Raw genomic sequence first — 283,027 nt, 5'->3', positions numbered from 1 at the left:
CACACATGGTTATTTTCCTTAGTGTGGCAGAGTGCTCCACATTGTCCTCAAGGATGTGACGTAGATTCTAAACTCCGCAAAGCACCTAAGTGCTCCCTGCACGGCACATTGTTAATTTTCATTGCTCCGGTGGTTGCTAAAAATTTATTCCGGTGACTCAGCCACCATTTAGCATTAACCCAGCTGGGGCAACAAAACGGAGCACAATCGATGTTGGATCAATGCAAAAGACGAATCAATCACAGGGTTTTCTTCTCCAAATATTTAATTAAACATGGTGGCAAATAACTTCAGGATTTATTGTTTGATGCTAAGAGCATTAGTGATTTTCGTCTTCCGCCTTCCCACATAGGGCCATGAATGCTTTGCCAGTCAGGAGGCTTAAAGGGACCTGGGGAATAGCACGCAGACACTTTTCCAATATATAATCATGTGTATATATACATGAATATATTCTCTCTTGACTGTGTTCCTAATCCACTGCTGCTCTGGGGCGCTCATTTCATTAGACATTGCAGGCAAGGCTGACAGGCTATGAGGCCTCTTTAATATATGCCCCAACCCCACCAAATGATGCCAATGTACATATTGTTTAAATCTGCTGCTGCTGGAGAAGTGGGCAGGAGTTTGAGACCCATGTGCTGACCCAGGTGTCTGTTGAGTCATGGAACAGCTTAACTGTGAAGGAGCATCATCTGAAGAACACATTGCTCTTTCTTTTGCTTTGTAAAATCTGCACTCCATATGTATTGATTGGTAGATAATCTGCCAGTGCCAGGAGGGCTGGAATCATTGTGGGTCTGGGGAGAGAATGTCGGGCCAGTGGTGCTCACAGGGAAAAAATCTGACAGATACACAGAGATTAGCAGATATCCACGCACACAAACACACAGAGAGATGAGGTCTGGCAGTTCCTCAGAGGGCTGATAAGAGTGGGCGTGGGCAATGATGAGGCCCACTCATGGATGCATTGTTCTCCTAAAAGGGGCGGCTCTCCCCCTGCGTTGGTGGTTATGAAGCAGAAATCGAGGAGCAGGGAGAGGGTAATCATTATTGGTTGTGACAGCGGTGACCTGACAGCTGGGTCCAGTCGTGCTCCAGTGCTTGTTGTACAACAGACAGGCTCAGACTCACACACTTACATGCACACAGCTACACACATGTGCACAAGAGCATGTGTGTAGCTGTGCATGGATGTGCTTACACACTTCAAAACCCAAACAAGCCTAAAAGACATGTTTGTTCGGGATTGTTTGTCTTGTTTGTCCACCTATGCTGGAGGATATAGAGTTCATTATACCTTGAAATATGAAACTGTTGCACTGGGTGAACACTGCATTGACAGTTTTATAGCTTTCAGATCAGTGGTGGATCCAAACAAATACCAAGATTAAACTGAGGAAGGAGGAAGAGAAAAGTTTAGGAAACCATTAAAATCAAATATTGTTTGTTCTGTTGCAAACAAGAATCTGCATTAAGGCATTTTCATGACACAATCCAGTATGAAAAGTCATATACCATTGTGTCTAAAAGTAAAGGTCAATGTACATATAACATGATGGAATATAAACAGCAAATTTTATGAAAATCCAAACATTTGTTTTTGAAGCACCTTGGCTTGGCTGAGGTACCTTGTCCCCATTTCCTTGACCAAATGGTGGATCACCAACATCACCATGGTGCATACGTTGAGAACCATGAATAGTCACGTTAATGTTAGAGTCATAGATTAGATGCTATCTTACTCAGAGCCAGCTGTTGTAAGTTCAACAATCGATAGACATCTACACCCACACAAAAGAAGAAGAAAAACTCTGCAGAATTAAAAAATAGTCTACATTTGCTCATTTTCACCTGTCACCACCACTTCCGAAAAACTATAGACAGTTACCGTCGGGTGCAAAAACAAAGAAAGCTGTGAAGCCCAAACTGCCACCTGAAAAACTGCTGAGATGCCAGATCTGCCGAAGTGTTGCAGTGGCTTTGTTTCTATGTTTTTGATTAAACAGATAGAGCTTGGCTTTTGTTTACACTGGTAACATGTACGCATTGTGCATGGTCAGCGTGGCAGTTTGTCATCTTCAGAGCCATTAAGGGCCTGTTTCCCCTGGGCCTATTAGCTGCTGTTTTAAGCATAATGGGCTGATAATAACAAAGTTGGGATTTTGAGTGCCAAGATTCGACCTGTATGTGGATGTACACACACCCCACACACACCACACACACTCAAGACAGACACATAAACACGACACATAAACATACTCATATGTATTCACTGTGTCACTGACTGCTTAGCACCATCTTCATTAATAAGTGCAGGCATTAGGTGGATGAATCTTTATCAAAGCTGCGCTGCTTAGGATGAATTTTTTGCCTGTCGTCTCCTGTGACCTCAGTCCACTGGCATGCTGAGACACTCAAAAGGGCTGATTGTAAAAAACAAGGTCCACACCCATCGGCCTCCATAACAAACTGTCCCAGGATCTGCTCTCATAGCTGCTGATGCCACTCATGCAAATATGAAGTGTGAGAAGGAGTGTTAGATAATGAAATACAAGGTGACAGAGTGCCAGTGAGAAGGCACGAGGTGTTTTCTTCATGATCTCATTGTTAATTCTGCTCCTTCGTCACAAAATTCTGTTCCTGGGAAAGAAAAATTGTGGCATTTTCCAACTCCATCCCAACAGTTCTCTCTTTTTGCAATAATTGCTTAACTTTGCCACAGAGAGTTGCTGTTTTTTACTGGATGGGAAGGAAAAAAAATCTGTCACAACACTGCAGCTCTTCCACGGTGACTGAATCCTATTTGAATTCTAAAATGAACAAATTCTGCTGTGTGCTGTAAATAATTAATAAGGGAACACTAATTATAAAAGCAAGACAAATGAGTTGAAAGTTTTCACTGGGGTAAAATCATCATACAGATGGATTTATAGACAGTTAACTCCAATACGACCATTTGTTTCTCCATCAAACAATCTAATTAATGTTTCCTGTTAGATGCTTGTTAATGTATTTAAATGTTGCATAAAGGACCAAATTATTAGAAATATTTAATATGGTTTTACCAACAACAACAAACAAACCCTGATCACTGTATTTTTTATAATGAAAAATATTAACCCTGGAGTGGAGAACAACCATGGATAATTCATATGCTGGAATAAATATGGTCAAAACCTTCAAATTTAGTAATGTAATACCTTGAAGATATATTAACTTTTATCACAGTGTTTGTGAGTAGTTCAGAGTCAGCAGTTCATGCTGGTTACATAAAATGTTTCCAGTCGTATAACACAACCAAATCAGAGTCCTCTCCAACCTTCAGTCTTGCATTGGCACCATGGCATCATAGAGGCTGATGTCCAAATTTCAAAATCTGTCCTTGGATGGTTGTCACCTACTATTTACCCTGTATCCCCCTCCCTGCAAGATCCAGGCCACCAGGCAGATGAGGAGGCTCCACTCACCCATGTTGGTGCAGCTGCTTCTTCTCCAGCCTCAAACCAGCAGCAGCAACAGCTGGAGAGACTGAGGCTTTGTCTGGCTCAGTAGGCCAAACCTGCTGGGAAACTGATATTTGTCTGGGTGCAGTGTCGAGCCGCGGGGCCATGAGAGGGCATCTGTGGCTACCACTGGATCAACACACACACACACACACATAGAGGACTGTGTCATCTGCATAATATACAAAACCATGTTATGCTTTCAAGAGAGAAACTGATCATGGGTTATGATATGCCTTCTGTTGGACAGTCATGGTGAATAGTTGGTGTTTCCTTGAGGATGTGCCACTTTGTGAATGGATGGATGACATTTTGGCTCAATGGACAGTAATTGCAAATCTGGAGCAGTAGAAGATTTACAGAGTGTGATGTTCTGGGAAGCTTCATTTTATTGAGTAGGGATGTTGTTGTGCATGTTGTGTATAAGAAATATAAAATGTAAAGGAATCAAGGAAAATGCAGGACTAAAAAAGACAGAAAATTCGTCTAAGATATCATTCATAATTCATCCATGGCTTACTGTGATGCAAGGGGACTATCATGACACATTTCCACTGAATGCCAATTGTTAGTTCTACTATTGAAATAAACAGTCAAGCAAAATCACAGATTTATATTTAATATAGTTTAAATTCTGAAATAAAATCTGTTTTTATTGATGCATATAGCCGACATAATCTTCATACTCAATGTTTATGTTTTCAAAAATGTTGGTTTGAAGATTCCATGAAATTTTGAAGAGGGGTGGGTCATGGCCCGAGGAAAAAATTTACAGTTTGAAGCGGTTCTTTAACATTTGCCTTGGAAGAGGTATACGCTGTCTGAGCGTCCTTCTAGAGGTACGAGTCTGAAATCTTTTTACATTTTTAGTTAAAACCTCTAATTTTGTATTGCAACTTGGGTGTTAATAAATAGAGGGTGACCGTGCAGGAATAACATTATACTGTACATATATATTTGAGGAAGTGTGTTGTAGTAATGCAAACTGAATTAAATTATTATATCAGGTCTTGCTGGCGTTTTTGTAAATGAAAGATGAATTACTTCAAGGACGCTAGCAATCTGTGTCATTATGATCATTACTAACATCCTAAATTCATCAGCATCATCCTCACTGTATACAGCTTGTAATCTTCCTCTCTACTTCTCCCTCCCTGCCTTTCCCTCTCCCTCCCTCCCTCCCTCTTCCCTCCCTCCTCCCGTCACCTCTCACAGAGTCTGGCAGCATCAAGCCAGCTTGCATTTTAATTTGGCCCTGAAGTTACTTATTTCATTATCGATCATCCGTAATGCTGAATCAATGTTCATCTTGTTACGTGGGCCATACCCGTGTAATACAGTGATAGTGGGGCCCAGAGTTACTCATTCCCTTTACAAAGTGACTTTACCGTAAAATCAATGCCTTGTGTTACTGATACAGGGGTAACTGCAGCAGATGGAGGGAGAGTGAGTGGGCACGGAGGAAACAAACAAACAAACGGAGGAAGAAAACAACTCCCATTCAAAGTAGAATTTCACACAGCATAGAAAATATCTACAGTGTGGACATTGTGTTTTTATGTAGTTGTTTGATTCGTGACTTCAAAATAAAGCGTGATCTGACAGTAAAAGAAGATATATAAAAAGATAAGAATTGTACAGTAATTTAATGTCGTGGTTTACAGATCATATGAGCTGTTCAGACTGGCCTGGATTATTCTATGCTGATCATACATAGCTCTGTATGTACTGATATGTATGATGTTTGTTATTTTCACCTGCTCATCATTTTTAACTCATGGCTTAAAAAAAGTAAATTCACAGTTTTATGGGTGTGTGTGTGTGTGTGTGTGTGTGTGTGTGTGTGTGTGTGTGTGTCGGTGGGTTTTTTTTGGGAAGGCTTAGGGTGTCTGAAGTATATAGGTGGTAGTAAAATATATTTCTTCATCCTTATTAATCAACTGTCACACAAAGTCTATCTTTTAAAAATATGAAATTTGATTGGGTTGTTTGTTCTAACATTCATTTAGAAATATTAATATAAGGTCCTTAAACACTTCTCCTATGATACACTATTTTGGAGCATAGTCACTCTGCAATCTGATTTGTTCATATAAAAGTCAACATCCCATATACATAGGCCTAAAAATACAGTATGTAAGTCACTAATGCCTGTGCAAACAGCTCGTTGTACTAAACATATAAGCTGCTGGCTGTTTGGTCCGAGCTCCGTTCAAGGCCTGAATCTAAAATGGATCTCCCACTCAGTCCATGTGCTCAGCCTGAAACCTGAGTGTTTGTGGCCCACACCCTGAAGTTAACAAGTTAATGTTAAAACGTTTGTAAGGTAATGCATTAATTCACACTTTGATCCACTGTCATAACCCAGTTTAATAAGTTGCAGTCCATTGACTATTAATTTGTTTCCAAATGGTGTGAGCAGGAGCAACGGGTCCAAAATGCTTTACTTTGCCACTACTGCAAATCACAGTTGGGCTATCTGTTTAATATGCATGATTGGTTGGTGTAATGTAATTAAAATCATACTATTTAAATTACCCCAACAGTAGAAAAAAATTAAACTTTAAATGTATTTTTAAAGTACACTTGCTTCTGCTACGAAGAACAATTAATTTTAGAAACTAATTCATTTATTGGATTAAGCTTCAGTGTTCTTTAAACACTGTAAGATTTATTGGCCCTTTATTTCACTGTAATGGGACATGAGTTTGAAGGAGCATATTTGGATTTCAAATGTGTTGCACAGTTAGTTTTTTGGGTTACCCACAGATTTGAGTTGAAGCCCTTTGAGGAACACTTCTGATTAAGAGAAGCAATATATTCCCACCAGCTATAAGAATAATTGCCCTGCAATAAGATAGGATAATAGCAATAGTCACTTTTAATGAATTACAGATGTTTTCCTGTATGTTTTGTCATTTAATGTCATCGTTGTGACAGATATCAGATATATTGTGGCTCATATATCTGGCTTCAGCTGACCAGGAGCTTTTCTTGATCACATTGAAGAAGCAGTAAATCCCTCTGCTCCACTGTATAACATATATATCATAATTACAGCAGCGATTTCTGCTCCTGAAACTGAAGATGCCAAAGTCTGCGGAGTCTAAAAAACTGCAAGCTGCTGCATAGTCACCTTCCAAAGAAATGCTTAGGCGTCCAAAACATGAGCTTGTCAAGAAATGTCAGATCGCAGAGGTAGCAGAAATTTCAGGAGAAGCATCCAAGGGTTATTAATTACATTTTCTAATCAATCAGATAACCAAAGTTGATCAGCAATATCTCCCTGAAAATCGATTCCCTGTGTTGATAAGAGATGTGCTAGTGTTTTTGTCTGCCTCCTGTCACTGGGGCGTTATGGAAAAGATCCAAATGTGTAATTTGAAGTGCCTCCGTTTGAAGCTTTTGATCTCGCCTGTTTTGCAGAGGCTCGGTTCATCATTTGCGATGTGTCGCTGGAGCCCCGCGCGTTGGTTGCATAAGAAACTACTGTTGAGCGATAGGCCGAGTATGTTTGCTTATGAGAATGTGAAATTGTGTCATCTGCATAATTACCGTCAAAGAGCTCTCGACAAAACAGCCCTCAAGTCACTCGTGTATGATTGCCCTCTTTTTTTTTTTACAGCACCTACAAATTAAATTGGCTCCAGCGCGCTCACAGCACTCTCCCACAAGAATTAAATAAACTAACTAGATGTAATAATAATAATAATAGTAATAATAATAATAACAATAAAAATTGTATTAATGCTAATTAAAAAAAGAATAATGTAAAAATAATTAATTATTTATCTGTACATGGCTATAGCTTTGGTCTTTCTTGTGTGTGTGTGTGTGTGTGTGTGTGTGTACGGAAGTCAAGCACATGTTAGTTTACTGTTTACTGAGACTCCTCTTCTTTAGGATGAGGGGAGGGGTGAGTCCTAATGCTTTTATGGCCACGCCAGTTTCCCGGGTCCGTGTGAAAGTGTGAAGTTAGTGCGTGGTGCGTTTGGTTGGAAGGCAATAAATCACACACGGTCCTCGGCGTGGGTGGAGTGGACGGGGCGGTGGAGGGGGGGAGGCAGCCGAGCGACGTGGTCCCGGGGTTTGAGACACGTGTCCATCAGGACCTGCAGCGCTGCGCACCGGACGGCAGCGGCCAGACACCCCACTGGACTCACATCTAAACTCCTGCTCTCTCTCCCCCTCCCTCTCCCTCCCTCTCCCTCCCTGCCTCTCTCTCCCCCTGTTTATCCCATGCGATGTTTGGACCTGTTTTTTGCCTCTCAAACTTCACTCCGTTCTTTTATACATTCATGGTGCTGCTGTGTATCTAAATGTCAGATACCATCCACTTATCTCTAACCACCCCTTCACATCAACTGTCTGGACCCCCCCAGTTGGAAGGTCGATGTTGTATGAGTGTGTGTGTGTGTGTGTGTGTTTGTCCGTGCACGCATTTGTGTGTGCGTAAAAAAGTGTGAGCGCACTATTGACTGCTATGTAGTGATTACCATTCCTGTCGGATGGCACCAGCAAGCCGCTGTAATTAATAACCCCATAATCCGGGTTGGGGAGGATGTCGGCGAGGAACACACACACGCACACACACACACACACACACACACACACACACACACACACACACACACACACACACACACACACACACACATATTCAGGACAGAGTTTTGCAGAAACAAGGCGTATCCTTATGGGTAGCTCTATATAAGAAATTACAGCTGCTATTATCCCTCCCAGACAATGATAACTATCTGCTTCAAAAAGAAGATTAAAGGTTTATACAAGTTGAGAGTTCTTGGAAACCGGGGGATCGCATTATATCAAAAAAACTAAACTGAGCCTGATGAGATTTCCATCTCACTGTCAATAACACAGTCAGACTTATACCATACACTCAAATACACTGCGAGGAATAATCATTCAACCCCTGTAGTTGTTTTTGCAACACGATTAACAAAACAGATGCTGCTACAGAGTCGGGTTGAAAATGCGATTATGCCCCCCCCCCTGTAAACACTTTGATATATTGATTCATGGAATTTCAATTCTGACTCGCTTGTTTTGTTTTAATCCGCATTATTTACAACAAAGATCAGGTTGCGTCCAAATTATCAAACGGATTTTTTTGAGGTGCGTGTCCGTCCAGATGATCGTTCTGTTTTTAAGTGTTATAAGCGCCTTTATTTAAAAAAATACTACATTATATGTGGATTTGAGCGATCTGCTTATTCCCTCACTATTATTATCATCAAATTTAAAATTGGTAATTTTTATTTATTATTTTTATTTATTTACTCATCTTTTACACTCTTTTACTTTCATGGAGTCAGAGCTGTTTCCCAGAATAAACATCCCCTTGAGCCCAATCCGCTAAAATGTTTATTACTTATCACTGGCGCAACTTTACACTTAGTCTTCATTAACAGCTTAATGTGCCAATCAGCGGCTCAGTGTTTGATGTGAAGTGGCTGCATGCGACCCGTCTGATGTCTCCAATTAAAGAATGAAGTGAGTGCGCTTCTCCGGCCACCAGGAGCCCACTGACACCTCACACACACCCGCTGCAAGAAAAGCGCAGCCAGCACCAGTGATGTGGCGATAAATTAAAAAAGCTGTGTGTTTGGGTGTGTGTGCGTGCGTGTGTGTGTGAGAGAAAGAGAGCCGGGGTCATTACAAGGCACGACCACCGTCAGTAGTTGCAAACACATGCATTACTAATTTAAAAATATATATATATATATATTTATCTTTTTTTTTTGCTTATTATTTCTGTGCGTAAAATTGGATTTTACGCATGTACATGTTTAAAATGTGTGTGTGTGTCGATTCAAAAATATGTGTGTAAACTCATAAACAAAAAGTACAAAAATTGGAGTAAAGTGGTTTTAAACCTAAATCTTTCCTCCCCGTTTTTTTAAATGTCCTCTTGTACACGAGTGTCTAAATTTAGTCCAACAAAGAAAACTTCCTTCTGCGTTTCTGCATGAAAAGAGGCTGCCGATGAAAAACTACAACAAAAAAGGAAAGTTAGTAAATGACACCAAAATGTTTTATGCTGTGTAACCGGCCTAATATTTATGAATTAAAACATACACACACACACATGTTGAAGAGTGGACGCGAAGAAATAACAAACGAAATAGATTGGCGAGCCGTAGAATGAGATTTGAAAACTCCATTCAAATAAGAGCTCGCGACGTCGGCGCACTTATCAGAGAGAGAGAGAGAGGAAGAGAGAGAGGAGGGAGGAGAGAGAGAGAGAGAGAAAGAGAGAGAGAGAGGTGGTTAGTGCGCGGTGTGTGTGAGAGGGGTGAGATTTGAGAAATAGGAGGGGCTTCTAAACGACTAGAAATGTCAATCTGAGCAAGGGAGTCCCAATAATCTGAAGCAATCTGTAAGGACCTGACCTTAGTCCATCCAGATCAATAGGGAAGTGAGGGTGGAGAGAAGAAGAGGGAGAAATCAGGGGCGCAACCGGATCGTTTACACTGGCTGTTCCCGAGGAAATATAGACTTCCCTTTGCTTGCACCTTTTGTTGCTCACATGCTCACACTGTAAAAGTGGATATCGAGGCAATTCCCCTCGCTTTGTGAGATCGCAGCAGAGCTTTTCCCCCTTTCCCACACCGCCATGTCTTTCCCTCAGCTGGGATATCAGTACATCCGACCGATATACCCGCCGGAGCGCCAGGGGATCGCCAGCAATGCCCGGGCCGGGACAGAGCTCAGTCCGTCCGGCGCGCTCTCCAACGTCCTCTCCACTATGTATGGATCTCCTTTCGCCGCGGCAGCGCAGGGCTACGGAGCGTTTCTGCCTTATTCCAACGACATATCTATTTTCAATCAGCTGGTGAGTCACTTTTTCTTTCTCTTTAACTCCACCACAACTTTTATGTTTAACTCCAAAAGAAGAAACATAAAGTGCACGGGCCTCCCTCGGACATTATTGGCACCTTTTTTAAGTGTAAACTTTCGGAGCGCCGTGGTGAACTTTGTCTTCGAGGGAATTTAGTTAAAAGTGGTTAAAAAGTAACGTATTAACACGCTGTGTTTTAGCTGATTGTTCGCACATAATTTCCTGAAACTCACGGCAAAAGACGTAATGAAATGCTGTAATGTGCTGTGGTAGTTTAACAGGTAGTAAATGTGAGGCGTACGTGCGTAAAAGTCAAGTCTGACAAATGTTTGATTTCAATAAGTTTAACAAAAGTTGAATTTTTCATGAAGTCGTTCATGAAGATTCATGAAGTCGTTTCATGAAGATTTTTATGTTTATTTAAGTTCTGACAAAAAAGCATCATTCATGTTTGTTTGTACTTTAACAGGTAAATTATCTAATTGTTGTTTTATTAGAAATCTACGTCATATTGTTCGAGATTATTTTTTATCATGGAGCAGAAATCCAGACAAACTCTGTGGCATTAATATTTCAAGTCTAATGAATCCCTCTGCTCTTTGATTCTTTGTCTTTGCAGGGGGCTCAGTATGAACTGAAAGACAGTCCCGGTGTCCAGCACCCAGGCTTTGCCCACCATCACCCTGCTTTCTACCCATACGGCCAGTATCAGTTCGGTGACCCGTCCAGACCCAAAAACGCCACCAGGGAGAGCACCAGCACCCTGAAGGCCTGGCTCAGCGAGCACCGCAAGAACCCCTACCCCACCAAGGGCGAGAAGATCATGCTGGCCATCATCACCAAGATGACCCTCACCCAGGTGTCCACCTGGTTCGCCAACGCCAGGAGGAGGCTAAAGAAGGAGAACAAGATGACCTGGGCCCCGCGGAACCGCACCGACGAAGAGGGGAATGTTTACAGCAGCGATCACGAGGGGGAGGAGGGGGACAAGAGGGAGGACGAGGAGGAGATCGACCTGGAGAACATCGACACGGAGAATATCGAGAGCAAGGACGACTTGGACGACCAGGACGACCTGCATTCAGACATTAAACTCGACGGGAGGAGTGACTCTGAGATTTCTGACGGCTATGAGGATTTACAAGGGCCCGACCAGAGGTTTCTAAAGGCTGTGGGGAAAGATGGCAAAGACGTGGAGAGAGCTGGGGAGCACTTCCACAGCCACCACCACCATCACAGCCAACACTCTCCTTTGGACCTCAAAGCGTCCCAGGCGAACGGGGAGCCGCTCAAACTCAACCCGGTGTCCGCTGGCTCGCCGCCCTCAGAGAACAACCCTGCCCCGGCCCAGAAGCCAAAGATCTGGTCTTTGGCAGAAACGGCCACGGCGCCTGACAATCCGCGCAAATCGCCGCAAATGAACGGCGGCAACTCCGCAGGGCCCGCAGCCCAGACCATAATCGCCCCCCACAGACTAATCTCTTCTTGTCCCGTTGGGAAAATCCACAACTGGACGAACCGGGCCTTCTCGGCGCACCAGCTTGCTTTACTGAACTCTAACCACTACCTGGGACTGGCGAACCAGGCCACCGCCACGGGCCTGGCCCTCTACAGCAGCAGGCAAACGGAGGACAAGAGTCATAGTTCAGAGACTCCAGTCACAGGTACATGTCCCCGACACTGAGACGCGCATGTATAAATAGGCCTAACTACCAAACAAAGACACTAGTCCTTTGCCCGTCATCCATTTCTATTATTTTCAACCTCCTCTCTTTGCCTTCCTTTGCCTGTTCATTGGATTTCTGATGTTTTTCTCTCTATGGGCCACACAGATGAACAGTGTTACAATGTCATAGCTTACAGCGTACAGTGTGTGTGTGTGTGTGTGTGTGTGTGTGTGTGTGAGTGTGTGAGTGTGTGAGTGTGTGTGTGTGTGTGTGTGAGTGTGTGTGTGTGTGTGTGTGTGTGTGTGTCCTCATCAGAAAGCATTTAAGAAAACGTGGAAATGGGTGAAAACATGTTCTCATTTTCTTGCCCCTTCCCGTCCCTTTATTTGGCACCGTCACATCCATGTGATATTAAAGCCCATGTGCTTGTATTTAATGGTTTACACAAAAAAGCCCTCAACCCATTAAACCAACTGGTTCCAACAGTAAATTCACTGATGTGCTCTGATAGTTCACTCACTACATGTTCATTTTCATTGCCACACTTTCAGAGAGATCTTAGTGCCTTGGATGCAGAATAAGAGAAGTTGTTTTACAACCACTTCAAAAATAATGAGGCTGTCAATTAAATGACATTTGGGAATTTTCTTTTTGATGCCACATCCCATTTTATTTTTTAATTTTTTAAAAACGCCATATTTACCTGCATTAGCTTTTATTCTGAAGTTGTTTTTTTACCCCTGTGTGTGCGCTTGTGTTTTTTCGACAAGGCCCATGTTACACTTGTTTGGTCATGCAAATGAGCTCAATGCAAATTCACTACAGGCGAGTTTTTGAAAAAGGCAATTGTCACTTTTATATCACTTTGTGTTTTCGCTCCTCATGAGGCTTTTATTTGTGTTTTTTCAGATCTTACCTTTATTTTATTTTCGTTTCACCCCCTGTATATTCCAGGCCTCAGAACCAACTAGAAAGCAGCGATGGTTCTTTCGTCTCTCTCTCTCTGTCTGTCTCTCTCTCTCTTCTCCTCCATAAATCCATCCTCTTCTATTTTCAATTTTTTTAATTTGAATATGGAATGTAAAATAAGAATATTGCATCTCTGTATACTTACATTGTAAGCATGTCCTGTGTAAAACTGCTAATGTAATAATGTATGAACCTGTAGTCTGTGAGTTTTTTCTTTTTTGTTTCTTTTTTGTAAGTTCTGTGAGGATTTGATGTTCAGATGTTTTTTGTATATAAAGTTAAGAAATATGTACATACTTGTGAACTAAATTGTACAAGAAAGTCTATATTTTTGGCTAATAAATGAACTGCTGCAACTTTAAGGAATTGTTGGGTTTTTGGCCGCGGGTATTTTGACAGCTGCTTTTGATGGTGGCTGTTATTGTGCATTGCAGCTTGAATTGCACTACCTTGGTTTTTGTGTGTGTGTGATGATGATGTGTGTGTGTGTGTGTGTGTGTGTTGGAGGACAGCCTGAGGCACAGACTTCATCCTCCGTGGCAGTGATAAGTAAATATTCGAGAGGGATTTATCACACTTTTATGGTGGAGGGACTTAAGGCTAATTAGCCAGTGTTGCTGCGTACATTTGGATATTCATGTTGTGGGATTATCCTTATAGAGAGAGGTGTAGTGTGAATTACAATGAATCAGTCTTTCGTTTATATTTTCGTCTGGAATTGTGCTTCTGTAACGACTCTTTATAGTGAATGAGTGCTACATGATCGGTTTCTCTGTGCAGCTGATCCCAAAGATGGATTTTGGCTTTTTGCAAATGCAACTCCTAGATCCCATCGTGCACAATTTGTAAAGCTCCCCGCTCCGCGCATGCATCATACATCCTCCTGCTCTCTGCTATAATTGTAATATATCGCCGCTGTACGACTAATAATAACATCATTTATTTTGTTCGCCCGTGATGAGATCATCTGCATGTGTGTGTGAGCCTCACCAAGCAGAGTTTATGTAAACTTAGTGTTGGAGCTCCCTCTACAGTCACTAACCGTCGGCCATGTTCCTGAGCACACACACACACACACACACACACACACACACACACACACTCCTCACATGTGTTAGTTTTATTTTATCTTATTTTTTACCCCATTCTTACTTTATCCATCACTTGCGATATAAATTTCGATAGCAATATTTTGTTTTTTTAAAGCCGTCTCATCATACTACCTTTTTCAAGGCGTGCTCGAGCCTCAGTTGTGACTTTATGAAGTGCAAACACAAGTGCTTCTGTCAGACCGAATCAATGGAATTATTTCTACCGTATCAAAAAGCAAGATTTGATATTTTTATTTTTAAAAGACACGAATACTATTACATTTGGACCCCAAAAATTGAAAAAGAAAATATTTTATACAAAAAAACGGTATTTTCATTTATTTTATTCGGCATAAAATTACGCAAATATTTCCCAAAGAGCACAATAAAATCAAACCGGATACATTAAATTAATACATAGGAATTGGGCTTTTTTTAACACTCACCAATAACAAAAGGTTTTTTGTTTTTTTTTAAAGAGGCTTTTAACTTGCAGAATACAGGACTTCTAAACCATCCCTTGAAATCTCATTCAGACGTCTCTCTGTCTTTTATGTTTTTAGATCCGCTGCGATGAAATGAAATATTAAAGAATAAAAAGTTTTTAAAAATGTGACAGAGAAAAATAATATCAGTGGAGGAAAAATACTGTCAATAATAATATTCAAATTTCACCGTGATTCCGAAACATCTCCAGCCTCTAAAAAGACTCATCAGAGACATGAGAGTGAAATCTTTGTTTTTCACCCATTAGTATAAAAAAAATCTGTCAAAATATATTTCAACGTTTGAAAAATTCTAATAAATTATTTTGGGGCACAGACACTGATTTCCTGCAACGAAAAGGCCTATTTTTTGCTTGATATTGTGATGTTTTTATCATTATTTATTAAACTCATATTTTATTTCTTTTTATCGTTTCAAATTTAAAGGACTCGGTTTTATGGAGTCGCTTATATTTAAACAAGAAGAAAGACGCGCACTCGCACGCACGGAGACGCAGTCTGTCACACATTCTTCCTCTGGACTCATGGTCATTGAGGACAATAGTGTTTAATGTGTGTGAGTCAGGGCAGCGGATGAAAAGCGCTGATTGGCTGCAGCCGTATTTCCTCTCTAGGTTTTTAGGGGATGTGTCTTTAAACAAACCTCAGCTCACTCCGCAGCCTGCTTCTGCAGCTCCTCTCACCATGTTGCCTTCCTGTCTAATCAATTATCTTCCTCCAGAGCCCCCTCGAACCGCGAGATGCATATTCATAGGTGGCACCATAGATTGATGTAATAGCTTTTATTCTTTCTTTTATTTTTTCTTGGAGATTCACGTCCCCTTCCTTGAAGGGAGTACCTCTGAATGAGCGTTGCACCAACATCTTTACAATGTAAAAGGAAAATTAGGTGTCACAAAATGTTATAATAATGTTAAAAATGTTTGAAAAATGCCTTTTAATATATGTAATTGTAAATCAAATAATCACATTTCAGTGACATGCTTGACATCCATGACATGCTTCATTAAAATTAATGCTATAAAGATTTATCGTAACCTAAATTAATTTGAAAAATATACACACCGTTTAAATAAAGGGACATTACGAGCAGATTGCAGCATACTGAAAGTTATCATAAATAAGGATGCTCATGACTGTTCACAGGATGTTTGCTCCTCAGGGGCCCAGAACACCCCCTCCCCTTCTTGATCATGAGGATTCAATTGAAATGCTACTGAAGGGCCACTGATCGTGTCTGTAGAGCTCATGGCCTCTCCCTCTGATCGCTCCATGAAATTAGGGATTAAAATGCCTCGGCAGAAACAAAGTAATCATGCCTGCTTATGTCGCCATACGTGTCCAACCTCCTCCCTGGTACAAAAGAGCAAATGGAATGCATCAGCTAACATTTTGCGCTGCGCTTACACAGGGACCATTTCCAGTGGGGCATGGCGTGTCACTCCTTTCGCTCGCACGTTAAGTGGATGTTCTCCTGGGTAATGAGCAATAATCAACATTGACTCCTCTTCTTATTTCTGAGGTCCACGCCGTGTTAAATGCTCGGAGTTGGTGGGGCACACTGTAGCACTGAAGAACACAACTGCCTAAATAACACTCACATCTACTCCACACTTTGCTGTAAAATGAGTAAAGATAGATCTAAAAATGTTACAAGCATGTTTTTATACAGGCTTAAAAACTAATTATGGTGTGACACCATTGATTTTTTCAGATTCAGATTTACCACATAGCAAAGTAAAGTAATACATAATAAAGATTCATACGTACGCAAAAAATATGAAATAGTTCTGCATTAGAGGTCGAGACACATCAATGCATTTGACACAATGCAAATAAATTGTTCTTCATTTCCCATGTAACAATAATGCTTTTGTTGACCTAATCGCTGTTGACTGCTGCTCCCTTTTGCCCTCAAACTCAAGACAAGACTATGCACAGCTACATGGCTGAAAAAGTAATGCACTGTTAAAAAGCCATTTACAAATCTGAGAAAGATGGAATCATTAAAAGGAAATTTAATCTGTCTTCCGAGGCGTTCATTGATCTGGGAGAGGGTGGACGGCAGTGCCAGGCGGCTGAAAGGCTCTGGCCAATGGAGCCATCAGAGGAGCATGTGTGAATGGGAAGAAACCGTGGAGTAAATAAACACCAGAGCAGAGCGGCCCAACGGAGGGGGCCAGAGGTGCCCTGTGAAAGAGGAGGCCGCGGCAAATAAAGAGGGTCAGTCTTGTTTTTTCACCTCAGCCACCCCTTCTGTCATTGTGGCCCCGGCACCAGTGCCACCTCCTCCTCCTCCTATCCTGAGCCCGGACCACTCCGCCACACCCCCTCCTGCCATCGAGACAGACAAATGTCATCTCCTTTGTGGACCTAGTCAGGCTTAGAAGCGGCCCACTGTCTTTGTGCGGTGGAGTAATCCTTTTATGAGCCACTGTCGACCGCGCCCTCCTCCCAGTGCTTGCCCAGGCCAAGAGTGGGGCTGCCCTTTTGCGAGCACCGGGCCTGTGTGTTAGCTGACCGCAGGAGGAGCTGGGCTCTGCTCTCGGGAACACATGTCCCACACACCACATACCTCCATACACAGGGCTTACAGGCCGTGGCACTCCACGGCAGCTTGTTACAGCGGTCGCACTCCAGAGCTGAGAAAGGGGAAGGTGGCGAGCTCAATTTTACCACCGCCCAAGATATGCAACTTCTGTGTCTCCTACATGTTTTATGGCACATTCATTATTGAGAATGTGAGTGAAAGTGCAGCAGCAACACGTTAAAGAATAGCCAGGGAGCAGGCAGAGAGGGGTTGTTGTGTTTCCCTGGGCTGAGCAAAGGACAAAAGGCCCTGAAGGAGTGACATTCTCTGGGGCCGGAGCGGGAGAGAGGGAGGGCACTGATTTCATGCCTTTTGTTGATGGAGGTTAGAGAGGGGAATTCTGTCACTGAATCCAAAAGGCAACAAGTGGGGAAGGGGGCGACAGGCCGACAGGCCAGAGGGAGAGGCGTTGGGGCTTTTGCCGTTCACCCAGCTGAAAGATTGTGCTTTTCTCAGCCCCCTTCAGCTCCTGCAGACAGGCCCGAGTTACAGGGCAATTATGGAAATGCAGCTTTGAAGCCAAGCATAGCCTTCTTTCAGTTCCTCCTCAGGACAAAGCAAAGGCAATAATGGCTTTTTATGCACACTCTTCTATAAAACATGTTTCAGCCCCAATATGTGCATGGTTCTAACTTTTCTTATCGAACTAGTGCTGACATTTGGGAATATTCTTTTATATTTAGTGTGAAAAAAATATTGGTACTTTGTGTTACGTAATATAGAATATTATAAGAATGTTTTTTAACAAGTTCCTTAGAAAAAGGCTGCGTTTCGTCATCTCTTTACCATGTCAATCTGCTTATAATGCATTTACCGAGGCGATGAACAGAGGGGTGGGTTTATAAAGAACGCCTGGCCTGCTCTCGTAGCTGCCTTCAACAGCTGCATGATTTTACCAGCCTGATGTCCCCTCTCCGCTCACACGTCACTAACAGAGGCCCAGTAAACCATCAGCCCTGCGCTTTCTCAGCTTTGTACATTAGTCAGCGGTGTAGCACAGAATTTCGCCACCTCGTGTGAACTAATAAGACACATTTTCTCCGGCTTTTGAGAGGATTGCAGGAGAGTGATGTCTCTACATCACCCGACACAGCGGAGGCCTTGTACAACAGTACCTTTACACTCGGAGCATATCTGACAAATGCCAATACTCTGGCTTTCGCTCATCACTGTTAATGAGAGGACATATTTTGGAGGTTTCCAATATTTGTACTGGCTTCATACATTATGAAGGCCCTTTTTATTCACAGTACCCGGCAGAGAGGACAAGGGTGGGGTTAGGGCAGGGGTGTATTCATGACTCCTCAGGATTGGCTGACTGGTGAAGGGAACTTAATAAATTCTTCCTCCTTGGAACACTGTCAAACAAGTCCTTTCTTACATCTCCCATGAATACATTACCAGCGAACTTGATTGATTAGAGACCCTCACGAGAGGGTGAACCGATGAACCGACTCCCCCGGTGTGATTAATAGACTTTATTAAATGAGTCCTCTCTTTTTTAATAATGGTAATGTAAAGGGAGGCGTGATGGGGTGGCGGGGTGCACAGGAAGTCTAACGATGATCACTGGCGCTGTCCCTCTCTTTGATCCACATCCTCTTTAGTCTGAGTTCATTTTCACAAACTCCAACAGGCTATATCCATCACCCCCCTATCAGTGAAACACACCGCAGATATGAGCTTCCTTTTTATATACTGTTTTCACTTCTGTGCCTGCACACCGCCAATATGAAACTCTGTAAAAACTCTCTCCTGGGTAATATGAGAAGCTGGATTGATTTGAATTCCTACTCACAGTTTACAGCTAAATGAAATTGATTCAGCATCCATGAAACATCTTTAACAGGCCTCTTATCAGAAAGTAAGTGATGAGTGTATAACTGCATTGAGACAGAGCAGTGTATGTGGGAGCATGCCATATGTTCTTCTATATGCATGTGCATTCCTACATGTGGGTATATTTAGTATTAAATGTGGGAAAAAGTTCCATATCCAGTCTCTCTGTAACATTTCAAAATCATTCTGAATTGTTGGAACAATATGACCTTTGACATCCTCACACTTGTTTTGGTTTATTGCTTGTTACGTTTTAGGATTTAGGAATAGAACATAATTATCAGTTTATATTGTGAATAAGACATCTCAATATAAATGCATGATAAATACACCAAAAAGAAGAAGCTACATATTTCTGTGTGCATGTGTGTTTGGTAAAGTCTTCCATGTGGTAGGTATTTATATAACAGCTCACTAGCTAATCATTGTTCTTGCGAACTGGTGTGGTCTTGGGTAGGGGGGTAAACCATGTTCAGGAAATTGTTTAGCCACCCAGAGCTGAGCTTGCTTATCAGCACAACACAGAAACAACAGAGAGTCTGCGAGCGCTGGACACAGCAGCTCCAACTTATCACCATGCAGTATTTTGCAATACACCACAACAACTGATTACTAAAACATGGATACCACAGATAGGGCTATTCCTGTCCCACCACATTACTGCATGACCCAGACAGGTTCTGTTTGCTTTGCTGCCACAAACCAGACACACACGCATGCACACGCACAAACCATATATGACATCACCAGACAAGCCAAGTGTTGCTCGCTGCTGCTGTAAACCTGAGAGGGAGGTCGATAACAGCAGGTGAGAGGGCTTCGCTGTGTAATGATGATGCCTACCAGTGTCTAAGTTGTAACCCCGGCTATTGATTCTCCCCAGTTCAGCCAATAGTCCCCGCAATCCTCCATGCCTGAGAGTCTGCAGAAATGTGTCTGCATAGAATCCAATATCCGCCACTATTAATGAATACTGACAAGCAGCTCAACCCTGGTATTTTTTATTTTGATTTAGCCGAGGCAGTCCCACGGCGAGGAGAGATCCCGTTTCCGAGGAAGACCTGGCCTACATCGCAGTAGCACATTTGGTTACAGTAATTCACATTCAATTTAATAAAAATAAACACATTTTATAAAAAGAAGAAAATCGAAAGTGGCGGAACATGAAAGAGCAACAAGGAGATGGAAGACAGATGGAAAAATGCACAGTGCTAAAACTGTAAATATATGTTTATCCAAAGTGTTTGTCATGGGTATAAATAATGGATTTGCCACTCCATCGTGCTGGATGAGGCTGCAGTGACATGCTTCCTCGTACTCCGTGGGGAGTTTAAAAGCATGTATGGTAAAGGCAGAGGAAAAGAGGAGTGAGAAAAAGTACTCCATTCTTCTCAACTTTTCTTTGTGCTTAGATAAACTTGTTGTCAGGCACATTGTCAGCCACTCCAGCGTGACACCTCACAGCCAGATAATGGCATTGCCATGCAAATGAGGAATGGCGAGAGCTATACCAACAGTGTGCATGTGTGTGTGTATGTGTGTGTGCATTCATGCATGCGCTTGTTTTGTTGGTGTTTATTAGAGAATGAAAGGCTGGTGAACAGAGTGATTCTACGGTGGCATGAGGATAGATCGGTGCCTTATAATAAGGAAACTAAATCAATGCCGGAAGAGAATTGTTGAGCCAAATTCTGTTCTCAGTCAACTCCCTCTCATCTATTCCTGGGAAAATCACACTCATCTATAGCCAAAGGCAGTTTGCCTAAAGAAGAAAAAATATAAGGCTTACACAATCGGAGGCGTTTAAATTACCAGGAATAAATGTGTTACAGTGTGTCCTGTGCAGGAGTCAAACAAGACAACTCAACCAAAAGGCCTCCACAGTTCATAAATCTGTTGTTATGCACAGTAAAGGACTCATGCTGTGGTCACCAACCAGTATAGTGGTTATTTAAAATACAGCACTAATTATAGCAGTAACAGTGCCTTTTTACTGGTTTAGTATTCAGGGAGAAATAGAGAGTTAACAACTAATAAATGACAAGACCTCCTCGAGCAATCATTCCGCCATTCAGGAGACTTAATATTATAATATGACGTAAACCTGTCAACACGTCTCTTCCCCTCAGAGTCAGGATGGGAAGTAGGAAGTGGATTGTTGTGAAACACAGGACAGGAAATTGTTGGAACAAGCCAAGCATACAGTGCGAATCCTCCCTGCCATCTCCAGCTGAGTAGGCTCTCTAGGTTTGGTCCCTTACACTGGACACAATGAAGTGGTGAGAGGGGTGGGCACTGTGTCTCCCCTCGCCAGGCCAGTCCAACCCACCCCCTACTGTTGTCATTCAAAGGCTGCAGTGCTCACTGGAGCTCTACCCCCTATTCACGCTTCAACCTGGAACCCACGCACACCCAGGGACAGACACGGCAGCCGCTTTCAGTTTCCTCCCACTTACGTCCACACTTCCTCTCAGAGACAAAACCTACGTGCAATTCTTGAAGAAATTAACTTTGCTTCGTCAGACCTGCGAATACGCTCAGTTAGCTGATGACTTAAGGGCAAGGAGTGTGGACCTGGAGCTCCCGTGGGCCTAATCACCAAGAAGCACAGCCTTCATCTGTAAAAGACCATGAGAACAGGCATATCTAATGTCATTTTACAGGTAGATAGAGCGGGAGATTGGGGAGTAATTGGAAGTAATAACAGATAGCTCTCTTTCAATCCCACAGGACTCCTCTCCTCCTACGCCCCCAAATTCCCAGAAGACTCCTCAGCATATTTGCTGTCGCGTGAAAGAAATATACAGCGAATGAACTGTGACCTTTGTTCCTCTCCCCTGAAGGTCACCGGTCCATTTTACATACACAGATGAGGTCCTCTATTCCGGAAATGATAAGACAAACAGCGGAGAAGAGGTAAGGTCAGCAAGTTAAACCAACAGCTAGAATGACAGTTAATTGGCCAGAGGGTAGTGTAACTGTCATCCATTTCCCCTGGGCTGACTTGGGAAGACTCCCCCGGCTGCCTCCGCTCGCTCTCCAGAGACCTCCACTCTGCACAAGAAAGCTCACTTATCAGCCGTCTCCCACAGGTTCAACCAGTGGACATTGGCGCTAGGGGAAAACAAAATGATTATATTACCTCCGATTTGATTATTACTTCATCATTATTGTTTATATTGTGGTAATACACAATAAAGACTGTGACAAGTGAGGAGATGAAATGTCAGAGTGAATTACAGGCATATGCAGGAGCTGGCCGCAAATCAGCTGGCAGAGCTAAAAGGTCTTTTTTGCTAATTGCTCATATCCTACCAGTAGTGAGAGGCGTCCAGCCGCTGTGCAATAGGCTGGCTGACTGAGAGCAGGGAGATAACACATTGTGTATGGATGATTCGACCCATGCTCTAATGACTTGTTTAGTCCCGTGTGTCAGAAGCAGTGACACATAGAGGATGGCATGGAAGCTCTTGGGCCTTCTGTGCACATCTCTCTATTTGAGTGTGTGTGTGCAAACACATGGACAGAGAAGGGGAAATAACTCCCCACACAGCACTTAGAATAAGTGTGTGTGTGTGTGTGTGAGAGAGAGTGGATATCAGTGGGTGTGTGCAGGAGGAGACCACATGCATGTATAAGGAGGAGTGATGGTTTTAGCAGAATCTGTCTGCCTGATTTCACAGGGCCAGGGTTTGGGGTGTGAAAGGCGAGGGAGAGTGTGTGCGTGTGGGAGATAATAGGCCTTTCTCCACACCACTCAGTGTTCCGCTGGCACACAGCTGGCACACAGCTGGCCATCCAACCAAACTGTCCCTGTTCCCTTTTCCCCTTCTGCACCCCCCTTCCTCTTTCTCTAGCACCCATCCGACCCCCCCACAGAATTTCAGATATGCAGGCGAAGGGAATACCAGAGAAGAGGGTTAAGACAGAAAAAAAACATTAGCGTTAATGGGAAGAAGGAAGTTATGATGGGGCCCACCGCTCCCATGATCCATCTGGGGGCTGGGCAGGAGGGGATCCGTCAGTGACAGACAGGTGTTCCTCAGCAGCCAAACTAATCCCCATCCACCTGCTCAGCTCTATGGCCTACAGGGACCATCTCCATGCTCGCTCTGATGTAGAAGTTACTCTTTCTGTGACCTCTCACAATGTATAAAGAAAAACAACTGTCCCAATAAATCACATCATAGGTACAAGAGGTACATGTGATTTTACTCTTGAGCACTCACAGTGAGCTGGGAGGACATCTCGGGACAAAATTGGAGGATGCCAATTAACTCATTTAATTATCATGTGATACATGTTATTAAAAATGTCCCTAATCACACAGATTATAGCAGGCAATTACATCTTCATATGTGGAAACTATTTTGTATCTGTCATTGCCAATGAAATGATTCACAACACATTACAAAAAACAATACACCAATAACTGCCGGTTTCTCAACTCTCTAATGACAGCTGAGGTGGTGGTTAAAGTAGTCAAGGCTTTTATATTGGTGTTTGTCAACACCTGGTGATGGGTGGAGCTTTTCTGAATCACCTCTTCAGGTTTAGTGATGTGCTTTGAAACAATGATTTGTTGAGAGGACACAAGCAGGATAGACATTCACGACTGAACTAACCAAAACACAGAGGTACCAACAGAAATAGACCTTTTCCTATTGATATAGAAAACAACAAGACAAAGTAGGGGCAAGAATAGATCAAGTCTCAAGCACATTTTAAAATGCTGGTCATGAATTACAAATAGGACATTGGTAAAAAAAACATTCTCTTCCCTTCATGGAGGTTATGAAGTAAAATGATAGATGGAGGAAACAGTTTAGAAGAGTGCTCTACTGGTTGTTCTGAAGTAAATGTGAGCAGCTTTCTGAGGCCTACATTTCAAATGTTACTGAAACAGGCACAAGTACGATGCACTGAAGTGACCAGAGCCATGTTTACTATAGCTCACTGTTTCCATTCTGCATATATGTGAACATATTGTGCATTCAGATTTCTAAGTACCCAGGTTGGGAAATTACCATCAGAGCCAAATGCCACAGATTTTGGCAGATGATGGCAACTTTAAAGTCACTGGCAGATAACCAACCATCACACGAAGCACTGCTAAGTATTAACTATCGGGTTGGCTGGTAAAATAGAAACAGTGGTTGGCAAAATACACAGAGCAGAAAATATCAGGGTTGAATGAAGTTGAAGTTGAGAAAAATCAAGGCAATAAAATAAACATTTTAGTTAGAACCTTGGTATCAAAGTTCATGTCTAGAGAGACTTATAGACACAAAATTAAACGTTCATGAAGAACACAAATAAGCCAAGATTTTGAGCTTTAATGCCTGGATACATATGTAAGTGTCGTAATCATAGAATGTATACACACCTGCAGTAGAGGTCATAACTGCCCTCTCCTCCATGTTAGTGGATGGGACATGGACCAAACAAAACAAGCAATTCTCAAAGATGGTTTCTGTCACTTTAGGTAAGTGAGTAAGTTTGGTTTTAATTAGTAATAAACTATAACATGGGAAAAATCATGATTGACAGCTCAGACTGACTAGCGAGTGGTCAAGTGCGTGTATCAGGAGGAGGCTCCACACCATGATCACTACCATGCAGGGGTGTGCTCCAAATGACATCATTGGTGCAACATGGCAGCCTTCATTTCTGGGATATTTTGGCTTCATGTCTGGATAGATTGAGGAAATGGAGACACTCTGTCCATCTTTTTAAATAGTCTATGGTCGTAATATACTCTAATGTGTTAGGCTACGTCCATGTTAATACAATTTTTGATTTAAAACACATCACTTGTTCTACCTATGCATAGTACTCTGTGAATTTTCAAGCCCACATAACAGAGACCTTTGGAGACCCTGCTGGCCCTGTTTCAGTTAAAAACTCTGGGGCTGCCTTTTTGTTTCGTTGAGCAAAAACATTGAATGATTCAGACTTAACTAGCAGGCGAGCTCATAGTGTTTCTAGCCCTTACTTTCAGTAACAGTTCCACCTCATCTTTAAAAGGCCATGAAGTACTTTTCACCACTGCTGTTCCTCGTTTGTAGTATTTTCTGTAACCAAGGAACCAACTATAAATAAACAATTAAGCAGTTTTCTGTCGCGTTAGTATCAACAGAGATTATTTCTGAGATGGAGCCAAAAAGTTTGTTGCAGGTTGACATAGCCTTAGACTCTATTTTCCTAATAATAGACAAGCCACTTACTCATGCCTATTAAGACCTGATGATTACAGGTTAACTGTGGAATCTGATATCTCACATGATTTTGCATGCAACTTTCACCTCTGCTATAAATTGTATGCAAAATATCAGGAAGTTTAAATAACGGCCCTGCATTTGCATACAAATGGGCCACTTTGCTGTTTTTGTCACTGGGTAAAATAGATGAACCACATGATCATGAGGTTGCGGGTTGGGAGTGATGCAGATAAGGAGTGTGTGCTGTTGAGGATAGCAAAGCACATCCAGATGATGAGGACCCAACACTGTTACACAATATAACCCAAAGAGACACAAACAGCGCAGTTTACACAGGGCTATAATCTAAAATGAGCTGACTCCATGCAGAGCTACAAATTAAATAAAGCCAAAATCTGGATTCCATTATCATGTCTCCCAGTGCCTACATTTTTGTAACATTTAAATGGTAAAATAAATATGAACGTTGCTGTATCAAACAAGGCTCTACCCAGTATTTGTTTTGTGGGAACACTCGCAGAAATGAGAAGCTAGCGCAGTAAACACAACCCTTTTCTGCCTAAAATTTGTGAGTGCCACCAAATGTTCCCGGGTGTAGTAATTGCTGGCAGATTTGTAGATGTGTGTTTTAATTAGCCTCGACAGGCTGCTGATAGCATTACACAAGTTGTTCCCGTCAACCAGGCCCCAGAGATGGAAAACCAACAGAGATCGACTACGTGGACACGCTGCAGTGACTCTGAATAAGCCCCGAGTTAACGCTAACAACCCACACCTATAGCTGAGTAACCACACTTCCCCACAGCTGCCCCCAAAAACGCTGTTAATAGGGTGATTCTGCTTGAAACGACTTAATATAAACAACTTAGAATATATAAATAAAAGTTGATCTAAAGGCAACACTTTAAAATGTTTTCTTAAGTTACAAGATCAAATGCTCGACAAGTTTTTACCTTTATTTATTAAAAACTTGGAATGCCCATTTTCCCCGAAACGAGCACACACCTTCTCCACATATCTTTTAAATTATAGATCATAATAAACCTCTGTTATCTGAACACGAATCTGATGAGCTGCTTGTCTTACACACGCACACACACACACACACACACACACACACACACACACACACACACACACACACACACACACACACACACACACACACACGCTCAACCTTAGAGTTATCACTCCCTATAATCCACAGGCACTTTTAGGCCTTGTATCCTCCCACTGACTCCCCTTGCACCTCATCTACCTCGCGCTAACACAAACCTCCTCTTATGTGGCTTTCCCTTTCCCTCAGCACAGGATCCACATCACTGAGGCTGCAGCTGCCATGGAGGGCCCTTTTTCCACTTCTGCAGCCACATTCGGCCAAGATTTATTAGACTCTTCAACCAAAATGCAATTTTCACCATGTTGGTTTTTTGAGAGCGATGGGGGAATGGGGAAGGTTTTTTTTCTTCTTTTTGGTGCTTTGAGAGTCATGTCTACTCAGCTGGGATGGTGGGACAGCTTGCTCCAACACCAATACCCCAAACCCACAGAGACAGCTAAGTGATTTATTGGCTTCTTTTTATTGAGAGGGCAGGGGAGGGAACGAGAGAGAAACATAAGTAAGAATAACATTGTAATTGAGCCCGTCTGCGATGTTGCACAGCACAAAGGTAACACAGGTGGAGACATTTAAATGGGTTTAGGTTTTATGGTGATTTAAGGAAAGACGTTTTGTTTTCTGACATTTCCTCTAGCTTATCATAACATGTCCTATAATTTCTTTCATGGAGTTATTTGCTTAGTTTTTATGCCTTCATTAAACCATCTTTAAACAGTTTAATATACATTTCAGGGAATGCCAGTTTATAACTGATTTCTCTGTGACTACATGCTACTGCCATATGAGACTGTCTATATCTTCTGCAAAAAGAAGCCATGCTGTTGTTTTATCTAACAACTCTTGGAAGATCTCTGCTTTTCACATTAATCCAAGTTGCAAAATCTTACCCATAGACAAACGTTGTAGCTTAATTTTGGCACAGTCCAATAGCAGATAATGGTTTCCATGTACAGAGCCGCAGCGTATGAGACAGATACTCTGAACTCGGCTGTAGAAAAGAACAGTCTTCACCATTGTCGAGTGAGTAAATGTAACTTATAAAACCCAGGAAATTACATGTAATAGAAGTGATGTACCATTCTGTGGTTGCACTTGGGAGACACACAGACTTCAAGGAGACAGCTCACAGAGATCACAGCCAGTGAATCATAACATTTCAAAGACAGGCAGGATAGACAGATGAAGAAAGAAGGAGATGGAAAGAGACAGAATGGGGCAGACGCAGTGAATGACAGAGAGATAAAGGCAAATTAGATGGAGAGACAGGAGAGAGGGGAAGAGAGAGAAGTGAAGGGAAGTCGAGAGGGCCTACATAAAAATCACACACTGAATCCAGTGCCCTTTGCCAAGACAGATGTCTATTGTGAATAAATAATGAAGGGTAACAGTTTCACAACATCACGTTAGATTGCCAGTTCTAAACTGGGGCTCTGACTGCTCCTGCTTGTTCTCTGGCTATGACTCAGGCCGCCCTCTGCCCCGGGGGAACCTACCAGACCTGTCACTTCACGTCTCCATGAGAATCAAACCCAAAGCCTGGCAAACACATGGGGATGTGTGACTCTTGATGGCTGAGTTACGTGTGTTGCACCACTCCGAGAAGTTGTGTCACTCCCTCGTGACTGACCAGGCTAAATATACACACTAGCTAGCCCTTAAACGCTCTTTCCTTTCCTGTTCCTGCTAATGTTAATGGATTTGAGCTAATAGGAAGCACTCTGTATCTTAGCTTAGCATAGTGTAGCCCATCGTAGATTTAGCTTGACCAGATATAGAAAGGTGAGAATCCTGGCTATTTAAAGTGAGGTTTGATGTGTGAAAGAATTATTTGCTGCTCCTAGTTTAAAGTCTTCATAATTAGTTTTGTCGCACATTATGACTTCTTTCATATTGATATCTATGTGTTGAATTTGTTTATACTGTATAATGGTGTTGACACTTTTAAAATTATAATTAATGTATTTTTTAACCTACCATATCACAGTAACCTCTCTAAGATGGATGACATGCTTGCTCCATAAAAGTAAAGCTAAAGTATCATGATCATCCCCTGGAGGCTGGCTGCACCATAGGTCATCTACTATGTGAGCAAATGGGACATCAGCCAAGCTAAAAAGTCTAAAGTAGGCTACATATCGAATAAATGTTCCTCAAAGATGGTTTCTCAAGTGCTCATTTCACCGGTAAGTTTGGCTTTAATCGGTTATTTGATGCTTTATAAACATGGTGATATGGTATAATTGATGCACAAGATTGTGGCGTTCATTTCTGGATAAGAGGAAGAGGATGCACATTGTCCATGTTTATACCTGTATACCATCTATGGTCTGATGTCAAATGGTAGTGATAGTGATGATGATGCTTCTCACAGCCTTTCAGCCAAAGTAACTTTTTCTTTGCTGGACAGATCAAATTATCTGGAGATCTGTATACAGCCTGGAGGCAGAGTTTTCCCACCTACAAAAATACAGTAGCCTATGCCAGTATGTCTGAAATTTGCCATTAGCCATTTATTACCTGAACACAGAAAACACTTTAGGGACGTGACAAGACAATCTGTGAATACTACAGGGTTTATGAAAAATAATATTCATATAACGCTGATATTTTGCCATTTGTGAATGGCCTAATCCAAAGAGGAATGAAGTGAAAAAGCTTTGGCCTAATATCAAAGCTCAGTTGTCAACACCACTTCACCAGAATTCAGAAGTGTTATTGTGAGAGGGAGCATCTCAGTAACTCTAAGGGCTCTGTACATCCCCTCAAAGTTAGTGGAATGGCTCAGAGACTTGCTCCTGTTCAGTAAACCACTAAGAAAGTGTAAAGCGACTCAAAAGCTGACACACATTCAGCGCTGATGCACATGCAAACACAATTACATCCAAACACACATCCACACAAACATATACACTCCTACAGACAGCTCTCTGTCTTCTTATTTGTGCAAACTCAATCAAATGATTTTCTGAATAGCAATAAAGCAGTCTTTATTTTGCTTGGCTGGGCATACATCCCGAACCCCCCCCCCCCCAAACTCTACCCACCTCCCAAAATACTCCCAGCCTTCCAACCGCACAACAGCAGGATCAGTTTTCCCCCCAGAATCCCACTGAAGCGCTGCCATGTCGGCTGGAGACAATCAGCTGAAATGCTGCTTAGATATTCCTGCTCCTTTTCAAAAGCCCCAAATTCAATTTATGGACACATTTATTACCATGTCTGTCAGTGACTAAAAGGGAGTTTCATAATCAAGAGCACACATCTGATCTGGTCACAGCAGGCTGCCTCACTTGGCCAGTATGCGCTCTATTACACGGTCAGAGCCAGCCAATCCACAGAGGAAAAGGAAAACATGGGCAAACAAAAGACTAGGTAGTTAGACGTGGGCCCTTAGATGTAGCGTTTGAAAAAAAAAAAAGCTGATCTGATTTAGGAGTGGGGGCCGTAGGGAGAAAGTCTGTTAACTCAGCACCAGAGCAAGGCTCTTGACCATGTGATGAGGGATCACATAGCACCCTCCCAAAACTGCACAGTATTCCCATTGCTTGCTCCCTTCTCTGATGTTATTGAAAACATAAATGGGATGTTTTTGTTTTCTAATGATGTTTCTGTCAGTCTCTAAGTAGCAGAGGGCTTGAAAACCTAAAGGACTTCTTTGAAAGATTGAACAAGTTTTCATCATGTTGTGGTCTTGTCTCTTTCACCAAGAGTTTCCATTGTTTGTTATATTTTTTTCAAATTTGCCAAAAACTACATGAAATCCACTTTTAAACTCTAATAAAGTATACAGAGAGTGGCTTGTTAGGGCCAGCTATAACAACATTGAGGCCTGAACGATTTACTATCCCTGCTTTGCTTGTGAAACATAGATTCTAATGAGTGCTCTGCAGGCAGCGCGTCACTCAACTCTGGAACACGGGGGCATGGACTGGACCAAGACCCAGTGATTGAGGGCTTTGGTCTGCTGTGGTGTGTGTGTACGACACACACACCACAGACCGCAGACTCCAATCAGTGGTTCTTGGTCCTGTGGTTCGACAGAGTGTCAGTGATGTCTGAGAGCCACTGTTCACACACGCTTGTGTCCAGGCAGGCTGCACGCCCCTGGAGAGATGCACACCTCCAACCCAGGCCATAAATCAATACTTACACACAAAGGTTCACCTAAACTCTTGCCAGTGCCCACCGTAGTAAAAACAAGAAAAAAAGTGGGTAAGCTCCCCCTAGAGGCTGGAACTAGACGGTGATTCAGTTAAGGAAACGAAGCTTGTCCTTCATTAGCCAAAAGATCACATTTTACCACAGGAGCAACACATTCACGGGTGCAGAGGGCTCTGTGAATGTCAGCGAAAGAGATTCTCTGTTTGCCGTCCAAGGTAATTAGTGAGGCTATCACCTGACACTCACACAGGTAATGTCCTGGACGGCGGCCAAAACCAAATTTCATCATGGTCAGCCTGACGGCAGCACCCTTGGAAAATATGTGCAGAAACTGAAAACTGGATTTTCAAAATTGCCTGCTTGTCCCCTGTGTTAGTTTTGGATGAAGTCTCTGGGCCGGAGCTTAGGGGTTCCTGGAGCCTGTGCCAGGATCCTTAAAAACTAGTAACTGATATCTCCTTCCCCCCCCCCACATGGCCTAAAATGTGCTGTTATTAAAATGGCAGCAAATCCCACTGGAATATTTTGCACATTTACTAGGTGTACGTCAAGGTGAGAGACAACACTAGTGAATTATGGGTTGGATTCGGACCTGGGGAATTTGGGCTCCGGGTAGGCTGAAAGAGAGGAGAGACGGGGGAGTTATTACTGCAGGTGACAGTTTTGACTGCCAGGATATAAATCTACCCCCCCCCCCCCCCAGCATGTTGCACAGAAACCACAGTGCCCCCTACAGTTAAAACCCACACATGTCAAACTTTATTGGCCTTAATAGTAAATGCCAGAATGATAAATAAAACAGTATCAAGAGTCCTGCTGTGGGGAGTTTAGTATGAAAGATCAATGAGTGGCTGTCTACAGGGAGTAGGCTAAAAGCATCCGTGCCATCTGCGGAAGCAGTGGGTTGACATGGCACACTAATCTCTTCTGGTTTGTGTGTTTGAGGTCCAGGACGTCCAACAGGCTCAGTGACAGCTGCACGTAGAAGCAAATCTGAACCATGCTTGCAAACAGAGCAACTGCAAACTGATGACATACGCTTTGTTTAGGGAAAAGATTTTTTTCTTCTCTTGCCTGTTTTAGTGGGATCACAAGTCTGAATGTACTAATGGGAGAAAAAGAGCACCAATTAGAGATGCAGACCACGCTAGCCTCAGTTATTTCCAAACCACTTAAAATGTGTAATAAATGATCAAATGAGACAAGTCCTTTTTAAGCTCACAGTCGGATTTTGTTTTCCTCAAAAGCACATTGGCCCTAATAACAGAGCGGGCCTTTGATTTTGCTCTGACTAACAGCCAAGTGGGCTACAGACACAAAACTTTCTGCTGGTTGTGGTGTTTAATCAGAGAGTTAGAGGCATGTGGGTGGGTCCCCCTCTGTGGCTTGAGGCAGCTAGTTGGTGTGAGGTGGGTACAAGCTGGTAGACAGATCACCTTGATCCTTGAAACTGTTCAGTTTTATGGTTTATGTATCAAACTCGGGCGCGAGAATTTGCTTAGATTGCTTGTGAGACATAAAGTAGAGGTCACTGAACTGATGGTATGAAAAAGTCATTCATCCATCACTGCAGTGGGGTTGGATGCATATGGTTTCAAGAATCCAGTACAGCTACTAAGGGCGCCTCCTGCAGAAAAGTGCAAAGAGAAGAAGGAAAAGGAAAACATGTATCCTATGTCAAGGCGTGAGCCAAATCTCTGTGTATTATGATTAAAAACAGTGTCCACTTCTTTCCTTAAGTCTTGACATAATTTGGTACTTTGATCACAGCCAAACATGAAAAGTGAACCACCATGATTATCCATTGGCATTAAATCTGATAAAAAAATCCTTCTTGTGTCAACACTATGCTGGGCTCTGATAACGGCACATCCAGCACCAGCGTCTAACTCCATTCCCATTCAGAAATCACTATCAGTTCCACTCATGACTTTCTATGGCTGAGTCTTACACTCACTGCAGCAACAGATGTGCTGGAGGCTCTGGGAACTAGAAAGGGTGGGAGGTAAAATAGGATAAAACAGTAAAAGTGGAAGAAAGGGTCAGCATCGAAGAAAACGTATGGTGTTGCATTTAAACTTTTATCCAAATCAAATTCTAAGAACGTAGCTTTTGCACAATGTTTCTATAGTTGGGACTAACAAGGACCTCTGCATGTTTTTTTGTGTTGGTCTTTGCACGCTCGTATGCACCCGCAAGCCTTGGCATTTAAGTATTTGCGGCTGGTGAGCAGACTCGGCGCGTGCCTCTTGAAATTTGAAACATTGGGGTCCCTAGCTGTGCCAATAGCTCCTTTTTGATGATTGGCCTCTGCTTTGTGTGGCAAACAGCTGGTGATTAAAATGTAGTTCCTTTGTCAGGAGAAAAAAAAAGTCTTTAAATGCCATTAAATGAGGAAGACAGGAATTCATGGTTATACCCAGTTTTACATTGGCTTGACTCATGTTTAGCTGACTAGATTCTTTGATTAGGTCTTTTTGAAACAGATTTGCCCACAGGACAAGTTCCTGTCCTGAAAATGTAAAATGTGTATGTGAACTTTAATGGTTGCAGATACAGATGGTTGCAGAGGAGTGTGTGTGGTGTGCAGATCGACTTCCTGATCCCTTCAGATGTGTCCTGCAGTTAAGTCTGATACTGATATATATGGATAAGGACGTCTGATCCAACCAGGAGTAATTCTGATGCTTTGAGGGTTTTGGAATGATATAAGTCACCAAAATATATCAGATTTTTTCTCCCAAATCTCTTTATGAGGTCACATACTCCTTATATCCTCAGGGCACAACCCGCTCAACCCCATCCTCCCAGCACCCCCACCACTCCACAGTACTCATGGTATCCATCCTGAGGACAAGCACATGGTTCTACTTTCTTCCGTCTAGATCAGCCAATGCATGTATGTGTTTCCAAACAGAAGACGTCACCACTCCAGATCACTTTACAGGGATCACAGGGACATCTGTTAGGAGAATGGAATAACAAAACTGAACCAGGTTTTTACATGTTCGCTGGAATTCAATTAAAATGTGATTAGAGGGAGTATTAGGGGGACAGTTTGGTCCGCCATCGAACATTTGGTTGCCAGTATCCCTCAGCCTGGTCAGGTTACCGTGGGGATTACCCCTAACAGGATGACCTCTGAACTTTAGACAGGTGTCTTTGGGATGGATGGGAGAGCATTTATGTCAGCATACCATGTAGGATTCACAGGCCCAATGGCTGGTTCCCCCATGCCATTCCACAGGACATTCCCACTCTGTAATCACGCATGCAAGCATCCACATACTCTGAATACTCAAGAATAATGGATTGCACACACTAGGATCACAATAGCGTGCTGACAAATATCCCTTTAACATAAATTCGTATCAAATCTCACAGTTTGAAATTGATAACACACAATAGCAAAACTTTAGAATTGTGTGATTTGGACACAAGGGGTTTAGTTTACAATATTATAAGGTTTTCTCAGAACAAGGATCACAGGGAATGTAATGTATATAAATAATGCAAAATTCATATAAAGAACATTTTACCTTCACACTTTAACAATTAAATCATATTTATGATGTCTTTTTTACACATTCTGGACCATATTTTGATGTATAGAAGGTGCAAACACAAAGTAAAAATATATGATCCTTTACATGTTGGAAACATCAAAGTGTCCATTTCTCATTGAACCGCCACAGAGCAGATTACTAATATGTCACAAGATATTGACAAAACACAGAAGGACAGCACAAAAATCTTGCTCTTTGCCCTGCAGTAAAAGGACATAACACATACCGCTCAACTAGACATTTTTGTGCATGAAGTCAGTGCCAAGTATGATACAAGGGAAGAATTGTCGTCTTTGTAAGTCATACATGCTGCAACAAGTGCAACTGGAAGGGGTATCTGTGCATTTCTGTACTCTGCGGGAACAAAAACCTGCTATGACATCTGAAGAAGAAGGTGAGTTTGGAAAACTCCTTCAGGTATTTGGTGAAAAGTTTCAGGATATGAAAACAAACCAAAGGAAATGAACTGACGACAGCGACAAATCAACGATGAGCTCAAATATAGTACAATGATGTCCCTCTGCTCGGGTTCTAGTAATGTTCCTAAATCTGAGGAGACATTCACCAAAGTTTGCATCTCCATTTGGGACAATCTACTGCTGTCAGTGTCACGTTCAGTTCCACTTAAGACTAACTGACGCAAGCCTGGTGAACAAGTTGCAAGTGGCATCAATATGATCATCATCAGTACCATTGGACATCAGATGCCGAAGAGAATCAGTTACAGCCATCACATTAGAAAGGTAAGTGTCATACTCTACAGAGTTTACATTTCACAATTGAAGAATGTAGCAGGGTCAGATGTGTTCTCAACAACAGGAACATTTCTGGAACATTCAGGTGAGGGAAAGACCTAGACATGAAGTAGAAATTCCATAGTTAAGCACATCGACATTGGCCTTGGCCCTTGTTGCCAAAAGCTTTTGAATCTCGCCTTTCCAGGTTGACATCTTCTCCGACATCTTCCACATGTATAGCATTTCTTCTTCATGCTAAGATAATTGCATTCTTCCAGTTTAATGTCCATCATGTATTGGAAACATCATCGAACACTCAAAACTTCCTTACTGTATGATCAAATGTAGTTCCAGAAAATATTTGGATCAAGGCATTTGCGTTCTCACATACAGCCCCTCTGGAAATTTCAGGAAGACGTTCGGACTGCAGTTTATGTCTGAAGGCAAGTATTGTAATGCTATAAAATTGACCTTTAACAGAAAAAAGGTTCCAAAACCCTGATCTAGATCAGTTTGAAAATTTGCTTTGATTGTAATATTCTCCATCATTAGAATAAAAAGAACCTGGTCTGTTACTTATTTGTCACAAAAATCTGCTATATTTAACCAACTGGTTTTATTGTACAGAAACAGGAGCATTAAAAAAAACAAACATGAAAACAAACATCCCAGCTGGTTCCATTCTGTGCTGTTTACCATGGTTTCCCCAGCAGACTAAATAGGCCTGTGTTTGTCCTCACCATGCGCTACACAGCCACTCCAACCCCAAGACCTCTACTTAGGCAGCATGTGGAATAAACAGCTTTCCTCAAAGGACCTGAGAGTGGAAGCAGTGTTGGATTCATGAGACGATGGGCGAGGTGAGTGGAGGTCTTACTGGATGAGCCGTTATCACAGTCCCACACAGCACAGATGCTGGAACACTTCTCGTTTTTATTTATTTATATATATATCTTTTTTACGTCGTCTGTTGCAATGTTATTGGATAATCGGAGTGGTCTACTTTCCATGCCTGACTGAGCTCACATTACAAAATTATGTAAAGACATAGGGAAAGAAGTAGACACTGTTTTTGATCCTAATACACAGAGATTTAGCACAAGCCTTGAGGTAGGACATACGTGGAAGCATTTCCAGACAGCGGCAGCACCGCCGGCTCTTAGCTGAGGCCATTTACTGCGGAGAATGGCATCTCTGCAAAAAATATGGCAGGAGAGAGGGAGCTGCAGAGATGTAGGAAAACAAAGTCAATCTGTACTTTGCAGCAGTTTGGAAATGCTTCTGAAGGACGGTAAATAGGCTGCGACAAATACACTGGAGTGAAATTACCTCATTTAGGGATCATGACCTGTTCTCACAAGTGCATTATCTCTGCAAGAAAGCTTCTGTGCGGCAGAATCAATTAAAAGCAACACGACTGAATGGAAGGATTAAAAAACAACAACTGCAAGTGCACGGCTGATAAGACTGTTTAAAATCCTCGCTTATCAGATAAACTGATTATCCTGCAAAGTAGTTAATGTGACCATTAAAAACAATGCAGCCAGCTTATGGGTGTCTTTTAAAGTTTACAGTTAAATGCCAAACCTGATCGATTGCCTATATATTCCGTATGCTGAGTGAAAACTGACTGAGAAGTGCATTTATGGGTGATGGAGTTCAGTTTCTCTTGTCTAACAAACTAAATATTTGTGTGCATTTCTTTTTTTCCTTTTGTTTCATACTCAATGTTGAATCAAGGACAATTGTCGACCAGATTATTTGAATGAGTGAAAAAAAAGGGAAGCAATCACCAACAGCCCTTCTTCAAGGAAGAGAAATGTCCATATAATGAGAGGCAGATTATATTTGAGTCTTTATCAACATAAACAGACACACTCAGGCTCAGCAGAAAATCTATATTCTCTGTACAGTATACAGTTTGATATCCCTGCCATCCTGTCCTTTTGAATTCATTAATCCCTCACTGACAAGGCAGCGAATGTAACTCCACTCGGAAAGAAGCATCGCAGATAAAGTCTCATCACTCAGACTTTTTCCTGCGTGACAGATGATCGCGGTTGAAAAGCACTTACAAAGTCTCGATACACGAACAGGTCCTGTAACATGTCGCGGAGAGATCAGCGTGCCCACTTGTGCTTTCATCTTGGCAAAGAATTATATCATCAGTGTTTAGTGAGAGAATTAAGTCAGATTGGATCATTCTCCTCAGTCGTGCAGCTTCACAGTGACCCTCAGCTTGACTTAGAGGAAAACAGGCGGAATAATGTGAATGTGTTTTATCAGCTGTGATCTGCCAACAGAGGGGCGACTGGCATGTCTGTGATATGTGTAATCAAATGATAGTCAAAGTAATACCTGACATGTTTTGAGGTGTGACTGGAACACATGTACAGTTTGTGACATTTTTGCCAATCATGCTGAACAGGCCTGTCACAGCTGCATCTCTTTAATTGACTTAGCTCAAATTCCCATACGCTAGTGTTACAAGCCCAATCTGGCCCTTTCAGAAGGTGGCCTTGTGGGTATTATGTGTATTTGTGACGTGGCAGCCGCTGGAAAGAGATGCTCTGTGACCTCCATCCATGCTAACCTATTTAATGGCCACCATGAACAGAGTTGGTCCGGACTGTTTTACTGTTATCATCAAAAGCCAAGCTTAGTATGCTAACGTAATACCATTGGATTGGCCACAAAGAGGTAACACTAGTATGTGATACTCCCAGTGCTCAGCTACAACTCCCCAACCGGTCGAGGCAGATGGCTGCTCACATTGAGTCTGCTTCTGCCAGAGTTTCATTCCAGTTAATGAGCAAGTTTTTTCTCTCCACAGTTGCCAAGGTGTTTGCTCGTTGCAGGAACTGTTGGATTTCTCTCTATAATTTTCTAAGGTCTCCACCTTACTGCGTAAAGTGCCTTGAGATAATGTATTATCGTGTTATGATGTGTTAATGTGTTATGATTTGGGGCTACACACACTGCACTGCTAGTGTCAAAATGTTTGAAATTGTAAGATATCTTTCTGAAAAAGATGTTCCAGCATCATTATAAGTGAATAGTGTTTTATTTGTGATACTTAAAACATTCAAAAATCACCAGCAAATTGTTCCAAACCACAAACCACAAAGTCGACAGATTTAACTGGGACAATTTCTTCTGTAGAAAGCACTTCCAGTGACAACTACAGAAAGCAACATCTGCGGATTATTCATGGTCTGCGACTTTGTTAGACAGAAGAAAAAAATATGGTAAACTGTTAGTCACACTAACTTGTATCAGTGTAATAAAATTGTAATTAAGAAATATCTTTAAAAGGTTTTACTGTGGCTAATGATTTTCTTCACATATTCCAATAATCTCCAACCAATAAAAGTTGTTGGCACACAAGCTGCAGATATCAACAACTCTCTCTTCAACGCAAGAGCTTTGGACAGACCCCAGAAAACCTGCACAGACCTGCTTCACCAAGTGGCTGATTATACATTCAGTTATAACAACTCAGTCAGGAACACTTTGTCATGATTTACCCATTAATTGCACAATGGGAATACAGTTATGATTGGCGCTGAAGGCTCCATTCTTTGGATGTTCCCTGGATTAGCCAAGCAGCATGCTAAAATAAAACAGGGAACATGTGTAGAACCCCCCATTGGGCGTAGCAGGCATGGTACATTTGTTCAAGATGAATATGGTTTACCACAGCCATGTTTGGACTCGGTGCTCAAAAGGTGGAGGCTGGGGTGGTGGACGCAAGTTGCCAGCAGCAGAGTGTGGGTGTCAGTGTAGCTGAGCAGGGATCAGTGAGGATGAGTTCTTATTTAAAGTGACCGCTTTGCTGAGAGAATGGGCTGTGATTGGTGGGTGACTGACAGTAGCTGACAGCTTATGACAGCTGAGCACATGACTCCATGTCCTGCATGAACTAACGCAATGCTTAATTAGGTTACTGGTGCAAGTGATCATTTTGATATTGGGGTTGCTCCATTTAAATATTCCAAATTGATGTGATGTTGCCTACCTTTTGGAAATTTTCCATAACAATAAGAAAAAATAACCACCTCAAAATAAGTTTGGGAATACTAATAACACCACTGCTTTATAAATCTTTCTAAGAATAGATTTATTTCTCTGTTTCTGTTTTATTCACCGGGTACCAGCATTTTTCCCAAAACGGATTGACAGCAGTTTGGATCAAGACCCTTCATATAATGATACATATTTTATAATGGTGGATGTTGGAATTGTGATCATCTTTTGACGTTCATTCCTAGTTTACCCACCTTTTGATTTACCACTGCATCCCTGGCCGCCAGGGAGCCGCTCTGGGCTGGAGAGGTGAGGGGCTGCTTTGTTCTGAGGTAAGGCTGACAGTCTCTTTATCTCCTCCTGTCAGACAGGATAGTTTTTGATCTGCAGCTTCTCCATGTCTTCCATCTCTGGTCAAATGACCTCAGCTGCTCTGACAGTCCCACACACTCCCAGGCCTCTAGCTGGCAGTGTGAGGAAAGTGTGAGTTTAAATGTATGCGGCTGTTATGGCTTACACTGGTCTAGGTTTATTGCATATTCCAATATATGCACATGCGCACACACACACAGGTTTGTGCAGCTATCCTTATCAAGACATTGCATTGACTAACCCTATTTGTTGAATAAACAAAACCTAATTCCTGACCTTAACCTGAACTCAACCACACTTCACATCTCACCCAAAACTTAACCAGGAGCTCAGAAATGAAGTCTTGCCTCATTAGTCCCAGGCTTTGGTCCCCATGAGGTCTACTGGTCAATCAGTGTTGATGCCAGAAAAGGTCCTAATAAGGTACCAAAAACCAGTACACACACGCAGAACTCTGTGAGCTATAATATTGTCATAACATTTCCTTTGCTTCCATGCATTTTGTTTTCTCTCTCTTGCACACACACATACACACATGTGCTGCACATGTACATGCGGTACACATGCTGACATATAGTGTACACATACACACACACACACACAATACAGAATACAAATACTATGCTTGAAGTTTGGCCTTGGCCCTTATACAGCCAGCCAGTGCTGAAGTGAATATATTACACTGCCTCTCTCAGTCTGTGTCTTCTCCTCTTGTACAGAACGGGTGTCTTTTAGCAGCTCACATCACAGAGCCCGACAAACAGCAATTAAAACGGATGTGCTACACTGGCTCTGTATGGGGAGAGGGAGTAGAGAGAAAAAGAGAGGAGAAATGAGAGGGGACATGAGTGAGGGAGACAGAAAGAAAAGAAAGAAAGAGAGGAAGTATGCGAGGGGAAAATGTACAGCACCACCTCTCCTTCAAAACCACGACTGATACCGTGTCTATTGATCTTTATTACAATAGCAGCAAGCTGTAAAATGTTTGATGGTTTTGTACAGATCTTAGTCCCCCTCATTCATAATTACTGCTACACATGTAGAACCAAGGGCAACTTCAGAAGGGGCGCTGTTTGAAAAGCTGCTGCCAGACTGTGGGGATGATGGGAAATCTCGGCGGGGCCTCACGGTAGCTAAAAGCCCTAAGGCGATCATTCCTCCTGCCGAACACCTGCAGCAACTTAAGTTTTACAAAGATCAAATTATGGAGCTGATTTTAAATAAGAAATGAGATCAGCCTCTCTGTCTTTACCGCAAAATAAATCGGCTTTGTTTTGATTTCCAACTTTGGCATCATGAGTTCCTGAGAAAAGTGAGTAGCACTAATTTTGCTGAAATTCAACACCGTACTTGTGACCTCAAAGTTACCTCCAATCCTTTAAGTTTGATGTTGACAAATACAGAAGTTTGCGTGTACTATTATCATGCATGTGTGGATATTCTGTTCTACTTGCACTTCTTTGTCAATTGTTTGTCCCCCCCGCTCTTCAAACTACACTGAGCAGGAGTTTGAGTTGAAAGCTACAGCAATAACTACTCTCACTCATAATGTTCTGCGCCTGGAGAGACAGTCTCAGTCTGGCCTAAACAAGCTGCCCAGAGTCTTTCACAACTTATCAACCCATGCTCTGTTTTCTGGGACAAAAAGTGTGCAGCGGTACACCAGGACCCCCGGGCTGGCCCTGGCTCTCTGTCTTCCCGCTCTCTGCTCAAATTTTAATGTTTTCTCTGTGTGGAGGCCAAGGGAGATACAGAGAGAACAGAGAGCGAGGAGACAACAGACTGAGGGTACAAGAAAAATATATTTGGATCTGTTCCTCCATCCCAGTGACAGTGCAAATTAACGAGAAACAAAAAGAAAGAGGCTAAATTGTGTTATATTATTAACAGTTTGAGTTTAAAGGGATGAAAATATGTGTGGGAAGGTAGAAAGACATAGCACTCACATTGATATGAATGTTTCAAGATAATTAAATAATCAAAGCCTTTTAACAATGTCACTGGATCGACATGGATCCAAAATGCAACATCCGTCCATCCATTATCAATTCTTCATACAGCTCTTGAGGGTCATGTGGGGAGCTGAAGCCAGTCCCAGCTGGCATCGTGTAAGAGGCCGGGCACATAGAGCGATGAGTATGATATCTAACAATCACTTTAACACCTAGGGTCAACTTAAAGTCACCAATGAACCTAACCCCCGTTTGCATGTCTTTGGACATTGGGACCTGGAGAAAACTCACACAGACACAGGGACAACATGTGAACACCACACAGAAAGAGCCCTGGACGAGCTGGGATTCAAACCAGGAAAGTGACACTGCTTCCCACCTCGCCTCTGTTCCACCAACTGAGTACACAAACTTTTCAAACTAAGACAACAAAATGTGTATATACTGTTCATGACATGAATATTGCAAATATTACACTTGGATGAACCATAGTTATGAAGTTATTTACCATGATGCAACAGAGGCAGTGAGAGAGAGAGACAGAGAAAGAAGAGGACAGGAAGTTTAAAGGCGGAGAACAGTGTCCTATAGTGAGATGATTGTTGCTTCCAGCAGTCAAGAGGAGGGAGAACAGTCTTTAGCTTGGCACGCCCTGAATAATGCATCACCCTGTAGCTGTAGCTGGGCAGATATATGGGTGAGGGGAGGACTGATTTTCTTGCCCCCTGGCATTGTTGGAGATATGAATAATGGATAGGTTAAATGCTTGGGTTAAGAATGAATTAGTACAGACTCTGTTCGGTGGTCGTATTTATTTAATAATTTGCTTTTGGAGTCTATAGGGGGAGGAAACAGGACGGCACCGTGTTACCATGCAGTGCATATCCTGGTTCGCACTGATCTCGCTGTGGTCCGTGTACATCTGCTGCCGCTCAGCATCATCCCAGGCGAGATCCGGCTGATCTTGCGGTCGCCCACCAGAAGCTGGAGCCTCCCGTGTCACCCTGCTGCCTGCCATTGATTAACATTTAACAACCAGGGAATACTTTGTCGCTGGAAGGAAAAGCAAACTTTGAGCTCTTGAAAGCAACAGTGGAGCGAGAGGGAGAGCGAAAGAGGGAGGGAAGAAGGGGGTTAAAGAAGAAAAATAGAAAAGAGGATGATACACACAATACACAGGAAGCATTTTCACATAGCACGTCATGTATAACTCATGAAGTCCTGACAGAGCAGCGCGCACATTCCACATTCCCTTTGGCTGTCTCCGGCTGGCAGTCTGCACAAGCCAGGATGAACAAGTTGTTCAGGCCTCTCTCTCAGTCCTTCTCTCTTCCTCTTCTCTCTGTCTCTCCCGGCTCTGGCACTGCTCCCCCCAGGCTAGAGGTTACGATGATGGAAACGCAGGGGATGGAGAGAAGGATAGCGGCCTGGGCTGCAGCCTCGGCCAGCGCTGGAGCCAAGCTCGGCTGCCCCCGCTGGTTGCTCCGGTGCAGCTGGCTGTCTGCTCAGTGCCCACTGCTCCAGAGTGGGCCCTGTGTTTAGACAGTCTGACAGATCTCAACCTGAACACCTTGAGGACCCTGGGAATCAGCACTCCATGCATACATCACCCCCAGCCAACCTCTACATCCTCTCTCTCTGCTTGTCTGTTTTGCGAAGCTATCTCAGCCTGTGTCTCTTCATCCTTCCCCACTTGGAAATCTCTTTCCTGACTTTCCCCTCTGTTTCACTGTATCTCTCTTGCCTTCCTCTTTTCTCCCTCGGTCCCCCTTCAACTCTGCTCTCTCTTATTCTCTCATGTTTCTCTCTCTGTCTCTCTCCCCCTCTCCTTTTGAGATTCAATAAGAGCCCTGGAGGCAGGAGAGAGAAAACAGGGGGGTGTAAAAACATCTATGGCTTTATTTACAAAGGGCCCAGGTATTGCCCGGCGTTAAATCCGGGGGAAATGATTTATTTTCCACCCATGTGTGGCACTGATCCCCGAGGCGTAACTCAACAGTGGACTGGCTTCGTGCTTGCAATTTACAGTGGCTGCAGAGGCTCATAAAGGAAGAATGGATTAATCTGGAACACGACATAAACAATATGACTCTGACAGCCCTATTAAAACCTGTGCTACTCAGCATCAATTCTCTTTCATGCTCTCTCTCCCTCTATCTTTCTCTCTCTAGTTCTCCGCAGACAGCGCCTGCTGGTGGGAGGCCGATTGGTAGCTCGGCAGAAAACTGACCAGACCTCAAAGCCTTGCTATTGTGATTCCCAGAGATATCAGATTTGGAGAGGGGGGATGTTGTGCATCTACATATAGCAACCGGACCTTTTAACTGTTTAGCCTTTGGACATCATTGGGGGTATCATATGTACTGGGTCCGGAGTGGAGGCTCCCACAGTGCTCGTTAGGGCCGGAGAGAGAGGGGCTTCCTGTCCTAGCGCCGGTGGCCTCTCATTTTCCACGAGCAGGGCTTCTTTGGGGAATGTGCTGCGCTCACTTCTGTTGGCACGGGCCTCCAAATTTGGATGTGTGCACAAATTTGTAGGGAAAACATGTCGTGCATGTGACACTTGATATGGATTAGGAGTGGATGCGCATGTACTCACGGATACACACACACAGACATACGCCAAATAGTCGTCAGCTGCTCCCTGACCCCCTCCTGGGACGAGGTCACACAACATCTTCAATGGCCCCCAATAGCTGTTGGCGTACACACACACACACACACACACGCAGAGCTTGTCATTTCGTTAGCTCCATCTCTGTCAGGGACAGGTGTATGCTAAGCCACACAGAAAACACCCACACAGCGACTGCATCCATCTAGCCACAGAAGCTTTTAACACATTTAAAAACAGCATTTCCAAGATAGCGATCTGTCTCAGAGAGACAGCACCAGCCTGCGAGAGATGAGCGAGAAAATAAAAAGGAAAAAGAAAAGTCCCCCAACAAGAGACAGAGTTACTAATTTATGTCCAGCAATGGATGAAAGCTTCAGAAGCGTCAGGGTGGGCGGGGAGGGGAGAACAGCTCTGAAATTGAAATCAATAAGTTCATTAGACTGCAGAGCCTGTTCGTGCTGCACCCTCCACTTCCCCTGCAGACAAACACAACAACACATGAAAAAAACAGTGGCGAAACAAGGCTTGACCTATGTCCACTAGCCAAGCATTCCATTTATTTAGCCCCTATCACAGGCCTGATCTGAAGAGGCAGCTACACACTGATAACGCCCCAGGATAATAGTAAGACTAGACAGGGCCTGACCAAAGAAAGACAGCTAAAAGAAAAGAGAAAGTGCAATAAAGAAAAATGCATTAGGGATCTTCTTGACATTCGTTCTCTTTTTTCCTCATGTACACACACACACACACAAAGCTGAAATATAGGGGGCTCTTAGGAAACTTTTACGAGGATTGTTTTCTCTCTCTCTTGTTTGAGCCTGTAATTTAGTGGATCCCCCATCAATAAGTGAGAGAATAGCTTTGTGGATGCTCTGCCTGACAGCTAACAAGACCCAGGCCCTATCTGCAACAAACAGACAGAATAACAAACCCTGTTTTCTGCGTGAGCACGTTGAACAAACACTGAATGCACCTCATCATTCATGCAGTGATACAGTACTGTCAAGGCTTTCGACTAAGCGTACTGCACCGAGCATGTGCGTGTGTGGTACAGACACGGTGAAAGAAAAAGTTTTTTACCATCTGAGTGACCTGAATAGTGTTGCTGCTTGTACAGTAGTAATCTCCTGAGCCCTGCGGGGTAGTTAAGATCAGTGCAGCTGATGTCTTGCTCCACCTGAAACAGTGCCCATCCAGTCCGTATCAGCGGGACCCTGCAGCCTGTGTCACACCACTTTCTATGGCTGATTTATGGCCACAAGGCTCCTGGGTGTTAGAATACTGCATATTCTCTCAGTGACACATGCACACACACACACACACACACAAAACCAACGAGGCACAAATTGTTCATGACCTGAGCTCAACAGTGTCAATTGTAGCCAAACCTGTCTTCAAGGACGCCTTTATCACACTCGCAGTCCCATTTTTTCACCTGCAGATTAGCCCAAAAGGCTAAATGGCCCGGCCAGACCAAGACCATATCTCCTTTCACACAAATGAAATACAAATGGACCATGCATATCTACAAAAGAAAATCTTTATTTCAATCCCTCTTATCCTAATACCCCCTGCAAGACATTTCTTTTGTCCCCCTTTTTTCTTTTCAGTCAAAGAGAAAAATTGTTCACCCCTCCATCGCAATCCGGAAGCTCAGGGAGTCGCCATCCCAGGAGGTTTCTGGGAACGCAAACACGCCGCTGCAGTTGGCAGGCGGCCGTGCACTAAAGAGTTCAACAGAAGCCAAAACATTTGTTACGCACTCATTTCATTTCCTGGTAGAAATGTCCCAACACTGTAAGGCGAATGTGAGAACATGCGTTTACATAGGAGAGCTCAGAGGAACCCGAGCGTCAAGCTTCTCCCCCTCCTGAACAGAAACAAGAGCGGCTGTGGAGCTTGTTGGGGGAAAGGGTGGTGGTGGTAGGGGAGTTGTTGAAAAGATGAGGGGAGGGGTTAATGGTCAGTTAACATTGTTGTAATGTAAAGTAAAGCACAGCCTTGTTCACGCTGGTTTGTGCAGAGGCACGATTAAGTGGTGGTTAGTTTGAGCGCCGTGTTGCCAAATGTTCCCAGGTTCAGTTCACTCGACGAGTCATTTACCCTCATTTGTGCAGAGGAAAGTAAAGAAGATAAACAGTGCCAGGAACTGTTAAGCACATTGAAACTGAAGCTGTTTTTTGACATGACTGAAGTCTGCAAAGAGGCTGAGAATGCATATGTCCAAGTGAGACTTTCGATAATGTCCGAATGAGCCCAGGTGACAGCACAGCAGGAGATCTTTCAAATGATTCACAGCGAGTGATGACGTGTCTAAGACATGACAGATGCATAACTTAAAAAAAACTAAAAGAATACAAATATCTCTGGATGAAAAAGCAACGTCAAACACATAGACACCAACAAAGATGTCAAGAGAGCTTTTGGTAATATATATATTATATATATATATATATATATATATAATTTATATATAATATATATTTCAGTGTGCTATAAACAAAATCATATGACCTCTGCAGCAGAATTAATACGTTACATCCTGTCTCTACCTGCTGCACCACCCCTCACCTGAACGCCCCAGAGATTTCTGTGTTGTGGTGAACTGACCGGAGAAACTCATGCTGTGTTCCGGAAAAACACCCAGAAACCAATTCTGCGGACATCCTGTAGAGTTCATGTCTTAAAATGGCTAAATAGTCCTTGTTCCACACCCACCTTTCAGCCAAGCATTTCCCAAGATGGTTTTCTATTCAGGATCTCTCGAAATCCTCTGAATGAACAGTCGAGTTTTATTCTACATTATACCGACTACATAGGAGTGTGGCCAGAGGAGTTTCACAGCTTATCCATATTTAAGGCCTGGAACTTACTGGCAGGACTTAGCCCCAGGCACACGAGCAGCTCAGCCATATATATACAGGAGACAGTGGTTGAAGAGGCCACTGTTGACCATTTATTTATGAAGTCAAAGCTCTGTGGCAACAAGCTATCCACTCTGAAACAACTTAAAGCGCGTACACCCAGGCTGAATATTTCATCTCTGGGATCGCTTCTCCCTTTTTCAAGTCTTTTTCAAGGTAAGAAGTGAGGGGGAGAGTGACACAGGGCATGCAAAGAAGAAAAAGAGAAAGAAAAAGAGAGGACACTGCAGGTGATGCAAGATCCCCGTCTAACCCAGTCAAAGTAAACAGGTGGGACTTGGAAAGCAGGAGGAGGAAGGGAGGGGGGGGTGCACACGCTCACAGGCCTCTTCAAGGTCAGAAGAAGGAGAAGCTTAGTATTCTCTCTCTCCGTCTTGTCTTATAAGCTCGCACCGGCTCATTCTTTTCATCGCTTACCCTTACTATGTTGGCCTTTTTTTTTCTCCAGCGCAACCATCTCGGAAACAAAACCTTTTATGTGCAAGTAAAGTAAAGGTGCCTCAGAAAACAAAACGTTGTCGGGCACAGATTTGACATCATCCAGGGAATCTTTCGATCTTTGAAAGCGTTCGGTCTGTTGTGACGCCAGAGAGCTCCGGCTCGCTGAAAATGTTAATGCACACGAGGCAGTCAGAGAGAGAGCAGATTTCTTCCTCTCATTCCACCTCTTCCTCCTCCTCCTCCTCCTCCTCCTCCAACTTCACTTTGCTCTCTTTCATTTTGGTCTGTCTATCCGTGGTCTGTGTGCGAGGGGGAGAGGCGGTTGGCAGCTGGATGTGTGCAAAGGTATTGAGGCCTATGAAATATTTACCAAAGCAATAATGACTCCCTGGACAGAGTGGAGTGGAGGAAGAGTGCGAGGAGACGAGAGGGGGGGGAAAGAGCAAGAAGAGAGAAACAGGAGAGTGAAGAGCGCCTGTCTGCTTTTTTGTCAGAAGAGAGGATGAAGAAAGATGAAGGAGGCAAACCTGAGACTGTCAAACTTTGCTTGTTCTCTGAATGAAGAATAAAGATTAGTAGTGTCACATCACGATGCCTAAAATATCAAAGTGAAGAAGGCCGTGAAAGCAAATTCAAAATAAACTTTAATGCTTGTTCCCTTTTTATGACAAAAAAAAAAAAAAAGAATAAAATACAAATCCCTGCAGCAAAGTGCTCCAAAATACAAACTTCTAGCAAAACATGCATTCTGTGGCATCTTCAGATTCTTTTGACGTGAAAAACTTAAAGTTAGTTTAGGCATATTGCTCTGACCGAGTTCACCTGTAAATGTGCCAAGTGTCAAGAGCTGTGACATCTCTTTCTTTAGGTTTTCTGCTTTCTCTTCTGAGTGAACAAATATATAAACCAAGTGCTTCTAGTTTAGTTTTTTTTTTTTGGCATCTAAAGATAATTATCAAAAAAAAGTCCACAAGCCAAATGGGTAATTGCTCTAAAATGAAATTACATTTAGAGACCTAATGAAAACAAAAAACTAAACGAATACAAAAATACAAACCTTATACAAATAAATGTCTAGAAAATATTTAAAAAACGTGACAATGGTTTAAAGAGATGTCAGAGATGTCTGGCAGTCGAAAAACTGATTAACATATTGAGGGGTCAACTAGAAGATATTTAACAGATGTGGACACCAGAGTAATCTGTAACATGGCTACGGTAACATCGTGATAGTAAGCAGTGACAATAGGATGACTGAATTGGATTACTTTGGATTTTAAATTTTTGAATTATGTTCTTGCATACAGTAATATAAATTAATTCCTTCTGCCATCTTTGTAAAAATATTTCTACTTGTGAATTTAATTTGTTGAGTATGTATAAGTATGTTTCTACTTTTAGTATTATTTTATCTATTTATTTTTATATCTAGACTACATGTTTTTTTGACTGAGAATGCTGTTGTTGGATGGATGTTTCTTTATGTATGTTTGTAGATTCAAATGAATGAAAATTCAGTAAACTTAGCGAGAGTGACATTTTAAAACATGACAAATTAATGAAAATACTTTTTTAAAGCTTGTTTGTGAATGAAATCTTAAAAAGCCTGAAAATATATTTGAACACACACGGGGATGCTCTCCTTGTGATAACACCCTCTCCAGGGCTCTCGGAGAGTAGAATTTCTAGGACGAGTGCCCCTGTGGCGAATCTTTAATGCACAGGCCTCCTCTTGTTTGCAGACAGGACTCGGCATCACACTGTGGGACAGTTTGATCCGGACAGCCAGCAGAGCCCGCTTCAGATGAGACGGTGGAGGGAAGGAAACTCTGCTGCTGTTTTCCCTTCATAGCACGACCAGGATGCTGGGGTGGCTCAGAACAACAGTGAGCTATCTAACCCAAGTCTCTGGATTAAGGACGGGAGGAAGGACCCGCTCAGTGCGTTAGAGGTAGGGGGTCCGTTTGGATGTGTCTACAATGGGAGTGAGCCGCAGATAGCGAGCAAGGGTTGGGACAAACAAACATGAACCTTTGTACTGTTTAACTCTGTGTGAGACCACAGATGGGAAGAAAAAGTCCTGGAATACTTTAAGTACAAATGCTTGACTTGAGATTTACTCAAGTTTAAGTGAGATCTAATTTTGTATTTGCCAAGAGAACTAAGATCGTTTCCTGAATCTGCTTAATTCCACTAAGATTACAAAATAAATCACTTTGGTAGACGATTGTTTTCAAATTAAATGAAAAACTAAATTTGCTTATCTCCGCCAAAGTCCAACAGTCTACTTAAATTCAATCTAGCTGCAGCAAATTGTACACACATGTGTCAAATTGTTTTGTTCATCAAGATCTATTAATTATTCCCTGGGAAATCTGTGAAAATGTCAAAAAAAACCATCTGCAGTCTTGCAATGTTCCCTGATGAATACTGCATCCTTCCACAGAATGTCATGGTAATATGTCCAGTCATTTTGTGTAATCTTGCTAACAAACCACCCAACAAACAAACTCACTCGATGTACGTAATAATATAAAAGTCATAGCAGTTTTTGTTACTCTGGAAGTACAGCATCCACTTTAGAAATGTGTAATTTGATAATTATAAACCATTTTACAGCAGTGCAGTAGTGGGCATATGTATTTTAAAGTGTCTCAGTTGCAGTCATGCCGTTAATCCCACTAACAATTATAATCTGCCCGCTGAGCTACAAACACCAGCAGCTCTAAAAGTCTAATAACCAGGTCTTATATGTTACTTTGAGTAGTTGCTGCTGACGTCTTCCCCACCACTTTGCTGCCGTGCACTGACTTAGCAGGGAGCTCTACTGCATGTAAGCATGGAAGATTTATGTCAGAGTGCGAGTATGTGTCCAAAACATGACACACCCTGTGTACTCCCCGAAGCCAGAGGCTACACTTCCTGATCAGCAAGCCTGACACACTGGACAGCTGACCCCTGACCCCTGGTTCCACCTGAGTCGCAGAGCGACCCTGCAGCCCATTCTCCTGCTCCTGCGAGGTCGCCAGGGTCACAGTTGACACAGCAGTACTGTGTTATGCTGAGCTCCGAGAGCCTCCACACATCAGCACCACCCCTTCAGTCAGGAAATCAGTGTCAAGCCAAATGGACTTGACGGCTGTGTATGTAAATGTGTGCTTTAAGTGTGGGAAGACTTCTTCTTCTTTATCTTCTAAATAAAAAACATTATTGCAATGATTAGGATGCTAGTCATTACAATACATTTGGGTAATTAGTCCATGTGTAGATGTGTGTGTTGACATACAGGAATATCAAACTTGAGGAACTTCCTTCTTTCCAAATATAGATTATTTTTCTTTATTAATACAAACATTCATTTCTCCTCATGTAGATGAAGCAAAACTGTGAGAGAAGTGCAACAAGGGAGGTGGATGGCAAAGATTGAGCACCTTTTAGAACAAACGCGTCACAGGGCCAAACAAGCCCATCTGTATGATGTGTAATTGATCAGTGTGACAGAGTGTTGTGCAGCGGCGCTCATGGGCCACATGTGACAAACGACTCGACACGACCTCCAGAGCTGACCTACACACAACCAGGAGAGTGGAGCATAAAAAAAACCTGAAAGAACATACAAGCAATCCTATAGCAGAGAAATCTATGTAGCTGAAGTGAAACTGCATTTCGTCTGATGAGGGACGTTAAACAACAACTGGACCGGCGGGCAATTACCATGATTGGAGTGCTGTGCCTTGTGGAGAGCCATCGAGACAGAGACAGAGTTAGTGGAGAGGTGGAGTATCCCCACCTCCTCTCTCCTCCATCAGCCGCAGAGGCCCTGTGCTCATTAGCATGCATGCTTTTACAGGCCTGACCATACCAGTCAATGCTCTCCACTTTATTTATTAGTAAATAGAGACAGATGGCGATGAGGAGGTAGTATCGACTACCCATAGCCTTTTAAACAGGAATCAATGGCTGGGGTGGAGCACTGAGACGGGGGGCATTAACTCGCTAATAAAGCCTTGTGAAATGAGCCAGGGCCTCTGAAGCTCTCTGGGTTTTCTCCATCTGCAAAGCTTTACAGTATTTGTTTTATTAAAGTAGGGGGAAAACATGACTTCACTTGTGACTTATAGGAGCTAACAGCTGTCAACATATTTATAAGCAGATGCAATACACCGTCGATCCCATTGATTGGCTAAGCAGTCGTGGTGCCGGGTTTTATTTCAGTGACAGAAAGGCGTTAGCACGTAGCAGGGGCTTGATTGAGCAGCAACTTGGCTCTCCGATCGAAGTGGGCATGTGCTGTGGTCGTGTGACAAGATGTGAGGGCGTCATGGACGTTACACTGACTGATGCACACGCACACGGTGTTGCAGTTTAGCCCGATATGAGGGGGATCAGGACGGCGGACAGACACTGTAGATGTTTACAATTACATTAACTGCATGTAAGCGTCTAAGATTTATCCCACTAGTGTATTGATTGCTGGGGTGTGGCTGGGCACAGTGTTTGTGCTGTAAATGTATCCATGTGTTAAGGATTGGAGCGAGAAGACACAGGAGGAGGGAGGAAAAAGATAGATAGATAGATGGATGGATGGATAGATAGATAGATAGATAGATAGATGAGCGTGCAGAGATCATGTCTCGTCTTTGGCGTGCAACAGAGGCCTGCTGTAGCGCTGCTGTCAGAGGTCATCTCCGTCATCTATATTAATAAGTCTTTATCATATCCCAGCTCTGTCTGCCTGCACACACCAGACACAATCCAACACAGAACAACTCATCCCCTCCAATAACCCTGCAGCCCTCTGCACAGGGACCAGCTGAGCTGCAGTGAGCCAGCGCCTTAAACCACCCACTGCCGAGGCAATTAAGAGTTTAACCTGGATGCAGCCCGGGGAATCCAGAGAGAGACTCCAGTCAAATAGAGCAAGGCTCTGCAGAAAGACAGGAAGACAGGAGCAAGGGAGGGAGGGAGGGAGGGAGGAGGAGAAAAGTCAGGTGAGGAGGAGAGGAGAGGATGGTTAGTAACAGAGCTGGGAGCAGGAAGGAGAGAAGGAAACACAAATGAGTGCACAGATAGACGGAGGAAGAGCAAAGCCTGGTGGAGGCAGAGCGAGTGAATCTCAGTGCAGTGTACACACAGCCCCTCTCCTCTGTGTGAAGAAGGTCACCGACTCCCTCCGAGGACTCGCTTAAATAAAGTCCCCTATCCTGCACTTTTGTGGGCAAACAACCTCCTCTACTCTTTATTAACTAAATATGAGAGGACTTTGACCGGGGGACAAAAATTCAATATTTTTTCCCTCCACCAAATATTTAAACCAAGCAAATAAACAGACAAATAAATAGATCTCCTCTGCCAGGGGAGAGGGGTCCAGCCGCTCCCCTGGATGTAATTTGACGGCCCACTTACTTGGAGGGCCAGAGCCCAGTGCTACTCAGACACTCATTTGAAGAGCTGTCAATCACAGGGTAGCAGCGTTGGTGATGGGGACATGTGTGTGTGAGTGTGTGTGTGTGCGTGCTGTTTGTGTGTTTGTATGTGCCCGGCCGGCATCCTCAAGGTTGGAGCAGATGAGGTGATGAATACATCACACCTTCCTCCTTCTCTTATTACTATAATATTCAGAGGTTTTCATCACGAATTGACCAAAGGTAAAATGCATCACTTATGAGGTATTCACTGTCACTTCATTGCCCCTCTTAGCGTTCAGACATGAGTTTGCCTCTCAGGTTGAGGGGTGGCACCTTGGGAAAGCATGCAGGAGGCAGGACATGATGTATAGATTCTGCTTTGGAAATCACAATTTGTTGGAAGCACGTCTTCTGCATCTCCTATGTCTATGGCAACTCTTTTTCATCCTGAGAAATTTGTGGTCTTCTAGTTTTAAGTCTGTTGCACATTAGAACATGACCCCCTCCCAGAAGAAAACAATCACCATTAGCCTCTGCTCCCAGTGTAGAACACAACATGGATAATCAATTACTGGCTTTTCTGAGCCTCTTGTCTTTGCTAACAGATTTGGGTTTTTATGTCATGCAAAGTACATTAAAGTAAAAGGAAGGAGTTTGATTCTAAATGGTTTCACAGTTAAACTTTGGAACTGCTCCCAGTTTAGTCTGCACTTATAACTTTGAGAAATAAAAACAAAATGTTCAAGTGTGAAACGTGGTGACATCCATGGGTGGGTCAAACTCTACAGCTTGTACTTTGTGCAATGCCCTGCATTGATGACACATCCATTTATTACATTGACTTACTAGGAATCGTGGAAACACCGGCTGGTTCCAAGAATCCTAAAAGGAAACCGACTCAAGAAACCAGTTCTAATTTGGAAGTCTTTTGATTTGCTTGACTAAGCTGAAATACTTGTTACATGTGTTGTCATTGCACGTAAGTAGTAATGGTTACCTTTTGTAGCCGAAGCGATGCCAGCCTATAAGCCTTCTCTCTCTCCTGCTGCAGAGAGGGTGAAGGGGGGTTGTGGGGGGTGTAATATCAAAAAGTCCTTTCATCCATTTTAGATGAGATGCAGATGACTCAATTATGCTTGGCCTGACATCAAGACCACTTCGCGGAGACGCCGCTCACGCTGGAAAACGATCCATTTAATCCCACTGATATGAATGGCAGAGCGCTAACAGGGCTCGCAATGGTAAGAGAGCAAGACAGGTATGAGCGGAGATGCTTCAGCGTCACTGTGAGGGAAGAGGGCTAAATGTGGGTGAAGGGTGGGAAAGTGAGGAGGAGGAGTGGAGTGAGGCCCTGACAGCAGAGAAGAGAATCGAGAGAAGAGAAGGAGGATTTAAAGATACAATCTGAAATATTTTGATTTCTCAGAATTTAAACCACTAGTGCACTGTCCTTTTGCAAACATTGCGACAGCAAAAAGAATGTTGTGCCTTCAGTTTATATGATACTTTGTATGATAAATAGGAACAGATTCTACTGTTGTTGCCATGATTAAGATCAGCACCCGACACACCTGTGAATGTCTGTGCCTCTCTGAAATGTTGAAATAAAAATAATTCTCAGACCAAAGAAAATGTCATAAAGTTGAATGTTGATTAACAAGTAAAACTGGCTAATGTTGATCCCTAAAACAGTTTAGCCAATAAAGCCTCTTCCTCACAGAATCTTTTGTTTACATTGATTATAACTAACTAAATGGAACGTTTTAATCAATGTAGAAATGGTACAAATAGGGAGCTTCTATAATTTGAACTTTGACAGGAAACTGAACGGATAATTTGACAAGAGGTGCACGTAAAGCATCAGATGAAGATTAGGAGTGAATGAGAGAAATGGGTCAGTTGCTTCAGATTGGAAATAAGAGAGCAAGAGATAAAGAGAGGAAGGTCCTACAGGACAGATGATATCAGGGCTGCTGGTCACTAGAGCCAGGGCCACAGCAGTGACCCACAAGCATGCTCTACATTTGATCAGACTGCTGTTTGATCTGAAAGGCCTCTCTCTCCCAGAAGACCCACTCTACATTCTGCTATCACACACACACACACACACACACACACACACACACACACATACAAAATGCCATACCCTCTACTCATCAGAGCCGCTAAGCTGCCAAGATCCTGACAGCATCAACATCAGCATCACAACTTCAGCATCACTTTGCTCTCACTCTAGTTCTAACTCTAAGTGAACTGTGGGGCAGTGAGCATGTCAGTGGTGATCACCCGCTAAAAGACAGGACAGCTGGTTTGTCGGAAGAGATGCTCGAGACTTTTGAGCTCAGCAGCAACAGCGAGCGGCTCCAATGAGAGAATGGGAGAGGACATAGATTTGGGGATTTTATGATTTAGTCGATTATCTGATCCACAAGTAAAAACTAAGTAAATAAGAAACACAGTGATGTGTGCTGCACAGTGCTTGGATAAGATAAATATGATGAACTTGACTGATCCCACGTTACTTGTTACAGAAGCAGATAGTCAGAATGAGAAAGACAAGTGGACAGGGGAAACTATCAAAATAGAATAAAATAAGCAATGAAATTGAAAATGAAGACATAAGGTATAAAATAAAATTACAGAGAATATTAATATAATATACACCTACACAACAGATTTAAATATTATTTAGAGAGAGAAATGTACTTGTGTAAAGTGCAGTTGCACAGGATGATTGCATGAGGATGTGTATTGTATTTGTGCATTAGGTATGAAATATCAAAATAGACACACATATTTATATAATTACACCGCCGTGTTTATCCTTATTAAAACATTTTTATTTATTATTATATTATTTTATCTTGATTCTACAAAAGGCTTTTATTTAATCAGCATTTTAACAAAATGCTTTTAATCAATAAAACCTAAATCAGAAATGAATTTGCATGCTTAGGCACAGTTATTAAATCAGTTACTGATCAATACTAGGATTTTTTTGTGTAAGTTATATATATGAGCCATGACCTTACCGTCTGTGTGACCTTTAACGTCATTCACAGAGCAATCGATGCCTGACACTGCCTTGTATTTATGCTGATGAGAAACTTCTGCGCTTTGCCTTTTTATGACCTTTGGTGCATTTAACAGTTGCAAAACATTAGGGCTTGCTTTTGCTTCACAAGTATTCAATCAAGTCAGTGTTTTGTCGGTGCTGAGTGCTGTTTGTCTGTCTTAGTGACAAATGAGCGCAGCCCTTCCCACTGTTGACAGCTGCCCCAGAGCTGCGATGCTATCTTCAGCTCCTCTGGCTGCTTCTACAATTACTACTGCCTCTCTGGCCCTGGGGCCTCTAACACCAGGCTGCACCCTGGTACCTGCAACACTCACACACTCACTGACACACAAAGATACTTAACACATAACTATTCCTTTGTACAACAGGCTCAAAGACAGTTTTACACATGTATTCATTCTCGTAAACACAACATGCAAATACTGAAGCTTGTTATGCATATACGCAGAGGAATGCACCAAGCCTGGATCCAGAAAAAGCAAACTCTACACTATATATTATTATGGTTGAGATCAGACTTGCTCAATTGTTAATATAAAATTGTCCTTCATTGTCATAAACAGATCCATTTCGTGATTTCATTAAACTGCACTACAATGAACCCCAGTCCTGAAGCCACACACTGAAACATTTGACTGGGATGTGACCCCAAACCGGTACCTTTCTCTGCCACACACCTGGTTATTTTATCTCTCCCCTGCACCTATTGTTGGCCTAATTGAGGCTGGCTTGGCTGGTTGGCTGGCGGTTGACCCCAGTCTCAACAATGCATACCTGTGGCTCTCACCAATGCTGTCTAATTGTCTCTTCAAGTGGGGCCCTTTTCCAGTTGGCCCCCGAGGGGAGAGCACTGCACACTTATCCATCACTCAGTCACTACAGGAAGTAGTTAACATGGGCGACCTCTGGGATGGCGGTCCACCGATGGCAGGGGGTGTGCAGTTGAAGTTTTGGAGACTGAAACACAGAACATTAGCCATCACTTCATCACTAGGAGTGACATCACTCAATCAGCCAATCCATCAATCAATTTGTCGTAGATTCTGTTTGCTCTGCTAATCCAGCCAGGTCCTTTGAAGTTCAAAGTAAACAGAGAGCATGAGGCAGCTAACCAAAATAAAGCCTGACACAAAAGCTTCCTTTATGAGCACAGAGCAGAAAAACACATGCATTTAACAAACAAAAAATCTTGTCCTTTCAAAGTCCACAATAAGGTGTCTGCTGCTATTCAGATATCGGCTTTGCCTCAAAATGTGAACAAGATGAAGAGTCTATAGCCATGCTAGCTGCTCTATGAGAATGTACTTACAGCATTTGTCTTTTAGAATGCTAGCATACCCTCAATGAAAATGCTAGCATGCTAATGCAAAGTATAACATTTAGCATGTAGTACTCAACAACACCATTGGGATTCATTTTCTGTTCATGAATAACTGCATATCATAGTTGGACAAGAGTGGAAACCAACCGATCCAACATTCTATACATCCATGCCGCTGCATGGCTTAAATTACAGTAACACTATAGAACAAGCTAATCCCATTAATGTCTTGAATTATGCAGTGTGTTGATATATATATATATAGGATTTTAGATGGTTGCATTCAAACAAGATTTGAGGTGGACTGTAGAAAACCGGTTCCTCTACTTGTGAGGATTTAACAGGAGAGAGAGAGAGCCCTATCAGCATAGTTCTGTTTCAATTAGTATCACAAATATTTATTTGCTTTTGTTGTAACAGGCCTGGAAAAACCAAATGTTTGCCCCACAGGAAAACTAGCAGAACTTTATTTATATCTTAAAGTTCCTGTGATTGACAGTGACTGTAAGTAAATTTATTTTCTCTGGCATTCACAGCAACATTATTTGCCAGCCTGCTGTGCATGTCCGCCCCATCTGACCTTGGTCGTGGCTGGATGCTACTTTACCCAACAGTGAGCTACATCATCAAATAAGGGATCTTTGTCCATTGTCGTTCCATTTATCTTGAGGAAGACACAGTAACTCACCTCCACCAAGAATAAACAGACTCATGCTTGCCTGGGCTGGCTATAGGTTCAAGGTCAGGTGAAAAATATCAGGAGACATACAATTAATCAACATTTAAAGTGAAACACACGCACCAACGAGTATGAAGAACCCTTGGTATGTGTCATGTGCACCAGTGTTATCCACCAGGAATGAAAAAAACAAAAATGACAAAAGCACACAATGAACAGAGGGATGCGGGTTATTGGATAAAACAGTTCTTTAATTACTGCCATTCCTATTGCTTCAGACAGACAAGCTGTGGCGCAGGGAGCACAGAGTGATTCAAACAAGTCAACGCTACTGCCGATCTACAAACAAATCTCTCTGACAACAACAAACAACAGAGGCGCAGCGAAAAAGAAGAAGCAAGAACAGCGTTTGGCAAACATTAACATCTTGGAAAAAACTTCAGAAGTAAAAAAAGGAGTGCATTCTGCATTTTTAATAGTAAACAGCATCTCTACTTCATCTTGAACTAGATAGAGAAGGAAATCAAACGAGGAGGGCTGCTACACTGCTTTGACGTTGGCCCCCTTTTCCACCCTTTTTAGCTTTTTTGAAAGTGGATTTTGTCAGAAGTGCCGGATCTCTCTCTCTCTCGCTCGCTTTCTCAGATGGCCCGCAGCATTACAGGGGAATATGGTGCTGTACACACTTTAAGAGTAATTAAAAGCGATTGAACAGCTGTAATTATGAGAAACGGCGGTTGTGTTCCAGGTCATTCTATCAGTGTTGCCTTTCATCAGAGCAGAGGCAGAGGGGGCCCCGCTGCTTGTCTCTGTTTCTCCATATGCGCATCTTCAAGAACAAACAACTGGCAGGCTGCCTACAGGCTTGCACACACTATCACATTCACACACACGCCCTCATGTCGACACGTGGGAAAGTGAACGTGCACATGCACAAACACACACGGGCCGACGACTGATCACATGTATATTCACATGGCTAAAAGTTTGCGTACAAACACACACACACACACACACACACACACACATCAATATGACACAAGCGCAACATCAATGGAAAACAACACATTCTTCATGTTCTCCATTTGGTGACATTCATAACTTTTTTTAATCATAAATCTTTCTTTGGTCTCATTCCACCTCTGAACACAATAAACAGGATTACACTATACAATACCATGTGAGAGAAGTGAGTCTCTTTTTAACCATCCTATACTGTATTATAACACTGTGACAAATAGAAAGCATATATGTATGTACTGTACTGGGACAACTCAGAATGAGTCGATCCAATGACAAAAGCATGACTGGGTTACATGAGATTAAGAAACGGAGTACAGTGAAATAAATAGTTGCTAATATTGAAATGCAGGTTCCACTTATGCATTGTTGCACGCTTGTGACACTAGGAGCTTGTTGCTAAGCTTGTGTTGTTAGCATGTTACTGAAGCGCTACTCTGTTTTCTATCGTGCTGGTCTTGTTTCCAGCTAAATCCAAGCAAGGGCGGCGGAAGATGCCAGGGGTCGGCTGGGGGCAGCGTAGGTTGGAGCAGGGGGTTATGTAGGTGCCCCAGTCAAAAGAAAAAACAATCTTGATGTGATCACAACGGAGATGTCGTCGGTGGTCTGTCCCCTTAATTACTATGGGGGGCCATTCAGAAAAGCTGGTGGGTTTCTGTCTCTCTTCATCTACCCATCCCTCACATCCTGTTCAGAGAGATAATACAAAAAGAAGATATCATTGATCAAAATACATCTATTCAAGACTTTTGATGTATTTAACAAAATTTTTTATATGACAGGAATAACTTTTTTAAGTGTTGTGTCAGGGTCAGTTCGTATATCAACTGAATTACAGCGTGTGCCAGTATGCTTCCTCCGCTTTGGAAATGGATGCCTCCACACAACTGCAGCGATTGGCTGGAGTTTGATGTAGACAACCAAGTGCAAAGCAAGGAGAGAATGTCTGAATTACATCAGCGTTCATCAAGTCAAAGTTGACCAGTCTTAAAATACAGAAAAAAGGCCCACCTCCAGAGAAGTGACTCCACTTTGTTGATGATGTCGGCCAGATCAAAGGGCAGCGGCATGTTGGGGTCATCCACACCCCAGAAGGGTCGGTCCACTGGGGCCTCCTCAGGGGGTAATGTCTGGGCCAGGCTCGAATGACACCTGAGGCGACAGGACGCAGGAAACAAGCGCACTCGTTAACTCCTCCCTCCCATCAAAACCAAGACTACTCATCAGCATTAGGACACGTGTCTTATCTCACTCACAACACTTTTTACCATTGCTTTAAAGTTATAAGATGTTTTTCTGTCCTGGTAATGATTTCAAATCATTGCCACACAAAGTTGAATCCATATGAAGCTAATACACTTCTGATGTGTGTGTGTCTGTGAGTGTTTTAACTTAAACATACAGTGGGTGTTGTGTGTTTGACCAGCAGGCAGTTGACGGCAGTAGTTTGTGTTTCCTCTCCTTTTTATGACTCCTAATAATACTGGTTCAAACCTCCAGGATATGAGAGAGTAAGTGTGTCTGCGTGCACAAAGGAGACTGGATAGTATTTTAATTTCTTGGTACAAATCTTTAAAATAAAAATGTTTCTTTTTTTCTCCTGCACATGTGGTTGAGGATATTTAAATTATTGATCTTTATGCAACTTGTACTTCCCTGCTTTGCCAATTCAAGCCAGTGAAGCTCATTGAGATAAATGAACCTGAGTGAGTAGTAGAAAATGATGTGTCAGGAAAGTGTTTCTTAAGCCATAAATGGCTGCCACAGTACCGAGCTGATGAGAAACCATGATATCATGTATCATGATTAAAGCTTCATTCATCTTACACACATACAGGCACACGCAGCAGGATGCTTTGCTGAGGACATCACTCTCTGTAGCTGCAATCATGACAGAGCAGTGAGAAATCCAGCCACTTCATGTCACTGTGTGACTTTTATATGATTAATAATCGGAGCTAGTTGTAATTTCTACAGTGTTTGGAACCCCCACAGACCATAGCCACATCTTTTGTCAGACCAGTGTAAATATTTACTGCCGTGACTTGGTGTTGCTCTCTGCCGTCATTGTAAATCTGCCCTCCCTCAGCCTCTTGACAGACGAGCACGACCCTTGACCTGGAGGTGCAAGAGGGAGAGGTGGGGAGGACGGCATTTGTATGTGATGTGGGTAGTATGTGTTCTTGTGAGTGGTGGCCCAAGAATTTCCTTCTAGAGCTATGAGGCCAGTTCTACTCCCCACTGCCAGGGTCTGTCCTGTCATATCTGTTTACCCCATCTACAACCTGAAAAACCTCCAACAACCCCTCACACAACCACACACACACGACCACCACCACCTTGTGGCCAGCAACTAGCGGAGGGGATGGAGAGGACACAGTGAGCCACGGAGAAGGATATGGGGGTCGGTTATGGATGAGACGAGGGGATGTTAAGGTTGTCAGGGGACAGCCGGGGGCTGCCACAATTTGTGGTTATATATTTTCAACGGAGCCACTTAATGTTCGACTGGCTCTCAGCCTAAGTGCTGCATTTTGGTGCGGTTAGCCCTTTAAAGAGCTGCTGCATTACGGTGGTGAGAACCAGCATTAACATCCACTGTTCCAATATATCTTCTGCTCTCTGGATCAGGGCCTGATAATAGCATCTGTTAACATGCACTAAGTACCATTATGTAGCACATCACTTCATAAATAATACGATTAGGCGACCTTGGGGCTTTGCGACGAGCCGTGTGTTTAAATGTTCTCATCATTTATTTAGGGTGCGAATTAAAGGAAGCGCCACTTCAGAGAAGGAGGAGGACATGGCTGGCATACATATCTACAGAGTGTGTGTGTGTGTGTGCGCGTGTGAGAGAGAGAGAGAGAGAAAACCGACCCAGACAGCACACTCTCTCTCACACACACACACACACTGTGTGGTTCTGCTGACATCAGCTCAAGGAAACCATAGGCCAAGGGAACCCAGGCCTTTGATCTGGTCTGATTAAGTTTTCATGCAGTCGAGCTGTGAGAGAAAACACTCGCCTCTTTTCTCCTGTCCTGACTCATAATGAAAGGCTACACACCATAAAATAAACCTGACCGGCTGCCTTCAACGGAGCTGCTGCATTTATCTGACAAGGGATCTTGCAACATTAGCTTGCAAATAGAAGGCTCCTGGTTTAACAGAGATATAAAAGATATGGAGACTGGAAGACTATCAAAGATAATATAGTGTAGGTAATTCAGCACACACTTTTACACAATCTACCACTGTTCATAGAGTACCGTCCCTTGACTGCTAAAATGGAACCAAACAAAAAGTCAATATCAAGCGAGGTGCCTTAAGCTCTCCAGGGCTCTGGCTAGAAATTCAGCGTAAGCCACAGTGGCGTACAAACAAGCCTCACCAAAAGACTTTCCCATGGCAGAACAGCCCACCTTAAAGTTAAGGTCAAAGACAAAAAGGTGTCTGTGGGCGGTTGAGGAGGGAGAGAACGTGTTTGTGAGTCCAGGCTGTTCCAATGGATTAACCCCAGACAGATATGGGCCTAACTATCCCATCTGGCGCTCGGTCAAGAGAGATTGGCAATACAATCACTCATTTCAATTTGCCCTGAAACCTTATAGCCTGGTGGGCCCCCACTCAAATGGTATGCTAATGTGAAAGGTATCTAGGATTCTATCGCCTCTATTCCACAGAGGCCTTTCCCTCCGTGCAGCACAGTGCACTTGAACTGCGGCTGGGGCGGCAGCTCCACGGCACACGCTGCAGTATGGGCCGGAGCCCCCTTTGCGCTCAAACTAACCACTTTAGCTAAAGTGAGTGTTAATTATGGACAGGCAAAGCAGTCAATAAAAGGTTAATGTAAAAGTCAAAGGATAAATTCCTTTAAGCATTGCATCATTCCACCATCTCCGCGACCAACACACTGCTCGCAGGTCTCCTAATCAATACGTTTTACTGTAATGCGCTCCCTATCGATTTCCTCCCCCCGCTCCATGGTCCAGGCTCCATCACTTGGTTAAAGAAAGGAAAGGGAGAGGGAGAGAGAGGTAGGGGAAGGAGAGAGAGAGAGAGGAGTAAATAAAATGATTAACCTCGGTTTCACTTTGTTGTTTCACTCTTAGTCTCTCTCTGAAAGGCTTGTTAGAGGAGGGCCGGATGGTCCAATATCACTGCCATCACCACCATCCAAACCATCATCAGCATCATCAGTCCACTAAATCTCAGGTCAGTGTGTAATTGTGTAGCAGTACACTCAAGCAGGGCCATACATTAAAAGACCCTCTGCTCTTAACAGGATGGAAATCCGCCTAATAGATAACATCAGTGCTTCCGACTCATGCAATTACACTGATAAATGCACAATTGTGTCAGAGCAAGTGAAAAAGAACCCAGAGAACGTAGATGGGAGACAACACTTATTGCATTATAGCTACAGGAGGTCATTTGTAACCACATGGGACCAGTGAGCTTGGACTGCTTGACTCGGGACATCATCATTGGACCAGGGTGGAGCCAGGCCTTGCTGACAGAGCTTTTTGGAAGTGATTTATGGAGGTTTAGATAGTTTGAATAAACTTGATTTGATTGTTTTATAAAAGTAAATGCAAAAATACCTCTCTGTTGTTGAAACAATGTGGAGCATGTGACCTTTGAATGAAATACCACAATGATGTCTCAAAGAATAGTAAAAGCCAAAAAGGTTGAAGATCCTTGTGCAGAGTAGAGGTTCTCCTGGAGTGAATCTGAAAAAGTGTTGTTTTGTAAAATGTTAATTTAATAAATAGTGTCAATCCTGGCGGTGTGTTGTTAGTAATACTAAAAGCCATTCATCCAATCCACCTCAGTAAAGACATCCACTGAATCAAACTTGAAAATGTACCTAATATTGTATTTATTTGTCAGTGGTTTTGAAAAATAAACCTTTAGAAGAACATAATATGTAAAATGTAGAACTTTCACCTACGGCGACTTTAGTGCTTTATAAATTCTTTCCTGGCCAATATAAAAGAAAAGATTAAAGAATATGTAATAAATTTGACGCTGTTCTTGTATACGATGTGAATGTAGGTTAACACATGGAGAATCTTCTCCGCAGTAAATGTTATGCCCTTCACACCAACCCATCCAGATCTAAAACCAAAGCCTGTGTAAAGATACAATGGCAGACAATCAATCAATCATCCACAATAACTTTGAGCTGTATCATAAGCCTGCGCTGATCAAGGGAGGGAAAATACCTCAGATCACCTGCTCCCTCATGCTCTGGCTGCGCTTCACTTGACTCTCTAGCAATCCTGTCCAGGTGTGAGTTTTTATGGGTTTGGCAACCCGAGAGCCTGATACTGAGAATGCAATCAAACAAGTCATGAAAAAACTGGCATGTGTCTCATAAATCAGCCTGCCCCTGAAGGTAAGGCATGCAATCATGTCCCAAGTAGAAGGAAAGAAAGAAGTATATTATCCATGTACATTCTGTATCTATGCAGTGTTGTGTAAGGAATGAGCGATTGAGCACATCTGTCATGCAGTTGTATAATGGGTGGGAGATAGTCAGATAGCATTTATCTCCATACTTATATTTCTATTGTGTTTTGCAAGATATTAGCAATGTCATGCAGAGAGCAGTATGACAGGGAGACATTCAGAGCAAGGCCCAACCTGTGAGGTGTTGAGGCCCGGATCTCAAACCACGGCACCACCGAAGACTCCTAAGGTCCTGAGAACTCTCAGGGCTGTTCCCATCAGAGCCTGAGCAGCGCGTCAGATCCCCACCCACCATTCCCAGCTCCCATTATCCCAATCACTGCCACATTCAGCGATAAATGTAAAGTGGTGCAGAATGTGAGCCAGCCAGCCAGAAAGCGTGGGCAGGCCCGCGTCTTAACCGTTTCCTCAGGATCAATCAAACGCTATTGTGTCTGCAGACAGCTGCTGACTGTACACTTTGTGAGTGTGTGAGGTGGGCAATTGTGGAGAAAGAAACATAGAGGCAAGGGGTGGGTGTGTGGGGGGGGGGGGGGGGGTCATCAAATGCATGACATATGTTCCTTTCATTTTGATTCCCTCTAAGGAGCCTGGGCTAATAAAACTAACATCTGATGCACTCTTTTCCCCTTTAATTAATGGTTGAGGAAACCACGCAAAAATGCATTAGCGAGGGGTGGGGTGGGGAATGGGGATGAGGTGGGTCCTGCTTGGGGCTTTCAGCACTCTCCCCCACGTGCCACCATGTAACTGCTGCTTCTGGGAACAATAATTCTGCCAGGGAGCTTGGGTACCTTTGGGTGGGGCAGCCCCTTCCTTAGCCTCTGTGAGGTCTCCCTCTTTCCAGCTGCAGTACGCAGGCTGTTCATTAAACCACATGAAACAAATAAGGCTCATTATTGAGGCATCTCCAGCCAGTTGAGAATCCAGGGTCCCGACTATGCATCGGGTCCGTGCACTGCTCACAGAGGTAGTTTGGATCAGACAGAGAGGGTTAATCTCACCTGCACAGCCCTGCCTACCTCACACCCTGAGCTTTTGATGTGGCCTGGCTGACTGAGCAGTCTCAGGGCAGGGTGAACCAGATGTAACAGAAAAACACACACAGGGCTAGGTAGCCTCTAAATAGCCTTCATAATTGGAGGCAATAAAACACCACTGCAGACTGGAAGTGCAAAGGAGGCAAGCCCCTGAACTACAGCTACTGCTCTCAAAAACCAGGTGGACGTCCATTAGGTGCTTAACAGCGTAACAAATTACCAAACACCCTGGCCTGCTCCTTCGCCTCCTCAGGCTATGGGATGGAATGTGGCCTAATGTCAACACAGGCGCAAAATTTACGAGCAGACAACTATTGTTCAAATGCAATCAGGTTCTAATAAAAAAAGAGGCAGGAAAAGGACAAACAGATAGGGCCCTCCTGGCCATTTACTCTTCCGACGTGGAGTGAGGAGACAGATCACCCCTTAAGGCTCAGGATCTGTGTGTGTTGGTGTGTGTATGTCTGAGAGAGAGTTAGAGAGAGTGTGTGTGCGATTGTGCTTGCTCCAGGCTGACTGGGGAGGAATGAGGGTAACAGGGGCTTTGGGCCGACCAGCCACCTGTGCCAGGCTACATGCTAGTTCAACAGGAGCAGCTGGCTTGAAGGAAAAGAAAAAAAAAACAAAAACCCAAAACAAACGTTTACTCTGGGCCCTGCCAGTAACACCCCAAGGACAATACTAAGCAGGGACGTCAAGCTCAACACAACAACCCTCTTCATCATCGTTCCCAAACGATGCACACGTGGCCAAAAACCAGAGTGAAACATTTTGATATATACAGACAAAGCTAATTAAAGTTGGTTGTAAAGAGACACTTACGTTTTTCCTGATGCAATGTTTATTTATAAAACCCAGGAGAGAAAATGGAGCAATAAGAGGACTTGATGGTGAGGGTAAAGAGGTCACAAGCCTGCGAGTGTTTGCACTTTTTCACAGCATGACGTCTGAAGGCCGTAAATCTGCTGTTGGGGAATCAGGAAGAGGGTTACTGTGGCATTGGGAGCACTAACTTTTAGTTTTCCAGGGCAATGGTACGCCGTCGCTGTGAAAACCTGTCATGTGGGTGTTCTTGTAAAACAATAATTTTTAACCCTCATTCCCCTCCACTGTGTATCCCCCTCCCTCCTGGGCAAGTGTCAGTGCCCTGTGGGCATCATCTGAATGGTGCTATAAAGCTGGTGATGGATGAGGCTTGCCTCGACAGCTATACAGCAGAGCCATTGGACAAGACCTGACTCCAGTCACATGATAAGGTCGATCCAGCATGGGTACAATTCCCACCTGTCTTCAGGTGACAATGGCGGGGTCAAGCTGGCCCAGCTAATTATAGCCTGTTATAACTTCAATTGCCTAGTTACAAGTCATCCCTGTAGCTCCAGGGAATGTGGTGTTAGGTTCTGAGGCTTTTGTGTAAAGTTTAACTGTGAGATAGAAGCTTTAAACTGTCGCACAACAGATATTGGGTTTCAGAGACGTGTTCATTAAACTGCTTTACACAAACTGAAACACTGAATCTGCTGTTCCCCTTTATACAAAGCATGGACACAAACAAGTAACTCTACGAGAAAGATAAAGAGCAGCTCTCTGCTGTTCTTTAAGTAAATTTGAAACTTTGTTCAAACTGCACCTCATTGTTGGCACTGCTTGTCACAATAGGTTTCACTAAACCAGTGATACACACCCGACTAGAACAGTCATAAATCTTATTAACCTGCACTGGTCCAGGAACTGGCTTTAATAATACCATTAACAAAGAAAAGACACACGTCAAAACACATAGCTTACATCATCATATTAATAAATAAGTATGATCATGTTCATGGCAGGTATTTATGCACTCAGTGGAAAACAAAAGATGTAGTTTCAATATGTGTTTCTCAGAGATTTAAAAAGCACCCTTGACAAAAGATGATCACACCCCAAAATCTGACACTTTTATACTATTAGTCATAATAGTTCTCACACACATTAAGTCAAGATCATAAAATCTGCAATTTATGGATCCTTTCAAGCAGCACGTAAGACTTCTAATTTCAGTTGGTGTCTATTTTGTTAACCTCTGAATGCACAAACAAAGGAGTGGCGCGCAGTAGGAGAAGATGTTCACATTCCCACATAGGCATCTGTCAACAAGTGAAGCTACCATTACTCACTCCGTTTATAGTCTTTTGAAAGTGTCAGACTGGATATACAGTAACATGTATGTTCCCACGTACATTTTGGTTCTTTTTTTGCAAGAAAACAAACCAAAGAAAAAGTCCCAAAATCATCTTCTTGTCCATGAGTCAGAGAGGCCTGTAGTATTTGTATCACAGCATGCAAGCGTGTGTGCATTCATGTGTACACATGTGTACTTTGTGCGTCCATGCCGGAGGAGCACTTTCCGCCAGGTGTTTGAACTTCTGCATCACCTGGTGCTCCTGCTGCGTGAACAGGAGTTTTGTTTCACCCTATTAAGTAAATAGTTTAATTAAAGGGCCTCAGCATTTAAAACGCTGTGAACAGCCAGTAATTTGTTTGGAGGAGCAGCCAGGCTCGGCCCTAAGGCGCTTTACTGAACAGGATGCACAGAGTGCACACAGTGAGCCAAGGAACGCAATATAATTGTGTGTGTGGGTGTGTGTGTGTGCGCGAGTACATACAGTAAATAACTTCCAATGTAGATGTGTTGCTATGTGTGTTTGTGTAGGAGTGTTAAATAAAAGCTGTTTGTGGTCTAACAGGTGTTTGAGGGTGTTCTGTTTGTAGTGACAATATCAGGACTTTATGCAATAATATAATACTATCATCACTGAGAACTGTGTTTCATAAAACCCAACCCTTTGTCTATAGTGCCACAGGGTTTGTTCACATTGATAATGATGTGAGTTAAGTACAGGGTGGTGTTCATTGTTTAGTCAAGTTAAGTCACAGTAAAAGGTGACACAGGCTTAGCTTGTTTACCATATGAACAACAAAAGCCACAAGAGCTCCACGTAATAAAAACAGAGGAATTACAACTGAAGTGGTACCACAGATTTGCGTCAAAATGATTTTATTCACTCCCCTGCTCTGCACTTCCTGTCCCGGCAAGGTTGCTTTGTACTAAATTCTCTGCCGTTACTGCTGATCCAGGGTCAGCTGTGGGGAGTAAGAGACGGATAACCTCTTTCTGAGCCCCGTAGAAGTGCAGATGGTGGCTCGGAAGCTCTGGTCCAAAAACTAGCTTACAACTCAATCACTTTGGCCACATCTCCAAGTCCACAGTTTAACCCCCTCCGATGTCAGCCAAGGTCACAGATGCACACTCGAGAGGCAGAGAGAGCCAGGAGTGAAGTGCTGCCAGAGTCGAAGGAATTAGATCTGGGCTGAGTGGCCCTCATCTGGCTAAGCCTGGTAAGTAGCAAGACTAACAGGCTGAGGCACGGTGGTTTGGGTTCATAGACATACACACACAGACACACACACACACACACACACACAGCCATGCTTGTTGTAGGCTTGCAAGGAAATGGACACACAAACATCTACATGCACGCACACACACACGGAAGGACTCGGAGGGCTACAGATGGTGTGCCCTGGGCCTGGTGACTGGGGCTCTGAACGAGATACTTTAGATCCAGTACGGAGGCTGCCACATTGTGCAGGGCTCAGGGGTTGGGGCGGAAGAGGAGCGGAAGGGGTGTTTGAGGGGAGGAGAGGAGCAGGCGGGGTCTAACTCCTTTCCCTGCATGGGGGCTTCAAACGTTTTTAGTACAACACCAACATGTCACTGTCCATTCGTCCCTTTGCCCTAATGCCCATGTCCTTACCCAGTGTCTCCGCCTACCAGTGCAAGCACACACACCCCACAAATACACAAACACTAGCATACAAACACTCTGTGGGAGCCAGCGGCCACTTCAGCCATAATTCTGCCTGACTTACGCTGTCTGACTGGCAGGAGACAGGGAGGGTGAGGACAACAAGCTGTGAATACGGGAAGAGACAGAAAATCATTGAGAACCTTGCCTTTATGAATCTTTGATGAGGTAGAGTGGGGGTTAGCAGGGGCATTGCCTCTGGTTAAATCAGAGCATCTCGTGTGTGGTGTGTGTATGACTGCCAACAGAGGTTGAGATAAACAGGGCCTGGACCAGGCCCAGACAACTGCAAACCGCGCAGTCGAGAACATTTGTCCCTGCAATTAGTCCCTGTCGTCCTTGTTCATGTTGCAGGTAAATGGTATTGGTAGCTAGCAAAACAGCTTAAGCTACACTCCCACGGAGTCTAGGATGAAGTGGAAGGTTTGAAGGTGCCAGCAGTTCTTTGTGTGCGAGTGGAGGGCACACCTCTGTTACCACATATTATTCTGGTGTTTGCAATTATGATGACGTACTTCAATTTAATGTTTGCATTACATGTGTGCTGTATTTATGCAAGACAAGAGATGGAAACCAGTATAAATATCTTGAGAATCTACTGGTACCATGTGTGTGTGTGTGTGTGTGTAAATTTTACTTTCCAATGCTTTGATGCTTCTTGTTGAAACATGCAATCTGGTTATACAATACATTTTTATAACTTTGTTGAGCTCAGAAAATAGTAAAATAATTCCTCTTTCATTGCACCACAACAAAACTCAGACTCTGACAACTTAAAACTGTTGATACCTCTGCAGATCCTTCTTCCATTCAGTCACACTTTGCAGGCAACTCCCAGCCCGCAAAGCATTTTGCTTCTAATGGCTGACACTGTGGGTAATGGCCTCCATTTCTCATCTGAGAGAGGACAAGTTTAACATATACTAACAAGTCTGGCTCGTTGCCATGATAAATGGCATGCAACTATGTGCAAAAAGAAACACAAACAATTTGACGAGCTGGTATTATGCTGTCCTACATTGCCTTTTTTCTAATTAACAGTGATAAAGCATGTTGCAATGTCTTGTAAAGACATACTGGCTTGCAATTAAAGCGTGGGAAGCTGCATTGCAAACACACCCTTGTGGTATTTCCTCACTCATTGTTCATTGTCTTACCTTCACACCTGTTCTGACTTCGGACACATGAAAAGCAGTTGATGACTCAGAGGAGGTTGTTTTAATTAAAAATACAAGACATGTTACAACCCTCCCTCACATCTCAGAAACGTCTTTTTAATAGATGTCAAGCAGGTGCCAATTTTCTTCTCAACATGAGCTGGGTTATGTTACGAAACAAGCAGAGCTGCATAGTAGCTTTATCTCATCTGCCACCTGAGACAGCTCAGAATTCAGAGTCCTCCAGGAAGCTCGGCTCATGTTAATGTGTCACCGATGAAGCCTTTTGAAGACTGGATTCATCCATCTGTCGGTGAGCACACAGGTACTGCTCACTTCCGTTCACATTAGAGCTTGGCAATGAGATGAACTGTCTGTCTTAAGCTGATCAAGAGTTTCCTTGGCTTCCATCTACATCTGTCAGGTTCAAACTTTACACTTCACTACACATGTTGATTTCATATAGCAAAGTACAGTTTCAAGCTGCTGGTCGGACTAATCTACTTTACGGTTGAATTTACACAGAATTTCAACTTCCTGGGACCGGAGATGAAGGCACTGGATTGATTGACACCTAAAGTGCTTTTTCTCACAGCTTGTGGACTTGCCATAACTGTGAGCTCATGGCTTCCTGTAGCCTCGGGAGAAGACATGAGGACGATGCCAGGTTTGGGTTGGGTCGTTTATAGGGTCTAAGACTGAGTCTAATAGTGCCCCCTAATGGTACATGCAGGCTTCGTGCTGGGGATGGGTTGGAATAGGCGAGGCTAGGAAAAGTAGTGCCCAGGAAACAATGTCACCTGGCATCAAATGGAGCTTTTGTCCAGCCTTTGTTTGCAGGTGAATAAAGGTGAAAAGAACTGTACTTAGCAGAGCTGCTAACCTGTGGTCTTATCTGCTGGACAAATCAATAGCAGTGTCTGAGAGCAGAGCAGATTGTGCTTGGGGGGGGAGAGCTGGAGGGGCAACCCCCCAGGCCCCTCCTGGGGGGTACCTGCCTGTCTCTTCACCCTCCATCCTTTCTGCTTCAGTGCTCACGCCCTGCAACTACTTCTCTCTCTCTCTCTCTCTCACACACACACACACACACACACACACATACACACACAAGCCTACATATAAGCAGTGCTGTTACATCTTGTGACATCTATGCTCTGGACAACAGGGGATCCACATTGTCTAAAATGTTATACTACTGGTGCAGATAAGTGCAATGTATATAAAAGCATATAGAAGCTAACTCATACATGTACACACACACACACACACACACACACACATACACACTGAGAAATCTATTGATACATGTGCACACACTCTCTGTCCCCTGATACCCAACAGTACATGGACCACAATATAGACAAGGTACAAATGGCTTCCCATTGTATAGTGGTCTTTCACACAAGAGAGAAGGCCATAACTAATGCACACCAGAACACCTTCCCCCGCCTGACCCAGAAGCCCTGGAGAAAACCGTGGCCCTGAGCAACAGTAAAAGCAGTACCTACGCCTCTGAACTGCAGGAATCCAATTCTCTAAAAAGCAGAGACCCTTCCCCTCATCTCCACTCCACTTGCTGCTGCCTACTTACTTTCAATCACAGTTAACATCACAGAACAAGAAGTGGAGGGATGGGAGGAGGCGAAACACAAGCCTGCTGCAAAATGTGCTTGTCTGGCAGCTGCTTGCTCTGACATTTGAGGCCATAGGGACCTTGTTGAAAGAGCAGATGCTCACTGATGTACAGGCACAGGAACATGGCAACTACACAAGTGGCTCAAGCAGAAAAAAAATCTGCGCAAGCACATGACAGAAAAGAACAAGGGGGGAAAAGCTGCAGATGACAGGCTCACGCAGAGAAGCATTTTAGTGTAGAAACAAATACACAGCAGAGTGGACATGGCACACTGACATGCACTGAGATGGAAGAAGACACCATGCAAACAGTGAAATGGATGCAATATGAAGTATCCCAAAGAAAACAGTCTAACAAATATTTGCACATTAATGAGCAGAAAAAAGATACATGGAAACTACATTTATGTTTGCATAAAGACATCAATACACAAAGAATGAAATACTTACAGTACTTCAATGCACGACGAGCACATACAACTATACTTGACACAGAGTCCCATTTTCCTAATGCATAGATAGGGTACAAGGTGCCCCAATCGCCACACACATTAAATACATATACACACAAACCAACCATATATGCATCTTATTGCATAAACTGACCTACATACTGAGTGCACCTTGTAAACACTACCATGGGATATCTTGTTATTATGCTTGCGACCATATTCAGCTTGCTACCCTTGAGTGGCAACATGTTCCTGGGATACTGGCAACAATCAGGAGGAGGAGAGAATTGAATGGTGAGGGTTGGAATGAGGCCAAGAGAAGATGAGTGTAGAGGGAGAAAACAAGAGACAGCAAATAAGGGATGATGGAAAGATGAGATGGGAAGAAAACAGATAAAAACAAAAGAGAGAAACACAAGACACAGAATGCAAAGTGAGAGAGGTACAGAGCAAGCAGCATCATGGTGCATCTCCGGCAGAGAGAAATTAGTTTCCGCAGAGGACCGCGGGCGTCGTTATGGAAATGGGAGGCTGGCAGCTTCTTTGGCTGATTGTAAACAGGATCTTGGTAAGGCATATAGCCTCTGGTGCAGCCCAAGGAGCCTGGCATCAGTGTGGCACTGTGTTGAGCTTTAATACGGTCCCTCCTTCTATCCGTCTGGTTCCTTTGCTCCAGCCTGCCCGAACTCCACTTGTAAGTAATTTATGAAGCGGGTGGGGGTGGCTGCGGAAGCGGTACGCGCACATCCTGACACCAAATACACGTCATGTTCCACATGTCTTCCCACATAACTACAAAGAGCTCTTTTGTCTCTACAATAAAAAAGAAGCATTAAAAATAGTTGAGGCATTCAGGGTACTTGTAAGTTATTAAGAACTGTGAACCAGGTAGATAATAGCAGTCCAGTTAAGAGAATAAACCAAAATGAAGGTAGCTTTTTGTTTTACTGGCTAGCTAAAGCTCCAATAATGCTGTTTGTTGAAGGAATATGACATTATCATGCAGCACTGTGTCCTGATCATGCCAAGGTACGGGCATGATGCAATGCCAAGTGACTTGAAGAAAACAGGCCAAAAGGCTAGCCAGGAGTTTAGGGAACTTGGCCATAAAAAAGCTCATCAGTGCACATAGAAATATCAAAATGGCACAGGATCTCTGCAAATTACTGCAGTAAAATTGTATTGCCTGATATGTGCCTTTGTAAAATCCAAACTAATAGTGTCACATTTTTTTGAGCATGTGTGTCAGCCCTACATGTGCAAGTGTTGCTACCTCTTAGCCATTTCTGGCACAGGCCTCTTGTAGATATAGCACAATTAGGCCTGCATTATCTTTGTCATGCTGCAATACAAAGTGCAGTCGTGTAATGCGAGGTCTTACACAAAAGTAAACAACTTCATCTTGTGTCTGAAATATGTGTCACTGCGACGATGCAAAGCTGCCCATCGACACAGCCGTGTCGGGTTGAACGAGCGTCTTCTAATTAATGAGAGAGAGGGGCCGAGAGAGATAGAGTCAAAGAGAGAGAAAGTCTCTCTTCCACAGTTCTCCTTCAAACAAACACTTCCTACGGGACTCCATTGTTTGAGTGAGGCATCATGGGTAGCCTTATTTACAGATTTTAATTGCTCTGGTGATCTGTGGGTAAAACACCCTGTCGTAATCACCCCACAATAGAATTGTTACTCTTTCTGACAATAGTAATAAAATGCTCTACAGCGTCCGGGGGAAAACAAGGAGGAAGGAAACAGAAGGGCATAGAAAAAGACACACAGATGGTAGGCAATGTAAAGAAATGGAAAAAAAAACATGAAAAAAATTGGAGAAAAAATAAATAAGGGGAAAATATTTCGGATGCAAATTTTCTCAGTGAGAGGAACTAATCTGAGCAGGCGGGAAGCAGGGATGAGGATGGGACTGTTGTCCAAGGAAATGATTGCTCTCCCACCTCAAAGTGACAACCATGAGAGGCTCACCGTTCCTGGACCTCCGAAGCGTAACCGCAAAGAAGACATGCGCGGCAACCATCACACAACACAAACACACGCACACACCTCAACTCACAGGCAGATTGGGAATGTGGAGGTAGGTCACCTACAGGAAGAGATTAGTGTCACCAGGCAGAGGTATGAACACGGGACTGTCGACTGCAGCTGTCCCTGATCTGGAAGGAGCTGGCACAACTAACTCTCATGTTCGTTCACACTGCTTTCAGAGGAGGTGGTTAAGTTAAGAGCAAAGTATTCCCAACATTATACATATGAAATGCACTGAGCAGGGATAATTGGGTCACTTAAAACAGGCATCTGTAATGTAATGGAAGAGAACATGCAATAAACCCCACTGTATTGAAAGTACTGCATTTTTGTTAGAATAACTACTTTAGTCTATTGTATATTCATTCATTGTAATAGTATGTTATCTAATAATAATAAAATGTTGAAGACGCTAATATGTTACACTTACAATATTATACAATCCAACCCAATATGACATAAACTTACTTAACAGTGTAATCAACAACTGTCTGACATATGTACAAAAAAGATATGACATTACTAATTGGTTCCTAATTTAAATGAAATAGTTAGAGTGCGTAGACTTTGTCACATGGAATCTGTCAGTGTCACATACACGTTAAAATATTAATTGTTACTGACAAGCAAAGTAAACAAAGTAAAAATTTTAAAAGTACGAGTTTCCAAACGTGAAAAATTGTTCAAGTCAGTGTGTGCCTAGTATTTGACTATATTGCTAGGGTTAGAGGGCTTAGAAATATCAGTGCAAAATCTTGCTGTAAAATACATTCTACATTCTTACATAGGCACCAAAGTTGGCTATAGTCGGGGGAAGATGGGATGGGAATCATGTGAGACCCATTGGAACATAATTATATAGCTCAGTTATGGAATTTGTTACATGATGTGAAAGACAGTATAGGTTGAAAATACAAATATTTATTTGGGAAAAACTAGTGGCTGACTCCTGGTCTAAAGATGTCGTTCTGTAACTCAGGGTTTGCAGAGGCTTTGAGGACAATGAAGAGGTCAATATATATATATCAATATAGGGTGTCTTGTAATCCCAAAAGGGTGTTTTGTAATCCCAAAAAGGGACTGTCCAAATGCATTGGCATGACACAAAAATAAAAATGATTAGTATGTATATATATGTAGAGATGGACAGGTGATCATTTTGTTGCATAATTTATTCAAGCAGTGAAATACTGTCGACCCACAAAACTCTGTTCCATACACAGCGAGATAAAGAGTAGCTGCTCCTCACCTCTCTGAATAAAAACTGTTTTACTTAAGTGTGTAACTGTGTTAACTCGATCCCATTATTATGCCTGCTGATAAAGGTAATACAAACACCCTGCGCATCAAAGGTCCATAAAAAATTAAACAGCCAATCAGCTGGCAATTATTCTCTTTAATCTCCTGGAGGCAGCCAATGGGGATGTGCCTCCGGTGGTGGTGGCGGTGGCCTGGAAGGGAGTCTTGCCTTCAGTTCTGCACAAATCCAAACACTTAGTTTGCATTATGCTCAGCTCAGTATAAAATAAAGTGCAGGCAAACTTTATAAACTGTTTTACTTTGTATATGTGGAAAATACACAATCTTGGGTATTGATATATTAAAGCCTGATAAGTCGATTGGTCTTTGTCTCTCTTAGACTATAGATTGTTGAAAGACATTTCAACTGGACATGAAGAAACTGTTCACATTCCAAAGGAGCTGATCAATGGCTCATTTAGAGGAGCTGGATATGGTGCCACAGTCTTTAGAGGAGGTGATGGTTATTGTATTACCATCAGAGCTTAAGACTGTTGAATGTATGCTGATGATTTCTTGTAGTTCACTGTTAAAATGTATTAAAGTACTTAAGACTTTATTGTGGATTAAACAAGATAAGCAGGGAATAGGTATTGAGAACAATAACAGATTGGTGCTGGCAAAAGTTATATTTAGTCACCCAGCCTATGTTACATAATCAAATGCTCTGCTATTCCTTGGCAAAAGAATGCATGAAATGATAAGACAAACATTTCTCATGAAGCTGTATGTCAAATACACCTACAATGACCTAACAATCGGCAATGGAGGTTTTGTGGACTGCCTAACTGGGTCTGGCATCACTTTGGACCTGGCTCAACCTACCCATTTGATTCATGTCACTCCTGTCCACACTATCCGCACAAACACCGACTCCCTCCCTGCTCCAATCGATGGGCGTGTGGAGCCACTCGATGCCAATGATTCTCCCCTGATCTTAATTAGAGAAACACATCAGATACAAATGACATCTCAAATCAATCGACAAGTACAGGGCAAAGGGACTGGGGCCGTGCTTTGAGACAACTTTCAGGCTCTTTTTTTCCGCGACATGAATTAAAAAAATCTATGCCCTGAATTTGAATGAAACAGCTTTTAGGTCTCATTCAAAACATACGCCGCTCCATGCCAAGGTTCTCCCTAGATTTCAAATTAGTCAAAAAGTTGCATGACATAATCACCAAACAGTGTTCCTAAATGTGCTAATGAAATATAGATGTTAGGAGATTCTACACAGTCCCTCTCTGACTTCTCCACCTTATGTTTTTTCCATTACTCTTCATCTCCATTTTCCACTCCATCTCTCCCCCACTCTATGATGGTGACTGGATGGATGGATGGATGGTGGCGTAGAGGGAGAAGCAGGCTGACAGGCTCCTTAGACGCATGGCTGAGTGTATAACTAGCAACATTAGTGAACACCTACACCCAAGGAGCCCATCACAGACAAGGGTATTTAGTGTGGCGTCAAGGGAAAAAACAAACACACACACACACACACACACACACTCGCAAAGAGACACACTTGTGTGCCAAATGCTAGAGCACACATGTTCATTTTATTGGGGCATATGTGCGTAAGAATGTATGTTCGCACAGTGGTATGTTACAAAGACCCACACACACATACACACACATCACTAAGGGAGTCAATAGTGCTGATTTTCCTTGTCAGCTCCTCGGCAGGCACTGGTTTAAAGAGACATCAATCTGTGATGTCAGCACTTACCTAATGAACCCTCTCAGATCGATGGCAGCACTGGTTCGCTACACAGCCTGCCTTCACTGCTTTTATGTATACTCTGACTCTTTTCAGATCCATGCTGGGGCCAGGCCACAATGTGTCCAGGTGTGTGTGTGATCATGTGTGCATGCAGCTGTACATATGTCAAATATGTGTGCTGATGTACGCTTTTATTCTGAGTAGATGTCTGTGTATTTAAAAAAGTTTATGTGTGTTGGCTTTGATACAACTGATCAAAGGGTTGTTGGTGTCAGTGCGTCAGAGTAATTGCATAGGTACGCAGACCTACGTAAGTGTGATTATTTGTGCACTTAGGTGCACTCCTTGTTTGTATTCTTGTCATACCTGTTCTGTTATTAGGTATTTGTGGGTGTGTGTGTTTATGGTGTTGCTGTGGATGCAAGTCAAAGTGTTGATATGTTTTTGTAATATATCTATGGGAGGCGAAATATGTCTGTAGATGCTAAAGAGAAGTGAAGGCCTACATAGGTAAATGAAAAATTCAGTATGTGTTATGTGTGTGTCTTGTGCACAGAGCCTGGCCATCTCTGCACCTGTAAACCTGAGCTGTTCTATCGTTTTTCCCAAAATGCACTGCTTCATAGGCTGGCTGGCAATGGTAATGGCTACTGAGGTGGCAGCAGCGTGCGATGCTGTACAATTAGATTAGTTCCATTTGCTTTGATCACGCTCACCCTGTCCCGTCTTGCATGTGACACTTCGAATGCAGGAGCCTTCCTGCGGCACTTAATTGACCAGAATAAACATATTATATTGTGATAAGTGTCGCGATTGTAACAAATTGTGTGGCGTGACTGACACAAATCACGGCATTAGCCTTGCCTCTCTTATCGGTGGCCTCCTCGTGCCTTTTCAATAAACAATCTAGTCGACTGAAAGAAAAAGGCAGAGCAAGGGAGAAAGCGAAGAGCAGAGGGAGGGATTGATGGCGGGTGAGGCGAATGGGAGCTCCGCGGGCGCGATCTAACGTTTACCCACTTAACCATTCAAAAAGTCATCTTCCTCCATCAGTGCCTCACTCCGCACTGCATGAGAAACATTATCTTTCCGCAGAAGCTATCAATCACAGATGGCTTCCCCCTTCTCAGCAACCTGCCACTATGGATTTCCAGCACTGGAAATTGTGTACGTGTGTTTGATTGTTCTTCACTGGGTATATGTTGTCAAGGGAAGGTGTAGGAAGTTCAGGGGAAGAAACAAAAAAAAGAGAGGAAGAGGATATGTGTGTGGATTTGTTTTTGTGTGTTCATATTAACGTGTGTAGCTACAAACATAGAGGTTTGAAGGGAGAGAGGGAAGGGATGAAGAGAACCGGAGGAGGCATGGGGGGTGGACGGGTGGGGGGATGTAAGGGAGGCTGACGTGTTAATCAGTGAATCAGCATCCATCCACTAATGTCTGCCAGTGTAAATAAGGCCCTCATCTCCTGCCGTCACATACGCTGGCTTTCCAGCCCATTAGGCCCGAGCTGGCTGGCTGAGGCGGCCCACCGCTCGCTGGAGACTCATTTACGTGTCTATAGGCATCTGTGACTGGTGATAGGGAGCCCACGTGAAATTAATGGGACTATGGGTGCTGCCAGCAAGCTCTCCTGCGCCCACACACACACATACAGTACAAACACACACGGTACACACACCCATCACCAGCATGTACGCTTGAATGCATGAGCTCACACACCGACATGTGCACGCGCGCACACACATACAGACGGAGGCACAGACACGCACACACATGCAGTGGTTTTTATGCATGCTGGGTAAACTAACCTTTGCAGTAAAGATTTAGCAGCTTTATTAGTTTAGGAAATGGCTGTAATTAAGGATAATTCATAATGGCTGCTTCTCCCCCCTCTGTGGTATTAAAAGGGGGTCGGCCTAATTTAGCATGCTTGCATTTGTGCACCAAGGCAGTAAAATAGGTGGAGTGAGGGAAATACATAGTGAGAGGGAGGCTCAGATATACTGAATATGGTCAACAGGGCAACTGAGGGTTATCGCCTCATGGTCATCACACATCCTTTATAAAATTTACATTTTCCAAAATCTACATCATTCATCATTTACATACTCAGACTGAATTTAAAATAACAAAGGTAAAGCATGATGTTTCACCTTTTCCAAAATGCAAACCTTTAAGAGTGACAGTATATATGACTTTAACGTGAACATTTTTTTAACACTTCAGTCAGTCCCTAAACCAAGGCAGGGCACTCCAATCTAAAACAATGAGAGGGTAATGTCTCAGTGCCAGGTGGCCAGCCAGCCAGGGTGGAGAAACAGGGGGCTGGGCACGTTCCCCAAGCTCCTGAGCAGAGGTGTGGGTCTGGGTTGAGCACACCTCCCTTTGTCCTCCCCCACCACAGTTGAGGCACGAAACCAGAGGGTAGGATCAATAAGTCCACAGATGCTGCTAGTTCCTCTCACTCATTACCACTGATGAATAATAGAGGACAGCCCGCAACCTCCTCTTTGCACACATACAGAGAAAAACAGACGTATGAGGGAGGCCAGTGCAGGGATAGGAGGACACGAGTCAAATCCAGTTCAATCTTCGGTCATCAGTGACTGTACAGTACACCACCAGTTAGTTTTGCATCTAACAGGAGATATATAATACGTCCATCACACACTGACCATGAAAAAGCTAATTAGAAACCTTGCTCTTTCTCAACACAAAGTCGGAGGAATGACAAAGTTCTGCAGGGAAGCAAACCACAATCTGTGAGGTACTGGCCGTCAGCCTTTTTTTTTTTTTTTAAAGAAAAAACAGCAGCTGCTTAAAGCTACACCCAATCAATTACATAGTAGCAACCTGTCCAAAATGTGATTTCCACACTGTTCGCTGCATCTTTCACACCATTATCGATTACCTTCGCTTGTAACGTTTTCTGTTAATTCTGTTCACCCACACAAAATCTATATGTGTGCATTTCAAAGCAGGCATCTGAGCTGAGCAGAGGCTGCCTCAGCTCCGCAGGCCAGACAATCACTGTCAATCTACCTAATGACCAAGTGTCTGCTGATGCATGCTAGTGAAGTGGGGAGAGTCCCCGGGTGCAACATGAAGCAGAATGGAGAGCATCCCCTGCTTCTCAAAGTGTTGAAAGGGCATGTAAACCCCCCTGCTGGAGCCTTCCCAATGCTTCTCACTTTCCTCTGTAACTTTAGTTAGATCAAAGAGAATGGGGCCCTTAAGTAGAAGTAGTACAGATCAACTCGGGTTGGGGTATAAGTCACATAAGGATGCAGAGGGAAAGTTGAATGATAGCGTATTCTGTCAGAGTGCGACTCCTAGGCTAACGAAAGTGTGTTTTAACAATTTATGGCGCAAGAAAATCCTCCCCGAAGGATCAGGTTCAGCGAGGAGAGAGCAAAGGATGAGCGGAGAGCAGGAAGTTGCAAGACACGAGGGCCCCGGTGTTCCTGCTGCAAGAAAACCCTGCCCCCCTCTTCATGCCTGCGAGCGCTATTGCAGGCGGCGGCGATGGGCTCTGTCCAGTACATCAGCCTCGGGATGTTGGAGATTGAATCAGACCTGCGGGTTCGCCGGCCGCTTCGGCAGCAAAATAAATGACAAGTCGAGTGCTGGGGGAGAGAGAGCGAGGGCGGCCCAAAGGTGTGACCCCACTGATGAGATGAGAGGCAGTTCAGACCTGCCAGACGCACTATTAGAATCTGAACCCGAGATGGGAGATGAAGAGCAAGGAAGAGATAGTGGAGACCGATGTCACTTTATCAAATTCCTCCCTGGCACATGGTAACAGAGGTCAGGAGAAGAGAAGCATGGGGGCAGAGTGTAAAGCTGAGTGAAAACACAATGCTGGTCTAATACCTTTCATAAAGAGAAAAGCCTCCTCATCCGCCAGCTGTGATTAAATATAACCTGAGTGCTGAAAAACGAACCCCCGATACCCCACCATGGCCCAAGTTTGTGTGCGCATATGTGTGTGTGTACACTCGGGGGTGAGGAGGGTAAAAGCAATTTGTGGAGAACTTGTTGGGTGAGGGGTGTGTATGTTTTTGTGGCACCAGGAGGGAGTGGGGAAGGAGCGGGTGCTGGATGTGCACATCTTGGCCTGCAGCTCTCTGACACCGGCTGGCTAATGTGTTAGACGGCTGGTCTGTAGAAATTAATGCTGTCATCCTGCAGCTGAAGAAGAGTTCGGATGGAAATCCTGGACTTTTGTCACAGCGGCCACTGTGGCCACATGTGGCGATTACAGGTTAATGGCACTCAATTATACTTCATTTGCAAAGATTTTCTTGAGTCAGTTGCATTATACAAACTGTAAACTGCAACATGAGATTTGCGTTAATCAAAAACGATCAAAGTTTGCTTCTGTGAAACAGGCTCTTGACTATAGACTATATAGCCCAGAGACAATTTAAAACTGCAGGGTCAAGGTGACCAAAGATTGTCTATTTAACTTTACTGACACATAGCTCCTGGCTGTGTGTCAGCCAGGAGCTATGTGTCTTTATTATGTTTATTATGTACTAACCGTGGGTGCATGGTATAAACACTGTCATTGCATTGCTTCAAATACATTTTGCTTTTTGTTAATCAGTTGTCAGTCAGTTTTTTTGTGCAAAATGAAACATTCTGAATTCACTTTAAGTTCCTGTTTTCTATGAACCATTGGATGTACTGACAAAAGATTTGATACTGAAACTTTGAAACCTGATTCTCAGGCTTTCGATCTAAAGTTCTGGTTCAGATTTAGTGTTTTAGATGCTTTTGTTACAAACCGAGTTTATAACTGATAACTGATGATATTTGATAACTGGTGACACAAAAAGTAGTTTATTAATCTGCTTTGGATATCAGTTTGGATATCATAAGCGAATAAAGTACTATAAGACTATAAGTGTAATTCTCTGCTAGAGACCTTTGATACGGCTTATGTTGTCTCATATATGTTCCCTGCCACTTGCCACAGTGTGTTACTGGTCATACCAGTCAAGTATGGTCATACAAGCATACACTCTGTTTTAATTATGCATATTTGCATTGATTTGCACATGAATTCAACTTTTCATGTAGGAGCAGAAAATTGCGTTATCCCTTGTTTAAAACATTTCCTGGCTCTTAAGACTGTGATTAAGAGGGTTGGTGGCCAATGTGGAAAAATGAAAAGAATTCACATTAATTGTCCACAAATCTGATGTATACATTGTTCCAAACCTTACAGTCCCTGACTGCTCTCTGACCTCATCACTGACATAATCTTCAGATACGTGAATAGTTAAGGATTTCTTTCTATGTGCTTTGCACAAACAGAAGGGCTCACAAATTCAAAAAAAAAGACAACGGCATTGACACTTGGATGTGAGGACCCAATCCAATAACCTTATTTTATATATGCCTATGTGGTCCTCAGAGATAGAGAGAAATTGGACCATCAGTGTCACTCAGAGCCCGAGTGTGGAGGCTTGTTTTCTTGATCTAATAGAAGGTAATGATCCAGAGAGCAGGGCTAGGCTTCCTCTACCACGGAGAAGGCCCCCGGGGGCTACTCCACCCCTGACAGCGGCAGTGGTCGTGGCAGTGCAATAAGAATAAACACATGCAGGCGGGGAGTCTATTTGGCTGAGAGTGATGGCTAGCTTGTTGCTTATCCCAGCCCAATAAATCTCCATACAGGGCCAAGAGATGAGTGCCGCTTATCTCATTCAGGCTCGCGACTGATGCCTCCGACCGTCTGCCGCCGCTCAGACCCCTGATTTATCTTGAACAGGCGAGGGGAGAAGTTCCTCACCGCAGTAAAGCTAAAATAGCAAGGGGGGAGAGGAGATGCAAAGACAGGGGGGAGGGAGGGAGAAAATGAAATAAAAAAGGGGGAGAAAAAAAGACATATTGAAAAGCAGAGGGCAAAGGCAGATAATGCAGAAATATAGAGAGCAAACAGAAAGGTTTTCAAGGGAAAACATGGGAGGCTTTGGCGTGAGGCAACGCAATAAACTAAAAATAAAAACTCCCAAACCTGGGGAGGGGGAGAGGGGAGCGTGGGGGTAAATGTCACCATCTCCATGTCAGAGAGTGGTGGTGAGGGGAATTGCACTTGACGGCCGGATTCTGTGGGATTCAGCAGTTTCTTAAAGGCAGGAAGAAGGATAGAGAGGGACACAGGCCTGTGGGGAGCCAAATGTACCCTGTCTTCTAGGGAAACGTGCTGTTCTCCTGACTGATGGTGGCAAAACACATACTGTACCATGCTCTCAAGGCCTGCTAATCATAAAAACAGACTAATAAACCTGGTTGTTAGAGGTGCTTGTGCACAATAAATTCATTATATATGCTACGTATTGCAGTTCATTTCTTGTATTATGGATTTAGGATCACTGATGGCAACTTATTATAAGAAAGATGGAGTATAAGTATTCTAGCCTCCTTAATATCTTCTCTCAACTTCCACAAAGATGAGTATCAGCTTCAAACAGCACTAGGGATGACACTGAGTCTGTGTTCACCCACCAGCACTTCGACGTGATCAATAGTTTGGTCTGGTTGCACCAGCAGATTAATCCAATGAGCTGAGGGCCAGAGGATGAAGAGTACGTGTGTGTGTGTATGTGTTGTAGCAGTGGTGTAGGGTGTTAGTTTAAGGTGGGAGGGACAATAAAATTATGTCAGAGTGAAAAAGATGGCAAGGTAGAGGGACGGCCCGTGCACCGCTTCCGCTCTCTCATTTTACCTCGCTCGCTCCCTCTCTCTCCATCTTGTGGCCGTATGAATTAGTGTGGTGAGAGGATAGAATGAAGAAGGTGGGAGGGGAGGATGGGGAGTGACGGGAAACAGACGGGTATAATATTCTCATCACTCTTCACTCGGCAGTCGTTGGTGAGGAGCGTGGCCTAGGGCACTCAGCGGCCCAGCCAGCCGCCTCGCAGACCCTGCAAATATTCCTAAACCTCAATTTTTCATATTTCCCTGTATGCATAAGGAGATGAAAAATCATCCGATCATTTGTATTGTCTGACTGAGGTTATACACAAATATTAGTTTATCTACCGCACCTAAGATTGCTTCCCTAAGCAAGACGGATTGGTCTTTTGGAGAGGGCAATATTCCCTTGGAACACATTCAGTCCATCTTTTATGTGCTGCAATTCGCAGAGCAGCAGGTATGAGCTCCATCTCCAGACAGGCTCGATAAAGCTAAACACCCAATAGAGACACCGCTTATTATACACAGTACACTTTAATTGGCAGACAATTTGTGGTGCAGGTTAAAATTTATACTTTTCAAAACTGATCTCATGCAAAGAGGATGGGGAACTGTAATATTCACATTCGCTCTCTGCACGTTTACTGAACACTTGCCTAAAAATGAATATTAAAGCAGAAAACAAGCAAAAGGAATCAATTGACTTGAGTAAAGGGGGAGGGAATGGGTGAGGGAAAACTCTTCAAATCACAGCCCGATTGATTTCCGTTACCTCTCCTGCGAACTACAGAGTGTCTGGTCCTCTGCTCTGGGAAAGCGAGAACGGGAGAAAAGTGAGAAATACGGGAGGAGGAGGGGGTGCGAAGAGGAGTTCTGGGTCAGAAATCGCCGGGTGATTATTCACCACTCAGCCATGTGTAAAACTCATTAGACAATGCATAATGCCTTTAATCAAATCAATGGCACAGGCAACTCCAAACTGATAGCTCCCATCAAAACTTACATAAAGCGTGGCCAATTTCTCATTTACTTATAAAAATAAGTGAAGACGGGGGGAATTATCCTCAGAATGGGCCTAATTGTTCTTAGTCTGCAGATCAATACGGTGGTGGGGAAATAAATAAATAAATAGACAAGAGTAAATAACAAAAGTTAAGTGTGAGAGTAATATGGAAAGCGAGAGAGAGAGAATGAGCATCTCCTTCGATCTAAAATGTTTTCTGATCCATTGTGACTAATCATCTCTGAAGCAGGAATATTGTACGATGAAATTATATGATGACGCCCGGCAAGGGGTAACGCTGTTCTCACCTTCTCCTATTCCTCCTCCTCTCAAGCGAGCTCTGAGGTGGTGACAGACTAGGAAGCGGTTGGGCAGGGGTGTTGTGGGTAATTAGGCGGGTGGAGGTACAGATGTTGAGCTGTGGAGGACCCTTATCGGGACACTGAGAAGCACTGGAGCACAAATAACCTCGCATCTGCCTCCCTCTGCCAGCTCTAAGTACCTTTCTTTGTTAGGGTATGGGTCTTCATTTTTTACTGTTGACAGGCAATGTTATTTCAGTTATTTGGTGGCATCTGGTTTGGCTGGGTGTGAGAGAAAGGGGGTACGAAGAGGAAAGAAAAAACGCTAATACACATATACACACACACACACACACACACACACATACAGGATGCACTTTAATTAATTGCAGAGAGATTACATGGTCTTCCAACCGTGTAGTTTGTCATCAGAGCCCATTACACACTTCTATTAGATGTTTCTTCACAGTGTCAAGTGTAATTTGAAGGACAGTCTTGGTGGAGGATGTCTGAGTACAGTGAGCAGTCTAATCGGGGGGCAAGCGAGGTTCATCTCAGCTGAGGCAAAAATAACAAACTCTGCCACCCCGCAATTAGCAGGAAGCAACGTGTAAACAAATAGTTCTTATTGGAGCGGTGCTTATTTCACGGCGTGTCACTCACTCACTGCCGGTGTTGCCAGGGCTGTGGTTGTCTCCAGGCCTGGTGCTGGTCTGCCTCGGTTGCCCCGGTGCCATTGCTCTTCATTTCAGCGTGGGAGAAGCTTTATTTTCATTGCCAAGCAATGAAGTGTCTTTGTATGACTGCGGAGCGCACCACAATCAATCTTACACCGGCGGAGTTAACAGGACAGAAACCAATGCAGCCGTTACTCTGCACAGAACATTACCAGTGTATGGACTCATTATTCATCAGAGGCTCCATTAGACACCGCTCACTATGCTGCCACGCTGGATATGAGAGAGACAGACATCAAGTCAATGCTGTGTCACACACAACACTACCCACAGTGAAACAACACAGTGGAGGAAACAGGCATAAGGGCACTATTGTATTTAAAGCAGCTTTGATCCCTTATATGTTTATTTCTCTTGTTAAATTGAAGGATTGTACAATCCTGAGGGAATTTCATGCCTCTCCAGCTTTAACAAACCATTTAGTCATGTATATTTTCAAAATGTAAGAGGCCAATTTAAAAGTAAAGCTGATGTTTTTGCTATTTTTCTTTTAATCAGTTGGCAGCCATATAATGTGGTTCCTGGTTTACTCTACTAAAATTCCTCCCGAATGCTGTCACCGCTTTGCAGGCACATTCCAGCGTCCCATGCCATGTGCCCACAGAGAAATGTGTGTGACAGACTGTGCGCCTTCCTGTGCTGCCACCACACTTGGTGAAGTAACTAATGACACAGCAGTTAATGGTCAACAATCAGGGGAAGAGGGAATAATAGACTATAATGCATACATCAGCCTCATAAGCACAGCTCTAATTGGCCACACATACTGTGTAAACTGGGAGGAACGCACACGACTTCAGTCGCAGCATCACATGCAGGATTTTACGACATCAGACGGCGGTTAAAAGTGGCGAGAAGACAGACAGGGAGAGCTCGCTGCTGAGTAGAACCAAGGTGGCAGCACACAACACATGAGGAGTCCCTTATAAGCCTGTCTGCTTCGTCCTCCTCCTCCTCGCTGTCAACCGCACGGCAACTATCCCCTGCCATCACTGCCAGTGGGGCCTGGGACAGCTGTTCACCAGAACGTTACCAACACACACACAGCCCGGCTTCAACGGCAACCAGGCACTGGGACCCATGGTAATTGGGCTTTCTCACTCCAGCAGCCAACAACAAGCAATGGCACATTCCTGTCTTGCCACAATGGCAGTTAAAAAAATGGCATAATAAAAGACAGCACAAACAAACATCCCAGAGGGACCCTGGCTGCAATATTCAGATAGTTGCAAACCAGGCGATAAACACCAGCCCGGGAACAGACGACCACAACATGGCCAGGAAAACAGGAAGCGCTCCCGCAAACAGGAAGTGACACGGGCCCTTCACATCTAGATCCTCCAGCTTAATAACGTGTTGGGGGTAATAAAAAGAAAAGCTAATGAGAACAGCAAAGACATAGGTATGGCTGTTTACAAGTGTCTGCCTTCAATTTGAGAAGGAGCTGAAATGGAAATTGAGGACAAACAATCACTGCCTCATTATAATCTCGTATCACGCACGCAGGCTTGTTTTTATACCCCTGTCAGTTTGTTGCAAGAGACTAATTTTGGCTTGTGTTTGTTATGCTACCGCTATTACAGGCTGATGTGTCCTCATTCTTAATTTCTGTCCCAGTTACTTTTTTTTGACTTTCTTGTTTATCTTCTGTTCAAATGTTTACTTTGAATCCACTTTGCATCTTCAGCAGGATCCATGTGAGGGCCCCGACAGTGAAACAGTCAAGTGGATGAGATACTGTTCCTCTCTCATGCTGCCTTATCTGCAGCATAATCTTTTTTATACTCATTTTTCTTCCCGACGATGAGGGTATGCTGATGTCTGCTATACTCAACTCCTATTATCAGTCAAAACCTGCAATTACTGCCATGTCTATCTCTACCTTAAAACTTGCTTAACAAGAAAAATATGCCTATGTGCCACAAATGCTTTCATTTGGGCTCCTGAAACTAAACAAAGCTATACAGAGCCATGTTGTAAATTACCCTGAGGAATGTGCAACTGGGTGTAGACACAAGGAGAACATAACATAGATTCCTCTCAATAGCAGAACACTTGTGATTTGTAACATTTTAGAGATATTATTTTTCTTCCTGTTCTTTTGTCTAGGACACGGCCTCTGGCCTTGGGGAGGGTTGAGCTCTTATCTGACTGTTTTGTCATGTCAGAGATTTGTCACAAAGTCATAACATACACTTTGGCTTTCAAGAGGAGCCAAGGCACTTCCTTGGCAAGTGAAGACATGGACGCAAACAGCCGGCCGCAAACAGTCGCTAATGTGAAGAAGAGCTCTGCTGTTCAGCGTCTGTCTGTCTCGCAGGGGCAATGCCATCATGCCATCATTAATAAGGATCTACTGAAAATAAATAATGTTAAAAATGTATAAAAACAAATGAATTAAGTTTTTTAAATTAAAGTCATCAATTATGTACATTTTTATTTGATCTACTTGTGTGTTGCCAATTGTAAGTCATTTTTTAAGGCGGTCCAACAATTTTTTTTTTCAGTCCATGCAGCATGTGAATAAACATGTAAAAGTATTTGATATTATATGGTACAAAAAATCATATCAACTGGGAAATAAATTAGGTTTTGAACTCACTAGAAATGTTTTGTTTACATTATTATTACAAAACAATGTGTAAAAGCCTTCATCCACTCACATGTTATTTTATCAAATTTGAAATCTAAATGATACATTAATGTAACATAATTACTTAAATGTAAACCTTTTAATTGCTAATGTAAGCAAAAAATATAATTTTTAATTATGCAGTTTTCTTGTTTTACAGAGTAAGAAATCATTAAACACTAATTGATCTTTCAAAGGTAAATCATCTGACAGGATTTTTAATACAATGACAATCATCCAACACACAACACTTGGACGCTACCTGAGCACTTTGTGCATCTGGACATTGCAACAGTGATTCAGCCTCTGCTAAGTTGGCCACTTACTTGACAACACTACCTGCCTCAATTAATTTTAACCTACATTTGGTGGCTTGGGTGTTAATTTTAAGCTTATGACCACCAGCACCTGAGGGCAGGACTGGGTCCTAAACAGGCCTTAATACCTGGCTCAGTGTCCCGCCCGAGGCTGCTGTCAATGCATGACGGATCAGACACACCTGATGGCTCTATCTCTAACAAGCATCTCTGAATCCTCATCACAGCACTTACTGAATCATGATTAATTCCATCCAACACTGCCGACAGACAAGGTGCTTCATCTGTCGCTGTTCACTTGCATGGCTGGGCCCCGAGCAAAAAACAGACAGGCGGAGATGGAGTGATACAGACAGAGGGAGAAAAAAGGTGTAAGGCAGTTTAGCTGCTGGTAAAACAAACAATATTGAGAGCAGCATACTGTAAAGGTGGAAGAACAAAGAGCATGAGTGATCTATTGGCAAACCTTTCATTTGACAAAGGGAGTACTGTGAGAACAGCAGTGGGAGAGAGAATGATATGGCGCACGAGAGACAGAAAGATGGAGCGGCGAAGGAGAATGACAAGAACAGAGCAGCAGGCGAAATAAAGAAAATGGCAGGCGAACAACAAAGGGATTAGGGGAGACACGACGAAACGAGGAGATGTTCGTTATGCGGTAAGCGGGGGAGACAAAGACGATCAGCTCCTGACACCTTTACACTTTAATTGCCAAAAATAAGAAATTAGTGCTGGCTCTTTGTGTTTCCTCTTGAGAGAGAGGGGGCAGACAACTAGAAGTCACAGCCAAAAACAGGGATGTCACTGTGGAAGCCTCTTTCTCAAGCCTTATGTGTCATACGCTACATTTTATGTACGAGTGTTGTAAAGGAGCAACCTCCTCGTTGTCAGGCCCTCACAAACTGTCAGACATGATAAATGCAAATCCTCTAAAGTTTATCATTTGTTTTGAAAAGGACAAGTAGAAAACACTCCAAAGTAAAAAAAAGAGGCAGACCCACTACTCTATCAGCCCACTTAATCAAATATGCATGACTTTAAAGTAAGTTATTAAAGTAAGTAGTTTATAAGTAAAACACTTACAGTTAGTTTACATATTGTCGCTCATAACCGGTTAGTGCTTAATAATCATTTCAAGGTAGTGACGTGTTGCGCTCGATTCGGAGGGAGCTTGGGAGTATCCGGTGCTTTGGTGTTTGGTCTCCAAGGCTGAAATGGAGTAAGGCCGAATCAATGCTGGCTGCCTCACTCCTGTCATCACTGATATCATAAGAAAGTGCTAATTAACTTACTGAAACCTCTGGAACAGCTCTGACCAGAGGGCTAATGTAGCCTAATCGCGTGTGGGGCCCTGTGCTTACTTCCCCGGGACATTCTCCCTTCCCAGTCAGAGTTAATCGATTGTAAACTGCAGCTGGGGTCACGGCAACCTGCAACTTCCCCTGCTGACCCTTCCTCACCCCCGGGCGGGACCTTAATGGAGCCATGCTCCCCAGAAATCAATACTCAAACTGGCCATGGATCACTGTATGAGCCCCCCTCGTGATGGGGTCTGACAAAAGGGCTAAGCTTTGAATGTCTTAATACAAGAAGCAGTTACTTGAATTTATAGGCTGCTGCCTTAAATATTTCCCCCCTCCTCTGACCGCCATTCCAGAAAAGGATAAATTGAGCAGCAGAACATAAGAACAGCAATAAAAATTAGATGGCACATTTTCTCCTCTTTTTCACTTTGCTCTTTTTTCCAATCCAGGAGCTTCCTCCAACTCGCATGTCGATACGGTGCGTGCAGGAGAACACATGTCAGCTACAGGCCAATTTGTTCTACCAAGATGCCTAAGCTTAAGCGTCGAGTGAGTGACTGCATGAGAGACAACAGCAGCTATAACCAATAAGTCGAGCACGTTAATTCCTCCTCACCTTGGGAGGACCTGTTTGAGTGGCTGCGTCCTGTTAAGATTAATTCCTGCCTAATACTAATTGGTCCTTTGGCTGGGAGGGCCCTGGGGGAGGGGCTCCCTTTGGTCCACTCTCGCAGGGGCTCGCCACCATTGGAGGGGTGCTGATGAGCTGGCGTTTTTATCAGCCACAGCATTCCGCCAGAGCTCCCCCAGGGCTCTGTGCAAGCTATAATTAAGTCTCACACAATCCATAATTGCTGTGTTTACAATTACTGTAGAAGAGGAACACAGAGGCACAGCAATAGAGAGATAGAGGAGTGTGCGCGAGGAAATGGAATCAAAGTGAGAAAAGAAGTAGCCTGGCCCTACATTAAAAGGTGCAAAATACATATTAAAATCTCCTTTTCTGCTGCCCCATCTCCCTTCACTTTGCCTTAATAAGCTCTCAGGGCTGTTTGGCTGGGGTAAAGCCCATCACTTATTTATTTTTCCAAGATAGCCCTATTAATTTTCCCCAGGCCTGGGTTGCTGCAGCAGACAGAGATGTGGACTGGATCTGCCGTCCCTCGGGTGCTCCTCGAGGAAGAGCCGTAAATGACCCAAATACAGGATACTTTTGAAGGCTGCGGAGAGGCGCCGGCACCATTAAAACTAAATGAAGTGTTTATTAGCCGTGCCGACAGCACTCTAAACGCTGCCAGATCAAGGGCAGTTACAGTTAATGTGTCTCTCCAAAGCCTTCGCTGTTTGTTTAGCCTCGCCAATGGGCCAGAAAGAACCAAAGGACAGGCTTTTTCAAGCTATTTTCCATGCTTTGCCCTCACCCGCTCTTTTCCTCCTCACACCTGGTCTTCCCTCATCTGCTTTTTTCTGTCTCTTACTTTTGTCCCGTTACCCGCCGCCCAAACGCCTCATCACCAAGCTCCCCTTCCTGTCTCTCCAGCGAGTGAAAGCCTGTATATTGTGGTTTCCTCTTGGATCTGGAAACCTCGCAGTGAGGTTAATGTAAGGGAGGTGTGACAGCAGCAAAGCACATGGAAGGTAGAATAAAAAACAGTGAGACGTGTGTCTCTGTGGAAAGGGGAACGCTAGACTCTGCGTACTGACACTGTCTGTGGCTGGGCAGGAGTCTGATGGAGGGTGGGGGGGCACCAAAAGCTGCTTTTGAGGCTCTGATTGCTCTGCATTCTGAAATTCCCCTTAAAGGTTTCCCTTCCCTCTAATTACATTCTTCGTTTCATTTCAGCTTTTAGACAAACTGCCAGGGAAGCTTTTGGAGAAGGCAGGAAAAAAAGGAGAAGCTGGGCTCAATTTCACTTTACTTTTTTATAAGGTTTGAGTTTGTAATGAAAAAAATGTGCTGAAATTGGATAAAATGGGGAATAAACTGCCCATTTATCTTCTTTATATTTTCCCTCTAATAGGCAGAGTTATTACGCACATGACATAAAACAGACATTTGCATTTACAGAAATACATTTCATTGCAAACAATGTACCTGAAACAGCTCTCTGGCAGTTCTGATGATGACGAAAAATCAGTCCGTGTTATTTTATCATTAACTCATATTTAACATTTTTATGTCATATTTTTTTCCCAAGCTCTCGTATATTTTATATCATGTGAATAATGACACTCATTTAGAGCTGAATTAAAAGTTCAAACAATGAAAACTTTCACATGCCACCTAAAAACACTTTTTTTTTCCTCTTCAACCCAGATCTCTAATTATTTTTCATAACCTCAAGCGGAGTACAGTAATATCACAGCTTCCTGTTCGAACTTGCCTGTCTATGGCTGACACGATTTAAACCAACTCTTCCCACTTCTTTCCCTTCCTCCTTAACACTTCACTTCTCTTCTTAAAAATGAGCTGACTCGGTGACTCCTCAACAGTCGCAAAATGAAGTTTGTCTCCGAACAGCGGGCTCTCGCATAAAGATTGATGTTGGACACACTACACTTCTGAAGTCGGAGGCTGCAATTACAATCCAGAGCGATTATCCTTGCCCATTAATAGCAGCAGATAGCATGTCACAATCAGGGATGTGCATAATTAATCAGTGGTTACTCTGTGCGCCCCCTCCTCTCTCCCTTCTTACCCCTTTTCCTCTGGGCTATTTTCAATGTAAAACAGGGTTACGGACAATTCCCAGCAGTGTAACTAAATGCACCGCCCAAAGATTACAAGACGATGTGCGTCCTGCTATTGACAAAACATCACTGACTAGTAATGAACGCAGTGATGGTTCTAACTAATTCTGGAATCCTTAATTCGTTGTCCCTGCACATTATCTCAACAACCCACACCTTCACGTTAGGATTAGTTAATATTAGAAAAACAAACTCACTTCCACTTGAGCACAGCTTCCAAGAAGCCATTATTTCTGTCCTCTCCCTTTGTTGATGTATCTGTGCCCTTTTTAATGAGAACAGCCTGGTTTTGTAATCCAGCATAATTTTTTTCTCTCATTTCTTTTTGATATCAAAATAAAGCCCTTCAGGCGAAGCAAAAAGACAGGGAAGAAATTCACATAAATTCAGCTCCCTTTTATATATTTTTTTCTATCTTCAAGTGTCCTGGTCTAACACACTGTTTGTAGATCACTATCAAAGCTTTCCTTTCTCTTTATTTGACCTTCCTCCCCAGAAGAAAACCTCAGGCTGATTCCCTTCGCAACAAAACAACACTGTCAAACCTAAAGCCCGCTGACTTTCAAACTTTCCCTCAGCATACGCAAGACTTTCTGCTCACCAGTCCTCTGGAGGCACAGGCCTTCCATCAATGCCAAGCCCAAACCGTGGAGCTCCGGCTTAGTCACTGTGATTTATATAAGTTATTATAGCCCATTACAGAACAAAAACAGGACAAAAAACCCACTTCACAACAGAAGCTGGGCCAAACAATGGGACCACAGTGGTGAGAGCTGGCGTGCGGGCGGGCGAAGTCCAGCGCATGCCTCAGCCGCCACTCACCACACATTGTCTTTAATCTAATTCTACACATGGTTTCGTTTCAATCCGAATCAAAAGCTCTCATGTTAACAAACCATAACAGATCTCCCTTAATCCGCCTGGCAACAAAAGATGGATGCAAGAGACACTCTGCCTCTCTGTCCCTGAAATCACACCTCATTTGCATACAAAACACTTGCTGGAGGTAAGGGTATATATTAAAGCCATTATTTTGCGTTGTTCTCATTGAAAAAAAAAAGTTTGCATAATTGTGTTTAAAATTATGTGTGATGGAGGCTCGGCTATCCAAGAGCAACTTAGCAAATCCTTCCTGTTGCTACTGGCCATCCATACTCCTGCATTTTCTTGATAATGCAGCAGTTGAAAAATAGGGTTGTGTCTTTCTCACAATAACCAAATTGGAGGCACCGCTGCTTCAAAGGCTTGCATGCTGCAACGTTACTTTTTTATGACCTTCTTAAGAGTGTGTCCTCCATAAAATTATTATAATAGTGGCACAGAAAATCTCATGGGAAAAAGTGTTCTTTACATGACATACAGCACGTTCTCTAGCATACAGTGATGATTGATGAAGAAAAACAACATGACATTGGTGAATAAACATCACCTGAAAGTAGATAACCCAGTAAATAACCATCAAAAAGGTTTTAACAAATATCTGTAATAACAAAGACGTGTGCTCATGACAATCATGGAAGCCAGTCCTGTGATTGACAGACTGGTGAGGGCATGCGCTCCATTGATGCATCTTCAGACAACCATGCATGTAGTGGGGAGGGTGAGGATTTAAAGACTTAGCTCTTACAACTTAACTCAAACAATCGCAGTGTGACTGCAGGCCTTAGGAACGTGTGCTGTTTCCAAACCCACAGCCAAGAGAATTAGTCAGTGCTAATGTGGCCACTTTGCTAGATCAAACGCTGGAGAGGTTAGCATGGCAACAGGGCCGGGTAATAAGCATCCACCAGCATGTCGGTGCAGGAGGTCTGATTTGCACAATCTTCATACTCCAACGCTACACAGTAATGGTGAGAACCTGACTTGTACATCTGTTCATGACAGCCACCTCGGGCGAAATATGCAAGAGCTGAATCAAAACATAATTCATTATGTTGATATGATGCTTTCTTTTATTTTTACAACGCCTCCACCCTCTACTTTCTACACACACACACACACACACACACACACACACACACACACACACACACACACACAAGCGGTTCAGTTTTTTTTTCAGGTAATGTGACGTTCCTGTTGATCTTTATCTCTGGGATAGGCAGTAAGTCACCCTGCCTGACTTGCTGGGCCCTGTTGGGTCTCAGTTGCCTCCAGGGGTTTTACCGCACACCTGCATGTCGAGCAGAACCCGAGCATCAGTTTGCAGTGTTGTCCCCGCCTCCTGGTGGCTTGGAGCTGCAGCGCCCATCATGAAAAAACATAAGCCTCAGCTCTCTTCAAACACATACATAAAGGCCTCACTGGATGCTTTTATCATGTTGCACATTAGCCCTGCCCCATTCATACATGTGAGTGCACTACCTCAAAGGTGTGCTCATATCATATGTGTGCAGCCCTGTCATCTGCATAGGAGCGTGTGCACACACACATGCACTCACACAAATACACATTAACATGTCGTCATGGGTGTGTGAGCGGCAGCTGGGTGTAAATTGCACACGGGTCTAGCGTAATGAGGACTGATGGCTTATGCCTTCTGTATATTCCAGGAGGGTGTCTTCTGACAGCTTTGGGAGCCGATAAAGTAATAACTAATAATGTGCCGATAGCGGCGCCACTGTGTGACAACTGCGCTGAGAGAGTGTGAGGTTGTGTGTGTGAGTGAGCGAGAGAGGGAAAAGAGAGAGAGTGAGGGTGGCAGGATGAGAGTGAGGGGGGGGTGCCTGTGCTGTGGGGGTTTCCTTTCAAGTTTCAAACACAACCTCTGGTGATGGTTTCAAGCCTAATTCTCTACCTCCAATAAACACACAGGCAGAAAGAGAATACATAAACTGTTTAACAATCACTCACTTTGAAAAAATGAGAGAGAAAAGAAAAGAAAGGGGGGGTATCCATTTGGCATTGCTTTTTTAATAATCCGTCAAAACTATAAACAGAAATTGAAATAAGAAGAACTAAGATAGGTGTGTAAGAGAAGCGCCAGGGACAGAGGAGCCTGCTCTCCCCCCTCTCTCTCCCTGCAGAAGCGAGTGATCCTGCTCAGGTTCTTACAAGATGGAGACTCCTCCATAAATCATAGTCCTGCACTACAAGGTGACTGAAGAGTGTCTGGCAGTGACAGAAGACTCTGTGCATCCTGCTCTCTGTCTCTTCCTCCTCCATCCTCTCTTCCGCTACAACTTTACAGGAGTGAAAGCCGGCGTCTTACTGACTTGTGACTCGGTGGTGCAGAACAGAAAATCTACACGGAGCAAATACAGTAAACTTCTGTGTACATTGGAGGAAGAATTTCAGCGGTGAGCAGAAGTTGACACCACAGCTGCCATAGCACTGTACAATAACACAAACATTTGGGCTTTGTTAGTGATCGCACATGTGTGATATGCAATGTGTTGACATCCACGGTGCAGAGGATTAGCCCAAAGAAGTTTTGAATATTCACCATTTAATTCCGTAAGTCACACTGAAACTTTGAAGCCTGAAAAATGTGTTATCTGAACAGCCTGAGCATACAAAGTGGATGTAAAAAAATGTCAACACATAGAAACATGCACAGGTTTGCTGTAGGTGGTGTTAATCAGTGCAAAGACATGTCCGCTCAAGTTAAGAATGTTTCAATTAGAGCAAAAAACTGTGTTTCCACTTCATAACGTTTACACTAGTGAGAATGGAAAATTGGGAGGGGAAAAACAGAAAAGAGCTGGAAATCTGTTTGAGTCAGAGCTGCAGCACATACTGTGTACACACTAAACAGTCACGCAGAGTCGGGCCATACTTAACACTAACTACAGTTAACACATGTTTTGTCGCAGACCTCACAGTGGAGCTCAATGATTCCAGCAATCCAAGTCATCATTTGTATCACTATTTATATTTAAAAAGTTTGTAACATCAGAGAACTTCAGACAGAATAAGTAGAACATTTATCTATATCAGTCCCTTAATGACAGTGTGGCAAGCAACTTTTATGCTGAGAACTCCCACAATTCTCTGCACTTCTCACTTCTCAAAACACCTGTGGTTGTTTAAGCACCTCAAGGACCACTGCCAAGTCCTTGCGCTAACATTTGAGATATAATTAGCAGTGGACTGTACATGTGTTCAACATATACATATTCTACCCATATTAGCATGGCACATCATCGCCAGCTGAAGAGAAAAAGTGAGATGAAATATTCTAGCACCATGCATGCAAACCACGCGAGCTGTCAGGACAGATTTTGGCCCTGGTGTTAATCTATTTATTTGCAGATCTGTGCGGAACAGTGCAGCTGCACAATCAACTTTGATCAAGTTTGGTTATAAAAGCATCATGACAGGAGGTGGAGGGAACGACAGAATGGAAAAAAAAGAATGGGGGGGAGAAAGAGAGAGCGAAGGAGTGTGGTTATGTTTCAAGAGGTAAACCACAGGTTGGGTCTGGTGTAGCAGGACTGATCCGTCTTTTCCCTCTGTGTGATTGGGTCTCTCATTAGGAGCCAGGCCCTGAAACCGGAGCCCGGCCTAATGCCTTGCTGTGTTTAGAGAAGCACAGAAACCATTTGGCTATAATAGCAACCTTTTCAAAAACAAACCTCCAAAATGAAAGGCAGCCAGACTTGCAAAAACCGACAGCCGATTATTTTGAAAAGGAGGTAGGGGAGACATGACCATGAAAAATCGTAAACTGCAATTGAAAATAAAGCCAGGCGCACTGTGTGCCCCACCCACTCCCCTCCTGCCATCTTTCCCATTTTCCCTCTCCGCCTCTCTGCTTTTCAAGGTTGTTCATCTGCGTGTCTGTGTTCCACTCAGCTTCACCCTCACCATGAGATGTGTCAAAGGGTTAACTCATTCACACACACCAGGCCTTCATTCCACACTGATGCTGTCACATGATAAGCTGTTCTCTCTGTCACTTATCAGTAATTTACTGCTACCTCTTTTTCCCCCTTCTTTCACACAAAATGAGCTTGTTTCGCCTGCAGCCATTCACCGGCTGTGGAAGACAAGCACCTATCCCCAACTCTCAGACTCTGACACAAGGTTTACTGACATTAACAAGAGTTAGGAATTTTCCATAGGTTCAATGAACAGTAAAGCTGAGTAGTAGAAAGCACTGATGTTGTTGTGCCTCAACTTGTACCAATCACCATAATGAGCGTGAAGCTGTACAACCTGTGTTTTTAATGTTAATCACTAATCATGCTTATGGTGGACATGCCTGTTCCCATTGCGAAGGTGCTAGCAGAGGGGTAAGTTTGGGGACAGGGTTTTGGGTGCGGACTAATCTTAAGTTCAGAGCCCAACGCTCCGGGGGACAGACCATCAAAAAGAGAAGGCCACCCTGTTCTGAGCAGCAGCCAAGGCCTCAGGGGCCCCAACAGTGAAAGCTCCCATGTCACAGACAGGCCTGTGGAACACAGGTAATGCGCCCTGGGGGCCTGTTGAGAGATAAAAACGCACCGGGACACCTATGTCTGAAGCTGTAATTTGTCTTCTCACAAGGTGTTTTATGAGAGCAAAAGGACAAGGTGAAACAGCGAGCAAAACATGCAAGCGCACATACTACTCTGGAAATCCTCCCTCTCTGTCTTTGCAAGATGTTTAGAGCTTGTTATCGAATCGCTGTTCATCAAACTGACTGATGAGTAACTCCTCACCACAGTATTTTGGGAGGGTAAAATAGTTTATGCACCATCAAGCATGAGCCTTTTACAGTTGCATCGACAAGTAGGCAAAATAAGTAAAAGTCAAAAAGTTTACTTGAAGTACTTTTCTGTTGTTGTCTAAGTAAGTGGGTGTGTGCATGTGCATGTACATGTGTGTGTATAGCTGTGGGCAACTGGTGATCCCTGCCTCTTCCTGTATATCTTATGCTGGGGTATTAGTGAAGGTCCCTCCCAGAGGCAGTGACTACACAGGCTCTTCTGAGAAGACGCTCATCAACGCCCCTGCTTTGAAAGGCAGCTTTAGCCAGTGCCATTCAAAGCAATCAGCCCAGTCAGGGTCTGCCCATCCAGTCCAAATCCCTTCATGGCTATCAGAAGAACTCTGAGCTGGGCCTGCTGGGGGCAATGCAGGGATGGGGGTGGGATTTGCTCGTAAGGGATTGTGAAAAGGCCGTGACACACGCTTATTCATGCCCCAATAACCCCAACAAAATATATATACTGTTCACAAAATAAATAATTAAAATGATAGGAGTTAGAAGATACCCTGCTGGAGAAGTAATGGAGCCCATCTTGAGTATTGCACATATTTGTGTTGCACAGGCATGTGCAAACGAGCACTCACACATATATACAGTGAAGCCGATATGTGCCATGCTGGATGACTCAACCCCTCAACATTATTCAGATGCCAAAGGACATTGCTTTGGAGTTAGGCAGAAGATGGCGTGGCACAGGATTAGTTCCAAAGAAGAGACTACCGAGAGGCCAGAGAATTCTTTGTATGTATCGTAGTTGGCGACTAATCTAGTTGGTGATTAAGGTGGTAGACTTGAATGAGAAGCCAGCAGGAGGTAGGTTACTCACTCTCCTACCTAAGCTATTGATTAACCAAGCCTGATAAATCACTACATCTGTAACTGACCTGGCTCGTGATTTGGTTTCTTGGGCTACTGACAGATTCTCATTGGATAGCAAATCACAGTCAGTGGCTGGGTCGTTTCTCAGCTTTGATTAGGACATAGGCAACAGCATTTTCTTAAAGGACAAAATGCTGGTATTTAAATAACCTGTAGACTGGGAGCTCAAACTAGAACAACATTCAGGAGAGTGCGTACCTCCGCCAAGTCCCGGCTAGAGAGCCAGAATATTTTTTTAGATCCCTACCAAATGTCGCACATTCACAAATATCAGTCCCCTAAACATGCCTAATTTCCTTCCTCAAGATCCATGAATTATTCTCCAAGACATCAAGCAAAATGTTTAAATAATAACCTGCATCTCTCTCCTGATCCAGATATGCCCATAATTTAAATCACAACGAAAGGCAAGAGACCATTGTTAGGTTGAATATAGTACACTAAGCAAATCTCAGACTGTTCTCCTGCAGTTATTCATTATTATTATTATTATTGTTATTATTAATATTAATAATACAGCTCTTTATTTGTATAGCACCTTTCATATAAGAAATGTAGCTCAAAGTGCTTATTTACACATTAACATATTTTTGTGGAAGATGCTACAGCAGCTACTTAGCCTTTCTGTCTGTTTTTCTACAATACTTTCCTTTCTGTGAATACAAGGAGTCAATTTAAAGATGTATGTATACTGAGAGAAAAATAAAAGTAAATAAAAAGCTACAAAATAATTACAGTTAGGAAAACACCCATTATATTCTGTTATTGTAAGTTACTGTCTTAGATTTTAAATCCGAGCACAAATCTGAATACGGTCCCATCTGCAGTCCTTTAACTGTATTTATTATACAATATTTGATGTGTGAGAACGAAAAAGACTGGTTTTGGTTATGTTTGTGTGTGTGTGTGTGTGGAGGGGGTTCACAGGGAATAACACTGGGCAGAATTTACCCATGAGATACAACAAAAGATGCCTCAGAAGTATGTCAGAGTGCCCTTATATCTCTGCGGTGGGGGCAGAGAGTCTACAGAGTGCTGGGAAGGGTCAGCCAATTTTAGAGTGTCTTGTTTTCTGCATCTAAATCCAGTGGTTGTCTTTGGGCAGCTGCAGTGAAATACATAACAAAAGCCTCTTCTTGAGGAACACTGAGCCAATCAAAGCAGGCATCAGGAGCTTGATGCAGTAAATATGAGCCAGTTATTTGAAGTCTGAGGTTTTTCTCCTACCAAACAAACTCATTTACTTTTCAAGCTTCAAGGTTTATGTCAATTTCCCATAAAAGAGAAGAAAAATATCTGCACAAAAAACAATTGTTTGAGTTTTGGATCTAGATCATCATACATTTGAAATATGTATGAAACACAAACCGATGAACAAAGACAAAACAGATACAGCACAGCTAAGCTAAGCTTCGGATAAGTAGAAATGCAAACTAAGATGGGTTTATGAGTGTGAGTGACCAAAAACCTGCATAGATATTTTGGCCAATAGTTAATCAATAATTCTAAAAAGACCTTTATTCAATTTGGGTTGTTGAGGCAGAAAAGTGCCTGACACAGTAAGAATGAATCACCTGCTATTATGTAAAAAAGTCTTTCCAAAGCTAAAAAAAAGTTTTGTTAAAGCAACAACATAACAAGGAAGCCATTGCATACTAAATATTCAGATCACCATGACCTGATAGACGGGGGTCTTGGGTGGGCCAAGACTATGGACGTTCCCCACAAGTAGCTGCAGCTTTGCAGGGATGATCCACCAGTATGGAACCAAGGCCCCAGCCTCATTCTTTATCTGGCAACCCACAATTCTCAGCATAATTACCCTAGCAACTGTTCTCCTTCTCTGGGCCTGGCTAATCTGTGGAGGCTGTGGCACTGCCGTCACCACCACTCGGTCACTGAAAGGGAGGGAAGAAGGTGCAGCTCCGTATCACAAACCCTTGCATAAACAGAGCAAAAGAACAGAGGACATCTTGACCTGAAACAGGATGAGGGACAAGGGAAAGGACATAGACAGGAAGGAGGCTATTGGCCTAAACTTTGAAAACAACTATCTGCAGAGGAGTCTGAGAATTCAACTACTGAGAGTTGCAGAGCACTGGTGCTTTCAAGCCCAGGACAGTAGGGATATTAGGAAGGTAAAGGGCCTATTGAGTGCCGAGCCATCTTTCCCTGGCACTTAATCAAAGAGATTAAAGCTTGGGAGCCAAGCCCACAGGTTATCCTCCAGGAAGCATACCAAGTAGTTATCAAAAACACCAAAGTTCAAAGCAGCTCAATTTTCCTATATTAGAAGTGGTTTGGTCACAGCCCTCAGGCCTATTTCTCCGTAAAAGAACTACGCTCAAAATGTTTGTGCTTACATGCTTGAAAGACAAGCGTCTTGTATGGGAGCTTGCCGAGTCCGTCAGGCTCAACACAGTGTGATCGATCACTCCCAGACCCTGTCACAGTCCCAGGAAAAACCTGATCCACATCCATGTAAGTGTCTCCCACATACTGAACAGAGGCTGGGGCAGTATGTGTCTTACAACTAACCCTAACAGTTTATGATAGTTGTCAATAGGGGGTATTATTATGCATCAGATTAGCCTGCACTGTTGTGTATAGCTTAAGTAGCTATTCCAGAAGCCATCATGTCTTAAACAGGAGTTAGCAAGCACAAAAAAAGAACTATTTGTTCCTACTCAGAGAGGAGCAGGATCATACAGGAAATGAGATGACTACCATGACTACCAAACAGCATACAGGATTGTGTTTACTCACATGCGCCAAGCTGTTTACTCACATGCGCCCTGCATAAGGGATCAGTATGATGTGTTTTCAGAGATTTTCTTTGACATTCGTAATTGGGCAAGCAAAGGTTCAGTGGTTTGAAGCCTAATGTGAGGAATTTGAAGATACAAGCATGTGACAAATCCCATGACTCCTCAAAAGTTCCAGTGGTCTCTGTAAAGTTTTGTGGCCTTTACAGTGGCACTGAATAGCTCCAAAATAAGTCTGGACTGTGTGTCCAACAAAACACCAACATGGGCAGGTTTAGTGGTTAGGGGCCTGATAAGGGATGGGGTGTTTTCATGCTAATAAAGTGCCTGTGTTGCCATGTTGCTCTGAGGTGATATGCTAAAAACATGCAAAACACGAAGCCTTGCTCATAAAATGCAGTTCATATGATAGAACAATATTGGAACAAATACTTTTTCATAAATATGCACATTTAGACTTCCTCTCTTGTGTCTTCATGTTAACAGTTGCTATGGAAAACCAGTCAATTTTCTTTCAGTCATGTACAGAACAAATCTTTGCTTGTCAACAATAAAACTAACTGCACTAGTGTAAGGGCATATAGGCATGGCTTGAATAAGGAGGATCCCGAATACAGCAGAAACTGATACCACTGGGGGTGAATACCTAAACACACAAATCCTGTATTTCTCCCAGACTGTTGCCAAGGCTAAAGTGCGACTGCTTAACTTCATGAAAAATAATATTTTCTCATTCTAGCCCATACATGCCTTGTTATGATGAAATCAGCCTAGTCGCATATTTAGCATGTTCATTACTGAAGCCTCTAACCTGCCAGGGTTCTGGTATGGTTTCAATAGAAGGACCCCATCTGTCTGGCGTTAGGAGCATTGGAAACAGATGGCTCTTTAATTGTATTTTTGTCCAAATTGCAAAATAGCTACTTGGGAAAGAAGCTAAAATAACATACAAACAACAGCAACTATGATAACAACTGTGTCTGGAATGAAATAAGTACAGTAAGAGATCAAAAACATAAGGCATACAAATTCAGCTCTGCTCTTTGAAAGGGGATCCCCCAACATTTACCAGCCCAGTATTGATTTACTCTGCAATTTCGTGTTTCTCTCCCTGTGCCAGCTCCACAATCTCTGTTGAGCAGGAGGTCCGGCAAATAGCACTCATCAGATTTTTTTCCCCCAAAACATAAAAGATTGATACCTTGCTTCTTTTCAGACAAAAGAATAAATGAGGAAGGGTTGAAATTGGTATTTGGAGAAAGCAGCACTGAAGCCAAAAGTACATACATAAGGCCCAGAGGTAGTTTAATAAACCATAATGGGAAAATGCTGCAGAAGGAGAATTTGTGTGATGAAAAATTTGTAGCTTGTACAAAGATCCACACTTACCTTCAGATCCTTCAAATACAATCCCATGATAACGTAAAACTAGAATGGCACTCAGTAGTGTGCGTGCCTCTGTCAAGGCCTAACAGTCCCCTTATGATACCACATTTAAATGACTAGATCTGGATTTTTGTTTAGATTTGAACTAAATTACACACATTCCTAAATATCAGTCCTCTAAAAATGCCACTTTGTTTTCATCAAGGAAAATGTTGAAAATGGAATCTCGCTATGTTAAATAAATTCCTGGATCCACTTTTTGATTTCCTCCTGAGTTCATGCCCCACTCGTTACAAAATTTAACGGAAATTGGTTGGGTAGTTTTAGTTTCGAACTAACAAACAAATGCAGATGAAAACCTCTAAGCTGCAGGTAGATATTATAAAACCTTGTACAATTACACTTTTCTACCATCTTTGACACTAAAACAAAAGCACATATTGCTTTTTTCCAGCCATTGCCAACGGTGCAGTGGATCTGAATAGCCTTCCTTTTCAAAGCCCTGCAATTTTCAGCCATGGACAAAAGGGAAAGAACAGATAAACAGGTTTTTTTTTTTACATTTCAGTCCAAATCACATCAAGGTATAAACAGTGAGCCCAGAGCACATCGCCTATTCTTTTTCAAAGTAAGTTCTGCTGTTCCATTTCAAATACCTCAGGGTTATGGGTCATAATGCTGCTTTCCAGCTTCTGAACACGTTTATTCAGGCATCCTACTGTAAATAGGGGGAGATTCAACATCAAATATTTCTATTCCCCATGCTGGCCCTTTCGTCTGTTCTGAGTGGATGTGTGCTTTTGGCTAACAAAGTAATGGTTTCTCTTCTTCTATCGGCAGACGCTGAATACCAAGTGGCAAAATAATTGAGGCAAGTGCTGAATATACAGTAGTTCTCTTTGGTGTCACAATGCATTAAGCGAGGCCCTAAATAGGACTAGGCATGGAATCAATCAAGTTGGCAAAAATAACTAAAAACCTAAAGATAACATAAAGCCAATATATGTCAGGAAATTAAATTAGTGTTAGCTTATGTTATGGCTCACAGCTTCTAGGCCATTAAATGGGTAATAAATGTGTTATAAAGCTCTTACAAGCCCCTAAGGCCATCAAGGGCTGAGCTGCAGAGCTGTTTACGAGATTGTTTATTACAGGCAAGGCTTATCATCATTTACCACGCAGAGGTGGCAAAAACGAACTCTATAAATAGCAGATTCACTGGTGCTAAGCCAAGTTAGGCGGCTATAGCGGGGATATATGAATTGTCACAAATGCATCCAGTGGCAAGGTGAGACGAAGAGAAGAGTAGCAGAAGACGAGCTGAGGGGAGAGGAGAGGAGAGGCGAGGGCAGGGTGACTAGCAGGTGGCTTCATATTGTCTCTATCCACTACATATGTCCCATCCGCTGCCAAGCTGACAGGTAGGGACACAGTGTGTTGACCCGAGGGCCTGTTAGAGACCTGCAAGTGGATAAATATAGAGCGGTGGCAGAGCAGAGGTGTCTTAAATGACATATCTAATGATGCTCATCCTCTGCAGTCTATTCCCTCAGTCCAGAAGAGGCTTATGAGAACACAAGTGCTGGGTGCCGGCTAAGCCACAGCTCTAACTGCTCACTCTTTAAAGTAAACACTGATAGCAGCACAATTGTGTCTTTCATTGTATCTTTCATGTGATTCGACCAACACCCCTCCATCCTCCTCTAGCGGTTGCATAAACAGTCCTGTGCCTCATTTGGATTTGCAATGAATGGGAGAGATTCATATTAAGCCTTTGCAGCTGTATGTGTTCCATTTGCATATGAGAAAACAGTTTCAAAAGGCTTGTCTATAATGCATAAGAGCCTTTTAGGCTGTGTTTACTGCAACACTCTATTCCTCCCACTGACAATCCATGCACGGGTTTGCATCATTTTGTGAGACATGCCAGTTTTGAATTATTCAGTCACTCATCACTTCCACGGCACCGCATTTAACAAACACATATGCACATTCACATATGAAAAGACAGCGCGGTCTACAAGGATACTACAACAGCACCTCAGTCAGTCCCTTTGGAGAGGTGGGAATCCTATTACCTAGCCGTCAGAGACTGTCGGACGCCTTTTGCGATGCCAATCCGCCTTTGTTAGAGGGGAATACGATGTACACCGCCAGGCCATTTAAGAGCCGCACTGTGTACTTTAATGGGCCTTGGGCCTTGAGCGTCATGAGCAGAAGAAAACACAGTTCAATTTCCCTTCACGAGTGCATAAAACAAGCTCCTCCACTGTACCAGCCACATGCATAATTCACTGCCGGTGATGTGTGTCTTAAACGCTGCTGAAATATACATGGCGGCATATGCAAATTTGGCAGCGTTCTCACATGCTGGACTCGGCTAATCAGACAACAAGAGGGTAGGATGCCATGCAGACAGCCCCTTCTGGACGCAGACAGTATGTAGTACAGTATGTAACTGTATGTGTGCATGTTGAGGGGGTGTTGGCTGTACATATGACTGTCAGTCCTGTATGTGTAAAGAAATGCGACAATGCTCACTATGCTCTTAATTGTCCTCCAACCCCACAGAGGTATTTAAATTATGTGTAAGGATTAACACACTGATGTGGAAGTAAAGAAGCAGCATCTGTGAAACTGCACAAAGGTCTCTCAAGGGTTCTGAAGGGACAATATGAAGCTGTAGTCTCACTCCTCACCCCCTTGGAGCCACAAAATCCATAAATTAGTGAACCATCATGTACTGGAAAATATTTCTCTTTTAACACAGTTAGCTTTTCACTAAAACAATGGTTAGTGGAATCACGATCCAATGGAAATAAATAAATAAAGATATTCATGTGAAAAATAAAATTCCAAGCCAATATGTAGTGGTCATTAGAGGAACTGCAGCTTAAGACCCGAGACAACAGCTTGGATTTCCACTGTATGTCCACACACACCAGCATGTGTGTGTGATCTTTGTGAAGGGATGTTGATGAGGGAGGAGGAGAGGGCAGACTGGTGGTGTCAGATTTTATAAATGAGGCAGGAAATGTCTTTATCCCAGGTTTGGACACCCCCACCACTTTCCTTACAACCCCACCCAATGTGTGTGTGTGTGTCTGTGCATGGTTTGGGCCAGGCACTGGCTCAGTCTGATTCCCAGCAGTGGATCTTCAACAGGGCCTTCCTGCCGGGTTGCCAGCCTGTTCCCCCCTGACGGGACAAAAGCCCATCTGACACCCCCACAGCCCTGCCAACACAGCCCACGCCTTCAACCCACAATCTGCTCCCCTGATCCTGATGAAGAGAGGGTGGGAAGTGATTAAAAGAAGAAAAAAAGATGAGAGCAAAGACAAGAAAGAAAGAAAGGTAATTACCATCTTATAATCAGAGTGTGCCAGTCTATGGGTGAGTATGTGATACTGAAAAGACACATTTTATTGAAAATGAACAAGCACATTTTACATCAATATGTTGATTATACATAAAGATTATTCTAGCACACAGTGGACAAGACATGGGATACACCCTGGACAGGAGTAGCTCACAGGGTTATGAACCAAATGAAGAGAACTAAAGGTACAGCACATGATTTTATCTGTGCCCTCACATACGTACAGTAAATCTGGCCCTCTGTGCAGTACATGTGCAGCTGCCAAGGCTGTGGTGTCACCGGTGTTCACTGGTGTTGAACAGTGTGTTAACAGGATGTGTAATGTGGTGTGCTGGTCCTGTGCTGCAGCCAGGGCTGGGTGGCAGCGGCACTGTAGGGTACAGTAGGGTGGTTATCATGAGCCAGTCATGTAGCCGCTCTGCTGGGCCAGTCTAATTACAGGAGAACAGCGTGCACCAGCCTGGGCCTCCAAATGGCACCATATGTTTTCCCAGACTAACCAGCTGAATAAATGCCATTTACCCATTCAGGATGCACTGTGCTCTATGTCTGGGAATCAGTCACTCACACTCGTATAAAACCATTCCCACAACCCCCCCAAACACTACACCACCCTGCACCTCTGCCATATAATACTCTGCTGCTGTCGGTGATTTACCCCGCTCACCCCACCATGTATCCTCACACAGCTTCCTGTTCGGTTTAACCATTTACAAAGTCTATTGTAAGTTTATCTGTGTCTCTCTAGCACAGCTAGACTCACATAATTGTGTTGTTGATTGTGCTGTGACCAGATTAGTTAACTAAAAGGGTTTAGTTAATCAGAAACTGCATCTCCAAAAAGCCAGTGACAGCGTTAGGGTGTGGTCAGAGGGATTTGTCTTTTCTCCAGTGGCGTGGTGAGTGGCCCGTGCAGTGAACACACTCAGTAACCTGACATAGGTTTAGCAACGTAAACTGGTAACAAGAAATTAAATCTTAGAAAGATATTCTGTCTGGGTTAATTCAACTTTTCTATTAACTACCTTATAAACAATGAAGCCAGTTGCTCTCAAACTGTCTTGTGTTATTATAACATAAAGTTATTGCAACCTTCCAGGATAAGCAAGGAGGCTATTTACTTCTAAGTGGGGATGGGTTATATGGCCAAAAATAATTTCAAGTAAGAAAACTTCATATCAGTTGATATTGATAATTATCATGATTAATGTCAAATTATTTATATTAAGTTAAAAGACTGGTGCGTTCTCCTGGGTGGAGGTTGTGTTCTCAAACTCTTATCAATGAGCATGAAAAGAGCAAAACATTTACAAATCTGAGAGATATATTCTGTTTTATACCTCCTCACTGTGCTTGCACAATGCTTAAGCATCTTTAACCTTTGCTATATTGCTATTGATGAAAATTTTCAGCACTACCCTGAGAAAAGTAAACTCAAAAAACTACTTCAACAGGTAACATACAAAGGACTTAAGTAAACAAGTTGTATTAATTCATTTGCTAACTATAATTTGAAGGAACTTATAGTTCATGTATGTGATACCAATTGAGGTCATTTTTTAAAGTAGGTATGAATGTTCTTTCATCAGATGTTTTAATTCAGTGACACTAAATGTCTAAAGACAAAAGCTACCAAGATTTGAAGGGAGCAAAAAAAAAAGGTTCTATGTCCCCCCCCCCCTCTTTTATATCTTGTAAATCATCTCACATACCTCTGCCCCATGTTGGGAAGGAGCCACTTGGTTTATCACAGGGACAATTATACAATTAAATCAGGGGTCTGATACAAGCTAGTTGTGCTTTTTATTTCATTTGGCTTCGATGTGAGTATTTTCCCCACCAACTCTCACTGGCAAAATTGCAATCACAGTGTAACTGATAACAAGAACATAATTCTTTGTGGTTGCAAAAAGCTGACAACATTTGTATCATGACCTCTTTTTTTTGGAAAAGCTCCCTGTATCACCACTTGATAGACCTATCACACACCATAAGTCTGTTAATGAGAAGAGCTGAGGCTGAGGCACTCACAGATGCCTATCGAGGGCAGAAAACAAAAAGAGAATGTAAGTAAATATGGACTGTAATTAGTATGACAAGGTTGAAAAAAACAGATAACACACCGCAGCAGCCCAAAGGCCTACTCTTTCAAACACGCACATGCACATGCACTCCTGCACATGCACAGCACGCACACAGGCACTTGACAGTACACTCTCCCTCACACACACACTGGGAACAAATCAGATGTTTTAATCAGCTTGCTACAGCACATAATGAGGATTCACTAAGCCCCAGCTATCAGCTGCCATCGGCCACTTACTTGTGCCTTCAAAGAGCAGATTTTTCACTTCTTCTACAACCAGCTTAATATAGTAGCTATCAAGAGTGAACACAGTCTGTGCATGGGCAATAAAACCTGAAAAGTGTTAAGTGATGTTTCAGCAAGTGATATATATGCAGTAAAGCAAGGAAGCAATTATGTGCAAGTGGACTAGACAGTGCTGCCTATGGGGAAAGCGTGTGGGAGCTGAATACACCCTATTTGTCACCATTGTGATTTACAGCATGGAAATAGCAGAGAATAGTTGTCTCAGGTCTGGGTTGGAAATGACAGGAAGGCACATCACATGCAATGCTACAGCCCATGAATCTCAACTGTACATGCAATGACCTTACATACCTTACATAACCCGACTGACTGCTACCCTAACAGATACTGTATCAGATTTACCTCTCGCCTTGAGTGCACACACCTTGTGATGCGTCGCAGAGTGCACCTGGCCCGGCCACACCTGCTGCATAGCACAAGGCACATGAATCAGTCAAGTCGGTTACAGGCAGGACTATAGCTTCCACAGAACATGCCAGTATGTCAAAATTCTTTCTCAGCCGACCAGGTGTGAGTGCGTGGATGAGTAAGTTATGTGTGTGCGTGCGTGTGGAGACGCACAGGATGTGTGCAGGTGGGCCTCCTTGTGCAGTTTCTGGCCTCCTGGCATTGCTGTGACCTCTAAGGGGTGGACTCAGAGCTGCAACCCTCCAGCTGGAGAAGCGATGACCTGAGAACTGAACGGACTGAGAGTCGTCCTGCCCTTGTCTTCATTCTGCCTGCTTAGTGCAGTGTGTCCTAACTGGGGACACATGTCTGATGATTTCTAAAAGCTCAGTATTTTATTTGTGATATCTTTTTCTACAGCTTCCCTTAACTAGTCTTATATTGCACATACAGATTTACATTGAATTATTACAGTGTTTCTATGTATTGTTAATTGTAACATCTTGTCCAAGGACACATTGGAATACAGACTGGGGGAGCTGGGGATTGAACCACCTGCCCTCTTGTTAGTTGACAACCCTCTCTAGCCAGGTCCAATGTCTATATCTATTAGATGAACTTGCATTAAGATATGAAAAACGATTTCTTCTTAAAATATTGAATTTGAATTTAACATTATTAAAAGAAACTTACTGAATATATCTAAACAATATATAGAATAACCTCCAGCTCAAACAGGAGTGCCGTCCCTTTAGACAGAGGTTGGCATACATGTCAAGCGTAAAGCAAGCTAACTCAAGCCTCTGTAGCAACATCCAGTGCAGCCTGCTGTAAAATAAATGACGTTGTTAGCTGCAGTCTCGCAGGTGAAATGTGCTGCTGCTACAATTATTCTAATGCCAGCATGCCAGAATGCCAGTGCTACCAAATGCTGCTGTCAACCCAGGGGTTTAATTAGTTTGGCACGTGTGCCACTTATAATCACCTGCCATTACCAGCTCTGGCTGCATCTGTTTACACGTCTGTCAGTGGTGGGCAGGAGGTGCGTGTGTGTATAGGGCTGTTGGGGATGTGGGGTGGTTGGATGGCGAGTTTATATTTTGGCAACATAACACAGCATAGACACAAAGGGTTCGTTGGTTCTTTCTCTGTAGTATCTATGAATTTATATATACACATATTTATAGCGAGAGAGACATGAGTCAAACACAGCTGTGCTTTTTTAAGTGTTTATTAAAACTGACTGCAGCCAGGACAATTGTATTAGTGGTAAAGACTTGTCAGCAGTCCGTCTGTACAGATGCATTGTGAAAACAGAGGGGAGCAGGGCTTCGTAGTGTCAGTCTGCATTGTGAATAGAGCTACACCTCAGGCTGAATACATCACATTGCGATTTCATGAGAGCTGGAAGAGGTGAAAGACGAAAAAAAGAAGAAAAAAAAACTTCAGGGCGGGAGTGAATCTCGACCCAAAACAGGAGAAATGGAAGTTAAAAGTGAATCGTTCACTCCCCCTGGCGTAGCATTGGCTACCTTTAGGGTTGGAGGAGGAGGAGGAGGAAGAGGAGGAGAAGAAGGAGCCCCCTGGCTCTCAAAGTCATGTGACCACTGAGCTCAATATCTGAAGGATGGACCTCAGGCTGTGTGTTTAGCTACTTGGCCATGATTTCAAGTGTGTGTATATGTAGGCTGTGTGTGTGCGTGTGTGTGTGTGTAGACATGGCTCCATACATTTGTCTGCACTGTACTGTATGTAGGTGTGCAGCCAAAGTATTAAGACATTCTCACTGACATATCTGTGACTCGGTTCTTCAGATTCACCTATGTCTGCCACAGTACAATAGCTCTAACTATCCCTATTCTTTTCAGAAAGTTCAACTCAACACTAAACCAAGGCTTTGATATTGTGCCGCCTCAAAAACATCTGTCGGGACTTGTGTGGCTACACTAATTACAAATATCTGCAGTAATCCGGCGCCGATAAGAGAGTCATTACTCCACCAGACATTTATCACTGTGGGATTGATGACCCATTTCAGAGGCAGTCTTTGTACGGGGAAGTGAAATCACTGATATCCCTTTTATCCTACATCGCTGCTGAAACCATCCATTCGTCAGGAGGCAAGCTAGTTAGAATTGTAATTAACAGCTATGGACTTTGGCCCTAATAGAATTTTTGCAGGAGACTGAAGATTGACATATGGGGACGATGGAGGGGGGTTACTGTGTTTTTCGTTTCTTACTAATTGTCTGTCGAAAAGAGCTGCTCCACGCTCTGTCAGGAAAGTGCCACAGCAGCACTCCAGTTTCTCCAAATACTGAATTTATGTACTTCTGCAAATATGTAAGCATAGATATTTAAAGATGTGCATGCGCAGGCACAATGCTTCGATGCAATAATCTGTCACAATCATAGGTCAAACGTAAAATATGCACTTCCCTACTCAAATACATAAGTTATGGGTCTCCTCAGACTCTTTTTCATTCTCGAGCTCACTTGCACACCCACTCACCTACACACACACACAGAGCAGAGCAGCAGATGAGCACAGTGGGTAAGGACTAAAGGTCTGGCCACCTGCCGGCCACGTCCCGTCTCTGTAGCAGTAATGAACAGAGACAGCTTGGGGACCGCCCTGCGAGCTTGTCCCCCCGCCCAATCTCCCTGCTTCAGGGCAGAGCCGGGGGCCCTGGGGTGACAGGGACGCCAGAGATGTTCCCCACACTGACAGGCAGTTCTTACCTGGCCAACTCGCTGTACACATTGGCCTAGGGACACACACACGCACGCACACACACACACAGACACACACACACACAGAGGGACACATACACAAAGATGTGCATGTATTAACGCGCACACTGCAAATGTTCACATGCGTTTATGTACTGACGCATATGCGCAGATTGAAGAATACACACACAACCACACACACACACTGACCCGGTGTAATTCCTCCAGCACACGGCTGGTGACAGGAGCAGCTGCGGCCACTACGGCAGACAGATGAAATTTTCATAACTATCTCCTCCAACTTCCATCCTCACCTTCAGGATAATTTATGACCTGCCTGCCAGCCTTGAAGAGACAATATGCTAGCTATGAAATGAAGTGTTCCAGCGGTGTTGGTTATAATTAACGGAGGAGGGGAGAAAGATGTGTGTATGTGGGGTGGGAAAGGAGGAGGCGGAGGGGGCCGCCCAGATGGGGTGGTTGTGGTAGATGGGAGAAAAAGGGAAAGGATGGAGCATGTGGTGTGCATGCATTTAAAACATGCATGTGTGTGTTTAAATGCTACATACGTTGCTGTAGCTAGTCCTGCAAAACCATCATCAGCACCAAAACAAAAGCAAAGTAACCGTCCTGGAGCCCAGCACAGAAGTATTTAACCTCCAAACAAGTGACTGCAACAACATATACACAAGACACAATGTGACACTTTGCAAGCATCTGATATACAAATTGTCTGTATGTTTACTGAAGCCCACAATTCATTGTAAGAGTTGTATTTGTGCTCATTATCACACACAAATACATGTGCAATATTTCATCTGCGTTATCACAGTTTTAACCTGAGGTTTTAATAAGAACTGCTGTTCCAGAACAAACAGGAGCACCACCCAAGTGTGCACAACCTCCATCACCCCATAACGCCATGTTCTCACTGTTTGTTTCTCATGCCTGCCACACATCCTCACCCAATCATGCTCTATCAGCTCTCTGGGATGTTGGGTTTGACCAGAAAAAATGTGCTGGTTTTCCTGACTACCAGTAAAACAGGCCCAAACCCATTCCCTCCCCCCTCTCTCCTCACCACATTGTCTTTTTCCAAACACAAATCTTGTTTCCATATTAAAAAAGGCAGCATTTAATGGGCAACTGTCTCTGCAACAAGTGTCTTTAAACGTCTGTGGGAGTTTTAATGACATTTCTAACTCTCTCTTTCGGCCTAACCATGCCACACTTTGTTGCCAGACTCTTAGGGTGAAATGCATAATTATGAAATGACTTTTTCCGTTAAAATCTGTGAGCAATTTAATGCAGTTGTGACTCAGTCGAGGATACGCAGAGACATTTAACAAAGAGAGTGTGATTTTGATCCCTGCCAGTTGAGAGTCGTCCATTCCAACACCGAACCACAGAATGAGAGAAAGCCTGTACCTCAACGGCTAATGACTGACTAGTTTTAGAACCAGGCAAGGTAAAGGTAAGTGCATATTTACACAGGTAGAGTAGGTGGTAAAGAAATGCCATCATCCATCATCTTGTGCGCAGCATAATCCTGCAAGAATGAAACGCACTCGGATGTACTCTCCAGCAGGGGAGCTAACTAGGATGGGAGGCCGATTACTACGGCAACAGCAGCTGTGAGGTTCTGCTGAGGTCAGGACATGTCATGCATAACTGAGTGATTGCTTAACAGGGGTGGGTGCATGAGAGAAGAATTCATAATTTACAATCACGCACACTCAAACATACACCTCACAAACACTTAGGCCACAGGCGATCTCTCTGCACGCATGTAACCGGTCTAAGGGACCACACAGACATGTTTTAGATAAAGACTGACAAATTAGACGACATCGTCCTGGGCTAACCACTGCGCTTGCGCTAATTACAGGCTGGCCGGTGATGAAAGAGACAGATGACATGTCCTTATTTGTTTTCCCCTCCTGTGCCCTGAACCGAGTAAACACAGTGATGCTGATGACGCCAGAAGTAGGTGGTACAAGGAAAAAGGCACACATACAACAGAGAGGGAGAACATGGTTGTGGGATGAGAGTTCCACCCACCACACACAGGTGTTTGCCCACCATCAGAGCAAACAAACCCCTGAGGTAAAGAGAAGCAAGGGCGCAGCCAGCAAAACTTCTGGCTACCAACTGATGCCAAGGAAAACAGACTGAGCTAGACCGGCCTGTTGTGCTTACAAAACAGGGCTGCTGTTGTGGGACTGATGTAGAAGCAAATGTTGGGCTGCTGTCTGGTAGATCTGATTAACCTGTCACCTCGAGTTGGAACTTACATCACACAGGCCTGGTTGACAAAGTGCCCGGACCGACCTGCCACCAACCAGAACGTTGGTTTACACTGCCAGCCTCCCTTACTAATTAAAACTCCTTAGTAACAGCTTCATGCCACCTTCTCTTAACTGTACTCCACAAACCCTGTTTCCTAAACCCATCCACATGTGAGGAACATGGAATCACAAACTGCCAACAACTGCATGCAATGAAGTGTGGATACACGACCTGAGCCCGTCAGGACATGACAGGTCCAACAAAAGATTTGAAATAATATTTGGGATACTGCACACGCCTGTAATCTGTGAAAAAGTCGGGCTTGGGTCAGGTTCGGTCATGTTAACTGGGCTATCTACTTAATTTTCTACTTTGCATGTGCCAGTAATCATCAAAAACTTGGGCTCAAGTCAAGTTCAGACACAAAAATTTGAATACCTGTTGGGCTCGGGTTGTGCTCGATAAATTTTCTCTCTGACTATATGACAGAAAACTGCAGCCTGTCCCTCGCTCTTTTGTGCAATGACAGCTGAAAAATTGACAGCTTGGAGCTCAGTGCCCTGCATATTCTTATATTTACGAGTGTGACTTGTCTGCTGCATGATAGCGATCCATGCATTATGGTGTCTCCCTTTTGAACACTTTAAGCAGCTCATTGTCCACATGAGACAAGGCTGTGCACTGTCCATCTTAATTGTGGACATGACACAGACAATCTTTCCAACTCCCATCTGGGACAGGGGATCTCCATTGTATCCTAACTCCCTGCCCCACCCCAGTGCAAGAATTAGGGTTGGGTCTGTCAGGGACAACACAAAAGAAGTGTCACCACTCCTGGAATGAAGTGCCAGCCAACGAAGGTCTCTCTCCTCCTTTTAATGTGTCACTATGTGTCCCCACAGGGGGGCAACTGGTAGCTGACAACACTAGTGGGGTCATCCCTGGCTGGGTTTAGCTTCGATCTCAGCTCTATGGCCCCCGCTGGCCCCCGATGACCCTTTGGTTTTGATGACAGACTAGACCTTTTGTGTATCAGTGCTCTGTCCAGGTGAGGACAAGAGAGAATGACAATGGCAGGAAATATAAAGCTGATGGAGGCTGGGAGACGGCCCAACAGGGTCACGGGTCAAGCCGGACAGCTGAGTGATGAGTGCAGCTGCGTACGCGTGGACCTCCTTCTCTGTCCTTTAGCTCTGCTTGCCATGTCAGCTGATGTCGCCTTTGTGTTGGGATAAAGACCTCACTCACTCTCAACAAGTTGAAGAAAAGTAATAAACACAGGCAACAGATGTACTACGCCAAAGATTCTGAGTGTACAGCTATTATAGTGACACCATAAGCTAGTCAGTGTGGGTCAACTACTTTTCAGCTTTCAGGGAATAGAATTAGTTTTTTTTAGGACAGTTGCCTTTGATTTAATAAAAAAACTCAAATGGTTACCATTTAAAACCCAGTTTTAAATGCAGTTCTTAAAGTACAATAACAAAATAGGAACATGTGTTAATGGTACTTGGATGCTCTTTTTGGTAACATTAAAAATACACCATGCTTTACAAGTTTCCATCCTGACTAAGAAGGACCGACATCATGACCACTAGAATTTGCTGGCTCTTCCTAGTTTAACTATTTTCAGAACAAACTTGTTTCCACGGTTTTAAAACCTGTTATGTATTAGCACCCAAGCCAATTAAAAAATGAACACCTAAAAGGCTGCAAACTACAGCTAAATCAACACATCCTGAGCTGTCCAACTGTTTCTAATGCCAAAGGTCAATGGCTGCCTTCTCTTCTACCGACCCACACAGAGAAATGGGAGGACAGGGTTTGCCAAGTCAGGCACAAAACCTGCTTTGGGTCATAAACACCTCCGCCTGTCTCTCCTCCTTTTCTCCTCCATAGAGGTGAGCTAGGTTTGCACTCTGTTAATCTTTCACTACGGGCCTGTTCGCTTTTTACACTGGCCCACTGGAGAACAGAGGACGGGAATGAAAGAGGGGTAGTAAAGGACAGGAGTGGATAAAAGAGCAGGAAGAAAAAGCCACAGAGAGGGCCAGATGGGCACCTTCACAGTCCATTTATCAAACCCAATGTGGCCCGCCCCTCCCCTCCCCACTGCTCTCATGTCCTAAACCCCCATGTAATTCTGTAATGATTTTCATTATCATATAATGACCTTACAAAGCCTACAGCAGTTTGCATGGTCAGTACAAAACTCACAGCTGTTCCCTTCAGAGTTTGCTCGCCGGCTGTGACAAAGCTTTTTTTTGTTATTTTGTGTTTCTCTGTTGGTCAGGGCAGTGACCTCTAGGCTCTCGAAGGTCAGCATGAGGTCACATCATCCAGGAGGTTCAACAGTAGCCAGTACTGTAAGCATACAGATTCAAGGTAGCATAGCAAATATAAAGCAATGTTGGCTTTTCTGTGTACATACTTCCAATGTTTGTCGAACATTTCCTTTTCCCCAGATATGCAGATATAAATCTATAATTTAAAAAAAACTAACAATTCCAGTAACATGTGTTTTGAATCTGTATATTCTGGTTCCAGCAGGATGTGTCATTTCCTACTCCCTGGCTGTGCCTTGCTCTTCATTCTGCACTTCCTGTGTGGCATATACTCAACTCTCTCCACTAAGGTAGAGTCACCCACACACATAATAATCCATCTATTTCCAGCATACTCACGGGGCATTTACCAAAGGGACACGGAAGGGCAGCATCTATCAAAGAACTCACCATGTGCATCGGGAAAACCCAGTTACCAGAAAAGCTCATAAGAATAAAAAAGCCCTCATAACTTTGTTGGCTCAGAGTGAATGAATGGACTGTGTCTGCTAGCGGGGAAAACTGCAGCATCACTCACTCTGAGTGCCTATAAGTCACTTGTGAAGAACCACTGGTCACCGAGTCCAATTCCTCTTTCTTTCCTTCTTCATAGTGCTGAAAACAAAAACGCCCCAGAGGCAGAAAGTGGCAGCTAGCAGGCACATGTTTCAGTGCAGAGAATGCTGCTTTAACTGGTGTTTAAGAAACAAAAGTCAGCGAGAAACTTAATCAATCAATGCTGGTTGTTTATGTTTATGTGCCTCTCGCCTGAGTCATCAATCACTCTTTTTTTGCTTCTTTTCCGTCCTTTTGCAATCATCATGTGCTGAATGGAAACCATGGAAAACAAAAGGCAGTATTATGATGAAAGCTTGTCTGTTGCATATAGTGTGGAAACCTAATTAGGACGCCCCTTGGAAAAAAGAAAATCAGCAAAATGAATCAGCAGATTAATTCCAGAAGTCCTATTTCGGCGCGTGCTTTATTGAAAATAAACTAACTTTTGAGTGCATCTGACTATAATGAAATAAATTCCCCCTCTGTGTCTGATTCTGTAATATACTGTATCTACTATATCTTTAATTCAAAACAATGACACTGGCTCTGAGTAGTGTGTATAAATGCAAACTTTTCTTTCACCAAAGAGAATCTCATTTCATCACACACAATTTTCTAATCACTACCAGTTCATCCCACTTAACATTGCATATAGCCATGTGTTTGGTTTTGTGTAAATGCTATCTGTTGACAGCCACTTGACAGGCTGACCCCTGGCTTTTTCGTAAGTGGGGGCAGAGGTGGGTTTGGCGGTAGACATTTAATGTGTGTAAATGTGAGAGGAGCTATCAGGAGCAGCGGGAGTTCAAACGTATTGTGTGGGATGCCAGCCCTCAACCAAAACTAATCTAATCAGTCTTTCACTGCTGATAGACTGCGTCTGTCTGCCCCATGTCGACGACCACTGAGCATTTCCTGTCCTGGTCTGTGAAAGAGTGAGACTTGGTTAGTAGGTGGTAACGTTGCTTTGTGGGTGGTGGTGGGGAAGCGGGATGGCGAGGGGACAGCACTGATGATCGGATTGGGGAGGGGCGGGTGCGGCGAGATGGTTTCTAGCTTTCAGCACCTGCAGCTGGAATGCAGGCCCTACATCAGAGTTGTGAGGCGGTGGGCGTCAACACAGCATAGCAAGGTGTGTGGAAACAGCCTGTTTACAAGGCTCATCTGGATGGGGCATAGCTAAGGGTCAACTACAGGGGACAACTCAAAACAGAGGGGCGCCACGGAAAGATGAGGGCAACAACACGGCAGGAAGTTCACACGTCTTTCAAAAGAAAAGATGGGGCTGTCAGGAATATCTGGTCTGTGGATTCAGCCCCTGGCAGTTTTGCTTTCTCTTGGCTCTGGATCATGTCTGTGTGTGTGTGTGTGTGTGTGTGTGTGTGTGTGTGTGTGTGTGTGTGTGTGTGTGTGACACTGAGGTCAAATCTGTCGATTGAGACAATAAGCAGTAAAACATATGCAAGTCGAGTGTTCAAATGTCGGTATTTGTGTGTGTGCTTGCTAGTGCTGAGAGGGGGAGTGTCTGAGAGAATGAACAGCTAAAATAACATGCTGTTGTGTGTGAGTGTGTGTGTGTGAGGCCTTTCCTTATCGGAATGAACGGTCTGTGTTCTAATCCCTGCACCCTCTGCCCTTATCTGGAAGGAAGGAAGTGACTGGGCTTATCCAAGACACACGTGTCGTTGTGATAGCTGTGATAGCTGCCAGGCCCAAGGACCACAAACAAACAGCGACCACACTACTGCGTATCTGTGGAATTCACATCTGCTCTTCAGAGGGAATCACTGTCGAAGCACAGTGAATGAAAGTGGGACTTATGTAGCAATTCCTGATTAGTTTGTTCCTTCATGTGATCACAGCTTGATCAGTACCCACAGGCTTAGTAAGACTTGTACATGTGCAGACACAACACACAATAACCCTGGTGCTACAGAGTACAATGAACAAGTACTCTTGCTTGTTATGAAATCCAAACGACGTGTGTGCATCAGTGTTTGGTCGTGTCCCATTTGTCGTAATGAGGAAGAGGCTATAAATGTTGAATATTGGCTTCTGTTATGATTTGGTTATTGAAGGTTGTGTAATCTATTCACATTGTAGGTGTTGACCATTAACCTCTATGAAATCAGAAAAGTTAATGAAATGGTTTCACTTGAGTAAAATGTATTTATATTGTGTGTTTATTGCTGAAATTATTATGATCTTTTCTATGTTATTTATTGCTTGTGAGACTTGTGAGGCCATTGTTTCTATCAATTTCATCAATTGATGGAACTGTTTTTAACCTATATTGATAATTACCATTAGTTTTTAACGGTGCATTTAAAACCTTTTTTTTTAAAATATGGGCTAAATATAACAAAACATTTCTGTATTTTCTATGCAGCATAAATGCCATTGCTTTGTGCAACTCATGGTAACAAAAGTAGGAAACATTTAAGTTAACACAATTTTCTGAGCAGCCCAATGCAAAAATAATATATATATGACACTGTGAAGTAAAATAATAAATAGGAATTTATACATTATGCAGAATAACTTTATTTCTATGATGATGTTTCCATTTTGAAATGTGTGACTGTGCCCATGTTTCAGTGTCTAACTTCACCTCTCAATCACATCTGTCATGAGAGTCATTTTTCAGGTCCAATGGGATGGAATAAAATTGCAAGTTGGTGTTACACTCTGTTACCTGTCTCTCCATGTCTGTCTTTGCTGGTGTCTGTCTGTCAAGGCAGACAGTAGGGTCTCTGCCATGTCCCTCCGTCCCTCCGCTGCACTGCCCTCCTCCTCCACTGTGGCCAGGAAGAGCATTGTCTGAAAAGTAGAAAATAGATGCATATTGTAGAACTGAATGAAAAGATGCTCTCACACCTGTTGATTGGCCCAGACCTTCAGACTTGTCAGTTTAGTCAGAATAAAAATAATAGGTGTGAAAGGTGCCTCAGACGACGGTCAGACGAAAAGACTTGATCTCAGTCCAGATCAAACTGAACCATTTTTTTTTTCAGTTGCAGTGTGAAAACATTTTTTTTCTGAATAGTTCCTCTCTACCAATTGCAGGAGGTTGAGATGATAAAAAGTAAAGAAGCAGAAACATCTCACAGGATTGCTTATAGTCTTTGAGACGGTTTGTTTGACCGAAGAGGATGTTCATTGTGCTGGTAATACACCACACATAATATTACACTGGCAACAAAATGAATGAAGTGAACTGCTTCATTAACTTTCTCCATTCAAATGGAAAGACACATTTTTTATACGCACTTCCCTCAAAAAAGTTAGCTAGTCCAATAGCCGAATTAATACATACAGCATATAAAACGTCTACTACCTCAATTGCAAAGTGAAACCAAAACTAACCGGATCAAATGGAAACAATGTAAAAGACATGAACCTTGGTTCAGCCCATGGTCCAAACTTTCAGCTGTGAACGCTTGGACCATAATGAAAAAACAGAAACAAACAAAACAAAGCTCACCTTTTTCTTCCATGTGTGATACAGAAGAGAACTGCTTTCCTTATACAGTGGCTAAACTCATATTGGTTGTTTTACCTGCCGCTACACACTTGAGCAAGACACATTACTAACTGGCTCTATTAAATCTTCCTCTAAATAATAAAGTGCGTCGAGTGGAAAGACAACCTGAAGCAATTCCCTCCATCCTTGAGCTTCTCTTCTCAGTTTAGAAATTACACAGCTCTGAGCCAAGACTCCATTATAACATCCCTGGGACGGCGACATACAGTAAGTCTAGTATAAAGTCAGTTTCACATCAGAGGACGGGCAAATTACACCCAATATTAGAGTGTGAGTCAATTAATCACGTCCTGCACAGCAGAGTGTAATGTGTGAGTATCCCCCTGTTGAACATGAATTACAGGCCGGCTTAAAGTGTGACGTGGCACATCAGTGCTAATCTGAGACATCCTGGCAAACCTTCGCCTCCAAGTCCTCTGCAGCCTCTAAGCTGGTTGAGAGGGAGTCAAATGAAAAAGGATCTGGCAGCCCAAATTAAATGCAGTGCTGTCAGCCACACTCAAATCCCTCTTTCCCTCACCGTCTCCCTCTTCTTCTCTACCCTTCACAAACTCGCTCCCTCTCTGAATATCCTTAAATGTCTCCCACCCCCTCCTCCCCTTCTCCTTGCCTCTGAGAAGTGATGGATCTGTAACTCTGACTGACTCTGACGCCTTGTTAAGAACAGTCTCTTCCTGTCACATCTACCAGTCGAGCGTGTTCATTTCTTCCCATTAACAGTCACTCACCTCCCCAGTCATCCAACCCTCTTTTCAAAAAACCCACAATGTAAAGGAACCTTCATTTCTTCTTCTCTACCTCTTTTTTAATCCTTTTCCGACAATCCACCTGTCTGTCTTAATTCGTGTGAAGATAGGTTTGACTGTCTGTCTCTGTGTGTTTCCGAAAGGAGAGGAGCGTGATTTGCAGACAGTGTAATATGCTTACTTCTTCCACACCACAGGACAGGTGTCAAAACATACGGCGGCGTGTGACTGATTACACCTGACTCTGAGGAGACACCAAAGATTAAGGTGACCAGGAGGAAGCAGGGTCGGTCGCCTGCCTATGGAAACTGTACCATTTGGTTTGGATCAAACTGCGTCCTCCTGGGATGAGTGACAGGCTAAGAAAGTGCCAGAAAGTGCATTCAGACTGTATCACCATCTCAGTATGAAGGCATCATATTGCTACGCCGGCCGTGTAGCATAGTTTCAGTGGTTCAAGCACAGCGCTGAAGAGCAAGTGATTCGAAGTTAATCTGAAACGTGCTCTGACGTGCTTGTGTCAGCCGTCCCTCAAAAAACTGATCTGGGAACAGAACAAGTTGCAAGAAATTAAAGACAGAACAGACCTATAGCTTTAAATGTGTGAAACTAACTTAAAATTGCAGCCACTAAAATAATCCATCCATCCATTATCTTATTCTTTTGAGGGTGGGAGCTGGAGCCAATCCCAGCTGACATCAGGTGAGAGATAGGGTGCATCCTGGACAGGTGGCAAACATATCGCAGGACCAACATACAGACACAGATTACCATTCACACCTACATTCACAACTACTGTTAATCTAGACTCTCCAAATAACCTAACCCCAATGTCTTTGGACTGTCGGAGGGTACCCAGATTTCCCAGAGAAAAGAAACACACACAGACACAGGGAAAATAAAGACAGACCCCGGCCGAGTCAGGATTTGGACCGGGAACTTTATTGCTATGAGGCATCATTGCTAACAATGCACCTAGCCACTTAAATAATGAAAAATTGTTAGTGCATATCATCACCTTGTTTTGTGTTAAATTGCTGGACAAAATGCATCAAGAAGGTTTTTGTCCGAACTGAAAGATGATTAGGACAACACAATAGATCTTAACCCCTGCAAACACACTTCCTCTTCCTTTTAACTCACAGGTGATGGCTTGTGCTTTGGGAGTGGTTTGTATACAAAAGCCATATGAGGATAGGTGTGCCATTAATACTGTGCATGTGTGTTACTAAACCTCCTATTTGTGTGTGTTTACATGCCAAAGTGTGTGTGTGTTTGTCTGATCTTGTGTTTAGAAGAACTGCTGCTGAGAGAGATCTTCAGGTTTAGCCCCAGGCTGATCCCTATGCCATTCAGCCACCCCACCGGTTGTTTACTGGTCAAGCCAGGCCTCAGTCAGCTACTCCCGGACTACAGCCCTTTGTCTGCAGGTCCGTGCTCTCAATAATCAGCCCCCTTTTCCCTCCTATTTACCCCTTGATGACAGTAGCTGTCCTCAGCCTCCACCTCTCTCAGCCTGATGCTGACCACAGATGTCCCCCTGACCCAGGCCACATCCCGAGGTGAACAAGAGGACAAGGAGGAACTAGGTGCCCCCAATCCCTGGTCCCCAGAACAGCAAACTCAACCTTGTCTATTTTACTACAGATGGGCATAAACATTTCTGGTGCTGTGCAGAAGCAGGGTAAGTAAACAAACATGCAGCTATAGGCCTAGGTGATATTTTCGTTGGTGGAGAGTCAGAGTGATGATAGCGTTCTAAGCGAAGGCTGGCTGGAGGGCAGCCTGGGGCGGCTCACTAACACCTCAAGCCAGGACTGTATCTTAACACCAACAAGCATCTGTCTATTCTTTCACATAACAACATGTCATTCACTCAACACAGGGTAACAGAACAGGGAAGATGGTTGATACACAGTGCAATATGGTGTACATGCCTTTAAACTTTATATAATATCTGTCACGGCTCACATGATAGCAAAGAAACAACTGCTCAAGGGAGGAGGGTTAAAAAAAGATACATGCCAAGGTGAAGGTTTACACTCCATAAAACAGAGCTACTAGCTGACCACCACAGTGTCTGAGAAACTATTAACACCCTGTGAAACGTCTTAGCTGACTTCAGACCAGCACTTTCAGGGGGCCCAGAGCACTCTTATGCTCACTGGCACTCACTTATATAGGAAACCTTTTTACGTCTCGAGGCCACAAACACTTACAAATCCCCAGATGTACCTCCCTTATTTACTATTTCAACCCAGAGGGGTGATTTTTAGCCCAGATTATAGACTTTCCAAATGACGGATGGTTCCCTAAAAAAAGGCAGGTGGTAAACAAACGCACAAGTAACACCAAACATTCTAGCCGGTGGCTGATGTTAATTTGCAACCACTGTGCCTCCGCTCCTGAGCTAAGTGCACCTCTGTCCATCAGACTGGCAACCTCTGCCGCCTGCCGCCCTGACATTAGCATGTGTAACAGGCCCAGCAACAGGCCAGCAGACTCCCCTGTCTCTCTATGTGCCAACACGTCTGTGCGCCCATATGGAGGCAGGCGTGGCCCTAACTAGTAATGTGTTCTACTGTTTGTGACTGCTGAACTGTCACTGGGGCCTTTAAATTATAGTAATAGCATGCAAGAACTTGAAACCTTGGAAAAATCAGCTCACTACATTAAAGATTACATTTACTATGTTTAGGAGCCAAAATAATAAAGACCATTACTCTATAGTGAGTGAGAAATTGTTAAATGAAGTTATTTTCATCTGCAGAGGATACTGTTAATCATGTGGCCTGGACCAAATTGCCCATCCTTTGCTCCATCCTTTATCTGTACCACCACTCCTTTGAGGGTCGCAGGTGGAGCTGGAGCCAATCCCAGCTGAGGGAGAGAGGCCGAGTACAAACTAAACAAGTCACCGTGTACTGCAGGCCCGACATATAGAGACAATCAACTCACATTCACACCTACAGTCAATTTAGAGTGTCAACTTAACCTAACCCCAGTCTGCATGTCTTTGGACTGGGGAAGCTAGAGTACTTAGAAAACCCACCCAGACATTGGAAGAACATGCAAACTTGTAACGGGAAGCAGCCTGGCCAAACCAGGATTCCAACCTCATGCTGTGAGGCAACAGTGCTAACTTGACCACATTGTGAGGCAGTACAGATATTTTTTATAAAGAAAAATCTTCCACTTACAACATTGTCTATGGCTTGAAACTTTTCTACAACCTTGTCTATAACCTCTATTAACCTTGATCAAATCTTCAAGATCAGGGGGGATTCAACTTGGTCCCCAAGAGTCTGAGAGCTCTGATGATTTTCATTTTAGCCATTAGCTAAAAGACTGATTAACATCTGAGAATAACACCAGCTGAATGACTTTGGCAAATACCCTAATATCCTGGAAAGAGAGCAACTTTTTCCAACCACAGCAATTACATGAGATTTGTAAAATGAATTATTCATAATCTAACATCCCTTGCTGTCATTCCTCCCTAACCTGACTTCCTGTTGCCCATCTATATGGCCAGCACATTATCTCAAGGTTTGAAGTCGAAGCCTATTCTCCACATCTCCAGACACTCCACTGACGTCTGCTGCCACAGATTTAAGCTCAGCCGCTCTGACATCTGATTTCATAGGTCTTAGGAGTGGGAGTTTGGCAGACTCTTAGCTGTCTCCACCCCCCCCCCCCCCCCTAATACAAGAAACCAATATCAACTTGACCGCTGGTGGAAAAAGGCATCAGGCACCTTGCTCGGGGTAATGGATAGCTTCAGCTCACTGATATAAACAACTGGGGAGCTGTGATCCTGCAGTTCCAGTCTGGACAAGGGATCTGTGTGTGTTTGCTACACGCTACCACTGAGTTACTTTGCTCTTTTGGGGGGAAAGCAGACAGGGGCTCTCCACCGGTGGAAAAATTATATTAGTCCGGGAAGAAATAAATCCAGACCACATTCACCTTTCTGTGACATCACACCTTAAGTCATAAAGTGTGTGCGCCTGTGTTTTATTTTCTTGCCGTCTGCCTCCTGTCACATGATTACAGATGGCTCAAAATTGAGGCCTATCTGAAATTAAGTTTGCTCAGCTTCCATTACGTAAGATTGGTTGATAAGATGTGCGTGTGTTGGTGTGTTGGTGTCTGTGTGTGTTTGTGTGGGGAAAGAGTGAAAGAAAGAAAATGTTCTAAAATATATAAAGTCTCTGGAAGATCATTCAACAAAAAATGTCTTTATGTGTGCTGTTGTATCTTTAGCTTTGTTTGACTCATCTGTAAAACTCTTATAACTGTGTTTTTAAATTCAGTAAATTCAGATTTTTATTTAGATCAGCATCAAATTGCACACACTCATAAATATCAGTCCCCTAAAAATGCCTGTTTTTTCTTCAAAAGCCGCAAATTATCTTCTGAGAAATCACTGAGAATGTTGAAAAACACACTATTTTGAGATATTTAAGAAAGTTAAAATAAGTTCCTGCATACACCCCTGATCTAGAACTGCACCAAAATTTAATGGATCCCTCCCTGACCAATATCACATCCTTATACCAAGTTTGGAATAATCTGCGTAATTCTGGAGAAAATGTCGATTTTACTGTTTCTAGAAAACTTTGCAAAATAATTCTATTCAAAGTCTATCAAGATGTTTATAAAATTGGAAGAGATCTTTCTTAAAGAACTTCTAGTGATGCCTAATTTTACTTTGTTAGTGTGTGCCCATTTGTGTGTGGTTGCATCATTGTGTTCTCGCTATCTCCGTGGTGATAGACACTGAGGCTTTTCTGCCAGATTGACCCTTGGAAGACTGCAGGCACCATCAATTATGTCAGCCAGTAAAATGGGCTTCGCTACGCACAGCAGATTATATGGAGTGTAAAACATTAGAAAAATGTGTCTGAAACATCAGAGTAACATGTTTGAAGTGACAAAGGGTCTGGGGGTGGGAGGGGGGGGGAAACCTCCCAAAAAGGGAAGACCCCTGACAAGTGATTTTGTTTGAAGACATTGTAACACACACAAGTGGGCAGGGACGCTTTCTATGGCCCCTAGGGCTGTCCATCTTCTAGGCCGAATACAAGCAGAATGGGAGGACATATGCTTTCCACAGGGTCAAATAAAGCAGAACTCACAGGCTTTTGTGGCGCTGCCTTTTTGGTGGAGAGAAGAAAAGGAAAATCTGTTGTCGGGTCGTCGTCCAGTGGGCCCACAAAAATCACATAAAAATTCACCCGTCTGTTTCTTGCAGGAGCTTTTGTCTCCGTCTCATGATAAGGAGCATGGATCCAGTTTGCCTTAATGGCTAAAGCACAAAGTTCTTAGTCTGAATGAGCTCTCCAGCAGGCTGGGGCAGGACACAGACGCACACACACACATAAACATTTGTACAAACTCCTCACTGGCCTGGAAAGAATGCATCATCCATCCATCACAAGAAAGCTTGGAGAGGTGCTTTGACTAATTCAGGACAATGAAGACTGAGCTGGACAGAGATGTCTGCGATGAGCGTGACACTGAAGCACCTTCTACTCTGTTAAAATTCCCTTTCTGTCTTTCAGTGTATGAAAGCTGAGTCTAGATTCTCGCTATAGATAGCAGATTGTGATCAGCGCCTCACTCTCCTGCCAGTAAAAAGCTTTTTGCTGACTGGGGCCAAAGCCAGCCCTAGAGTTACAGTGTTACACACACACGCCGTACCATACTTCATGTCTTCAAAAATGCTAAACCAATAAAAAGGGTTTCCATCCATCTAGACACGCTCACATAGAGCAGTTTTGTGTTTTGTGGGGGTTGGGGATATGCCTAGATGGGCTGAAAGGAACTTTTCACAAAGTTTTGATTGACTATAAAAAGTCTGAAGTGTAGTGATTGTCCTAATCCTTGCATCTGTCTAAAGGCTGCTGTAGTGAAACCAAACAAGCTGTTATATGTCTAATCAAACATCAGCGGTGATTCGAGAATGAAGATGTCAAATGTAGGAAAGAAACTGCAAAACTGCAAAAAAGTACATATTTAATAAAGGAGTTGATGGACAAACAGCAGCCAACATTTATACATGAGTTTTGTTCCTAACAATATTGAAGAATTCAATTACGTGAGCTCAATTATGTGTTTAATATAACATCAATACTTATGGATGATAAATAGTCTCTTTTGCATCATTGTATCTCAATAACAGGAGTGTGTTTATTCTGCTGCTTCTCTATGGATATCGACTAGCAGCCCCCCCTTTTTTTTTGCCTTATACAATTCTCTCCCTCCTACATGGCTCTGCAGTAATAGACAAAGGCACACACCATGAAGCACTAACATTTAACTGGATTATGGACTCACATCCTCTATAAAATGCTGTCTACTTCAATCTGGCAAAGACGTCACAGGCACTGGCGGTTTTTACATTCTACGCCACATGTTCAACACAAAGCATACATGCTTGAAAAAGAATGGCACTGAGGAGTATATCAGTGTAATTGAATGAATTAAATGGACTTAAAAGTGAATTCACTTCATGTTGGAGTGAGTTACATCTTGTACCTGATGAGTATAAAGCCTCTATGGTTATATATACTGACATCATTGTTTTCATGACATTTTTATTCCAGGTTTATTCTTTTAAAAAAAATTTTGTTGGGTATTGAAACTTTGAATCAGCATGAACACAGCCCCTGATGATTTATCAAACAATCCATAGTAACAACAATATATTATTACAATGAAAAAAACAAAAAGCAATGGCCGATTTGGCAATAGGATAATTATCTAAAGATGGAATGTGTAATATTATCATTAATATAGTGTACAGTAAATGTGGAAGACCATACATAAACAATGATTTGAATGATAAACACCTGCAATCTGTAACGTCTGCTGTTTGGGATCTCTCAATCAAAACAGTTAGCAAAGATCTTGTTTGATGAGGTTGTGAAGCAGTTGAGGATCATGGGAGTTGTTGTCTTCACCACCAGTGCCGATGAAAATCTACCTAATGTGACTCGGGCACAAATCATGTTCAGGGATGAGGTAATGCTTTTGAGTTTTATCTAAAAAGACTAATGGTGATACGAGTGACCAATACAGTTTGTGTTTCCTTCTTCAAGTTGTTTACGGAGACGGGTAAAGCACAAATGAAAGCAACCAAAATAAAACATCCACTAACCTTGAAGAATAGTGGAGATTTCTCTGGGTTTGAACATTGATGGAAACATTTGGATAATGTAGGTACACAAGTCAACTAATACACATAACTTATGTTTTTTTATTGCAATAAAACATTTTAAAACATTTTAATACGCTGTTGTTACTGATGTTGTAATTGCTAGTGAAAACAAGGAAAAGAGATATGTTGAAGTTTCTCAAGTGTTTCTAAACAACACGATTTTCCACACATTTACAAAGTACCCCCTACCCACTGTGTTATGTATGTATATTATGTACATGTGATTGCTACCCACCCAGGGAGGCTGATGAGAGCGGCTAAAGGGTGTTTATGAGACTGTTAGCCAGGAGAGGATGCCGCCCTGCAGCTCATACCCAAATAAAAGAGCCATTTATTACATCCAACATGACCCTCTCATTACACACAAATAGGAATTAATGAGCACTATATCGGGCGCTCCCAGCGGAGTGAGGCGGGGCCCGCTAAAGGACTAGCGTTAATTACACTGTCCTACATCTCACCCATTTAACACCACCCATCAGATCACTCTATCTGCAAGGGAAGGATAAGAGGGTGGAAGAGTTTCACTACCTGGAGGGACGGACACTCTCAGCATCACCAGTGTGGTTCAACTAGAACATTTGCTTTGTATTTGTAAAACAACAAACTTGGAGCTGATTACTTCAATAAACCGCTACATAGGAGTAAATATAAAAAAATGATCATGTTTCTTTGTTTTTCTTGTTACTGCCTGAGTCTTACGTTGATCTCAATTCCTGTTGGTTATGATTATTTTTTATTGTTCAGATGTAAGGGCACAGAAACTCTGGTTGTCACGGCTTTATAACAGTGAGTAGACAGAGCAGCTGCCAGTGGTGGAAGAAGTACTTGAAGATTTTACTTGACAAAAATGTACTCAAGTAAAAGTAAAAGTAAAAGTACTATATTAACTTTTTTTATTTGAGTAAAAGTAAGTAAGTACTTTATATATTAAAAGTAAAAATAATTGCAGAGTGTAGCTTTTTCCTGAAGGCAACATTCAACTACATTAATGTAGCTGAGCCTCTGCAGGTGCACTTTGCTCTGGTTAAAAGAGGCGGGGTCTGATGTTACCTGTTTGCTCTGATTGCATTAACGGACCATTTCCCCCCTCATTATTGATTACAAATACAAATAAAGAATAGATACATGAAAAATTAAAGGACAGTAGCAAAGTAAATGTACTTTTTTACATCCCACCACTGTAGTGTGAGACCTCACTGAAGAGTTACAGAGTAATTACAGTAGTTGTGCTTACACACTAAATGCGATGAATGATTATAACAGACGTGTGTGTGTGTGTTCACTTAATTTTTAAAAATTATTAAAAGAAACTAAAAAAACATTTGGTGATTTGTCTGAATACAAGTGTTTCTTGTCCTATAATATTCATTTACCAGTGTGGAGACATCAACAGAGAAACTAGTGGATAAACTGTGTGAGTAAACACACATTCTGTATCAGGCTTGATCTCTGTTAGGTTATTCTCTGTATACTGCACACGGCTTGTACACAGACGAAGAAAGAGAAAGAAGAGGCAGAAATAAAGCTCACAGGACGTGTCTTTCCTCCCGACTGTACTCACATCACCTTGTCTACAGCCTCAGCTTTTTTTCTTCCATTCTGGTTTGACTTCAATCTTCTCTGTTATCTCTCTGTTCCCCCTCACCCCGGTTAATGCAACAACCCTGCCGATGTTTTCATCTTTGTTGCACCTCCTCCACCTTCCCCCCCAAATAAATTATACAATCATCATGAACAATCTTTTCCCACATATCTTCCTTTTCTTTGCATCTCTTCAAGCAAATCAAACAATTTTACACCGTCTTACCATCAGTATCAGCCCATTCTCTGTGTTAATGGTATTGAAAGGTGGCTTTATGTTCTTCAAAACCCCAACACAAAAGCTGCTCCTGTGTCTCTCAAGCATTACAGAGGTGCTGGGATATCAAGTGAAACATTTTCTAAATTTCAACAGAAAGCTGATTATTGATCAAATCTTGTTCACATGTAAAGTGTGATTCAGTAAAAAAGCCATATATGACTTTGTAGCTTTGAGTCTTTATCTACCAACTTTACTCCAATTGGTAATATTTTTTTTATTTGCTACCCATTGAAGTAATTTTCAGTGCATTTTTATACTGAGGTTTTTAGTAAACCAATATTATCTGAAAATTCCATTTAACAATGGGTTTACTCTTTTTTGTTCCTTAACAGATTCAAGGGGGGATTTTATTTATTGTTCACTTTGAGAAAACTATATTGGGGTGGGCTGTTTTCATTTTCATTAATCGCCTTTATTTATTGTTTCACTGTGTGTGGGGGCGGTACGAAGCCCTCGGAGACTCTGACTGTGATTAGTGGCTGCGCAAGTAAATGTGAAATGAATATGAGTTGACCTGCAGTTAAACAAGAAGAACGATATCAACAACAGGACCTGACGAGGATCCAGATTCAGATTCCCATGATTTTATTAAAAGTGCATACATAGTGTTCAGAGTTTGACAGCTATTTTTTATCCACTCCGTTTTTCCGAGCTCAGAATGTCTCAATATGTGTATCACTGTTTCTGAACATGATCAATGTTGAAGGCCACGTACTCAGTATTCAATAGGATTAATGCTGCAATAACATGATATTCATTAAACAAGAATTGAAGTTACTCTCTTTGTCTTTAGTGACAAAACAATGTGTTTTCTTGTGTCTGTCATAATTTCTTTAACTTCGCCACTCTGACTTGATTCCCAGCAAAAGTAAACAATTACACCTGGATCAAAGTGCTGGAATAATTATATGTCAAGAGCTGGTTAGTAGTAATGTCTCTCGTCAGTTATAAGAGGGGTGGGCTTGTGTGATGCTCTGAAATCTCTCTTTCATCTTTTTATACTTTCTCCCCCATCAAGGCACTATTGCAACTCACACACAGACACACACACAGACACACACACACACACACACACACACACACACACACACACACACACACACACACACACACACACACACACACACACACTCCATCCTTTGCATCTCTCTCTGTTGGTATGACACAGGAAGAAGCCGGGCCCTGCAGCCAACCCCGCCGTCCACACTGAATGCGATTAAGCTGAGCAGTGATTAATCTGGGCTGCCCCATAATTCCTCTTTACTACTTTAATGGATGTTATCTCTCCTCCTCTGAAGGCTTATCTTGCTGATCGAGGCCAAGGAAGAAGAGAAGGGAGAGGAAGAGGATGGGGTGGCCGCACAGTAGAGGAGGAGGGGGGGGAATCACACCAAATCCATACAGAGGTAAGTAAATGAATAAGTAAGTAAATAAGTAAGTAAATAAATAAACGCGGGGATTGAGGGAGCTGCTAAGCGGATCAAGCAGATCAGTCTCTGTAAAGTGCTCATTTGTTTTCTAAGAAGACGAGACAAGCCGCCTTCAAAGCCCGCTGATACAGTAAAAACGCTGTCAACATCACAATTCGCAGACAAACAAAATAAATTATCCAAACCACTGTCAATAAAACTCCCCACCCCCTCACTGTAAAACCCAGGTGTCTTCCAATCATTGGCACAAAGACAAACTAGAAAAAAGAAGAGGGATTTTTCGATTATCTCATTTTCTTTCCTAAGTGCCAGTAAAACAATGGCGTTGTTTTATTTGTGGTTTCCCACATTGTGACACTCAATGATAGCAAAGTTCCTCTAATACATTCCAAATCCAGCCGTTCACAGCACAGGAACAAGATTCCTCAGGTCTGACTCGACAGGAGGAATAAAAACGCAACCAAAGGTTTCAGGAAAAAGGTGCTACATCCTGTTATTGAGAAATAATTACACACTCATATGAGGGATCATTTTAATCATTTTAAATGAGATCGTGCTCCACAAGGAATTGTACCCAAGGAGATAAAATGAACTGGCACACTATGAACTATGTGTGTGTATATTTGTGCACATTTCAATGAGCCACTTTTATTCTACGACGCAACATTCAAAAGTAACTGAATATTGTAGTACTGCAATGTGCAGTAGCCTCAAAATAAATCCATGAAAGGAGTCTTAAGAAATCTAATTTTCAACTGCAAAACTACTCTCCATTTCAAACTTCAAGGAGTCAAATGAAAACACCACAAAGTTTCTTTTTAATCGGGTGTTTATTAAAAGTGTGTCTCTTTTGCTGTTTTTGTCCTTCCATTCTTTGTAGAAGTCAGCGGAGGAGTGACAGGGTTAAACCTGTTCATCGCTCCTCTTCTTTTTCTTTTTTCTTTTTTCCTCCGCTCTGGCTTACAGCGATGTTGCAGCGAGATTCTGTCATAGACAAATCTCTGTGGGATACCATTCACCACTAGTGTACATCTTTAGGTACAAAGCTGCGGGCTGCATTGGCTCCAGGTAACATAAACGCTCCCTTCAAGCCACCGCGTATCTGCCCATGAAAATTCTCTAAAGGGCTTTAAGCATTTACGCAGAACACTATCAGGCACTGCCGAAAATTCAGCTTACCCTGTTGAATAGGGACTTCAAAGAGAATTGCAAATACCTTTGCACCGCTACATTTTCTCCCCTATCCGTCGCTCTGTCTCTTCCTGCTTCTTTTCATTTTATATTTCCAAACACAAGCTGCTGCATGATGTAAAATGTATTATCAGCCATATATTTCCTCTTTAAATGAATAATAACAATAATCTTTGAGTAATTTCTTTTTTATACGGCTCCGTCTAAATAGGGCAAAGCAAAGCAAGCTAATATAGAGCTGTGGGTAAACAAGGCCGTGCAATAATGAACGTCTGGATTAGGCCTCTAGCCTATGTTGTGTGATAAGGAGAAACAGCTGCTAGTATCCAGGTAAGAGCACACATTGACTGTCAATGAAGGATAAACTACTGTGCAGCTACACATTTACTCACACACACTGTGGACATACATATAAAGTTACATGGACACAAACCTACACATGCATACACACAAACACACACATGCACACTGCATGCGTAAGAGTCGCAAAGAATTGGAATATAATGAATGTATAAGCCTATTTGCACAGTATATAGCTTAAAATGCAAAACAATATGTTGCATAAACAGTGTGATTTAATGTAAGAGATAATAAATGGCTTCATAATGAGCAATAAAAAAATGGTCTTTAAACAGTTTACTGCTTAGTTCACACTTATAATTAATCTGGGTTCCATGTGTGCATATAAAGTGGGTATAAAACTGACTGTGCAAGTAAAACAGCGAGGGGGAGAGAAAAATGACGGCTAGTAAACATCTGCAACATGGTGCAGCGATGGCCTCGCTCGCCAAAATGTGCTGTCTTTTTCACCCTCAGCTGGACCGGCGTGGCAAGCTCTTCCAGTAATACATTACAAAAAATTGCTCTCCGAAATTATTTACGGCAGAACGCACAACAGAAACCATAACATTTATAATGTTTTACAAAGCCATCAAATAAGTGGAGAGGGGATTAATTGCCCCGGCCCGACCTTAAAATAATTATTTTGAGCGGTGCAACTCTAAACTCCAATGAAATTGATACACTTTGATAATTAGATTCTTGGCACTGACCCGCTGAAGTCAATAAAGGTTATTAAGGCCAATTGCTGTCTAAACGCATTACGGGCAGGGTAAACTGTCCGTCGGAGGCCCCTGCTACTCCAGCGCCAATATGATAATCCATTCTCCGTCCTGGGGTTTCTTCCCCTGCGCCTGTGTCTCCACTCTGCCATACAAAACCAGATTGGATTCGCTTAACCTTTCCAGGACTTTGATCAAATGAGCTCACACAGCAATAACATTTACATTGACCCCCCACCCCATCCATCCTCCCCCCAACACACACACAACCTCTCTCTCTCTTTTCTTCCTCCCTCTGTCTGTCTCTACAGTCTCTCCATACAGCTCACAATCCCTCTCTCCCTCTCTTAACGTCTCCCAAGCACCCTCCCTCCACACGCGCCAGGTCAATAACCTAATCAGCTATCGATGGCGACCTGGCCAGGCTGTGTACAATTGCAGTGCAACCCTCTTCGCCAGCTCAGATTGTTTGCAAAGACTGTTATTAAAGAGAGGGGAGAAGATGAAATGGTCACCAAGCACATCCCCGCACATATACACACACACATAGACAACACGCACAGAGATGCACACACAGGTATGCATGGAAAAAGCCATGCAGCCTCTGTTATAAATCAGAGGTAGATTTTGTCACATAATGAGAAAATAAAAGTGTGTACTGCATATATGTGTGTGTGTGTGTGTGTATGTGACCAAACCATTGGAAAACAGGGAGTGACAGGCTGGGTGAATAGAGTAGAGGAAGACATGGCCCCGATACTACTTCCTGTTTTGTACATCTTGAATTATACAAATGTATTCAACGGAGTGGATCCCATTTATTATGAAAGTAGATTAATTTCCTTGATATGTGTTGAAAAGATTTCCATCTACAAGGCTCGTTCTCCTGTCAAATAAGGGGGAAAGTGTGAGGGAGAGACAGGGAGATGTGGCGGGAGAGTGGAAGCGAGAGAACAAGAGGAAGAAAGAACATAAAGAGAGAGAGAGAAAGAGGGAGACGGAGTGCACTGAAATCTCTTTGCATCCTCGGTGGCTTTTGAAGTTGCGAGATGAGCAGCCACAGAAGTCAGGAAAGTGACAAATTAGGGAAAAAGCTGTACTGTGCAAGCAGAGCTGCTAAATCAATTAAAGTCATGCAGAGTGCATACATTAACATCACTGGCACGCACACACACATACATACACACACACGTGCACTAATACACACACATGTGCATGCACACACAGGACAGGAGACAGAAAATAAATAAAAGGGATATGTGCTCATGGGCTCGTTTCTGTCGCTTCTCCCCCACAGTGAAAAGAGGAAAAGATAAAAAATACCACACTGGTATTTAAAATATTCTGCATAAAGCCAAGACTCTCTGTCTATTGTCAGTCACATAGAAGCTATTCATTGTTGCTAGTTTAAAGAAATGTCACTATTGTATGATAGCCATGATAGCAGTGTCCTGAGGGAACAGGGCTGAGAAGCAGGCAGGTCTAAATGGAGTCCAGCACCCTGAATCACAAGGGAAAGTAAAACCTTTAAGTTAATGTTCTTTTTCCACCCCTCCAGAAACAACCTTTACCTTAAATACACTGAAACCACATTCACACACACACACACACACAATACCTTTCCCTGTACCTGTGCTTGAAATCGATTCAGAAACCCTCTCTTTTTTGTTTCTATCAAGGAACCACATGAATTCATGAGGTACCAAAAAAGAGGCAAGTCAGTGGACTTGTTTTGTTTCGATTTCCTTATATATTTATTTATGTATTTTATCAGAATGTCATTCAAATGGAAGGATAAGCATTTGCATGACAACAGGCTGAGGAGCAGAGAGGGAGCCCCAGGGAGAGACAGTATCCATAAACAGGAGCTGGTCCCCCCACATTGCAATATTCTCCGCACAGACTAACAAACGCATACATAGCCCTGCGCATCCCACAACACTGTGTGCTAAATATGACAATAAAGAGGGGAAGTGCACTGTTTGTATAGCTATTTTAGCAAGATAAAACAATAGGCTGTTTTATTGCTACAGCGCAGTGTATAAAACAACACATTTTACAAACTCTATTTAAAGAGACATATATTTGTTATTTTAAAACAACCGGTGGTGATATCAAATTCGACAAAAATAGTGCTGTATTAAAATATCCTCTGCAGGCAGGAACAGAAAAAAATCTAAATAAATAAATGGCAAACAGGCATCTGCACACGGCGGGTCACTCGTATTTCACTAAATTACACTGCGCTGTCAATTGCCAGCTTCAAAATGTAAAATATATGCAATAAAATAACGCAGAAAGGAACCAACATAATTTAAATAACTCAAAGTAATTTAGAGAAATGTGTTTTAATCTGGCTGCAGAAAAGCCACAGCTATCAAAACCTCCAAAGGGAAAATCTATAAGTCACATCTATAAAGTGCTTTTCATCAGCGTATCTGGGGTCGATGCATGTATGTAAATATTGCTTGCCAGAGCAATAATGTTGTCTTTCATCACAATAGTGAATCGTTACATTTATGCGCTCACCTGTGTATTATTTTTTACAGAGGTTCAATAAGCATTTCTGCAGGACACATTTTGTGCGAGTTGACACAATGCAACTAATAATTTAATCAGACTGTAAAATGAATGTTGCTATAAACACATCAAAGAAATGTAAAATGTAAAAAACTATTTCATTTGCAGACACAGGAGGTATAAAAATATATTTAATATTTTTACTGTATTAACTTTTTCCTGAAAAGGTGCATTTTTCACTTTTCTTATCACCTTTCTTATCTTATAAATTCTGATGCTGGATTTCAGAAATCAACACGTGGACACGTTGAGACGTTCACACACTTTGGCTTTGCTCTTCTGTAAGACAGAAACGGAGACGCGGCAACAGAGCGAAAGACCTCACATCTCACTGATGCCCTTTTCTAAATACAGGTCCAAATCACACACTTCATCTGGGCCCGGAGGTGGAGCTCTAGATGAGTTTAGCCCCTGTCTACTAACTCCCCCCCACACCCACCCTCGCCAACCCGCTGCCAGGCGGTTTGACTGAGAGAGAGGGAGAGACTATGACTAGAGCTGGGCAGTGTCAGCAGCAGCAGCAGTACTGTTCTCCAGCCCCTGTCTTTATCCCCGCCTGAGCATTAGATGTGATTACTGCTCAGCACTCGACACTGACAGAGACAGAGAGCTCCCAGAGACAGCAGGAACGGGCGAGAGACATAAAGAGACATACAGAGAAAGAGAGAGAGAGAGGGAGAGAGCAGGGAGGAAAAACAGGAGCACAGCTCTTTCGCTCCCTCTGCTGCTGCTACAGTGATACAAGAGTGCCCCCTGCTGCTTCTGGTGTCTGGGTGTTAAACACACACACACATCCACACATGAACACACACACTCTGAAAGCAGGCTATGAGAGAAGGATTGCGTAGAACGTGTGGGGAGGGAGAGAAAACGAGACCAAGCATGTATCTGTGTGTGTGATTGTGTGCTGCATATCTACTGTGTGTGTGTGTGTGTGTGTGTATTTGTGTGTGTCTATGGCACATACGTACAGCACAGAGGAATGAGTAAGATGACTTAATTATAAGTCTGACATTACTAAGTGATTCCTTTTCTAACTAATAGCTGTGTGCCCATGTTCCTCTCTAATAAAACTTCTGTGAGGCTTCGACAAACACATGACGCTTTCCTCACAATGCACCATGGTGGGAAGTGAGACAATCCATCATGTAATTTACCCACACACCCTCTCTTGTGAGGAGCGTTATTGGACGGCAGATCACAAGCGGAAACATGTTGTGCATTTAGAGGTGAAAACCTATTATTATTATTATTTTGCTTTTAAGAATATTTTTAATCTCTCATATTTTATATACATGTATTTTGCATATTCCCTTAAGATGTAATATTAAAATCAGGTCATGTTTTATCATTTCTCAAATGAAACGAGTTTTGCATATTTAACTTTGTTTTCTATTCACAACTTTGTTTTGGATATATTTTCTAAAAAAAGAATGGCATCTGTGTACATTTTTTGGAGCTACAGACATAGCCTGCAAATTAAATTAAATTCAATGGAAATACATTTCATTTGACCAATGTGAGTGGCACAGAGTTGACGATACATAGTAAACTCAGTCAAAACTCCAGTTCAAAATCCAGACAGTCAGGCTGACATGTGACCAGCAGTGCGGATCTTACCATGGTCTCCATGAGCTTCCAGTCTTTCTCCAGCTGCTCCATCGGTCTGGTCCACCAGCTGCAGAAGCGGGCGTAGCGCTGGCCCTGAAACCAGTACTGCCGCAGCCACTCGAACTCCACCTGCGAGAGGCACAGGCACACACACACACACACACAGACACACACACACACACACACACACACACACACACACACACACACACACAATATAATGCTAGTTCAGACGGACAATTTTCCCAAAACTTAATCTTATCTCAGAAAGTGTGTAGTAAAAGACTGAATGAATATGAATATTTTTGTCATATTACTGTAAATTACATTTACAAGTGTAACTTTAAGTCATACATGTTGGTAAAAATGTAACACATTGAAAACACAATTATTTTTCAACTTAGAGCAGTAAAAATAAAAAAAGACATTTTTCTGAGCTTAAAAAATGAAACCTCTTTAACAAGCACTTAGCCTCCTTTAATAAATAATATATCTTATTAAAAAAATTTGTAAATTGAGTAAATATCTTCTATATTTTTTCTGTCCAATTTAAATCAAACATTTCTACTCATAAGAAAAAATGTTTCATTAATTTAAGACATTTCTTACAAACTTTCAAAAGTATAAATGTCCCTGCACCCTACGAGAGGTTACATTTTTGCATGATTTTAGGCATAAAAAATATAAATATTTTTATTGTTTCAAACTGAGGGAGATATATAAATATAATGTTTTTAATTACAGGTGTGAAAAACAGTACAAACATTGGCCGTCTCTGTGACAACACTCCCACCATTACCAAACAGACAACACACACACAACAGATTCACACACATATTTAAGTGTATCTACTCTCACTCACACTCTTACACACACACACACACACACACACACACACACACACACACACACACACACACACAAATTTGAGTATATTTATTTACTCACACACACACACAGACACACCTTCCAGTCAGCACACCTGAGAACTCCACCCTCTTCGTCTTCTCCTCATTCTCTTCCCTTCCTTCCCCTCCTCTCCCCTCACCCCCGCTCCATCTGGAGATGACAGTCCCGGCTGCCGAAGAGCTCCCCTCTCCTCCGCTGGGAGTGTTTTTCTTTCCTGCTCTTTTGAAGTGCTGATTTAATCCTCGCAAGGATGCTTCATGTAGCCAGGTGTAGCCCTATCTATTTCTAAGTGTCTCTCTGTGTGCATGTTTGTGTGTTTGTAGCTGCATGAGGATCAGCGTGTTGTGTGCCCCCGCGAGGGTCTGTCTACATAGGTGCGTTAGTGGCTTTGTTAATGTCTGCGCATACAATTGCCGTTGTGAGTGTGTATGTCAGAGATTGCCCCAATTGCTGCAAACATAAATGTGAGACGCTGCGAGTTGCCCTCCCCCAAAACGTCCTACAAAGCATCATCCACCCAAAACAATGCACGCTCTATTACATTTTGACGCAGACAACTGTACAACACAAAACGTAGTCGCATACAAAGGACTTGCATATCAGAAGGGACTGAGAGAGCCATTGTTCCTTTTCTGAAAACTACTTTGTTTATTGTTCTTCTAACACAGCATTAGCGAATGAGTACAGCAATGTCTTTTTTATAGCTATGAACTCACATAGTCGCAAAAAGCTTCGAGCATTAGTTCTCCCAAAAGTGGTCTTAGGATTCAACGGGTGAAAATGAACGTTTGCCTGTTGTTTTCGGTTCACTGATGTTTCTGGCACCGATCATTCTATTCATTTTTTTGGATGAGCCTGTCATCAACTCTCATCTAACCCTGTCGCTGACAAATTATGTTCATATACAACTAATTTGTACTGGTTAATGAGTTCAGACCAATGTCAGCTCCCAATGAAAAAACACTGCACTCTCATACATTTCAATGAGGCCAGATCACTGTTTCAGTAGGTGTATCAATGAAGGGGCAAGGGGTCAAACACCCACAGTCATCCAGCACATCTCTGTCCCCTGAGCATACTTCTATTGTTCACCTAACAATCTTTGCAAGGAGAGAATATTAGCCATCATGTTAACTAGAATCTTACTCCGCAGATACCTCTGCCAAGGCCCAACAGTCAATCAATCTACACCAAATTGCAGACACTCCTCGATATTAGGTTCCGCAATAAACGTAAAGTTAAAGAAATTGTAGAAGTAATTCATGGATCCACACTCAAATGACAGGCTTCTAACCTGACCCATACCACATCCATGCACCAAGTTTCATGGTAATCGGCCCAGTAGTTGTCTAAAAACAAGCATACAAACTAAACAATAAACAAACGGACAGGAGTGGAAACCTCCTTAACAGAGGTTATACAGATTTCAAGATACTGTTTCATTTCAAAAAACTTTAAATTCCCAAACATTCAAATCAGACTTCCTGAAAGGTATATGTCATGTCTCACCAGTACCTGGATACCCACTGAAGAGTCTTGAAGGTTTAACATCCTCCTTCAAACTGAGCTAACTTGCAGTAAGGAGATGGGCTAGGTTCAGAATACAGGTCACCTTCCAAAGACATTTTCCTCAGCTACTATGGCTGTGGTGCAAAAAGCACAAACAACAGGTATTGAAGTCAAATTAAATCCCCATTATCCAGGTTCATGCTAGAAACATGCAATGGAAAAGTATGACGGAGACTAAAATATTGTGCTGAGATTGTTGATATTTTCAAATGATCAATAGATGGCAGGTCACCCACCATTCACCCCCCTGAGCAGGTTCAAAAAAAGGGAAATAATTATTTGAATAAACAACTTGAGTGAGGTCTGTGTTGGGTAGAAGCTGCACAAAGAATCATCCTGCCATTTGCTTCCAAAAGGCTCTGATCACAGCGGGGATGACATGCAAGGACTGGGGCATGTCAGGGAGAATACACAGCCAGTGGCACTGCTCAGCAGCCTCTCAGTCACTCCATACAACACACCCTTCAAAGAAATGTCATCCTTTATGGTCCCTTCAACACCCTCCAAATCCACTCCCCTTCGATCACTACAGCTCAAACACACAACAAAGCCTTTGAGCGCTGATATCGGACGTCCTTTCCTCTCTGTCTGTCCCTCCTTCCATCTCTATGATTGTCTGCCTGTCCTTTAGTGTGAAGAAACCAACCTGTGTCTCCACTTTGAGCCGACATGGCTGCCTGTCCCCCACTGCGCAGGCCAGTGGTAGCCACAAAGCTGGCCATCTAAAGCGACTTAGGAGTGCAGGCCAGTGTGGCATTTGGAGTCTGGCCACCCAGCTGAGAGTTACCAAGAGGGAACGCTGACTAAATGCCACCTATCCAGGCAGACAGATCGAAAGTGTGTGTAAAGAGAGAGTGACTGTTGGGGCTTTTTTTTCTCTCTGCAATGGCGCAGGGGGAGCAAGAGGGGAGCTAGTGGCTCCCCTGCGGCAGTCACTGTCATCTCTCCAGGTGATGGACACACTAACTACACATTAGCCCCACATTAGTCGACCAGCCGCCCACGATGGCAACTCTGGAGTTAAAGCCAAGTAGCCCCCTTTTTTCCCCATTTAATGAGGCGCACCTTCACGGTATTCCCTGAGCGGGTCCAATCAATTTCCAGGCCAGGGCCCTGAGGTTGGAACTGATGAGAGTGGGATCGATCCCACTCTGCCGTCCTCTGTTTACCTTTGCCGGCCCCATAGCACATCAGCTAGGTCCACCCAGCTCAGTTTACTCTAATCAAACTCTATAACACGGTTAGGTTATACTGTACAAACACATATCGCTGTATGCATTTCCCTTTCAATTTATATCCGTAAAATTGTGTTAAATTCTTTAACTCTTGCACAGAGGTAGGTCAAAGAGGTCCTGCTGGCTTAGCTGCCAATGGAAAAGAGTTCCCCTAAATCAATGTGACTAATCACTAAATTACTATTGAATCAGTTCACTAAATCTCTAGTTAAATCCTGATTTTGGAGAGCACAGAGCAGGTGAAACCCAAATACCTTTAGAGCATTTTATCCCTTCTGGGAGGATCTTTATTTGTGTTGCACTTTCTAAACAAACTTACAAAGTACAAAGACATTAAAACACCCAATAAACCTGCAGAATGAACAATAAACATGTCTTACGTGAATTAGAAACAGTGTCAAAGGGTAATAAAACTGGTAAATCCAGGAGGAATAACAAGCACAGAATGCAAACTGCAAGCATAATATATTTTGAGAAGTGATTTATAAGATTACAATGATAGTGCCACGATAAGCCCCTCAGCTAAGGTGTTCCAAAGACCTGAGAGCCTGGGGACACATTCTGGCCTCGAAAACAGGACATAGGAAGGTCACACACACTCCTGCTTCCACACAGTTTACTTTCTGCCAGAACATGTGCGGAAACCTTGTCCCACCCTACAATATTTACAGTGGGGGTCTAGCATCATTAGAGGGGGTCCCTTAGGGCACTCTGTCACACACCCACCTGGGAAGTGACACAGTGGCTTTAAATGAGACAAGACGTTTGTGTCTGGGATTAGCATTTCAAAGACAAACATGCACATGGGGGCCGTGTGGCAATGCAATGTTAGACTAACCCCCCCCCCACTGCCACAGAAGACAGGAGGTAAGATTAAAAAGAGACAGTGAGAAGGGCCGTGCCTAACAAACAGGTTGGAACTTCAGTTTTTTTCAGTTCTGTCTCCGTCTCCCTTCAACACCTACTTCAACTCGACATCCTGGCCCATCCCTGTACATGCATTCTCAAGATGGCAGACGCTCTGGTTCATCACAGTCAGATGTCAGACCCTCCCATGTCAACCTCCTCCCCGTTGCACCACATTGCACAATATCTGTGACACATCAGCTGGTGCTGCTGTTTAGTGCTTTTTAAGGAAAGGCCCATCAGGCACTGCTCAGGTCAGACTGCCTGCACGTCTCATGCTTGTTCACTCCTTGGTCGTCCATGTCAAACACGACCTACGCAATATGCACCCGCCAAGAACCGAAGTGTGCCACCATCATAAATAACTCCACCAACAATACATCACATAAGTGGGTGTTCTGCTCTCGTGGGCAACTCCAAACAAATGGCCACATCGATCATTGCGAGTGCCAGGTAGGGTGGGCTTGAACCCCAGAGAGTTCCCCCCCCACCCATTACTTAAACATTAACACATACATACAAAATTTTAAAAATAGCATTGTGTTTTCCTGAATAAACCTTCTTTGCTCCCCTGGTGGGGGACAATACTTGGTAATCCTGTGGCGCTATGCGGCAAACTAGCAGGGGCTGCTAGTTCAACTAGCGCAGCACTCCCCCTGACACAGACAGCCCTATTGTTTGGCAGTGCTGAATAATTAATATTGTCTACAACCTTTAAACAACCTTACGTCAGACTCATCTGTCATGGCATCCCACTGAGAGGCCTGGGCGCTAGCGTTCGGCTAGGATGTGCGCTTTGAGCCCAGGGGTGTAAAGGGGGAGAGGTGAAGTGCTATATTAACTGTTGGCCTGCGGCAGGCTAACACAGGCGGTTGATGGCTCCACAGACGGCCCCTCGCGTTCTTCTATTTTGACCTCACTCCATCCCTCAATACCCCAAGCCAGCATCACTCATTATTGTGTGTGAAAAGGGGTTAAGGAGGGGAGTGGGGCATGACTCCATCTTTAGATAACATATGGAGAGGCTATTGCCTTACAATCCATCACAGGCCTGGACAAATGAGAACAACCTGGATTTGATATTGGAGGCCCTTCCTTGAGTAGAAACAACAAGGTAAGTAGAAGGGGGGGACTGGCGAGTTCACATTCAGTTGTTTACAAAGCTTTCACCTGTTATAAGATAACTGAAAGCATGGTCAGGAACTCCCATGATGCAGAGGGAATGGAGAAGACAAATCAAACTATTCTTTGCCAGCCTGTATTGCTGTATTGTTTGATTCCTGGATTGTTATTTCAATTGAATTACTTGGGATAGTAGCAAAGTATAAATAAATCTGGTTTTGATATTATCAATAAACAATTTTTATATATTCTGGGCTGTGTAAACAGGTGTGTAAATCTAAAGCACAAATGCAGGCTTGTTTAAATAATTTATACTTTAACTTTAATCCAGAAGTTTTCCACCTTATTCACAGACGGTGTCAGAATTTTCTGTTGTTTAGAAAATGATTGACGATTATCCATAACAATATCATTGTCCCTGACCTGTAGAGCTGTAACAATATGCACAATCCACGGTTCAGACCTTGTTTTTTTTATTTATTTATTTTATTTTTATAGATATTGGTCACTTCTGTTTAGTTCAGATTACACAGGGCTGTGGTCCTGGGGTTGTGAATGGATTGTGAATGGACACCTATGCACACGCAACAGGCTGCACCTGCTGCTGTGGCAGTGTGTGGGATTGGGCAGGGTGATGTTTCACAAATTTGTCTTCGCTTATCGTGAACTGAAACAGTGGAGATCTGGACTGCGGTTTTGCTTACAGCCCTACTGTCCTGGTAAAATCCGAGCATATTTTGTGATGGTTCTTAGACGTTTTAACCTCCTTGGATCATCAGATGGATGAAGATTAAATGAGATTCATGATTAAAGAAAACATAAAAACTTTCATCAAATAGGGTGTATGCAATACAATGCTTGCACATATTTGTCCATAGTGGCAAACTTAATTCATCAGAGGCCTGCACTATACCTGCTCCAGAGCAGGTATAGTTTTAGTTAACAGAGCAACGTTTGGAAAAGCACCATGACCAATCATCTTGGTTTATAGCATCATCATTCAAACAAGGTCCTATGGAGTTTAGCGGACTAACACATTCAGAGACCATCAGACCCTTTGACTTTGCATGATGACTTCTTGTATTATTGCAGAGGGTAAGCTCCACAGCTGGAGTGTAAGTGGAGAGGATCCCTTCTGTTTTCTTCATTTCACTTTTTTCTGTTGACTGCAGATACAGTAAGTCAAACCATTTTAATGTGCTTTATTTACCAATATCTACATACAAGATAGTCTGACTGAAAGAAAGTGTTGTGCTTGCTGTACTTATAAGATATGAGAATAAACCTACTTGAATTAAATTTTGATATTTTTTTTCTATTTCAACCCAAATCCATTTCACACTGGGCTGTAGTGAACTCGCTCAGGGGATCCAAGGTTGACCAAGTTGAAGACCACCATTGCATGACTGTTAGTCTGATTGCGGTTTTTAGGTTTAATGAAGCCAGATAATGAAAAGATATCCTGAGGTTAGTTGAATTTCAGGTATTTCTAAACACTTACACGTTTTAGGTCTGGTGCCTAAATGTGGAATATCAGGATAAATCAGGGTGACAGCAGGTTTCAATAAAAACTTAACACATATAGACTAAACAGTGTCTGTACAAGTAAACATTCAGAGTTCCACACACTCAAAAAGGAAACCATTGAAAGACCACAGACTAATGTGCGCCCAGACATGCAAGACACGCACATATACAGACACACATGAACACACACGTTAAAAAAAGAAAGAAAGAAAATACACCACCATGTCCCCACCTCATTGTGAATCTCCTCACAGTGCTGTAGCGTTGTTGGCAGCAGGGCCAGCAGGCTGTGGGAGCCTGTCTCTGGGTCAGTGTGCAGGTTAGACAGGGCCTCTTGGCAGCGTGACTGGATGTAGGTCAGGGTCCCACTGGAACACTGGTAGGGAAGGGACAGAGCCAGTGTTGTACAAATAATGTCCATGCAGGGTTTAAGCCTTTAACCCTTGGTAGAAGAAGTCTCAATGACTACTATACACAGTACTATAAAATTAATACATTTACTTCTGAGTATAATTGTTTTTAAAAAATTGTGCAGGTCTTTATTTTTAGTGCAGTCGAGGACTCTTTGTGTAATTTTTTATTCACTTCCTGTTTAATTTTGTGTTCTGACCTCTCCTCTTGTTTCAGACACTTCACCTCCTCCCTGGTGTGTTTCCCAAATCTGTATTAGTGACTCACCTGTGTCTAATGAGTCACTCAGTCTATAGTCTTCCCCCTCGTCTCTGTCAGTTGCCAGTTTGTCCTTCTACCCCTGTGTCAAGATCAGGAGTTCCAGCATTTGTTCCAGCTGCCTTCGTGTTTTTTGACCTTAGCCAGTTTTTTGGCTCTGCCTTGCCCTGTTCGGATCATTTGCTTCACTGCCTGCTTTCCTGTGTAGCGACCATTTTTGGATTAAAAGGACTTTGAGTTTACTCGATGCCCTCTGAGTCGAGCTTTTGAGTCCAAACTGGTTCTAGTTGTTACAAAAGCGTCACTAAAATATGAATTATAGATATTTTTCCTCATAAAATACTATAAAATATTTCAATTTCACTGAAAAGATACATTTAAGATACAATTTTATTTTGTTATATTAGTTGTTTTTTTTAACCAGACACCAGTTTAAGTCCTTCCATAAAGCAGCTTGTAAGTGCCAGCAGCAGAACTTACTGAAACCAATGTTGGCACAATATGGCATTAGTTTGAAATAGGTTTTCCTTTTTAGGCCTGTTTGCTTCTCACCTCAGCCACTCTGTGTGTGGAGCTGAAGCGTGCAGAGTCTCCAGCTAGGACACAGTGCTGGTGGGTACTGTTCAGGTCATCTGGTAAAAAGGTGAAACAGAAAACCATCAGAACACAGTGCCAGTATAACCAGGAATCATCCATTCATCCAACTGAAATAATCAAACCATCATACAATAAGAGCATCGAGTACTAGAAGATTTCATTCATTGATATGGGGTTTATATTATTGGATTATAGAATAGAGGAAACAATATAAAGCAAAATAAGTGATAACAACAGATGAAAAGCAGAGCGAGAATGAACATGACAAATAAATCACCTTGTACTCTCAGATAGACTGCGCTTGGTCCAGAACTGAATCGAATAGAATGAGCGGCACTGTACTATAATTTTAATTAACAAACACAACCAGATCGCACTCAATCTGTCAAGATGGAAGATCCACACCGACAAACATTTGTCCAATATCGCAGGAGCTTTACAAAGAGGCCTTACTGCTGTTTCCTATGTATCCCTCCATGTGTTTCTTTGTGTGTATAGATGTTTCTCAGCTCTGCCATTATTTGCCTCATACCAATAATTAATTTAGCCATGACAGAGCTGTCATTCACAGCACATGTGCATATTTACACCCGCCTTGAGCAAGAGAACACCGGCTAATGCCTGTGATTTGAAAGTCAAACAGCCAAATGCTTTGGGAGAAAGATATTATTGTTTGTGGGAGGAAAAAAAGGATGGTGACAAACAAAACAACTTGCCGGTGTTTTCTTCACCCTGATGAGATTGTGAGGGATTAGGTCTCTGGGCAGAATTACTCTGCGTCTTTAAAACTGTTTATATCCAATAACAAATTATCTCCATCAATCTGTTCTTTTCTTGGCGCGTCTGATGCGTCAGTGGGATCAGGAGGGAGTCGAGGCAAACTCGATAACTGTAATAAATATTTATCTTTCTTTCAACCCCTGCGCCTGCTGCCACTTGTCCTCCTTTTCCAGGAAGCAGGCTTTTAAATATATTGGGTCAACTCTTTTCCCCAGTCCCTCTGTGCATTGGGAGCAGGAAATCTGATTATTGAACAGGCCTGGTGTCAAGACTTGCATTGTTCTTTTTTAACCACTGAAATTCCATTTGGGTGGAAATGATGGTGATTCAATTTGCCTCCAGCAGCTCAGACATTAGCAGTTCAAAAGGGCCACCCTGTGACAAATAGTGCTGAAAAGACATTATGGTGTCTGTGGTTGTACACCACTGTAGTTTTCTTTTAACACCACAAAACTACTTATCATATGGTGTATGTCACTAAAACACAGGTAAGATTTATTTCAACACTCTGTTTAGCTGTAATCGTTCTGTTGCCGTGTACATGTATGTGTTGGAGACGTGAGTGAAGCCATGTGCTCCCTTCAATAAGCAGGGGACAGCAGTCTTTGCATGTGTGAGACCATTTATTTTTGTGCAAGAGCTGTGTAAATTTATAGGTGCGTGCATATGTTCGTGCACGGTGCCAAGTCTTTAATTCAGGTAGACCGACAAAAGCGAAAGACGGCCAAGGACTGTGTGAGCCGCTATCGTTGTGCAGCAGTTGGCCTCTCAAGGGCGTGCTCACCAAGTGGAGCATAAATCCCCACTGATCCGCGACAGTCAAGTCCCATTAGAATGGTCTGCACAACAGCCCATCACTCTATTATCATGGCTGGCCTGAAACTGACTGTTCTATTGTAAATCTTATCCAGCTAAAGGAGGTTGGCTTCAAGCCCTTTATATTAGGTACAGACACTGCTGCTCACGCATGAAGACATAGTAGCTTCAAAGAGACAACTTCAGGAATTGATTAAAACATTCCTCTTTCTCACTTGGAAAGGAAATTATTAAGATTGACAAACACTGAATAGTGGAGTATTTGATTGCTACTATAGCCACAATATAATAGATGATCGATAGGTAATCCGACGTTCAGTTAGACACAGTGACAGGGCCTTCTCTTTATGCTCTTAAATGTGTTTTAGATTTGATAAGATCAATCCATCTCCACCCAATTAGCTGTCACAAAGTTAAATGAAAAACCCAAATCAAAAACTGAAATGGACAGTTTGTTCTCTTCTCCCTGACCCATCCTTTCAAGTACCATCAGATTGGATGGAAATTATTTTTGAACTGTCATCTTCAGGTGTTTCCATAGATGTTCCATGGGGTTTGAGTCTGGGCTTTGGCTGAATCAATCAAAAGACACTTAGAGACTTGTCCTGAAGCCATTCCAGCATTGTCTTGGCTTTATGCTTCAGGTCATTGTAGTTCTGAAAGATGTAACAGTGCCCAAGCCTCAGATCATGTGAATTCTGGAGCAGGTTTTCTTTAAGGACTGCTCTGAATTTTGCTACATTCATCCTTCCCTCAATTCCAACCAATCTACTTGTCCCTGCTGCTACCACCATACTTCACCATTGGGATGGAATTAGCCAGGTGATAAGTAGTGTTCACCAGACCCGGCCGATACAGTTCTGGTCAAAAATATTAATTTTATCATGTTCTCAGACTGCTTTAAATACTGTTTGACAAACTCATATCAGGCCGTAATATGCCCTTTACTCAAAATGGCCTGTGTCTAGCCTCTACCATAAAGGCCTGATTGATGGAGGGCTGCTTAGATGGTCGTCCTTCCATGACAGCATTCTGTCTAGTTGTCCAAGAGTAAGCTAATAGTCCTTCATCCTCCATTTCAAGACAGACGTTTCACATTTTGTCTCACGGATATCAATAAAGCTAATGTAACTATGCAAATAGCATAACTATTTTTAATGACCATCAAGTGAATATTTGCATGTGGCAAATATAATATTAATCTTTCCACTGCTGACACTGGTAACAACAATAACACCCACAACTCTTTTCCTGTAGCTAATCCAAACCTCTCCTCTAGGAACTGTGCATTTTTGTAAAGAAGTATTCTTCTGGGTTTAGAAATGGATCTGTTGTTAAAAGACAAAATTAAACTCAAAAAATAGAACACTTATATGGAGCATTTATATGTGTTAAATATAGGCTTTTAGATTATGTAGGTTACATCCTCCTCACTCTAAACCCTTCATTTCAGAATTTAAATCTTTGCGTGTATTTATGATATTGACATTTCAACAGAGGGCAGAGGTAGTAGATCAGTCTCATCATAGAAAAACACGGACAGCATATGTGACTGTATCTAAGATGGATATACTTATTTGCTGTTGAAGGGATCAAAACAGTGATCTTTTAATCACACAAAAGCTTCTAATCACAAGGTCAAATACTTATGCAATATTCATCATATATGTAGGCTAACAGATTAGACCAAATAAAATGAGAAAATATGGAAATAAAGAAGATTATCTTGGTGTATTGATTTTACACAAATATTACTATAATATCACTAATAATAATGCTGCGGTAGCTGTTGTGAGTCCAGCAGGTGGAAAGATGGAGTTTTAACACATGCAGGAGACACATATGTCGAAGGACAAACAGTTAGTAGTGAAAAGTCCAGCATCAGAAGAAATTAGACAAATCAAATTGGAGGGTAAATATAGTAAAAATGCAATCCTTTGAAATGTCCTTATGGTTAAACTAAATGTTTATTTTGTTTAATTTTAAAATCGTACTGAAATGCAGTGGATTGGTGTTTGCAAAGGAAGGGAGGACTGATTGGTCTTGATAATAACACAATATCATAAATAAGTGTCTTGCTGTTTATCAAGTGATTGTCATTCCCTCCTCATGAAGAAAATAGAGTTTAAAACCAAAACCTTCAGTCAGGAGCAAAAATCTAATTTTAAACTTACAAGAAATAATAATATGACATTTATGATAATTATCAATATATGTTTATCTTGATATCATTTTTTGGCCATATTGTCCAGCCCTAGAGCTGACTCAAGAGTTTACTGTATCTTGTGCTTTCATAAGGGGTACCTTTAAAAATCCATCCTTCCAGGGCTCTTAACTTCTTGTACAGTGGAACACAAACTTCTGTGATGTAACAAAATGTCCTCACATTCAGAAAACACGAGAAAGCTTGCAAAGCCAAAGAGAGGAGGGTGAAGGTGTCTACAGAAGCCAAAAGCATTAAGCTTTGATTTACACCCCTATGGCCTGCTGTCTGTCCTCTCCATAGAGACATAGTCAGCTCCGGGTCACAGGACTTCAAAAAATAACATTTGGTTTTCCTAACCTCTCTAATGCACACAATTTCATGGAACCTTAAAGCTCTGTATTCGGGCCAAGTAACCCCACTCTCTCTCACACACACACACACACACACACACACACACACACACACACACACACACACACACACACACACACACACACACACACACACACACACACACACACACACACACCTCAACTTCCACAGCATGGGAAGTGAGAGTGGAGTGCATCCTGCTGCCATGGGTCATTTGGGACAAAGTAGAAGAAACACTAAAACACAGGGTAATAAAAGGGTTCCTTCCTCCAAAGTCAGACATGGTGGTGAATGTGGCTGAGTTGTGTGAGCAACGTGTTTACATGTGCATGTGTGTGTTTGTAGTGTAAGATTTACTACCTCTCATGTAATAGCAGTCTCCAGACTCCAGTGGCAGCGTCAGGCCAGGTGTGTGGATGTCCCAGGCCACCTTGAGCCCAATCCTCCAGCATCCCTTGTCATGGCTGCTTCCTTCACTGCTCTCACCTGTCAGTCACACACAGCTCAACTCACTGTAACATTCAATTTTACAATTATCTCCACATTTCCAGGCATTGCATTGATAGTTATATTGATAGTTATATTTCAAATGCAGTTTTCAGACATAAACTCCAAAACAAGTTTGCTTTTCACAAATGAAGAACACAGCAGGGTATTGTCTGGGTTTGATGCATTCACACCAACAGGAACATGCAGAACATTCAGGTGGTGCCTGGGTAAAGCATGCAGGAGGTAAAACATTATGTATAAATTCCGCTACAGAAACAACAGTGTTTTTGTTTAAAGCAGATTGAAGATGGGAGAAGAAGCCAATGCCTCAACTGAAGTTTATTGTTGACAACAATACTACAAGCTAGGGTCTAGGATAGGGTTAAACGAGATATACAGGCAAGTAGAAATATTAGATATTTATATTCTTCTCATTTTACAACCGAGCACTGTGAGATTTTCCTGCTGTATTCTTACATGGGTTCACTCAGACATTTTCGGGACATTTTACTAGTAGACTAGCAGGAAACTTGACTTTTGACAAATGTCCTCTAACATACAGTCTATCAGGAAAATGTCAAGAAGAAGTCAGAACTTTAGTGTATGTCTTAAAGCAGCTTCACATTATGGGAAATATCAAGAATCAACTGATTTAGAGCAACATTAATGTTATTATTTAATATAATATAATCAATTTATATTACTATTTTTTATCACATCTGCAACAGTAAATACATTAAAAGGAAAATTAAAATTAGTGGAATCAAGTCTGATAACAATGACCATTTATAAATTTTAGCCAAAACAAACAAGTAAAATTAAGCATTATAAAGCATTAATAGGTTGAACAGTAATAAATGTAATGGTTGAATCCATAACACCCAAACAATGGTTGTTAGATGTGTGGAAGAATCACTTAAAAGCTGAGTAGAAGTGATATTTGTTGCTGTGATCTTATTGGCTGTTAGCACAGGATCTTTATGCTATCATTATGCTGTGCAAGAGGAAATAGTTGGATAAAAGCCCTTGATGGTCTTTAGTGTGTTATTAGACAGTAGGTATCTTATGATGCTCCTGTTTCTGGGGCCATTCACTGTAACCACCTGCCCTTTTCACCTCTCTCCGTCCATTCTTACATGGCGTACTAAGAAAACAAGATTTGGCTTGGCTGGCCAACACCCTTCAACAAAATCAATACTAAAGTCTTTCTAGGCCTCTCTACCCCACAGCTGCCTTTTCCTTTGCTCAGCACGGATAAATAGTAACTTAATTTCCAGCCATTGTGCTCTGAGAGCCAGCTAATGACAGCACTCCCCAAGGCTTCAGGAATGGTGGAAGATCATCCTCCATGTGCTGGAAAACACTCAGTCGTGGCAGATTCCTTTGGATCAGCGCAGCAGAGGAAAAAACACAGCTCAGAACACTTTTCTGGCTACGGCAACAAAAAGAAGGTGAGGCTGCTCAAAGAGAAATAAAGAGGCTCTCTCAGGTGTCCTGCAAAGCATGTTATGTCTGTAAATCTAAGATACCTAATGTGCTGTGTTTCTTTCTTCTCGAAAAGTGCAACATTCCTCAAGGTAACAATTTCATTAGCTGGTTCTGTGAGCCCTCAGCAGCAGCAACTGGAATATATCTCTGTGGCGCTCTGCTCAGACTTTCCTCTCTAAAGTCTGGAGCTGAGGGGTCACTCAGAGCTCGAAACGACACAGCTGCTATGCACAGCAATATGTTTCAGCACACTGTTTGAAGCTCGTGTTCACGGGGTCAGAGTTGAAATGGCTTAGAACAAATCATCGAAGCAGACCTCCAGAGCAAGTGTTTCTAGTTAAGAAACCCCAATGAAGAAAGAGCAGCTGTAAAGTGTCAGAGCAGTTGGCACTACACCTGTGTGATACTGTAAAATTTAAGTTTCAGGACACAGATGAGAGTGCTCACCTTTAACAGTGCAATCCATGTACAGCAGTGGTTGTTAAACCAGGGGGGTGGGGAACTAAAGCTGTTTTCAGACATAAACTCCGGAAAATGTCTGGACAAATGGGTTCATACATCATCCAGACTTTAACTTTCACATATGTACAATGCAGCAGGAGATAGTCCAGGTCAGACACAGTCACAACAACATGAAAATCTCTGGAACACTCAGGTTAGGGGTGGTGTCTGGGTAGATCCTCCAGGACATAGCCTAACACAAAAATTCTGCTGCAGATATCATGTGTTTTTGTTCAGCTCTTAAATCTTGTCCTTCTTCTTCCCCGTCTTCTACATGTATGGCACCTCTCTTTTATCCTGGGATATTTATGGGATATTTATATTCTGAAGGGTTTTTTTGTTGGGTAATAGAAACATCATCAACATGCCCACTTTTCTCTGGACATAATCCTGCTGTATTCTCACACGGGCTCCCTTGGACATTCTCCAGCGATTTTACTAGGGAGCTGGTTGGAAAAAACTCCAGAGAATGTTTGAAGGAACTGAGTGGCACATATTTGCATTCTCATATACTTCCCCTCCAGATAATATCAGGACAATAACCAGAGTTCAGTGCATGTCTGCAGCTTAAGATAAATGAAAATAGTTTGTTTGGGTCCTTTTGTTGCTTCGCACCGGTCAATGACTGACACAAATTGTAGGTGAGTGAGGCTTGAATCTTTTTAGGCTTCTGAATGGGGGGTACGCTACAAAATGTTTGAGAACTGCTGATGTTTGCTTAACTACATCCACAATGAGAGGTCATGGTTTGCTCTCCCTCCAGGCTTGGATGGTCTAATGAGTGGCATTAGACTTTAATTTTAAAATCCACTTACTTGATTTGATATTAAAGGGTCAATTCAAAACACTAATGGCTTCATTAATCAGTCAGTGAGTATTGTTTGTATGGTTGTGCACTGCATTGTATTACATAATATCTAAATATAACTGAAAAGGATGATAGAAATTACGATGACCTTATTTCAGGTATAACAATTTTCACATGGTGGTACTCTCCTCTTCAGCTGTTTTGAAATTCTCTAGAAAGCGAAGTTCTCCTCTTGCTGAGACTCTATCAGCTCCATCAGCAAATACGATTAGCTCTTTAAAAAGTATATATTCCATAATTAGGAGACAACGTATTATTATCCATTACATACAGTCAGGAACACTTTTCAAAGCAAGGCTCATTACTCCATATCAGATAATTGCACATTGATCATTTCTTGGGGAAATGATTTAGATGAGATGCAGAGTGTGTGATAAGGCCTTTTTGCTAGACTGCGCCATTGAGCGTGCGTTAAGAGCTCAGATCTAAATGTCTGTGATCTCCCAACACAAAGTCAGTGATAAGGCTGTCGGCGGCAAGCTCGTGATGACATTTGATAATGCCCTGACACTATCACATAGATGGATCTGATGGTTGCCTCACCAGAGGCCATGTGTACAGCTGCCACAGTGCTGCTGTAGGGCCATAATACACAAGGTTAGCTGCATCTGATCCACTATAAAGCAGCTGAGATAAGTTGATTGGATATTGAAGTGATAAAAGGAATCTTAATTACAGAAACCGACTCACATGGTCTACTTTGAATGAAGGTGTTTAAGAGTTAAATAATAGATTCTAAAGTGTTAAATCTGAGGTTCACAATGTTCAGTGCTTGTCACACAGCTATCACCCTTACCTTTGTCATCGTGACAGCTATAGCTGTAAACGGCCACTGGCGAATGAGAGACCAAGTTCTCATCGTGGTGCCACCCTACCGCCATTTTCCCCATGCCGTAGTATGGCTCCTCTTTCAGATGACTCATAGCTGCTGGGTCCATGTAGTTGAGTAGGGTGACATTGAAGTTGACCAGACCGGTGCATACCTGTGGCGGACTGGGCTGGGAACAGCCCTGCCTACTTTGCTTTTCCTCCTTGTCCTCAATGTGGTGATCTGACAGGCTGTGCTTTAGTTGGGACACAGGTTTCTCCTGTAGCCCTAGCCCCACAGGTTCAGTCTCTGTGCCACTGATGGTCTTGGTCGCCCAGCCCAGACATTTTCCTTCACTTAGTTCCAGGCCTGCTGCAACACTGGATTCACTTGGTTTGACCTGGGAGGACTCTCCCTCCTCACTGCTGTGTTTGGACTCAGTCTCCCACTCCCCTTCTTGTTTTGACCCCGTGCAGCCTTCTTCACTGTGTTTCGACTCAATGTCCCACTCCTCACTCTGTTTGGACTCAGTGTCCCCCTCCTCACTCTGTCTGGACTCTGAGTCCCCTCCTTCACTGTTCTTGGAGTCTTCACTATGTTTAGACTCTGTGTCCCCCTCTTTACCCTGTTTGGCATCTAACTCTCCCTTTGCACATTGCGTTACCTTGTCTCCTTCTCCTTGAGACACATCTGAGCAGAACAAGGTGTTAAGCTCCCACAATGCCTTACAAGCAGCACTCAAGTCAGGGTCACAACAGTTTAGTCCTTTGACCTCAGCGTCCTCACTGTGCCAGGGGATGGCAAAGAGCCGTGTGTCCAGATAGCGATAGGTGTGGCCCGGCTCCCCCAGCAGAACCCGTGACACAGCAGTGAATACATCTCGGTCACGGACACGAACCAGATCCCTCAGGAGGCACCCCTTACTTCTCAGGGTGAGCAGAGCTGTCTGCACCCGGCCGTGGAGCTCAGCAGGCAGCGAGCAGGATCTCCTCAGAACCAGGCCAGAGTAACTGGAATCCCACTGGGAAATAAAAGACATTAACATTAAAATGACATGAACAAAAACTTAATAAACATACAAAAATCATCTCAGTGTGGCTGACTCACCAGGTGCTGAAAGCCCCTGTCTGCAGGTCCCAGAAAGGGGATCTTCTGATCTCCCAACTCTTGGAGTAGCTTCCGCCTCTGTGGAGCAGAACACAGTAAAACGAGCTGATAAGGAGCTGCAATGATCTGTTGCATTTAGCTACTTTGTGTTTTTTAACAAACTAACTTTGATGTCTAAATTAAAAATGGCCGGGACTTTTCTTTTCTAATCTGATACTTTCAGTATAGAGCTTTTCACCAGAGATAGGAGCTGGTGTGATCGGCAAAACACAAATTTACAAAATCCAGAGCCAACCTCCAGAATACTTTGAGTTTTTGCATGTGCCCCTATCTGGTAGAAGTCTGAGTTGTGGAAATCACACAAATGAAGCAAAAGGGAATTTACGCTTCAGTAAATGAATGAGATTTAACAAGTGATGCATTCAAACCTAGCCACCATATCACAGAAACCTGGTAACTACTCACTTTCATTGACGTCTCACAGTTTTTTGTGAAGGCTGCTGTGGGGGTTCCTCACAACCTTATAAAAGTTGGCCTGTGCCATACAGAGCTGCACCAATATAACTGTTATAACCTGGTGGATGGATCAAAGTGCTTTTCATTGGGCCACATTCCACTCTGACCTGTAAATCCAATGGCAACTGGCATAAAAACTGTATTCCCAAATAAATTTCACAACTGTTTCCCCAGTCTGCCCCATTCGTCCTTCCTGTGTGAGCTTGTGTGGGTGTTAGTGTGTGTTTGACAGTGACAGTTTACAGATAAATAACACTATTTATATTTCTGAGACATCTACAACCGAATGAACTAATCATGCCTAATGTGGCACGCTCTTGGGAATATGAGAGCCAGGGGCCAAAATAAGTTATGCCTTTTAGAGGGAAATAAAATGTCCTGTTAATAACCCTGAAGTAGAGGGATTAAAAGGATGTGTCCCGACTGGATCAAAAAAGAGGGCAAGTGGTGAAACTAGGTGTATTAAAGACAGGACAGATCCAAATAATGGAGGCAGAAGAAATGGGAGGGCTTCAGATCTGAGGCGGTTTGGCGATTTTACCTTCAGGGCTGAATCTTTACCTTAGGCTAAACAACACAACACCTACTGAAAGTTCTTTTAGAGGATACACATGAGTGTAGAGGACTACCAAGTTATTCTGGAACAAAAAACAAACAGACTTGCAGACAGTTGGAATCTAAAAAACAAAACAACATGCACTATTCATGGCCAGACTGCATTCAAAGGCTTTTGGAAGAAATTGACAACCTGACACACATTCATTGGTGTCAAATTCTAACTTATGACAGAAGCCCAAGATATCAAGGTGAGGCTCTGGGCTATAGTTGTCTGAGCATGCGTCTGTGTGTATGTGTGCACATATGTAAGAAATCATTGCAGACTGTTTTATTCAGAGTGCACAAAGCACTACTCTTTACACAAACACGAAAGTACTGTACTGTATGAGTGTGTGGGAGTGTAAGGGTGTGTGTGTGTGTTTGTGAGGCTCCCGTACACACACACACAAACACACACGTCCTTCCCTTAAAAACGCACAGCCGGGGTAGCAAGCATGATGCCTCAACCCCAAATGCACACAACCAGGGCTGTCACACACTTGTCAAATACATCAAGCTACTCAGAAATTCCACAGTTAAAAAAAGAAAGACAAGAAGTTACCGGAGCCCTCTGAAGCAGATGGACTCTTGCAGTATCAGAGAACCGCAGTGTCTGTCTCCTTGTCTATGTGTCTGCGTCTGATTCTAGGAGGAAAACCACGAGGTGCAAGAAAAGGTCTGCGTTTCCACTCAGACCCAAGAAACAAGATTACCAATCCCATAATAACCTGGATACTTCATGCTAGCCGTGCCAACCGTCTGCGCTGAGTGATATATCTGATGCTTTTTTTTTTCATTTTTTAAATCTCTCTCTTCCTTGATGGGATTATTTCCTCAGCCAGACTGTTTATCACAGAAAAACATATTAGGTAGAATAGAACTCAATTGGTTTGCTTTGATCTTGGCCTATAAGAGATATCAAACTGTGTACCATATATTTATTTATTTCATTCATTACCCTTCTGTGACACTTCATCGGACACTTTCTTCAAAGCGTTTTTTGTAGAGTAGATTAATGTCCAGCACTAAGCATCGATAGCTCAAAATAGCCAGATAACTGCTGCAAGGATAAAAAGGATAAAAGCTCCTTCACTCTAACTTGTATCTGCCACAGAGGTTCCAATGGAAGACACTGAATGTGGTTCGACTGCTGAAGGAGGACACATGAACCTCATAACTGCAGATAAAAGCTACAATGTCCAAGTAATTAAAATTATCAACACATATAGTGGCACGTCTCACGTTTTCTAAAACACACTTTTGACCTTTCATCTTTTAAAATCACAGTGCCTCTTCTAAATCTGCCTGTTTGGAATGGGCTGTTTGCTTGGCCTGTGGTTATGGTGGTTGCATCTTTCTTTCTGAAACTGTAGAAGTGACCTGTAGTAATTGAGCTGCTACAATTAGAGAGCATTCCACAGGACCATGAAGCCACACCGTTGCTGCACAAGGGCTGTTCACCTGTTTATTCAAAGCATGACCCTGAACTGGAGAATCAGTTGTTTGTGTCATTGTCGTGAACACCCCTGTTGTGAATGAGCAGTTGGCATGATCAACAACGTCACTAATGTTGATGAGTCCCAGTTGCTGCTGCTACAGAACACTGGTCGACTGTTTATATAAAGTTTATTAGTATTGAATGTATCACAAGTCAGAATCGCACTAAATTTAAGACTGCACTTCCTTGGGACCTTAACACTAAACATGTCAAATGTGCAGCTGATAAGGTGAATGGTTCTCGAAATATCCAAGCCACAGACAGACAGGCCGAGATTACTGGAATTACTACATAGATCAAGGGGTTGAACCAATTATTCATATGAAATTAATATGATCCTCTTAGTCCACAGTGTGAGACAAGAGGTACACCATATATTTAGTGAAAGGACAGTAGCGCCTCCATCAATACAGGTGTCTCAGAGCGCAGACAGACAGAAAACCTTGGATCTCAAACAGGTCAGCTCAAATGTCTTGAGAGATAGCTGTGTAACAGAGCTCTGTGTTTAAACAGCAAACCATTGGTACTTGTGTGACACCCAATTCAGAACTGCTCTTCTTCTGCAAAAGTGATGGTGAATCAACAGTTCTGACAAGCTGGCTGTAAAACGTCGGAGTCAAACAGACAGACTGCCCGTGGACATCAAAGACGCTTCCTCCTTGCTCCATTTGGCGGTGGATCGAAGAATGTAGGGAGCTTGTGCGAAGCGACAGAAGGTGCTGGCAGAAAAGGCCAGGGAGTGCCCACTCCCCCAGAGCAACTGTGTCTGAACGCATGGTGATTTAAAAAGGTTTGTAGGGGCCTTGAATTTAGTTTTGAATGTAAATTAAGAAAAAAAGCATACAGAGCAATCTTTACAAAAATCAAAAACTTAATTTGAACCATAAAGGTCAACTTCTTGCTCATCTTTTGAGTATGTCACTTACTTGAACTATAGTGAGATTACACATCACCTAGGTGCAATCTTAAACAAATAACTGCACAAGCACACACATACAGGGGAAGGTTCCACATTTTTCTTAGAACACGCACCTAAAATAAGCCAATGCCTCCAAATGCACAAACTGAAAACTTCAAAGCTCTAGTTAATAGTATGGGAAATGTTCTTTTTCAACTATTTTTGCAGATTATGCTGCATTTCATGCATGCCACACTGAAACAATACTCAGGGCAAAAGATTAACCATTTCTCCCCTCTGACATTTTGTTTACAGCCACTTGTGGCACTCATTTATTTTAGGAATACAAGCTAGAAGCTGTGACACAGTGTGATGGCAAACTGGCCGGACTAGTAAATGGCTAACTGGAATGTGTGGGACTTGACCTCAGAGTAGGGCATGTTGGTAATGTGTAAACCCATGTCTGCGCACCCCCTGCTCGAGAACAGGTCATGAATATGAATTGGACTGTGAGAATCAGAGGGGAAGATGTTGCCAGGAAGACATAAAAACACTGACTTCCAGCTGCATTTCAGTCAATACCATTTTTTATAGATAAACTATATTATCCTGTGATGTATTTACATATTTAGTTTGGTATGTGTCCATATTAACTCATGAATAGTGCAATATTACTGTAAGTAATTGAGCACATCATCTTCGCCAACGTGTCTCATATAAACCATTGTAGATACACAACAAAGTTTGGGACATTTCTAAAAGTTTAGAAGTGTTTTTTACCTCCACCAATAAGGTTTAGTGAAACTAGATCCACAAAACTTTTTGGCATTACTCCAGAAAAAGGGGGAGACCCAGAATATAATTTTGTTATATCTAGTGTTGAAATTGTATGTTGCAACTGAACACCCCTCAACTCACCCTCCCCTTCTAAACATGTAAAAGAACCTGTGTTGAACTTCAATTGTCATAAAAACTCAATAGTTTTTAAGTTTGTCCAGTCTGGACTAATGTAAAAAACATGGCGGCCTCTGTAGAGAGGACCCCCTCCATTTAAATACAAAGTATTAAAATATAAAGGGTCTTTTCTAGGATAAAGAAAACTACAATTCATACAATTTAGATGAAACAAACTCATAAAAATATCATGAGGATTATTCTACATTAGATCCCTTTCACCTTAATCTTACACACTGGACCTTTAAGGGGACTGTTGGGCCTTGTCAGGGGTATGCACTCTACTAGTTTTGTTTTGTATTTCAGTACAAATTAGAAAGGAAACTGAGACAAAACTAAATCCTAATATAACTGAGGATTAATGCTTCTCCATTAACCACCTGCATATTTTTCAAATCACTGCAGTGAACATTGTGTATAAATCGACAGACACGTTCAGCATGTGTTCAGAGGGGGTCCGCAGGTGGGGTAAGTGATGACAAATGGCAGACAGGCAGGCTCTGGCCCGTTAGCGGTTGTCGGAGGTTGAAGGCTGCGTTGTTCATTTCACCTCACGGCAGGTCGGCGGGGAACGTGATCATTAATATTACAAGATTTCCATCCATCTAGCTGAACAAGAGGCCAGCCCATTTCAAGGGCTGGCGCTGGGCAGACCTTTCACGCCCTGTTTATAACACTGATCTAAGCACATTAACAGAGCTGTGGGGGAACCACTGCCAGTTGTTAATTAGATTCACACTCATACAGACAAACGCAATGTGACCACCTTTATGGGGGTCCAGTCACGTTTGAAAAATGTCACACATGCGAGATAAGGTAAACTAACACATACCCGGTGCGCCAGTTTAACTCAACATCAAAAGGCCTGTCCTATTCTCTCTTTGTGAGCCATGTGTACACTTTCTCCCACACATACTTACTTAAAGCCACTCTTGCAGTCATCCCAGGGTACATGTAATTCTGTCAGGAATGGAGTATGTGTGCATGTGAGAAAGGAAGAGATGAAGGGAGGAAAAAGTATTGGACCTCATCTGTTTTTTGAACTCTCTATCTCTCTCACTGCACTTGACAGGCTTATGGAGATACCAAGGTTTCCAGATCAATCATTCAAAAGTATTTACAAATGCACAAAGCCAAACACAGACAGGTTGGCCCATGGCCACTCTGTTTAAGTGCTTTTCAATGTGTCTGTGGTGTCAACTTCTATTTCACACCTATCTACACCTCAAAGGGGGGAAGAAAAGATGTTTCTGTGACCTTTAGCAAATGTCAAATCTGGAGAGAAGAGAAGGAGAGTAAGCGAGGAGGGCGATCTAAAGGATCTGTCGATGTATGCCTTACATAACCTTTTTATTTATCTGGGAGAGACTGACTGAGCATGCTCTTTATCAGAAACATACTAGCTGCTTCACACTTGCATACCTACACAAATGCACACATAGGAGATGCACACAACATCTAATGATTTCTAGACAACACAAAGTTCCTCTGTCCTTTGCAACTGGGGGCTAAATGTCTTGTTCAAGGAAATCTAGAGGTTTACACCTAGAATAAGATTTAAACTAGCATCCTTGTTGCCGCAAGAGTAAATGTCCAATTTCTACAAATGATTGTACCATTAGCAACGTGAGGGGCCATTTGCCCATTTTCCTTCATTATTAGTTTTGCAGCCAATCTTTCCATTAAGATTATGTTGATCGAGAAAAGCGTTTTAGTTTTCTCCTTCAAATTACAACATGCTTTCATGAGGTCAGCTGTTTTCCATGTGGAATGACCAGTTCCAATGCAGGCACAGTCCCTTGGTATTCAGACAGGGTACAATTCAGCGAGAGAGAATAGGGCAAGGGAAAGAGTGAGAAAATGTGGACAGGAGAGAGAGATGGAGGGAGGAAAGAGGATGTTGATTGAAAGACTGTGATTAGCAGTTTTCAGCAGGGGCACCGGGGCCATTGAGTTGTTCTAACAGGGCTGCAGCGTCTCGAGGTGCAGTCAAGGAGAAGTCAGTGCTTTAGAAAGCTCCCTCGATTCTCCATTTCCCTCCCTCCCGCATTCACTCCTACCTCCCACACCACACTTTTCCTGTCCCTCCAAAAAAAATCAATATGGCTGTGCAAAGTGCAGTCTGGCCCAGGGGGAGGGCTGGCTAGTTGTAGGGGCTAGATGCAGGGCTTTAGGGAGGACAAGAAGCGTCCTCCAGGACGGTCCCAAAGGCAGTGTCAAGGACAGACCTGAGGACAAGAGGACTGAGGCCATCATATTGCCCTTTCCCTCTGCATCATACCCCCTCTCTGTCCCCCTCCCTCTCTCCATCATTGTGGCCCAATCTTAGCTGGCTCAGCGGGGCAGAAGAGATCGATAAGCAGGTGGAGCATTTAAAATCCCCAGCTCCAGAGGCTGACTTTACACTCCTCAGAGCCCTGCAGACCAGCACATTGCTCAGGGTATAGAGCAGCTGGATGGATGGACGTGTTGCTGTTACTGTGGTCACACCTGGCCATTGAAAGGTTTGTGATTTGTGACAATAAACAATTCAATAGCACTTAGCCATACACAGTGTCTGAAGGGTGTAGAGCCAGATTATTCTCACACACTGCCATTGTCTCAACATGTCACACATCCGTAGCATTCAGGCAAGTCAGGCGGCTATAGACCTACATACCCATGTCCTGTATCTAAGGCCACACTGTACTGTTACTTATAGAATAAGGCATCAAAGATGGCTTAAAAAACTGGCACGTATCATCATTGTCAACAGTAGTGTCCCTCATTTCCATACAGTAGGCTTGACGAAGACGCCTGTACATGATGTGGATGACGTGTGCAAGGAGGATTTCAGTCCTGCCGCGTGTCTCTGTGTGTGAGTGACTGATCACAGTAGAAGTGGCTTGTGTCTCTAATCCAGTACCACTGTTAGACAGTGCAAAGACCCGGCTCTGTGTACAGCAGCACCGACTGATCAAACCCATCATGTGACAAGCAACCTCTTCAAATGACGATGATTTCCAAGCTCTGTGTCCTTTCGACTCCATATTAGATCATCTTCTGACACTGCCGAGTCTGGTACTTCATCTGGGATAAAGATGATGTGCAATCCGACCCAAGGGGTTGAGAGTCAAGGGTAAACGATGGGCTAAGACTGGGGAACTATGCAGAATTGGCTGACAGCTGTGACAATTATCATGTGGTATATTATAACCTTATGCTTAACATAAGATTTGATACTTGACAAAACACTTCAAGGATCATTTAACATCAACTCGGCTGTGTGTCACATTCACTGCAGCATAAGATTGTGGAACATATTAAAAATAAAGAGGATCCTGTTGGCTTCAGTTGGTTCAAGCCCAGGCCTAAGTTGTCTATTCATCAAACTGTGATGAGCTGTTTTACTTTTCTGCAATCAAATAGATCATGTATATTTCTGCAGACAACTAGGGCAACCTTTTGCATTATTTGTTTAAATGTATTGAATAAAACCTGATCTTTAAATATGGTATTATTAACAAGCTAATGTCATTTAAAATGCTGACAATCACCTAAGCCACCAGAAAAACATATGGTACAAAACAGATGTGGACTGAACATCTAGGACAGGTCCAATTCTCAGTCATGTAGTCTTTGACCCAGATAAACTGGCATTATGATGAGTGGCCTTAGATTAATATTGAATTAAGGCCAGAATATCATTTGTAGCTGTTTACATGACCGTCAGCCTGTCTTCCTGGAATCCTGTAGCAGATAAGTTTGGTGTAATGGCATTAGCCAAATCCTGAAGTATAGCAGACTGCACTTGTCTTGCTTGAGAAGCCACCTCATTTCTTTATTTATTTTTCCTTCACTCATTCCGAACAAAGGGAAATATTCTACCAGGAATTGAATAGCTTAATCCTCTTTTCACTCTTCCCAGTAGCTTGAATGGTGACAGATTAACATCCTGGAGGTTTACAAACCCAGCCATTTGAAAATGTAATTGCTGGCACCACACCGCATGCAAGTGTTTAAGTTGAGGGTTAATATTAAAGCTCAGAATACACACATGCACTGGAAGTCCTGAGGGAATGTGGCCAAACCCAAGTCACTCTGCTCTGTCACATATGTATCAGGGAGTTGCAAGCTGTCCCAAACCCTTGCAAGGTGCCATAGTTACTGTTCACTTTTGCTAATTATTACAGCCAATCAGAGGGGTTAACGGGGCGGAGCCTGGCCAAACCATGTTCTGGGGCATTTAACAGCTGGCAGGAACGGAGGTGAATGCATTACATACTGCCCTCATCCAATAAAAATAAAACACCCTGACATCTGAGGTGTACTTAGCTCAGAGGGGAGGGAGGAAGTGAGGAAGGCAACAGAGGAGGGAGGAAGAGGCTGCTGGTGGGGTGAAAGCATCTGATAACATGATGTCCAACTGCCACCTAGTGACAACTTTCCAGCTTCTGTGCTCCTTGAGGTGCCAGAGCATCAGGGGTAGGGGGGTGAACAGATAAAGTGACCCAGGACAGAGGGATTCAGTATCAGTTGCATATTGTTCTCATCTTTCAAGGGTGTGTCAGTGAGCACAAATCCTTTCCAAAGAACAGCACGTCACAGTAAAATGATGACGTTCAAGAATCAAGTGTGGATTTTAATTACTTTAACGTCTTGTTTCCCAAAACCCAATCAAGCAAATACTCAACCAGGCTTCAGGTGACCCTGCTGTCTGTTCAGCTTGGGGGGAGTAAGCCTGTAACACTGCACTGGTAGGCTGTTGGCCCTGGGCTCCTAGGTCCCCTCCCCTCATTAGCCCAGGTATAAATCACCCTCTGCCGGTGCCCAGAGGTGAGAGGGATGAGAGTTGAGGTGAGCTTGAAATAATGCTTATGTCACAGCAGGTCAGCCCTCCATTATGGCCGTTTCAAAAACTATTAATCTTGCTTGTAGTCAGTGGCCTAGAAATAATTACTTCATCTAACCCATGTAATACAGCATGACCAGCAGTCGAGCCTGGTCAATTTGAGGCTGGGGAGGCAAGGTGGGGGGTGGGTGGGTAGAGGAGAGGAGAGCGTGGGGTGGGGAGTCCACAAATTACCGGGCCCTGTCTCCTGCTACTGGGTGACTGATGTCCTGCTCACTTCAGCTGTGGCCTTTTACACTCTCAACACTGATTTAGATAGATACACATGCATGCGCACTGAGAGGCGGATCATGTACAAACACACATATGTATGCACATTAATGCATGATTAAATACACCCACACTCACTTTGACAGAGGAACACACAAATCACATTATTTTAAACAAGAGCTCATCCAGGCTCACAACAACGTAATTTGTTTTGGTTAAGCATGCAGAAGTGACCCTAATAAAACTAGACTATTCACTGGCCCCTGCCACAAAACTATATGAAGTTAGATAAAAATGTATCAACAAGTTTTGGTATTTATCATCTAAATCAATTTGATATGACAAATTGTACCACTTGCTATCCAACTTAAACTGAGCTTTGAAATGTAATTTGTCATTTAAAAAGAAAACAAATAAGAGGAAAAATGAAAAATAAATTTATTTGGAAATCATTTATTTGGCATAAAAACAAAACATGCAAGCAAAAATTGCCTCATGTTAGCTGTCAGAATCAATTCTGAAAGCCAAGATATTACACACAGGCATTCACACCATGGTACATGCAAAGATTTGGTGGTTGTGCGTGTCCATCTTCCTCTGGTCTATGCTGCTCAACACTGCCCCCTTGAGTGGCTCCACAGCCACAGATACAATCAACTGTCTCCCTGGTGAAGAACTGCCCCCCCCCAGAGAAAAACAAATGCCACGATTGGAGAAACCTACACTGTGGGTAAACAGAGGAGCTATTGCAAATTTGGCCTCCATGAACGTCACAGGAAGTATGTATGGAATGACATAAATAAATGCAGCGCTCCAGTGGCTGTCACAGCTGGCATTGCAGGTGCAAATTTAATTAGTCAAGGTGAAGTCTCCCTTGTTGTCTGGGAAGGGGGAGGTCCTCACCATGCACGACTGTAAACACACGCTATATCCTAATCAGGTGTCACCGCAGCATTTGATCAGCCCACAAAAACTTGTCACGAAACCCCGGCAGAGAGTGGGCCGAGCGGGAGAACAAAAGGATAGAGCTGTCATGAGAGAACAAGGTGGTGGTGGTGATGGCAGTAGCGGTGGATGAAGAGAGTTTGCCCATTAGCAGTCTCTGTCGCTCTCTCCCGCTCCCCTTAACGTCTCTCCTCCGCCAGTTTTCTTTTTTTCTCTGTGTGGCTACCTGCAGTATACTCCTCACTGCATCCCATCATAGTTCTGTGCTGGAAAATCTCAACCACAGCTGTCATGATGCTTCACAACCACCAACAAAGCTTCCAAAAGAAAACCCCAAAGTAGTACACTACTTTTGTTTACCTACTGAAAAATCCACACGTGTACAGAGATACAAGCTGTGTTCATTTTGATGTTATCAAGTACCACTAAGTAGATGGTTCTCCTGTAAAGCAGGAGGACTAGTGGAGAAGAACTAGAGGCATACATGCTGTTCTTCTCCTGCCCAGCGCCTCCAGGCTGCGTTGAGGCAGTGCAGGAACATGCGCAACATTAGATACTGTTTACCTCTCGGTTTGGCTGATATTGAATACATTAGCCGATTGAACCTCATAAGAAACACAAGCGAGTGACAAGGCCCAATCGTCTTTGCGACTACCATGGTAACTGAGATTACAGGCTAACAAAGAGCAGACAGGACGAAAAAAATATTTAAAACCCGAATAGTGATACATAAATTAATTAAAGGACAAAAAAACAAGTGGAGAATTAAAGTTTGAACATCTGTCAGCGACTTAGCTTCCCAACGTAATACCAGTGTTAGAACATTTATACCCTTGAAGTTAATGATCCCCTCTTTAATTGACAGTCAAGGAAAACTGGCTGCGGCAGCATCCTGCCGAGACTCCGATAAGGGGCCCCCTTCCCCCTCCCAAAAATAAAATAAAAAAAAAAACAGTTTAAAGAACCTTGGCACTAATCCCTATTGTCATCCCAGCGCAGCAGAAGGACTTACAAACACAGATAACTCTGCAGAAGCTGTCTATTTCTCAGGAGTTATGGGGACAGGCGAGCTGCTGTGTGCCTCAAATCAGTCACTCAGATTAGCCCAATCCCTCTGTGCTGTCACTCAGCCGAGACACTAGCCTGTCATCGCATTTACATGAGTCCATCTCCTGAGTGACAATGCATCCTATATATGACAATGGCTGTGGGGAAGGGGTCCACTCGCAGATAGTGGGTGTACAGTATGGCAGACGGGCTGTTGTTGGATTAAGCTCATGGTGTGTGCTGCGCTCATGTCTTCACTGACACTCCAACAACACGTTTAAGGAGTCTTAACCATTGCTGTTTTTCTGTAGTTGCGAGAATGTGGGAGATGTATGTCAGATGAGGCACAAGCATAAACCTACAATGACACACTCATACACACACAGTGGGATAAACTTCAAAAACTTGGAAATGCAGAATCACTTTTAGAAAAAAAACACAAGCTTACCTAGTTTATGTCTCCCCAAAGTTGGACTCAAGCATGACTTTAATTCACTTTACTTAACGCGGTGAAGCTCAAAGAACTAAAGAGGAAACAACATAAAAATTAAGTGTGAGCTATAGAAAACATCTGGATCAGTCTCCATCTTTGATACACACCTGATGGAGATTAAAGGGCTTACACCCACTAATATCTCTAGAAACTAAAATTAGATAAAATACAAACATTTGATGGTTAAATTAATGGGGTTAGTTCCTGTGGACTATGGGTTTTTGTGCTACTTGAAGGCACCTGAGAGCACACAATGTGCTGGCTGTTATTGTATGCTTCTGTGGCTGACTCCACTTCAGCCAGTCCTGCAACAAATGACAGTGGATGCCCTCTACATAACAGGGCCAGGGCAAGCATGACACAGGGGTTGACAACTGAACCCTCAAACTCCCTAACCCCTACCCCTGCCATACACACATACACATACCCACACACACAGTAGCTCTGAAAACAGCCCTGACATGACCGCTCAGCTGCCTTCTCTAACCCCTCCTTGTGTTTTTTCTCTCTCCATCTCACTGGAGACAACCCTCAATTCAGGAACGTTTTAGCAAGGCAAGTGGATGTGACCCGCTGCCCCCCAGTCAGCCTCATCTGAATAAACAGAGTTGAAGAAACAGGCAGAGGGGGGGAAATCTGCCTACATTATGATAGGAGCAGAGAAGATGGGATTCAGCCAAGGGGCTCCTTTCTTTATGCACGTTTGATCAAGTGCTTGACAGCGGCAGTGGATGGAATTACGGACTGTTGAACAAAAAGAGGTGTGGGTGTAAGTGTGTGTGGGAGGAGGTGTGTAAGTGTGGGAGAAAGTGTGTATGTGTCTGTGCAGTTCAGTCTGGACAGCTAGGTTTCCATGGCCTGACAGTGTTAGGCTTGTGACAAGCCTGCTGCATCAGACCACCACCACATACAAAGCGCAACTCGCCCGCCAGCCTTCGCAGTCCATCACTCAGGACGGCCGAGGGAAGTGCCGTGAGAAGAGGTCAGACGTGGCGGAAAAGAGGGAGGGAGGAGTGAGGAGAAGAGGATGAGGATGACGAGGAGGAAGGGAGGGGTGGTCAGGGGTTAAGTGTGGAGAAGACAGCAATGAAAGGCAACTGTCATGCACCAGTGCTCACCCAGGAGCACCTGTCTTGAGGAGAACATGCAAAGTGTGCCGGTCACGTCCCAACAATACCCCCACTTTTCTACGCAGACACACAGATCAACACACACTCACACACACATACACCCACACACACATAAACACACATACACACACACATACAAGCTCTCAGCAAAGGGCTGATGCTCCACCATTGGAAAGGCATCGCCTGTCTGACAGAATGCCAGTCAAGCTGTCGTTGGCTGCTTCGCATATGCAAGGAAAAGTTAGGCTGATGAAGAAAAAACACAGGGGCTCAGAGGAAGAATCACTGAGACATGAACAGACTACCTGAAGTGAGCAGACACTTCTCAAAGGCTTGATACAGAGTAAATGCTGGAACGAGCAAAAAAAAAAAAAGATCCATGAAAGAAAATCCAGGATACCCAAGACAAACCTAAAGTTTCTTTGGCCCTTGGATGTACCCAAAGCACCTAATGAACTTTTTCTCAATGTGTTTAAATATGTGTCTCATAAAATCTGGAGCGAATCTAAAGTACACAAAGTACACTTCAAGTCCTGTACGTGTCCTAATAACTTCTGCTTAGTGATGGTGTTTATTGTTGACGTTGATGATAAGGCCGCCAATGCAAAATTAGCGTAGTGGAAACCCAAAAGAAATAACTGAGACTAAGTTTTAAAAATTAAATATTTTATAAATGAGGCCAATAATACCTCCGGCTAGCTAAGCTAACTACAAAAATCTGGCTATGGCTAAAGGAGGAACTTCCTATGCTCTCAGCTAAAGGCCAGGTATTTTAACACATTTTCATTGCTCACATTTATGGAAAAGAACTTATGATGTACAAATTAACAGTCACTATTTACAGCACCTTGTGAACCTGGCATCCTGCAGCTTTTGTGAATGAAGGGTTGTGGACGTTCCATTGAAACCAGATGTTGGGCAGCACCATAGCAGCAGGCACTTTTATTGGAAAGGTGAGTCATTACAAAGGAAAATAAATTCACAAATAAACAGCATGAAGACGGCTCTGTCCTGTGCAGGTGGCTTTGCGTAGTGAAATCATTTTTATTGGCATCTGCTATAATTAGCAACAACCAAGGCAGCTACGATGTATTTTGGGTAACAGTTATTATACTGACATTTTTGCAATATAACCCCTGTAACTATAAATTCACTCAATACTTGGTGCTAAAAAAAGCTTATTTGAGATTTTTAAGACAATGAGTTATGTACTCTTAGCATGTGTGTGTACATACAAACACACCAAGGAACATTCAAAGAAATACGCACACCTCACACTTACCCTGATAGGGGTACATACACACACTCACTCGCAAACACACACACACATACACAGAGAAATACACAACACCAGAATGCCAAACAAACAGAAATAACGACTCATCCGGACCGTAGCCTCGAGTGGCTAATGAACTCCCAGGAGGCTCTAGCCTCTGTGTATGAGGTGAGAGGGTCATTCCCATGTTTATTCAGGAACAGTCCAATGAGCCACCAACATCTATTGATTGAACTGATTATTCTGTGTCTCTCTTGTGACGGGACACATGCATGACAGATGAACCCTACTTGGGCAGGTCACAAGCGATGTAATCTCATTGAATCTGACGGCTGATCTGGCCGGCCAGTTTGCATGAGCCACACCGCGGCCTTGTTTGTGAATATGCTGACATCTGTGGCTAATGCCTCAACACTAATATGAGGTGCTCTGCACGGGCTGTCAGACACATAGGCTGTCAAGGGCTGTTTGGACAATCCTAGTGAATTGGCTTCCATAGGAGGAAGCCAACGGTGTGGCAAATGCTAAATATAGGAAAAAAAGACTAAGTATTGGTGTGAAATTATTCCCAGAATATTTCTTAATGTTTTTAGCCAAAAAAAGGTTGAGTTTATAAATTTTATTTGGTAAGAATGTCACAGTGTGGAAGGCTGCTGGTAGGTGTCAGCTGGTGGTGGGTGGAAACCTTTGCACATGACCCTTTCAGTTAAAGTATGACTCACTATGGCATTCAATCTCTGGCACATCAGACTGCAATGTCTAGCATAAGGATATCACTGTTATTCCATTTAAAAGTATCACAATATCACAGGTCTGCAACCACATATGGGAGTCTGTGGCAGGTCATCTCAGCCATGTACCCTGAGACAATGCAGGCAGGCAGAGCTGTAAATGTTTATATCCTTCCTGATGTGAACCAAATGCAGACATTGTGCACATTTAAAATGTCATGGATTCAAAAACAGACCGCTATTAAAACAAGGTGGTAGGAAGTAAAAGAATGACGTGCAGAGTTTAATCCATATTACGAGAAGCTAACCTGACCTTTATATGGAGGACAATAGAAAGTCATCAGCAAAGTGATTTGTGGATACTAAAAAGTAATGTAGTGCATCATTTTAACTTTCGGAAACATCTCTGTTTCTAAAAGTCACTAATGTGAAATACAATTGAAGAATTTAATAATTACATCACAGATGCCGAAAATCATAAAACTTCCAATTCTTCCCTTACTGGCATCTTTAAATCAAAGGCCTACTGAGACTGTTAATGCACAGACACACTTTTCTAAGCTTTCATTGCTTAGTTTTCTTAAAACTAACCAACTCAATATAATAAAAGATGGAGTAAATACCTCAGCAGACGCACTGATCTCAGTTTCCCTCTAAGTTATGATAGGGCTGCAGCTGCACCAAACTGGAACATAAATACATAGGAGGTTTCCTACGTTGTCTGAATTGGTTTGAAAGGAGGCTTGACTAACCATGCTGATCTATAAACACCTCAGTCCAAATATATGAGCCAAAGATCAAATAGGCAAGACAAGGTAAAGACATGTAGAGAAAAAGCTCAGCAGCAGACTAATCAGCCCCCCTCCAACACTCACATAGCAGATCAATGAAAGACCTGGGGCCTTGGGCCTGCACTATATTACACACCAAAACTTCATATTCATTCATTGATTTTACTTTTCAGAATAGTATATCACTGAACTCCAATGGGAGCGAAAAACAGAGGCTAGGGCTGAGGTCAACCCTCGTGTGGACAGATGTTTGCACAATATTGATAGTGCACGCAGAACGAAATGACTAAATATCTGGATCAATAGCTAGTTTCCATAGCCACGACAGGTTCTTCCAGATGGAAATATATAAATACTTCTTTATGGCTACAGGAGTGGTCCTAACGAACAGGGCCACAAGTCCCCCTTAAGGTAAAGTCTTTGATTAGCCGAAGCCAGAGGTGACAAGAAGGGTCTGCTGATGCTAAGATGCCACTCTTCCAATGACCCAAGGATGCTAATGCACACAGGGGCCCAGTAAAGAGACCAAGGACATGACCGATAATAAGCCCTGGGCAAAGTGCTCTGTGCTGCCTGACCCTCTTACTCATTTGTAATGATGATGGGTTCAGTCATGATCAAATAAGGCATGTACCATGAACAATTTAGTAATTTATTTTCTTATATTTTTTCTTTATTTTTCCGTATTAGGCCAAGATTATTTCTGTAATAACCAGAAGTAGAACTGGGAGGGTAAATATAGATGGGTCTTTGCATGTGGAATTCTTCCATTTCCATCCACATAACACAATAATGAAGTAGAGTTACACTATATGTCGAGCACCGTGTAATCAAATCAGTCCAATGGCCTGCTGCTGCTGCTGCTGCTGCTGATGGCACAGGGGCTTCCAGGTCTTATTTACAGCACATCACAATTACTGAGAACAACACCCAACCTCACAGCTTCCCCTGCTCCACAGTGGCCAATGGGGCCATAAAGAGGGTGGAACCACATCATTGCCTGCTCCTTAATTAAATGAAAGCTGTTAGGTTCATTTGCCTTTTTTACACATTGAACTGGCCGGCCCACCACTGAAGACCTCCCAGACGCCATCCCTGCTTGGCCCTAAATCATGACTGCATAAACGGCCCAGTGGGTCCCTCCTGGCCACACAGCAGCGGCCCAGCGGCAAGGCCAGAGCAGGGCATGCAGCGGATCAACACCTAGCCAGCGATAAGTAATTCTGTAGAGGATTAGCAGCATGATAGCCTGATCAATACTGTGTGCTCAGGCCATTAGGAATGCAGCGAGGAAATGACCCCCTCCGGTAATAAAGCAGGGCATCTGGGTTCTCCTTCATTTGCTAGCTCCATTAGTGTAATGGTATCATTATCTGCCACAGCCGTATTTTTCTGAGACCTGGCTTTTCCACAGCTCGACTGGCGGGGGTCTGATGAAGCTGAGAGAGCCCCCATGCAGTGTTCCCCTTTCTACAGTTCTACCAGGTGTAAATCTAGCTCTCTGGAAGCTTATGTGCTATCCTTCCTTAGGTATCCATACCATGTTTTATGTTAGTACCAAACACTATTTCTCCATTATTGGCTCATTAATAGAGCAAGCAGCATGTAGCTTGGGTTAAGAGGGAGAAAAAGATGGCCGGCAGAGCACAAAGCTGCTGAATGTGCTGAATCTGACACCCCCCTCTTGCTAAAACACCAGGCCTGACATGACAGGACGTCGGCATTAGTCACCATAAATCGTTTCCTTTACACTAATTCACCAGCTAACATTTTGTGGGGGAGAATTGATTAACCATGTCTGGATGTGTGGCCACATAATCAGCTTTTACCTCGCTAGTTGTTAATTTAACACAATTGCCCAGGGAAACACAAACCATTTTAATGAGTGTTCAGAAATTAAATACCCTAAACAGCTTGCACTAGGTGACACAACCAGAGCAAACCAATGAGGCTGATCTAAGCAATGGGCTGGGCTCAGCCCGAGACCTCAAAACATCTGGTGACCCTGTGTGATCATTACTTAGCCTGCCGCTCACACACACACACACACACACACACACACACAGACACACACACACACACACACACACACTTCCTGTTTCGGCACAGCACTTTGTACTTGTCATCGCTGTCCAAATGGCGAGCTTGCATCAAAGACAGAATTAGAACATCGGGTTAAGGGACAGGGTCAGTGCTGTTTTCACACTTGCCAAGACATGAGTGGAAATTCATCCTGCGATGACAACATTGATAAAACATAATGAAATGTTTTCAATTCATTGGGGTACAAGGCGAGTTGAATGCTGCCATGTGGAAGAAACTTGTGAAACTGTAGCTACTTGAGAAAATAGTGCAATGGACAAACATACATACAGATTTTTTTCTCGTTGAAACAGCAAAGAAAACAGCCGGTGTGTCAAACAATCTCTGATGGATCCTGTAGTTTCACTAATGAAAAAAACATTAAGAGTTGAGATTTGTGAATGTGAGAATGTGAATTACTTCTCTCAATTTGTTATTCTCGTTCACCTAAAAATATCTATGTGTTGATGGCATCTCACCTGTCAGTAGGTTACTCTGACTTGCTGCAGTGGGATTTTTTAAAGAGATTGTGTATTCATCTGGCACAGATCTGTTGGTGCTTGTGTTCTCTCACTCAGAATGGCAGTGAACCCATCATAGCTCATCGCTCACTTTGTGCAGCATTGCAAACATGCTTGCTTTCTGGAAAAGGCAAGTTATCACAACTGTATCATTATAAAACTGGCCAAAATGTATGCAGCTACTTCCTTGGCTGCTCTATAGTCACATAGTCATTTTGCAATTACAATTCCTCCTGCTCATCCTTTTATTTATCTACAGAGAAAGGAAGCTAAGCCATTAGGTCTGTGCAGTGCTGCCTGACTGCCTGAGGGCCAGCTGGAATGAGTTCTCTCTCTGAGCCACTCATCTGGCCGCCATGGCTGCTTTCATAAACAGGAGGAACCACGTCCTACATAGTTTCACTGCTGTCTAACATGATCCAAACACATGTGCCACAGCAGACGGTATCCAAGTCAGAAGATAAGAAGAGAAGCAGACAGAGAGGTAGACAGACAGACATGGTGACTATGGGCCAAAGACAGCTCAAGATGCCTTAGGCACAGATAAGTCCTTTCCTTCCTTTCCCTTAGTTTCTCAGTAAATGCAGAAGTCCCCAGTTATACAGCTATGTGAAAGCCTGATTAAGCCCAGGTCAGCACGAAACACAGCTTAGCGCACCAGCACACGCAAAAAAGACAGTTGGTCCTCACATGTTTTTAAAAAGCATCCGTCTCTGTTCACATCATTGCTGCTTTCATAAATGCACTGCCTGCAGTCCAGACATTTTCCTGAAGTTCTCAGAATGCAAATGTCTGAGTCAGTTGCTCCGCACATTTTACAAAAGTTTGCCTGGCAGTCCGTGCGTACAGTGTCAGAAAAACGTGAGAGTGAGCCCATATGGGAATGCAGCAGGAAAATGTCCAGAAAAATTCACTGCGAGTGAGTGGGCATGTTTGCGATGCTTCTAACACAGCAAGGGCACAACATTTAAAATCAAGATGAGAAAAAGTACACGTAGAAAACGTCAACAAAAGATGTCAACGAGATACAATAGTTTTCCTGTGTCGATGCTCTGTCAACGAAAACACGAGTTCCACAGCTAAATGTACACGTTACATCCTGCTTCCTGCGCGCTCCACACAGGCACGGCCTGAATGTTCCTGACATTGTCCTGTCTGACCAGAACAATCTCCTGCTGCGTGCTTCATAGGTGAAAGACCTAAAAAATGTCGTGTTGCATACATCTCATTGTCACACCGCACCAGGGTCCGGCCCATGAACACAGGTAAGCCTGTGATTAAGAATAAACCCAACATCAGCCAATGAGTTATGTTCTGTTCCTCAGAGCAGTCATCCACAGCTGTAGACTGCTGGCCTGACAGCTGGCCAGATGTGAAACACACTGCACACTAACTTTACCATTTGTTGTTGCGTAAGAGTCACTCTTCACAACAGAATGACACCACCCAGATTCAGCTTATGAATTGCCTCTTGATTTTTTTTTATTATTGTCATTGATGGTAATGGAAGAGTTATGCTGTTTTCTATTTATTCGTGACCACCCTACAGTCTCTAGCATCGTATTTGCACTTGATGTGAGATTAACCACAAACAGCCTCTAACCAGCAGTGATAAAACAGCGTTGTAATGGAACTGTAAATCTTCATTGTGTCGGACTGAGGGGGTAAAAAAAATGAAAACACAATAAAGGAAAGAGGCAAGGGGAGCTATCCGCTGACGTTCGCGGCTTTCTAGCCCTCAGAATGCGGCCGGCAGCATCACACACGGAGCGTTAGATATTCACCGAGCGACAGGGCAGAGAAATATGCCGGAGCTAAGGGAGAAAAACGCTATCAATACCTTTCTTCTCTTCTCCCCCTCACTGTCACCCGATCTTTTCATCTTCCTGGAGTTGTGTTTACGCTGCCTCGCTCTCACTGAGGCAACGTCGGTCAATGTAGTTCGACGGTGAACGGCAGCTCGCCGGGATTATCAGGGACTTCGGTTTATGAGGACAGACCCCGGTGTTGTCTTAGTCCCAGAGCTGCTGTCCAGTGTCTCTGCGGGGAATTGTCTTTCATTGAGACATTCTTTGAGGAGACGCTCGCAACGCTGCAGCGAGAACTACAAGTCCCAGAGCGGACGTGCGCTCGCGGCGGAAGCAGCTTCGGCACGCTCCAGATTTTGCGCTGCGCAGGTGCGGCGCAGGTACAGATCTGTACACTGCACATGAAGTCAGGGAAGCTCTACTGCCTTTGAATGGCTGCGATTTATCAACACAAATGCTTTACACAATAATAATAATAATAATAAGGACAAGAAGACGACTAATCTATTATTATTGTTGTTGTTGTTGTTGTTGTTGTCCTCTGTAAAGCAGCCTTGGGTATTTTAAAAGGTGCTATATAAATCTAAGTTGTGATTGCAATTGTTATCATTGGTGGTGATGGTAGTGTTAGTGTGGTTAGTGTTGTTTTTGTTTGTTTGTTTCCCTAACTCTGTAAAGCAGCTATTGAAAGGTGCTATTTATATTTGATATATTATTGTAATTATTATTATTATTGGTTATTATTAGTAGTAGTAGTGGTAGAAGTAGTAGTAATATTATTATTTTTAGATTTAGATTTAGATTTCCTTTATTGTCCCTCAGTGGGGAAATTCACATGTTACAGCAGTAGCACAAGATTTAACTCCAAAGAGAGGACAAACAAACAAACAAGCAAACAGAAACACACAATATCAGGTAGTATATATAGCAGCAGTTGTACATGGGCAAATAGCAACATTTTTAAATTGTACTGTGGTTATTGCAGTGGTTAATTGCACATTGTGTGTGTGTGTGTGGTCTACTGGGGGGGGGGGGTCAGACCTGGTTGTTAAATAGTCTGACAGCAGCGGGAAGGAAGGACCTACGATATCTCTCCTTCACACACCTGGGGTGAAGGAGTCGGTCACTGAAGGAGCTGCTCAGTGCAATGATGGTGTCCTGCATGGGGTGGGAGACATTGTCCAACATTGATGATAATTTCGTCATCATCCTCCTCTCTCCCACCACCTGCACTGAGTCAAGGGGGCAACCCAAGACAGAGCTGGCCTTCTTTATCTTTATCGCAGTGCAACAATATTTTTGCACTGAAAAGTTTAAATTTTTTAAGACAAAGGTTTTAATATTTGACTAACTTCAATATATTTCTTGAAAATATCCTGGTCTCCTCTTCAGAGTGGATATTCCATATGTTTCTCCCCTTTTTTAGTAAATCAAAAGCAGTGCCACTTTCATCTCAGACTATGTGTAAAAATAGCAATCACGCTTTGAACATGCTCCAGTTCAAGTCCCGCCAACCTTCTTTTAACTTTTGCATGCATCTCAAATCCAGGTGCTTCTCCACCGGAGTGGGCTTCAACCACGTCAGCCCTTTTCAAGTCACTACTGAGCATGAAAGAGCACCGTAAACGCACAGCGTCTATGTGGCTGCCTTTGTGTAACACCCACAGTTAAAGCGCCCCTCCGAGGGTTCATCCAGATCGCTCATAACATGTTTTGAAGAGTGCTGAAATGTGTTCTGTCCATTGTTTCTACGAGAGCACATGTGAAATACATGAGAGAGTTTCACGGATGGGGCAGCGGCGGCGTGGAGCAGGGGTGGATTGCAGGGGTCTGAAACACCTGCTACATATTACCATTACAGACTTTGATCAGTGTCTTCATTAGTTTCCTTTGTAATCTCTTTTCTTTTATGGTAGAGCTGACCCAAGTGAGCCGCTCACAGTGATTTAACACACATGTTTCTTTCACCTGTCTTGTAAAATGCTCAAAAGCTCCACCACTTTCAAAGATGTCGGTGTCTCTGGCATCCCTTCCTAATAAACGGACCGGGCTCTTTTGATTCTTGTTAATAACCTACATTTCCTTTCCTCTGTCCTCGTCTTCCAAAGGGAGAGGACATTTGAAAAATATCCTTGGACTCATTCTGTTAAACCAGATCCATGTGCATGCATATAAGTTTTTTCACATGGACACACGTCAGCCTATAGTCCCTCTTTAGAGCTTGTTGTAAATAATTCCTCCTTTTTTTATCCCTCATGTCAAAATCTGCCTTCGTCCAACCTCCATCACCCCAATCCATCATTACACTGTGTTCTTTATATGCGTCAAACTATCATTCACATATTCCCACTGTCAATCATCTTTATGGTTAACATTTCAGGGAACAGAACCGCTCACTGCATGACTTTCTTTGGCAGAGTTTTGTCAGATTTGGGGCTCTTTGAGCGTTCATAATGTACAGACTCTTGTCCAATAAATCCTGTGGAGGCTTGGGTGTTTAATTTCGTTGCTGGTGGCCTATTGGTGGAACAGTGTCAGAGTCCTCGCAACCCCCATGGATGGAGAAATGTATTGTATGTGCACAGTGGGCCCTGTTAAATTATTCACAAAGTGTGTAAACCATTCAAATCGTGCAGTGTAGTTCTCGGTAATGGAGGTTTGTGAATAATATCGGAGCCAGTGTATAGAGGGACTTGCTTTGATCCTAATTAGACAGGCTGCTGTAAAAATGTATTTTAATACACTCACTAGTTACTTTATTAAACCCTCAATTCAATTACTGAGACAGAAAAGCTGATTACTTACGTTTATATTTTTGGGAATATGCTGAGAGTCATATAAGAATCAATCAATCAATCAATAAATGTACAGTAAACCTTCTTATGTGTAGCTCTGAGTTTTTTTTTTCCATTAACATGTTTATAACACCATATGTAAAAACTCTCATAAAGCCAATCCATCACTGCAGTATGTTACTTCAGGGACTGCGTCAAGCTGTCATTCACATGTTCTCTCTGTCAGTCATGGTGATGGGGAACATGTCGGAGAGGAGAAAGTTCTCTGGATGTGTTTTGTTTGATGGTCGGAGATTCGAGGCTCTGCGAACGATCATAACGTTACAGGCTCTTTTGCATGGAGACAAGCCAATTACCTTCCTCAACAATGCCTGTCATTTGTCCGACAGTGAACCAGGCTCGAACGCAGGCACCTCTCCTCTCATGTCTGACCTGCTGGGGTTCAGCGTGAGGCGGGGTCACACTCTGATGTGGTATGGGATATGGGATGGGAAAAGAAAAGAAAAATCACTTTGAACTTGTTCTATCATCGTGTAGCCCCTGTCTGCTGCTCTGGCCAATGTGTTTGCACTCATGATGGGGGTATGTTTTCTGTTATTGTGCATTGCATCAGCTCTGGATGACCCTCTGACAAGGCTTCTTTTTGTGATATAATGGGCATCTGAATAAGAATAAAAAGATGGGGAGTGCGTGGTGCCAGAATGTACTAAAGCACAGTAAAGGAAGACAGAGACTATTGTATTGTGTGTGTATTAAAACCAGAGCCTGCAGGCCTGCAATCATGCCCCCCCCCCAACCCCACCATTCTTTAAACTATTTTACGGCCTGAAAATTCAGAAATACAAGAGACAAGCCTCTTTGCGAATAATGATATCTGTCCAGAGCAGGATTTTCTATTGGGCCACCTAGATTTTATTATGGCATTATCAAGTTAAGCTGTGGTGTGTGTGTTTGAGAGAGAGGAAGCAAACTACTGGAAAAATGGGAAACAATAGTCAGGCTTTGTCCTGTGCCACGTGGGACCTCTGCTGATGGTACTGTTAAGAACTGTAAACATGCACCACGACTCCAGCCAGGGACGATCCTCAGTGAAGACAAGCTCTTTTTCTGATTTTTATTTATATCGAATGAACATATGGAGCAAGTATGTGGCTTCGCTGTTTGCTAACCTTCAATGCTTTGCCTTAGGAAACTGTTATTTGTCAGTGCTGTAAAGCAGATTGCTGCCCAATGGTTTCAATTAACATCAAAGAGCTCTTCACAGGCAGTAATAGTTATATCAAAACCTGAAATGTATTATTTAGGTTATGAGCTGGAGTCCTCCAAACGATTATGTCCTCGTTCAGAAGAGGGTTTTCTTTTCTTGCTCACTTTTTTCCATCCTACAAACTCCACCGCCTTCGCCTCATTTCTTTGAAGCACCCCCACATCACTCCTGTACAGTCAGCGGCACCAGGGTACCTGGGTGGCTCACACCCGGTGGCCTATTAGCTGTGGGGCATAAAAAGAGGTACTACAGTAAGAGCAAGAGTCCTTTGTGGCTGAGAAGGGAGAGTATATCAGATTGTAAAAATTCTGTTATGTAAGTCATTGTCTTTTCTTATGAATTTTGTTAATATTGTTATTTTGTTGATGTGCTCTTTTACATGTCACATCTATTGCACTTTTGTCCACTCTGGGAGAGGAATCCCTCTCGTGCCACTCTCCCTAAGGTTTCTGTTTCTCTCTCTCTCCCCCTCTTACACTTATAATCTGTCCAATCAATAAAGGCCATAGTGACCAAAACTAACTAAAATCAATATATTAAAAAAGTTTGAAATGTGTTCGAGGTGTGAGGTGCAACTGCATGCTCCTTTTGGTCCCAGATCATATAAGTTATCATTTTTATCACGGTAAAGGATCCATTTAAGTATTGAGCATTTTTAAATCCTTAAAATATTTAAACATCACTAATGAGGTTAATTTGGCAAGTCATGTGTATAAATGCCTAAATGATCCATGTCAGTGTTAAAATAAATTGCACGGTCAAATAAATCATGAGTATATATATATATATATATATACATTTTTTTTTCAGTTCTTCTAGAAAAGGAAGGATTCATAAAGACACTATAAAGGCAGAACAGGGACACAAACTTTTTACTATTCTTTCTTTCCTCTCCTTTTTTTGCCTCCAGGCCTGAGCTGAGCTGGAATATCATTTAAACCCCTGAAACCCTGCGGCCACAGTTTGAAGTGCACAGAGGGCCCTTTAAAAATGATTCAAAACGTACACACACTATTCAATACGTTGATTAAGCCTCAATAAATGATCATGTGATAGCACCACAGCAAAGGGCCCTTTGGTTAGCGAACAGAAAGAGCGTGCAGCCGTAGCCTAAGATGTGGTACACCTCCCTGCCTGGGATCATTTCCAGACACGGAGCTGAGGAAGCGCTTTGCCATCGCTGTGATTTGAATACCATGATCGCTGAGCACTTTTATAAGAAACCATATTAAAAGTGAGGTTTTGACATACAAAAGAGCCCCTGTTTAAATCTCACGCACAATGTCGGGCTGAAAGACGTTATAAAACTCTGCACAGAAGCATACATCCTCTGTGTGTGCCCCTGCGTTGCTCGCCATCAGGAGGGAATATCTTTTGTCGAGGCAGGGATGACCTGTTTTTTTTTCTTCGCTCGGCACCACGCTTGCAGATTAATCGTACATTTGTTCAGCATGATACAATCACCCACTCAGGACTTAACTTTTAACAAAGACGTCTCCATGAAATATGCTGATTTGTCATAAGAAAATAAGTCGTTCTGAAAAGGCCCGGCTGAGGTAGACACAATGGCCCAGTGTGACCCCCTTGCACCACCTGCTCTTGACAGTGTTTATAAAGTGCCAACTCGTCTCATTAACGCTCCTGTTAGCCCAGAGTTATGGCAGCCCCACAGATCAAACACAGCCGGAGTGAACAATGGCTGAAGTGGCATTAATATGACATGTGCGAGTTCAACAAATATCGAGAGGAACCTCTTTGATGAGGACTGGTTTATATTAAAGCCTTTTTTTTTCAAGGCTTTTTCTTTCTTTAATCTACATGTTTTCCCCTTGAGTCAGTGTTACCAGGTTTAGGTCTTGTTGTGTGACCGGTCACACATACGTTACGCATGCAAACACAACACACATTTATTGGTAGTGCTTTGAGAACAGCTATTCATGTGCAAATCAAACTCCTGCTGGGTTAATAAAGATTTAGTCTAATAAATTTCGTCCTTCCTGCAGCATTGATGCTACACACACGTCTGTTGAATTCATCTGCCCATTTGTTATTAATAAATGTGAGACCTGTGGATGGGAGATTGATTTAAGCTTGGCGCAAGATCAAGAATTTCGTCTGACAGCCCAAACCTGTGCCCCAACCATAGACTGTATATAAAGGCCCCAACCCACCGGTCTGACCACTGACATGAACAAATGAAATGTGTTTATTTATCCACGCACATTTCACCTCATTTCCAAATGAGTTGACATTACAGGGCGTGCTGATGGTGACAGGTACATTCAACACTGGCTAAGAAGTTTAAATCCCACCCACCATCCCATGTACAGCACGTTCTACAGTCTCTGAGGCCGCCTTCATGTCTAATTACTGTATGGCCAAATGAATGGCAGGGCCAACATACACACAAACAACCATTCACTCTCACATTCACACCTTTGGACAATTAGAGTCTCCAATTAAACTAACCCAACCTGCATGTCTTAAGACTGTGGGAGGAAGCTGGAGAAAACCCAGGCAGACACAAGGCGAACATATAAACTCCACACAGAAAGACCTCTGGCATTTGTTCAAGTTTCTATTTTATCCTTATGAGAGATGTGCTTTAAGATCATTAGATCATTGTTTTTATTGCCTGACCTAATCAAATCTCCTCCTCTGTTCTATGACCATATAATTTATTAGCCTCTTGAGTTTCCCCTCCTCTACCTGACATCATTTCAAGATTGAAATTAATCAGAATGATAGCTGCGACTGCAAAACGTTCAGCAAAGGTGAGACCTTTGGTGGAATTTAAGGCCAGAGATTACAAGCTGATATAAATGTTAAAGACTGCATGAATGCAGGAGACACAGTTTTTGGACTGTAAGAGGAGGCCTATCTGGGATTCGAACCACAAACCTTCTTGCTGTGAGTGCTAATCACTATACTACAGTGACACCCACATAAAGAAACATCATCTCCCCAAAAAACATTGTCACAGACAAGAAGAACTGTTTCCCCCAAGCACTAGATCTCCTGAACAAGAGTCACTTTTCAAGCTTGTTAGCCGGATTATTAGTGAGATGTTCCTCACCGCCGCACCGCCATAGGTTTGTGAATGGAGGGCAGGACTCAGATTAGATGTAATGCAGCTATAATTGTCTGAGCAGTATTGAAAATCTTCTGGACTCAGTGCCACATGTGTTTGCATGTCTGTTTGATTTGGCCAGAAACTGACATCAGCTTCTGGTTATCCAGAACCCATTAGACACTTTGATCCAGAATGGGCCTTGTTTTCATTTGCTGAAAATAATGTTCTGTTATTTGTGCTGCGGTACATGGATCGGACCTCTGCGATTTGTTTCTATGTGTTAAATAAGATGTCTTGCAAGATCACTCTAAGATGCACATGGACTTCTGTCATCTTCATCGTCCCTTTCCGTGCATGTGCTCATTTTGCATCATTGCTGTCATCAGTAACTGATTCCACTGCTGAAATACAACTAATAATGATTAGCTGCTTTGGGAATGTTGCTCTCTGTGGGACCCTCTGACAGTCGTAGGGTAATTTATATTCCCTGTCAATTGATAATCTCTGAGAGATTCTCCACAGTGTGTTTGTATAATTACTGATGTTTTGGTGATGTCACAGTGTCAGACTAACATCCTGACCTCTGGAAATGTGTGTAACATTCATCACAGCAGTACCACACACCTAGAGGTACTTTCCATGCACGTCTGACACAAAAACAGCCTCCAGCCTTAGATAGAAGCCACCGAACAGTTCAGCAAATTATGTTGTTTTGTGGTATATGGTTAAGGCAGATTAATAAAGAATGTGGTCTGCCTCACTATATGCTGAGGACAAGCATCTGACAATGTCAAGAAAGGGGAAAAAAACAACTCCACAGCTTTTTTTCTTACACATGTAGATCATACATGTCCCAGAGCCAAGTCCCCATTTCAACACAGTGTCAGAGGCGGTTCTGGACCGCGTCCCGAGCTCTTTGCTTGTTTGTCTTTTGTAAAAAAAGGACAACTACCCCAGCGGTGCCAAAGCACCCCAGGCTCTTTGATATGTGAAAGCCTAACAGTGGGACTGCTCCCTGCTCAGCTGGTTCGCAGATGTGTGTGGGTGCGTATGTGTGTGCGAGTGTGTAGGGGGAGCCCGCTGTCTGAACCGAACACAGATTAGTGACTCCGTTTTTTTTTTTATTCCTAATAAATAAACCCCAGTGCATGCTGGGGTATGTGTGAGGGGAAAATAACATGCCACTAGCCAATCAGAAGCAGGTGGTAGGGCTTGGTGGCTACAGACCCTGCAGCTCTTATCATAAAACAACTTCATAAAGCACTTTTAACTTTAATTGTAGTTGTGGATAGATTTTGAGGTTTGGAATCGAAGTGTTTTATGACTTCGGACTGGAATCAAAGCAACAGAAATATAATTATGTTAAAAGCAGGCAACTATTTTGTTGTAATGGATGGTGGCCAAGATTCTGGGTGAACTCACTGAAACATTGAGGACAGTGGCACACAGAAAAATAAGTTTACTAAAGTACTGTACATTATCTCACATCATCTTGTATTCCACAACGAGTACAAAAATAAAAAGAGCAAAACATGACTGCATTTTGTACTCAACTACATTTATTTGGTAACTGCAGTTTATAATAACATCTGATATATATTTGATTCTACATTTTTAAAAACATATGATCAGATTACAAAATGTTTCACTGGTGTAGATAAAACTGCCCAAAACTATATAAAGTTTTACATCTTAAAAGCCACATCAGAAAATGCTTCTCAAAATTTTAAACAATAATATTTATAATATATATTAATATAATACAATAATATATATTTTATTGAGTAATACTCATGTTATGATGATGACTATATATTAATGAATAATTCATTTGTTATGTGATTTTTTAAAAGAAAGGAAATTAAAATATCGATGGCCATCTGTATTTGTGTTACCACGAAATTAACACATTAAAGTAAACTGATAGAAACTGCATCCTGAGTTAATTTGTCCATTTTTTCTTGACTATCATTTTGAATAAAGGACCTTCACTTGTAATGCAGTGTTTCTACACTGTGGTGGGTGTTATAATCCTTAGAATTACAGGACTGAAAGTTTCAAATATGTCTTGTGACCTTTAGAGGTACAGTGTGTAGAATTTAGTGATATCTAGTGTTGAAATTTCATGTTGCAGCAGAACACCCCTCACCTCACCCTCCCCCTTCCAAACATGAATGAGAACCTGTGGTAACCTTTAGTTGTCATAAAAACAGTCTGGAGTACTGTAAAAAAACATGGTGGCCTCCGTAGAGAGGATTTAAATATAAAGTATTTAAATATAAAGGGCCTTTTCTGGGGTAAAGAAAACTACAATTAATACAATTTAAATGAAACGATCCAGTGAAAACATCATGAGGATTACTCTAAATTTGTGCCAATAGATCCCTTTCACCTAAATCTTACACACTGGACCTTTAAGCATGAAAATGTATTTCGAAAATCAGTGCTTAAATTCCTACTCTGATCCTCCTTGACTTTTAGATGTTTTAATGTGAGCAGTTTGAAATTCAGCCGGACGTGTGGGTGAACTGTTCCTGGTCGTGGCTGACACTGACCAGCTTAGTTTCCTAAAGTAAAATCGAAAGTAAACAGATATAAACTGAATGTGTGTTGTGACTGTGTGTTTATAGCATTTGAGTGTGTGTGTCTGTGCTCCTGTGTTCACTCTGTCAGTCATCGGTTAGTGCAGAAAATAACAGCTGCACGGCAGAGTTGACGCTTCCGTCAGAGCGGTCCACAGCTCAGGCGTGTTCACCAGCACATTCAGGTCCACCACTGTACATTTGACTTTCTTCCAGTTTAAGACGCTGGCCATTAATCTATAAGCTGTCTGTAGAGTGAAGCACTCAAATAGGCCATAGGTAGATCTCTGTGTGATGTTCACGGCTGCAGTTTGGGGGCTGATGGTCTCCAGTGAGCTTTTCTCTGAACGCAGTGGGGGAGATTATGATGAAAGGAGCAGAGAATGAGATGACACACCCTGTCTCCATAATTCGCTGCTTCATCATGAACAGAGGCATTAAGCATCCCCCTCTTTCTCTCTCCGGAGAATCGTACATGTCACACCGCACTGTGCCTCTATATGAGTCAGTCACCTCAGGTGTTTCGCACGCACATCAACCCAGGCATGGCATGTCGTCAGATTACTTCATCCTCAGCATCTGAGATCACAGAGGAGGACAAAAGTATGATTGATAATGCCAATCAATGACGCTTTACTTTGTCACAAAGTTTCCTCTCAGCACTAAAAAGGTGAGTCGGGACAATCTTCCAGCTTCCAGTTTCAGTGCTTTCAGAACAGAAGCTTTTCCACACTGCCAAGATGAAAACTTGGGGGGAAACTGCTGCACAGACATACGCTGCATTTTGCTGCATCTTCACATTGCTACATTAGTTTATTGACCACTAATGTAAAGGTTCAGTCTAATCTCCCCTGTGCTTAAATTCACACCCAGACCTCATGTTTTCAGACCAGTCCTTTATCTAGATCTAGAGATACGGAAAAATGTGTTGGAGATTCTCTGTACTAACAGAGATAGCATCTTAAATTTAGTCCGCTATAGATAATCATCTGTCCATCCATCATCTATTCCACTTATCCTCTGAGGGTTGCAGGGATTAGCTGGAGCCAATCCCAGCTGACATTGTTTGAGAGGCCAGGTACACCCTGAACAGGTCATCAGCGAATCCCAGGGCCAACAGACAAACAACCATTCACACCCATACATGTACATTTAGTAAATGACTGTCGTTCTTTTTCATATAAAAACAAGTTGACCCTATTTTGAACCATCCCACATCTCAACCCAGTGTCACACACTGTAAATTAACAGACAATTAAAAAAAAAAAAAAAAAAGACAGAAAAAATGCTCAAGGGAAGCAGCAATCCAACTGCTGAACCACAAAACCATCAGACTGCCATTTTTGGGGGCCTTTCCCATCACCCTCTGCACTTGGTAATTAGTCAGCAATTGGAGATAAAGCGTGTGATTGGGAGTGAAAACAACGTGGGGATCGCAGACTGCGGTTTGGAGTGGCGAATTCCTCCGGGAGACACAAGTCTGTCACAGAAGGAAACGCTTGATTTAAAGGCGTTGATTCAGTAAATTACGTGCTGTGAGAGACAGCGCAGGAGTTTTTAATTGCTAACACTAAATTACAGGCTGAGAAACTGTGGCGTGTACAGTACAGTATGTATTTAGCAGTTGTACCTTTGGTGCTTAAGAGTGTCAGCGACATTGAGACATGTTGGTTGTATCTTAATGTGCCATGGGTGCAGATTATGAACCTTTTCAAATTACGACACTTTTTCTACCAATTTTATCCAGGTAGATAAATAGCTGCCATCTCATTGGCTGTAATCTTATTAAACCATCCCACTAAACCCTTTAGCTTTCTTTGTATCTGGCTCCTATTAGTCAGTGGGAGCTCATTTGTATTTGTACAGTTAGTATGTGGCGTATGACTGACTCACTTGTCCTTTCACCACTCAGAATTTCTCTCACATATGTACAAGTTGTGATATCTGGTCCGCCAAAATGTCTACACAGTGTTTTTTGGTTTTCAGTCTGGTTCTACTAATTTCCCAGTGGCACCAAACAGATTTGTGTCTCTATATTGGGCGCAGTCATGGTTACCACTCAACTATGTTGATCGCTCTGTGGACGGATGTGTGTTTTCTCTGTGTGTAAAACTTGCCTCCAGCATGTGTGTGAGAGTTTTAAGGGGTCCCTAAATACAGCATGTGTGTGTTTGTGCGAGTGAGTGTGTGTGTGTGTGCACGTGCAGTGGTGTCACACATGGGTGTAAATGATTCGGTCTTGATTGTAGGTGTCTGGACATGTGTGCGTGTGACAAGTGTGTTGTGGGGGAGGACAACGTAATGTCAACAAACAGCAACAACAACAACAACAACAGTTACGCTGGCTGCCACCGAGCCTCAGCTATGTTGTAATTAGAAGTGGATGAAAATGTGGGACAGCGTTGCCTTTAACCCTAACCAAACATTTCTCTCCAGGCGGAGGATTACAGACAGAAATTGGATGCGGTCTTCTCTCCCCTCTGTGCGCCACATGTCGCCGCTCCTCTGGCCAGCGCTCCTCCCGGCCCTCTCCTCTGCCACTGGCCATTTGGGTCTGCACCCCAGATGTGTGATATGGTCACCTTCAACCGCTCAAGTGACTCACCCCTCTGCGGATACATGCACGTAAGTGTGATGCATACATGTGCTCTGCAGTCCCATTATCCTCCAGTCTGTGCTGCCTCCAACTGGCCGGGCACGATACTGCCACAGTGACACTTCAAACTACATCCTCTCCTGACAGAGAAACAAACTTATAACGCAAGTGATACATTTTGCATTTACGCAAACCTGCTCGGAATTAAACTGCATCAACACAATTCAGATGTCAGTGAACTGTGAGAAATCGCTTTTTACATACTTCACACTCGCTCTCAACAAGTCCAAGAAGTTAAATAAATGCTAACAAGGAGGTGCAAATCCAATGTTGCCTCACATCTGTATTTTCCACTGTCAAAAAAAATGAATTTTCACTGCAGCTCAGTCTAAAACAAGACCACCACATGCGTGAATGAGTTTCAGGCTGGGAGCTCATACCACCATGTCCTGGCATGGGGAGCACATCTGAGAAAACTTGTAAACAGTCAACCATAATCATATGTACCCTGAGCAGAGACATGATTAATCTAATCCCTGCCTGTCTGAAAATGCCAGAAAACGTCTCTCTATTGGAAAGCAATCAAGACGGGCTTGCCCTGTGGATATACATTGCAACGGCTGTGAAGAGATACGAAGAAGCAAAACGAGTTTTATCCAATTCGCTGAGTTGATCAGGTTACAATGAAGGCATGCTGCGTTTAACCCGGTGAAATCTGCAGCCTGGGGAATTACGAAGACTTGTTAACTTCTGCCCCCTTCTCTGTTTCCTCTTGCACATCTCATGCTGACCTCTGTGCATCCTCTAAAAGATAGATATCGAGTTTAAGAATTTAATTGGCTGCAATAAAACAACACAAAGCATGCTTTGTTTTCCAAACACTCTTTCCAAATAAGCGAGTCTGCTGCCAGCATCCCAAACCCTGCATGGGACCAGACTTCAGCAGGGAAGCAGGGGCTGCAAGTTCAACTCTGGGTCCGACCTTCTACATTCCTGTTCCCCCATGTTCGTCGTCCTCTGGGGTTCAGTCAGGTGGGAGTGAATCCCTCACCCCCACAGCAGCACTGAGAGGAGGAGGGGGTTCGATGTGGACAGAATGGTTTGCTCAGCAGCCTGTTGCTTCGGTTTGTTTGGAGCTGCGGTCCTTGCTGGAATATGTAACCAAATTCCTTTCCCTGTCCCACAATCGGAGTTTGCTGCCAGCTTCCCTGGCAATGAGGCCCTGAATTAGGGCCAGTCCTCCTGCTCATCCCACAAAGCCTTTCATGTTCCCAAACCGCAGCCTGAGCGAGGCGCCTCGGTTTCAACAGCAGCAGACCAGCATATGTTTGCCTAATTCCTGAGACATGATGACAGTGGTCTCCCAGCCACGAAAAGACAGCTTCAGTTTTTTTTTTTTTTGCTCCATCCTGCACTTTAATTATTATTTTCTGTTGCTGATGACTTCCAATAGTTACACACCACATGTTTTCTCATTACACATGTTTTTATTCCTTCTTTTTTTTTTATAAGCAAACCCCCCCAACCCACACCCCTAAACTTTTCCTCCTCCTCCACCTCAGTCTCCCTTCTCTTCCCACAATGCTTTGCTAGCGCATGACCCTGCAACTGGAAAAACCAAAGAACGGCAGTGGGAGGTTTTACATTGGCCATGCAGGAGATGAAATTATGGTTGATTATTACCCACAACTGCTAGGTGTAAGAAAAGATGTCAGAACTGAGAGAGTCGGCCGCAGTCTTCAGGACACAGAGTCAGAACCAGGCCTGATCTCGTAAAAGATGGGGCGTCGGAGAGCAACGCCCAGTGCAGCACTCAGTGATGCCCTCTTGAACTTTTATTCACACTCACTGGCACCTCGCATACTACGAGTCTACGACAGCCTTTGTTTGTTGCTGTCTGGGGAGGTTTTTAATGAAATCAAGAGCACTTTAATCACTGAATATAATTAGGAATATGAATTCGATTTTTTTTCCACAGCACAGGCTGGAAACAACAGCCAGCTGGAGCCAGTAGGTGTTCACTGAATCTACAGTGATGGATGAACTGGCTGTCGCTGGAATCGCACTCGCAACCTTACAGTAATTTTTTAAGTTTGCGCCAGACGTGTGGCGTGATAGTTGTAAAAAAAACAAGAACAACACCCAGCAACACACCATGATCCCTTCCTGACCTTCTCTTCACATTTACTGGCGCCTGCGACAGCGCGCAGTGGTGGAGAGTTTGTCTTTGGTGTCAGACATGGTTTTATTGATGGCGTGATGAACATAAAGCCCAGGGGGAAGTGCTGCTCTTAATGCCAACACAATCTGCAGTGTAATCTCCTACCTCTGTCTTATTAAGCACAATGTCTGTTTGCTGGTGAGGTGAAACGTGGAGCCACAAATCTGCTACACAGCCAGAGAGGAGCTCTGTGCCGCCAAGAGAAACAAGCAGCAGAATCACAGTGAAAATAATCTGATTTTGGTGGTGCATAATGGTTTGCTTTGAAGGGGAAGGTATTCATATTTTCTGCTCTGTATTCCACTTATCAGTAGCCCTGCTCTTGCTCCCCTCTGGTCAGTCTTTTGGGAGCTAAGACTCCTTGGCTCACAGCAACTGCCTGTGGCTGTCATTGCATGTGTTTAGTTTCACCGCGAGTTTCCTATGGCTTACTGTGGCCCTGCGATCCTCTCAGATGGCGTGTGACACACACTTATCCTCGGCAAATCTGCGCACACCCTCCTGCCAAGTCAAACAACTCTCTGTATATTGCTGACGTCTAACCCAATATCTTTGGACTTTTCGAGACGTGCGCCTTTTCAGCTTTTTCATGTACAAATGTGACCATAGTTTCAAATACTCAATCATTAAATTCTCAGCACTTCTTGCTGAAACATCCAAAGTTTATTTTATTCCTGCATGTACAGACAGCCGCAATACATTTTTAGCAGCCACGGCAGGAGCCGTGTGTATTTTAACGCGCTGGCCATATGTGGCACCCTGACCTCTTTCATAAACAGAACAGTCTGTAGCGCACCGCGGGTCTGTTTCTCCCGTTTGGGAAAGGAAGACAAGGGGGTGGTAAGGGGGCTCTGTGGGAGGGGTCCTCTTGTGGTAGTTTTGAATGGAGTCATGTTGGAGCTGTTCCCCTTTGAGGAAAGATGGGCAGCACTTGAAACTCTGCATTTATCTGAGGCCCAGCTCATTCTTGTATCAGTTAAGCCAAAGACTTCATCCGTCTGTTCACCAGAAGGTTGACAGAATTAACTTGAAAAGGATTCACTGTCCTTAAACTGTCAGGCAACATCCAATCCTTCAGGCAATTCCAGATATATTGGACTATTTCAAATCCAATCCTGCATCCTTTGTGCTTTGTAGTCTTGCATGGTCTTGGAAGCAGAACAGTGACTAGGTAGAACAATTAGCTTTCCACGAATAAACAGCTCTTTCTCTCCAAAGCAGACGATCATCTCTATGTTATGAGGTCTTTGATTGATGTGGGTGGCCACAGTTGAATGCCAGTTACTCTAGGAGGGCCCTTGGGCCTAGGAGCCCTATCATTGCAAATGGCCCCCTGTGGCTCTCTACCTGCAGGTATCAGGTGAGCAAGGCCTCTGAGGGTAATGAGGTTTAGAGGACGCTGCCATCTCAGCGGGTGGTCCGTCCGTCCACTCCGACACTGATCCCACTGCCTCTCTGTCTGCGGCTGCTCACGCGAGTCCCCCCGGCCCCCCCACCAGGTCCTCATGCATGCTTGGACAATCGGATGGGCTTCATTGGGGGCCTAGATGTGGCGCCCACCAGAGTGGCTCCAGCCAAGAAATGCTCCCAGAGCTGCTTCCAGGCATTTCATCACATTACATCAGATCAAAAGCAATAAGCTAATTACAAACGACTGTGGGCATGCAAGCAGTAAATACAGAATCAACATAATTGATTTAATCCTCTCAATGCTAAGTGAAAAACTTATCAATGCTGGGGCCAAAATCACAGACCTGTTTTCCAGGGCAACAGTGACAATTGGATGAATTAAAAGATCACATGAAGTTCATTCAGCATAAGGACATACTCAGCTAAATGGAAAGGGAGAGACGTGTAACTTAAAGGCCTCGGAGTTGCACCTATAGGACACACTTAGACTTTGTTGCTCATTCGTCTGTTTTCTTTTTGCTGTGAAAGAGGCTTTTGTGTGTCTCCCACCATTCATTGCGGTGGCGGAGAAGAGAGGAAAGTGGATGTTTTATGCATGCCTCAATATGCATCTTAAAAGCAAAAGCATTAGGAATGATAGTGAAAATGCAAAGGTTTTTCGTCACCGTTTACTTATTCATGATGCTCCGAGAGAAGCTACGTATTTTAGAGCAAATCCATGTTATCATTGGAGAAGCTCCCCCACAGAAGTCATTTTCCACCTGAGGACATGCGCTTTAATGACAGTTTGAGGTGCTGCCGCTGGAACACAGATACAGACTCCATGTTCACAACGCATGCAATATCAAAGCAGAGGGGAGGAGGGGAGGAATACATAGATATTTATATATATATATATATACAACTTGTGCGGTATATGATAAGGTCCTGATTCCTCTCTTTCTTATCCTACTTTTAATGATCATACAAAATTGTTTTTTTAATATATATTTTTCACCTGAGCAGCCAAGCCTTGCTTTTCTACTTCTCAGTACTTGTCTGCCCTAACGTCTGGTACACATATCACATATCCTTCAATTTTCATTAGTGTATTTTTCATTATTAACATCACATCTTTTCCTTTAGGTTAGGTTATTGTTCACGTTGTGGAAAATCGTCTTTGGCTCCACAGAAAATCAACAAAATAGATTACAAATTAAAAAAAAAGTAAAGCTTGCAGTAAATCACAGTAAATATGGTTTGACAGACCCAATACAAAAATTACAGTACCCTATACTTAATGATTTAACAATTAAATGTTATAGTCTTTACCAATTGGTATTTCACTTGTATGCGTTAAATGGTAAGAGAGAATGGGTAAGATAAGCAGCGAAGGAACGGGTCTTCACGAATGCTGCAGGAGAACTCCAGCAGGGCGACCGTGTAGCCAGGTGAGTTCAGGATTTACAGCCAGTGAGGTAGCGATAAGCTTCATTTTTTCTTTGGCATAAATCGATTGTAAATATAGCAGTTCAGAACTTTCTGTATGTATTGTTGAACATGTGATCGGAAGAGTGCATGTGTTTGCATGCGCGTGTGTGTGTAAGTGAGAGAGAGGGAGAGAGAGAGAGCAATAATGTGTGTCAAATTGGCCTGCTCCCTCCCTTGTCTTTTGGCTCTCGCTCTGCGGTGGCAGCCCTCTCTCTGACCTCTCATATGTCACACAGCACTCTTATCCAGCATTGTTTTCCTGGAAGATGTCGACTGTGGACTGATCATGAACTATGAGCCCCCTCACCAATATGCTGCGAGTTAGTGGTACAAGTAAGCCATCTAATGGACAGCAATGGAAACAAGTATAGTTTCAAGTTTATTGAAACAAAGATTTAACTGATTTATGTACCTATATGTATGTATGTATCTAGTATATGTGCATCTATGTATCTTTATTTGTATGTGTCTATCTCTGTATCCATGTATGTATGTACCTATGTTTACATGTATCATTGTATGTATGTATCTACTGTATATAAATATCTATGTATCCATGTATCTCGTATATATGTATCTGTATCTCTCTGTGTATCTCTATAGTATTTATCTATCTATCTATCTATTAATGGGGTTTATTGGGTTTATAATAGTAGTTGTAGCAAGTGAATGTCCAAGCAGCATCCAGCGTCCTCTGTCTGTGGCTCATTATTTTTGTATTTATCCTGCATAAATAACCGCAAATTATCCATAAAAACATAATGTCGTAGAATTCTTCCCCACTTCATCTGGCTCTGATTAATGTTTTTACAGCACTGAATTAAATGTGCTGGAGACATGACCCGTGCATGTATGGGCCCCAGAGGAGGAGAGCTGTGAGTCCTTAAGAGGGAAAGAGGAAAAAAAATCTCTTTGTTTTCTGTTAAGGGACACACAGTCCTTAACTGCTTCCATGTGGCCTCAGTCTGTGTAGATCTAAGGAGTGAGGTGGCAACAGATAATAATGCAAATAAAACGCATGGCAGTTAAAGCAAATACACCAGCTGTGCTGTTTGAAATCGCTCGTCGTCACTTAGCCGCTTGCGTAGGCGTGCGAGCGGCGGAATGGGACGGAGCAGAGCCTGATAAACTTACAGTCTCACTTATGGAAATGTTTGCATGGGCTCTTGACGGATGAGCGGCACTTGTGTTTGAGTTCCCTATCTGTGTCTAACCAAGACCACAGTAGCAGGTGTCTAATGTGACCATTCTGGTTATTCAACACATGAGTCCATTATGGCCGCTGAGCCGTGAGAAGAATGGGATAAGGGGGGTGGTGGCAGGGAGGGCCGCTCCTTTAAATGGAATCTTTAATTTCACAGGCCTCTTGATATCCCGCCGCAGTTGCGATTGTGTAACAGAAAAGAGGAATCAAGGCTTTTGAAAGCACATTAAGCAGAAAGCAATTAACCAACACACAGTAGTTAATTTTTGTATTAATACTTCAACAGCTGGTGCAGATTGCTTCCTCATTTTTATCTCTGCTCCAGCTGTTCTTCTGCCGACAAGAACATTAAAGAGGATTTGTCCGTAATAAAGTGGCTCCATATATAGATACTTCGCTGAGAAACGGAGCCCGCCGGGGGGAGACGTGGATTTACATATAGAAAAAGTTGCAGGGAAACGGACATCTTTTCAATACCCCGCTGGTCTTCCTTTCAGCGAGCACCTCCGACGGGAGCTGTTTCAAAGCCCCTCTTTGAAACGTCGGGGTTGGTGTACATTTCAAAGTCTTTTATTGACATCCTCTACAGATGTGGCGCTCGGAGAAACATTTGTTATATTGTGAATTGGGTACTAAAGGCGAGGCCCGGCAACATTTGATTAATGCTCATACATATGGTGTGCTAGCTGGAACTGCCTTCGTGTGAATAACTCTGCTCTATTCTAGAAAGCCAGAAGGCAGGGGAAAAAAATTAAATGACATTTTTTCTTGTTTGTTTCTCTGGGCAACAGCTTTCCATATTTGAAGGATAATGTGGCTTCTATTTCTGTCTACGGAAACCAAATGTATTATGTTTTTGGATCAGCTGGGGTGAGGAGGGCCTGCCCATGGGGTCTTAGCTGACTGTCAAAACGAACACACCAGGAACAAGTTGAGACAGGCTGCCACTAGTGCCACATCCGTCCTGTCTTAAACCAGCAGAAACCACAAGACATGTACTTATGCACCCAGGCAGCTGCCACACCATGCCACATGCCTGCTTGATTAAGTGAGTGCTGGGTATGGCTGAATGACAAGGCCTGGTCTGGGGGAGGAACGCTTCTCCTCTCCTCTCTTCTCCTCCATGTCCCATCCCTGGTTCTCTCTCATGTGTAATAAAGAGAGATGAATCACGTCTGATTGGTAGATTCTTTTTCTTAAGAGGAGAGACTATGAAGGCCATACAGTTGTACATGCAAAGCCTTACATACCCTTTAAAAAAAGCACTTAAACCTAATCATTGTTTAACCACGTGTTTTCTGAAAAACTGCCCTAAAACAATTATTTTTCAACAGATAGAAAGATGAAATTAAAAAACCATTGAAACCTTAAACCTTTGGCTTTTAATATAAATCATTGCTATTGCCTTGAAACTGGATATGACTGGAAATAAGAACATTTGTCAACATGTCAGTCCTTTTTCCATCTACATTTTAAATTCCCAATTTATTTGAGCTAATCACGATGCATTTCATCAGTCAATGATAACATTATATAAAGTGGGTGTACACCGACTCTACTCTTCCAACGGTATTGCAGTTGTGGCATTTTCAAAAGTTTGGAACTAATCTCAAGAACTTTTCTAAATGTCTTGTTAGACATTAATTCACCAGTTAGGACCAGGTGAAAACAGGCCAAAAACTGATCCCAGAGCTGATAAATTATCTTCTGACTCTGCTCAACAACCATAAGTTCCTCCAAGCAAATAACTGAGGATCTGAAAAAGAATCTAAATGATGCCTGTATGGTCATAAAATATATCAAAGCCTTCACAGTCACCTGGAAGACAGAGAAACTGTTCAGATAAAACTTCACATCTGCTGGACAGGACAGGAGAGAAAAATGGCCATATTACAACAAAGGCACTGTAGGAAGTAGGGGTCTTCACGGGTCCACCCAAACCATGGGAACAGAGATCCAACCCAAGACCCGTACAGATATGGATCCATCTTTTTATAGTCAGTCTGATCCAGGTTGGGCCCTGTTCTATAACCGCAGGTCCTGTTTAACATTACGTGTAGTAATGACTGTCTGACATGGCCCTGGCTTTACATGAGGTAAAGCTTTTCAGGTTCAGGTGTGAAGAACTCTAGTAGGAAGGTTTAGCTGACAAATGAGCGGTGGTTCACTCTCTCACAGTCAACATCGACAATCAACACTAAACCTCAGTGTCCCTAGAGAAACATCTGCAATGTCTAATGAACAGAACACCTTCTCGACTGTGAAGACTAGATTCTTTTAAATACCAGCTAATTCTGGACCAAACTGCTTTGCAATAGAGAAGGTGACACTGAAAAAGGGGCTGGCGTCTACAGCAGGACAATGATACGAAACAGACTTAAAAATCCACCAACCACTTCAAGAAACAGCTTTCAGAAAAGCCCTCACAGTCCCTGACCTGAACATCACTGTGTTGTGTGTGTGCAAGACAGCGTATAAATATCTGATCTGCAGAGAGAGTGCATGGTGAAAATCTAAAAAAACTATGAAGAAAGACTTGCTGTATCAAAATGAAATGATATCTGCCCTAAGGGTTATTGACCAAGAATTCACTCAGTAAGGGGCCTAAACTTCTGAACATGTCACAATTATCTTTTACATTCTCTCTTCTTTCAATTTAAGTTCATGAAACAAAAAGTAGCATTAACATTTAAAGAAAGACTCATTAAAGTGTGTTTGCTGCAGGGGTTGCAATTACTTCTTTTCACTTTGAAAAACAACAGAATGTGTCACTGGCCCAAACCTTTGCATGTACCTGTAGGTTGAGACTCACTTCGCTGGCCAATCAGAGAGTGTCATGACATGAACACATGGTATAAGGTGGTGCTCTGAAGCTGAACCTAATTAAGAACTTGCATGACACTTGATATTGATTTATTGAGCCACTTACTAAAAAAAATTGTTTTCTGTTGGCTGGTTTTGTGCTAAGTGAGATGACTGATTGTGGTTATTTAAGTATGAGGATTCACAACACTAATCATAACAGTATTGCATGAATAACTGTGTCTTTACAGCCCTTGGATCATTTATTCAACCTCAGAAAATGACTTACAAAGGGGAATTTTTGTAACTTTTTCCCCCAATGTCTACCCATGCCATATTTGTTTTGTTGCTTAGATACACAGTGTTAATAAGAGCGAAGGAAAACTGCACCGTTGCAACTTTTTTGCAGCACAGAATTAGTGGCAAACATTATGAGAGTGCAAGCCATTAAAAGTAAGAAATAAGTCTTAATTTATGGCCCGGGTCTGTTTGTCATTTGGCTTGGCTACTGCTTTGTTGCATAAGCATGTGTGGAATAATTACGGACATAGTGCGATGGTTTTTTTAAAATGGGGGTATGAGGATGATGAGGACCGTGGAGCAGGGGGGACTGCGGCCTTCTGCGGCAACGCCTCCAGATGTGCAGACGGGGCCGTGAATGCTGTGTGGTTCCACTTTAAACGCAGTGGGAGAGGAAGTGTCCTGTGAAGTCTGTGTGCTGAGTCAAGAGCGTGCGTGCGCGTGTGTTCACATGATGGTACCAACTTCATGATCAGTTCAACTTTCATGTCATATGTGCGTGTTTCAGAAAAAGTGTTGGCTGGACTTTATGCTTGTGGCTGATAGTTTTACAGCAACAGCCAGAGACAGATGGGCTGTCTGTAAAACATATGCTAGGGACACTGAGATTTATTAGTGACAGGTAACCTGATTTCACCCTGCTAGTCCTCACACACAATCAAAACACATTCTTTCAGTCACTGACGCACAAACGCACAGCCTCGCACTCATTATCCCCTTGTTGACCCACCTCTCACCTAGATGTTTAAATGTCATCGCTAAGTGCCTCTTACCTCAGATCATCAGCTCAGCTGGTTGTTCTGGTAACACTCTTCCACATCCTTCACACAGCAGCTGAGCGACGCACCAGGCCCTCAGAGTGGCACCGCGCTTGGCTATCCCTATATCCAGGGGCCCCAACAGGGCTCCAGGGAACCAGGTGCTACTTCCTCCAGCTCTTTGTCTTTTTCCTCTCCGGGGTTGAAGAGAAAGCCGCACTAGCTGTTGGCCAGAGGGATGGAAGTCATTAAGGGTCAGCTCCAGCCTAAGAGTCAACTGATCTGCCCAGCTGCTTGACATGAGAACTCAGCAAGACGTAGGGGAACCAGAAGTGCTATCAAAAGCAAAGCAGCACATTTATTACACTAGTTCCATCATCAAAAAGGAAAGAGCCTGGCTGGAAGCATAAAAGAGTTGTTTGAGCCAAGGTTGTTGTAGTTTTTAGGGGAAGATATCAGAACGACATTATGGATAAAGACTGACCTTTGTGAAAATGTGTCACCTTTTGTTTTATTTTTGGTGCATTTTCAGTTTAATAAATCATTTCATTGGGTCCCGTGTAGCAGCTGGAGTTCTCACATGTTAGCTCTGCTGTTGGTATTAATAGAAATTCACGTTGCGTGTTGTCTGCCTCTGGGAAACATCTTCCACACTGGTTGCGGGGCTCACCACTGCACACACACCCAAGCATGTTTGTTGTTAACACAACCATAGCTGTGTATTTCCATGTCCTGGTTCTGAGAACCAAAATCCAATGTCAGTATGGGTGCTGTTGCCACTGTTTCAGCCACCCACGCAGCTGTGGACAGCTGTTAGGACAAGGTGGCCCTTCGTCTCTAACTATAGGCCACGCACCAGCTTTTTCCATGACTCCCAAGTGTTGTATTGAGGCTTTATAGCCCTATATTCACATACATGTGAGTGTAAGCTTTACCATGCCATAACAATCTGCCCTCTTTGTACTCTGTCAGCAGCTCAGACTATCCTTTTTTTTCTCTCCAAGGCTGCTTTTATTCACAGAGCACGTCTCCTGATTTCGCTGTGATCACCTGTGTTATAGTAATCGAGTACAGATCCTTTGATGGCCCCGACCAACAGCTGAAATGATGATTATATACCATGTCTGCTCACAAAGAGACAGCGAGAAAGTTCACGTTTTGTTCGAAAAAGCTTTCCTTTGATTTTTCCATTTCAAAGTCTGGTATCATACAAATATGCCGGGCAGAGATTATGCCCCCCCCCCCCCCCAACATGCTGCTCTCATCTCTGAGAATGGAGTGTATCCATAATAACTTGCACATGTCCCACTTTTGTCTTTGCGGTTTTCATTTGGCCATAAATTGAAGGTAGACACTTCTTTCTTCTGTGCCTCTTCGGGTGATGTGTAAGACAGGTTTAAATGGATGTAATTTCACTTTGAAGTAATTGTGTGACTCATTAAATGGTGCCAGTTTGCATGTACGTTGTTGGTGGTTTCTGGAGCAGCGCGAGGGCCCTCCGAGTCACCGTGCTTCAGGTCCTCAGCTTCATAAAAAAGGAGAACGACATCTGGCAGCCATTCTGGTGAGACGGCGAGTGCCAACATGAACACATTAGGCGAGGGACCAAATGCTCTCAACCCCAGTCTAACACGGAGCGCATGACAACCAAAATCGAAATCTTTCGGTGAGCTTCACCATTTGCACTTCATTCTGTGTTGTGTTGCTCTGAAAGATTTCCCTTCCCTGACGCCAGCGCTCTCCATAGAGAAACTGATCCTTATTGAATTATGAACGAAATGTTGCACAACCGTGTAGCCCAGCCACTCTCAAATCCACTGTGGTCGGCACAAAGAGGATGGTTAATTTTTACATTAGAGAGACTCAGGATGATTTGGTGACTGGCATGCTGTCACTGCTCCCCAATTGACCCCGAAACTCTCTGGTTCCTATTGGTACATCCCACCCCGCCCCCTCACAGCTTCACTGGCATCCCACATCTTCTGGGAACAAAGTGTTTTCCACATAACAGACACTTAATATTGATATTGGGTAATATTTCAGAAAGGTCACTGTTTGTTTACAATTCCTCATACCTTACAATAGTTGTTGTTCACTCTCAACATTGGCTTGGCTTTTCATGGGAAAACAATGAAATAAGGGTTTTAGTTTCCAGTTTTTCCATGGGCACATGCCGTCACTACTTCAATGGAATTGTTTGTGGTTTCAATTTTGCAATGTATGTGAACATTGTTTCTATAAAATATTATTGTCTCTTGTAAAAGCTCGCTCCAAAATATTTATACATTTAGGTCCTTGACACTTTAAATGGATTTTGAAATAACACTATTAAAATACTGGACTGTGCGACTTTAAATTTTCTGAATGACCATATTTTCTCCACGTTTTTTAAGCAGTGTAAAATGTTTTATTAAAGCTGTCTGTCAGCCAGGTTTGTGGTATTTGAATTGATATGTGGATTCCCTGCTCCCAGCAGATTTATGATCATCATTTAAACTGGTATGGTCTGCCAGTAATGGCCTGGAAAAGTGACTGTGCTGCTTTTCAGTTGTTTTTCAGAACTGTGAAAAAAAAATACTCTTTGAAGTGTCAAAGTGATAAGTTGTAAATCAGTGAGATACCAGACCTGGGATTTATTACATTTAAAAGTAGGTTCACAGAAGGGGAATTTTTATATATTTTAAATGAATACTATATGGTATGGACATTTTTAGAGTTCTGGTCCATATTTGTCAATTTAGTTTTGTATGTTTCTCACTTCTCTCTTAGCATGCTCAAACAGCAAATCAGCACTGAACGGTCACAGGCCATTGGGTTTCAGAGGAAGTAAACCATCGCCCATTAGGTTTTTTTGTTACTAGGACTGACCAAACAGCAAATAAGCAATAGCTGAGAACCTTTACCTGACTCCTCTGAAGATTCACAACTTTGTTCTTATCTCTTGCGTCAACCTGCTGAAAGTGATATGGCGTTTCCTTCTAATCATGACGTGTGCTCTTCTTCTTCTTCTTCTTCTCCTTCCGCTTCTGTTTTATTTCCGGTGGCACATTATGGTTCGGGATCTCAAAGTATAAGACTGGATTTCAAAGTAAAGGTTTGCAAAGTAAAATAGTTAAATGAAAGAGTATATATTTAACCCAAAATTAAATTGAAACGTAACACAGATGACAACTATAATATGCAAATGCTAAATCTAGTTTGGGCAAAATTTGGAGAGAAATGGAGTAGTGGAACACACAAGCAGACAAACACACAAACGACTAGAATTATAGCAGAAGGGATGTAACCACAACAAAACAGGACCCAGATAAAGTTACCTATTATCATACTGTAGTGTATTTTTATCCTAATCTGTCATCAATTCATCTGTCTGCATTGTCAAGAGCTGTGGGCTATAGAAGATCAAGGCTATGGCATAATTTCCTTCAAACGCTCGATATCTCATTTTAGGATGATTCTGCAACATCTTGAATGTGACTCAGTGTGTGTGGAAAACTGTGAAGCAGTGGTCCACATCGTGACCTTGGGGATGTGCTGACTCTGCGGCTTTGCCTGACATTTAACAGTTGTCATGAAAACATCCAAATTGAGACCACTGCATCTGGCCGTCACACAATAACACCGGTACATCGCAATGCTGCTTTTTCAGTGTCAAGGAGCAGTGACTCATTTCTGATAAACATCTGCATCATAAAAAGAAAAGCGTGGCCTTGCTTGCATCTCAGTAATGGTACAGTGAATATCAGTTATGCGAGCAAGCTTTCCCCCCCCCCCCCCCCCACTGAATTATAGTTTATTCAAAGCATACAGCTGCATCTGATCCTAAATATTTGGTACAGACTGAGTCAGCTCTGTCATGGTTTTCACATTTTACGAGGAATGATTAGTGAATTATCAACAGAATTACAGTATTTATCTGTTACACAGAACCATAAACACTGATATTGCCTTGGTGTAGATTAGCAAGGAATATGTTCAGATTTTATGAAATACTTATTTCTTCCAAACATCTGAGCAGCATTTCTTCCTCCAAACTAAAATGTTGAAACTGATGAGCATCTGCCCTTATTGAATGCAGACTGCTGATAACATACTTGTTATTGATACTCGTGTCTGTAAATGGTTCCGTATGCGTTTTTCTAAAATGAAAAATGTAATTACAGAAAATCAGGGTTTCTGGAGGGTGTTAAAAAGCCTGAATAGGTCAGAATAATGCTGAAAAAATGTGAACAGTCACTTATGCAATGTGAGTGATGCAAATGACGAAATGTTAAATATGTTTAAGTGAGTTATTATTAATGGTTATTTAATATTACTTTTATTGTATCTAAAAAAAACTTTTAAGAGGAATGTTTTGGCCACATGCATGTTTTGTAATGTCTCCATGTGTTGTAGTTCTTTCTCAACAATACAGAAATCATCACGCTGCGATAAAACTACACACAAGACCAACATGGAGCTAATAGTGGTCAGAATTTATCTCAGTACACTCAGCTTAGCTGTGGGAAAGACTGTGGATGCTGACTCTGTAAGTTTGTGAGATTCCATTGCATTTTGAGAATTATTCTCTACTTAGCTATTTTACCATATATTCAATTACAGGAACGTGTTATTAATTCTAGGACTTGACACAAGTTTTAAATTACAACTGGAGGTGTGAGGTTTGAAAGAAATGTTTCGGCAGCAAGGGAAGATGCTATTGGATATATTGGCAGAGACAGAATTGCATTGAATTTCAATTTCAATTGTTTATAAACTACCCATCTTTTGCTGGAGAGAGCTGCAGCAGAAAGTAAACATTGTTACAATATTAATTCAGTATTACTACAAACATCATACACATTTGATAATATTCTTTGGGTTTGGTTTCATTAAGTGGGTTGCAAAGTACAAATAAATCCCCATTTCACTTGATGTAAAAGGACAAAGATGGATTTCCCACAGGAAATTAATGGGGCTTAGAGCATTAAAGGGACCACTGGTGATTTTTTTCCAAATCAATTCTGCCTCCAAAAAAAAAAAGTTAACTTAGATTGAGTGCATCTGCAGAAGTCAATAAGATTGCTTAAACACTGCTTGCTAGATGAGGACTGAGCTCCAGGAGACATGAACTTAATAGCAAGTTGTCCCCCCTCACGCCAGCGTCTGTTCCGATAAGTGGTAAACTCAATTTAAAAGAATCTCTGCGAGCCAAGTGATAATCAATAGCTTTCTCTCTCCCTCTTAATCACATGGTGATATTTTTAATTTGTTTGTTTGTTTGTTGCTCAGATACGTCAGCTTTATCTAGAATATTTATTTGCCCCAGAGGTTTCTCTTGCTTTGGTTCAAGTCAGCACTTTGCAGTCCCAGAAGAATTCTCTAATGACAGTCCCCATTCAGATCTTTAACTCCGCTCTGAACAGAAAACACTCCTCTCTTTCAGCTGGCTGGAATGAAAATCTGCCTACAGTCGCTGGCCGAAGACATTGTTTTACAAGTGGAAACCCCACCGAACATTCTGCCTCGCTGGTTACGGTTTGACCGGGTGAGATTGTAGAAGCCTTGTTCCCGTGAATGTGGCTTTTAACAGTTATGGCGAAGCAAACAATGAGAACAAACAAACAATAGACGATAGAAACCAAAAGCTGAACAAACCAGAGGGGACAGACACAACAACATGGCTGAGAGTTTCCAGAGCTGTCACTCCACTACAGACGCAGTAATACATAAACGGAGGATTAGTGGTCAACCTTGGGAACACATGTGCTGAAAGCAAAGGAAGTGGAGCCGAGAAGGAAGTTTGGCACGTGCAGCAGCTGTGTGGTTGTAGGCACGGTGGGATGCTTTGATCGTCTGGATTCAGGTGTGACAGGGCTTTGGCAGACGGCGAGCCCTGATGCGGGCTGATGCTGAAACTGGTTGGGCCCATATGGTCTTGGGGAGAGCGTGAGAAAGGGCACCTGCTGTGGAGCAAAGAACACCTCAACAAAATGCTGAAACAATTCCCCAAAAACTTACGAGGGGGTAATGGTGCACAGACCCAGGTCAGCTCAGATCTGAAAATAAGTTTTGGAGTTTTGTCTGAAACTCTCTGCTGCTCCAGATGGTCTGAACTGATAGGACCGGACAGCGTGATGATAATTTGAAAATAAATTTAGGACATGATATTAACAACTCATATATCCAAACGATCTAAATGTGGTAAGCTGAAAACGAGGCTTGTCTAAGTTGATTGGATTCACAGTAATCCTTTTGCACAGTCTGCTAGTATTGCTGTGTACATCTTTTATAAACCGATACCACTATAAAGGATGATTACCCCGGCATTAATGGTGGCCGGGCTGATTGCATCTCATATAGCAACTGTCATTGTGTTGACCCTTTCATCAGCGGTGATCAGCTAAGCTCCAGAGGAGCCTAATAGGCTGTGGTATAAAAAACATGGTGCCATCATCAACTCAGCAAATTCACAGTTCGTCTGGTAACCCGTCTTAAGGTCTTTCAATAAATCAGTCCAAGCAAGGATTTATGAAAATGACTGTATGAACCCAGAGGTCACAGGCGGTTTAATTTGATGCTTGGCAGTAAATCCTCTAATTGTTTTTCAATGTGCCTTTACAGTTGTACAATAATACCACAAGAATACTAGCTTGCATATCTGAATACATAAAAGGAAACAAAATATCATTTTTTATGAGCTGTCTGCTGGGCACACCTATGTTTAATAAACTTTAGCATTTGATTTTGCTCTATAAACCTTGTCTGCAAAGTAGGAAATTAGCCTGTTACCCTGGTGCTTAATGAGACGCATGTTTTTTAGGATCCAAGAGTACCGTTGCTGCCATTTTGTCATGATTTGGCGGGCTGAGTTTCAGTCCTGGGCTCTATTATTTCTTATAGGCTAATTAAGACATTAGCCATTATAGAAATTCCTCCACACTCTTTGTGGAATTAAACCGTCGTCTTTCTACTTGTTCCAACTCTGTCGTTGCTTGGGCAGAGGCTGCTTTTGAGGTTTTTTTTTTGCAACTGTGATTTCTGGAGCAGAGTTTGGAGTTATAATGACCACTGTGACCCCACTGACCTTGTCAGCATCCATCCAACACTACAACCTGAGGATTCAGACAGATAAAATGTTATGTTCTTTCATCTGATCGGAGCAGGATGACCCTCTCTCTCTCTCTCTCGCTCTCTCTCTCTCCGTTCCAGTTTTCTCTGCACCCGAACTGGAGTTTGTTAACTGTGTCATTTGCAGGAAGACTTTACAAAGGTCACTGTCTGTGTACTTTTCATTAACAACCAAGCGCTGTTCACTCCTCAGCTGGATAATGAGAACCATCGCCTCGGCAGATCGGGAGAAACATTCTTTTGGTGTCAGCAAATGTCGCAGCTTGATGGCATATAAATGTAATTTATCAGTGTGTTTATGTTGCTGGTTTAGTAGGACATTTTTATGCCCCACTAGAGCAGGGATGCTGTGTCAGTGCATAATGACAATGTCACTTGCAATAACAGACATATTTGGTATTTGTGGCGTCATCTTAAAAAGCAGCTCTGCACAGTTTGTGAAGTGTGAAAACTTTATGATTGTATTTTACTCTCTTAAGGATCATTTTTCTAGATGAGCATGATACCTCAGGGGATCTTAGAGGATCAAGCTGTTGTCCAAAATCTAATCAGTGTCAGATTTAGGATTTATTTGGCATCAGGGGCCATAAAGGAGCCACCATTTACACAGTGGGGCCAATTGTAAATGTCCAACGTCCATTTACAATTCCTGATTCATTAAGGTGCACATTTAAGTCATTCCTATTTTCACTTAGCTCTATAGCTTTGAACAAATCCACAAAGCATTGAATATATATTTTAAATTCCTATTTCAGGCACTTTAAAAAAGTCTTTAAAGTCACGTTTCAAATAGCTGACGATCTAAGCGACTGGAGCGATATTGAAGCAGATAACAGCAGAGTTTCATTGACAAAAACAACAATGAAAATAAGAATGAAGAAGATTCAGACCCAGACAATGTTCCTTCTCACTGCTATCCAAGGCTCAGTTCGTAAGAGACGTGTTTGAGGTGGAGGACAGGCATTTGCTGGCTTTGTTGGTTATTTTAGAAGATGTCTGTTACAAAGCAGTAATGGTTTATAATGAAAGTCAAACATTTAAGCTTTCAAATGCTTTTATTTCATGTCACTATGTGCTTCAGAACCTGAGAAATTAAAGATTTTGCAAATATAAAATGAAAATCTGTAATCTCTTTTGAAAACCCTCAGGTTGTAAGGGTGTGGTTTTCAAACAACGCTTCGGTTTAAGAGTTTGTTCCTGTTCAGCACCTTGGGTTATGTGGATTTCTAAAAAAGGGCTTCTGACAGGACAGGGGCACTTCAGGGGCCAAACAGATTTCAGACGGGGCCAATGCCCCATGAATCTACCCCTGGGTCCAACTCTAAAATAATATTTTGTTCTTTATCTAGTCTTGTATTATATATTTACACTTTCCTCATGAGTTACTAAGTTACGAATTTCGCTCATTGTGCACATTTGGTAAACGCACATACAGATGCTGTAATCTTGAAACAATATGAGGCAGTGAACTTCTCATCATATCTGCGATGGAAGGGACACTTTTATGGCAGCACAAGAAGCTGGCTGAGCTGCCATGTTTGATCCACCCAGGGAAGTAGACTAGAGGGTAACACTTTAATCAGTTCAATGCCTTTTTTTCGTTAGATGGACTCAACAGCACCATCACAAAGCAATTGTCAGATCAATTTTTGCTTTTTAACCCAATTCTCCAGCAGATTCAACATTTTCCAAAGCCTTGTCTTCATCACATTTCGTCTGCTTGTCCCAGGTGTCGTGGGCCAAACTGCGTTTTCACCGACAATTATTCTGACTGATGACTACAAAGAAGGAGGAGGCCCCTTAAAAACTTGTAAGCAAGTAACCAAACAGTATTGGTTATTGCTGATCAAAGCGTTTGTGCTATTGGATAATGGATAGGCCTGCAGTCCAGCCATCCGCAAACCATCATGGGGAAGTTTGATAACAGAGCTCGGGTGAATTTAGCCTGTCCTGCTGCAGAGGTTTAGCGTGCCACCTTATTCATGGGGTGTGCATTCCTTATTTCTGCTGTCATTGCTGCTGTGATGGTTTTCATAAGGATGACTGCCACAACATCAGAACAAGATCAGGCAAACAATTATCCCTTTTTCAAACTGATGGCGTATGCTTTCTCTCAACCCAAAGGCACCAAATAGTTAAAAACAGTCACAGAGAGTGTGCTATGCTGGGTAGAAGACTCAGAAAATCTCCCTTTGGCTTGAAACTAATCAACAAGCCTTTTTTTTTCTTTACTTTGCCATGGCCAGATTTGATTGATGGGTCAGCCATTTTTTATGAATCATTTCACTTCCAGTAAATATGTGCACAACTACGCTGCCTCTCTGAAATGAGAAAGAGAAACACAATTTCTCTTTGTTTTCAATCTTGTACAACCGCTACATTTGTATTTGTATGTTGTCCAGTAATGACAATGTCAGACAGAACGAGCCCCGGAGGGCTTTTCTGGGCTCGAGTTCTGAAGGCCACAGGCTGACAGATACATGCAAGAGAACAAGGCAGAGAGGAAGCCTCATCGTGCATTTGTGCAACCTCCACCCCGGGCCCCTCAAAGCCAAGACTTCTTCAGCATAACCTCAAGTGGATGACATATTCCAATGGCAGACGCTTACAGGAAAACATCGTTTTTGTACAAGGGTGTAACTGCTATTTTTTTAACACCAACAATACCACAGTTACTTCAATCAATCAGTATCTAAGTCACTGCTGTGAGTTCAGACCGGTGAAGCGTGGTGAAATACATGACCACTCGCCTGCTGTTTGAATTCGGTTTAAGGATTACTCTTGACCCTTAAATGGTCATTTGGGTCATGTTGCTATTACCTCAGCACAGATACAGAACAGTCTTCCAATACAATTTCTATATTCCAAAGGTAGTTTGACTTAAAGTAGATCATATATTTACAACAAAATAATTTTGTATCAGTGTTAGTGATTATTGACTGATATTAGTTATTAAGACTTGTAGATGTTAATGCCCTGAAAAATATAAAATGTAATAGTAGCCGATACAAGGGAGCTCTTGAGTTTTAAAGGGTGATTTCACCACGACATTTGTAATGTCATGTTGTAGCACTGTGGCCACTGTGGTCAACTGGTCCTCCACCGTGCTGCAGTGATCATGAGAACATGTTGTATAGACATTCAGGGTCTTCAAGGAATGAGCTCAACTGTGTTTTTCTTTTTTCTTGAATTATTTCAACAACTATGAGATGGACTACCATGAAATGTGTACAGACATGCAGCTCCCCTCCAGGACACAGTGCAATAGCAGTAATACAATTTGAACTTTTGATTTATGATCACATATCTGCAAAACAAAGTAATTCCCAGCACCCTTAACTGTACTTTTTGGTTAGTACTAATCAGCAGCTAAGACATTGCTGCCTGGCTTGGAGCAGTAAGCTTTGACTCCAGGAGACTGTAACATGTACTTTGTGCTCAATGTTCAATGTGCCAACGCCAACTACATCTGCGATAATACATTTGCAAATATGCAATGGTGCATTTGAAAGAGGCAACAACTTACAAGGATGTATAGAGCCCCAAACTTCCACAAAGGGTTTTTTTCTTGAGTGCATAAGATACAATAATATCACCTTTCAGGACTATCAGGGCTCTAAACTACAGCCAGCCACTAAGAGGCAATCAAGGCACTTTGGCTTCACTTTTGGGAAACACTTATGTTGTCCAGCTTTATGCACATGTCTGTGGTGCTTGCGGACACTTGGATGTCACCACACGAGCAGTATGGAGGCATGTTGTGTTTTTTTCTGTTTTAGTATGTTTCCTAAATTGTATTGGATCTGGCCACAACACTGTGTACCCCTGAAACTTCATAAGTGTCTTGTGGACTCAAACACTTTACCCACTACATTTGCATATTGGTGAGTAGATAATGAGTGAATTTTAATTTGTTTGTGAACTATCCCTTTTAAAGTAAAAAAGAGTAATGTTTCCTTGGGAAACATAAAAAAATGGAATATTAAATCTGTTTGTACTTGCTTGAATTAAAGTTTCTGAGAAGGCACAAGAAACTGTCTAAGTTTCCTCTGAGAAACACACACACACACACAAACACAGACACACACACATCCACTCCGGCCCACTGCGGATAATACCTGTGTCAAAATGCTCAACACATCTTCACAAGTCCTTCGCAAGAGCAACTTCTGTAAAACAGTGAGATTTCAAAGAGTTACACCACGAGCTGTGATAGTACACACAACTGCGTGTGTAAGTGATGAATCTTCACAAAGAGGCCTTCAGCGTCCCAGGAGATGTCCTCGTCTTCTCAGAGAAAAGGTAACACAGAGGACAAACCATACCGGATACTGCAGCTCCCTCTTTCTCTCTCTCTAATGTATATTTATAGCCCTTCACTCACATTTAAAAAGTTTAAAAACCTATCTGAGAATGCTAAATAACTTTGATCTCTCTCTGAGCATTATGCAAACGGATAATTATGTTTACTTTTTTCTTCCTATTGATACGTACACAGTTCTCCTTATGAATATAACAGACGGTATCAAAGATAAACCTGTTCCTACAAAGAAGCTTTGTGACTGCTCTCTAGTCAGCAATTTGTCTGCCTGATATTTATATTCACTTTCATATCTCCACTGGCACTAATGGCTTGTGGCCTGATAAACAAAAGAAACACAGGGAGAAAACTGCGTTAGGAATTAATCTGCTGGTTTTGCTATTTGTTTTTTTGCTGTTGGTATTGTCTTTTTCTTCTCCAGTAATGGTCTAACAGTTGGAAGTGGTCCACAGGTGAGTTCACATCAAGGTTAGCTTATTGAACTTGAGGCTGTGAGTGATTGATCCTTTAACTCTTTAACCACTAAGCTTTCAGTCAGTTCGTCTCCTCCGTTTGAAGATAAAAATCAACTTGCATTTATTTCAAGTGCATTCTCTGCCACGATCCATTTTACACAGGCATTGAAGATTTGACAAAGAAAAGCAAGCAAAGAGGTTAAAGTCATAACAGCCATTAAAATATAATAGAGGCGTGTATGGTCTTGCTTTTCCTCTGACAGCTGATCAGTCGCGGTGCTTCTCCAGAGTTGGATCGGCTCTTGGCTCCATGCTAGTCAATCATCAGGAACAATAAACCAAATAGCTGCAGGCGTGACGGCGTGGAGAGTGGAGAGAGGAGCATGGTGGCTATTCGTCAGACTAATTAACCATACAGACAGGGCCCGGCACCATAACCCAAGACAATTCCAATCTTAGGGGCTGTAATTGAAGTGACAAGTTAATTACAGGCTGATATTATCGTGCGTTCCTTGTAACACCCCCCTCCAACCCCCTCCCCACTTCTCCCTTTCCTCCTGTCTCCGTCGCTTTCCTGTTCCCTGGAACCTGCTTTACCTCCCGTCCTCGGATGTGTTAATTAACAACAGTAGCCCAACAGGTTTTGAGCTTGGGCAGGAGCCCTCCTAGACCCCTGACCTTTTCACCCGCGCTCAATGTATAATTAAACGGAAATAAGTCCACTTTGTCTCATTTTCATTTACAACATTTATGAGCTGCACTTTGTAGACTTGAAAAATCCCACAAGCTATGGCGGCTGTGCTGGCGCCACAGGCCCCTCGGCTCAGCCCTCTCTACCCGATCCCACCCAACACCTCCGCGCACCTCTGTAATTAGCGTTAGCATCTTCTTTAAACAAGCTACATAAAGTTTAGTGGCAGGATTAAATCAGATCATTACCATAATATGGCTGTGCAATTTGCCCCTATCTCTCTGCTTTTCCACCACATCAAAGCCCGGCGGAGCACTGGTGTAATTGGGCCATGCCGCCTTGTCAAGATGATTCAGCCTGATGGCTGCTCCTCTCCCTGAAAAACCTCCTGGGCATGATAATTAATGGAGAAGAAAGTCAAGTCAACATGAAGAGAAGAAGAAGGAGGAGAGAAAAGGAATAAAAAACAACTTTGGACAGCTCCACATGAATATTTCACACCTTTGACTTATTCAAAATTAACATTATCAATTTGATGTATAATGGATATTAACTTTGTCAACACTGTTTCCTTTTAATCCAGCTATGATTTTCATCATGTTCCTCAATCTGATTCCTTATGCTGTGACCTTTTGAGTGGCTCTAATGATGCAAGTGAAGTGAAATCAAAGTTTGTTTGCCTCATTGTATCCCTCTCAGATCAACGTTGTCATTTGTGATGAGGTGCAGACATGAGGACAGCTGCCATTCAATGAGTTCACATCCAGATGATTTTGAAGCTGATTTCCCTTTGGAGTTAAGGCAACAAACGGAGCCCTGTGTATCTATTATAATTTCCTCTTCAAATTGTCTCGTGAGACCAACGCCAATGGCATTACAACAACCTCTGCGTCTTACATAAAATCAGTTTTCTTTGATAATTTACATCATTATGTCACCTTGTAGGAAGAATGCAAATTGTAGGCCTGCTGCGCCTTTCTCGACACTCTTTACCAACACAGTTTGGTAATGAATAAGGCAAGGCTTCAAACACAGACAGGTGCTGGGTGTCTCGTAAGTCTCACCATGAATATCTGGAGTAGTAAGTCAGCCTGGGTCACTGTTGATTTGTTGCAAATTAGCACCATATGTTTTATCTCCGCGTTTACATATGAATGACTCAAAACACAGAGAGGGAGGCTGGAGCTGGGCGAGGGGATGAATATCGATGATTCCTCTGTATGAGAGGTGGGGGGCTGGCAGAATGGTGCTTGCCATTCAAATGTCCATCATCTGTTCAACCAGTGCAGGAGGAGAGACAATGCTGGTGACAGTTGGTGACAGAGACAGCTGGTTGTCCAGATCACCCCTGCCTGTGATCGACTGTGAGGCGACGCCTCGTCCAAAATAAGAAAAAGAAAAGTGGAGAGAAAACATCTTTGACTAGTCAAAACTGCAGGACAGACGTCCTGCCTGCATGAGCCATCAGGAGACCAGTGCCACAAGCACGTCTGGCTGGCACGTCAGACAATAGACCCTTCCCCAAGCCTTCACCCACCAGCGTTGGGGCACTTGGGGTTGTCAGCTAAACCAAGTAACCTTTCCGCTCTTTCATTTCTTCCAGCCCAAATTTAAATATGAAAAGGGAGTCTCCCTTACCCAGTCAAAAACCATCACTTTAATGACATTTGGCAGTCATTTGATTTATTAGGTTTTAGAGGGAGGGAAGAAGAAATCCACTAAATATTTCATATGCCATGCTAATCCTTGTAATATTGCCAGCTGAAGCCATGTACCTGCACCGCTAAGACATGAGGCACATGGATTTCTCGCAGTCAGATGGCTGGAAATGCCTGTGAGTCTGCTGAATAATAAAATAGCTGTATTGAAATATTTAGACTTTGATTCCCATTAAAGGCATCTTTAAAACATGAGATTTACGTTGCAGGAAGAAAAGAATAGTGATAGTAGAGACAGCAATCACAACACACTCACACAGAAAAAACCTTCAGCCAGTCTGAATAACAGTGTCTCCCTCTGTAATCCCTCTAAAAAGTAGATTTGGGGAGAAACAGACAACACAGGTTCAAACAAAGAGCACGCTACCACAGCAGAACAAATGGCTCACAAGGAGCCGTTTGCGTGATAGCGTGTGTTGTGTTTCCACAGTTGATGTCGGGGCGGAAAGCACAAGTGACGAGAGATAGGGTCTCCACATATATAAAACATTCTGTGACAAAAGTAGCGTCAGAACTGGGAATGAAAGGAAATGAGGTGTCAGCAGTTTCATCCCACTCACAACACCTCTCTCATCTCAGCCCTGTTTGACATTTCCACAGCTGCTGCGAGCAGTAAGCGTCGTTCTGAGAATACCAGTGCTCCCTTTGTTCACGGAGCACTTTGTCCATTTGACTGCACTCCAGATAGACTGAGCGAGGAGACAAAGAGTGACAGAGACATAAACAGAAGCATGTGGTTGACTATCCGCGTCTTCAAACCTCGTGGCCTGCAGTCGCCTGACAGCGTACAGGCCTGATGTGCAGGCGTGTAGGCAAATGTGCCACATGGTGCCTCCTTGCCTCCGATCTCAGGATATTTCCAGTTAAATTTGTCTCTCCCCCACAAGTCCTTGGCAGCCACTTTTCCCTCTTTTCATATTTGACATTGACCTTGCTGTGACATCACCCCCTCTGGGCACTGTGGCATCACTGAGAGATATGATGAAAGCACCCAACGGCAGGCCACCATGACTACACACAAAACAGACACAGCTTTGAACTCTTTGCCTCCTTTTGTTTTCACTGCAGTTTAAGAGCAGGGGTGGTCAGAGGCCAATGCAGCGCGTTGTAATGTGGCGCTCACATGTGGCCAGGGCCTGGGTAATGCTGTTTCTTTGGTTGGGCCATGTTGAGAGACACGCCGCAAATATCCACAGACTAAAATAACAACAACTGTATGACAGTAAACGCTATGGATCTAACATTTCATTTTTAACCAACTAAAACCAACGTGCTTTCCTATTCTGTTCCACATAACTTCACTGCTGTTGGCTATTTACAATATGCAATACCCAAAGGCTTTGGAGCTGGTTAGATGAGAATTCACTCTGTTGACTGGGGAGGAATCTGTGATCTCTCTGCTCCCAGCAGATTCTTTTACTTTGGGAATACATGTCATAGTGGCACGTGTCACATATTAGTATTGTTTATAAATATGATGTGCTCACCCGCAATGCCTTCAAGAAGAGACGCCTCAGATGTAATGTGAAATGTATACATGTAGTTTATTGTATATCTTGTCACTTATTAGATTAACACCTCTTTCAGCTTATTGTTTAGCAGTGTAAAGGCAAGTAGGAAGCTTAAAGCAGATGGAAAACCAGATGAGACAATGGTCTGCATCAACGAGGGGGATTGTGTGGAATGAAGAAAATGTGGTGATGCTGCTGTGCATTGTATACATATGTGCATATATACTCTATGTGCATTGGTACTCTTGCTGGAGATGCTAGTTTTACATGCTAATCACAACTACCTGGTGTGTAATTGAACAAAACAGGCACCGCTCTGGCAGGGTGGGTAGGAAAGGGAAGTGTGGCTGCTTGAAAGCCCGGCTAGCTAATTTGCACCAGGTGATATTCCCACATTGACAACTGGAGGCAAATAAATGAGCTGGGGAAAGGCAGCCAGACGATGCGCCACCGTGCACCCGCTGGTTGATTTGCCACCAGGGCTTCGGCACCCAGGTAGCACAATTACTGCCCATCCTTTCTCCCTAAATTGTGAAGCGGAAGAGAAGTGACACCCATAAGGCGTGCATCACTGTAATCGAATCTAAATGAAGGCTGTGCATAACCAGAGCTCCCACCTGAGACAGTGGGAGAGATGTGACCGCGCCAGCCTGTCAACACCGTGTCAACACACCCGTTCACAGCCCCGTCCGCATGCATAATCACACCAGTCATTACAGTGTCAATGATGATAATGTAAATATAAAGAGTGGAGGAAGGAGACGAGAAGAAAAGAAGGAGAGCAGGGAAAGACAAGCTAGAGAGTAGAAATAGTTAGTGTGAGCAAAAAAATGTTCAATTAGATTTTGATCAGTTGCACGGAGGATTGTTTACAAGTGGTAGGAATGGCATACGTCACAGTTAGAATGAAGATTATGTGACATTTTAGGTTAGGGCAACCTTTAGCAAACATGTCCAGCAACCGATGATGGATACAGTTGGTTAGTTAACAGAAATACGCTTAATCTTTCTCCATCGACAGTTCAGATGTCATCCTTAATGAATGAAACACAGTTATGCTAATATTAGCTTAACAGTACAAGACGATGTCCTGTAATTGACATAAAAAGTAGCTTAATAAGTCAAAATACATTCGCAGCTCATTGATGTGCATTGTGACAGCCTAATGTTGAGATGTAATTGGACTTCTTTCTTTCTTTTTTTAAACACCACTGAATTGTATGTTACAATGTGAAATAATGAGCCATGTGCATTAAATATGTCTGCCTCCTGGTTTGACATCCTTAGACTGTGACATGTGTAGTACAGGTCATCGCACATGGTTGTATCTAAAAGCTGGTTAGCAAGGTAGCTTATTAGCTAAAAAAAATGCTGCACAAAATTGAGCAGTGCTGTCACTTAAGCCAATTACATCTATTGAAATCTATCCATGGCCATCACATTCATGCCTCCAATATCCTTGGTGATGTGTTATTGTGCTTAGCATAAGGCAAAGCATTGTGAGTAGGAGCTGGACTGCAGGAGCATGTGTGACAATTGCAGGCTGTTGAACCTTTAAACACAGAGTAGTATGTAAATAGTGCATATACATGGGGTTTCTGCTCGGTCGCTATATAATTCTGTATTATAGTTTTTTTAAGTGTTTATGGTTTGTTCATGAAGTGATGGTAGAAGTGTAGAACTATGCCATATCCTCAGAGGACAATAAAATCTCTAGAGGGCAATACAAGGCTCTGGTTTTTTATATCAATTGTAGCCTTTGTAATCGTGTAGGCCTTTGTTTCCCTCTGTGTATGGTCACCCCTGCATTCATATGATTATTTTTTACATAAAGTCAAGCAACCAGTAGGCTATTTGACATAATGGAGTTTTGACTTGTGATTCACAGTTCGGATAAGAATGTAGCATGTTGTTTTTCTGTGTCTGTTTTGCAGCAGTGCCACAGTTTTCTGTGCATGGTTTCTTCATGAGGTTTTGACATATTTTTCGATTTTACCATAATGTCCCAAGTATACTGTTAAAAACCAGAGTATTGCTCAGCCAGGCTTAGCTATTGATTAATGTGTGCTATCCTTGTTGAAAAAAAAGAGACTCCAGCAGGTTTTTTGAGGCGCCATTTGGACATAATAGTGTGTGCATGTCGTCCTATGTGTGTGTGTATATATATATATATATGTGAATATGTCCACCATTGCAGGAGTTTAAATCATTGCTGATGTCAGAAGGGACACGCTCTGTGCCACCCAGCATCATTATCAGCACTTCCTGGTGCCAAAGGGGAAGCATTAAATCCTCTCAACCACACCAGCGATTGAGACTGTCATTGTCATTAACCTGAGGTGACGTCGGTGCAGGCCACTCAGCCTGTTAGCCTCGATCCCCATTGACATCTACACACTGCAAACCTGCCAGCAACAGAGACATATGTCTGTATAATGCCTGAGCCTGAAACCAGCTTGTTTCTATCGCTGCTGCCTCTCAAATAAAAGCATACACAGTTCCTTTGGGGAAACCAGTATGAGCCAAACAGTATAGTTAGGAGTTATTAGTGAAGATCTCTGTGACTAAGGTGAAGTTGCAGATGGTGTAAATGAAATGTGGAGTGAATAAAATTTGAATAAAAGTTAAACAAATTCAGTTTCAGCATGATTTGACTTTTTTTGGGGGGGGGGGGTACATTTTTATGTTAATATTTTAAATTAATCTTACTGTAACATTTTCAGAAAATCTTATTCCTCATCTTCAAGTGTTTACCTTGACATCACCTCAGTAGCCTATAGCAGTAAAGTGCTACATTTTCTTTTCAGTGTTTTCATTCTATAATCCCATCAATCCTGTAGTGTTTCCGTCATCACACTGGCCTCAGCAGTGTCCTCACTGAGCGATTTCCCTTCCTGTCACGAACGCCAGCAGGGGAAGAAAAGAGCAATGGACAGCAAGGCTCTGGTCAAAGCAAGGATGGCGACACCCTGTTTAACGACGGCATGTACTTTGTGCTGTAAGCATAACACACAATTTACAATACAGTGGATTTTATTTTAAGGGATCCAACTCCCTTCTTGGGTGATGATGAAGTGGCAGCATTGGGATATAGGAAGTCGGCCAGTCTCTGGAGGCTTTGACCAGACATGTTTTTCTCTTTCTTTAGCCCACAATTAGAAGCGATAGTCTCCCACTCCTACGATGGCTCCCTCTCCTCAGCAGAGATATATTTATCTGAGGATAATTGGCCATTAAATCCTCACTTGACAACTGTGAAAATGCCACCCCAAGAGTAATCTGGCTGCCAGAAAATGACAACGGTTGGCAGCGCTGTCGACTGCTGGGAGCCACATCAGGAATGGATGGATCTATTCCACACTCTCATATCCGTGCATGTGTGTACATGCACATAGAACAGAGCCGACCGTCCTAATCAAATTCTGTCCTGTTTGCAGGCTTTTGATTTTGAAAAAGGAAACCTCTCGTTACGATCCTTATTAAAAGACAGGTCTCAGCACAAAGCATAAAACAGCATCCTGTTAAACCCTTCTGTCACCATAGACAAATGTAATGTTTTAGCTTTATTTATTTTCATTAACTTTGCAAGCTCCATGCTTTGATCACTTTATCAGGGTACTCTATATTCAATTACGGATGTCGCATTTCTTTTGAGAGCCCTCTTGTAAAATTGGATTCCTCTCAGCCTAGCATATGTCTGACTTGAGTTGATCCTTATCGTACGGTTCAAAGTGTCTGAGCTTACCAGCGTTTTGAGGCTGTCAAAAGCCTGGCCAAGGCAAATGAAAAGACAAGCACCGCACTATAAATTTCTGTCCTTTTCGTCCAAGTGCCTTGGCCGTCCCTCAAGCTGCTAACACGAATCAGGCCGAGCAGCAGATACAGTAAGTGTAATTATTCTCAAGGGATGAAGTAAGACCAGGTCTTTGATAGTGTTTCAAATTCTGGCCATAGTTAGCCCCGGGTGAACATTTTCCTGCATCCATGTTTTCTTTCTCTCACTGATCAAAACCAGACTTTTTCCATTTGAGGTTTCAACATTAATTAAGTTGTGTTTACATAGAGGGAGTCCTTAATGAGAACTTCACAGAAAAGGTGGTAACAAAAGGAATTGATCAGTGAGTTTAGATTTGTACTAAGGAAGAAACAGGTTTTTTTTGTTTTTTGTTATTGACATTTTGGATCACTATAAAGCGTTTGTGTGTGTGTGTGTGTGTGTGTGTGTTTGTATGGCAAGAAGCCACTGACCATGGCAGCCGTTTGTCATAGGAATGTGCACATTATCTCTCACAGAGAAGGTTGAGGGGGTCTTTGTCGTTATCTAGTAAACATGTTGAAAATAAAAGGCTGATAGAAGGCTATGTGTTAGTTGGGGAATTGTGAGGTTATGGCAGAGGGACAAGGAACTTATAAAACTACCATAAATTCATGGTTGGCCAAAGAGCCTGTTCTATCTGTGTCCAGTGCAGTATAAGAGTGCTCAGCGAATGCCGTGTATCCACTCTGATCCTGATCTAGGCCAGAGGTCAGACATATCACAGCACCTATGTCACAGGCTTTTTTAAACAAAAGTAGCTGAGAGAACAGGGAAACCATGCTTTGAGTCTAGCCTGTCTTTTCAGATTTCATTTGTGTTGCACATTCAGGAGCGACTCAAATCACAGCACCCTGCCAGAGCATGTTTCAGGAAACACCCATCCCCGAGTCCCGTCCAGGAAGCTGAGAGCTTTCTCTAATATTACTCAGATGGTACCGGACAACAGGCAGAAGATGAAAAAGTAATATCGCTAATAATACGGCAAGAGGAAGGAAAAGGGTGGATTCCGCTCTAAGAGCTCCAGACTCTGTTGTTTATTAATTCAAAACAGTGTTTCAGTTTCACAATTCATGTTATCAAAAATTCCAACAATGTCTTGAGTGCAATCTCATGTTGGAGTGATAATGGGACGGAAAGTACAGGAGAGGTGAATAGAAGGTACAGAGCATAAACTATTCACCAGAGAACATGAGCTGGGAGGAGAGTGAGAGAGAGAAAGCAGTGTTTCTGTATTTCCATACCTCTACCCACCAGTGACAACACCCAAAACAGACACACTCTACGTTTTAACAGTTTGTCGAAGAAGCTTTTGTTTGTTCCATTGTGTTCTTTTCCCCTCTGTTGTTTTTTTACACCCCTCCTTTCACATCAAGTCCTTTACTCTGGAGGCTGGCTTGCCGCTCACAAACAACAGCATTCTCCCAGTCAGCTCTGTTTGATGACCTACATTACAATCTCTTTGCATGGAGGTACAGCGGGGCCCGCATGTTGTGCGCGCATAAACTGCGGTGTAAATGACTCGAACAAAAGGGAGGAGCAGCCGCGCGGGGATGGAAATGAAAGTGCGCACCATTGGATGGGACACGTTGCATCAAGAGAGCTCGGTGTAGCCTAAACACTGCCACTGAGGGTTTGTGTCACAGATGATGGCTCGTGCTGGCTCGATGTGTCTGTGTGAGTATGAGTGTGAATATATACATAAAGTGCAGGCTGCGTGTGCTCATCATGAGTTTGTCCCTCACACATGTAACACAAGCAACGCTCCTCTGGGACCAAAGTGGCAACCACTTCCTTTCTTGGGTTTGACAAGTCGTATGTAAAGACAATCCGCAGCGGTGCATTCTCTACCTTTGAGGTCGGGTGTCGGGAGTCTGAAACCATTGTGTATTTCTAGATCGCTTCTCAGAAAATCAGTCCAAATGAGTTTCATCTGGCTGGATGGTGAGCACATTGGGACGTGCTTTGATCGTAAAGAGAGAGACCCAGCAGCGTGGAGGCCCCCCAGCGCCCCCATATCATGGTAAAGTCATGTTCTCGAACTTCTATTGTATGTGCAGTGATTGTGCTTAACAACCCCGTGCGCCTCTTCTTGCAAAACCACACATGTTCAGCATGGATGAAAAAGTCAACTCCATGATGTTCTTTTAACAACAGCCCCTTTGATTACCCCTTCTCCAGCATGGGCAATTTCACCATCTGAAACCCCACATCTCTTCAGTGTCTCTCCTCCACACAAACCCAGAGTACATCCATGGCACTGTTGCAACTTGTGTAATGTGTCATGTGAACGTCTTTTCTCTTGGAAGCAAAAGCTCACTTCTGAAAGAGCCGTCATACAAATTAAGCTCCTTCGTCTTCCGATCTCCAAAAACTAAAAGTTTTGCTGTTATCCCTGAGAGCAGCACTAAAGCAAAAAGCCAGTTAAGCCCCATTAGGAGCCTGCGCGCTGTGACGATCTCATTGGAAATGCTGGATGAAAATTGCTGGGATTAATGTGTTAATCCACCTCTTTAAAATGCTAATGTCCATTTTATGCCCATTAAATCTCAGTGTGCTTTTTCTTTGATGCGTGCATTTTCTATCAATTAAACACAGAGGAGTGAAACAGGCAGGAGGGAGATTAGTTCCCTTGCTTCAAGCATGAATTTCTCCTTTTGGTTTCATATTTATCTTGAATGGTGACGGAGGGGGGTTGTTTGGAGTGGGTTTGTGAAATACAGAAGGAGCAATGTGGAGATATGAGGAATTCTGGAAGCCCTGCGTGCCTTTCACAGAGCTTATGACAAACACTCCACTAAAACATCCACCAGCAAGAGGAAATAATATGTAAACATATTACTCAAGTAATTTTTATTTCAAGACTGTATCTATTCAAATACCTTGACATTTAAAACCTCTAGTCATTTACTTCTGTTCTCTGACCTGAGTTTACATAATGATATATATTTACCCTTCACTCTACAACAATTGATTGCTTTTTTGCTCATAGTTTAGGGGGGACGGTTACTGTAATTTATAATTTAAGCAATTTATGTCGGCCTGAAGCTCCAGTACCATCAACTCAATACCACAATTGCTTGCCTGATATGTACTGCATTTTACAGTGATTAATAAAACTTACAGTACTGTTACATGTTTAGTATTTTACATGTGCTCCTACCCAATTTAAATCCAAATACATTTCCAATAAACTTTTCTGTAATGTCTAAATATTGCTAGTAGAGATTTTAGAGAGACTTGTAGAGATAATAATAGTTTGAGCTATAGAACCCAGCTCCTTGTCAACTTTGTTTCTGGATGTAGCTGGAAGTGAATTTCAGCAAAATAATAATAATAATAATAATAATAATAATAATGAACCCACTTGCTGCCCTGCAACAAAGAGCAGATGAACAAAGTTAGCCACTAGCCAGTAAACACATAAAGAAGAGAGACACAACAGCAAATAAATACAATTATTGCTACATGTTACTATGGAATACAATATTAACTTTATGAGGTCGAACAAACAAATCAAAACAATGACTGCCAGCTAGACAAAAGTGCTAAGAAAAAAAATCAGTGTAAAGATTTTTAGAAAGTAACAAGTACAGAGTGATTGTAATGATGTGAAAGATGCCTGCAGTGAAATGATGGACAGTAAAAAAAGAGACAGGGAAAAGGATTCTAACATTAGTAGAGCAGAGGAGAGAAAGGGGAATAGGCAATGAGCCAAAAGGAAGAAGCCAGTATAAGGGTAAAATCTAAATCTGTCCAGGAAATAGTAGATGATGTGACTGTGAAATTTTCACTGAGCTGAGGGAATGTGTAACTTATGCCACAGGAGTATATACTGTGTACAGTCCAAGTCATTTCAGGCAGCAAAATTATGAAGTTCACAGGCTGTACTTCCCTTTATACTCACACATTAAAACATTAGTGATGTGATTCAAAGTTATCTTTCTCCAACACTGACAAATCCATTTCCAGATTTATCAGTGTGAAGCTCCAGAAAGCCATGGGTATTGATCATGGACCACAATCACAAATTACCAAGATGAATCATGTGTCTGCAAACGCCTGAAGATACAATAAGCAGTTTGGATAGAAATGAACTGTGTGGTGAATCCTGTGGAATTTGTTCATCCCACAAATGGCAGGATGACTCGCGGATGCCCTCGCTGTTGTGCAAAGCCTTTTAAGACCAGGAGTGACATGGCTTGTCCAATCACAGAGGCCTCTGCGGCTGACCATAAAATGCTTCCAGATTTGTCACACACAGACACACACACACAAACATATACACACACAGACTCATTGTTCAGAGTTAAAATGCTTCCAGTAAACTCGCATTTATCATATGAGCACTATTTTTGAGGTAGAACGCAAGGAATGATTTATGGAGGCATTTCGACTTCTTTCGCGCTCACCCTCCATCATGAGCAGAATGTGCTGCCATAAAAGTAAAATACACCCTGTGCTACATGGTGAAAATGTACTAACTCATATTTTATTTACTCAGGCATTGTGTGACAAGTTGCAGTGTGCCAAAGGAAGGACTAGTGGCTTTTTGGGAGGTCCAGGCATGAATATAGATTATTTAGATGTGGAGGTAGCAGCCTGTACAGTCCATTAGGATGACTTAAGATAAAACCAAAGCTTTAATTGCTCCAGGTTTACAAGGACTCCAAAGTCACTAGGCAACTAGAAAGTGCTGACATCCTTTATTTGGGTGGGGGCACCCTCTAGCCAACTCATCCCCCCTCACTCGCATCCTAATACACGTATTTAAACAACTAGTCCTCCCACCGGAAAAACAGCCCCTCCTCCACCAAAGCATATGTGGACCCTTCAGTGGGATGGGTAATTTATTAAAATCGACCTAATTTTCCGTGATATATTAAATCCCTGCCCCAGTAATCAGGAGCCCCATTTCATTGAGCGAATTAGGTGCCCAGTGCTCTGTGCGATCAGAGGCCCGGAAAATGAGGGCCAGACTGGTATTAGAGAGTGTTCACAGCCTGCTAATGGTCAGGGGATGAAATAGATTACCTCAACATTCATTACTGTTCAGCGACAAAGTTGAGCAGCCAAATATAAGCACTCAGTCAGCAACATCATTACAGAGGCCTGTTAAAACATACATGAGGCATTTGAAGACGTTTTGTGGTACAGAAGTCCTGATGTGGTGGGCAAAGGAGAGATTTGCACATTTGTATTGTTGCCATATCAGAAATGATTCAGACACTTAGACCTCATGCATTTTAGACATCTTCAATTTTTAAACTCATACATGGGGTGATTATAAAAATATGAGTTAAAGGTATATGTCAATATTAAATTGTTAGATGTAAAGATGGCTTTCATTACTCCTCAAACCTCCAACAAAGGCAGTCAAAACCATTTGACATCTCCAAAAAAGGCAAAACCACATCTTCTTAGCATTTACATAATTTATTTATTTGGCAGATGCTTTTATCCTGAGCAACATCCAACTGAAGGACAACAATAAACCTTCAGTACAGTGGGAGACCTTGTTGTAATTGTTAAATGCTGTGAAATAAGACTAAGTGAAGGAGATTATGGGGAAAGAAAGAACTGCATGTACACACAGTATATGCAAGTTAGGCTGAGAGGTATTCTTGGAGATGGAGTGAGATGCCCCTGCTTTAAAATAACTTGGTAGTTTTTACTACCATCAGGGAACGACAAATGAGAACTGTGATCGCCTTGTGTGCAGGGATAGCAACTCCAGATGATGTATCTTGACTATGGGGCATAATGAGCATAAGGCCATATGATTGAGTTCAAGTAACTGGGGGCAGCTCCACAAGTCACTATGTAGGCAAGAACTAGTGACTTTATTTTGATCCAGGAGAATATTTTCTGGCAACAGATCAGATGGTGGCAGGAAGTCATCCTGGTAAAAAATAACTTGTGTGTCCCCAACGCCCTGCCAGCACTTTTCAGCTGGACAAACACTATATGGATACATGCCATAACAGACCCGTAGAAGAAGATATACTTTATTGATCCCCCAAGGTGGAAATTCTTTTTACACTCATTTTTTATTTATACATGCAGTTTTTAACCCACAATCCCACACACACACAAAGGGCTCATAGACATGCAAATATGGAGAGAGATGTTACAGTGATAGGCAGCCCCCGGAGAAGCTCCCTGCGAGCAATTGGGGGGTTTGGTGCCTTGCTCAAGGGCACCTCAGCAGTGCCCAGGCACTTCTCCAGCTACCAGTCCACCTCCCATACTTTTAGTCCATGCTGGACTTGGACCGGCCACCCAAATCTCTATGGACTGAGCTACTGCCCCCTAGCCGAGAAAGACAGAGGCTAGTTAGATAAGATTCAAACCAAGTCAAAACTTTTCCAATGTTGTCCATATTGTACAGTGAGTTAAGATGAGAAGAAATAGCAAATGATCTCATCAATCGTCAATAAAACATTACATTACATTCAGCTGACACTTTTGTCCAAAGTGACTTACAATAAGTGCATTCAACCGTGGGGGAACAAACTCAGAACAAGAATCAAGTAAGTACAATTTTCTTCAAAAAAGCCAAAGTACAAGTGCTACATGTAAGTGCCATATAAGTGCAACTAAACTTTTTTTTTACCAAAGTGTAGTCGAAAAACTACTGGTTAGAGAGTTTGTGAAAAAAAAGGTGAAAATCTAGAGTAGACAGGTGAAAATCTAAAGTACATGTCCCAGCACCTCTTAGGCATAGTCATTACCATCTTTTTAGGCTATTCATTCAATCATTTTTCCTAACATCTGACTACCTGGCAATATAAAAACTTGATATTATCCCCCAGGTAAAGCGTTTTACATTGGCCCTCCATGTTAAAGTTTAAGAAACTGAATTTCAAGATATCACCAGCTCAGTACAGAGGCAAGATTGTTTCATTTGATATAGCTGAATGGAAAGACAGCTGGGAACATCACTCACACAGCATTTCTTCCTGTCTTTATTTCTTATAGAGAATGACAGTAATCCCAGGTCGTGATCAGCTTTATACCGTAAACACTGCAATCCAGTGAGTATTGAGGTGCCTCACCCGCTCCATGACACCAAAACCACGAGTACACTGTCCTCAGCTACATAACATAAATGCAAAAATGGAGAATAAAATGTGCATCTCTCAGTCATGTTGAATGAAAGTAGTCTGAAAACTGTTCAAAGCCCAGCAGAAAGTGGATAAGTACAAGTATAGCTCCCTTCACATCTAGCCAAACCTCAGAGGCCATTTTTGCGTGGAAACAGACAAAGCCTGGTCATTGTCATGTTGTTCTGCTTGTTTTGGGGTTGAGACAAAATTAGTTGCAACTGAGCTTGAGGTCCCAAGACAGCATGCTCCCACGATGTTTGGGCCACCATTTGTCATTATACAATTTGTCGGTACTGTTTTCAACAAACAGGAAGTCCCTTAAAACTAGCAGAGGGTCTGGCAAGGCCGTGTCTCCTCCGACAGGCTCATAGAAGAGGGCTGATGGGATTGGACAGATTCAAGATGGTGCGGTTATATCTGATGGCTGGGACTTTTTCCTCACAGTTTTTCTAAGGAATGAGCCAGTACACTTGGACAGCCTGCCAGCCTTTATAGCGCGTGAGAGATCTATCCCACAAAAAAACATTGTCATTCTTGTACTCTTTTTGCCTCTGGTTTTTCTCCTGACACACAAGCACCCATGCGTTCCAATAACTGAAGCAGCATTTTGGTTTGCACTCCAAGATTTCCATTACTTCCCCTCCCTGTCTTCCAGTGGTTCCAGCTGGTGTTGTTGGATTGCACATTGCAGCCTGATCCTTAGGGAAGGCATTGTGATGGAAGTTGGGTCTACTGCACAAGAATCTAGTCTAACTCCATTCAACAGCCTCCCTGTCTTAACACCACAGCTGTCAGCATTGTCACTACATGATGAGCCGTGACACTGCCGAATCTAGCAACGCTTTGTCACCCTGATACACTTAAGCATTGGTTACAGAGCTCCAGCTCGGAAAAGACATGCTGTCAAGTAAGGAAAGACCATTATCTGCAATAGACACAAAAGTACAGGGGATCCCTGCAGACACAGAGATGATTAAGGGCTAAGTGTCAGTCTTGGCATATTTTTTTGAAAGAGCTCTATCTCTTACGGTCATTTTTTACCATGCACCTCAGACTTAGCCCTATCCATCATGCCTCCACTGAAAGGACACAGACCCTGACGACCACGGGGTACAATCCTAAAGTATCTGCCCTGGTCAAATACCATTCCTTCAAAACAACTGTAGAGCTACAAAATATGAGAGTAAATCAATGTGAGGATTTGAATACATGTGGAAGGCTATCAGAGATGAGCACAAGGACAGCTAAGTGTGAGCAGGATTTGCTGTGATGGGAAAGTATTTGAGGAATGCACACACAAGAATCAGAGTCCTGGTTCTGTGGGACGAAATAATGGAGCTAAGCCTCGTTGACATGTGTCTGGCTGTTGGTGTCTGATTTCCCAACGACTACACCGCTAGCATGCCACTAAAACTGCAAGATTTATGTGTGATTCCCACTGGGGCCACTCACACTCAACACTCATGCACTCAAAGTACTGTAGGGCATTTTGAATAAAGGTTTTTAGACAAGGAAGGACTGGATACACAGTTTCAGCAATCAAACTAAAAAATCAGTGCCTTACTTGAAGGACCTTTAGTGGTAGTTAAAGCAAAAGTAATGTATTTTGAGAAATAGGCCTCTCTCTCACTTTCATATATACCAGGTAATAATAAAGTTACAGCTAGCAGCAAGTTTAGTTTAGCTTAACACAGACTGGAAACGGCAACAATTTTTTTATATATTAGGGAACTTTGATTATTTAAATCACTGAATAACCAACACATTTGCTGATAGCGGTAACTTCCTGGAGTTACAGCAAAAGTTGCCCAGCAACCATGGCGCATTGTCAAATGGTGAGTTGCAGGTTTTAAGACTTAGATTTATGTACAGGCTAAACAAATACTATGTAATGTGGTAATTATACTATAGTGTAATGTACAGCTACATTAGGAGAGAGCCAGGCTAGCTGCCTCCCATTGTTTCCACTCTTTGTGCTAAGCTAAGCTAACTGGCTGCTCGAGGTAGCCTTTATCATAAGAGTGGTACACATTTTTCTATCTTTGTCAAATCAAGCAAACAAACATTTTCCCCAAAATGTTAAACCATTCCTTAAAAGTGCCCAGGATTTAGGAGTTCTCCCAATTGGTTAAATCCCACAGAAACCTGAATATCCTGGTTAGCTCCATATAATTGGCATTAGTATTCAAAGAGACAGACGGACAATCAGGCTTTCATCACTCAGCATTTGTAAGAATCAGATCTGAGATACAGCAGTATCAATAAAAGTTCTAATTTTCACACTCACTCGCACAACTGCGCCTCTTTCAACCTACACTGTAAGTATCAATTGTGCACAGAATAATGAAAAACAATTATGTTTCTAAACAAAGCTGTGGTGGTAATGGGCTTGTTTTATTTTTATCCACAAATTGAAAATAGATTCTGCGGCTGTGTGTGGTTTTCTTTTTTGAGATCCTGTGGGTTACACTCAGGACACAATCCTCCTAACACCAGTCTGCCTACAGCGCTATTGTGATGCAGGTTCCAATCCAGATGAATTAGACGGCAAGTGAGTATGAATGCGGGGGACAGCGGCAGACAATCTGGCTGAAGCGAGAAGGAAACAGAAGTCGGCTGCTTAGACTGTGTCTCAATTAATTATTGAAAGACCAGATTCTCTATCCAATGACCCCGTTAAAGAAGCACAAATTATTTAGCAAGCTGCCACATCAGTGCTTGGTGTGAGGACATGAAGCATGAGCTCTCACTGAGGTATCATAGGAAGCATGTGAACCTCAGTTGAAGCTGCTTGCTGCCTGACACACGGCCTCATGGGTATTGATGGCTGTATCAGGGTACAAGAGTAGGGTTTCTCTCACCGGTCACCAATCCAGCCTGTTTGTCTAGGCAGGGTTTAATAAGGAGGGTGAACTGGGAACCATTGTTACCAGCAGTGAATGTTTCAGATGCAATGAATGAAGAGTGTCCTTCTAAAATCATATACCTATGTTTGAAAACGAGAAACTCCTTCAGAACATCTGAATGCACAGGGTTGAAATAGATTTTAGTACTTGTTGCAAGACATAAAGAAGTCCATGCTGGGCAGTGTGGTAAATGTTTTGCAGATCAGATTCTCCATATTTAAGGACAGGGAGTATAAATGAATATAAATCATTTTTAAGAACTTCCTTTAAGAACTTCCCTAAAACTGAGCCTTACTCACTTTTGACTCTGTTTTTTGGTTTCAGCTTGTCACATGACTAAGTATATACAGTATGTTTTATGTATAACACTGGAACATATTGACGCATTATGCCGCAGTGTCACCAAGACAAAGTCTTGCACTCAGTGACATACACTGAAATGAAACAGCCTTGTCTGACAGCGTGACAGTCACTGTGTTATTTTTGTTGCTCTTAAAAAAGCTATACTTTCCACAGCCACTCAAAATGTGTTATAATTTCCGAGCATGCCAGAGTGCGTGTGTATGAGAGAGGGAGAAAGGCTGAGTGAAGAGAGAGGGGACACAGTGTTTGCACACACACATGCAGGTGTATGTCTATACTGTGTATGTGATAGGGAGTTAGCCTTGATCTTGTTAGTGGTGACTGGGGGCTCCGTGGGACCTCACACACTGGGTTGTGGGTGTAATTGCCCCTGGCAGGCCGGCCTGTAACCACGTGGAGAGTTAGGGAAAAAGGAATGGGGAGAAGAATACGGGGCTTTTGTTTGTGGCAGCCGCCACATGTCCGCCTGTGTGGCGGTGCTGAGCTCCCGGGTGTGGAGGCTTGGCTTCAGGGAGATGATTGTTATAGCACTGGTGTTGGCTTTAAAAATGCCTTTTTAATGGGAATGCATTTCACAGGCAAGCGCACCGAGATCTGGGAAGCCAACATCACAGCGACGGGGTACAGAAGTTCAGCATGTGCTCGTGTCTGGAGACGGTTCATCAGTGGAAACAGCCTGCCATCTGCTGCTCAACACAACAATGACAGGCAGGCTCTTTGAGATCTCTGCAGACTTTGCTCTTCTGAGACTAAATATTCTTAAAACAGACATGTGAAATTGATATTGTGTCAAATAAAAATAAAAAAACAGAAATGATAGCATGATTATAAAACCAAATGCACATTATAATCACACACAGTAACATCTTTTTATACCTAATCTCTATTGTTTTGGTGGTGATTATATTTTATTTCAAATAACTGGGTCAAATTAATTTCACCTATTCTTTTTCATAATTTCGTTCTTGCTTGTTCCTTTTCCATACTGATTTTGCATGTAAACAAACACGATGCATATGTCATCATTCGTGTAACTGTGGTTGTAAAGTAGCTTAATTAAAGATCCATTCAATACATGACCTTTTCCACTTACCTCAAGCACTTTCAATGCTTTTCCTTAATGAACAAATGAATTATGCAGTAACCTAGACTCAGCCAACAAAAGTCATTTGCTGCCTAATGTGTTTGCCTAAATAGCAGTGATGAGCAGGCCTACCTTTTAAGTGGATAAGGTACCTCTCCTCAGCTTGCGGTAAGTGTCTAGTTTAATTTAATTCAATAATCCCGATAAATGAAATAAATCCCTTTTGGGACATCCATTTCTTGAGTAGTGAGATAATATAAAATGAGGTTCACAGAGAAAAAATTAGGACATTATGGTTGATTGAGCTTTTACAAAAAGCAGAAATATTAATACAGAGATATTCTTTATGTTTATAATTTTGCAATAATGAATGAAGGCATCCATGCGGAAAACAATCAGCGCTCAAAATGGATGACAGTGATTGTGAGGCTTAGTGAAAGAACACATTAGCATTTTCACACACTCCCAATGCAAATTGTTTCACTTAAACTTTTTAAATACCATTTTGTGTTCCGACTTAATTTTAATAAGTTTGCAGATAAGGAAGCATAAGCACGGACTTCAAAGGCAGATCGTGAGTCACTGCAACACATTTATTCAGCATTTGATTCATGAGAGGAATGGGGCAAATTGAAAAGAATGAACGATCTCTGAGAAATAATACATTTTGTGCTGAATCGGGATTATTTAAATATAATAAAAAAATATCCATATCAAACATTAATTTGAATTCAATATAGATTCTTGTATAATTGAATGCACTACTTTGCACAAATTAAAACAGGCCTCTCTAGAAGCTGGCACTGCTTATATTGAAAATGTTTTCCTTATACCCATGCAATTGAGCCTGGGCTGAAACCCATTTTTGTTTATGCTTTGCATTGTAAATATATTTGTCACATTAAATGATAAAAGTTTGTGTCTGATCCAGCTAAATTATTTTTATTTGAGATCGTGATAAATTAATATGCTATGATAGAAGTGTTTACTTAATAAAAACTATATCCTGTATTTGTATATAACAAATGCATGAGTTTAAGTTATTGCTTCAACAAGCTCAAGTTAATGCTTCAATTGCTTAAAGCTGCCAATAGTTAAAACAGCCCCACACATATCTTATGATCATCTTGTAAACGTCAGGAGAACTTCAAATCATTAACTGTGTGTTTTAGTCGTTGGAAACCGGTCAATGATCTCACTCTAAATAATGGACCTACTGTAAGTCTAATTCTGCTGTACCTGTGTATCACCAGACTGAACTGTTTTTATTTAAGCCCCCCTCCTCCCCTGCTCCTCCACAGACTTATCACTTGTTTCCTGCAACTGCAGCCTCTTGTAAGTCAAATTGATTGAGTCGTCCTTGAACATCTGTTGTTCAGCCAAGCCTCAAAGGTAATCCTGCTAATGGCCCTCTAAGCTATCCACATAAACACACACATAAATAAAAATGTTTCCAAAGAGATTTGGTCATTGACTCGCCGCTAATCAATTCTGCAGCCGCATCTGTTGATGAAGGTTTGGGAAGTACAGAGCAAGATATATGTAGCGATCAATGCCTGGCACTGGGCTGGCTGGGCAATGAGTGACAGTCACGGCTCCGCCGGGAGTCAACATTTACACACAGATGGACCGGGCCTGTCGGATGTCTTGGCAAAAGGCTGCTGTACACACACACACATGCACACACACATACACTAAACAGTGAAACACTGACCGACAGAATGTTGTCCATCAACGACACAAGAGGGAAAATTATGGTCTTGTGTGAAGCGGAGTCAATAAAGTGAAGACGTGGCATTCCATAATTTGAGCTGCGAGGCTCTGGCGCAGACTGATATGACGACTGTTGGATGAACGCCTCTTCAGAGAGCCAGTGTTTTAGGATTTGGGGGAAAAAAGGAAAGAAAGGCTTTTCAAGATGCTAGCCAAGTAAATTTTACCTTCAGTTTAACAAGAGAGAAAAAATGCTAATTTCCAAAACCGAGCAGCATTGTGCTCAGTGCTAAACAAAGGCTGAGCTCACAGGTACAGTATAACAAGAGCATCAAAAAGTTGCAGTGTCAATTATCACAGCTCCATCCTGCATTTGACACATTATCTGTGTGATGTGTTGTCACATGGGAGAATAATAATCATATCACTGCTGTTTTATTTTATCAAAACACTTGTCCACGTAGACTGAAGTATCCACCAGCACGTCTTTCTACTTCTGAAAACAAACAGACAAAAAAAAAGAGGAACACGATACTCATGGGAGGACGGCTGGAAATTTCTCCCAACACCTGAGCTCACATCCAGAGAAATATCTGCATATGACAGACCAAGCTTAGCTTTTTTGGATCGCTCCTGCTGCCAAGCAATATTCATAAATTTAATTTTCAATCTGCTTTCCTTTTATTAGTTTGGGTGTTATTAAATGAGATTGCTTCATCTTAATATAATATATTTCTATGGCCCACGAATGTGGCTAGGAGCTGATATTCAAATTCAATAACATGGCCTGTACTTAGTGCATGGCACTAATAAATGCCAACGTATGATGCATATGAAGACGGGGCTCAGCGTGGAAGTCGCGCCGTGCAATAATAAAACTGCGAATGTCCTTCAGAGGTGAGTCTCTACACCCTCCGCTGCTCATATGCCTGAAAAAGCCCAAGTGACCTACATACAGAGACAGGTAGGATGGGAGTGCTGAAGAGATGAGAGGCAGACAATCTTAGTTCCCTGTATTTTATTATTTTATTGACTACACGAGACAAATCCCTGAAGAATGTGTACACTGGCTTTGATACTGTACGTCAGAGAGTAGACTGTGTAAATCGTGGCTATGTGACTGACCTCTAACCTGTCTGCTGGACGCTGGAGGAGGCTGACCTGCTGGATCCATCTTTGAGCAGATGTTTGTGTGTTTTGGTGTCGGGATAGAAGAACAATGACCAATGAGCTATAGTACATAGCAGCAGCTTGGTTGCAATGTCTCACCTCTTGGCCTCTGCAGGGTTAAAACTTGATGCCTCTCCCTTTTTTTCCTATTTTATAACTGGAACCTGACAACTGCTCCTCCAAAGGTTGCAGCTTAGGAAGCTTAGCTGCAGCAGTGAGTGACCTTTACTTTTATTATGAATATTTCTATTTCATCATTATTATAGAGTGAAATCTATGCATATGATCAGCACAATGGATTTCTTTTTCATTAGTTGTGTAAAATGCCAGTCAGTGAATAGAGGGGCGGACAGGGCTGCTTGACAGATTACCCTCCCGACTCCCCCACTGGAGGGATCTGACAATTGGAATTAATATGCGCAGAGTTTTCCCTTCCCTCGGTTTGCTGGCTGAGGTTTTCCAGGCAACTTTATCAGGGGTAACATTATCGGGAGCTTTGCAGAGAGCTTCTTCATCATGCTCACTTCTGAGCCGGCCCAACACTTGTCACTGTCAATCACAAGGTGATAATACACAGATGATTCTCTCATTTGGTTTAATAAAATCTCCAGGCTTATTTGAACTGCAGTCATTACAGCAAATAATTGCTGCATTGAGGTTTTGGCCAGGCCATAGCCTCGAGGATAAGGAAAGACTATTGCTATATGAAGGATTTGGCTGATGTTTTTTTAACCTTTACTCCCCAGTTGTTCATATTTCTTTAAATGAATATTACATTTGAATCTAGATTTGGCTTTCTTTATTCAAACTAACATTGTTATTACGGATTATTTGGACATGGAGTCATCCGTTTTCCTTTTTTATGACCGCGCTGTCAAGACAGGTTTCACCTGGGACTTCCAATTGTAATTTTTAACTGTCATTTAAACCAAATTTTAGATCTGAATGTGCACGCCTAAAATTCTCTGAAGGAATGGACTGACAGAAGGAACATATTTCATTTTAAATTTGAATTCAGGCACCAGCTGAACGTATTTAACTGTAAAATACTGCTGAAAACAGAACACAGGCCATAAATCTTTCAGAGACGAACAGTCAGATGATGAAATATCCTATTTCACTATCTATGTTTCGATTCTGTTGATATAAATTAGAACATTTTAAACAAAGGCTTTTACAATTTTAAAAGTACAAAAGAAATCCAGCTCCAACGGTCACACATTCAATTAGTTAATCCAATCTCCCCATTTTAATTGCATCCATTAATATATTTGTTTGACCAAACAAGGTCACAATAGCTGATTAAATAAAGAATCAATGGCAGAGACAAAAAACTCATTACAAAAGCAATGGTGTGGATATTTGTAACCTTGTTTGTGTCACACTTTATCTCAATGTCGATGAAGGTAAATCCGGCATCAACTTATTTGTTTTGAGGTGGATTTTGATTTGCACGTGCCAAGAGAATAATGGTGACCTTGCATCGTCGGCCGGCAGGACACAAATTATCTTTGTCAGTGAAGTGTACTTGGGACCATATACAATCAGATAACAATAATGAAGTCAATAATTTGTATTTACTCTGAAACTTGGACAAAGTCATTTCTCCCAATTAATGCAAGCACCCATGCATTAAATTAGATTTTTTTTTCTTACCCTGAAAAATAATTAGGTGTAATTGTTAGGAAATCAATCAATCAACAGAATGAACTGCCAATGAAGCGTGGTCAAAACTAAAGAAATGTGTGACACAGATGGCTTGGATACGCCTCACCCTCAAGGGACTTCTGCTGTGCAGTACACCAAAATATTAAAATGAAGGCGACAGAGAAGTGCACGTTTGTTTATGTTTATCAAAGTGCCTCTAAACACTTTCCGGGGGCGTCTTAGTCAATTTTAGTCAAAAACTGAAGGAAAACATAGAAGAGCAGATAATATAACTTTGGAGTCCTAACTATAAGTAAAGCCTGACTGATGTGGATTATTTGGGGTCAACCAATTTTGGGGAGTAAAACCTTTTTGCTAAGGCTACATCCTCCAATAGATCTATTGAAAACAGACATAAACAGTGATAACAATATGTCTGTGAAAGGCTCGTATTGGTTGATTTCTATCGGCCAACCTACAACTTGGCTAGACTCCAGTTATAAGAAAGCTTTTTTTAACCTTCAGAAAATGTGATTTTTTTAAATCCACATTTGCTATTTAAACGGTAGAAAAAAAGGTGACTTCACCAGACACATGGGTCTAAAGGTTTGGACTTGGGTCCAGTCCCAATGTCCACCCTCAAGGTTTCCCATTTTTGAGGCATGTTCTTGTTAAGTTGTTGAGGGCTGTCTCACTGTGAACCACAGACTGAATGTAAAGATGGATGACATGAAAGCTCTGCAAAAGTGAAACCAAAGCGTCTAAATCGCTAACTGTTGCTGGCTGCAGTAAAGGTCAATATTGGCCATATTCATTTTTTTATTTTTGCTTAATAAGGCAATATTTCAAAAACAATGGTAAATTAATTATTTAAAAATGGCCTCTCGTCCACTCTGTAAAAAGAACCTGGAGGATGGGGATATAAGGCAGTTGGTCACTCCACCTTGGCTGTGAAGAAAGTAAACAAAAATAACAGTTTCAAAAAAGAGTTTAAAAACTTCCAAACTTAGCCATTCTTTTTAAAATATTGAAGCCCTTGTTATCTGTCACACTGACTTACAAGCTGATGTCTGTTACATTTGTGAAGGTTCAGGTCTTGAGTCCTTAGGGACACAAAGAAAGAGTTTATAAGTAAACCAATCACAGTGGCGTCTCCGTTCCTCTTTAAAACACAGGTGGCTTGGACCTTGGTGGATTGTTATTATAATGGTGGATTTGTAGTGAGAACGAATGTTTCACTGCAGAGGAAACACTTCACATGCAGACTGTATGTGCACTGTGCCCATGCAAATACAGTACTTACTATCTTGATAATGCTCCCTTAAAGTAAAGGTTTTATTGTTTTTATTGTTCAATCACACAATTTTGAAGGGTGCATACTGTTAAAACAACACGGGGGCTGGATGGATAAGTGACAGCTGCATCTGAAACTACCAAATACGCTTGCATACCACTTTGTGCCAGATTGCACCGAGAGTAAGATTGCGGCCAAGTGTGTTAAACAATATTAATTCAATCTGTATCCGGAAAGATGATAAAAGGTGAAGTATTTCAAAATATGTAAAACACTGACCTTCTCTTTTTTCATAAATTATATAAAAGGTGTACAGAAAGATGGATAACACATGTCTACTTTCCCCCAGAAAGCCAAAATCAGTACACTAGCAATAGGGAGATGGAGCCGCAGTAGAGTCGTCCTGTCGATACACACACGCACTCGACTAATCACAAGTCAGTCTCAACAGTCAATCATGACTCACGCCATTTTTACAACATTAAATGACTTACTAGGGAAAACTTACACTTGAACACACATCGGTGTGATGGATCAGTGTGAACTACATAAAATGATAGAACTCATCTTTGAGAAAAATATATTTAACGTCCACTATTTAGGTTGATCCCCGTCCCATCCACTGACATGAATGAAGCAGGAATTTGACCTATACTGCAGCCAGCCACCAGGTGTCGATCAAGACGCTTTGGCTTCACTTTAGAGGAGCTTAAGGAGCTGAAGATTGCAGCCACTGTTTGGTTGGGTTTAGGTATACAACATATACAACAATACTTAGTTTAGGGAAACATAATGGTTTGTGTTAAATAGACAATTAAATTAAATGATTGAAACTAAATTAGCCAGTTTCCAGGCCCATGTGACCCCCCCCCCCCTCTGTTACCTCCACTGGCTTCCTGTTGGGGCCCGCATCCGATTCAAGACGATGGTGCTGGCCTTCAAGGCCATCAATGGAACTGCACCCATCTACCTCCAAACACTGGTCAGACCACATGCCCCAGCGAGAGCACTTCGCTCATCTACATCAGCTGGCCGACTGGTACCCCCATCGCTGAGAGCAAACAAAGCTCGCTCAGCGAAGTCGCGACTCTTCTCTGTTTTGGCACCTCAGTGGTGGAGCGAACTCCCGACCAATGTCAGGACAGCGGAATCGCTCTCCATCTTCCGCAAAAGACTCAAAACACATTTGTTCAGACTTCACCTCGACCCTGCATAGCATGACTCCCCCCAGAAAAAACAACTAAAAACCGTATGCACTTGTATGTTCGTATGATGAGCGCTTCAGTCATAGCACTTATGCACTAGAAGAATCTTTCACAAATAGCAGTTACGATCTTCAGATGAGGGCTTGACAATTGGTTCTATATTTCGTTTTACCCCATGGACAGTGATATGTTGTGGTTTCTCTCTGGTGACAAATGTACTTATTGTAAGTCGCTTTGGACAAAAGCGTCTGCTAAATGCCCTAAATGGAAATGGAAATCTGTTTCGCCCAGGTTAAATGACTTCATGTAACTGAGCCATTTCTTGTTCAATGACAGGACATCATGACTCTGAAAATTACAGTATTAACATTTTCCCAAGCAGAGATGTTAATGTTGTTTTTCAGCCAATGTTCCATCAGCTACTTCTTCTCATCTTGTGGCAAAGTACGTTTTTTAAAATCTTTTTTACGTGACGGATCCGCCAGCAAATCAACATCGAGGACGCTCATCCCGTAGACCAATGAGAACCTGTACTCACACACCGAAACGCCCCCCTCATTAAGTTAGATTGAACTCCGGCTTCTGTGCCTGTCAAATTATTTGGCTAGCTAACGTTAGCTGGTTAGCCACCGGGATGACACCCAGAGTAATGTCGAGCAGCTGAGAGCAGTGAGGTTGAGAGTTACATCCGGACACACGTTAACACCTCGGGTAAAGAAACACGTAGACAACACAGCAAACACGGTGAGTCACACCACTCCGCCTGCTTCCGTGTGGAGGCTCGAATTAAAGGGGTAGTTAAGTTGTTAGCAGCACCGGAGGTAGCTTCTTTGGCTAACGCCGTAGGTGTCATGAAGTGAGGCAAGGAAACAGGCGAGACAGCGCCGCGGGTGAACACTGATATTCCCGGAGAGAGCACTCGATCATATTTACAAGTGTCAGCGAAAGTCACACCATTTGCAAGCAGCTGACGTAAGTCAGTCGTGTTTGCTAACTTAGCATTAGCAGTAGCAGCAGGCTGGGGCGAATAACACGATAACTCGATGTCCTGTCAGAAATGCTACGACACTAGCTGCTTATTTCACTTAAACTGTAACACAGGTCTTTGCTGCAATCTTTCAACATTAGCTACGCAGCAGACGTCGGCTATTGAATGTCAATAACAACATAACAGCTAACGCTAGCATACTTCATCAAACAGCTAAGTTAGCATGAAGCTGCGCTGTCCCAAACAATCCTTCATGTTATATAATTCCGCAGCGATCTTTTTTTCAGGTTTCCATCCCTGCTTACTGTCAGCACTTACATATTCTTATGGAAACCATCAGGCTGCCACGATAACTGGCTGCAGAGTTATCTGAGTAACAGTAGAACAGTGTTGTGTGGAAGTTGTCACTGTGTGTGAGCAGTCTGATGTGTCATGTGTGTTGTGTTCCGTCACAGCAGCGGATGGCCTCGGCAGTACGTGTGGTGGGACCTACATAAAGAGAGGAACACCAATCTGACCCTCTGAATGAGTAATGAATTTAAACCCCTTCTGGAGCATGTCTGCCAATACAAGTCGCAAGGTAAAGTTACACTTAATGAAGAAAGGGTCTGCAACAACACACCTGAACAATTTGTCCGTATACATGTGTGGGAAAGCATATTATTGATCGTAAACAAAGTTGTCAATGGCTCAAAGCAAGCAGATGAGCTTTTTCAAATTCATAAGTCTTTGCCAACCTTTCTCTGAAATCTAATACACATGGAAGATATCTGTGCTTTGTAGCACTGAACACGAGGCCATTTATACGTCCTTACTGTTCACTGATGGTGCTTAATCTATTCATAATTTGCTCAAGACATTCAGTTCCAGCTTTTGAAAACATGACATTGCCCATCATTATCTCTTGTCATATAATCTAGGGGATTATAGAGATAATTACATCAGTCCTTTCATTTGTCTGTCAGTCCATCTGTCTGTAATCATCGCATTTTTTGATCAGAACGAATATTTTCATGTAACCTCACAATCATTGTAATCAGTAAGTAATGTGGGGCCTTGTGATACTTTGGGTTTGGAAGGTGATATGTAAATTCCTGACAACTCTTATTTTAATTGCCCCTTTGAACTTTAAAAACAAGTTGTATAGGTAGGATTGGGAAAGCTCATGTGTGTGCTGACTTTACTGGTAGAAGGATGGATTCTTTAAAGTTCTAATAGCATCATATGCAATGTTTGTATGTTTACTGAAAAAAAAATACAGTGGCAATGAAACTTGATCTATGCCACAGAGTTGTAAATATCTCCAAAGAATCAGATCAATCTGTTTATGTGCCTGTACTCGTCACTCAAGTTTGTATTCATTCATTCATTCATTCATTTTCTTAGGCATCTTGCTAAACTGACAATGTCTAGAGTATAACAGCAACATCATACTCAAGTTGAGCGTGTGGATTATAAATCAAGAATATACATATGGCTGAAAACTGGTTTATTACAACTTGTAATAGATTCATTTATTGCCAACAAAAGGGAGGGGTAAGGTACATTTTAGCACACTGTTGCCACCCTGATGAGGTAGGAGGCAAACAATGTACCTTGCATGTGGGTGTGAGTTTATTTTTGTCCTGCCTCGTCAGAGGAACATTTCAGAAACATTCTGTTGTCAAGTCCGTCCTCAATAACTGTTCAGACTAGGTTTATTGAATCGACGCACTATTCACGTCAGGCATTTCTGACATACTTGCAGTCACCAGAAACTTCCTGCTAGCTTTCTGGCAGTGAGCTGACTGTATATAGTGACGCTCCAAACACTCTTATCATCCTCAGCAGCATCAGTAAGCTGAATGATCGTGTATGTCAGACTGCATGGTCTTGTCTAGACAGTGTTTCCTGATGGCTGTAAACCAGACGGGCTGTGTAACCTGAGAGTTTGGTCACATGGTCACTACCCTGGCCCATTGCGCTACTCTTGAGTGTGCATAATGGCTCATAAACAGTTGCCTTCTCTAATATGGCTGCCAATACCTTCCTACTGACAGCTTTGTCAGACAGCTACAGATTTTTACACATGTGTTGAGATTCCTCTTATGTTTTTCAATGAAAACAGCAGAGACCCGACAACGAGGAACAAAGCGGGCATGGGGAGCAGAGAGCCAGCCCAGCCCGGCTTTCCCTGGGCAAAAAGCAGCTTCCTCCCATTCCAAAGAATGCCACCCCCATTACCAAGCCTGCTTCATTGGGCACTCCAGCCCAGTCAGCCAATGGCACACATGCCTCCTATGGCCCTTTTTACCTGGAGTACTCTCTACTGGCTGAGTTGTAAGTACTGGTCCAATCAGAGGATAAAGATTCAGTTTTGGCCTTTTTCATGTTGTGTTCTGTGTTTGTACATGGTCTAATATAAAAAAATGTGTTGGTATCACAGCATGCCTTCTAGTTTCATTAACCCACGACTAAAATGTGTTTCATGCATTTGTTATCTTCCCTCTTGATTTGATCTAACTTCTTGCCATGTGACCTGCAGCACACTTGTGATTAAGCAGAAACTCCCTGGAATTTATGTTCAACCATCCTACAAGTCAGCACTAAGTAAGGACCCTCTCTTTGATGCTCCTGTAGTTTGTAATGTTTCATATTTATCATATAAATCAAATGCCCATATTTTCTAAATTGCAATGTGAAACATTCGTAAACAATGTCAAAATGTTCCACAAGACTCAACAGAAAATATGATTTTTATTATAAACTGTGCTGAAAGTTATTCTTAAAAGTACATTTTCTGAAATACTTTGTGTGTCTCTCTCTAGTGTGGTTTGGGGTCATATTCATCAGACATGGCTTGTACCAGGATGGAGTCTTCAAATTCACTGTGTATATTCCAGATAACTATCCAGATGGGGAGTGTCCTGTGAGTGATGTAATTTTGACAAAATGATTATTGTACTGTTACAACAAAAAATAAACTTAAAAGACATAAAAACATTGTATCATGTTCCAGGTCTGCGAAAGCAGTGTTTCCCTTTAATTATCTAAACAGCCGGCTCCCGATATTCCAATTTGTCAGTCCACAGTTTCATATGAACCAAAAAAATTACCCATAATAATTTAAGAGATCTCGAAATTAGTATTCTTGCTCGGTTGATTCCTTGTAGAGCTCATGCTCGCTTGGTCACTCCCTCTCACATGCTTGCACTAGTTTCCATAATGTTTTTACAGACATCTAGACCTCATTGTTTCAGCTGCAGCTGTGGGTGACCCATGAGGGACGTTCAATACAGTTCTCTCACACCAAGAACCTGTCTCTCACTCTCTAGTCTGTGTACACGTCACTCTGTGCCCTGTTGCACTGGAGATTGAACTGCAGGTGCACCTGTGATACTGACACAGACCAAACCAATTCTTTGTGAAGAACTGCCAGGGTCTAGGAAAGTGATGCAGTGTCTGAAAACTGTCATTTGGGGAAATGTGTTCAGTCATATATGAAATTGAAAGTTTCTCAAAATCAGTGTGCTGTTCAGAGCCATCTAGATGTGTAATTTGAACAGTGATCATGGAAAGTAAGCTTTGTGTTATAAAACAGACATAAAATATTTTCCAGGAAAGAATGTTTGGTGAAAACTCTCGACCATTTTCTTCCTTTTGCTTTGCTTTCAGAAATTAGTATTTGACATCCCAGTCTTCCACCCTCTTGTTGACCCTGTGTCTGGAGAGCTTGATGTCAGAAGAGCTTTCACCAAATGGAGGTATGTTTTCTGTTTTTCTGCTTGTGCAAGTGACTTTCAAGTCCAAATTTATTGAAAACTAAATGTATTAATTTGTGCAGCCCAAGTGAGTCCTGCTCGGCTGTGCTTCCCCTTTGACTTTGTACACAGCTGGACATTCAGTGCAATGTTAATTTTGGAGTAAACAGAAAATTAAAACGTATTCAGCATGGTGTTTTAATTCAGTCAGAGAATATTTTAGGCTGTGAACACACTGTACTCCCCAAAAGGTCAAATAATATTGCCAACCCCATATGTTGTGTTCTTGTAGACGAAATCACAATCACATCTGGCAAGTCCTGATGTACGCACGTACAATTTTCTACAAGATTAATACCACAGAACCACTCAACCCAGAGGCTGCTGTGCTGTAAGTGTCTTAATGTTCTTTAACCTGCTTTTATCTGATGTAATAGCTTAATCAAATTATGAAACAATTAGCCTTTTTATTTAGCTTTTTTGTAACAAGTCAGTGTCAAAAGTTGACAGAACAGAAAAGCTTTGTGGAAAGGATCATTTGTTCATTGATTGACCACCAACACATTTTCCTGTCAGATATGAAAAGGATGTGCAGCTGTTCAAAAGCAAAGTGGTGGATAGTGTGAAACTATGCAACAGTCATCTTTTTGACCAACCCAAGATAGATGATCCCTACGCAATAAGGTTGGTAAACTGTCCACATTCTTTCCATACCACAACCAACACATCCACAAAATACACACTAGTTCTGTGTGTATGTGAATAGGTACCATGAGATGCTAAAGGTTAAAAGTGTCTGACAAACTCTTCTCTATTGGTTTCAGTTTTTCTCCATGGAACCCAGCTGTTCATGAGGAAGCAAAAGAGCGCATGTTCACATGCAAAGTAAGACTTGAGTGTAGGCTCCTTTAAGGGTTTGGTTTTTGCTCACGCACCTCGTTTGGTTGAGCCGTCCCTGTTATGTAACTGTGAATTTGCCTTGTTGCCCTAGAGACGGCCTGAGGATCACCACAAGGGAATGCAGGTGTCGGGGCTGTCCTGGGTGAAGCCCGGATCGACGCAGCCCTTCAGCAAAGACGACAGCCCTCCCCAGAGCTGAACCTGCACTGTCGCTTCAGTGGCCACTAGAGGGAAGCATAAGCATCAGATGCCGTGCCACTGGCTTGCCCTCCGCTGTCTTATGTGAACTGGATCCGTGGAACAGTTGGGAGAACTTTATATTAAATCTCCATGTTATTGCTCAGCTTTAAGCTTTGTAGGCATCTCCTCAAACAGCTTTAGAATAAGGAAACAAAGTTTGTATCATATGTAAATCGACAAAGACAAATGGATGTCTCAGCAACATCATTTAGGCTGTGATGCAATCAAAGAGCTTTCTCATTTAGATTTTCGGATCCATGCACACGTTGGGCTTGGTGATATCATACTGTCCGAAAAGGAGCTGAAAAGTATGAGCAAAGCAATTTGTCTTCATACAGTGAGTAAAAGTGGACTATACCATCTTCTACCACTTGTTGAAACTGGCTCAGGACTGTTTTATTTGTCAGACTTGGAATGTTTGTGGTCACAGGAGTGTGAGAGAAACTTCCTGATTCACACCTCTCCCAAAACCCAATTAGGTTGTTATGTTTTATATTCGTTTCTTATTGGATGATGATTTCTTTTAAATTCTACTGTCTGTCTTCTATTGTCTTACATAGTTCCTAATATATACGAAGCAGAACAGGCAAATGTGGTTTTAAAATGAGATACTAAATGAGTAAGTTTGTATTTTATTTTGTCTGATTTGAATCATTTTGAATGTTTTATGTACCTTTGGCTCTTGGTTATTAAAGGTTTGATGTGTAAGTAATGGGTGCTGTGCTAAGGTTTGACTTTAAGAGACATGTCTGCATCAAGGCTTTGGTTTTATTAATATAATATATCATATTTTGTTTCATTTTTTTCCAAATGTTAATTGAGCAGCCTTACAGATCTATACTTAAAGTCAATATGGTTACTGCAGGAAACCTACAAACTTTAGGTTTAAAGGATTCAAATATATTTTGATAATGTTTTCTTATTAGCCACACAGATGAAGATTAATCCTACAAGGATGCCCCTTTTCTTTTTTTGCCAGACCAAAATCACTTCATGTGACGTCTCCTCCTGTAGTGGCTTCAGCCACTTTCAATATTGCTACACTTAGGACATTGGGGGTGGTGGGAGAGACATTTTAAGATTCCTGGGAACCCCCTCTTATAATATGCTCTATTAGAATAGCAGACATGGAATGCTGAAACCTGTTGGATTTATTTATGGCTGCTGTGAAAGGCACCGATGTAACAGAATCTCAGTGTGCTTCACACATGGCCACTCGGGCTGTAGGCATCTTCAGACATGAGTTTCAATGCGTTCTGTATGGGACAGTTCCTGCTCCGGTTTGTGAAAGATATTGCTGCATAGATGATATGAGATTGAAATGCTTTTCTCTGAAGTCAATAAAAATGATCAAATAAAGTCAAGTCAATTTGTCTTCACCATAAAGGGGTTTTAATTTTAAACACGAGCAAAGCCTGAAGAAAAACAAATAATAGGAAGACATTTCAGAAATTTTTTACACCTAGTTTTTGAATACCTGTTTCATGATTGCTCTGTCACCAAGAGTCCCAAGTCAGATGCAACGTACATAAAGATCGGATGAACCTAAGTAGATGTAGGTTATAATATAATATCAATATTGAAAAATAAGTTTACAGTGTCTAGTTATGTTCGCTTGGATTCCATATAATCCTACACATGTCACAAAAGGATACATCTTAAGTACTGGTTTATTTTTTATTGCAACAGTTTCAATCGATGCTAAAAGATGAATATAGGAACAGACAGTGAAGAAGTACTGCTGTCTACCTGCGGTCAATGAGGATACCACAACCAATTAACATAATCTACCTCTTTAACTTGGCGTTCACTTCATCAATTCTGTTTTAAACTATCTGCTTTATTTGATTTTATTGCTCATTTCATTGCTGTATTGTTGCAATGTATTCTATTGTTGTATTTAGACTATTGTTAAGCACCTTGTATTAAAACTTTGTATGGAGCGATAAATAAATATTTGATATAAGCTAAGAGAAGAGGCACTTTATTGATCCCACTCCAGGGAAATGAACTTGTTACAGCAGCACATATTCAAAATAAGGTAGACAGTAAATTAGAATAGAGGTAGAATAAAACATGCAGTAAAATGCCAAATAAGAAAATAAAGTACAATTTAAAAAAAGAGTACATGTACAGAATACACACAATACAAATGTATACAAAATATTTACACAATATACAAATTGGCATCAGTAAACATGCAAAATAAATGCTATGAAATGTAAAGATATAAATAAAATACAGGTAATATATACAGAGTAAACAGAGTATAAATACATTTTAAACAGGATGTAGACACTATAAACAGAATAAATACAGTGTAAACAGAGTATAAATACATTTTAAACAGGATGTAGACACTATAAACCGAATAAATACAGTGTAAACAGAGTATAAATACATTTTAAACAGGATGTAGACAGTAAAAACAGAGTATATACAGTATAAACAGTGTGAACAGAGTATATACAGTGTGAACAGAGTATATACAGTATAAATAGTGTGAACAGAGTATATACAGTGTGAACAGAGTATATACAGTGTGAACAGAGTATATACAGTATAAACAGTGTAAACAGACTATATACAGTATATACAGTATAAACAGAGTATATACAGTATAAACAGTGTAAACAGAGTATATACAGTGTAAACAGAGTATATACAGTATAAACAGTGTAAACAGAGTATATACAGTGTAAACAGAGTATATACAGTGTAAACAGAGTAAACAGAGTATATACAGTATAAACAGTATAAACAGTGTAAACAGAGTATATACAGTGTAAACAGTGTGAACAGAGTATATACAGTGTAAACAGAGTAAACAGAGTATATACAGTATATACAGTGTAAACAGAGTATATACAGTGAAACTATAGAGTTCCACGTGCCATTGTACTGCACAGATAGGAATGAGCGACATGTCGCTTTCAGCCACCAGAGGTCGCCGTGCACCCGCGGACGAGAGCGGCCCGCGCGCTCTCGTCCTTTTTGCGCTGAGCAGCGGGTCCGCTCCATGTGCGAAAGTAAACCCTCTCCTGATTGGCTGCGGCCCGGACGCGGCCATCTTATGCTCTCCTGTCAACACGGGCACTTTACAAAGGAGCACACGACTCGACCCGCCGCTCTCCGGCGCTGACCCGGGGCGGCACCGCACCGGCAGCAGCAGCAGCTCCACCGCCGCGCTCCCCGCGAGTTCATCTCGCAGCCCACAGGCGCCATTGTCGCAAATTGCCTCCGGTCCAATCACAGAGGAGCTCACTGATATGCAAATCCGCTGTTATCGCGGTCACGTCAGCAGCAGGCGCTGCGCAGCGGTCACCAGCGGGAGAACAAGTCACAACACACGCACAACTTCACCGGTAACAGCGCGTCTCCGCCCGGAGCTCCGCTGCCTGCGTCGACCCAGGTGAGACGTTACACTTCGGCTGGTACAAACCTGACGAGCGGAGAGTTCCACTGAGGCGGAGAGCTGTCACAGTCCTGACAGTGCAGAGTGGAGCTCAGCTGTTTGATGACACCGTCCTGCTCGGTGAGTGTGTGTGTGAGAGAGAGAGAGTGTGTGTGTGTGTGTGTGTGTGTGAGAGAGAGAGATCTTCCCGGTAGAAACCACCTTTCCTCAATAACTTGTCCGCGCTGTAGTGTAGCGCGCACGGCGGAGGGTGCTCCCTCACTTTCTCGCAGTTTCGCCGGGTGGTAGAGAAGACGCGCACGGCTCTGAAAGTAGTCCTCCTCGGTCATGGTGGTCCTGAACTGACAGCGACCAGCCACAGTCTGCACGGCCCGGCACGGCCCGGCCCGGCAGGAACTTCAACGTGGACGCGTGGAACTGTTCGCCAACACTTCAGCAGCTTTAGCGAGGGACTGAAAACAAAAAAGTCCGCAAACAAACTAGTCCGTAATCATCACGGACACCATGGCGGTCGACCTCTCCATCCACCTCCGGCCTCCTCCTCCTCTTCGCTGAGGGAAGCGTCACGACACCTCTCTGGATCCTGGGGCTGCTGAGGTGGTGGGTGTTTGATTTACTGGAGCACGTGTGACTCATCTGGGGGCTAATGTTCTTTAATTTAACACCCAGTGTCCCACGTGCACTTCATTCTGTTTCCACTTGTCGAGCAGTCTGTGCTTCAAGTGGCTCAACACATCGCTGCCTCGCTGGATCGACAGGCACCGAGCGAGCAGGGGTGGAAGCCACGGAGGGATGCTGACTTCAGTGGTGAGCACTGGGAGACATCAATCTGGAAACACGAAGATCATCTCGCTGAGTTGAGAGCAGTAGTAGCGCTTTGTTTCAAAGCAACTTCACTTTTCATCCCTTTGCATCTTCCTCGCCAGGCATGACCCCCTCAGTCCTCTTCACCCTGGTAGGTTTGATGCTGCTGACTGACTCTCGTTAGGCCCTGTATGACACCAGGTCCAGGTTTCAGTGGCTACCTCGGGGCACTTGTGTACACAGCTCTTGTTTATGTTAGGAGCTGCACGTGTTTGGATGATGCTTCACATGATCCACAATAATGAAGGAAACAGCTGGGAGTCTACAGAGGCTGGAGGACACGGTGGGTTCCTTTGGACGACATGGGGCTGTTTATAGGTTAGCAGTGGCTCAGCTTTGGCTAGCAGGCTTGGTAAAATGGGCTGCATTGATTCAGGGGACATGGCAGATGTGGTGATATGATCATGTGTTATTGATCAAACACAGTTGATCAGTTTTAATTTCTTATACCTCCAATTTATTATTGTCGTTCTAGCTGGAGTGCACTGTCAGCTTTCAACAAGAGTACACCCTGGCTTCAATCTTATTTTGAATGTCACCAACAAGACACAAGCTGCAAAACAGTTGTTGGAAACCATTACGTCTGCAAAGGAGGTCATGTTTTCATCAGCGTTAGTTTGTCATGCAAAACCTACAGAATTTCTATGAAACTTGGTGGAAGGATAGTTTGGGTCTGGAATGAATTCATAAAAGTTTGGCGCTAATCCAGATCAGGGGCGGATCCTGGATTTTTCGTTTCACTTTCTTTACCACTCTAGATCTTTTGTCATTGATTTCCAGAGTACAGTTCATGGACCATGCAGACAGATTTTCCTGTGTGTGAAATTTGGTGCTGATCCAAATACAAATCCAGATGTAGTGGATTTAAATACGGTTTCATAAGGGGACTGTTGGACCTTGGCGGAGGTATGCGCTCTACTGAGTGCCATCCAAGTTTCAAATAAGATAAAGGAACTGAATGGGTTGAATACATTGTGTTCATTAAATGAAAATGATCCAAGCATCAAAGATGTTGTCAATGTTTGGCACAAATCCCAATTTGAGATGGTGTAATTATCATGGCAGTGTGACTTGGAAATTTGTAATATTCTACTGTTCAGATGTGGCCATTATGCATACATTCTTCTGAGACACTTAATTTCACATGCCTCCCATTTCACTTGTTGATGGTATATAACATAAATCGTCATTATGTTGCCTAAACATCTAAGTGGGACAGTCACACGTTTCCTTTATAAACAGGACCCATACTGAAAGCAAAGAAAATACTAATATAAGGAAAAGGTTAATTCTCAGCAGCTTAGCCTATGTTCTAAATACATGTGCTAATTTACCTCCTTGCTATATGACAACATACTGAAGTGTATGAGACATAAAATATAGACTTCATGAAGCTACTCTCAAGCTTTGAATTAGCTGCAGTACAACTGGTGTGAAAGTAGAAGAGCCTGAATATACATTTTTAGGGGGTAATATTGATATTGTAGTGTAAAAAAAATCCAATACTGCTATATTGGCTGATTTAAAAAATAATTTGGAATGATTCCTTAACTCTTGTTATCAAACCCATATGACAAGGAAATGTTGTTTAGGCTTGATATTTTAGAGTTTAACTAAAAACTTACTTTATTACCTACAAATAAAAAGGAAAAAACAAAACAACAAAGTGTATTGATCTATAGAAGAAAGAAAATGAACATATTTTTTATGTGAAATGTAAACACAGTAAATAACTCACCAGGCAACACAGGTTCCAGTCCAGGCTCTGGTCATCTTACGCCGAGACTACTGCACCTCCCTCCTGGCTGGTCTGCCTGCTAGTTCTATCCGACCTCTGCAGTTCATCCAGAATGCAGACGCTCTGGTCTTCAACCAACCTAAGTTCACTCACACTACACCGCTCCTCCGCTCCCTTCCCTGGTTACTAGTGGCTGCCCGCATCCATTTCAAGACACTAGTACGTGCGTACCGTGCTGCCAACGGATTAGGCAATATCACAACTGTTTGCTGTCCTGGCTCCTAAATGGTTGAACGAGCTCCCCATTGACAAAAGGACAGCAGAAAGTCTTCACATCTTCCGACTACACTTTGGTTAAGAAGATGATGTGTAATAACCATCGTCAACTATGTGTGTTGATATTTAAAAAAACAAAACAAAAACATTAAAGTTTAGTTGCACTTATATATTGCATTTACATGTAGCACTTGTAGTTTGGATTTCCACCGCTCCTCACTCAACGTGAGCTGGGCTTCACTGTGAAGCACGGTACAATTCACAACCATTATATATCGCTCTTTCAAATTGTATCATTAAAATGTTGCTTTGGAAAAAAATGACTGCAAAGAAGGCGTGATGGGGCGGCATTCATTGTGGGTTTGTGTTGCAACTGTTAAAATGATCAATGCTTTTTCAGCCTTCCAAGAAGACTTGAACTTTTAGGTGCCAGTTTCGTTTCGGCTGGTCACGCACCTCTTAACTTTTGTCAGTTGGTGCACGCTGCGCATGGCCGGTCCATACATATCATTAATGTCTTCATTGAAGGAGCTAAGAGATTCTCAGATGGCTCCTGGGGGGAGATTACTGCGACTGTTGGTAAAGATGAGGTATTCTGCAGGAAACTATGGAAAAAAACTTAACGTCCGATTTATCTCGGTGAAGAAGTGTGCACAAACCAGAAGAGGTGCTGTTGGAGGATACAAGCTGGTGCCCAAACTGTTATGTTTGAGTACAGTCATCTTCGAACTTTTTCACCGTTGTTTGGTGTTGGTTGTATTTTTGTGTGATGGGAGGGCTAAAGGAAACAAATGAAGATTTTCATGGTCTGCAGGTTGATTGTCAAAAATGTAAACTGAAGCTTTCAGTGTTACCTGCTCTTCTAAAAGTTCTGCACATTGTGCTGCTGTGTGCTTTGCTTGTCTGCTGACTCTACTCAGCCTTAGGCAAATATGTTGACAATATTCACTTTCTGACTCTCTCTCTGAATATATATGTTGTGTATTTGGATTCAAGGATGTTAGGCCACTTCTATGATGTAGTCACAGGACACATTTCTGACCTCCTGTTTGAATCTGAGTTACTCATTTTCCTTGTTAGTTATAGTAATAGTTACTAGAATTTTAAACTCTATACCCATACCAAGGGAAATACTCATTACTTTGTAAACCATCATGTCCAGCTCCCATATTAACGTTAGTTGTTTCAGTATTAGCCAAAGCTGCTAGCTTAACTATTAATTAACAGTTGGCTAATGTGGCTATCGGCTAATGGCTAATGGTCCAATTGCTAACGTTAACATGTAACATATAATAACTGTTTAATACTTCAATTTTGTTGAAACAGGAGCTGACCTGTCAAAATTCACCCGGGTTGTTGTGCTACTCGACATCATCACATTGTTTGCTTATCAACATCCTTAGTCTGTCCGTGGTGGTTTGCCTTGTATGCAAAATGCACCCAAACAGCACTTTAGCCTTTTTCATTTTCAAATAAAACTGGTTGCAAAGGCCGTTCAGTAGCAGCACTTGCCATGTTAAGTTAGTTTTATGCTCAGTGTTGTCAGTGTGTTCATGTGATCAGCTGCTAGTGACAGAAGGGGCTGTGTGCCTGCCTTTCTGCAGCGGTGCTGTGTGAAGTTTTGTGTGGTTTTGGTCATTTGAAATGTATATTAATCCATAAAAAACAATAAAAAAGCATCCATAGATAGTCCTGACTAAAAAAATGTCTGCTTATTTTTGCATGTGTGCCTGTGTGCATAGCAAGTCAGCATATAATGACTGACCTGGGTAAGCTTCTGTCACCCACCGCCGGTCTGTGGTTGCAGAACACACACACCCACACACACATAGACACGTACACAAACACACTGAGCACACACTTAAAGGGCCTCATCTGCTTCTGTCCCTAGCTGTTGAAATTCTATCAGCTGTCTGCACTTCTCACAAATTCTGCAGCAGCAGGGTAGGCCGCTTCATTGGTTGTGGGGGTGGAGGGGTTGAGGTACATTTGTGTGAATGTGTGTGTTAAAGGGGAAGGGTACAGGAAGAGGCACCTGCTGGTGGCTGGCGGTTGCTTTGCACCAGCTGCTTTGCTACACACATGAAAGGCAGCACTGACAGATAATTGACAGCACCAAATTTCCTTCTGACCTAGTCATTGCCTGCCTTTTGTGAGCTTTCTTAACATCAGATGGGAAATCATGTCATTCTACTGACCTACTGAGTATATATTACTGATTAAAAGGATGATAAAGAGAAATAGAGCAAATAGAGAAATACTTGAGAAATCACAGACTGAAACTGTTGTGTTTACTGGAATGTTTTCTTAACAAACTAAGATGTGATCCTTCTCTAGACTGTTCATTATGTAGTCTTAATCTGATGTTAATGTTTTATATTCATATTTTTTGTTTTTGGACAGGGACACAATATAATGAACATGCTGTAACAACTAAGACTCATTGGGACCAGCTTGGATCCAGTGACGTTCCAAAAGTTCCAGTCAGCCTCTGGGCTCTATCATGGAATTCTTTGACGATCCCAGCCTCTTTGTTGGAGGTTTGGAAGGACTGGACGAGGATGAGTTTCCAACAGCACCATCACTTGTGGATGAGCTGAACCTCAGTGCTGATTTTGAGCCCCTCCACCAAGTGGAGCCTCTGGGTCCAGGAAAGCAGCAAGACATAATGCCACCAGTTTCTACCCAACAAGTGATGCCCACTTATGGTCAACAGATAGATCACTACATTGGCATTAAGGGACAGAATATTACAGGGCAAACATTTTCTGGTCATAGAGGCACAGGTGCTGGAGGTGGCAGCACAATGCCAGAGCAGCATGGCCAGTACCACAATGCAGCCATGAGCCAAGTGCCTCAGTCCAATGGGCTCTTTTGTAACAGTAGCAGTCCAATGTGGGGCAACCAAGACCAGAATGGGAATATGTTCCACCCTGTATCTCAACAACAGCAACATCAGCAACAACAGCTTTGTCATCAGCAGCAGCAACTTAATGTCAGACAACATATACAACAGCAACAACATCAACCCTGCCGTAATCCACAACAGGAGCAGCAGCACAGAATGAGGCAGCAGCTGCAACAACAGCAAAGTCATCAGCAACAGCTGTTAAACCAGTGCCAGTCCCAACAAATTAACACACAGACTATGTCCCTGCAGCAACAGCAGCATCACAATTTCTCTTTTCACCAGGGAAGTCAGCAAGTTCACCATAGTCAACAGCGGGCTCAGCACCAACTATCTGTAGGAGGACAGAGATTCCAATCAAGGGCTCTGCCAAACAAGTCTTATTTGGATAGTCAGAATGCTTCTCTGAGTGGGACTTGCTTACAGCAACATCAGCAGCAACATGGTTCCTACCGTTTGACCTCAGTAGGCCAGGCCTTCTCTGGGTCAGGACTGGAAGAGCCGAACCTGCCCTTCCCCATGCATTCATCATCTATGGTTCTCTCCCTGCCCACATGCTCAGTCAGTTCTGCCCCTGCTTACCAACTGGCTCCGTACCCTGCTTACCCTGGAGAGCCTGAAATACCCAGTCTCAATCAGCAATCTTTGTCCAAAGCCTCAGGGCCCACTCTCACCACCAGTGTATCTCTCACTTCCACAGTATCTGAGCTCTCAGGGACAGTGTGTCAGTTTCCATCCACAGGAGTTATGAATCAGCAGCACACTAAGACCCCAGGTACCCAAGTAGATGAATGTCCTTTCCGGGCCCTACATTGTTCTGGTGAAACTCAAGGAAGCAGTGGGTCATCTGAGATGTTTGGTGAATCCATGAGCTGTTACCCAACTATGGGCAGCCAGCTGCCCTCCGCACAGCCTCGGAGCTGCGGTGCCATCAACACTAATGGATACCAGGCTTTGAGAGATGGTCTCCTCACATCAGAGGCTCAGGATGGAGACTTGGAGGGACTGGAGCCTCCTGACCTCTTGCCTGACCTACTGCCCCAGCTGGAGGCTGCTCTCAGCCAGCAGGATGAATCCAACTGTTCCTGGGCCAGTTCCAGCATGGAGAGGGGACATGAGCACAGTAAACCACCACCTGTTGAGTACAGGGAAGAGAAGGTAATAACATTATTTCTTTTATATCCTTGAAAACTACAATGCATTGCAAATACATGGCTGGGTATTTTAGCAGAGAACCCCCTAAAGTACAATTCTATCTGCTCTAATTTATATGAATACAGTCTGTGCAAGCTGTCCTTAACCTTTTTTAGTTCTCAGGCCAGATAATAGATGAGAAGTGAGGGGAGAGAAGGTTAATAAGTTGACATTTAGTGAAGACATTTGCTGTAATAAAGGCTCAATGCTTGCTTTACTAATGGAGAACATTTCCTTGCTGACATAGTATACTATACAGGAGAATCCAGTCACTCATGTAATGTTTAACCAACTATCCCAGATAGAACATGTGCCTGTCTAGTAGCAAACCTACAATCAGTGGTGGAGTGGGGGGAGGTGGAGAGGCAGTACCTTGGGCCATCTGAAAGCCCTCTGAAAATGATAATGGTCTGACCAGCCTGTCCTGCTCAGCTCGCCGACAGCAGGTCAGGCCTGATTAGGCTAAGAGTGGCAGGAGTGTCTTCAGGACTTAGCTGTAAGCATACTTAGGGCTATATCAAGATGTGGGTCAGGGCAAGCCAGAGGCACTTGCACACTGCCTCGCTGGAGTGTGGGGGAGGTTGCACGCTGTTGTGGTTGCTGCCACAGTCTCTGTGTGTATGCGTGCACGTGTGAGAGAGCAGGCGGGAGGAAAATAGCATGGTGAAGGAGAGTGGTTAGCACTTGAGGGAGGGGGAGGGGGTCCGGGGGATGGAGAGAGCAGTAGTTCATGGAAAAAAGGAGCGCTTAGGCAAGAAAGGGAGGGAAAGAGACAGCGAGGACGAGCAGTGAGAGGGAGAAAAGAAGCGGAGGGGGAGGTTGAGCGAATGCATTAGCTGGCTGTAACAGGCTTCAGGCAGTTCCTGGACCTCAGTTGGCTGGTAACTTAGCAGCATCCACACATCCTCCTGGCCCACAAGTGACGCATGGTCAGCAGCGAAAGCGGCAGACGTTTCATCATGGTGTGAACATTTCAAATAAAAAGGACATGAATATCAGTACATCCATGGGTTCTTTTTGATAAGATTCAAGCAGTGTTAATGCAAGATTCACACGTTTAACTACAATTGTACATGTTGTCTTTTAAGGCAGTGGAAACCGATTATCTCTAATTTAAACTAGACAAATGCACAATTATTCACACATTTATATCAGAAGAGCACTTGTGTTTGGTATGGCCCACTACTGAAAAAAATGATATCTCAACATACTGAAAAAAAAACTAAACTGTAGTTGACATTTTTTTACCAGTACCACATTTTCTGTATCAGCACCTACCCAAGAGTGGCAAACAGGATTGACACTTACATTTACCGTGTGAGTCAGTAATTTAGATCTCTCTAAACTGGGCTCTCTGAGTGGCCACAGACCCATTATGTCCTTCTACTTCTGAAAACAAACCTATGTCTATGAGCCAAAACACAACCTGTGTGTTGAGCACTGCCCCAACTATCCCCTAACAGGCTGTAGGCAACAACAAAACTGGCGGCCTGCCTAAACCAGAGTTCATCCACACAACCTATTTGCCTGTCTGTAAAGGTCCTTGATTGAATTGGGCTGTGAACCACAGCCATACGAACGAGCCTCTCCCTGTCTGTGTCAACATCCAGCCCGTGTTGATGCTTACAGGCTGACTGTGCTATTCATGTGCACTGATGTGTGAAGAGCCTGCTGATAGTGTGTTTGCTGAACAGGCAAGGCATCAGGAGATAGCTGCCCACTCTTCACTCCCCCGCAGTGAATGTGGCTAATTAGGATTGCCAATGGTTGTAATGGTCAGCTGCAGCTGTGATGAGCACCCGGGGTTCAAGATAGAATAGTTGTCCCAGGTTACTGTGTTCAGAGGTTAAATTGAGTAAAAGTAATGCGATGGACTCCGTTGCAATGGATCTAAATTCAAATCAACAGATGTGGGTAGAACTCTGGGCTGTCCGGGAATCATTTCAACAATATGTATGAGCTGTAAGTGGCTTTATCTGAGGAAGTAGTTCTGGGCTGCATGACCCACTATGTATTGCTTACCTGTACTTAAGTGAGTCAGCAGCCACTTTTTATACTATGACTAGTCAGGAAGTGAAGAATGGTGTGTCAGAGATGTCTGCGCATGTTTAAGTGGCAGATTTTTCCTTTTTGTGATTTTATTTGTAAAATAAAGTCTTTTCTAAAATGGATTTCCCAAAAATGTACTATATCATTCTATAGTGTTGCATACATTTCTTCTATGACGTTTCATTATGTGGAGGGAGATGCTGGAAAATATGTTAGTGTTAAAAAGTGTTGAGGCTGATTTTCACACTTTAAAACTGGAAGTTTTGTAAAGTGTTTTTTGTATTGTTGATCTTAACAATGCCCCAAATGCAAAAAGGAAACTGGTTGTGGTGATTTATGGAGCAACAACAGCTCATTCAATATACCCCTTTTCTCTGCACTCAAACTGAAAGAGGATGTTCGCCACCCAGATCTCAGTCCCACCCTTTTGGTACCTAAGGAACCATCATCCATTTAACACTGACATGGTTCATCACCTTTCAGATCATACACAAAACCAGGTTGCTGGGAGAAATTAAGAAATTAGAAACCATGTTTTAATGAACTGCAAAGGGTGGTTACTCTAAAATCTATGTAGCAGCTTTTCAATGTATTTAAACACAATAGTCCTTTAAGTGTATTTTGTTTGATTATGAGAATTTGTACATGTAAAAGGAGTATTTGGGCCACTTAAACAGAAAATAATCCAGATTCCAACCTTTTTCTTGCGATATTATGAGAATAAATTTGCAATATTTAAAAAAAAAATGTAAATCAATGAAAATAAAGTTGTAATTATAATTTTAGGCTATGTCATATTAGAGTTGGTTTAGCAGAAGATCAGCCTTTCATCTGTGGTAAAATAAGGACAGTGGAATATCTTAAGTTATACTAAAGCTTTCACAAATAACAAAATACTTAATAATATAACATCTTGTGGGTAATTATTTTCATATCAGGACTTTGATATTATTGTGCAAGAAACGTTCTATTCTGGAGGAAGAAACACATGGACTTGGAGGAAATTGCTTCTTTTGTGGAGGAGTAAATGTTTGATAGTGGTCAACCACAAGGCTATTGTTGGTTACATCTGTGTGATAGTCGAAGGAGTTTTGTAGTTTCTCAGGAAACAATGAGATTGGTAATCAAGATTTTGGATATACAAGGAGTGAAACAGGTTCTCCATGCTGCTCCAAGTTTTTCATTGTTAAATTACAACTCAGTTTTCAAAATATTATAACTTTTTCTCATTAAATTGTTACAAAGCTGCAGTTGGGCCTTTCTTTCTTTTCCATGGGACATCATATCAGCCTCCTGTATTTTGATATATACTGGTAGATCTTTTTTTTTTGTCATGGCACTTTTAAACTTAATGCTTTGCTTTGCAGTTTTTGTTCCTATTGCCACACTCTGCTGTAAAACCAAAGGCTTCAAATATGAGGGTGCAAATGCTGAACAGGCTAGAAACAGAGATTGAAGTGGAGACTGATGGATCCTGATGGCCTGGGCTGCTCTAGCCATTTCAGGCCCTCAGGCAGTGACATTGACCAGATGCCTCCTCCCCGGCTACCTGTGTGGCTGATTTGTTATCTGTGAAGGTATCTAGGTATCAACCCTCTCTGCCCTGCCATGGGTCCAGAGCTGATGTCGCCAGTAAGCAACTCAGGTTATGTGTTCCCTTGCAAGAATGGCTAGTGTGTGTGTGTGTGTGTGTGTGTGTGTGTGTGTGTGTGTGTGTGTGTGAGATGGTGGCTTTGTTGCTTACTGACCTCTGTTGAGGTTTATATAACTCTAAGGCAACCAGCTGACCAGACTGGGCAGGCAATGCCATAATCAGCCCTGAAACATGACACCATGCATCACCCCAGCCCTCACCCTACCACCCACATGCAACACACATGCACATTTAGCACACACTCGCGCACAAACCCCTGTGAAACCTGCTGCTTCTGTTGTCACATGGTGATAGGCTGTCTCACTCATACTCTGATTACCCTCCCACCCCTCACCCGCCACCCCACTCCTCTCTCCTTTCCCACCCCTTCATGCTCACTCTCTGTAAAGTGTTCTGTGTGCATGCATCCGGCCTCCCCGGCTTGTCTGTTTTGGAGGCCTGCCAGATAAGGGCGGGGGCGGGGGATAACTAAGGGTCAGAGGTAAACAGGAAGTCAGGCGGTCTTTGCTCTGGGCTGAAGGGGAGGGTTCATTGAAGGAGGCAGGGGCGGGCCTAAGAGAGGAGAGGGAGGAGGGAGTTGTACTCGGATTGACTGTGTCAAGAGCATGTGGGAACGCTGCCAGCCCAAACTGCACAGTAGGTCTGAATTTAAAGCATGTTCTTTTATTCTGCTTTTCTCTGCGCCCTTCTCTCTTCTGCTTAATCCCAAAGGGATTAGAGACTTTTATTATTTTTTCAGGGGTGATGAGTGTGTGTGTTTTTCTCATCGGTCAAATGTGGAGGGTTTTCGTATGGGTGTGTGTGTTGTGACAGGAATGTGAGGCTTCGTGGTTGAGAAGTGAGGCAGCTTCCTTGAACTCATGTTAACCTTTGACTGGTGAAGAATGGAAAGCTGGGAGGTTAGACTGCTGCAGTGTCTCTGGATATGGAAAGACATGATTTTATGGGAGAACACAAAAATGTTTAATTGACCTCATTGAAGAAGAGGAAATTTGAAAAGGTGTGAAAGGGAAATGACCTCCTTGCCCTTGTGTATACAACTGACACATGGACTGTTGTGTTGCAGCAGGAGGAAGAGACTGCGTGTGAAAATGTTGGAATGAAACATATTAAGATCAAATAAAGCTTGAATAAAAGGTTAGTTTAAGTTAGTAGGACTCTTTTTTCATTGAGTCTGTCTCCCATTCCAGTCAACACATGGTTGTCTGAGCCACAGTTTGACTTTGACAAAACGTAGTGTCGGTCATGCTGTCCACAGCGACGACGGTTGGCTGACTGGTTACTGATTGCAAGTTCAGCAAACAGGTTTGTGTCATTAGGAAGTCATTAGCTTGTTGCCATGGACTCCAGTGTTGCAAGGCAATACTGTGTTTATTGAGGTGTCATGTGTGTATTTTACAACATTCAGTTTCTGTTGACGGCACTATTGACTCACTCGGTTTAATGTTTACTTATAAGAAGTAAGGTCTCTGTCAAAACTGGCACGTCAATTTATCATTACTTATTGTGAATTGAGACGCACTGTCATCATACAGGATCATAAAGAGGTAAAATAATATTGGTTCAGTGTTTTCCAAAGAATTTGATTAAATCTTTGGCACTTAAAAAAAAAAAGTTAGACAAGCAACTACTGTGCCCTGTATATTTTGGTTCTATGATGGCACAATTGGGCCACATGAAGGGCAAAAAAATATGAGATTTCTAAAATAAAGTTGGAATATTATGTAAAATGAAGTTATATTAAGAACGTAGAGTCCTAATATTACCAGAATAAAGTCAAAATATCATCAGAATAAAGTTGTAATTTTACAGAGGGAATATCAGATATCAGAAGACTTTATTCTTGTTTGTGTTACCACCTTATTCTTGACATCAAAGAAGGTTGTTTTCTTCTATTCGCCACCAACACACAGCCTTTCATCTTTTTATTTTCATCCACTGACTTCTTCCATTTATTAACATATTTTTTTTTTGTGGTCATGTTTCTACACACTCTTCAACATTAACTTTACTTTGAATCAAGATGCTGCTTTGACATCACTGCTGCTCTTTGTCTTCTCTGTTTCACAGCTCAGCAGTCACTCTGATTGTCACCATGATTGGCTCCCTACTCACTTATGAGTATTTACAGCCACAATTGGATGAAATGCAGTGGTTACTGAAACAGTTCAGCCTTCATCTGACTTGTTCTCAAATATTCTAGACTATAGTGTCAGTGGCTATATATCCTTGTACCAAAAAAAAGTAATAATCTGATTTAAGGCCTTTGCACACTGAGGCCATATGTGTCACATCCTTTTTTTTAAATCCATCATCCAATAATAATCACACACAGAAACCTTGCACATGGAGTCCGATGCGTTATATTATTATTCTCAGTAGGAGATACAATGGCGTCGAGCAGTGAGGATGACTTTTTATAAACTGTGAGGATCAAGAATAATTTAATCTGATCAGGAACTACCAAATTATTCAGATTGGTTCCAAGTCTATTTCAGGATTTCAGTGAGATCATGTATTAAAAAGAAGAAAACAAATTTCTGTGATTCCAATTTGATCTTGAAGAGCTCAAACAACTCTGGAACACCTTTGTCAGATAGGCAAATGGCGAATTTATCTTGTGCCAAAAAACTTTAATGATGGACACAAGTTTTGGAATCGCTGTGTTAACATTGTTGATACAACGTGAGGTTAGAGTTTCAGATTAAAAAACTTCTTACCTGGTGTGTTAAGATCACATGCTACAGGAGTGGTGATCAAAGATCAAAACTGACTTTTTTACCAGTGAAAAAAAGTTCGGAGTTACACATCTCAACCGTAGTGGAATTTGGTCCTATACTTAGTTTCAAGCTAAATCTCTAAAGGAAACACGATATTTCTACATTTTCTTCATATAATTGGCGTACAGATGATCCTGTTAAATATCTTCTATTTGTTGATGGTGGAAGAGCATGTGCCAGGTCTCTACCATTCCACTGGTGATTGACATCACCGACACCTGCCTCGAACTGAGCAGGAGGTAGAGGGGAAAATAAAATCCTTACTTCATCAATTCCTGAAGGCTGCAGGTCGACTACACACCAGCTCTGTCTTGCTTGTGCGCAGATGTTCGTAGCTGCCTTTGTGTGTGTTCCTCTTTGCACAGGCAGTGGCCCTGCTCCTTCTTTGCACTGCTTTAATAATGAAGGAGTTGTAAAGGTCTGGCAGTAAGCCCCTCACTGAATTCTCTTCCACCTCATCCCTTCCTTACTCCCTCCTTCCCTCCCTCTCTGTCTTTCACATCCTTAGGGACCTCCTCTCAGCTTCACTCTTCGGTTTGCACTGATGTTCCATTTAATGAATGGCATCATCTGGCTTGCTTGTTTTGCACAATTCAGCCTCACTTCACAGCCTGGTGTCTGACCTACTGTGCCATCTCTGATTCAGAGAGCATTATGTCATTACTCAGAGCAACTACTGTTAAAAACAAGCCTTAAAAGAAGAGGCTTCACAGTTAAGTTTGAGCAGTGTAAAAAAACAGATTTCTTTCTTCTGCAGAAGATGAATCATGTAGCACCTGCAAAAACTACCACTTGTTTTGAAGCCACCTGTGCTGTGCTTAAGTCCAAGTTACCAGAGGCTTGTTTAAAGGAACAGATCCTGGTGATAAACTTATCTTTTGATCAGTGCTGATCCCAGGTTGAAGAGACCCGTATGTAGTTTAATTACAAGTTTACTACTTCCTCCTAGGAGGTTATGTTTTCGTCTGGGTTTGTTTGTCTGTCTGTTAGTTAGCAGGATTATGCAATAACGGACGGATTACCATGAAACCTGGTGGAAGTATGCCATATGGGTCAGGGAAGAACCAACTAAATTTAGCTGTTGATTCAGAACTGCATTTTTCAACATTTTCATTGATTACTCAAAGAATAATGCATGAATCTTTGTGAAAACAACCAGGCATGTTTTATGGACTGTTATGAGTGTGTGCAATTTGGTGCAGATCCAAAAAAGAATCTGGATCTAGTGAATTGATATGTGGTTCTATAAGGGGACAGTTGGGCCTTGGTGGAGGTATGTACTCTGCATAGTGCCTCTAGTTACAGGCTTACAGCATCGATCTTATTTAAGTAGGTTTTTGGACCTACTGGTGTTTGGAATAAAAACTGTGGGAGTTGGCTGGTTATTGTGAAGTGTGTTTCTCTCTGGATGGATCATGTCTTGCCATTTCTCACTTTCTCGCACAGTGCAAGCCCTTAAAATATCATCTTAAATCTCACTGAGCGACCATCGTCTGAGCTGACACTTGTAGATGCCTCAAGAAAGACAGATGCCTTAGTTAGAATCACTGCCTGCTATTCCCACTTATTGGGGCCTGATTGATATAGAGCCAGGCTCAGGTTGTGCTCAAACCTCAGTCACAGCTGTCTTTTGCAGGGGTCAGTGGTAAAGCACCATGTGAAAGCAACATAGACATGAAGCAAATTAACCCACAAGGTGTTTTGCGGCTGTACGATCTGAAATGCTTCAACTGAATGAGATTTGCTCATCAAGTTAATGTCTGCTTCTTTTTAAGGCTACCATCCACATACATGATACTGCACCCGATGTCCATAATTCTACTGTTCATGACAGATTCTAGCATTTGAAATAGTAATGATCAGCAGAAACGCTACTTCTTTTTGTCCACTAAGGAGAGGAAATCATATGTTGAATAGTAACTTATTACACACTGCTTCTCAGCTGTTGAAAACTGTCAGAAACCTGTTGAGTAACTTTGTTACCCCTACAGGCTTTACCCTGTTATTTGAAGTATGTGAAAAAAGCATGAGACAGCCCCTAATGCTGGTTAGTATTAATACCACTGCTTATCACATGATTGTGGGTTGCTCTTACTTCCTTTTTGTATTCATCCACTGTCTTGTAAGTCAAATTAAGGGGGCAGGGGGAGTCCTGATATAGTTAATAAACAGCCTCTTCAGATGATGGCAGACCATTTTATCCTTTACCATGCGCTCCTGTTCTCTGTCCTCACAGTCACCCCCTAGTGTTCATTTCCATTCAAACCAGATTGGGACTAAATCCAACATGCTGTTAGCGTAGCTCTTCTCATGAATCTGTCTGCACTCAAAACTCTTATCAGCAGCAGGACTGGCTGTTTGTGCTGAACTTGATTAAATAAGGGACTCAATTAGCTGCCTGCATAATACCAAGCTAATAGGCCGTCTTTGTTAAAGCCTGTTGGAGGAGTTCCTCGAGAGAGTGGCAGGGGTACGGCACTGAGATGTGCCCCTGCTATAGCTGGACCAGTGAGTTAATTGTATCAAGTGCACTAATCGCTGTGTTGGCACAGAATTAACCTGGTGTAAAGATTAGTGTGTCTGTGTGTGTGTGTTTTGCGGAGTAAATGTGTGTGAAAGGAAGGAAACCTTGTTTGAATTTGTCCTTGTTATTTTTCTCCGTGTGTGTGTGCGTGAGTGACACACACAAAGAATTGGTAGTGAAAGCTTGTCCCACTAAACTGAACAGATTTTTTAAGAACTTTTTATAATTTTGGTTATCGAATTGGATTAAATCCTGAGGATACAGCAATATAAATGTGTGTATCTTTTTTATTGATCTGATATTAATAACAATAAGGTGACATACAACTCCCAATATGATAATAAGACATTTTCTTGTCTTTCACATATGAAAAACCCAGCATAAGTCAGACATGTTCACAACAACAGGAGAGAGCGTTCAGACAAGGGGTGGTAGAACATGCAGGAGGCAGGACATTACGTATAAATTCTGCTGCAGAGATTACGTGTTTTTCTTTATAGCACAGCAATATCAGTGTCGGCCTTTATCACCAAGAGCTCTCGAATATTGTTGCTTTTCCAAGTTAATATCAGCCTGTCAGCTGCTGGTCAGAAACCGAAAGTAAACAAGAATTTCTCCTCTTGCTGTGAACTCCTCCTGTGGGTTTTTATGGACAGTGTTGGTGGAAATAAAGCTGTTTTTTCAATTTTGCCTCTGTTGTGTGTTAGAAATGTCATTGATGTGTCTACCTGCTCTTACCAACTTCTCCTGTCAAAATCTTTGTTGTCACATGGGCTCACCCGGACATTGTCCAGAGGTTTCATTTGGGGGCTTGCAGGGGGAGCTCTGGACAATGTCCGCAGCAAGTGACTTGGACATTTCCTTTCTCACATACAGCCTGTTTGGATAATTTCAGGAGAATTTATAGGTTCAGAGCATGTCTGAAATAAGCTATGGGCATGACTGGAAACTGTCACTTTTACACACTAAATGGCTTAAACTGTCTAGTTGCTCAAACCATATCCTGAAGTTTAATTTATGAATGCACACTTTGGAATTTACTTTACTGTCTGAATTTATTATCAAAGTTAAAGGTTCAGTGTGTAAGAGTTAGGGGAAAGGAATTTTTGGCAGAAATTGAATATTAAATAATCCTTGTAAAGGTTTCACTGGTGTGTCATCATCTAAATTGTAATTGTTGTTTTCTTCACCATAGAATGGGCCCTTTATATTCAAAAACGTTATAATTACAGTGAGGCCGCCATTTTTTTTATTGTTGTCCAAACTGGACAAACTAAAACCTTTTGAGTTTTTATGACATCTGAAGTTCACCACAGGTTCTCTTTCATGTCGGGAAGGGGAGGTTGAGATGAAGAGTATCCAACTGCAACATGCACCTTAACCTCTAGATGTCTCTAAATTATACACACTGAACCTTTAAGAGACTTCATAACAGCACTTGGTTGGTTTTGGTTTATGTTCCTGAATCAGTGCGAAACTGTTAAATATGTTCCTTTGAGCAGGGCTGCAGGGGAGTAAATCCCCCATTTGCCTGCTAGTGGATAGTGAGCACCACCCAGATGTGAAGGATTGTTGCTGTATGACTTTTTGTCCAGTTATGACATAAAGAAACAACACTCAGACCATGATGAATGACTAACACACTTATAACTGAAATGAGCAGTTTTTTATTCTGTGAACTAGTGCTGTCCCCTTCCCCCCCTGGGTCTTCATCTGGCTAAGTGAGGCTGTGTGGTCATAGTAGAGTGGGTAAGACTCTGGTTATGCTTTGTTGGACTGTCAGCAGCTCCTCTAGAGGGCACCATGCTCAGCTACTGTTACTCTTGGCCCTGATAAAGGATCATTAATGCATGGTGCTGTACTTAATTGGTTGAGGAAGCATCGCTGTGTATCATGTCTCCTTTCATTCATCAGCCACACTCTAGTGTGGCTGCAAACTGGCCTGTAGCCGGAGGTCTAATTAGTAAAAGGCTAAAACCTTTTTTTTTTCTGCATCTAAACCTAATAATGAAACCCATGAAGCCATAGGTACTAGATCTATCTATCTATCTATGGCTTTGGCATCTGTGGTGTTTTTATTTCAGTGAGTGTAGAAGGATGCATCTTTTTTTTTATGATCACTCACCTAAATCTATATGACACTGAAAAAAGTACAGTGATTGCAGACATTTGGACCCCATTGTCTACATATTTTGTATTTAATATATTTCCACCTTTCTGTCTGTATGGAACCTAATTACTTTGTTAATCAGCTATTGATTGGTGAATAATCCTCATTTTACACGTCTTGTTCAAGGTGTACAATTTGCGCCGTCATTCTGCCTTGCTGTTCTATAGAAAGAGGGGCCGACACAGTTGTCACACAATCTTGGGGCCCATTGGCAATAGTCTGACAACGAATTAGCCTCTAGGAACAAAGACCAATAATTTGGGCACTCCACATGGACTGTTGACCCGTGGGCAACCAAAGCCTGCTCAACCATGATTGACCAAAATAGAGACAGAGACCAGAAAGCTCCTGCACCCAAAATCTTGTCCCTCGCTTCCAGATTCTGCATATTTTCATGCACACAGTTAATAGAGATAACTCCTCATGCCTCTGACTCCAGAACACCAGCGTTCTAATAAGATCACATAATGTTGCAACAATATGCAGGTTTGCCTAGATTATTATAAACAGCACAGGGTGGCATAATGACAAGTTATATTACTTGTAACATAGCAGGATCGCTGTGTAAAAGGAGCCACTGTGTTCAAGTCAACTTAAAGTCAAATCTCAGAAAATCAATCCTGAACCTGAGGGAAAACTGGCTGTCCTGTGTTGGACGTTAGCTCATTTCAAGTGAGAGAATCCCTTGATGCTGCGTTTTTGTGTTGCAAGGACTGTTATTATTTAATTTAACTTCTTATACAAAATATGTGACAAGTTTAACAATATATTGAGTATTTGTATACAGAGACATTTTGGATTACTGGCCACTGATCAAAGAAAATAACCAAACTCAAGATAGAGTTTCAGACATGCCGATCACACATGCACAACACAGAAGAACATTCTCTGCTCAGACTCGTTCAACGCAAGGATCTCACCACAGGCAAAGGCAGAATGTAGTGTATTAATTCCTCTGCAGAGATGGTGTGATTTTATCTACAGCACATTATCACTGGCATTGGCCTTTTTCTCCAAAAGATCTCTTGACATCTTAGTCTGTGTCTTCTGGCAGCGTATTTACCTGGAGATAATAGTATTCTTGTTGTTTTTTAATTTTTTGCATCTGTCGCAAAAACTGGACTTTAACTTGAGTCCTGGATAGGGATGTCACGATATGAAATTTTGGTGCCACGATTATTGTCAGAGGAAATATCACGGTTTCACGATTATTCTACGATATATTATTGATACTATATAAGGAAAAAGACACACAACTAGGGATGTCACGATATGAAATTTTTCCTTGATTGTCTGAGGTAATATCACAGCTTCACGTTTTTTTTACGATTATCGGTACAATAGAAGAAAAAAGAATCACAACAAGCAATATATAGATAATAGATAGCTAATAATATAGCTTATGAACTAAAATATTTATTATAGTCATCAACTTTATCCAGTTAGTTTTCATAGTGTAACGTTTATCTATTTAAATGTAATTTATGTAAGCTATTTTATTTGGTTGCCTTATTGTGGAAGGTTGGTCACTAAATTTGTGTTTCCTGTCATAAGCTGTGTGGGAGTTTTATTTTGAAGGGTCAACAACGGAAGATGTTCTGTTATGGGAGCGACATTTATGGGAGCGACATTGACTAGTATTGTAAAACTAAACCGAAACCAACCAAGTGCTGTTATGTAGTCTCTTAAAGGTTCAGTGTGTTGAATTTAGTGACATCTAGAGGTGAAGTCATATTTTGCAGCTGAATACTCCTCATTTCACCCTCCCCCTTCCCAACATGAAAGAGAACCTGTGGTGAACTTCAGTTGTCATGAAAACTCAGAAGGTTCTAGTTTGTCCAGTTTGGACAGCAGTAAAAAAAATGGCGGCCTCCACAGAGTGGACCCCCCCTCCATGCAAATATAAAGTTTTTAAATATAAAGGACCATTCTCTGGTAAAGAAAACAACAATTTATACAATTCAGATGAAACACACCAGTGAAAACATCACAAGGATTATTTTATATTCAATTTCTGCCAAAAATTCCTTTCACTTAAATCTTACACGCTGGACCAGACCTGTGCATTGTCAACAGCAGCAAATACTAGTTAGAAAACTTCATTTTTGTCTGCCAGTGCACCGTGGATAATGTTACCATTAACACCGGGTGACATTCAATTGCAGTTAGCTATGGGTTCCATCTCTGTGTGAGAGAAACAGCTTGCTGTAGACTCTGAAGCACCGGTGGGCGCTATAGCCATCTTGTCATTTTCCGTCAGTGAACTACGAGCTCTCAGCTCTCATTTCCCTAATGGTGACTCTAGTGGAGACTCTCACGGTGGTGCAGGCAAGAAATGAGAGCGGTGGCGCACTAATACAGGCTCTTTGATGAGGAAGTAATGGAGTGTTCAGAGACAGACACCTGTGCCTCTGCAGCCACCCTACCTCTCTGTGCGCACACACACACACACACACACACACACACACACACACACACACACACACACACACACACACACACACACACACACACACCCTTCCTTTAAGCAGCTCTGCTACTCCCCTCCCCTTCCTTTACTCCCCTCCCCGCCTCTTCCAATCCCCTCCCTCGTCTGTCCTCACAGGAAGCCACTCCCCCTCACGCAGAGCTGCCTGGCTTGTTTGCATATTAACCGTTGAGCTGCCGAGGAGCCGTGGCTTCATGCCATGTGACTGTTAAAGCATGTCTATTGACTTATGTTCTCTTTTGCTTTTCTCTTCTCTTTTTTGCTCTAACTTGACACAAACACAACACTGGTGAAGTAAGATCATTTCTTAGTTTTAACAGCTATGTTTGGTTACTAAATCTACTGTAAAATGTTTTTTCAGACCTTCTATATGTCTGTCTACTCCTGCATGTTTTACCAAAAAATATGATTATTTGTATTATAGATGGTTACTTGTACTTGATACCTCATTAAGCATTGTACATATTTCCACCTTAACAACAAATTCCAAATGTTCCTCTTGTGCTGTAAGCTTTAATCCGTATACACCTACAGCACATGCAGCAGGGAAGGCCACCATTTTGACTGTGTGACCAGTTGTGACTATAAGGAGACGTGTGTGTGTGTGTGTGTGTGTGTGTGTGTGTGTGTGTGTGTGTGTGTGTGTGTGTGTGTGTGTGTGTGTGTGTGTGTGTGTGTGTGTGTGTGTGTGTGTGTACCCCACCCATTGCACTGTTGCTGTGTGTGTTGTCAAATCTCACCCCCAGGCTCCTGTGCCCTGGTAGGCATTATCTGACAGTGCATTTGTTTAGCTTGGAGAGGACGCTGTTGCTCGGCTCCCAGTAAGCATGTGGTCGGCTTCAAAGTCCAAACTCCAAGGCCTTTACTGGCAGGTGGATCTGATGCCTGCTGCTGCACACACTTGGAAAGGAAAGCCATTGTTTATGGCAGTGTTCTCTGTTTTTGTCAATGTAAAGCTGTAGACAGTAAAACTACACAGACCACAGAGATATAGCAGAGAGGGTATTCAGTGCCACTGTCATACATGTGTTCAAGCAGCAGCTCTCTGATTTTATAAACCAACCCCCATCTCACACATACTCTCACACATGCACACTCAGAATAAGGCTTTCCACACCATTTCAGTTACAGTTGGTCAGTTTATTTAGGTCATCTGTACAACGTGCAATGTAGAAACATATTGTGTTGTAGATTTCACCCACGTTTCAGACCACACTTGTTTAAGCTCACAGTAAGTGTAGTTTGGGCAACAATTTTCTGACCTTTAATGATGCAGAGATCATTATAAAAACTGGATTCTTTTGACATTTTTGTTCTTTTTGATTTTTGTTGATATTTTGTTAGATCCTAGGTGATGAGGTGTGTGTGTTGTTGTTATATATACTCTAACTAAACAGCCATATTTAGCTTTACCTGTCAGGAGACATATCGGTGTGAATCTTTTAAATCCGTTGTGGTTATCACTCAACACCACATAAATAATGCACAAATTAACACAGCAGATGTGGTGAAATCAATGTTTAATGCTTTTTCCAGCATTTGATTTGTTATGAGTGTTGGTTCCAGCCATCAGTGTCAGTTTTTCAACAAAAGTTTAAAAAAAAAAAAAAGGTATGTGGGTGGCAGGTTGAACATGCCTGTGTGTGTGTGTGTGCATGCGCAAACACATGAAAAGTGGACATTGTGTTGGCAGCGAATGAACGCTGTTTTGCCGATTTGCTGAGGAAATAAAAAGCTGATGGGGTATCTGTCAGTAACTCAGGCCCTGGCCCAGTAGTGCTGTGCACTGTACTTGGCTCCAGGCCAGCTGCGTGTCTCCGCATAATTCCCAATACCATGTGCCAGCCAGTGCACATGGCCTCTGTATCATGCTGACAGGAGTCCCCTGAAAGGCCGGCTCGTTCCTCCCAAGATCACTTCTGGCGCACAGGAAGACGTGCATGTACTGGACACGTCCCAGTTTCCTCTCCTTGGAATTTGTTGTGCAAAAGTCAAAGCTGGGTGACCAGGACTTGACCTCACTGGGGCTTGTCTTCACAGTAGACTCAGTGCAGTGAAGGCTGCATGTGTTTGGTATGATTAGGGAAGTAGACATTCAGTTATATTCGCCTGTGTTATTTTGTTTCTTGTTTATGTGCTAAACTTTGTGCGCTGCAATATATTTTTAGCCATTGTCATCTTGCTGTTTGTTCATCTCTCATGGACGATGGTGTTCCATAAATAATTCATCATGTCACTTACACAAGGACAAAAAAAAGCTATGCTGTTGACAGTGTTTGGTGCGGGAGAAATCCAGTGCTTTGGGGGTTAAGTTGTGAAAGTTAATTTAATAACTGCTAGCACCATCTGCTGGCCTACTTCCTTACAAAGAGAGAGAGAGTGCGAGAGCGTGAGTGAGGGAGAGCGAGAGAGAAAAAAAAAAAGAGTCTGGGTTTTAACGACATCTCTAATATTCATGCTGATGCATTTTGCTGCTTTGTGCTTTCATTTTCCACCGCTCTGCCTGCCAGAACCTCGAGCTCGCCACACACGCCCCAGCCAGGCAGAGGGGAGGGCAGCGAGGGAGAAGGAGGAAAAAAGACAAGTGAAAAAAGGAGGAAAAAACAACCGACCAAACAAGCAAGCAAGCTTACACAAAAGCCTTTTTTATTGTGTAATAAAAGGAGTAACCTACCTTATCCCGGCTGGTGAAGAAGACGAGGAGAGGCGCAATAAAAAGGGAAAAGGCAAGAGCGGAGAGAGAAGGAAAGAACCAGAGATAAGAGGGAAAAAGGGGGCTCAGAAAGTCATAGAGAGCGCACACGAGTGGCAGGCGGAAAGAGGAATCAATGAGAGGGGAGGAGGTAGGGTAAGGCAACTCTGACACACACACACACAGAGTGAGGGAGACTTGGGTGAAGCCGGACGACGGCGAAAGCAGCACGCAGCGGCAGAATGAGAGCTTCCTGGACTGCCACGCACCTCCTCTACCGCCCACAGCGCTGCTCCCTCATCACCCTGTGAAGAGACAAACGAGGGTGAGAGAGAGAGCGAGAGAGAGAGCTCCCATGCGCTCCTCTTGAGCCCTGCCCGCTGGGGGAGGAGGAGACGGCGGAACCGCTCCGGCACTCTCGCACTTGCCTGAGGAGAAGAGTTGACCGGGGAGGAGGAGAGAGGGAGGGGAGGGGGGGACACACGGCTCAAGGAAGAGCGAGAGAAAACGACAGTTGGAAAAAGGCAAAAGAGTGAGTGTGTTTTCGAGAGAAGAAGCGTGAGCAAGCAACCGGAGAGAGAGAAAAACCCCGGGAAAGGGCAAGGCTTTTGTTAGCCGGTTAGAGAGGGGGAGGAAAGAGGAAGAAGAAGAAAAAAGAAAAAACACCATGTCTACAGTGAAGAGGCCAAGAGGAAGGGTAAGTGAGCTGCTCCGAGAGCTGGCTGGGAGGGAGGAGGTCCGAGGGGGGAGGAAGAGGAGGAGGAGGAGGAGGGGCCGGCAGGAACTGAGCAACCTCTCTTGCTACTGGCTCATGCTGCACTGCCGCCATCTTGAACTCATTGCTGCTTTTTTTTCCTTCTTCTTCTTCCCTCCTCTTCATACTCATTTGCTTTTGCTGTGCTCGACCTTATCAATTCACACTAGATTTACAGTGTCTTCTTTTACCCCACCCCCCACGGCGTGCTCATTCAATACATCACTTCTTTCCCCATCCTCCCGTGCACCTCTCTCCAAGCTGCCCCTGCGCTGTAGTTTATGTACAGTGTATGATTTGTATGTGTGTGTGTGTGTTTGTGTCCTCCACGAGTTGAGCCTGTCACTCAACAGAGTGCTCACTACATGTGGAAACGAGGGGGAGTGAGAGAGCGAGGGAAAAGCTGGCCGGCCCAAATGGAGCTTACTCTACCTTTTCATGGGCCATAATTGTCCCCGACGTTTTTTCATGGGACTACGTGCTGCTCGAGAGATTGAAATCACTGCAGTGCTGGCAGGCTGTAATTTCAGTTATTTATAGATGTATTACACAGCTGCAGTGCTCTCACTTTTGCTGCATTTTATTTTTCCTCTCTCTCCCTCTTTCCCTTCTGTTATCTGATAGATGCCTGTCTTCATATTTTTTTCTTCCTCTCTTGCTATCTCTTCCACGTGCCCCTATGTTCTTCCGCTCTTAAGCATTACTTTCAACCCCTCCCCCTCTTTTTTTTTCTTTAAAATGAATGAGAACATTCCAGCATGATCCAGTCAATTTCTTCCCTAATAGCCTCAGCGGCGTTGCACACGTGAAAATCATAATGCAGCTCTTGTGTGTGTGTGTGTGTGTTTTCTCCCCTTCCTTCTCCTAATTATTCAAGTCCCTGCCCCCACTTTGTTGGTGAGGTTCAAGCTAATTCTCTTTATTTAGCTAGCAGTGTAGAAAAAAAGAAGCAACCGACCGTGCCTGGGCCATGTAGGCATACGCAACACAATTTTAGATTAGGTCATCCATTTATGGGTTCCCTCTCCACTGGGCTCCAGGCCCACCACAAGGCGCTTGTGTTGGCATAACCGCAGTCACGCCATCTATTATTCACATATTATCATGTATCAGGCAGACTGGATTATTTATGTCTGCGAGGCTGACTGAAACCTGCGACAGAGAGCCAGTGTTTACCCCTGTCTTTGAATTGCCTGCTCCACCTAAAAGAATTCCTTTTGTGTCAGGCTCAGGTCACAGAGTTTTCATGTCACATGGTCTCATTCGACTCCACCTGATCTAAAGGAATTCTTGGAGGAAATACTGACCCCTCTAAAGCTGAGGGTCTTGGATAGGACGCTAAGAAAGTTGAAGAGAGCATCATGCCGAGTGAAACAGGTCCACTCCCCACACCGTGGCATCTGACTTCTACTAGCTCTTCCGTTGTAGTGGTTCACACAGCCTCCACAAGGTTGTGTTTTTTTATGAATGAGTCAGTGGTAGTTGCAGTGGTCACATCGCAGTATCATAGTGTCTTTTATTTTTGCTGTGGGGGTTGCAGCATTTTTCTTCTTTTAAACCCATGCTTCATATTATATTTTTATATTGACCCTTGCTTATTGTATCTCAATGTGCTATAAATAACAATCATGTTATTTATAGCCTTTAGTCTAATATCACTACTCGTCATATGTTGCGAAACATGACAAAGGAAATTTTTGAGGCTGCTACCTCTGCATGTGGAGAAATGCATATTGGTGAGGTGATCGAAGACTGGCTGTGCATATGGCACCTAATAGACTGTGAAATTAATGATATGCTTAAATATACTAGTTCCATCTGATCGTTTTGTTTTGTTTGTCATTTTTCTGTGAGACAATCTTCTAAAGCTTGTCTTTGTACACCAGCTCTCCTTGAAAGGTCAACTTTTTATAGGCTATGTGCTATATCCTTCTTAAGCACACCATCTGAGTACGCGTTTGTGTCATTGGCAATCGATGACATCATGTCTGAAATATTTATTATATTATCAATTGCCCTAAAAAGAAAGCGTAAATTCTAAATACTAATTATTATTCTCTGTACTTTTCTCACTCTCTCCTTAGCCCCGAAAGAATGCTAATGGTCCTGGCAGCCAGGTACGGGTCCTCAGCCCTCCAGTGAAGAGCAGCTCATCGTCTTCTTCCTCTTCCTCTTCGTCTTCATCCTCATCAAGCTCTTCGTCCGAGAAAAGGACAGCGCGGATGACGCATCATCAGATGGAGACATCGCCACTGGACAAGCAGGAGAAGGCCAATAGGATAATATCAGAGGCTATTGCAAAGGCCCGGCAGCGCGGGGAGAAGAACATCCCCCGGGTCATGAGCCCCGAGAGCTTCCCCAGCTCTTCCTCACAGTACAAGACCCACCGTGACCGCAAGCACAAAGGAAACGGCAAGGCACGGCCGAAAATGAAGGCATGTAGGAAGGCCTGCATTGTCCCCTCCTCCAAGCCCAAGCAGAAGGCCAAGATTGGGTATGTAATCACAACCATTATTACTGTTTTGTAAACCACTGAAATAGAAATAATTTCTTAAAATTTGTATAGGAATTAGTTTGACAGTCGGCTGATCCTGAACCACAGCAATACAAACACATGTTACAGGGTTAGGGCTAGAATACCAGTGAAATACCAGAGTAAAAACATAGCATAATTAAGAAGCTTTAACCAGCAAATGGCCAAAATTATTTTTACTCAACAGTGTTTGTTCCTTTGTGTAGATCAGTGTATTATTTTTCAGCATCATTCGCTGCAAATTTGTCAGCACTAGAAAAAAGAAATTTGTTTTGTCATTTGCGTCTTTAAAGCCTCTTCACTTCACCCATATCCATTTTTCTACTTGTTTTGAATATCCTAGGGCAAAGTGATACATTTCACAAAGAACCAGATATGCAGATGTGCAGTGTAAACACAGTGGTTTGTTTGACTTCCTGTGATCTAGGGGGTAAAAACAAAAAACAAGTAAAATGAAAGAATATCTCATCAAGCCTAAAGGGATTTTTAAGGCATATTGAGTATTTTTTTTTTAACATAAGATGGTTTGAAGTTTGTGTTTAAATGTTTATTTCAAGATGTCACATTTGTTGCTGTTAATTTATGTCTGTCAAGCTGCCAAATGGTGAGCGCATCTCTCTTCACATGACCTAATGATCACACTATAATTAAAATGATTCGCACAAATCAGTCACAGTAAGAGTTCAAAGTGAGTAAATTGGGTTAGAGGTTAGACTTGAGGTTAGAGCTCGATAACTTGGTAGTAAAGACAATATCGTTTGGCAGATGTTTATATTAAACAGTGACTGTTGATGATTTTGTTAGTTTGAATACATTATCAATACCTGATTTCTATGTTTGCCTTTGACTTCCCTTCAAATAGTACATGGGCGTTTGTCTAGTATCATACAATGTTACTTATTCTCTAAGTAATAAAGAAGCAATAGTGTATTTTACTGGTTGGTTTTGCTGTTGCAGTTTTACATGTGCATTTTCTGCCTCTGGTTGCTGAGATGGAAGCTCAAAGTTCAATAGAATTTACTGCATGCCATAACAATAAACCAGGCCCAGTCATCAGCATAGACATAGGAGGAGCAAACAAAGGCTGCATTTACATGTGAGACAGTACTGCCTAGTATATTCAGGCAAGTAGTGCTGATGTATAGCTACTGTAATCCGCCTCCCATCCCCCTGTTTAACTGCTTTATGCACTGTGTGCTTTAAGCCACACCCAGCACAAGCTATTGAAATATCAGCTGGTGTTAATGTGAGGACCAAGGCAGTGAGGAAAAGGGGAATGATAGATTGTGCTTCTGGAAAAAACACACAACAAAACATAACTGAGAAGGCCTGTATTTTTTAGACCTAGCATGAGAGACTGGCAATGGTCAACAATAATATCTGGCTGGCAGCTGCGTTGATTAATAATTAGATGACATAGACCGAAGGAGAAAAGCTGTTGTAGATAATGGATTTTGCTTGTTGTGCGTCTGTATGATTGAGTGATAATGAGAAAGCTGTGGCAGTGCTGATGTTCTGGAGAATAGTGAGATGTTGGAGACATCAGTCTTGGTGATATGGTCTCGGTAGCTTTTCAGTTCAAGTTGGATGTACTTGCCAGGTGATACTCACTGCAGGACCTCTCGGTTTGGTCAGTGATAGGATTGTTTATGTGGTGGTGTCAGTGGTAAAGCTCAGTTTCAATCATAAAATGACATTTCCAATTAATAATCTTTTTAAACATAATTATAGTAAACATATACATACATAGACACACACAGTGCAGTTGATTAAACAGTGACAGGGGCACAAACTAAAGAAATTAACAATACTAATAATTGAATAGTCCCCACCTTCAACATCATGATAATGCATGAACAGATATAGAGTGACATGACAAGACCAAGCAGATAGACAGACAAAAGACAAATGGAATGACGAGAAGAAAAACAAAATAGGCACTTACTGACTAGATGGATTGACCAACATAAGCATATACATTTCCTCTTTTTGGATTGGATAGTTAATTGGACAAACATTGATGATAATGAAGACTTTGATTCAGAGTGGAATGGAGAATAGGGTAAAAGAAAAAAGACAGGAAAAATGAATGAATGCATGAATGAATGCATGAATGATTGTGGTGGCAAAGGAAGAATATGTTGGTATGCTATATTTGTGCCCTAATATGAAAATTAGATATTATAACGTGTGTGTATGAATATGCGGATATCTAGGAATGGTGATAGCTCACACAGGCAGGTTTAGAAAGGAAATAATGGGTTTCCAGTTCCCCCCAAAAAATGTGTTCTGTAATTAATTAAGTCTAAGTACTAAATTTGTGTCTAGTTTTCCAATTAATAAAATGGTTTTAAAATGATAGCAAGAGTGACTGAAACTAAATTTGAGTAATGGTTTTGTGGGTGAAAATTGCTAGATCTCCTAGTAAGCAGATCCTAGGTGATGATAGAATAGCTCAATCCAGAGCAGAAAATATGATGTAGGTAATGCTCTAACAGAAGTGGCAAACAAGGGACAATACCATCTGACATAAAGGTGTCTCTGGTATTATGAGAGCAAAAAGACCATTGCTCATAGTAGGTCTGTAACGATTCTCAAAACTGAAATCATGATCCAGTGAGTGCCCTGAATAACAACGCTGTTGTAATCAAAGCGACACAGACACTTCTCTTTCTGTTTACTTTCCTGAGTTGTTGGTTTATGAAGATCTGCGGTAAAACCCGGAACAGATCATTTTTGTTGTATCTGTTTTTCGTTTTAACTGAACTATGTTGGTTTTGTGGGTGAGACTGAAACCTCTTTCCTATTTTTTGTAATTTTACGTCGTTTTATGTGAAGTCAAGATTGATCTCCATTAATGCCATCATCCCTTTGGCTCCGTTCTTGACCAGAAAGTCTAGATTCGACCAGGGTTGTTTTTACAAGGTCTCGTAGGGAAGTTTGTCATGTATTTATCTTCATCTTCCAACCAGAGTTATTGAGATGACTGGGTTTTTATGACAGGGATGTTTGTAGTTTAACTTAGGAAGGGTACATCTTTAATACGTCTTTCTACATTCAGATTGTTCTGTGTCAAAACATGGGTTTGATATTGATTTTATAATGCACTGTGGTTGGTTTGCTGAATAGTAATGGTTGGGAATAATAGTAAACAGATCATTAATTTTGGGGACAATATTAATTTTTGCTGTAGAGATGCTTTCCTTAAGGTAAAGAATGAGGTTCCTCCTGAGTTTTCTTATATTGTTTTTAATAGTGAAATGAAATTGAGCTGAAACAGCTCTGGCAGCCTAAGGGAGATATTAATTCCAAAGCACCGGATGTTGCCAGTGGTGAGGAGTTGTGGGATTTGGCTCTGGGCCTCGTTATTCCACATAGCTTAATGGAAGAGAAGAATAATGGATTTTTTCCAGTTAATTGTATAGTCTGAAATGTCAAATGAATTGATGAGTTTGAATGCTTGTTGGAATGATTTAGATTTTTTTTGTACATACAGTAACATATCATCTGCATAGAGACAGATTTTATGGCTTGAGTTCAAGGTTGAAATTCCACTGATGCTGTCATTCTCTTGGATAGCAGTAGCTAGTAGCTCTATGAAGATTGCAAAGCCAGAGGGAGAGAGTGGGCATGCTTATCTGGCCCCCTTTTGTAGTGTGAAGCGTTGAGTAGTGATACTGTTATAACTGTAGTCATAGGTGAAGAGTTTTTATCCAGCAAATGAATGATTCTCTCAAGCCCAATTTTTCCATTATGGTGAATAAAAATGTCCAGTTTCTTTTGTCGAATTTGTTTCTGCATTTAGAGAGGTGACTGTGCATTGATGTTTTTTTTTGTTGTTGAGCAATATGCATCAGGTGGAACAAGCGTCCTGTGTTAGTCGATGAGTGCGTACCTTTAATGAAGCCTGTTTGATCTGGGTGGATTCTCTTTTAATGAAGCCTACAATCCTCGTAGTTAGTGCTTTGCTGATCGTTTTCATGTCCATGTTAATGAGTGGATTTTCATGTCTGTGTTAATGAGTGATATTGGTTGATGTCTAGAACAGAGGGCGGGGTCTTTGTTGGGTTTAGGTGGCACTGGGATCAAAGCTGTATTCATCTGGGGTAAAGGTGTGCATTGGCACATCTTTTTCCTCCTAACCACGTTACATCTGTAATGACAGGGTTGATAAAACCATTAGCCTTTAATTAAATGCAGTCCAAGACTTGATAGACAGGAGGGGCAGTTGTCAAGTTGTCTATAGTCTTTCATTCAAATGTGTCACTGATAACAATCCTTGTTATTATAAGGTAATGAGTTCTGTAACCCATTTTTTTTCAGTGTAACCATGCTTGGCCTACATCCAGAAAAAGCATCAGATCAGAATGTATGCAGACTAGCCCGCTTACACTGATACACTGTTTTCATAGCTCTCATTACCTTATGCATTCCAGCCGTTGTAGGACATCAAACCAATTAAGTCTGCCAATTTGACAAAATGGCACTATTTTACAGAAAATTCTATTTAGGCTTTTTCCCAAGCATTTGTCATTTTTTCGTCTTACCTAATGTTTGTATCTAGCACAGTCAAATGTTCTGTCCATAGAGTTGGATTTGCTTGAAAAGGATAGTTCACCAAAAAATGAAAATTCACTCACTATCTATTCACTGCCAATGGAGGGGTGGGTAATGAGTGAATTTTAAATTTTTGGGTGAACTATCCCTTTAAGACCTTAATTACTACAATTTTGCAATTATGAACAATGCTTTACTGTAATGCCACCGTAGATATATAGGTCTTTGCACATTATCTTGAATGAGCCTCAGACCCAGTCCAAATTGTCTCAGTCACAATGGTGCAATACTGGTCACTTACATATGTATGTGACATGCAGAATCTTTTCATTTCATCTTTGAGGATGTGGTCACAGTCATCATTGTTGTATCTTCTTCTCAATGACCATCCTCTGTTTTAATTCAGAAAAGAAGTTCAGATACACAGGCCTTGCACAAATTTGAGAATGATGTATAGTTCTGTCTGTATATGACAAGAGGCTTGTGGGTGTGTGTGAATATTTCACCCGAGGTGTGAAGTTTCGTAGCTGCACACGGTAATCAAGATTTTGCCTTTCTGCTAGACTGTGCAAAAAAAGATAAGACAAGGAAAGAAGAGCTTAACTTGGTGATGAAGCTTTTGTTCTGAATTGATGATTGTGAATCATGAGTAGTCAGACCACTGTAATGCAAACAAAAGACAAATATGAACATCACCTTATTGGCATTATTACAAGTTGACCTATTTCTTCTAACACTATTAAAATTATTGTTGTGTTTAAAATAAAAATACAGTTCAACCATAAAAAATGTTTCCTGATTGAACACTCAAGGAACTATACACAGTTTATCAGTATGACAGCTTTATCTGGGACTGAAAATGTGTGGACACAAGACAGACAGGAGGACGAACACAGGTTATACAACACTGACCTGGTTGTAAAAGGTGTAATGTGGTAACAAGTCTCACAGCAGCTTGCTCCAGAAAGAGAGTAGCTGCTGTTATGAATCTGTAATAGTTGTATGCGGTCCAAATAGACTTGAGCCAGTGTACATGTATCAAGGTCTTGAATCTGTGGCAGTGGTTTCTGTTTCAAACTCTTGGAATACACCTCCACATACTCTTTAACCTTCGAGGCCCTCTCGTGATTAACTTCAATACTGAGTGACGTCTGGTAGTGGAGACAATCAGGCTACATCCATACTACTACATTTTATTTAGAAAACTGGTGTCTAAACTAAAACAAGCTTTATCCACACAGGCGTCTGAAAACATGCCTGAAAACGCATATCACGAGACAACTCATTTACACTGGGCATATGCTGTAATTATGCATATTTCTCTAATATAGTTTGTCTAAGCTGTTATATGCTATATAGAAATATGCAGAATTAAACAGCACAACAGCTGTTAGCTGTAACAAGGGCGGGAATGCTTGTAACTGATGTTGCGTTTTAGTTGAGGATAACGCCCGTTGTTTTCTGCCACAAGGGTTCAAGTGATTACAGCCTGATGAATCAATGAAGGCTACGTAATGACTGAAAAGACCCAATCAGCAAACAGTTGAGTCCACGTCATCGTCTCCAAACATCTTTGTTTGTCTGTCTAGACTTTAATGCTGCCCTAGAGTTTTAAAACTAAAACGGAGCCAGCAGCTTTTCTAAACTTTTTTTTTGTGGCTCTAAAACACTGGGGTAGTGTAGACTCAGGGGAATCCATAGCAGAGTTGATGTGTTTTCAAATGAAAAGGCAGTAATGTGGATGTAGCATCAGTGAGTGCTGGGTCTGCTTTCCTCTACTCTATTTGGCTTGATCCACCTAACCCAGTAAGTCCAGTTATTTGCTCACCTGCTTTTAAGTAGCAGAAATGTGTGTCTGCACACACTGAGATACTGTGAGGGATAGTTGTTCTGTTGCTAATGTGGGGTAATGGAGATGGCCTGCGTACATAATGACAAGACGCTGTAGTGAGGGATTCATATGGGAGGAGAGTCCTGTTCATATGCTTGCACCACCCAGGATCTCCCCATAAAATATTAATGCATCTCAGCTGCAGAGGTACTAACCTTCCGCTAAAGTCATTACTCCAGCCTCCGCTCTGTGAAGGGGGTGTGTGGGCTTTGTGTTCAGAAAGCCTGAGGTTGTGTGTGGATTCAGTGTATATGTTCACACTCCCATTGCATCTGACCGCTTTTAAGCAGAAAATGGGGCTTGAGATAAAAAAGATATTTTTGATTGCCTGTGTACTTAAGGCTCAGTTTCTCTGTGACTGATACTGGCTTTCTTCTAACCCATGTAATTGCTAACAAGTGCCTTCTGGATTGCTTTGCTAGGTTACTCTACCAGCTGCTCACAGAGTAAGTTAGGGATCATATGATAAATCTGTTGAACTGATGAGAAACATAAATGCAGACAGCTGATTCAAATATGGATACACCAGCCGCTGTGACAGGTGCACTAACAACATGATACATATCCCCAAAAAATATTTTCTTGGCAATTAAAGTGCTTAGATATCAAGCAATCTGGTTGCTTTTTAGGAAAATTCAACAAAGAAAAACATGTTACTTTTTGTTAAAGTTAACCATTGCAGATTTATAGAAAACTTTTTGAAGTAGTGTTGATAACATCCATTATCATTACATTATTCAATTGTTAATAAAATGAAAATGTCTGCTAAAAGTTACCAAACCTTGACATATACTAATGAACTAACAGGTCTAATAGATTTCAGACAAATAACACACTCCAACGTGGAAGCTCCTGCTCATTGCTGCTTGAAGTGGAACATCCGGTGAAAAATTACTCAAATTATTCAGTCATTTACAATATATGTGTCATATACAAAACATAATTTAGTATATTATTATATTGACATTTGAATGAGCTCTGTGGTATTTTTACTTTGAATTTATTATATTAGGAAATGTGTTACTTCTCTTTATTAAATGAAACGAAGATATTTGTAAGTTATTGTGAATATTTAGCAACACAATCTGTCCCTCGCTGAGACCAGGGTTATTTAGGCCAGGCTTGCTCTATCGCACCTCTCTCCAGGCTGGAATCTGCTTTTTTTAGACACCCTACCTGATGAAAAATAACCTCATATAATCACCAGATGAAAGCACCCAGCCGCTCATTCTCTTTTTTTTTCGTGTTTCCATCCCCCCCTCCTTTTTTTTTTTGCTCCTAATAAGAATTTGGGTCCTGCAGCTTGCTCATAGCTGTGCATCTGATGTTTCCTGCGATGAGGCATGTTCTAAATATGCTGATAGTACAAAGCAGCAGGGTAGCTGCAAAATATCAAACAAAATGGTGCTCGTGAGATCAATTACATGATAGAAAATGGAGGTTTTAGTCTTGCGTATATGCTGCAGTATATAGCTGTTCATATTTCACTGCTTGCCTGCTAGCAGTCTAATCTCTTTTCCCCCACTTTTTCATTAGAAAAGCTAAAGCTGTTTTTAAGTGAATGTTTTGCTAGTTAATCCCTTGCAGGGTGTGTACTTGTGCATGTTCTCATGTGTGACTGTGTGATGCAGTGTATAAACATGTTGTGTTGTATGCCTTTGTGTTGAAAGTCTATGCAAGTCATAGTGTGTATTTCCCATTTTTAAAGTGTTTGCTGAAAAAAGCAGAAATTCCCTGTGTGCCCATGTGTACACTGCTGCACATGTCTTTGAGAGGGGCCTTGATGGTGCTGTTACTCCAGTTTCCAGTCGTGTGCTGTGTGGCAGAGATTATAGCCTTCCATTCATAAGAATGGGTATTTCCTGACGAGGACCAGCGCTGCTGTTTGAATAATCCCCTCAGGATGAGAAATGCACCGGTTTTGAGGATGACTCAGTCACACACTATCATTATTCCTGAGGTAGACCAAGTTAAATTTGATGAAGGCCCCTCTGAGATGCTGAAGCATTACATTGCCTTCTTGGCCTGCAAAGCACTATCATGTCTTTATGCCATTAAAATCAAACCCTCACACATTGTCTCCCAGTGGTGGCATGCCAAGTAGGGCAGGACAACACTTGGGGGACAAGGCATGGAGGTTATTTGGCACAATAGGAGGATAGAAGCCAAGTCAGCCTCCATCAGCAACTAGCCTGTCACTCTGAGGAAAGAGCTTGTGGTATCTTATCATCAGGGATCAATCTGTTATGTCAGATCAGGGGCAGCCGTAGTCTAATTAGAGATGCAAGATTATGCCGAAAGGATAGCTTCTTTAAATCATAGTGGGAAGAGAAATAATCACTTTGCTCTCCATCAGTAGCAAACGTTAAGAGAAGAGCATATGGTCAAGATGATGTACGAATATGAAACTGTGCATTAGAAGATTACGCAGTTGTTAAATTAGAGATGATTAGCATTGCGTAGGATAAAGGTATCAGGGGGAGTGAGAGCTGAAAGATAATATTTACTGTGATAAAGAATGGAAATTATATTGATACAATAATTTTGTGTCTATAAAAATCATTGAGCAAATACTTAAAATGTGGTAT

General features: G+C 42.5%; 4 protein-coding genes and 3 long non-coding RNA genes across 27 annotated transcripts in view; 5 read left to right on the top strand and 2 right to left on the bottom strand.

Annotated features, from left to right (window-relative positions):
- The first annotated feature begins 9,798 nt into the window (after window positions 1-9,798).
- On the top strand, window positions 9,799-13,366 carry irx3a (iroquois homeobox 3a). The gene is made up of 2 exons (XM_020080340.2): window positions 9,799-10,362; window positions 10,988-13,366. Exons 1-2 carry the CDS (start codon window positions 10,144-10,146, stop codon window positions 12,050-12,052), a joined length of 1,284 nt encoding a protein of 427 aa, XP_019935899.1. The 5' UTR covers window positions 9,799-10,143; the 3' UTR covers window positions 12,053-13,366.
- Window positions 13,367-55,395: 42,029 nt separating this feature from the next.
- On the top strand, window positions 55,396-58,384 carry LOC138405619 (uncharacterized). The gene is made up of 3 exons (XR_011239426.1): window positions 55,396-56,954; window positions 57,511-57,798; window positions 57,932-58,384. It is a non-coding gene; the product is annotated as an uncharacterized lncRNA (long non-coding RNA).
- Window positions 57,884-177,770, bottom strand: fto (FTO alpha-ketoglutarate dependent dioxygenase). 3 transcript variants are annotated; one of them, XM_020080349.2, is made up of 10 exons: window positions 177,528-177,767; window positions 157,108-157,185; window positions 155,989-157,021; window positions 152,207-152,332; window positions 147,628-147,707; window positions 146,639-146,782; window positions 139,148-139,267; window positions 120,582-120,706; window positions 59,685-59,825; window positions 57,884-59,360 (listed from the first exon to the last, which is right to left on the bottom strand). In XM_020080349.2, exons 1-10 carry the CDS (start codon window positions 177,567-177,569, stop codon window positions 59,354-59,356), a joined length of 1,896 nt encoding a protein of 631 aa, XP_019935908.1. In that variant the 5' UTR covers window positions 177,570-177,767; the 3' UTR covers window positions 57,884-59,353. The 3 variants fall into 3 exon arrangements, with proteins under 3 accessions (XP_019935908.1, XP_069371417.1, XP_069371354.1); XM_069515316.1 differs by lacking the exons at window positions 57,884-59,360; window positions 59,685-59,825 and adding exons at window positions 75,697-75,796; window positions 76,445-76,555 and having other exon boundaries at window positions 177,528-177,770; XM_069515253.1 differs by lacking the exons at window positions 57,884-59,360; window positions 59,685-59,825 and adding an exon at window positions 75,697-76,555 and having other exon boundaries at window positions 177,528-177,770.
- Window positions 177,771-220,946: 43,176 nt separating this feature from the next.
- Window positions 220,947-232,504, top strand: LOC138407722 (uncharacterized). The gene is made up of 3 exons (XR_011243160.1): window positions 220,947-221,270; window positions 221,491-221,616; window positions 230,550-232,504. It is a non-coding gene; the product is annotated as an uncharacterized lncRNA (long non-coding RNA).
- A 3,887-nt stretch (window positions 232,505-236,391) lies between these two features.
- Window positions 236,392-236,771, bottom strand: LOC138405587 (uncharacterized). Its single transcript, XR_011239381.1, has 2 exons — window positions 236,646-236,771; window positions 236,392-236,533 (listed from the first exon to the last, which is right to left on the bottom strand). It is a non-coding gene; the product is annotated as an uncharacterized lncRNA (long non-coding RNA).
- Window positions 236,772-238,624: 1,853 nt separating this feature from the next.
- Window positions 238,625-245,311, top strand: aktip (akt interacting protein). Of its 8 annotated transcripts, none has more exons than XM_020080284.2 (10): window positions 238,625-238,828; window positions 239,528-239,652; window positions 241,180-241,391; window positions 241,597-241,661; window positions 241,880-241,980; window positions 242,727-242,815; window positions 243,105-243,203; window positions 243,389-243,496; window positions 243,637-243,697; window positions 243,804-245,311. In XM_020080284.2, exons 2-10 carry the CDS (start codon window positions 239,605-239,607, stop codon window positions 243,909-243,911), a joined length of 891 nt encoding a protein of 296 aa, XP_019935843.1. In that variant the 5' UTR covers window positions 238,625-238,828; window positions 239,528-239,604; the 3' UTR covers window positions 243,912-245,311. The 8 variants fall into 8 exon arrangements, with proteins under 8 accessions (XP_019935843.1, XP_019935844.1, XP_019935846.1 ...); XM_020080285.2 differs by having other exon boundaries at window positions 238,645-238,828; window positions 239,531-239,652; XM_020080287.2 differs by having other exon boundaries at window positions 238,650-238,828; window positions 239,531-239,652; window positions 241,183-241,391.
- A 1,717-nt stretch (window positions 245,312-247,028) lies between these two features.
- chd9 (chromodomain helicase DNA binding protein 9) overlaps window positions 247,029-283,027 on the top strand; it is a 77,209-nt gene continuing 41,210 nt past the window's right edge. For 6 of the 12 annotated variants that reach the window (XM_020079967.2, XM_069514462.1, XM_020079966.2 and 3 more), the window contains exons 1-3: window positions 247,029-247,487; window positions 252,649-254,311; window positions 273,543-273,952. In XM_020079967.2, coding sequence (XP_019935526.2) covers window positions 252,749-254,311; window positions 273,543-273,952 — 1,973 coding nt within the window. In that variant the 5' untranslated portion in view covers window positions 247,029-247,487; window positions 252,649-252,748. Of the gene's footprint in view, window positions 247,488-247,566; window positions 248,323-252,648; window positions 254,312-258,600; window positions 258,691-270,102; window positions 271,402-273,542; window positions 273,953-283,027 lie in introns of those variants that run through there. The other 6 variants (XM_069514650.1, XM_020079969.2, XM_069514128.1 and 3 more) reach the window with 5 other exon arrangements.

This window comes from Paralichthys olivaceus, chromosome 1 (assembly GCF_024713975.1).
Source record: "Paralichthys olivaceus isolate ysfri-2021 chromosome 1, ASM2471397v2, whole genome shotgun sequence".
NCBI lineage: Eukaryota > Metazoa > Chordata > Actinopteri > Pleuronectiformes > Paralichthyidae > Paralichthys > Paralichthys olivaceus.
This window is presented reverse-complemented; position numbering and strand designations above follow the sequence as displayed.

What these genes read in the sequence shown, in the direction of transcription:
- aktip (XM_020080284.2), top strand. Translation starts at nt 239,605, where the DNA reads ATGAATTTAAACCCCTTCTGGAGCATGTCTGCCAATACAAGTCGCAAG. An exon ending in ATCCAGATGGGGAGTGTCCT is followed by an intron (nt 241,981 to 242,726) that starts GTGAGTGATGTA and finishes CTTTGCTTTCAG; the next exon opens with AAATTAGTATTTGACATCCC. An exon ending in GATGATCCCTACGCAATAAG is followed by an intron (nt 243,497 to 243,636) that starts GTTGGTAAACTG and finishes TATTGGTTTCAG; the next exon opens with TTTTTCTCCATGGAACCCAG.
- irx3a (XM_020080340.2), top strand. Translation starts at nt 10,144, where the DNA reads ATGTCTTTCCCTCAGCTGGGATATCAGTACATCCGACCGATATACCCG. An exon ending in TATCTATTTTCAATCAGCTG is followed by an intron (nt 10,363 to 10,987) that starts GTGAGTCACTTT and finishes TTGTCTTTGCAG; the next exon opens with GGGGCTCAGTATGAACTGAA.
- fto (XM_020080349.2), bottom strand. Translation starts at nt 177,569, where the DNA reads ATGAAAAGATCGGGTGACAGTGAGGGGGAGAAGAGAAGAAAG. An exon ending in AGACTGCTATTACATGAGAG is followed by an intron (nt 147,708 to 152,206) that starts GTAGTAAATCTT and finishes CCTTTTTACCAG; the next exon opens with ATGACCTGAACAGTACCCAC. An exon ending in CCACACACAGAGTGGCTGAG is followed by an intron (nt 146,783 to 147,627) that starts GTGAGAAGCAAA and finishes CTTCCCTACCAG; the next exon opens with TGTTCCAGTGGGACCCTGAC.